Source organism: Taudactylus pleione, unplaced genomic scaffold (assembly GCF_031769625.1).
Source record: "Taudactylus pleione unplaced genomic scaffold, aTauple2 ptg000206l, whole genome shotgun sequence".
NCBI classification, from domain to species: Eukaryota; Metazoa; Chordata; class Amphibia; order Anura; family Myobatrachidae; genus Taudactylus; species Taudactylus pleione.
In genome coordinates, this window is record NW_028284608.1 from 12,640,166 (window position 1) to 12,883,958 (window position 243,793).

General features: G+C 47.0%; 2 protein-coding genes across 6 annotated transcripts; both read right to left on the bottom strand.

Moving 5' to 3' along the window:
- Nucleotides 1–41,310: 41,310 nt before the first annotated feature.
- LOC148517924 (protein kinase C delta type-like) lies at nt 41,311–93,957 on the bottom strand. Of its 3 annotated transcripts, none has more exons than XM_088478084.1 (10): nt 93,893–93,957; nt 81,691–81,864; nt 80,443–80,534; nt 64,767–64,829; nt 64,256–64,394; nt 58,324–58,467; nt 55,612–55,740; nt 50,131–50,347; nt 49,237–49,516; nt 41,311–43,247 (listed from the first exon to the last, which is right to left on the bottom strand). In XM_088478084.1, exons 2-8 carry the CDS (start codon nt 81,811–81,813, stop codon nt 50,186–50,188), a joined length of 852 nt encoding a protein of 283 aa, XP_088334210.1. In that variant the 5' UTR covers nt 81,814–81,864; nt 93,893–93,957; the 3' UTR covers nt 41,311–43,247; nt 49,237–49,516; nt 50,131–50,185. The 3 variants fall into 3 exon arrangements, with proteins under 3 accessions (XP_088334210.1, XP_088334212.1, XP_088334211.1); XM_088478086.1 differs by lacking the exon at nt 93,893–93,957 and adding an exon at nt 75,807–75,879 and having other exon boundaries at nt 81,691–81,793; XM_088478085.1 differs by lacking the exon at nt 93,893–93,957 and having other exon boundaries at nt 41,311–42,744; nt 81,691–81,893.
- A 26,518-nt stretch (nt 93,958–120,475) lies between these two features.
- Nucleotides 120,476–243,346, bottom strand: LOC148517925 (protein kinase C delta type-like). Of its 3 annotated transcripts, XM_088478056.1 has the most exons (11): nt 243,188–243,241; nt 179,010–179,104; nt 163,498–163,671; nt 162,250–162,341; nt 146,347–146,409; nt 145,836–145,974; nt 139,873–140,016; nt 137,162–137,290; nt 131,726–131,942; nt 130,833–131,112; nt 120,476–121,668 (listed from the first exon to the last, which is right to left on the bottom strand). In XM_088478056.1, exons 3-9 carry the CDS (start codon nt 163,618–163,620, stop codon nt 131,781–131,783), a joined length of 852 nt encoding a protein of 283 aa, XP_088334182.1. In that variant the 5' UTR covers nt 163,621–163,671; nt 179,010–179,104; nt 243,188–243,241; the 3' UTR covers nt 120,476–121,668; nt 130,833–131,112; nt 131,726–131,780. The 3 variants fall into 3 exon arrangements, with proteins under 3 accessions (XP_088334182.1, XP_088334184.1, XP_088334183.1); XM_088478058.1 differs by lacking the exon at nt 179,010–179,104 and having other exon boundaries at nt 243,188–243,346; XM_088478057.1 differs by lacking the exons at nt 179,010–179,104; nt 243,188–243,241 and adding an exon at nt 157,795–157,867 and having other exon boundaries at nt 163,498–163,600.
- Between the last annotated feature and the right edge of the window lie 447 nt (nt 243,347–243,793).

A 243,793-nucleotide genomic window follows, 5' to 3' on the forward strand; every position in this document is an offset into this window, starting at 1 on the left:
GTCATGCGCGCTGACTCCAAACAAAAAAAAACTTTATTGAACAAGGGGGTGGGCGGGGTCAGATAGCCCTTTTTTTCAATTAAGCAGTGTGGCATGCAGGTTGAAGTGGGCCCTCTTCCTTGCACTCAAGGGGGTAGTGTGGGCTGGCGGCAGTACCCACCTTCTGCCCTCTCTATGTATAGGATGCTGTAAGTCAGTACACTCCTCTTGCCCTGCCAGCAATTGTCCTGTAGGCGGCCCCTACACAAGTGCAGTATCCCGCATCACTCTTCCTCCTCCTTCTTCAGGTACTGGGGCAGATCCTGATGGGTCTCTCTGTGCCTGGACCAGCTCTCCCCCCTGGGGGAACCTTTGCAGGATGTTCTCAATCTTCTCCAGCAGCATCAACAGTCGCCCCCTGAGTGAGCACAGTAGCTTGGTCAGGAAGGTGGTGACTGTGGGGTCTGATATGGCCCTGGGCCTGCAGGGTCACTGCTAAAACTCACAGCCGGGGCCCCTGGGGTCACAGCCACTGCTCATAGCCGGGGCCCTGGGATCACCTCACCCTGCCAGGGATCACGTTCCTGCTGGGCCCAGCGATGGTCTCTGTGTGCATGGAGAAACTTTGGCTGCCCCTGCTCCAGGGAAAATCTCCAGCAGCTTTGTGAGTCACACCTTCAGCAGCTGTCCCAAGTGTGAGCACAGCAACTTGGTCAGGAATGCGGTGACAGGGGGTCTGACATGGCCCTGGGTCACCGCCACCACTTACAGCTGGTTCCCTGGGATCACCTCACACTCAACCCAGTCTCCAAGAATACAGAGACCATCGCCCGGCAATAACCCGCCACTGGGCAGTAGGAGCAGGTGGGATCCCCTTTCTATCGAGTGCCCGGGCCTGGGACTCCAGTCCCGGCAGTCCCCCCCTGATGGCGGCCCTGACTGCATAGTAAGAGATCAAAGAATCCAGGGTCGGACTGGACCACAGGGTGACAGGGGAAATCCCTAGTGGGCCCTTTACCTTACGGGTCAGTATCCAGAACGTGCACACTATTAATACATTGTTACTTTATCAGAGGGTCAGTTACTTGGTGGAACAGGATCATGGGCTGGTGACCCGCCACACCCTTTAAGCATGAGCCTCTACCTCTTCATACTCCCAGTGCAGGCGCACACACAGGGGGGGTTTCCGAGTACCTAGAAACAGTCACTGCCTCCACTGACTCTGCAGCGGCGGTGTCTTGCATGCTGGAGGGGCCCGGTGTCAGGAGGATGCATTCCTGTTTTTAGGTGAGGCTCAGAGCGGTTTGTATGTGTGTGTATTTGTGTTTCAGTGTGTGTGTGTGTGTCTGTAGTGGGCTGCTCCCGGCCGCCCTGACTTCGCTGATCCCAACTCCTGTGTGCTTGTGCGGCTGTAATGCAGGCTCCTGCTGCTGCTGCCCACAATGTTCAGGTGTAAGGCATTGCAACGTAATATACCCCGCTCTCAATTAGGACGATTAGGGTAGCGAGAGCCTCGGCTTGGTGGATGGCTGCCTCCTTCAGTACGGCTCCTGGCCAGGGTATCTCCATCGCTCAGCTGCACAATGGGAGCAATAAAAACAAGCAGATCCGATTTATTGCAGATGCTCAGAGTTTGGTCCAGGGCTCAGTGGTGAAACCTGACTCCCAGTGTGGGACCTTTACTCCAAGCTCCTTATACAGTACAGCCAGGATAAGCATTGGTGCACAGCCACTGCCTTGTATTCTCATTATCATCTCACACACAGATTATTATATCAGAAGACACATTTTACAGAATTACAGAAGTAAAGTTTACCAAGAGGCTCACATGCTCACTACAGGGTTATAATGTTGTCACAGCTCATTTCCTCATAGTGCAGTGCCTAGCCACATGCTATAATGAATGTTCTAAGGGAAATAAACAAGCACACTCACATTTATGTCTATAAAACTGTATGGAATGAATATTACATCATTGAATATATACTAGTGCTAAGATGTTGATGTCATGAAGCTTACAAGAATGCTCATAACACTTACACACCAGAAACAGCTATTTCTACTTCAGGGTCCATAGGGTATCCACAGGATACCTTGGGGTATAGGTGTGACGTCAGTCGCAGGGCACCAAAGAGTTAAGCTTTCAGCCTCCCAGGATGCACTAGGTCCCCCTCCTATACCCGGCCCCCGGGCCAAGGCACCTCAGTTTAGTTTGGTGCCCGGCCGGCGTCGGGTGCACCTGTCGGAGTGGGGGCTAGAAGAGCCCCTGAAGCTTTCTTCAGTGCAGCTGTGGCTGCACATCTGGATGTACAGCATGGACAGTCAGTCCTGACGTCCATGCTGTCTTCCCTACACCCCCGCCGGTACCAGAACGCCGGTACCGATCCGGGGATGCTGGTGAGCATCTGGCCGGATCCAAGGGGGACAAAGGTAAGCAGCGGGGTCCCGCGGTGGGTCCCCGCTGGTCACATGGTCCTAAGTCCCCAGGCAGGGGGCTCCCTGGGGACTGGCTGCAGCGTGGAGCCAGGTACTGAACCTGCGCTTTCCACTACCCCCGGGACAGCGGACCGCAGCAGAGCGGTAGCGCTGCGGCGTCCCAGGGGTTAAATGCATGCCAGGGGAGCGCGCCTTCCCTGTCTCACAGCCGGCGCCTCCACTGTGCTGACTGGTCCTGTGTCAGCGCTCCTCCCCCAGGCCAGCTTCTCTCTGCTCCTCGGCGGCCATCTTCTCTGCAACGCATGGTGAACGCTGCTGGAAGCCTGGAAGGAAGCATCGTGGTCTGGGTCCCCCCGCATACCTCTCCTCCGCTGTGGCTCAGGTCTGTGTATGCAGCGCTGTGTCCTACCAGGCCCTGTGTCTGTGTAGTTGAGTGATCAGCGCTGTTAGTGCAGGAATTGTTATTTCTCTGCATTGTATGTGACTGTGCTAGCGCTGCTGCCTGTAACTTTATCTTCTCAAAACTGTCAGCTTTATTACTGTCCCTGTTCTTTCTGCTAAAACCCTTGCAGTGCGGTGCTGCAGGGTGGTCTCTCGCCTATTTAATACTTAATTGGTGAGAGAGGTCACATACGTGGTGCCATCATGTCTGAAAGTGATTTTCCCCTCCGGCTACAGTGTACCACGTGCAAAGTACCGTTAGCGGAGGGGGAGGGTAGCGCGGAGGGCCTTTGCCGGCAGTGTTTGTCCATGGCGCGGCCTATTACGGTTACAGCACCGGTACAGGAGCCGCCCTGGGCTTGTTTCGCTCAGGCGTTAACAGCTTTAGTGGGCCAGTTAGCTCTGCAGCCCGCGTTTACTCCGATGAGTTTGTCCCAGCAGTCTGTGGTGTCGTCACCCATGCAGGGGTTCCCATGACAATTGGTGGTACCCCACAGTCTCCCTATTTCCCCGCTCCCGGGTTCTCAGGGAGCCAGCGTGGGTTAACTCCCTGACGAGTTCTGTACAGCACTTGTCGGATGTGTTGCAAGGGGAGTCTGTGATGCGGCCTCATAAAAGGCCGGTGGCGTCTCTGTCCGCTCCTTATGAGGATGACGAAGGGACGTCTGATGATGGGGAGATTCTGGATCCTTACGATCAGGAACCTCTCCATACTAAGGACGCTGATGCTAAGTCCAAAGTATATATTCCTGGACTTATTCGGGCGGTCCGCACAGCCTTGGTGATTGAGGACGAAGTTCCCCCAGCGGCTAAATCTAAGTATGCCTTATTCAAAGATGTGAAGGGCGATGCCACAGTCTTTCCTCTTTCGGGTCAGTTGGTGGACCATTTAGAGGAGGCGTGGAAACAACCTGGCAAAAGATACCAGCAGCAGAGACGCCTGGCGGTGGCTTATCCGTTCGCGGATAATTATTTTGCTAATTGGGAATCCCCTCCACAGGTGGATTCTCACGTGACCCGTCTTGTCCGTAGTGCCACATTGCCGATGCCATCCATGTCCTCCCTTAAGGATGCTACGGACCGCAAGGTAGAAATCTGCCTGAAGTCCGCTTATTCCCTTGCAGGGGGGGCAGCACGGCCGGCTATGGCCATTTGCTGGGTTGCCAGAGCGATGGAGCGCTGGGCGGATTCATTAGAGGCTTCTTTTGAATCCGACTGTCCGGCCGAACAGGCGGAGTTGATTGGCAATCTCCGTGATTCGGCCACCTACATCAACGAGGCGGCTCTAGACATTAGTACTCTGGTGTCTAGAATTTCTTCAGCAGCGGTAGCTGCTCGTCGCACCTTGTGGCTGCGATCCTGGAAGGCGGACGCAGATTCCAAGAAAGGTCTGGAAGCGTTGCCGTTTACCGGAGAAGTTCTCTTCGGTCCGGATCTGGATAAGATTGTGGCCACGCTGGCGGCAGCCAAATCTGCTTGTCTCCCGTCGGCCGCTGCTCCTTCTGGTTCTGGACCATCGTCCTTTCGGTCATCTAGGGCCCAGGGCAGGCCCAAACCACAGTCGTTTCCTCGACAGGCTGGCCCTAAGAAATCGGTCAAGCCCCGGAAACAGGCATGGAGTACCAGACGTCCGGCCCCCAAGCCAGATGACAAGCCTGCGGCCTGACGGTCCGGGCCTCCCTTTGGGGGATCCCAGGGTGGGAGGCCGCCTGCTGCAGTTCTCCCGGTGTTGGTCGTTCACTACGACAGACACTTGGGTTCTGGAGGTGGTCTCCCACGGGTACGCCCTCTCCTTCTGGCACAGACCCCCGGCTCGATTCTTCACAACGGGTCTACCATCAGACCGGAACAAGGCTACGGAGCTGCAGAAGGTATTGCACACTATGCTCCAGGCTGGAGTTATAGTGCCTGTTCCATTCTCCCAGAGGGGCCAGGGTTTCTATTCAAATCTATTTTTGGTACAGAAACCCAATGGGTCATATCGTCCGATTCTCAACCTCAAAGCACTCAACAAGTCTTTGCGGGTCCCGAAGTTTCGGATGGAGACCCTATGGTCCATCATTCTGGCGCTGGAACCTGGGGACTACATGGTGTCATTGGACATACAGGACGCTTACCTGCATGTCCCTATTCTTTTGCGCCATCAAGAGTTCCTTCGGTTTGCAATCCGCAGCGACCACTTCCAGTTTCGGGCGTTACCTTTTGGCCTGGCGACAGCACCACGTGTTTTCACCAAGGTGATGGCGGTCATGGCGGCTTCTCTGCGGCTGCAAGGAGTCCGCATGTTGCCGTACTTGGACGACCTGTTATTGGTGGCAGGATCTCCAGAGCTCCTGTTACACCACTTGGACCTGACCATTGCACTGCTGCAACGGCACGGCTGGCTAATCAACTGGCAGAAGTCCCACTCTAATCCTGTCTCGGAGGATTCTGCATCTTGGAGCATTATTGGACTCGGGACAGCAAAGGATCTTCGTGACGGAGGACAAGATCTCTGCTTTACAGTCACGGGTGCGCAGTTGCCTGCACAGCCGCCGGGTGTCCTTACACTTGGCGATGAGGTTACTGGGCTCCATGGTGTCGGTGTTCGACATGGTGGAATACGCCCAGTTTCACTCCAGACCTCTGCAGCACCTGATCCTGTCCAAGTGGAACGGGCTGCCTCAGTCTCTGAAGTTCCAGACGATTGTGCTCACCCCGGAGGTTCGCCTGTCCCTTGCGTGGTGGTTAAAGACGACCCACCTCAACAAGGGACGTCCGGTCTGGGTTCCAAATTGGGTCCTGTTGACAATGGATGCCAGTCTTCGGGGCTGGGGAGCAGTTTCGGGTCCACACTTGTTCCAGGGCAGGTGGACGCCGACAGAAGCGGAGCTTCCAATAAATATCTTGGAACTCCGTGCGGTTTTCAATGCTCTCCAGCAGGCACAGCGGTTTCTCCAGGGTCACCCGGTGCAGGTCCAGTCGGACAACGCTACCACCGTGGCCTACATAAACAGGCAAGGAGGAACTCGCAGTCGGGCGGCTCTCGTAGAGGTCTCTCGGATCCTGGTTTGGGCGGAGCGCAATCTTCCGGCCATATCAGCGGTCTTCATCCCGGGAGTGCTAAATTGGGAGGCGGACTTTCTAAGTCGCCAGGACGTTCATCCAGGGGAATGGTCCCTGCACCCGGACGTTTTTCAACTACTGGTGGACAGGTGGGGTCTTCCAGAAATCGACCTCATGGCGTCCCGGCACAACAACAAGTTGCTGGTGTACGGGTCTCGCACAAGAGACGAAGGGGCGTCTCTGGTGGATGCTCTGTCCGTCCGGTGGACGTTCCGGTTCGCATACCTGTTCCCTCCGGTCTCCCTTCTTCCACGGGTAATCCGGAAATTCAAACAGGAAGGAGGGACGCTCCTGTTGATAGCTCCCGCGTGGCCCAGACGGCACTGGTTCTCAGACCTTCAGGGTCTGTCCGTGGACAGTCCTCTGCGGTTGCCGCTACGACCGGACCTTCTGTCTCAGGGTCCTTGCCTTCACCCGGACCTGACTTGGCTGTCTTTGACGGCGTGGCTGTTGAGACGGCCATGCTGAGGTCCCGGGGGTTTTCCAGCTCTGTGGTGCGTACCATGTTACGAGCTCGGAAACCGTCTTCCGCGAGGATATACCATCGCGTGTGGCATACGTTCTTCCAGTGGTGTCGACCGAGAGGTTATGCACTGCGGGAGTTTCGTCTGTCTCGGATTCTCGCCTTCCTGCAAGCGGGACTAGATCATGGGCTTCGCCTTGCTTCTTTGAAGGTACAGGTTTCGGCCCTATCTGTCTGGTTTCACCGTAGGATTGCTACAATCCCGGATGTGCGCACCTTTATGCAAGGTGTTCTCCGTATTCAGCCGCCCTTTGTTCCACCTGTGGCGCCTTGGGATTTGGCTGTGGTCCTGAGGGCTCTCCAAGGACCGCCGTTTGAACCACTGGGCTCAGTGGATATTAAATGGCTAACAGCTAAGACTGTTTTCCTTCTGGCCATTGCTTCGGCCAGACGTGTTTCTGAGTTAGGGGCTCTTTCTTGTAGACCCCCTTTCTTGGTTTTTCATGGGAACAGGGCAGTGCTCCGCACTCGGCCCTTCCCAAAGTTGTTTCCCAGTTTCATGTTAACGAGGAAATAGTTGTTCCGGCCTTTAACTCACCGGGTCTTTCCGTGGGTGAGGCCTCTTTGGATGTTGTGCGGGCCTTAAGGACTTATGTTGACCGCACTTCTTCGTTTAGGAAGTCGGACGCTTTGTTTGTCCTCTATGGCTTCCGTAAAAAGGGTTGGCCTGCTTCAAAGCAAACTTTGGCAGCCTGGATCCGTATGGCTATTTCTGAAGCTTATCTTCATGAAGGCCTACCGGTCCCTCCTTCTCTGAAGGCTCATTCCACTAGGTCTGTGGGTCCTTCGTGGGCAGCTCGACGTGGTGCCTCGGCAGTTCAGATCTGCAAGGCTGCTATGTGGTCTTCTGTCCATACCTTCATGAGGTATTACAGGTTTGACACCTTCGCCTCTCAGGATGCTTCCTTCGGGCGGCGGATTCTCCTTTCTGCACAGGAGCGTCCCCACCCTTAAAGGATACTGCTTTGGGACATCCCCAAGGTATCCTGTGGATACCCTATGGACCCTGAAGTAGAAAATATGAGATATGGTAAGAACTTACCCTTGTTATCTCTATTTCTACGAAGTCCATAGGGTTCCACAGGACTCCCGCCCTGTCGCACCTGTGCTGCAGATGGGCTTTGCTCTGGTCACCGGTTTTCCGTCTCCCTCTGGTGAGAATGTGATTCTTGTATGTGTCCAGATCTTTGTTCTCTCTCTTCCTTCTCCTCCTCCGGCCTATGGCTTGGTAACTAACTGAGGTGCCTTGGCCCGGGGCGGGGTATAGGAGGGGGACCTAGTGCATCCTGGGAGGCTGAAAGCTTAACTCTTTGGTGCCCTGCGACTGACGTCACACCTATACCCCAAGGTATCCTGTGGAACCCTATGGACTTCGTAGAAATAGAGATAACAAGGGTAAGTTCTTACCATATCTCATATTTTGTGACTGCAGAAACACTTGAAGAACACAGGGGCCTGATTCAGAGCCGCTCATTCGCTCCGAGCGATGTTCGCACATCTGTGCATGCATATGGGTCGTAATGCGCATGCGCCAACCAGTCAGTGCGGTCGGAAATCGTGTGCTCGTTAAATAGCAAATGCCTGCTAATTTGAGTGACAGGATGAGGCGTTTGTGGGTGGTAACAGGGGAAGGTGCTTGAAAACGGGGAGTGGAGATCCGAACGCAGGCGTGCCAAACGGTCAAAACGGGCGTTTAATGGGTGTGCATAATTAACAAAGCAGCGTCATCGACCACGTCACTTGGTTGTCTTTTAGCCTGAACTGCTCGCATGATTGCGGTAGGAAAATGCTACCACAAGAATAGCGAGCAGTTCCTACGCCTTTCGATGTACTCGATTAATCTAATAAATAGCAGAGATGACGTATGATGCGAGCGGCCAAGGGGCGTCTTTACAAAATAGCGAGCGCATATTTCGTTCGCTTGCTCAGACTTAGAGGCGTAAACAGACCGCAAAGAGCAAGCGCTCTATTTAAATATCCAGCCCCTTTTTCTGAACGAGCGAGCGCAAATAGCGTCCGGCTCTGAATCAGTAAAGTGTATGTTGCAGGCTAATTCTGGTTAGACTTTTTTGTCATGGGTTCTGTAAAAAATTTGGAAACCCCCCTTTCAAAATCCTGCGTTTGCCACTGCAGTGGGCTCTTCGTGCCCCAGTACGACACTGGAAGTGTTGTGTCGACAAAATCATAACAATAGTGGGGCAGTTATTCTAAATACACCAATTCCTGTTTATTTTGCTATTATTCTTTTATTGGAGCAATTAAAACAGTAGAATTAAAAACCCCATTTGATTGGAGATATTTATGATTTATATTTTTCTTTAAAAATGATGAATGGAAGACTGGCAATATCCATCTATTGAGTAGCAATGCTGGCGTCCTCTGCTCCATGAACTTTGCTGTTAAATCTAAAACAATAATTCATCAGAATTTTAAACTAAAAAAAAATGTGAATCTTGCTAGCAAATATACAGCGGTAGAAATGTACTTTCTGAACAGTGATTGAGGAGGTCCTTACACAGAGAAAGGTCTATGCTGTTTTAATACCTTTGAGTAATGGCTCCATAATTTGTAAATGCGTTTGCTTCCGTCGCTTATGTATTACTCCTAAACATTACGGTTCAGTTATCTGTGAAATTGGGGCAGTGTTAGAGGCACCAATCAATATACGGAGATTAAATCTTTCCAAGTATATGAATAATGCAAGATAGCCATTGGCAACTTATTACGAAGAATCAGTATTACTAAAAAGAAAAAAAAAAGTTAAACTTAATACATAATATATAATAACAATATATAACAAAACAATGTGCAGAAGTTACTGACAATCACAATGACAAACAAGTGCTATGTTCTCTGCCCGTTATCTATAGGTAAAATGTGACTCATCAGTTGTTAAAATACTGTACAACGCCCTCTATAATGTTGGTGTGGTCAGGGCTGCTATTAGGAAGTATAGGGATGGAGATTGGGATACCTGGGGAAATGAGGAGCAAGGAAATGACCCGACTGTTATACTGTACAAGGAAGACAATGCAAGAGGCATGTCATGTACCACTGGGGCTTTATCATGAGATCAGAATGATGCTGTAGCTATACAGTATCTCCATTCGGGATACAGTCAAAAGCAGACCGCCGAGAAGCCGTCTGACTAAAACCCGACGTCTAAATACCGACACAGGACTGAAGGCAGGTTTCGAAATCCCGACGACCGTCTAAATCCAGATGCCCGAACGAAGGTAAGCCAGGCAGTGTTAGCGTTTAGCCATGCGGGGGGGGAGAGGGTTAGGTTTAGAGACCCCAGGGGGGACAGGGTTAGGTACCACCCCGGGCGGGTTAGGTTTAGGGAGCGGGGAGGGAGGGTTAGGCACCCCTGGGGGGAGGGTAGGGTTAGGCACAACCCCGGGAGAGTTAGGTCTAGGGTGCGGAGAGGGGGGGTTAGGTTTAGGCACCCCCGGGGGGAGGTTAGGGTTAGGCACCACCGGGGGGGGGAGGTTAGGGGGCCTAATGTATTAGGCTCAGATTTTCCCATCCCAGAGTGATTCTGGCAATATAGCCACTAGATTTAAAGCGGCAATGTATTTTAAGGTAAAAACTTATTGCTGCTTTAAATCAAGCAGCTATATTGCCAGAATTGCGCCGGGACCATCAAATCGGAGCCTATTGCATTTGAACCATGGTGTGTGTAGCGCAGTACTGCATTAAAACCATACTTGCCTACTCTTGAAAAAGCATTTCAGGGAGATTGTGAAAGCAACACCTATGAGAGCGGCGGTAAAGTGGGCGTGTAGTGCTACATCTGAGAGGCGTGTCATAACATTGATTTACATCCAAATGTAAATGAGCCCCAAGGCAGTCAGTAAGATTGAATTGGAGATTATTATTATTATTCTTTATTTATATGGCGCCACAAGTGTTCCACAGCGCCTTACATAGTACATACATACAACTAATAAGTGAACAAAACACAAGTAACTTACAGTACATTACAGTGGAGGACAAGGACACGATTTATATACATTGCTGCAATAGCGATTAAACACTCACAATAAGCAGCCGGGAGTTGGCAGTCCCATGTTAGGTGCCCTTATGGGGAGTAAAGAGTCGACGAAAATGTAAAGAGAAGCACATGAGGGAAGAGGTCCCTGCTCGTGAGAGCTTACATTCTAAAGGGGAGGGAGATGAAAACACACTAATACTGTTCAGAAGATGCATGTAGCCATAGGGATCATTGTGCCTTATAACCAATGCAGGGAAATGATACTAATGATCCTATTTGAATGTATATATACATACTGTATATAACTGCTACATAATGGGAGTAAGGTGCAATCAGGGAGATTGCTAGACTCTTCAGAGAGTCTCCCAGACAATCAAGGAGAGTTGGCAAGTATGATTAAAACCCTCTTTCAATGGACATGATAGCACTTTAGAGTATCTGGTTTATGAGAGCAGACTTACACTTTAATGTCTTCATGGTATTTCAGTACAGGAATGACAAGGCTGGGTACAAACAAAAAGTATAAACACAGTGCTGGAGCAGGGCGATTTTGTGTCCTATGCCGTCCCCACCCCAAACACGTGATGTCATGATGTCACAATGAGGGGGGCAGCTCGATTGGCACTAGGAAGTACAGCACTGCTCCAGCCAGTTGTACAGGCTGCAGTTCCAGGCACCCTGCACATCAAATGCAGGTGCCATCAGGCAGTGATGGTCCTGCACCCTGGGCGATGGCACCTTTCACATACCCCTGATTATGGCCCTGCATACACATACATTAGACAGCAGTGCCATTCTGCCCCCAGGACAGTAGTCATGGGGCCAAGGATAGCTGTACCCGTTGCTCCCCCTCCCTAGTTGCAGCTCTGCCTGGCACTAGGGTTGACCATCAACCATCAATGGTTGCAAACCATCAATGGTTATCATCCAATGTTAGATGATTTTGCCTTTGATGACAGAGATCCAATGGGTCTCCACCATCGATTGGAATACAGCTACCTCTACGTTTTTTTTTTACTTGGTGTCGGGACAAGGAGCATAGCTCTGCCCCCAAAGTGGTCCACGAAGCCCCGCCCCCACTTCTGATTGTCAGTGTGTAAAATAGCAAGGATGACCATCAGTGGGCGAAACCATCGATGGTCCACCATTACATGGTTTATTATCAATGGAGAACACACTACAGGCCATCCCTACCTGGCACTAGCCAGGGACAGGAAGAGAGGGGATGCAGTCAGGAAACCAATGGTTGCAATGCCGACCACCGGCTTCCCGACTGTGCAATCCCGACAGGGGACTAATGATAGGCGTAGAGATCCCGACACCTATCATTATCCCTATGCTGGGAGCCCGACGCTTGGCATACCGAACGTAGGTAAGCCGGGCGGTGGGCGCGGACAGCCTCGGGGAGGGAGGGTTAGGTTAGGGTCTCACAGGGGGGACATAGGGTTAGGAGGGTTAGGCTACAGGAAGGGGGGGTTAGGGTTAGGCACCCTTGGGGGGAGGTTAGGGTTAGGCATCCCCGGGACATTTAGGTTTAGGCTGTGGGGAAGAGGGGGGGGGGTAGGTTTTAGCTACTTACTTGGGGGGTTAGGGTTAGGCACCCCTAAGGGAGGGTTAGTAATAGTGAAAAAACTTACCTGTTGGGGTCTTCCGTCTGCCGGTGTTTCATACCGATCCCAAAGAGAGAGCACTCAGCAAGGGAAAAGAGAGCACAGGGGAATAGAGACATTCTAAAGGGCAGGAAACATACAGCCAGAAGAAAAGCCATCAATAAAAAATCAGGATTAAAGAGGGTAGCAAGTAAATAGAGATACGTGTTTGGCAAATACTGACTATGGAAACTTTCTCCATTTCTCATTTGTGAGTGACTCATCTGGGGACTGCAGACTGGAGTTAGTCATACTGCCACAATAATAATTATTTGAACCAAGTGAGTAATTGTAAAATACATTGTTTGTTGCTGAAACAATGGTAATATCAGCAAAATATTATCCAGGCTTGTGTTTCAGTCTCTGTGCAGTGTATATAAGTAATGTAATTTCATAAGCTTGATTTCATCTATTTTATTTTTACTCCTCTGAGTTCAACTTCCGAGTCTGAATAATTAGAGGGAGCTGTTGAGAGTTTACTGAGGTATGAAAATGCATTGGGAGCAAAGCCATATATAGGGTATGTGAGCGGTACCATCGCCCATGGTGCAGAGCCCTAGAGGTGGAACCTTTGCTTCCCAAATACCCCTGTATTTGCCTTACAGGGTGCCTGGAACAGTAACCTGCTGCCAATATTAATGTTGCAGAGCCACCCAGAGCTCCGGGCACACACCCTGCAGTGCTGTACTCCCTGGTTCTGGTGGCTCCACCCCCTTGGTGTGACATCATGATAGAGCATGTTTAGGGGGTGGGAAAGACACAGGGTGTACTGCCGCCTAGCTCCAGCACTGATTGGGAGGGTATTTCATCTCTGGAAGATGTACCCCCTATCCTCCTGCCTCCATTTGTTTTCTGTACTCTTCCTCGTTCATTTTATGTAAAAAAAAAAAAAAAAGAGAGAACATACACATGTGTCCTCATACACCTAGCCTCCTAGTCGCGCCATGCGGTGGCATGACCCGGTGGCATGTGCGATGCTAATAGGACACACAAGCATCTCCTGATGATTAAAATGATATACAGCATGCTGACACTGTAACGTAGCATTTCAGATGCAAATACACCCGAAGTTGCGCACAAAATAAAGGCATGCGGCATATCATATTACTCAGCAGGAGCTGCGTGTGTATCCTACTCGCATCGCTGTGCAAATAAGATGCATTTGAAGGGAAAATGTTGCATGAAAAGACGCTCGGCGCTACCAAGTCACACCGAGATCAAGCGCAGAGCCGGCGCCACCTTTAGGCAGCTGCCTAGGGGTTGCCGGCCACTGGAGGGCGCTGCTCGCTTCCCTGTTGTATTAGTGAGTACTAGTGTGTGCTATAACGCTGTGCACTGTCTCCTCACTCCCCGGCCCCCGCACTGCAGCGTCTGGCGGCCAGCAGGTTCAGGCTGCCTGCTTTGTCACACAGTAGTGTCAGTGGCCATCAGCCCTGACATAACATGCCGCCTGCCACAATGCTATCAACTATTAGGGATCCATAAAAAACCAGCGGGAGCCGGGCAGCGGAGGTTGCCATCAGCCACACCACAGGACATCTTAGGGAAAGGTAAGGGCAGAATACTTTTCCAAGATACAAGTGTATTCACTAAAACAGCCTAAACATTTATTCTTCTGCAGGGTTCGACAAATCCCAGGGGCCAGGTCACCATGGCTACCAGATTTTGCTGCCTGGCTACCAGATTTTGCAGTGAGGGAGAAAGCAGATCCTCATCAGCTCTGGCAGAGATTCATGCCTATAGTATTGCGGTGTTCATATCATGCACAGGAGTGCATGTGCTGAGTGTCGCCTGCAGTGACTGCTGCGCCTGTGTCCGTCCCGGCCTGCGCTGACGACTCCTCTCCATCCTGCTCTGATCCCCGTTGTCTGTCCCAGTCTACGCTGATCCTCCTGTACGTCCCAGCTGTCTACTGTCTCCTATCACCGGCTGCATAAAGCTCTCCAGTAGTATGATCTATGCGTGGTCAGGGATTGCGGAGCGGCTGCAGAGGGATAGTGGTGTGACCATGAGGGGAAGGAGGTTTTGTTGTACTTTCTGGCACCATTGTTTTATGTGAAATGTGGTCCGTTATTACTGGAGGGTGGAGCAGGGGAGCTGTGGAGAGCAGCGAGGGGGCCTCCATTTTACTGTATCCATTCAACTGTGACCATTTTGTGGACTAGAATAGTGTGTATAAAGGTTGCATAACACACAGAGCTGTGCTCCTTACTCCTGTAATTTTTTTGGGAGGGTGGTCAGGGCCGAAACTAGGATATCTGTCACCCGGTGCAAGGCAGCAATTTTGCGCCCCCCTCCCTTCCCGTACCTGGATTTTGTCCTTGCTCCTCCATAAGGCAGTGCATTACTCAGATGTCCCTGGTATAGTGACTTACATTATTCCATACACCATAATGCCCATTACACATTATGCCACACACTGTAATGCCTATTACCAAAGTGCCACCTACATATTTGCCCGACACCATTTTATGCCCCACAGTAATGCTTCTAATTACTTTAAAATTACCTGCTCGTTGCCATGTGGTTTCATGCTCGTTGCCAGGGGTTACATGCTCATTGCCAGGGGGTTTCATGCTTGTTGTCAGGGGATTTATGCTCATTGCCAGGGGGTTTCATGCTTGTTGTCAGGGGTTCCATGCTCGTTGCCATGGGGTTCCATGCTCGTTGCCATGGGGTTCCATTCTCATTGCCATGGGGGTTTATGCTCAGCCAGGGGGGTTTATGCTCGTTGCCAGGGGGGTTTGAAGGGAGAAGATGCAGCTCTCAGCATCCTCTCCCTGCAGCGCCAGCGTTCCCGGCACTTCCGGGAACGCTGTGTGCATTGCGCTCTGCTAATATACACTAGAGGTCCAGTAGGACCTCTAGCACCTGTCTCTTCCTTGTCGGTGGGCATTTTTTGATGGCCGTTTTCAGCAGAGTCCATGTGGACGGCTAGTCCGCATGGAATCTGCTGAAAACGGCCATCCAAAAATGGCGGCCGCCAAGGAAGAGACAGACACTAGAGGTCCAGTAAGGACCTCTAGCATTAGTCTCCTCTTCGGCGGCGGCCATTTTCAGATGGCAGAGTCTGCTTTTTCACCCCCCCGCAATCCCCTCCCGGTGCACGTGCACCTCTAGCCCCCCCTAGTTGCGGCCCTGGGGTGGTGGTCTGGCTCCTACAATTTCATCCTGGCTCCTAGAATTTAGAAAAAATTGTCAAGCCCTGTTCTTCTGTGTTTTGTGTGTTTAGTTACCTCCGCATATATTTCTAGATCCTGTCACTTACAAAATGGACAATTTTATTTCTTACACAGACAATTAATTTTAATTATTAAGCATTCTCAATTGTAAACATTTTTAATTGAAATTGGTAGCAGCTAAAAAGACAGCTGGCAAAGGTTTTACCCAGTAATAACAACAATAGCTTTTGCAGGCTGTGGGATTTGATAAATAGGAGAAGCCCTATCTATATTTATGCTCTTCTCCCGATGATAAGTAGACACTCTTGTCTTTGTGGCTTGTATCTGTGCTTTTCAGCAATACCTGTGTGTCAGTCATGCTCCTTCTACTGGGAGGAGCTTGGTCATCAGGGGTGTTCACTGCAGAATAGGGGTTATGTACACACAAGTGACGCATGTAATGTACATTGACTCAAAATACCATCATGATTTTATCTATGATATCATTCAATAAATGCCTCTTACATAGCCTTCATCCATATGTAATCATTTTTGGTTTTCAATTCTACAGTAAATTAATATTGTTGCTCTGTAGTTTTTAGATCTGTGTAAAACAATAATTTCCAATACAGCATGAACTTATTAAGAAACTGGAGTCCCCTTTATATTTGGAAATAGGGTTACTTTTTATTTATCCTTTGCGGACATCTGTCAGTCACCAGCAGAAAAATTATATACCCAGGTGTCATAAGGCACACATCCACTAGACGATTTAGTTGAGTGATTGAACGATAACGATATCATTATCGTTCAATCGTTCATAAATCGTTTGCAAATCGTTTGCAAAAATGTCTTAAACAACCAGAGATGTGCGTGCCCACTGGTCGTTTAGACATCTTTCATTGTGCAAACATGCTGAACAACCTGACGATATCGTGAGGTTTAGCATGGTTGCAGATAATTGATGACCCTGCACTGAACGACTGTTCGTCCAGTGCAGGCTCATCACAAACTGACAAACGACTGCACGATTACAATGTCATAATCGTGCAGTCGTTTTCAGATCTACTAGTGGATGTGTGCCTTTAGACTTTGGAAAACACACACAAGTGTGGTTTTATGTAAACTGATTGAAAGAGTGGGGAACAAGGGACGACAAACTGAAGCTTTGCTAGGACGCAAAGAAACCTCGCACAGACCCTGCTCACGCATTATGTGTAGTGTGACTTGTAGCACACGGAGGACAGATGCGTGTGGACACATCTGTATATTGGAAGTTGATGTGACAATGTGTGTATGTGGGCCTCCAAAGCATTATTGGTGGCCTCCTCCTGTATATGCCAGAGAGCCTCCATTGTGTGAGTTTTTCCCATTTCTTATAAAATGTTTATTATAAGCAATAAGAAGACACCAACAAGACAGGCTAAGCATTCATTTGTAACCAGGAGCAATGTAGTTATTAGTACTGTATGTGTTTCCCTGTTTATTGAGATATCTAATATTATAAGTTTTTTTGATTCTGCACAGTGCCTCCACCCAAGCCTGTGATATACACCTTCCCTTTGAAGTGGAACTGGGAATAGTATTGTTGTAAACTCTCTCTTACTCTTGAATTATTCTAACAGATATTATCTTGTAATACTTTTGCCCTCTAGCTTTCTTCTTCTATCGCAGCATACGACACATTCATAAATAACACTCAGAAGAACAAAATAGCTTATTAAACTGGATCTCTGCTCCTGTATTTGCTTTGACAGAATTATCACAATGTAACATTTATCACACTTTTCTGATACACAAGTAACAATTTTCGGAATGCATGAATAACGTCACAATAGGAACACTTTTGCTTGAGAAAAATAATAAGCTTAAATTATAGTAAGACTTTCTGACTTGTTACACTATGGGGTAGATGCAATAAGCCTTGGAGAGAGATAAAGTAGACAGAAATAAAGTACTAACCAATCAGCTCCTGACATTTTTTTAAAAACAGCCTATAAAATGACAGGAGCTGATTGGTTGGTCTCTATATGCATAAACTTAGCATATACTTTAGATGAGATTTAATACACTGATAATAGTTAATAGTACAGCATCGGACAACGGGTGTGGGTGTGTTTCAATAATTTCAAATACACCTCCAATGTAAAGCTCCACCACGTTCCTCTCTTGCCGCCACTTATTGTAAAATTATAAGAGAGACATCTCATAGTGTAAAATCTTCAAACATATTTATTCACACAATTGTATAAAAATAACACAGGTAAAGTGGCCGCGTACCGCAGTGAGGGCCTGATTCAGAGCCGCTCGTAAGCGGCCGCTCGTTCGCTCCGAGCGATGTTCGCACATCTGCGCATGCGTATGGGTAATGGTCAGTGCGGTCGGAAATCGTGTGCCCGCAAAATAGCGAATGCCTGCTAATTTGAGTGACAGGATGAGGCGATTGTGGGTGGTAACAGGGGAAGGTGTTTGAAAACGGGGAGTGGAGATCCAAATGCAGGCGCGTCAAACGGTCAAAACGGGCGTTTAATGGGAGTGCATAATTAACAAAGCAGCGTCATCGACCACGTCACTTGGTTGTCTTTTAGCCTGAACTGCTCACATGATTGCGCTAGGATAATGCTACCACAAGAATAGCGAGCAGTTCATACGCCTTTCGATGTACTCGATTAATCTAATAAATAGCGGAGATGACGTATGATGCGAGCGGCCAAGGGGCGTTTTTACAAAATAGCGAGCGCATGTTTCGAACGCTCGCTCAGACATAGAGGCGTCAACAGACCGCAAAGAGCGAGCGCTCAATTTAAATAGCCAGCCCCTTTTTCTGAACGAGCGAGCACAAATAGCGTCCGGCTCTGAATCAGGCCTTTAACCTTTTAAGAAAGGTACAAGTACAAACATAAGAGGTGAATAAAGCCCGGGTAACCTTCACCTTCTCCTAATTGTACCCAGCTCCTTTCAAGGTTCCTGCAGCAAACAGCCTCCTTCCCAGACCACCAACGCGTTTCAACAAGGATGTCCTTCTCATAGTGTGCCTGTGTGTCTCCTCCATAGGGTTTATATATAGCTCTAATACTATCCACTCCCCCCCTACCTCATTTAGGGGCGGGGGAGGTAATCGGCCCTTATTTGGCCCATATATCTGCTTTAAACTAGCAGCAAAGATTCTGCACATATACTCTGTGATCCCTGAATAAAATGTAACCCAAGTATACCTCTAACAGGTAGTGTAGTGTTTTTCTAATAGCACAACGGCGGTACTGCATTCCATGCTGTGGAATGTACATCGCTTCCACCAGTTCACTTCCTATCCCACAGGAAGTGACGTCCATGCGTTCCACCTTATGAAACGCATGGCTTACTTCCTGTGCCCATATGTGTGTTATTATTATTATTATAATTTATTTATATGGTGCCACAAATGTTCACAGCGCCTTACAAAGTACATAAACAAGTTGTAGACAAGTGACTTACAGAACAATACACTACAGGACATGGATAATATATATTGCTACATTAGCGACTATAACACCCAGATAAGCAACAGAGCATAAGCAACCAAGTGTTACCAAGAGCTTACATTCTAAAATAGTGCTACCACCTTATCCTAATAACAGGCAAGCGGAGACTACGTGATCACGATCTTGCGCATGCGTATTCACATATTGCCCACTAGAGTGAAATACATGGCGCATCCTTCTCCAACATGGACATTCGATGGGGGGAGGGGAAATTAGCTAAACTAGTCTTTCACTATAACATCCTTAGAATCATATCCAAATGGTTATGTCTGACAGCACTTATCGTCATTTCTCATCCACCCAGCAGGTTCGCTGATTTGAATGTGAGTGACAGGGGTCTGCAGACTTAAAACGGAGTATCATGTTTAAATGGTAAAAGACAAGATAAAAATGCATACAATTAACAATAGAATACATAAAACATTCAATGGATGGTAATAAACATACAAAATGGGCAATGGTAAAAGCCATGGGTGAAAAAAGAATGGATAAAGTATGCATATATGACATAATAAAATCAGGTGAGGTGATAAACAAGGTGGATTCAAAAAAGGCTTCAAAATATTAAAGAAACCATTTAAGTTCAAAATCACTGTTAAGGCCGGAGGCTTCTAGGGTCCTTAATTCATATATAAATTTTATTTGTCTAAACCTTTCGTGCGCCAATTACTTTCTGATGGTGATGAAGTGGAGGACAGGGGGCGTATTGTTGGTTTTATGATGTTTATAATCTAAAAGGCGAGTTTGTGGTATGTCCTTCAACTTATTAATTGTTGGTGGTCTGGGAAGGAGGCTGTTTGTTGCAGGAACCTTGAAGGGAGCAGGGTACAATCAGGAGAGGGTGAAGGTTACCCGGGCTTTATTAATCCCTTATGCTTGTACATGTGCCTTTCTTAAAAGGCTAACTGTGATACACTGCCACTTTTTACCTGTGTTATTTTTATGGGATGTAGTCTGGAACCCGACGGTCTAAATGCCGACAGCAGGCTTCCAGACTGCTTTATCCCGACTAGGCGTGAATGTAAATGTAGATGCCTGTAATTTGCCCGACGTCGGAGCCCGGCGCCCGGCATCCCGATCGAGCGGATGCCAGGCGCCGCAGCGGACAGCCGCGCGGGGGGGAGGGGCGCATTAGGTTTAGGGCTCCCGGGGGGGACTTAGGGTTAGGCACCCCTCCGGGAGGTTAGGGTTAGGCTAGGGGGAGGAAGGGTTAGGGTTAGGCACCCCCGGGGGGAGGTATGGGTTAGGTACCCCCCTGGGGGTTTAGGCAGCGGGGACAGGGGGGGGTTAGGTTTAGGCACTTAGAGGGGGGTTAGGGTTAGGCACAGAGGGGAGGTTAGGGTTAGGCACCTCTAAGGAGGGTTAGGGGGGTTAGGTTAGTTGATACCTTTAGGACGATCAGGATTTCCTCCTTTGTCGGGCAGCCGCTGTCGGGAATTGAAACGCCGGCCATGTGCCCGGCGGTAATACATATCACACCCATTTTTATGCAATTGTATGAATAAATATGTTTGAAGATTTTACACTATGAGTGGCGGCAAGAGAGGAACGTGGTGAAGCTTTACATTGGAGATGTATTTGGAACTATTGAAACAACACCCACACCCGTTGTCCGATGCAGTCCTGTTGACTATTATCAGTGTCTTACACAGGAGTGTGTACACTTAAGTGACATTCAGAACATTCAAAGTATTTAGATTTTATTTATTTTTCCTTTTCCTGGTAGAGGAGCGATTTATTCTTCTTTTTATATTGCAGCAGTCTCATATGCCTGGGGGGGGGGGGGGGGCAGTGATAACACTGATCACGCCGCCCTGGCTTTGAGCCAGGTTTAAGGGCTTACAGAGCGCCTCCCACAGTGCACAGCTTTGCGGCGCTGCAAAAATGTTTTTTTGTTACAAGAATTTTTTTTTAAAAATCCTAAGGGGGCGTGGCCACGCCAGCACAGTTAGGCCACGCCCCCTTCCCCGAGCCCGGCTCTATGCGCCCCTGCTGACAGCTGCAACATAGGGGAGTATTGGTGTCTGCTCTGGGAGTTGGAGAGACACCAGAGATACCTGCAGCAGAGGTGCGTACTGGTGTCTGCCCTGGGAGTTGGAGAGAGCGCTTGTAGCTGCAGTAGATGCAAGTACTGGTGTCTACGCTAGGAGGTGAACACAGCGCTGATAGCTGCGGCAGCGGTGAATAACAGAGCATAGCTGTGACCTGAGGCCGCACTGGTGAGCTGAACAGCACCGGACTGCCGGACTTAAAACTGAGACTGCGTAGGTGAAGTGAACAGAATGGAACTGCAGGACTGAGAGCTGAGACCTCACAGGTGAGCTGAGCAGAACAGAACTGTAGAGACACAGCCTTGAGCCAAGAAATGGACACAGAGGTGATGTTGATCTTCCAATGGTCAGAACTCAGGACCAAACTTAAATAGGGCGCCCTTAATCCCTATAGACATTCCTTGCCCAGTGGTCAGAACTGCAGACCTAGGCATCATGTGACATCGCCAAGATGGCAGCACCCATGCTGAAGTGGCGTGATAAAAGATGCAGCAGGAAGGCTACCCACATGGCTGACTGAAGGAGCTGGCAGTAGAGAGAGCTTGTAGTAACCCACCAGGTTCACAATGGCAGCAAAGCGGCATTGCCGCTACAGGTATCTGAGTCTAACAGGGCGATGTGTGACAGGTCCATTCTAAAACTTCCCCTACACTTGGTACCTCTTCTAGCTTTATTCACACCTCTCATCTACACTTTTTCCCCTTTCTCTGCACACTCTGGAAAATTAGATGTATATATTACTATCCATGGTCAAATCCCTCAACCTCCTTAACAAAGGAAAAACTTGGCTCTCACCCCCAGACCTGGACACAGAGAGGGTAGTGAGTAGGGACCCTTCCTTCTCCATGCTGGACCTTCCAAATTCTAAGCCAGGAATTTCTCTCTCTCTGAACTTCAACCTACCTGCCCTCATTTTAGATTATTTTTCCATTCCGACAGATAACCCCACTGTCTCTGCTGCCACTTATCTTCTCTCGTTGCCTTTCATTTTTGGCACAGAGGACTTCATGTCCCACCAACTCTGATGGACAGTCATCTCATCATCCCCCAATTGTTGATCCTATTACCCCCCCAATTTCTACACCTGCTCATTTTAAAGGTATGCATGCCTCCAAATCACCTCTCCACTATGGGCCTGATTCAGAGATGAACGATAATGCGATCGCAGCTGCGAATTTCACACGCAACGCAGAAGCCAAAAATGTCTGCGAAAATCACCTGAGCCTAAGGATGCCCACTGCTGCCTTCTTACCTGCGTGCGACTTGGCATACCTGCATAAATATCGGAAACATCACCGCACATCGGTGGCCATCTTGGCCTTGCGGAAGGTCTGACCTGCCACAGCCTTGGGAGCTCTTTAGACGCATGCCCATGTAACAGCGTTTAAACGGACAGACATGCCTGCGTTTTTCAGGCCACCACCCCATCATCACCCCGAAATGCTGACGGCCGTCATCACCCCCAAAGGCTGACTCACTGTGCGATGAATTACTATGTGCGTCCGCGATCAATACACACGCACTGCGGTTTATACGCATGTGCAAAGGCAAACAATTGCTCGATCGCGTACATAATCACCTTTGTGTCCGTCTCTGAATCAGGTCCAATGTCTGTACCCTCCCCCTGTCATGTCTGCTCCCCTTTCCCCCCATCTTTTTGTGCTTCTTCTTGTCCTAGGCCTTATATGGTTCTCTCCATTCCTCATCCCTTTCCATATCTCTTTCTCTCTCTGTGGGATATATATCAAGCCTATCATATGTATCAAACAGGGCGATTGGAGAAGTTGTACATAGCAACCAATCAATAATCGCTAAAGTTGATTGGCTGCTATTGGGCAACTCTCTTCTTGTCCTCTTTAGACGATTTCATACATTGGTGCAGATTTCAAGTGAATATTTAAATTTATGGTAGATGGTGACCCGGACATAGGGTCTATATAAAGAGCACAGGGTGCTGTGCTCAACTCGGAGTGCCAAAAGGGTGGTGGGGCGGGTAGTACTGACCTGGGTCTTGGCTTGTCTATTGTACACACCTAAGTACCCGGCCAGCCATAGAAAGGATAAATGCCCACTCTGTTATATTTTTATGTTTAAATGAGCGCACATGGCCATGACTCCAATCTAGCATCCGGCCTGTGCTCACCCACTCTGTCTTACATTAAGACAGACTGGCAAATGGTTACAGTCTCGATGAACTATGTTGCTTTGGGTATCCATCAAAAGCCAGAAACAGCACTCCAGAGGAATGGTGACTACGGCATCTATACAGTTTGTGATGCAAAATGAGTTATGTTCTACACCTTTCCTACCAAGGATAGCTAAGGAGTTTTGTAAGCTTACTTCTGTATTAAAGATACGTGACTTGTATGATATAGGGCATGTCCTCTACTCAGCTCCACATAGCATCTATTCCCAAACAGACATGATGCTTGTTGACTGAGCGACTACACTACACTACTTGGTGGAAATTTTCCCTGTGTCCTGGACCTATCACTCATCAGTGTCCTGGATACTGAAACTTGTATGTGAACCCCTCTCACTTTTGCTGGTCCCATTATGACAGTCTCCTATAGAAAAGAACATAGAAAAAAATCACCTGGACGGCGGTGGACTTCTGGGAGTACAACTGCTCTCCATTACCCTCCACTCCATAGTATGGAAGAACCACATGGTAGCTATTGTTGCACAAATATTGCCTCAAGTGAAAGAATCCCTATGATTGTGGGTGTCCAAACTTGAAGCATTCATAGCAAAGCTGACTGTGAATCACCATACATTTCCAAAAAAATCTATTTTAAACTATTTGTTCTCAAAGGTCAGCTCAAGTCAGCTCAAGTAGTTTCTATTAAACAAAGCAGCTAGTACCCTACAATGGTTCCACCAATGGTATTATAAGAAGGCTGACGACAGACTTTATCCTATCCTAGAAACTTACATCCAAGAAAATGCAGAATAGTATAGTATCCATAAAACCTCTATGATCTCCATTAAATCGTAGACCACTTGTTTGATTATTCCAGCCTTTATAACCTACAGTATAGTAACTTCCCTAGGGAGATCTTACTACTGGAATTAAAGAATTCTTGAGACTTATGCAAATTACAAGTAGCTTTGCTTAATACAGTGATTTCTGCTGCAGAGCTTAACCAGACCATTGCATTGCTTAAAAATGCTGACACTCTGGATCCGTATCGATTTACATAATCCTTTTTCAAAAACGTAGCACCAGTTCTTCCCTTTGCTGTTGGATTTGTTCAACTCCATTTACTAAGGTACAATGTATGTTGGAGCCACCACCAAAGCAGATAATGTCGTATTTCCTAAGGACAAGAGACACCCCAATTAATGTTCCAGTTATAGATCCATTTCAGTACTGAATGTTGACCTTAAATTATTTGCCAAATTACTAGCAAACAGATTCATTGCAGTCATCACATCTCTAGTTCACCTGGGACAAGTGGGATTCATCCCAGGACTTCAGACAGCAGTTAACACCAGAAAAGCAATACATTTAATTGATGACCTTTCATTCTGCATCTCCGCAGCGCCATCATCCTACGTCTCTGCTGTGCCATTTTCCTGCATCTCCCCAGCACCATCTTCCTGCATCTCCCAAGCGCCATCCTCCTGCCCTAGCACATAATAGCCCCCTCCCCAGATAGATCATCATCTCCCCTTAGTACTAAATAACCCCCCTCCCCCTTAGACAGATCATCTAGTACAGAATAATCCCCCTTCCTCCCAGACAGATCATCATTTCCTTATAGTACAAAATAGCCCTCTCCCCGGATAAGATCATCATTTCCCCATAGTACAAAAGAGCACCTCCCAGACAGAAATCCATCTCCCCCTATCAGCCAGTGCAGCTCTGCAGGCAGCCTGTCAGTCTTTGAAAAAAAAAGTCCTGCAAGCCACAGACTGACTGCAGCAGGTGCCGATGACAAATTGCAATCGACAGCACCGACTGTCTCCACACCCTGTCCCCTCCTCTCTACAGTCCTGGGCGCGGACCTGCTCTGCCTCTAAGGTGAGCCGGTCTTTGTGCCGCGCGTTGCCTCTTTCAGCTGGATGGGGACGGAGGCTCTCCTCTTCTGTCTTCTCACAATATCAGCGAGCAGTGACACTACTAGCTGTGACAGGCAGTCGGCAAGCTGCCTGTCAACAAAGAAAGCCTTGACCAGGTGATGCGCTAAGGTGGGCGGGGCCACAGGTGACAAGCGGCCCCACACACCAATCGGCCCAACGGGAATCTTCCCGCTGTATGTAACGGACAATCTGCCCTGACCACTATATTGGTGTCCTGTCCAGTCACTTTTGGTTAGAGATGTGCACCGGACCATTTTTGCTGGTTTTGGTTCTAATTCATCAGGCGGTTTTGGTTTTCCAAACCGCCGTGACTGGTTTTGGTTTTGTCTTTGTTCCTAGAGTATTATTTACCTCAATAACGTTAATTTCCACTCATTTCCAGTCAATTTTGACCACCTCACAGCTCACAATATTGTTTTCATCCACTTTAGGCCAAAAGGTTGCACCGAGCTAGCTGGCTAATTAAGCTAAGCGACAGCAGTGGGCTGCACAAACATGTGGCAGTTCAACTTGAAACATGGCACATGGCTCACAGTGCGTGGGGTCACAGAGCTTATATATGCATGTGAAAAAGAGCACTAAGGTAAAGCGCACCAAACAGTACAAACAATAGAATATAACTAGTTTTTTTATTTAGATTTTTTGAGATCGCAGCTCAATTCAAACGTGGAGTCACAGGCCTTATACAGTATATGCACGTGAGCAAAGTGCACTAGGGTAAAGCGCACCAAACAGTACAAACAATAGAATTTAAATATATATTTTTGTTATTTTGATTTTTTGAGATCACAGCTCAATTCAAACCGTGTGGAGTCACAGGGCTTATATATGCACATGAAGTTGTGAACGTCTCTTTAGATGGACAAAGCACAGCCAGTTTACAGCAGAGTACAGCGCAGCATACAGCAGCGTGCCCACCCTATACACATTGACTAAGAGCAGCACAGCCACATGTGAGTCTGGACACAGCACATCCTAAACAGCAGAGTACAGTGCAGCATACAGCAAGGTGCCTGATAGGGAAATGCCGCAGAGTCCTGGTCGCGGCTCCTTATATAAAATCCGATTCAGCAACAATGACATTTTGCCTCGAAGTGGATACCGAGTCAGGTGGGAAGACGGAAGCCACCACTTGGATTGACTCGGATGTCTGAAGTTCGGGCGAGTTCGGATTGCATGCAATCCAAACTGCTCATCTCTACTTTTGGTGCTTGCCCATGGGGTCATGACATGCGCTATGAGAGCAGTTAAGTCCATACTTCCTTGTGTGGTTCTTGGCAGAGTTGGACTGGCCCACAGGGGTACAGGGAAATCCCCGGTGGTCCCCAATACCTGAAGGACCACCCCCTCTTCCAGGGGTCAGGTTCAAGACTATGCACTCAAATTATATATTGTTACTCTATATAGAGTATCAGTTACCTGTTGGAGCAGGACCAGTCATGGGTGCTTGTTTCACTTCTATAGAAACTACACCATGAATTTCACTAGTGACAATCAAAGTGGGTGGTCACGACACAACCCTCTCCACTCCTCTTGTTGGCTGCATGCTGAAACATAATGAACCCAGTTCCTGCCAGTGATTGGGATGGTATTCTAACTCTTAACATTCTTTCACTAACCTATAGTACAATCAAGTCATCCCAGTGATAAGAGCTTAAATAGTAGAATATTATTTACAATAATCTGTTTTTCGCCTCTACTAGACCTATTGCAGTTTTAGACACTGGCCGGTCAGTGCTGGGATCACCTATCCCATGTACAGTACATTAGTGTGGTATATATAGACAGGATGACCATCATGTTACATTATACTGCATTACTAGAACTATGCTGTATTTGATTATACCATGCTGTAACTGTCATTAATAGGCACAGTATGTTCGGTTTATTGTTTTTTCAATGACTGGTAGACATGGGTGTTTTTAGAGAGGAGGGGGCCCGTGTGCAGTCTCCGACATGGGCCCCCTCCTCTCTGGCCGGCAGCGCACTGTGCTGTGCACAGCCAGCGCCGGAGTTATAGACTCTGGGCACTAGAGTGCGCCCACAGTCTATAGAGTATGCGCAGGTCACCGGGAAAATGGCAGCAGCGGGCATTTTCCCTGTACTGCGCATGCGCAAACGACGGGAAAATGTCCGCAGCGGCCATTTTCCAGTCGTTTTTACAGCGCCGGACCCCCGAGCTGACGTGGGACTCCGGAGAGGTAAGTAATGTTATGGGTGCAGGGTGTGCGGTGCGGGGTCCCCCTGGGGCCCGTGTGCCACGCACACCCTGCACCCATTATAGATATGCCCCTACTGGTAGAGTAGCTGCAGTGAAGACGAACATCTTACCAAGGTTGCTCTATCTATTCCAGTTGCCCTATCTATTCCAGTAGCTTCCAGTTAGTCCCATCTAAGTGTCCTTTACGACTTACAGAAATTAGATCCTTTCCTGAGGTATCTGAGCTCCCTGAACGATTCAACCTCCCTCTTGCTCTTTTTTTTTTCAATATTTACAACTCAGTCACCTTTGTAACTGCAAAGTCAACCCTAATATTCCATGCTACCCATCTAAGCTTGAGTCTCTCTCTCCCTCTGCCTGCATAGCTCACCCAGAGCCATATCCCTACATTTTATTCCCTCCTACTTAAATATGATCAATATAATTATACAGTATAAACTGCATTGTGAAAAGCACAATACAGAAGACTGGTCCCTAATCAGTTTGTATGCAAACTGCAAAGCAAAGAAAATTTCTAAGAACTTTTTCTCTGTTGGTATTAGGTTCCATCCTGACTGAGTGCTCTCTCTCCAACCTCTTTTAACGTCCCATAATTGGTGGGCCTAATACAGAATTTTAGCAAAATGTACGCAACTTAATTACTGCAATTACATAAATATGTCTCCCCATTACCTCTCTCATTAACTATTTATTTATTATTATTATTTATTATTAGTTTATTATATAGCGCAGTATATTGTGTTGCGCTTTACAATTTGAAACAACATTAATGGAACAAAACTGGGTTGTAAGAGACAGACATAAAAGCAAGAGGGCCCTGCTCGCAAGCTTACAATCTATAGGGAAATAGGTGTTGATACACAAGGATTGGGGCTACATATTGCAAATTGGTCCAGTTCCGATTGCAGATATTCTTGGTGAGCTGTATTCTCCAGTCACAATGGGAAGTTGGAGGATGTGAAATTGAAGAAAGAGAAAATGTGATATGTGTATACTATAAGAAGGGAGTTACATAGAGAAGCTATAAAGGTTATGTGGGCGATTCTGGAATCTGATAAGCTTGTCTGAAGGGTTCTCAGAGGACGCTTGAATGTTTGGAGACTAGCGGAAAGTCTTATTGTGCGTGGGAGGGCATTCCACAGGGTGGGTGCAGCCTGAAAAAAAGTCCTGTAACTATGCATGAGAACAAGTAATGAGTGTGGATGAGAGAGGCAGATCTTGTGCAGAGCAGAGATGTCGGTTTGGGAGATATTTTGAGATAAGTGAAGAGATGTATGTTGGTGTGGGTTGGTTAATAGCTTTATGTGTAAGTATTTTATATTGAATATGGTAGAAGACCGGTAACCAATGGAGGGACTGACTGAGAGTATCAGCAGACAATGAACGTTTGGCGAGAAAGACCAGCCTCGCAGCTGCATTCAAAATGAATTGTAGTGGCAAAAGTTTGTTTTTGGGATGACCAGTAAGGAGACTATTGCAATAGCCCATACCAGTTGTACAGAAGCATACTTTAAACCTTATAGCCCATATTCTGATGACACCTCACCCTGGATGCACTAGCATTATTTACAATTGTCATACTCAGTTCTTCAGCACCTAGTTCTCACTTCTAACTAGAGATGAGTGGGTTTGGATTAGTTCGGATTTCCATACCAAATTCAGATTTTTCCCGCAAAAAACTGGGGACTCAGAAAGAGGCAAAACGTAATTTTTCATGGACAAACATCATTCCTAGACAGAAGTCCAGGATTGATGATGTTTGTCCATGAAAAATGACGTTTTGCCTCTTTCTGAGTCCCGTTTTTTGCGGGAAAAATTCGAACTTGGTGTGGAAATCCGAACTAATCCGAACCCGCTCATGTCTACTTCTAACCATCACTTGTAATTGACCCATCTTACTTACCTTACTGGGTTTCAGTTATGTTGACCAGTCCTTTCTACTTTGTCTTTTCCTGCCTCCTCCTCATATCCTATACTAACATACCTATGTTTTCTGGCCCACTCAGCCTACTGCCATTCGTATATAATATATGTTTTACTTCTCAGATTAGTATTTGCACTTTTTGATGTAAAACTTATATCTGATTCACAATATTAAAGTTTTGTTTACTCATCTCAAAATTTGTATTTCTGTTTTTCCACCCCTTGTTTCTTTTCTATACTCTCCGTTCTAATGAATCTCTTTATATTCAAATACATTTTTATTTATAAGAAATGAGCAAACATATCACAAAATATGTTTATGTACATATACAGCTAAACATGTATTTTGTTAAATGTCAATACGGCAGTTTCTAGGCCAAATTTAAAATGTCAGTTTGAAAAAATGCTCATTTAAAGCAGCAATTTATTAAAAGATATAACCAAACTGGTATTGGTAAAAAGGTCCTTTGGGAGCTATTAATAGTTGAAGCAGTTCATAGAAAATCCAGAACTTCTCCATAGTTTTGCTTTGGGGGGAATTACTTAATCATCAACTCACGCATCAGCCCTGGATACAGAGTATAATATTACACTGCACATGGAGTACAGTACTATTCATAGGCGAAACTAGAGATCTGGTAATGGGTGGTCCCAGGTTTAGCACCATGTCAGATATTGGAAAAAAAACACCAGTGGCGTTCTTCCCCATAGTGTCACCCAGTGTAGGGGGCGTGGCCTCGTGAACAGGGGGCGTGTTCACTTGAGAAGGGGGAATGGCCTCGCAACCCTAACCCAAGTGGTCTGGTGTGTGGAAGAAGTACGGGTGAGCACTATGCAATGCCATCTCCCTCACACTGTCAGGAGCCGAGTGCTGCATTTAATGCTACAGTGCAGGGATTCTGACTGTTCGGTCTGCCGGCGTCGGCATTTCATCCGATTACCGCTGGGATTACTTTCCCAGCCAATAACAAGCCAGATGCATAGATGTGAAATCCAGTACTATTACTGCATGACGTATAATACTTTATTTCTTTAATGCTCCATCTTGTATCCGTGACTGTTATTGCAATGGTCTTATACAGTAATATGACTGATACACTGGATGAAGGAATGAAACGACCCTAAGCGAGCCCAATTATACCATAAGTCTAAAAGAAACATGCTCCAATGTTTATAATTGTACCTAAATGTGCTTAATGTCTGGGTATAAGTTAGGCCTGCTTGTTATCTGCCATTTCAGGATTATGCATTTATTAAAAACACTTTACAGAGAATCCTCCGAAAACTGAAGGTTTTTTTTTGGAGGACTCCTACAATCATTTGGTTTCCCCCTGACGTTATTAGTGGGTATGACAGCAGATATCTCCCTCTATATTTTCAGTTGCTGGAGCAGTCTCCATAGATTTCTATGGGTACTGCGATATTGCTGAGTATTTAAGCTCTGTAAAGCCTAGCTTTTTGGAGCTTGGGTCTCGATTGCTAAAGTCGTCATTACAGGGCATCAGCCATTGTAACCAATATGCTGCAACATCACATTTTTTGTGCAGTGTGATCCTCCTGATGGGTGCACTTGTGCAGTAGCTCTGCTGGATCTGAACATGGAAGTAAAGTAATCGCGTAAGTCATTATCCCTGCAAGACTTTCCACACATGTTCCTTCAAGACTTTATGAATACATTGCCCTGATCAATAATGTCTTATCGCCGCAATATGCATGAAAATTCTCAGAGAACTGGACTCACCCGAACATTACAATTCCGAGTCGGATCCAAGCTTGGGTTTTCCTGCGTCACTCGGATCTCAAAACGAGGCAAAACGTCATCCGACCGCTGTCGGATTCTCGCGGGTTTTGGATTCTATAAAGGTCCTGTTGATCTGCGCCATGTTCACTCTGGGTGTGGATGGTGAACTGAACCGACATGTTGCTGTCACTGTCTGTGTCAGTGTGTTGACCAACTTGTCCTTTCGGGGTCTGGGGCTGAAGGCTGCTGCTGTGTTATCCATAAAGGGGCTGGGGCTGCAGTATATAAAGGGGGGCTCCAGTGGGTGCTGCACCTGGTGTGTCACTTGTCCTGTCAACCAAGGGGCTGCTGCTGTGTTATACATAAGGGCTACTGCTGTTTTATTATATTATACATAAGAGCTGCTCTGTTGTTGTCCTGTCCATCAAGGGGCTAGAGCTGCAGTTTATAAAGGGGTGCTGTCTTGTCCAGGGGGGGGTGCTCTGTCAATCAGGGGTGCTATCCCCAGTGTAAAAAAATTCAAAGTGTTTTTTTTCTTTCTTTTTTTTGTGTGTGCGTTAGCAAGTTAGCTGCACTATTATTATTTGTGACTCTGCACTGCAGGTGGTCTGTCCGCACTCAGCAGGGGTGCTTTGTTGTCCATAAAGAAGGGGTGCTGTCTGTGTTGTTCACCAAGGGGCTGCTGCCTCATTCAAGGGTGCTCTTCCCCAGTGTAAAAAAATAAAAGTGAAATTAAATTAATATCAATCCACAAAAAATAAAAAAAAGAATTTTTTGTGTATGTGTGCATTAGCAACTTAGCTGTGCTATAATTGTTTGGTGACCCTGTCAGTCAGACCGCAGTTTATCGTCCACGTATTTGCGATTCTGCAGGTGGTCAAAAAACTACAGGCTGCTGTCCTCTGATGCAAACAGTGGCGTAACTAGGGTATTTGGAGCCCAGGGCAAATTAAAGAAAATTTCCCCCCCCGCCCCCTCTACAAGTATGTGCAAGCAGCAAAAAAGTGGGCATGGTCACATGACAAAAGGGGCGTGGCAACATGTTTCTCGTCACTCTGGGAACATTCCTTTCCATGCCATATGCACCTTAATGCCCCAAGCAATAGTGCCCCTCTTAAAATGCCCACTGTAGTAGTGCACCTTATGCAATGTTCCCAGTAGCAGTGCCCCTTATGCAGTGCCCCCCATACAGTGCCCCTTATACAATGCCCCCAGTAGTGCACCCTTATACAATGCCCCTTATGCAGTGCCACCAGTAGTGCCACTTATACAGTGCCCCATAGTGCCCCTTACAAAGTGCCCCAGTAGTACCACTTATACAGTGCCCCTAGTAGTACCACATATACAGTGCCGCTAGTAGTGGTCCTCCTATGCAGTGCCCGCAGTAGTGGTCCCCCCTATGCACTGCTCCCAGTAGTGCCTCTTCTACAGTGCCCCAGTAGTGGTCCCCCCTATGCAGTGCCCCTTATATAGTGCCCCCAGTAGTGGTCCCCCCTATGCAGTGCTCCAAGCAGTGTCCCTTATACAGTGCCCCCACTAGTGGTCCCCCTTATGCAGTGCTCCCAGTAGTGCCCCTTATACAATGCCCCCTGTAGTGGTCCCCTTATGCAGTGCCCCTTATACAGTGCCCCAGTAGTAGTCCTCCCTATGCGGTATTCCCAGTAGTGGTCCCCTCATGCAGTGCTCCCAGTAGTGCCCCTTATACAGTGCCCCCAGTAGTGGTCCCTCCTATGCAGTATCCCTTATACAGTGCCCCAGTAGTGGTCCCCCCTATGCAGTGCCCCTTATATAGTGCCCCTTATATAATGCCCCCAGTAGTAGTCCTCCCTATGCAGTGCCCCCAGTCCCCCCTATGCAGTGCCCCTTATACAGTGCCCCAGTAGTAGTAACCCCTATGCAGTGCCCCCAGTAGTTCTCCCCTCTATGTAGTGCCCCTTATATAGTGCCCCCAGTAGTAGTCCTCCCTATGCAGTGCCCCAGTAGTGCCCCTTATAGGGTGCCCCCAATAGTAGGCCCCCTATGCATTGCCTCAAGTAGTGGTCCCCCGATGCAGTGCCCCCAGCAGTGCCCCTTATATAGTTCCCCCAGTAATAGTCCCCTCTATTCAGTGCCCCCAGTAGTGCCTTTTATATAGTGCCCCCAGTAGTGGTCACCCCCGTATGCAGTGCCTCCAGTAGTGCCCCTTACATATAAAAGGACAAATACACCAAAAAAAGAAACACTTACCTGAATCCCTGCTTCTGCGCCCGCCGCCGTCCGTTCCTCCGTCCTCCCCGGCTGGCCCACGCTGCACTATGGGAGAGATGTCATGACATCTCTCCCATCAGCCACTGCGGGAGCTGGAAGGTGGGGCTCATGAATGAGCTCCAGCCCAGCTCCAGCAGTGAGCACAGTAGCCAATGAATGTCTGTCTGACTCTCATTGTCTGCCTAGCTGCCAAAACACGGTGCCGCCAGGTAGTACGGGTGTACTAACCAGCGCCTGCGTGTTTGTTACTGTGTAGTGTGGACCTTCACAGAGTACGGTTCACACTACACTGACCAGTGTCCTGGACCGCAACCGGCGGCGCCCCCCCGCGCCGTCAGTCTGATGGCGCCACTGACAGAAGGTCTTGATCCCATTATCCTTAACACCCTCCCTGAGTACAAAGTAATCATCTGTTTACAGTATGTTCTAACAGCACCTCCACAAGCAAGGCCACCTCATTTCTATTAGATGTATAAAAATTAAAACACCTCCTCCAGCTCAACGATGTCTTTTAGGAACTTGATCCTAGATTGAGCTTCCCTCATAAATTTTATTAAGAATCAAAACATTAAAATAAATATATTAAAAACGAATCAATCCTTCTGTCCTTTCCCTGTCTTCAGTCAATAAACATATTCCAACTCCGTCGGGCCTCTGACCTAGTTAAGGAAAACATTGTTGGTTTTTAAACTTCCTAAGGGTCGTATAGTTTATTAATCTGCCATCATGTCTACCACTGCAATGCCACTCTGTGCCATGTTGGAAGCTGAACTGCCACATGTTAGTGCTGCCTACTGCTATCGCTTAGCTTAGTCAGCCAGCTAGCTGGATGCAACCTTTAGGCCTAAACTAGATGAAATCAATATTGTGAGCTGTGAGGTGGTCAAAATTGACTGGAAATGAGTGGAAATAAATGTTATTGAGGTTGATAATACTCTAGTAACAAAAACAGGCCCAAATTATGTGATTTTAGCTGTTTTTATGATTTTTCTATGGAAAAAAATACAGATCCAAAACCAAAACACAAAAGGGCGGTTTTGGCAAAACCAAATCCAGATCCAAAACACGAGGAGATACAGATCCAAAACCAAAACCAAAATGCATCTCCCTAGTTGAAAATGCAATGAAAGCACAGATTCTGGTGAATGCAGATATACCATGTATGACTAGGTTTACAGATTTAGTGAATGGGCTACAGAAAGTCATTCATGCTTCCAATAAAAATATTTTTGAGTCTGCGTATCTGGAGAATCAATGTGATTTACCGCCAGACGTTCAAATCCCAACAGCGGAAGCCCGGCAGGGGTGAAGATCCCGACTTCTAATTTAGGTAAGTATCACAAACCTAACCTCCCCCTAACCCTCCCTTAGGGGTGCCTAACCCTAACCTGCCCCTCAAGTGCCTAACCCTAACCCCCCTCTAAGTGCCTTAACCTAATCCCCACTTCCCCGCAGCCTAAACCTAAGTCTCCCTGGGGGATGCCTAACCCTAACCTCCCCCTGGGGTGCCTAACCCTAACTCCCCCTTCCCCTAGCCTAACCGTAACCCTCCTGGGGGGCTGCCTAACCCTAAATACCCCCCGGGAGTCCCTAACCTAACCCTCCCTCCGCGCCCGGCTTACCTTCGATCAGGATGCCGGGCGTCGCGCTCCTGGCGTAGATAAAATTACAGGGGCCGGGATTTAGACGCCTGTCATTAGACCCATCCAGGGATTAGACAGTCGGGATGCCGACGGTCGGCATTTAGACCCTCGGCATCCCAACTGCATACCGTATCTGTCCGGTCAGTGAGCTCAGGCTTTAGTTGTCCATTGTAAAGTACATGGCAGAAACGAATATTTGGCTGCAGCAATACAGCAAGTGAATATCAGTCAATGCACTGGGGATAGAAGAACTTGTTACTTGAGACATCATCAACATCATCATCATCAGTCCTTTCTCTATCTAGAGGAGAAAGGAAATATATATACTTTTTTAAATAACATTTTAGTTAGTATTTCTTTATTTCTCTCTGTATTTGTGGATATTGTTGTATGGCTTTTTCATGCTTTTCCATTTATTTATAGTTAATCATTATTTTAATCATCCATTTTTTAGTTTCTGTTTATTATACGTTTAGTGGAGAGCAGGCACAATCGCTGCTAATTGTTAATTATTTCTGTATAAGAAAAACTCCATCCTGACCTGTTGGAGAAAGGGGTGAACAAAAATGTTAACTACAAAGCTGCAATTCATGAAATAACAAACAAACAAAATAAAAAAACAATTTCAACATAGCAGGTCCTTACATACAAATATTAGACATTAAGAACTGGGGCAGAATATGCGGCATAAACCACAAGGCTGGGGGCTGGCCCTCGTGTCAGTCACATAGGGTTAGCCTATTAGGTTTAAGGGTGTGTTTGCAGAGTATTTTTAGATCATCTTCCTTCTCGCCCTCCCTCCGTTATCTTGCTTGTTGGAGCTTTTTTTGTTAGCTATTTTTATGGGTGGGAAACTTTGGTAGAACAGCAGACCGGGTGCAAGTTTAGAGTTACAAGTTCAAAGTTACATTTATATTTGGTTTGGGCAGGGGTGTTTCTAGAGAGGAGGGGGTCGTGTGCAGTCTCAGTCACGGGCCCGCTCCTCTCCATCTGGCGGCCGGCAGCGCACTGAGCGGTGCGCTGCCAGCACCGCACTTATAGACTCTAAACACTAGAGTGTGCCCAGAGTCTATAGTGTCTGCGCATATCACCGGGAAAATGGCTGCGGCAGCCATTTTCCAGCCGTTTTTTACAGCGCAGACACCGGCGCCGATGTGGGACTCTGGAGACGTAGGGTGTACGGTATGGGCCCCCCTGGACCCACGGGCCCATGTGCCCCGCACCCATTATAAATACGCCCCAGGGATTATAAATAGCTTTGGGACTATGGGCCTGATTCAGAGTGGTAGGCAAACCCGATGGTGGCCGATCGGCACATGCGCAGAATCTGTACTGTGCGTGTGCAGATCAGTGTTTCTGAGATCGCTCACAGTGCCCCCTAAGCTGCAGAATGACTGACATGCTGCAGCCATTTGGGGGCGGGGATGGGGCGGCAAAAGCCAGTGTACCGGAAAATGGGGGCATGTTGGTCCTGTTTTCTGGGTGTGCCAAGGCGAGTGTCTACGTTTCCGGATGTAGCTTCACTGGCTCCGGATGCATGAAAACACTGATCAGCCTGAGTAATCTGAAGGTCACTCAGATGGCCCATGTTCACGCAAGTGATCCGATGGCTGCATCCTCCAACGCAGCAGCGGATCACTGACACAGCAGCAGATCACTGACACAGCAGCGGATCACTGAAGCCGACAGGAGGTGTCTGTATACACAAGGCGCCTCCTGTGACGTTAGAATATTTTAGCATCGCAGCTGCGTTAAAAGACTCAGCAGTGATGGTTAAAGCGTACAACTGGATCAGGCCCTGGGCGAGATGCATCAAAGGGAGAAATGCGGTCAAACCCCGAAAATGCGAATATCCTTTGCGATATTCGTCATGCATACCGGCATTGCTAACGCCGACATGCATATGAAGACCAGCGGGATGCATCTCATCCTGAATGCAATGCGGCATGTATCCCGCCCCCTATGTTCCAAACTGCACCACCCTTACAGGGGCATGAAACACCTCCTTCACAGGATGGGTAGTCACGTTTAGAAGGGGGAGTTTGTCACCCGTATTCTTGCTATGTTGGGTAACTGGACGGTTTCCGCCTACAATGCATGTTTGTTTAGGTTGGTTGTGCATTGTATGGTTTTGCTATGTTCTGGCTGTCCTTTCTTTGCCACCTTACATTATTTAATACATTCTTGAATATATACGTAAATTTTAAATAAATAGCTGACCTAAATCAGTGTGTCCATGGGGAGATGTATCAAACCTTGGAGAGAGATAAAGAGTGATAAAGTACCAAAATCAGCTCCTAACGGTCATTTTTTAAACAGCCTGTAAACTGACAGGAGCTGATTGGTTGGTACATGTTTTTATTTTAGTGTAAGATTTATATTGTTATTTTGTGTTAATATTTATTATGTGGCTGGCACGGTGGCACACTTCAGCCGATAGAAGGTCTATAGCAAGTAGACCCAGGCGTTCTGCGAGTCTGGCTCAGGTACACTGGCACATGCACATTTTCCCCGGCTTATATATTTTTGACATTAAAAATGATGCATTGTGGGTAATATTCTTTCAGCTTGTGTGTTTGTGCTTATGTCACCGTGCTCGGTAAAGTCTCATAATAAAGCATGTTAATTAAAAAGGAAATATTTGTCGCTGCTGCAGACCTTAGAGCTTGTAAATGCTCTGCTAGAAATAGGAGCTGATCTGCACTGCAATGAAACTGTAACCTACAGAGCAGGGAATTTAACAAATCACTTCTATGTGGCAGCATCGATTCATTGCAGCATTCGCTTGGCACAGGAAGTGCCATTTTTTTTCTCCTCTGCTGCAGTGAAAAACTTGACTCATTGTACTATATACTTTTGCTTATCAGAGTGAGGTCAAAATTCAGCGGTCACGGTCACAGTCACAAGTTGAAAGAAATCATGATGATGCTGTTTAGCAATAAAGTTGATTTAAAAAAAAAAATACTGAATAAAAACAATACTCAAAATACTGTTTCTATTATAACTGCTGAGATGAAACATGTATAATGGAAATAAGATTTAAGTGATAAAATAAAATAAATTGCTGTTTTCTTTATAATGGTTTCTATCTCCTAGAGTGCAAGTAGATAACACGGGAATATACTTGAGGAGATACCAGGAGCCTGCGCTCTTTTGCATTTCCAGCTCTGAGAATCTGAGATTATCCAGTCCGTTCTGATCTTTTGTGTTCTGTTGCTTCTATGATGTGATGTACCCAGCCATGTAAGCACATAAGATTAAGGCTGCATGCAGATAAATCAATATACCCAATGGAAAAGGAGGAGACCCTGATAATATAGCATGAATAAATTAGATTGATGAAAGGATGTAATGGATTTTAACGCACGGTATTTGTGATGGGTTCAAATAACTGCTATATCAGCAAAACACATCTATTTTTACCTCTAAGACTTCAATATCTGCCTCTACACACAACCTATGTTCAAGAGCAACCTAAAGGAGAATTCCAGGAAAAAAATATTTGTTTTCTTTACTACTTGCCCTGATCACGGATAAAGCCTTCAATAGAGTTTTTTGGGCTATTATGGTCTTGATGCTGAAGCAATTCGGTTTTACTGCAGGCTGACCTCTAGCTCTCTTAGCCTAACTAATGGAGCCAAGCAAGGGTGTCCCCTCTTCCCACTAATGTTGTCATTGATCATCGAACCTTCTTCTAACAGTATTAGGTCCAAGCCAGACATTTGGGAACAACCACTGTTAAACCTACGTTTAAGATTGCATTATTTGCAGATAATTTCCTAAATGCCCTCACCGAACCTCTAAATTCTTTGCCCAAATTATCTAGAGAGTTGTCTGAGTTTGGCATGGTCTTGAGTTCCAAAGTTAGTATACAACAAGTCAGAAGCGCTAACATTCTACCTAAGCAGTTGAAATTGATTTTTAAATTGAACTTCAACTTCCAGTGGAGGTTTGCGTCAATTGAATATCGCTCGGCATCCATATAATCAAATTTAATGACAAGCTCTACAAAGCTAACTACAGCTCCAGCTCTTTACTGATTTCAGACTTTGCCTGTTCTCATGCCCGATATTCACTGGGGCTTTGGGATTATCTTTGCAACCTAGACATTATCATACTACATGCCATAGCCAGACTCTTGTCTTAGAACACCAACCTCGATATCAAGCACTGTTTTGACCTGCAGAATGAATTAGTCAGTAAGAATTTTCTTGTATATATCCCTTGGCTTTTGAAGTGCCATAAACCAAACTCATCTTTATCAATCCCTTCAGTATATCACCTATTGGGGTTCCAGACTACATCACCACCCCCAGAAGTGCCCCTCACGGTCATTGGTGCTCCTGACTTCAATGCTTTCCAGCCAGCAGGGTGGTTGGCGTCTTTCCGGAGTCATGTCCTGTGCCGGCCATCTCCCGTGCTGGCGAAGCATGGGTATCGCCATCTTGGTCACTATCACCTGACTGTCTAATTGCCAACCAGGTTCCTCTATCTGCTCACCTGGTCCACTCAGCCTATTGGGGACAAGAGTACCCTATTTAAACTAGCTCTGGCAGTGCACTCATTGCCAGAACAACTTCTTTTCATGTGACCTGCTTCCTGGCTCCTGGCTCAGTGTACATGCATCTGTTCCAGTCCTTTCCTGGTTGCCTTTATTTAGGCTGAGATTTATTCTCAGCAAGCTCCAGTATCCATTCCAAGCTAAGCGATATTCACAGTAAGTTCCAGCATCAAATTCCAAGCTGTGCGCAATATACCTATAGCAGGTTCCAGCATCCATCTCGGGCTGTATACTATACACTGTAAGCTCCAGCATCTATTCCAGGTTGTAGGCTGCACACAGCAAGTTCCAGCAAACATTTTAGTCTGTGCGCTACATACAGCAAGTTTATACATCAATTCTATACTATATGCTATATACAACTAGCATCAATATCAATTCCAGACTGTACTCTCTATAGAGCTGACTTCAATATTTATTCCTGGCTGTGTGGCATATTCAGTAAGCTCAGTCTGTGCACTGCTTCCAGCAAGACTCCATCACCAGTGCCAGACGGTGCACCATATCCAGCTATCACTATCAAAACCAGTCAGGGCCGTAGAGAGATCTGACAGACTAGTGTACTGTGAAGGCGGCATGCGTGCAAAATCCATTCAGTGCAGGGAGGGGGCTGGGGGAAGCCCAGCTAGTGATGGGTAGCCAGGCTCACACCCAGCCTGATGTTACACGGGAAGTTTGCCATGTGGGAACGTCCCCAAATAACGTAATTTAGGGGGTGGGGTCTATGGTAATTAGGTCACACCCTCGCCACACGCGATTAGCGGGCACGACTACCCATGCTACACAGGGCGCGGCTACCCCTGGAGCCGGCCCTGGATGTGGTAAACTTTAATGTGAAAGACTAATGATGGTATTAAGGGGGAGATGTATCAAAGATGATAAGTGGAGAAATTGCACATAGCAAACACTCAACTCCTAGCTATCATGTATCTAGTAAGTTCTATAAAATGAAAGCTAGAATCTGATTGGTTGAAGGGCAACTGCTGAACTCGTCCTTATTACAAGGTTTGACACATCTCCCCCTTTATCTAAACCCTATACGAATAATACCCTAATGTTTTCAGGATAAGACTGTTACCTATTATAAACATGTAAACACATTCTTTATCCCACTGGAAGTGGGCACATTAGGTAATTGAAGGCAGCAGATGTTAATAGAAACTATAGCTAGAACAAAGGTTACTGATTTAGTGGGTTGTAGTAAGCATATTGACAGGTGGGTTGTAGTCAGCATATTAGTGGGTTGTAGTCAGCATATTGACAGTCAGGATGCCAGCAGTATACCAACTGCAGTATACCAACGGCATCCCGACTGTCAGAATACTAACAGATTGTGGAGGTATGTATTAGGGTTAGAGGGACGATGTGTGTACCAACATCGTTAGGTCTGGAACAGACAAGATATTGTTTGGTGTGTACCCAGCATGAGGGTTAGGGGGAGGGTTAGGGTTAGGCTGCGGGAGGGGTGGGTTAGGGATTGGGGGAGGGTTAGGCACTAGGGTTAGGGTTTGGCTGCTGGAGGGGTGGGTTAAGGTTTGGGGAAGGTTTAGAGCTAGGCACTAGGGTTAGACTGCAGGAGGGGTGGGTTAGGGTTTGAGGGAGGGTTAGGGTTAGGCACTAGGGGAAGGGTTAGGCTGAGGGAGGGGTGGGTTAAGGTTTGGGGGAGGGTTAGGCACTAGGGTTAGGGTTAGGCTGAGGGAAAGGTGGGTTAGGGTTTGGGGGAGGGACTGTACACACAAATATGCTACCACCAGGGCTGGTGCTAGTGTGGGAAAGTGGCTGACTGGGAGAGGCAATGTCTATTGTGGGTTGTCCTGTTTTATTTCCCTGCCATTTTATATGTATTTAGTAGTATTTATGTGAATATGTGTAGATAATATTCTGTTAGACAGCTTGGTAACTACAGATTCCTATACCACATGTATAGTAACTACGCTTATTATAATGAATTGTAGAAAGCTTCCTGTCTTTTTCTGTACACCAAGTATCTGAATAATGCATCACTCAGCAGGAAATGTTCTGGAAAACATTTATTGTGTTTGTTCTTACAATTCTTCATATTTTATTTTAAAATCCATTCAATTTTATATAAATTTATTTTATGTACAAGGGTGGTTCAGTAAATAAGTTAACAAGACCTCTCATTGTGTAAGTTTATTCAACTCGTACATATACGTATAATCAATAGTATGGCCTTGTTACAGATTATTTTTCCACCTAGGCCCCATACTTGTCTAAGCATTTATTCATACAGTGTACCAAGGTATCTATCCAGCATACTGTAGAAGAAATCAGTACATAGCCAGGACATGATGGATTGCTGAACTTCACCATTAGTTGTGAATCACATTCTACCCAGCTGCTCCTTCAATGGTCCAAAGAGATGGAAATCACTCAGTGCCAGGTCAGGGCTGTAGGGCGGATAGTCCAGTACCTCCCAATGCCAGCACCATAAGAACTCAGATATGCGGTTGGCAGAGTGTGGCCATTATCAAAGTCAGTGAACCAAACCTAACCTGTTTCCATGATATGGCGTTATCACCGTACACCTCAACAAGTTGGCGATGAATTTCAGCTGCTAATATGCCCTTTAGACACACAAATCTGATTATACTACGCACCTCAATGTTTGACCATATTTCCGCCAGCCCTGCCATCTTACAACTGATGTTGGGACAGTATAACTGTTATGGTCCCCTAGGACTCACCGTGTAAGACCTCTAGAATCATACAGATGAGGTCTTCACCAATAACAACCACCCGCTGTTCCCTTAGAACTGGACACGTTCACCGGTACTTAGGTGGCCGCCTGGACTTAACTCGAGATAGTAGAGGCTTACACGGTTATCCTAGGGCCACAAGATATTATGTGACTGTTGAATCTCAGGAAAGGGTGAGATATACAAGGAGGAATAGGGTGTGGCTTAAAGAGCTGATGGATATCATGGCTGAGTAGCAGTCCAAAGGGCTGAGTTGCGACTTTGAGAGCCAATTTGCCACTGCGAGAGCCGAGGTTCAGGCAGAGATGCGGCCTTGAGGGCCGAGGTGCGGCTTCAGAGCTGAGGTGCAGCTGGAGAGCTGAGATGTAAAATGTAGAGATGCGACCTTGAGGGCCGAGATGTGGCTTTGATAGCCGAGGTGCAGTTTGAGAGCCAAGAAATGGAATGAGCGTAATAGCTGACAATCTCCAAAACACAGGCAGAATCACAGATACATGAGTGGCAGGAACCTAAAGCACACGTTAGACATGCTATAGCCGGCAATAAACAGGCAGGCTTAACAAAGGGATTGAACCAATAGACTAACAGGGCAGGTGATTAATGGTAATCCACAGGTGAGGAGGAAACGTCATCCAGTATCACATAATCTGGCATCTCAATCTCCGAGCAACAGAAGGTGTCATCCCAGTAAGGTGTTTACGTTACACAGTAGCAGAAGTCCGGGCGTGTGACTCGCGACCTGGAGGAGGAGAGACAATCGGAGCACGATGGTGACTTGTGACAATGACTTATATGAGGCGCAGTGTAACGGACGTGAAGGGAAGCAGTGGTCTACCTGCTCTGGACTGCCCGGATATTAGAATGAAATAGAGAATATTACACAGGTGAGAGGTTATGTTACCTTACTTATTGAACCATCCTCATATTACAATCCATTACATTTTATATAAATTTATTTTATGTATATCCGGCCTCCAAACCACCCCTTCCAGCCGGCCAGCACACACCTCTGATGTTATTATCTCTTATCTATTAAATATATATAAACCTAAATATTAAAATATAAAAGTAAATAAATAAGTATAAAAGTGATTAAGGTAATACATATAAATCACGTTTTTCTACATATAAAAGAACAGTTTTCATAGAATTTAACAAATCTTATTCATAAGGCTACAATCTTCAGTCTTCCTACAATCTTCAGTCTTCTATAATCTTGACATCTGCATGGTATTCGATGTGCTGTATAATTACAAATGAATATCAGATCAGTATACCTATTACACATGTGCACTCTGGTCACATGTACAACTAGATACTGTATAGCCGGGTTATATAACAGAGTGTAACACTACGCCTCTGCAGGGAGTGGGATTGTATTGCCGGCGGCTGTACAGCCACCGGTTCAAATCCTGAAAGCAGAGAGGTAAGTAACCCTCCCTTCTCCCCCCCCCAACCCTCCTTTAGGGGTGTCTAACCCTAACCTCCCCCCTAGTGCCTAACCCTAACCTCCCCCCGTTAGGGCCTAAACCTAACTCCCCATACCCATACCCTAACCCTCCCGGGGGGGGGTGCCTAGTCCCAACCCCCCCTTCCCCTAGCCTAACCTTAACCCTCCCCGGGGGGTGCATAGCCCTAAGTCCCCCCAGGGGTGCCCTAGACCTACAACGCAGCTAAGAGAATGGGCGTCCTGTACTTGCCTCATTCGGGCCCGCATCATTCTGCATTCCAGCTTCAGATTACTACATCCCCGCTGCAGAGCATATGCTGCCTTGTGACATCTCTTCTTGCACTAATGTGCACACTTATACAGTAAGCACCTGGATCTGTATATCTAGGGGTGGTGCAACATCTTGATGGGGGAAGTTGGGATAATCAGTGTTTGTAGCTAAATATTGGGGGCTGCACTTGCAGGATGTGATATGTAAATGAGACTGAAGGGAAGGAGATTGGGCATGTATAGGGGCATTCTCTGGTTAGTGGGTGGTCGCAGAGACTATTCTCTACTAAAGGATCTTAGAAGGTGTCTGTAATTAGGAGATGGTCTAACTCTATACTATCAGTAGGACGGCTTTTGTATCACCCAGACATCTCTCAGATGAATGCCTGACTAGGTGCACATATATACGCTTTGTAATAATAGTACTGACATATAAAAGGGCCACATGTAGTAAGAGACTGTCCACAACCCTCCCAGTACCCTCCCAGCTCCCAGTCATTATTAATATATTACTGGTGATGCTTGTTTTAGGAGAAGGTGTAATATAGGAAAGTAATGAATAGGCTGATGGTGTAATAATAGGAGGCCGGAATGTAACGTGACGCTTTTATTCTTTCCATCATCTACATTTCCATGTGCACCCACAATCCATCCAATACAGCTTTATCTACATTTTGTGGACAGTTACCAAAAGTATAACATGGGCTTCCCCTGTGCATGTCCTAATACGCACATTTAAAAAACAGAACACACACTGACCGTCATCATATGTTGCAGTTAGTAAATGACACTTAGCACCTTTGTAGTCTTCATTCTAGCATCTGCACCTGTCGCAACCTGTGCAGTTCCTCTTTCCTGCCTGGGGTGTCGCTCTCTGCTCTGGTGCATCTAGCACACTGTGGTATGTATTTCACTAGTTTGTTGCATCAGCTGAGTGTGCTAGAAGCACCAGAGCAGAGAGCAACACCCCAGGCAAGAAAGAGGAACTGCACAGGTTGCAACAGGTGCAGGGTGCTAGAGTGAACAATACCTTTGTGTGCTATTAGCACTTTTTTCATAAGAAAGTCTTATTAGCAGAGCTGTAACTAGAATTTTTGGTGCCCTGTGCCAGAAAGAGCATTGGCGCCCCCCCTGTTTTTCAAATGGGGACAAAACGCACCCGAAAAAAGAGCATGGCCTCATGGGGAAGGGCCTGGACCAGGAGATGCTGGGGATAAATGAAGAGGAAGTTACAAGTGAGAATGAATATGAACAGAAAATTGAAAGGCTCAAACAGCGCCCCCCTGCCCTGCGGTGTGATGGCACAGATCGCTCTACCCTAGTTACGGCCCTGCTTATTAGTTATTAAGGTTTATTTAACATTTATATCATTCAACTGTCCACCACCCAGTCCACAAGGGGTCCTCATAGCACCTGCAGGTTAATTACAGGAAAAGGCCTCTAATCATAATGTAACCTTCCAAAGAATCAGAGTATGCACCATCATCCTCTTTTTCTTATATACAGTAGGACTTCATCTCAGCATGGTAGCACCACTTATTAGGATTAAAATTAGGGTGTATAGCAGAGGCGTACAGTAACCAGGGTTTTTAGTGCCCAGGGCAAATTGTGAAATGCCCCCCCCCCCCTTGAAAAAAAAAATTCTACATCAGAATGAAATAAACCTAATAAAGATACATAAACTGGTTAATTACTATAACACTGTGTACAGAATTCAATTGAAAAAACTGTCAAAAGCATATTAGCAAAATGATCAGTGAAATTAAAGCACATTTATATGTAAATTTTACTTATGTGTGCTACATGCATTAAACAAAAATGATTTTGTTGTGACCCTTGCTCATGAGATTTATTTATTGTTTGTTGTACCTATTCTATGTATATATTGCTATATTTATTTATTACCAGTTATTTATATAGTGCATACATATTCCACAGTGCTTTTACAGAGAATATCTGGCCATTCACATCATTCCCTGCCCCAATGGAGCTCACAATCTTTATTCCCTACCACATGCTCACACACAGACACACTAGGGTTAATTTTTGTTGGGGGTCAATTAACCTACCTGTATATTTTTGTAGTGTGGGAGGAAACCCACACAAGCACAGGGAGAATATACAAACTCCACACAGTTGGGGCTGTAGTGGGACATGAACCCACGACCTCAGTGTTGTGAGGCAGTAATGCTAACCATTACACCATCTGTGCTGCTATATCCTATCTGTATTAGTGTGCGGGTGTGATTTCTGGGCTTTGTGCTGGGTTACTGTATGTGCTGACACTGTGGGGTTCTACTAGGTTGCAGGGGTGTGAGGGGAGGAAAATCTTCAAGTCCCTGGCTCTGACTAGATGTTAGATGCATGAGGCAGCTGCAGCAGGACAGCAGACAGTGAGCTTACAAAAATGTAAATATAGCCCTGAGGAGACGGTCATTGGTGGTTAGTCTGTCTTACCTTAGGAGCTAAAGAGAACACAGAGGGTGCTGCTGTGTAATGTGAGTCATGCTAGAGACACAGTAGTGCCGCTGTGCAGGGACAAGCGGGGGGAGTTTCCATATAATATATATATAGTGTATATGCACACAACATACAGACAGGGCCGATGCTAGGTTGTTCAGCACCACCCAGTAAACTGAATAAGCACCCTCCTACAAACATGTCCTTTTCCAAATATTTCATGATTATAAATGCAAACAAAAAAATGGCAGCTGCTCAATCAATCTGATAGTACTTTTCAGGTGCATGAAAGGGAGGGGTCATACAAGTAGAAAAGAGAGGGGGGTTTTAACCCCCTATTGTTCCTCAGCACACTGAATTGTACTAGCAACAACATATGAATACTATATGGTAATAGAAATCAGAGATATTGGTTGCATGCATTTGCAAATACATGGGAAGCTGCTAGGCCTCGTCACGGCTTCTCTGTCACTAGCAGTCCCTAACAATAAGAGGTTCACGTCCGGGGCGCAGTGCACCCCAAAAAAGTCCAGCCCAGGACCTCCACAGGGCATCACACGAAAATGGAAAAAGAGTGATAGTGCAGTGTAAAGTATAGATGTGTGTGAGTAATCAATAAGTGTGGAATGAGAGGTTAAAATATATGTGAGAAAATACATGAATAATAAACAAACATAAAAGGTGATGTGAAAAGTTACTATGTGTATTAAGTGGTGATGCCCTGAGGAGGCCCAGCCAGAGTAGCCTCGGGGGGCCCTACGTCCAAACACTCACCCCAAATGTAATATATACCAATTAAAGTTCCCAGGGGTGACTCCCAGGTAAGCTGGCTCTCAATTTGGATGCATTTAGGTAAGTGCCTTTATCATGAGGCCTTACATTTGCCAAAATATATGTGCCTTTACTATGAGGCTTTAATTGGTATATATTACATTTGGGGTGAGCATTTGGACGTAGGGCATGGATGACATATGCGGATCATTAGTTGGTGATTGGTATGTGGTGGGTATTGTGGGGGAAGAGATATATTAGAAAATTATTAATCTCTTTTAAATGTTTGTCAGACCTATAACGGCACCCAGGGCACATTCCCTGCTTGACCCCACCTGAATATGACACTAGTATGCAGTTGTACATACGTATATATAAAGACAGATTCTTTCTTCTGCAGGGGGCATTATATAAATGTAACAAGTCACTCTTTTTTTAAATATTATAGTTTAGTATGTGATATGGGCAGTGGCGTAACGTGGGAGGGTTGAACAGGGCACGTGCCCTGGGTGCCGTTGGACCATCAGCACCAGAGGCCACAGTCCAGGACACTGATTTCAAGCAAGTGTAGTGCGGTCCACACTACACAGTAACAAACACTGGCACCGGGTAGTACGTGTGTTTGTTACTGCGTACTACCCGACGGTTTGTTTGTTTTGGCAGCCAATGAGAGTCAGACAGACTCTCATTGGCTGCTGCGCCCACTACAGGAGCCAGGTTGGAGCTCACTCATGAGCTCCATCTTCCGGCTGTCCGCTGCTCCTTCCTCCTGGCCCACTCTACACTCTGCACTATGGGAGAGACACCCATGCAGAGTGTAGGGTGGGCCAGGAGGAAGGAGGAGCGGACAGCGGTGGGAGCGAGGATTCAGGTAAGTGTTGTGGGTTTTTTTGTGTGTGTGTTTTTATTTAAGGGACACTACTGGGTATACTGCATAGGGGGGACTACTACTGAGGTCACTGCATAGGGGGGACCACTACTGAGGGCACTGCATAGGGGCACTGTATAAGGGGCACTGCATAGGGGGGCCACTACTGGGGGCACTGTATAAGGGGCACTACTGGGAGCACTGCATAGGGGGACCACTACTGGGGGCACAGCATAAGGGGGACCACTACTGGGGGCACTGCATAGGGGGGACCACTACTGGAGGCACTGTATAAGGGTGCATTACTGGGGGCACTGTATAAGAGGCACTACTTGGGGCATTGTATAAGGGGCACTACTACAGGGTGCACTACTACTGTGGACATTACATATGGGGCACTACTACAGTGGGCATTGCAAGAGGGGCACTACTACTGGGGACTTCCTAGAGTGACGAGAAACAGTGGTGCTTCATGTTGACATGTCCCTTTTTTCTAGTGGCCACGCCCCTTGTGATATGCGGACACATTAATACTTTGGGGGCACTCTATGTTTTAACTTGCCCTGGGCTCCAAATACCCTAGTTACGCCACTGGATATGGGTGCTGTCATTGAATGACTTCCTTCATTCAAACATATAAGCCTAAACTATGTGCCTTTAAATGTCAGACATGATGAAGAAGACAACCTGTCTGGCACAATAGTGACTGCTTATGGTTAGTATTGTATTAATTAAGCAATATGTTACACTTAAATTTTAGTATGTGCCAGTGGGTGGGGTGTTGCATGATATAAAAACTGGTGAGCAGGGGGTAGCACAGTATTTTATAGAAAAGTTGGTGGGAAAGTAGTGGCATGTGAGGGACAAGATCATGGGCATGTTAGAGACAGGGATGTGCAGTCATACTCCCTGTCAGACTGCAGAGTTTTGACTATAAAAATGATTAGAATAATACAAAGATGATTGGCAAGGAATGACAGGGGTGAGAAAAATTGGAAGGCAAGGGTTGACTTATGGGATAAAAGCTGGTGGCCAGAGGGTGTCATGGGAGATAAGACAAGTGAGAGAACAGCTGGTAGGGAGTGTGTGGCATGTGACAGAAATCTGGTGAGCCTGGGGGCATGTGAGGGAAATGTTGGTTACCAGGGGGAATATGAACAAAAAGCTGGTGGGTAGAGCATGGAATGTGAGATAGAAGCTGGTAGGCAAAGGGTGGCATATGGTAGAAATATTTGTGAGCAGAGAATGGCTAGTGATTAAATAGATACAGAGCTAGGGCTGGTACGGGAGGTGTTGGGCACTCCTTGGTCCTACTATATTATAGTGATCAATGATCCTGCCCACTATGCCAAAAAGTAAGGGTGTGTAGAGCTAGAGGACTAAGAGAGAGACACCTCAAATTCCTGACTCACCATGCTGTGATCCAGCAGTAATCAGGGAATAAAACTCAGGCCTCACTGACGGGCGCAGCACTGACACAGGAGAAGAGGATCCCTGCCTTGTACACCAGCCTTGGATTGCTGTAAAGAAAAGAAGGGCAGTTCTGTGAGAGCACCACCATTCATGTCCCTAACCAAACTATACTCACCAAGTAACGAACTCATCTGACGACCTCGGTGGAATCCTTGCTCCTACTCTTCATGGACATGACGGTGTTCTACTAGCAGGCTCTCACTGATGTTACCAGATGATCTGTGGACAGAACGCACCTTATTACTTATCCTGTCCCTATTCTATTTCTGGTGATACACTCTACAACCATTTACATGCAGCCCTGGCTGTTACGCTCTACATGACATACAATAACCCAATCATCCACTGCACTGATCAGTTCCATTTTGGGTACATACCATCTAGAATACATTACTAGCGTCTTTCATGAGCGCTGTAATACATTCTCCAGCATTTGTTCCCCCTGGATCACGCACCATAAGGCCCCGTGAAACAACTGATATTGCATGGTTCTCTTGCTTCTTCTGAGGTGTCCGTCCTCTGCTAACATCCCTGACAGGCCTCTTCTCCACACCCCCTGCCCTCAATTTCCCCCATTTTATTATATTTCTTATGCATAACTCAAGCTGTATGTCAGTTTAGGTAATTATCTCAAGACTGCTATTGTTTCTCCATTTGGTCTTCTGAGAAGCCTATTGTACACCTGTCATTATGAATATTGATTATTACTGCTCTTTACATTATTGTTAGTTCTAGCTCCCTTTTTTCTTTCTTTATCCTTCATTCATTTAAAATTAAAATATTCAATTAAACATGTTTACAAATAATAACACATAAATATATTATGTACATACATGCAGAGACCTCCATTGGTGTAACCAGCAGTGCTGCTGCCTGAGCTCTGTGTACTTATAGGCAGGGTGGCTTTGGCAGGGTTCTCCAGGTGGAGTTGGTAAATGAGAACCCATGAAATACTGCCTGGTCCTTAGATGTTATTGGCTGTTTGCTGGCCTCGGCTGCTTCCAGACTTTCCAGGTGGTTCTTTCTGCATCCAGAGTGAGGAATGGCTGACTACAGAAAGAAGAAATAAGTGATTATTGCATCTTTCATTTCAATGTGTAAGATAGAAAAACAGCATTTATGAAACTTCTGTGTACTTTGGGCCTGATTCAGAGCCGGACGCAATTAGCGCTCGCTCGTCCAGAAAATAGGGGTGGCTATTCAAATCAACCGTTCGCTCTTTGCGGTCTGTTCACGCCTCTAGGTCTGAACGAGCGAACAAAAGTTGCGGTCGTTTTTTCAAAGAATACGCCCCCTGGCCGCTCGCATCCTACGTCATGTCCGCTATTTATTAGATTAATCGAGTAAATCGACCAGGGTATGAACTGCTCGCTATTCTTGGGGTTGGTTTTTGCTACCACAATTTTGCGAGCAGTTCTGGCTATAAAATAACCCAGTGACGTGGTCAATTACGCTGCTGTTTTAATTATGCACACCCATAAAACGCCCGTTTTGACCTTTAAGCACGCCTGCGTTCGGATCTCCACTCCCCGTTTTCAAGCATCTTCCCCCGTTACCACCCACATACGGCTACTCCTGTCACACAAATTATCAGGCATTCGCTATTTTGTGAGCACATGAATTTCGACCGCACCGACTGGTTTGCGCATGTGTATAACGATCCGATGCGCAGGTGGGCAAACATCGCTCAGAGAGAACGAGCGGCCGCTTATGAGCGGCTCTGAATCAGGCCCTCTGTGCTCTCAGGAGAAGCCTACGTAACCTAGAAGAGCACCTTGGTGTGCAGACAGGATAATGAATTTCCAGAGTCACTATAGAAAGTCTAACTATCACTTTATACTCCAACCTCCAACCACTTTATTTCCCCCCATTCAATAACATAAACATTTAGAGGTTTATTTACTAAAGTGCGGGTTTATAGAAGTGGAGATGTTGCCCATAGCAACCAATCAGATTCTAGCTATTATCTCCTAGAAGGTACTAGACTAATTATAAGAAGAATTTGATTGGTTGCTATGGGCAACAACACCACTCTTAAAAACCTGCAATTTGTGGGGGAGATGCTATAAATGTCTTTCTCCCCCAAAGTGCAATATGAAGGCTAAGAAAAGCCCCAATAATAGTGGAAATGTTCCCTTTGCACAAATGGAAATGCACCACATCCACCCTAATCTCATTTCCAAAATATCACTCTAATGGAGGGTACACACGGACCGATTTTTTTGAGGATATGAACTATAACAATTGTAAAAATCGCTACATCGTTCATATCGTTGACATGCACGACAAACAATGCGCGTGCCCGCATGTCAGATTTCTGAAATCGACTGTGTTTGCAGTCAGATTTGGACAATTTCATTAATTTAATTACTGTCAGAAATTGTTCATCATTCATCGTTTGTGAAATCATTGGTAAAATAGTGTAAATCGTCCATCGTTGATTTAGCAAGTCTGACCATGTGTATGCACCATTAGAAAGTAAATCTCAGACCTTACTGCTCTGGAAACATAGGAGTGCCAGTGTACCTACTCCCTGCTTCATAATGAGCTCCCTTATTCTGCTCAGTATCTCAGTATCTCTGGCCACAAGTTGGCTTGTGCCAACTTGTGGCCAGGGCGTCACAAGGGGTATGCGGGTCGCACCCGTGTGTCACTGGCCGAGGGTGACACCAAAGTGCAGACTCCTCCTCAGTAACAGGAGCTGGGTGCTGCACTGTAGGACATACTTGCCCACTTTTGAAAACTAGTTTCAGGGAGATTATATTTGTTAGTAGAATGCACTGCTCGGGCACCATTGAGGGGACGTGTCAGGCTCGGCCCCAAAGGCGTATCTAGCTCTGCCTATGGGCATATATAATTCCGCTCAGGGGTGTATCCTGTAGTGGCAAATAAAAACTGTAGTAGGGTGAGGTGACGGTTACAGCTAGATCCCCCTCAGTTTCTGTACCCTGCCATCATCAGCTACTGTCCAACGTCATTCTCTACCATCCAAGTGGGCATAGAGTGGAAATATAATCTTGTGGCGAGCCACAGAGCCTGAAGCGTGGTAAGCCCACGATGGGACAAGTTTATTTTTTAGTGAACTGTGTGGGCAGGGATCCGCACTTCCACCCTCACTGCACGTCACTTCCAGGTACAACAAGAGTAGGTTGTAATAGGTGTAACATGGGCACCACAAGGTTAATAATTATAGCTGCCAGCAATGCCTCCTGCTGGGTGAGTTGACCCTAGCATGGGGGGGAGTGTATGTAGGATGCTGGCTCACAGTGTTATTGGGGGTGTAATAGTGTGACATCGGCACCATAAAGGTAATATTAGCAGCTTTGCAGGGTGAGGTGACCCCTAGTATTGGGGGGGGAGAGAGGCAATCACACACATATACATACAGTCACACATTTACACACACACATACATACTGTCACACTCACTTATATACAGTGTCCCCCCTCCCTGTTAGTACCTCACACTGTGTACACTGGGCCTGATTCAGAGCCGGACGCTCTGAAAGAGCGCTCGCTCTGAATCAGGGCGTTTTTTTTTTTTGTGACCACCCACAACTATTGCGAGCGGCCAGGTGATGGTCGCGATGGTCTCGACCATCGGAGCTTGCAACGACACTCTTGCGGTAGGGTCTCGTTCCTGCAAGCCCCAGTGAGCTTCTGGCTCTTAATAGAGCCGGAAGCTCACCACTGACATCACTCATGATGTCGGTGGGGCCGATCCCAAACGGCAGGCATTCCGTCGGGAACGCCTCCATTTGGCCAGCCACTCCCCCTGCCCGCCTCCAAAATGCGGCGAGCTGTCGATCAACATCGACAGCCGCCCTCTTTTGGTGCCGTCACTAGCCGGGTCTCACGCATGCGCTTTTCGGAGCCGGCGTGCGCATGCGCAGTGGCCAAACATCGACCCGCTTGCGAGCGCATAATGAATCAGGCCCACTGTCTGCACTAGTCCTCCTCTCCCTCATGCTGCTCATATCCTGCTGCACACACAGTGCCACGCCCCCCCCCCCCCCTGCTCGGACTTCCCCCATTTCCTTTCACTTTTTAGTTTCTGATAATCAAAGGCTGGGGGGCCGATAGAGGTGGGCCTGGAGCACTTACCTCCTTTGTGCTCAACCCCCCCTGCCACCCAATCTGACTTTGTACTGCTCTCCTTTCACACACCCCCTGAGCAGTACAACTATTAATTCCTTACTTGTTTATGCAGAGGAGAAGGAGATGTAGCCACTGCTGTCCCCGCTGTAGCAGGAGGGAACTGATGTCTCTCCCTGCACTTACAGCCACACAGGAGGCTCTGCTTGCTGGGGGAGGAGGCCAATGTTAACCACAACCCCGTGGTGCGTGGCCAGGCATACTGCTGTCAGGTCCCGCCCCTTTCACATCTGGACCTGCGCACGCGCAGTCTGGGTTTCGGATGTAGCTGTGGGGCGTGCAGGGGATTTAATAGTTTTGCGAGGCAGCGGGAGGCTTGTTAGAAAAATGGGAGACTCCTGCAAGAATCAGGAGGGTTGGCAAGCATGCTGTAAGAAGGGAGCTGGCACTTTGTAACAGACTTGTCTCCGGGGGCAGCCAGCATCTCCCGGACCCCTGGAGTGACTAAAATGAGGGTCTGGCCCGCGAGGCCATGTCCCCTACCCGCAGAGCCATGCCCATGTCCTGGGAGGCCACGCCCCTTTTGTCACCGCACAGCTTTGCTACATGCACAATAACTGTCCTCGCCCCTACCCGCACCAGGTGTCACTTCCACAGATGCCACCATCTTGCCCATGTGTCTTGCCGGATATGTTGGTGCACTGGGTGCTCACAGCTGGCTTTGCTCAGTGCAACGACTGTGTTGTGTTTCACCTGTGTTGTGATCCCAAGGAGGAAATCTTTGTGCCCTGAACCAGCATTTATGAGAATGAAGCCTGTCAATTCATAAAGAAAGAGTGACACCACTCAGGCACAAGGCACTGCTCAAAGCTTCTCACTATAATATAACACCATTTAAGGATGGCATTATGTGCAACCTCAGGGAGATAAGCAAGAAGAGACGAATCTCTTCCTGCTTTCTCCCATACTGCATTGCACCCCAGGCTACTTTGAGGCAGAAGGGTAAAAGATGGCAGTGGACTCTGGGCCTGATTCAGAGGCGCTCGCAAAAAGTGAGCGCTCGCTCTGAAACAGGGCGGGCGCTGTTTTTTTAGGAGCGGCCTCCTGGTCGCTCGCATAGCTATGGGTTACCACACACAGCTATAGTGAGCGGCCATGATGATGGTCGCGATGGTCAAGACCATCACGACCAGCGGGCTTGCGACGAGTCTCGTTCCTCACAAGTCCCAGAGAGCTTTCGGCTCTAACAGAGCCGGAAGCTCTCCACTGACATCACTCGTGATGTCAGTGGGGCCGCCCCCAAACGGCAAGCATTCCCTCGGGAACGCCTCCATTTGGGCAGCAACCCCCCACTCAACACCGACAGCTCGCCCCCTTTGGTGCGAGATCTGGAGTGTGAGTGTTTGTTAGTGTTTGTAAGTGTGTATGAGTGAGTGTGTGTATATGAGTGTTGTGTTTTCCCCGGTATGTTTGTCCCTTCAAGTGTCTGTGTGCCCCCCATAATGGGCACTGGGAGAATTACATCTCCCAGCAGCCCTTGCTCTTCCCACCAGCCCTTGGAGCCTCCCAACAGCCCCCTCTCCAGTGAGAAGATGAAGGAGAGGCTGCCGGGAGCTGTGGAGACCATCGGAGACCCCTGGGCAGGTAAGTGTAGAATTTTTTTTTTCACGCGGCGCAGGGTTTTCAGCTCTGAAAACCCCGCAAGCACTATTTTTAAATTGGATACCGCGGGTATGCACACTCCCGATACCCGCTGTATCCAATTAAAAATGTAATCCAAAATTGGGGTGCGAGGGCCGCAAGTTTTTTTTTTCATCGGTATACCTCGCGCCCAATTGAATATGCCACAATGTGTCTTGTCAGTAATTACTGTATAGCCCTGCTCACAAGAATATCTTATTTTAAAATTTCCATTTATAATTGTGTAAAAGTAGTCAGGTGGCATATTAGTCACATTGCAGCCTCCTGGCACTGGGGTCATGAGCTACATTTTTAGCCAAGGCCTTATATGCATAGAGTTTGTATGTTTTCCCCAGGTTGGTGTGGGTTTCCTTCCATACTCCAAACTATTGATTAAACTGGACATGTGTGTGTTACATGGTAGAAGTGACATGTGCACATCTCCTTATATCTATGTGACTGACACTTATACATCATCTGCTGATCTGCATTTAGTTACAGGCTGCCCAGGAGCTCATACAAGTTCTGTGTTATACTTACTGGAGCGGGTATGTATGGGGGGGCAACTTCAAGAGCTTCAATTGAGACCCAGTCAACATGCTGGAAAAATGGATGGTGGCGGATCTTTCCATGCACTCCGAGTCGTCTGGTCGGATCTTTATCGCGCAGCTGAAAAAGTGATTTGTATTTAATTTAGTGACTTTAATTAATACAGCAGACGTGCTCAGCACAATCATGTTATACACATTTCTGCTGCCTGGCACAGAGGAATATAAAGTGATCTGTCCATGGCCACAGTATGATAACCCTGAGATTCTATCTGGGGACTGTAGCATGTCTCACATTGGGCCTGATGCAGAGGAGGATGCATTTAATACATCAGATGAAAGTGCCGGATGTTATAAATGTGTGCATGGGTCTGAGACGCACTGAGCAAGCATCATGATGGTTATCGTCAGGGGACGCAGATTGGAATTTCTTGGAGACATATACAATTCTGATAGAAGTTCCTGGCCAGTTACTGGGGGTGGCTTATGTTGGTGTGCATGTTGGCAGACATTGTCACGGACTGCATTGTAAGATGCATTTACACTGGCACCAGTGGCCATGTACCATCAGCCATGTCCGTTGGTGCAACTGATGTCCAGTCGATGGTGCATCTATTTGTGCACTGCAGCAGATTACAGCAATAGCCGGCCGGTGTCTCAGTAGACAGCCCATCAGCTGCATAAAGTCACAGTAGCCCATCATCATTTCCCACTCCAGGAACACCTAAGCACCAAGTCATTCCTTCCCATATTCCCTGTCATATGTCTGTGCAACAATGGGGGATCAGGTCTGGCTTCATTATAAAGTGGACAATTGTTTAGAAATTTGGAAATGAAATAATTACTCTTATAAATCTTACTAGACAAATATATAGTTATATGTAACATCATGGTGTTCAAGGCCAAGGGTACACAGCCAGAGTTCTTCAAAGACCACACATGTGACCACTAGAAATATGTTTATGGGCTTTGTTAGAATAATTAGTATTTTTCCATATTATCTCACTATACATTGGTAAAAATAGTTTGAGTTTGATGATGTAGTCAGTTGTGTATATACCTCCCTATGGGGGTGCAAGCCATACCGGGTGACATCATCCAAGGGGGTGACACCAAAATAGCAGAGCTGCAGGAGTTATGGATGATGTGTCATACACACTGTGCTGGTGGAGGCTGGAGCTTCCCATTATCTCCTGTTGTGTTGGACAAGCCCCCAGCATGACGAGTATGAGGGCGTGACATTGCGGTCACGCCCCGAAAATAGCACATATCTAGGGTGTGGTGTCATGGGGCACAAGGCCAGGCCCCTTTTGCGACTGCAGAAAATTGAGAGGTGTCACCACTTGTTGCGTCACCTGTGATATATATGAGTATATAAGTGTAGCTGGAAACCCAAGGCTGCATACGTGACCTGGCTAGCCACCAAGACTGGCCCGGTAAAGCAGTAAGTGACCAGTATTGCCAAGCAGCGGAGTATCACTCATAGCATCACTCAGCTGACAAGGTGATATTTTATCAGTAAATGGCATCAATTGATTTTCTATTGCAGCAATGAGTGGTGCATTTTGTATTGCTGCATTTTGATAAATAGCCCTTTATCTATCTTGCTGCATCATATTGTGTATGAGGGAAATATCTCTGATCAGGAATCCAGAGCCACATTTATCAGGAAAATTTGTTAATCTCATGTATTAGGAATGGGATCTCTTAGAGTGGTATCACACGGGTTTATATGCTGCATCTATACATTTATAAAGCAATGAATTTTAAACATGGCATCACATGAGCAGCAGAGGCGTTTTAAGAGAGGAGGGGGCCCATTGCAGACTCAGTGTGGGCCCCCTCCTCCCTTTAGTGGTGCTGCAGTGTGTGCAGCAGATTCTGACTTAGTGCGCAAGTCTCTGGGAAAATAGCCGCCGCCGTTGTCCTAATACTATTTGCAGCACTCTGGAGACAACAAACAGGTATGTATAAAGACTGTATGGGTGCAGGGTGTGCGGTGTGGGCCCTGTGCCTCTGATGAGCAGCTAATACTGCCTCCAGTGTCTAAAGAAAAGTGTAATAATTGCTCATGTCAAATCAGAGGCATATTTAGAGAGGAGGGGGCCCGTGTTCACTCACCATCCAGGACCTCTTCCTCTCTCTCCGGCGTCCATGGCGTACTGACAGTTTCAGTACAGTCCAGGCACTAGCCTGTGCCCAGAGTCTACTGTGCATGAACAAAATGCCAGGAAAGTGGCCGCTTCGGCTATTTTCCAGGCGTTCTGTGTAGCACCACTCCATCCAACGTGGAACTTCAGAGAGTTAAGTATTAGAAACTATGGGAGCAGGGTGTGCGATGTGAGCCCCCCTGGACCCAGGGCCCCATGTGCCCTACACCCATTATAGATACGCCCCGTGTTAAATGCTGTTTCATAGGAACCCATTTGTGTCTGCCCTTGTCACACAGAGAGGGATATTAAATAGGTCCAAAATTACGGACCTGGCATAATTTCGACAAGTTTGCCTCTTAATTTAAAGCGGCAATCAGTTATATGGCAAAATTAAGTGGTGAAATTATACCATAATCTTGAAACCTATAGCACAGTGATAAAATATATTTTAAATTAAACATCTAGTATTTCCCTCATGCTGTATATAATGTTATACAACATTATCTATAGCCATTAGAATTGTTACAGAAATAACGTAATATCTAGGTTACCTTTACAATGATGTCTCTGGCTGCTGCGCCTGGTGCTTTAAATAGCTTACGTTGGAAGGTAAGTCTGCTGGTGATCATTTGGGTTAGGATGACACCAAACGAATACCAGTCAGCACCAGCGTTGTAGTTCTTGCCAGACCGCATCTACCAGAAGAGAGATAATAGTTATTATGGCTGTCACCAATCCCTCTCTAATTTACATTCTTTTATCTCACTGCCCCAGTCCATCACTCTATATAATAAGTGTTTATGTGGGGATAGAATACATGGAGGTAGAATAACAATACAATGTAATGCTCCAATTCAGAACACTGATGAGTGACTGTGCAAGCTTGTAATCATATTGGTATGTGCTGGGTTGTATGGGGAAGGCTGCATGTATACTATACAGGCATTACTATTACTCAGCTCCTTATTTCTTTATTTATATATCATAGATATTTCCCTGACCTGGGATATCAGGAATATAATAATAGTTACTGTCTTGTCTCTTACCTTACTCACCTTTTGTTATTATTTACATAGTAACATCACAAGACAACATTATAAATCACGTGACGATGATGATGGCCATCATTAGAAAGATCCAAATAAATAACTAAGAACTCCTTGTTATCCCCTCATAATGTGTAACCAGCACCAGTGCTATAGCCAGGACTTGGTACAGCTAAAGCAGAGGGACCACCAGGGGGTGTGGGGATTAGCTCTCTGCAGTGTTGGGTCACCAGTGATCTTGCAAATACAACTGTAACAACGTAAATCACATGTGAGAACCTGAAGTCTCACTAAGGGCCCGTACACATGTGACGATCAGACAACGATCAGATATCATTGTCTGATCATCCTGCATGTGCTGGATGTTCGATATTGAACATCCAGCAATATGCACCAACCCCCCAAACGATGTAACGACCCACGATCAACTATCGCGGGTCCCTATAGTAAACAGGCTAACCTGCTCGATATCGACCAGGTTGGCCTGCAAGCACAGACGATGGTCGATATTGATATCGACCATCCATGCCTGCATATCGACCATAGTTTGGTCTTTGTAGGAGTTAAAAAAAAAAGGACGATATAAACTATATCGTTAATATTTGCCCCATAAGAGATCTCTGACAATGGCTAATGGGCCTGATTCATAGATGTACACAATGCCAATGTTTCCGCAAGTGGAGCAATTATTTGCCACTACGCAGGTATCACGGTACATTACTGTAGTCATACGCTGCCAGTTATTAATCACAGTGTAATTGGCAGAGAGGGAGCATCTGGGGGTGACAACAGGAAGTGTCGGCAAAAAACACAAGTGTGTCTCGTCCATTTAGGGGTGTGTTACTTCCTGCCTCTGTGATCCCGTACACAGGTAACATGGGTCCGGCGTCTCAGTTATATAAAACTAGACTATTTTGTTATTAAACTGTATATTTTATTCATTTTGTTATTTGTTAAAAGTTGTCAAATAAAAGTGTTGAAAAATAGTATAAGACTCAGGGGCCTATTCATCAAAACATAATTATCACAAGTTCAAACACAGCTCGAAGTCAGGCTGGCTGCGGACTTTACTGCCATCCCCGTGGGTGTACGATTCGACCCCCCTCCCATCCCCCCCACAGGTGTTTGACCCTTCCCCCCCCGTGGGTGTCCATCCCCCCTCCTTCTCATTAGCCTGCTCACCTGTCTTCTTTCGGTGAGCTGGGCCACATGTCTGCAGAGCTCGGCTCTGGGGCTCGCCAGTGCACACACAGCAGGGAGTTCTGAATAGATTTGTGGCTGCCATGTAAATCTTAACAGCAGGGCCGCTGCAAGGTTTCTTGGCACCCTAGGCATTTCTTCAGCCTTGCGCCCCCCCACCCGCGGATAGCTACACAAACCCTTATACAGTGCCCCCAGTAGTGGCCCCCTATGCAGTGCTCCCAGTAGTGGTCCCCCTATGCAGTGCCACTTATATAATGCCCTCAGTAGTAGTCCCACCTACACATTGCCCCAGGTAGTGGTTCCCCCTATGCAGTGCCCTTTATATAATACCCCCCAGTAGTAGTAGCGCCTCCTGTGGAGTGCCACCAGCACTAATCCCCCTCGTGCAGTGCCCCCAGTTGCAGCCCCCCAGTAGTGCCCCCAGTAGTGATCCCCCCAGCAGTGCCCTCAGTCGTAGTCGTTCGGTGTCCCCAGTAGTAGCCTCCCCCCAGCAGTTCCCTCAGTAGTAGTCATTCGGTGTCCCCAGTAGTAGCCTCCCCCCAGCAGTGCCCCCAGTAGTAGCCTCCCCCCAGCAGTTCCCTCAGTAGTAGTCGTTCGGTGTCCCCAGTAGTAGCTTCCCCCCAGCAGTGCCCCCAGTAGTAGTCGTTCGGTGTCCCCAGTAGTAGCCTGTCTCCAGTAGTGCCCCCAGTAGTAGCCTCCCCCCAGCAGTTCCCTCAGTAGTAGTCGTTAGGTGTCCCCAGTAGTAGCCTCCCCCCAGGAGTGCCCCCAGTAGTGATCCCCCCCAGCAGTGCCCTCAGTAGTAGTCGTTCGGTGTCCCCAGTAGTAGCCTCCCCCCAGCAGTTCCCTCAGTAGTAGTCGTTCGGTGTCCCCAGTAGTAGGCTCCCCCCAGCAGTGCCCCCAGTAGTGATCGCCCCCCCAGCAGTAGTCCCAGGAAATCACACACGTAAAAAAAAAAAAATAACTCCACTTACCTTAATCCCCTCTCCGGCGTCCGCTCCTCTGTACCCCGGGCGGGCCTGCTCCGCATTATGGTAGAGACGTCATGACGTCTCTCCCATTACCCACTGCAGGAGCCGGAAGATGGCTCTGGCAGTGGGCGCAGCAGCAGCCGATGAGAGTCTGTCTGACTGTCACCGGCTGCTAAAACAAACACACAGCTGCCGGTGGCTGTGTGTTTGTTATACTAATAGTGTAGTGAAGACGGCACTTGTGTGCTGTCCACACTACCACCCTACAGTGGCCGGCGCTCTTAGGCAAATGCCTACGTTTGCCTAGTAGTAGCGCCAGCCCTGCTTAACAGGTTGCTGAGTAAACAGCAGTCTGTGAAGGTTATCGGGGGATGAACACCATCTCAGGGTGGTGGTCAGTAACACCATCAAGTTCCTGAAAAAATGCTTTTTCGGAACTTGATGAATAGCCCCGACACTTACTTTTCACAAAGGGGCCCCCACACAGGGTCGATGTGACCCTGCCGAGAACAGGTGTCCTGCGACACCTGTTCCCGGGTTAAGGCTCCGCAGCAGCAGTGGCTTTTCTACGGAATGCAGCAGCACAGTCAGTGCTGTTGCATCAGCTTTTGTCTAGGGAGGAGAGGGGCCAGCCGGCTCCACACTAGCGACTGCAGGGGGGTTTCTGAGTATCTAGAAAAAAACCCTGCTACACCGATTCCCCCCTACAGTGACTGGCCGCATAGGGGGCAGAGCCAATATGCAAGCTCCGCCCCCATATAACTGAAAATCACAGCATTACATCACGGGGGCGGGGCCTTATGAATCGAGGTGTCGGGCCTCTGTTGCAACCAGGAGTGGTCCTGCAGCAGCTGCTGCATCAAGTGAGGGTATGTTTGAGTACTGTTTCAGTGGGTGTGTGTGTATGTGTATGTATGTATGTGATTCTGTGTGTATATGTGTCATGGTGTATATGTGTAATGTCTTAATGTGTGTATATATATATATATATATGTATTAGTGTGTATGTGTTAATGTGTATATAGGCGGGATGTACTAAAGGAAAAATACGGTAAAAACCCCTTTTTTGGGGTTTTTACCGTATTTCCATATGTGCTAAGCCCCGCCCACCCTTTTTTCGGCGCGGAGGGTAACACCAGAAAAACCTGGCATTACCCTATAGAAGCCTATGGGCTTCTTACCGGACCCCGCACCCGACACTTCGCCGTTGCCCCGCCGTCGCCATGCGCTGGCCCCCACTCACCTGCTGTCCATGGTCGCTGGCCCGCGCTCCTCCTGGGTCCTCCATCTCCTCCTACTCCTAATCTTCTTCTGGGTGCGGGAGGAGGAGCCCGGGGCTTCCTGCACATGTGACCAGCAGGAAGCTCCCGGGGCTCAGAGGGGATGGGGTCCCACAGAGACCCTGTCACCAGGCGTCGGGTGCTTCGCAAAGGGCAACTCTTATCGCAAGAGCTGTCCTTTGCGATACTAATCGCATATGTTAGTAGATATGTGATTAGTAAGGTTGCGGTAACTGGCGGAATGGTCACTGCAACCTTAGTACATCCCGCCCTATATGTGTTGGAATGGGTATGTAATGCCAGCTGTTGGGATGCCTCCTGTCAGAATACCGACAGCGGCATCCCGATGATTGGTATCCAAACGGGTCGGGAAAGTATACTTACCCTCTCTACTTCCCCCCCCTAACCCTCCCCGTTTTGTGCCTAACCCTAGCCCACCCCCAATAGGGCCTAACCCTAACCACCCAAAAACCTAACCCTAATTACGCTCCCGAAACCTAACCCTCCCCCCAGACTTACTAATGCTAAGGACACCCCAGACTTACTTCATTCGGGCACGCGTCCTTCAGTGTTCCGGCGTCAGGATTAAATAGGTGTCGGTATTTCGACGCCTATCTTAAGTTCCTATCGGGGTTTCCTTGTCGGTATACATAACTACATCCCTATGTGTAAGTGTGTGTATACTGTTTATATGTGAGTGTATGTTTTATATATATGGTAGGCATCCTGGATCTTCAAACTGGATACGGTTTCCCCTAGAGGGTTAAACGAACGCATATCATGGAACATGCTTTTATGAATGAAATTCTTTGGAATCAGTACATCATGCATATATTGTTTGCTCTAAATTTATTATGCTTTTGAGCTATTATAATACAGTATATTTATATGTAGTTACATATGTGAAAATCGTCTTTGTGCTACTTATATTTTCTATACACTATTTGGCATTGATATTTGTTTTTAACAAATTGATTGATTTAAACCTCTTCTTTTCAAACTCGGTTTTTCTAATCTTGTCTTTTTCTGTTCTATCTTCACGTGTTCTCTACAGGCAGGTCAGAGCCGGGCAAGCGTCTAAGGTTTCCATGACAACCGCCGAGAATGTGAGCTGTTGCGTCATCATGATGCGCTGCTTGCTCCCTCCGGTTTCGTGCACCTGGCGGCCCTGCCTGGTCTACAATCACTTCCATGGTGGGGATATAAGGTAAGGTGACTAATTGTCTCACTTCTTATGTATTCCTGACGACGGGGCTTGATAGCCCAGAAACGTTGAATAAATCTACACTCTGATCGGAAGTCCTGCAGCATTTCAGTGATATATATATATATATATATATATATATTTAGGACTCCCCTAAAGGCTCCATGTGGGGCTTTCAGGGGGAAGGGAAGGGTAGGCTCTGTATGGTTTGGAGAGGGCCCACACCATTTAGTTGCCCTGGGGCCACCACAAGCCTTAATCTGGCCCTGGTAACGTGTCTACAGTACACATTGCCTATAAATGCATTGTGACATCTTGTTGCACGGCTGCAATGGTGCTTTTTATCAGGAGACAACACGTGCTGGTCTCAGCTTTCAGTTTTCCTGGTGAGGAGAAAACATTGCCATGTACAGTATGTGTCAGTGTAGAGACAGATTCAATTATCCCCAGGACTTACCACACGGCTGCAGCTCCTGGGTTTAATGCTCAGAGCTATTTAATTACTTACCAATATCTGCCAGCAGTAAGCCCGCAGCTCATTTATAGCCTGTCTAATTTGAGATGGTAAAAGCAGCTGAATGACAGCTGTAATAGGAATATTACAAATGTCCTCTGCTGATATGGAAACTGTTGTATGAAATCCTCGTTATTGGATAGTTTGTAGGTTTAATGTACAGGTGTTCTTACAGTGTGCCTTTTGTAGCCATATTGCCTTACACCAGGCTTCTCTATGAAATGTGAGTAGTTACATGAGTAACAGTAGGAAATCCTGTGCACCTCACCTCAGGAGCGATGTAGCCACGTGTTCCTGCGTATCCATTGGCTGTTCTGTCTCCCAGCATGTTTTCAATTGCAAGACCGAAGTCTGCAATCTTCAGATGACCCGTTTCAGCAACTAGAATGTTTTCAGGCTTGAGGTCTCTGTGAAGAAAATACAATCTTTGTATGCACTGAGACTATTGGTCATACCATTAAAGCAGATATATTGGCCATCTACTATGCTGCACAGTCAATGCAATATGTCTGTGAATGATGTCGTTCACAGACATATCAGGGGTACACACCTGATGACATGCTCGCGATTTATCGGTCATTCAATTGAACAGCGGATATAACGCCCAGTGTGTACCCAGTATAAGATGTAGGTGGAAATATGTGGCAATGAATAAAAGTATAATATGTAAAAAGTAGAGCGCAGGCAGACCTGATAATAAATATATCACATTCTGCATATTACAATCCATACTTATATACTTATATTATACCATTGTTATAGTGTAGCTTTATACTTACCGATGGACTATGCCCTTGGAATGTAGGTATTGAACCCCACATACAATCTCCGCTCCATAGAACCTGATAGAAAGAGAATAAATCAATGTTTCATTGTTAGGATGCTTACGTAATGGCACAGAAATTTCAAGTCAACACTCCCTATGTATTCTGACCATGTCCCTGTCATTTGTTTATATTTACTAACTAATTTCTCTTTGGTGATCCCTATCACTAATCTAACAGTATTCACCTCGCTATAAGATCGGCCAACTTGCATGCCCGCAGGCAAATAGCACCTTTCTAAGTGATCAGCTCCACCCCAGCTCTATCCTAATTGGATGGTGTTATACCAATGTGTCCTTCTCCCTGCATCTGACAGCTGCCTCCTTTCCTATATAAAGCTGACTCGCCCCGCTGTTCTCTCTGACCTGCCTAATGGAGCCGAGCCTGAGATCTGGCAACAAGAGTGAGAGCAGAATCTCCTCCAAACACATGTGGTGAGTAATATATGTATACATTACTATAGGGACATTCCTCATCAAGTGACAAATGTAAATTACCTTTCTGATTGTGGGCCTGATTCAGAGCCGGACGCTATTTGCGCTCGTTCGTTCAGAAAAAGGGGCCGGATATTTAAATAGAGCGCTCGCTCTTTGCGGTGTGTTGACGCCTCTATGTCTGAACGAGCGAACGAAACATGCGCTCGCTATTTTTTAAAAAACGCCCCCTGGCCGCTCGCATCCTACGTCATCTCCGCTATTTATTAGATTAATCGAGTACATCGAAAGGCGTATGAACCGCTCGCAGTACTTGTGGTAGGATTTTCCTACCGCAATCATGCGAGCAGTTCAGGCTAAAAGACAACCAAGTGACGTGGTCGATGACGCTGCTTTGTTAATTATGCACACCCTTAAAATGCCGTTTTGATTTCGGATCTCCACTCCCCGTTTTCAAGCACCTTCCCCTGTTACCACTCACAAACGCCTCATCCTGTCACTCAAAATAGCAGGCATTCGCTATTTTGCGAGCACACAATTTCCGACCGCAATGACTGGTTCGCGCATGCATATTACAACCCATATGCATGCGCAGTTGTGTGAACATCGCTCGGAGCAAACGAGCGGCCGCTTACGAGCGGCTCTGAATCAGGCCCTGTGTCCCAATTATACATCTCATGTAGCTTTTGCTTTATAAGTGTTTGACAATGTAAAAATGTGGGTAATATTGGCATTGGTGAGCATATGATTCTGAGTGGGACCCAGCCGCATCCGTGTGTGCGTCTTTTGGTGGTCGCCCATTGGTGACTTTATGCCAATGATGCTACAAAGTCCTTCCCTGGTGTACACCTGTGCCTACGAATGTGCAAGGACAGAGACACCCACTGTCAGCACCCGTAATGCTGAAATACAATTGGTCATACCACTGACACTGGCACCAGCCCTATGGCAGATGCAGTTTCCCCATCCGAGTACGGCCTCCTATATGAGCGGCTGAGCTGGCAATTTATGACTTTTAAGGTCCATCGACAGCCTGTCCAATTACTTTATTTCATATTATTCACGGGAGTTTTTAGTTTTTCTTGCTAGATTTCTACACATTTTATATGTATATGTGTAATTATTTGTAATATAATTATTTTTAATAATATTATAAATAATGACACTTATACATAGAAAATGAAATATCAAATAAATATATTTATACATGTTTTCCTTTTTCCTGTTTGATACACCAGCGCCTGGCATAATTCTCCTGGTATAAGTGGTTGTGAGTCTGTGTACACAACCATTTTCAATGACATGCCCATGACACAATGGCACACCCATGACCTGCCCATAGCACACACTCATGACCCGCCCATGGCACATCCATGGAAACGCCCATGACATCTTGTTTGTGACATGCCCATGATGACACATTGATACGCCCATGACACACCCATGAGATGCCCGTTACATGCCCATGAGAAGGGCCATCTCTGTGTATGCTCTAAGCCACCTCCCTGTCACCGCCCAGGAACGCCAACTACATTGGCAGCACATTTCTGAGACTGTGTCTCCTGTGCCCCTCAATTGCAGCTCTGACCCTGTGCGCACACTATTTGGGCACATGCGCAGTGCGACATAGATTCATGCACAGAAATCGGCAATGTGTGCAACTCAGAGTTAGGCCCTTCATATTCTCAGGTTAGGATCAACATATTTAAACAAATAAATACATTTTGCTTAGAACATAATATCATTTGCTATACCACATGGCAGGGCCGAAGCTAGGATATCTGTTACCTGGGGCAAGGCAGTAATTTCTACTTCAGGGTCCATAGGGTATCCACAGGATACCTTGGGGTATAGGTGTGACGTCAGTCGCGGGGCACCATAGAGTTAAGCTTTTCAGCCTCCCAGGATGCACTAGGGTCCCCCTCCTATTCGCCGCCCCCGAGCCAAGGCACCTCAGTTTAGTTTGGTGCCCGGCCGGCGTCGGGTGCACCTGTCGGAGTGGGGGCTAGAAGAGCCCCTGAAGCTTTCTTCAGTGCAGCTGTGGCTGCACATCTGGATGTACAGCATGGACAGTCAGTCCTGACGTCCATGCTGTCTTCCCTACACCCCCTCCGGTACCAGAACGCCGGTACCGATCCGGGGATGCTGGTGAGCATCTGGGGTCACAGCTAGCGGTGACCCCAGATGTTCCGGACCATGGCCGGATCCAAGGGGGACAAAGGTAAGCAGCGGGGTCCCGCGGTGGGTCCCCGCTGGTCACATGGTCCTAAGTCCCCAGGCAGGGGGCTCCCTGGGGACTGGCTGCAGCGTGGAGCCAGGCGACCAACCTGCGCTTTCCAATACCCCCTGGGACAGCGGACCGCAGCAGAGCGGTAGCGCTGCGGCGTCCCAGGGGTTAAATGCATGCCAGGGGAGCGCGCCTTCCCTGTCTCACAGCCGGCACCTCCCCCGCTGCACACAGCCCTCTCTGCATGCTGCCGACTGGTCCTGTGGCAGCGCTCCTCCCCCAGGCCAGCCTCCTCTCTGCTCCTCGGCGGCCAGCTTCTCCAGAACGCATGGTGAACGCTGCTGGAAGCGCTGGACGGAAGCATCGTGGTCTGGGTCCCCCCGCATACCTCTCCTCCGCTGTGGCTCAGGTCTGTGTATGCAGCGCTGTGTCCTACCAGGCCCTGTGTCTGTGTAGTTGAGTGATCAGCGCTGTTAGTGCAGGAATTGTTATTTCTCTGCATTGTATGTGACTGTGCTAGCGCTGCCTGTAACTTTTCTTCTCTAAACTGTCAGCTTTATTACTGTCCCTGTTCTTTCTGCTAAAGCCCTTGCGGTGCGGTGCTGCAGGGTGGTCTCTTGCCTATTTAATACTTAATTGGTGAGAGAGGTCACATACGTGGTGCCATCATGTCTGAAAGTGATTTTCCCCTCCGGCTACAGTGTACCACGTGCAAAGTACCGTTAGCGGAGGGGGAGGGTAGCACGGAGGGCCTTTGCCGGCAGTGTTTGTCCATGGCGCGGCCTATTACGGTTACAGCATCGGTACAGGAGCCGCCCTGGGCTTGTTTCGCTCAGGCGTTAACAGCTTTAGTGGGCCAGTTAGCTCCGCAGCCCGCGTTTACTCCGATGGGTTTGTCCCAGCAGTCTGTGGTGTCGTCACCCATGCAGGGGTTCCCACGACAATTGGTGGTACCCCACAGTCTCCCTATTTCCCCGCTCCCGGGTTCTCAGGAGCCAGCGTGGGTTAACTCCCTGATGAGTTCTGTACAGCACTTGTCGGATGTGTTGCAAGGGGAGTCTGTGATGCGGCCTCATAAAAGGCCGGTGGCGTCTCTGTCCGCTCCTTATGAGCATGACGAAGGGACGTCTGATGATGGGGAGATTCTGGATCCTTACGATCAGGAACCTCTCCATACTAAGGACGCTGATGCTAAGTCCAAAGTATATATTCCTGGACTTATTCGGGCGGTCCGCACAGCCTTGGTGATTGAGGACGAAGTTCCCCCAGCGGCTAAATCTAAGTATGCCTTTTTCAAAGATGTGAAGGGCGATGCCACAGTCTTTCCTCTTTCGGGTCAGTTGGTGGACCATTTAGAGGAGGCGTGGAAACAGCCTGGCAAGCGATACCAGCCGCAGAGACACCTGGCGGTGGCTTATCCGTTCGCGGATAATTATTTTGCTAAGTGGGAATCCCCTCCACAGGTGGATTCTCACGTGACCCGTCTTGTCCGTAGTGCCACATTGCCGATGCCATCCATGTCCTCCCTTAAGGATGCTACGGACCGCAAGGTAGAAATCTGCCTGAAGTCCGCTTATTCCCTTGCAGGGGGGGCAGCACGGCCGGCTATGGCCATTTGCTGGGTTGCCAGAGCGATGGAGCGCTGGGCGGATTCATTAGAGGCTTCTTTTGAATCCGACTGTCCGGCCGAACAGGCGGAGTTGATTGGCAATCTCCGTGATTCGGCCACCTACATCAACGAGGCGGCTCTAGACATTAGTACTCTGGTGTCTAGAATTTCTTCAGCAGCGGTAGCTGCTCGTCGCACCTTGTGGCTGCGATCCTGGAAGGCGGACGCAGATTCCAAGAAAGGTCTGGAAGCGTTGCCGTTTACCGGAGAAGTTCTCTTCGGTCCGGATCTGGATAAGATTGTGGCCACGCTGGCGGCAGCCAAATCTGCTTGTCTCCCGTCGGCCGCTGCTCCTTCTGGTTCTGGACCATCGTCCTTTCAGTCATCTAGGGCCCAGGGCAGGCCCAAACCACAGTCGTTTCCTCGACAGGCTGGCCCTAAGAAATCGGTCAAGCCCCGGAAGCAGGCATGGAGTACCAGACGTCCGGCCCCCAAGCCAGATGACAAGCCTGCGGCCTGACGGTCCGGGCCTCCCTTTGGGGGATCCCAGGGTGTGAGGCCGCCTGCTACAGTTCGCCCAGTGTTGGTCGACCACTACGACAGACACTTGGGTTCTGGAGGTGGTTTCCCACGGATACGCCCTCTCCTTCGGCACAGACCCCCGGCTCGCTTCTTCACCACGGGTCTACCATCAGACCGGAACAAGGCTACGGAGCTGCGGAAGGTATTGCACACTATGCTCCAGGCTGGAGTTATAGTGCCTGTTCCATTCTCCCAGAGGGGCCAGGGTTTCTATTCAAATCTATTTTTGGTACAGAAACCCAATGGGTCATATCGTCCGATTCTCAACCTCAAAGCACTCAACAAGTCTTTGCGGGTCCCGAAGTTTCGGATGGAGACCCTACGGTCAATCATTCTGGCGCTGGAACCTGGGGACTACATGGTGTCATTGGACATACAGGACACTTACCTGCATGTCCCTATTCTTTTGCGCCATCAACAGTTCCTCAGGTTTGCAATCCGCAGCGACCACTTCCAGTTTCGGGCGTTACCTTTTGGCCTGGCAACAGCACCACGTGTTTTCACCAAGGTGATGGCGGTCATGGCGGCTTCTCTGCGGCTGCAGGGAGTCCGCATGTTGCCGTATTTGGACGACCTGTTATTGGTGGCAGGATCTCCAGAGCTCCTGTTACGCCACTTGGACCTGACCATTGCACTGCTGCAACGGCACGGCTGGCTAATCAACTGGCAGAAGTCCACTCTAATCCTGTCTCGGAGGATTCTGCATCTTGGAGCATTATTGGACTCGGGACAGCAAAGGATCTTCGTGACGGAGGAAAAGATCTCTGCTTTACAGTCACGGGTGCGCAGTTGCCTGCACAGCCGCCGGGTGTCCTTACACTCGGCGATGAGGTTACTGGGCTCCATGGTGTCGGTGTTCGACATGGTGGAATACGCCCAGTTTCACTCCAGACCTCTGCAGCACCTGATCCTGTCCAAGTGGTACGGGCTGCCTCAGTCTCTGAAGTCCCAGACGATTGTGCTCACCCCGGAGGTTCGCCTGTCCCTTGCGTGGTGGTTACAGACGACCCACCTCAACAAGGGACGTCCGTTCTGGGTTCCAAATTGGGTCCTGTTGACAACGGACGCCAGTCTTCGGGGCTGGGGAGCAGTTTCGGGTCCACACTTGTTCCAGGGCAGGTGGACGCCGACAGAAGCGGAGCTTCCAATAAATATCTTGGAACTCCGTGCGGTCTTCAATGCTCTCCAGCAGGCACAGCGGTTTCTCCAGGGTCGCCCGGTGCAGGTCCAGTCGGACAACGCTACCACCGTGGCCTACATAAACAGGCAAGGAGGAACTCGCAGTCGGGCGGCTCTCGTAGAGGTCTCTCGGATCCTGGTTTGGGCGGAGCGCAATCTTCCGGCCATATCAGCGGTCTTCATCCCGGGAGTGCTAAATTGGGAGGCGGACTTTCTAAGTCGCCAAGACGTTCATCCGGGGGAATGGTCCCTGCACCCGGACATTTTTCAACTACTGGTGGACAGGTGGGGTCTTCCAGAAATCGACCTCATGGCGTCCCGGCACAACAACAAGTTGCCGGTGTACGGGTCTCGCACAAGAGACGAAGGGGCGTCTCTGGTGGATGCTCTGTCCGTCCGGTGGACGTTCCGGTTCGCATACCTGTTCCCTCCGGTCTCCCTTCTTCCACGGGTAATCCGGAAATTCAAACAGGAAGGAGGGACGCTCCTGTTGATAGCTCCCGCGTGGCCCAGACGGCACTGGTTCTCAGACCTTCAGGGTCTGTCCGTGGACAGTCCTCTGAGGTTGCCGCTACGACCGGACCTTCTGTCTCAGGGTCCTTGCCTTCACCCGGACCTGACTCGGCTGTCTTTGACGGCGTGGCTGTTGAGACGGCCATGCTGAGGTCCCGGGGGTTTTCCAGCTCTGTGGTGCGTACCATGTTACGAGCTCGGAAACCGTCTTCCGCGAGGATATACCATCGCGTGTGGCATACGTTCTTCCAGTGGTGTCGACCGAGAGGTTATGCACCGCGGGAGTTTCGTCTGTCTCGGATTCTCGCCTTCCTGCAAGCGGGACTAGATCATGGGCTTCGCCTTGCTTCTTTGAAGGTACAGGTTTCGGCCCTATCTGTCTGTTTCACCGTAGGATTGCTACAATCCCGGATGTGCACACCTTTATGCAGGGTGTTCTCCGCATTCAGCCGCCCTTTGTTCCACCTGTGGCGCCTTGGGATTTGGCTGTGGTCCTGAGGGCTCTCCAAGGACCGCCGTTTGAACCACTGGGCTCAGTGGATCTTAAATGGCTAACAGCTAAGACTGTTTTCCTTCTGGCCATTGCTTCGGCCAGACGTGTTTCTGAGTTAGGGGCTCTTTCTTGTAGACCCCCTTTCTTGGTTTTTCATGGGAACAGGGCAGTGCTCCGCACTCGGCCCGAGTTTCTTCCCAAGGTTGTTTCCCAGTTTCATGTTAACGAGGAAATAGTTGTTCCGGCCTTTAACTCACCGGGTCTTTCCGTGGGTGAGGCCTCTTTGGATGTTGTGCGGGCCTTAAGGACTTATGTTGACCGCACTTCTTCGTTTAGGAAGTCGGACGCTTTGTTTGTCCTCTATGGCTTCCGTAAAAAGGGTTGGCCTGCTTCAAAGCAAAGTTTGGCAGCCTGGATCCGTATGGCTATTTCTGAAGCTTATCTTCATGAAGGCCTACCGGTCCCACCTTCTCTGAAGGCTCATTCCACTAGGTCTGTGGGTCCTTCGTGGGCAGCTCGACGTGGTGCCTCGGCAGTTCAGATCTGCAAGGCTGCTACGTGGTCCTCTGTCCATACCTTCGTGAGGTATTACAGGTTTGACACCTTCGCCTCTCAGGATGCTTCCTTCGGGCAGCGGATTCTCCTTTCTGCACAGGAGCGTCCCCACCCTTAAAGGATACTGCTTTGGGACATCCCCAAGGTATCCTGTGGATACCCTATGGACCCTGAAGTAGAAAATATGAGATATGGTAAGAACTTACCCTTGTTATCTCTATTTCTACGAAGTCCATAGGGTTCCACAGGACGCCTGCCCTGTCGCACCTGTGCTGCAGATGGGCTTTGCTCTGGTCACCGGTTTTCCGTCTCCCTCTGGTGAGAATGTGATTCTTGTATGTGTCCAGATCTTTTTTCTCTCTCTTCCTTCTCCTCCTCCGGCCTATGGCTTGATAACTAACTGAGGTGCCTTGGCTCGGGGGTGGGGTATAGGAGGGGGACCCTAGTGCATCCTGGGAGGCTGAAAAGCTTAACTCTATGGTGCCCAGCGACTGACGTCACACCTATACCCAAGGCATCCTGTGGAACCCTATGGACTTCGTAGAAATAGAGATAACAAGGGTAAGTTCTTACCATATCTCATATTTTTGCACCTCCTCCCTTCATGTACCTGGATTTGTCCTTGCTCCTCCATAAGGCAGTGCACTAGTCAGACGTCCCTGGTATAGTGACTTACATTATTTCACACACCATAATGCCCATTACACATTATGCCACACACTGTAATGCCTATTACCAAAGTGCCACTTACATATTTGCCCCTGACACCATTTTATGCCCCACAGATAGGCTTCTAATTACTTTTAAATTACCTGCTCATTGTCAGGGGTTTTATGCTCGATGCCAGGGGTTTCATGCTCATTGCCAGAGGTTTCATACTCGATGTCAGGGGTCTCATGCTCATTACCAGGGGTCTCATGCTCGTTGCCAGGGGTCTCATGCGCGTTACCAGGGGTCTCATGCTCTGGGTTTCATGCTCCTTGCCAGGTGTCTCATGCTCGATGCCAGGGGTCTCATGCTCGATGCCAGGGGTCTCATGCTCGATGCCAGGGGTCTCATGCTTGATGCCAGGGGTCTCCCACTTCGATGCCAGGGGTCTCATGCTCGATGCCAGGGGTCTCATGCTCATTGCCAGGGGTCTCAAGCTCGTTGCCAGGGGTCCCATGCTCTGGGTTTCATGCTCATTGCCAGGAGTTTCATGCTCATTATCAGGTGTTTCATGCTCATTGCCAGTGGTCTCATGCTCGATGACAGGGGTCTCATGCTCTGTGTCTCATGCTCGTTGCCAGGGGTTTCATGCTCGTTGTCAGGGGTTTCATGCTCATTGCCAGGGGTTTCATGCTCGTTGTCAGGGGTTTCATGCTCTGGGTTTCATACTCATTGCCAGGGGTTTCATGCTCGTTGCTAGGGGTTTCATGCTCTGGGTTTCATGCTCATTGCCAGGAGTTTCATGCTCGTTATCAGGTGTTTCATGCTCATTGCCAGGGGTCTCATGCTCGATGCTAGGGGTCTCATGCTCAATGCCAGGGGTTTGATGCTCATTGCCAGGTGTCTCATGCTCATTGCCAGGGGTCTCATGCTTTGGGTTTCATGCTTGTTGCCAGGAGTTTCATGCTCGTTATCAGGTGTTTCATGCTCGTTGCCAGGGGTCTCATGCTCGATGCCAGGGGTCTCATGCTCTGGGTTTCATGCTCAATGTCAGGGGTTTCATGCTCGTTGCCAGGGGTTTCATGCTCATTGTCAGGGGTTTCATGCTCATTGCCAGGGGTTTCACGCTCATTGCCAGGGGTCAATGCTCATTGCCAGGGGTTCCATGCTCATTGCCAGGAGTTTCATACTTGTTGTCAAGTGTTCCATGCTCATTGCCAGGTGTTTCATGCTCATTGTTAGGGGTTTCACACTCGTTGCCAGGGGTTTTACATCTCCCAGCAGCACCAGCATTCCCAACGCTTACGGGAACGCTTGCTATTCGCTGGCCTAACAGACACTAGAGGTCCAGTAGGACCTCTAGCATCTGTCTCCTCCTAGGCGGCGCCCATTTTTGGAGGGCCATTTTCAGCAGATTCCATGCGGTCGGCTAGTCTGCATGGAATCTGCAGCCCACATTTGATATACCACATGGCTAGGTGTAAGGAGAAGACCATAACATAATCTGATATACCACATGACTTGGTGTAAGGAGGAGAACATAATATAATTTGTTATAGTTAAACCACATGGCTAGGCCACGTGGCCTGTGGGCTGGTAAGATGAGATGCGGCCTTTGGGTCGGTAACAGCCCCTGCTAGTTGTGACCTGAAGGCCAATAGGATGAGATGCGGCCTTTGGGCCGATTATAACAGTCACTGGATGCAGTTGCAGCCTTTGGACTGTGAAGCAGCCTTGAGGGCTGAAGGACTTGGCAAGGTGACGCTGGGGTGCGCTGAGTGCCGCCGGGGTGACACCAGCGATAGTACACTTGATGGCATACTCTGGATGCTGAAGTGCGCTTAGTGTCGCCAGGATGACACCAGCGATTGTACACAAATTTGTGTACTCAGGACACTGAACGCAGCCTGCGCCGCCTGGATGACACAAATGGCTGGAGACAGGAATATGGACCGGATCGCCTAGATGACACAAGCGGCCAGTAGTACTATTGCGGACCGTGCCACCTAGATGACACAAACAGCTGGCAGTACTATTGTGGACCGTACCGCCCAGATGACACAATCGGCAAAAACAAGGAGGCAGACTAGACACAGGTAACTCGACTGTAAACAGGAGACCACACTGGAACCGGAAACACGTGGAACGCTATCACCGGCATGGAGTGAAGGGCTGGCTGGAATTTAACAGAAACAGGGCCCAACCAGAGCAAGTCTCCCTAATGACAGACCAGTGAGCACCTGGGCTGTGCAGAGACAGGAGAATCAATCAGTGGGCACCTGACAGGCAGTAATTAGTGCAGAGGCTCAGCAGCAACCAAGACTGGAACTTCAAACAATATCCTGCTAACCACAGATCCAAACAGGAGGAAGGAGGAGACTTCAGCGAATGCTTGCCCAGTGCTCACCCCGCACAGCAATGGCAGTGCGGCGGCTTGTGATAATTACTAGGTGTGAGGAGGAGCAGGGGTGCCGAGAGGGGGAGGAGCTTGCTGGAGGGGCCCGGGTTCGGCACCGCTTCCCCCCCTCTTACATCATGCAGCAGCCCAGCACACACTGCTGTGTGCTGGGCTGCACTGGAGACTGCTTGCGGCTGCTGAGAAACAGCCACTGCAGTCTACGACACTATGCCTGTGGGGAGAGCGATCAAGCTGATCACATCCCCCACTGGTTATGTGCCGGGCTGAGGGGGCTCACTGCACCCCCCCTTATCAGTGCGCAAGTGGCGCTGCAAAACGTTTTCTTTATTTACTTACGGGGGTGTGACCGCACCTCCCGTGATTAGGCCACGCCCCCTTTTTCCGGGGCCCAGCACGGCTCTTGACAGGCCTGAGGAGGAGAACATAACATAATCTGATACACTACATGGCTAGGTGTAAGGATGAGAACATAACATAGTCTGATACACCACATGGCTAGGTGTAAGGAGGAGAACATAATATAATTTGTTATACCACATGGCTAGGTGTAAGGAGGAGACCATAATATAATCTGATACACCACATGGCTAGGTGTAAGGAGGAGAACATAACATAGTCTGATACACCACATGGCTAGGTGTAAGGAGGAGAACATAACATAATTTGTTATACCACATGGCTAGGTGTAAGGAGGAGAACATAATATAATCTGATACACCACATGGCTAGGTGTAAGGAGGAGAACATAATATAATTTGTTATACCACATGGCTAGGTGTAAGGAGGAGACCATAATATAATCTGATACACCACATGGCTAGGTGTAAGGAGGAGAACATAATATAATCTGTTATACCACATGGCTAGGTGTAAGGAGGAGAACATAACATAATATGATACACCACATGGCTAGGTGTAAGGAGGAGAACATAATATAATTTGTTATACCACATGGCTAGGTGTAATGAGGAGAACATAATATAATCTGTTATACCACATGGCTAGGTGTAAAGAGGAGAACATAACATAAACTGATATACCACATGGCTAGCTGTAAGGAGGAGAACATAATGTAATTTGTTATACCACATGACTAGGTGTAAGGAGGAGAACATAACATAATCTGATACACCACATGACTAGGTGTAAGGAGGAGAACATAATATAATTTGTTATACCACATGGCTAGGTGTAATGAGGAGAACATAATATAATCTGTTATACCACATGGCTAGGTGTAAAGAGGAGAACATAACATAAACTGATATACCACATGGCTAGGTGTAAGGAGGAGAACATAATATAATCTGATACACCACATGGCTTGGTGTAAGGAGGAGAACATAATATAATTTGTTATACCACATGACTAGGTGTAAGGAGGAGAACATAACATAATCTGTTATACCACATGGCTAGGTGTAAGGAGGAGAACATAACATAATCTGTTATACCACATGGCTAGGTGTAAGGAGGAGAACATAATATAATGTGATACACCACATGGCTAGGTGTAAGGAGAAGAATGTTTTAAAATCCCAAAAACCTTGACGGTTTAAGATTGTCCACACACAATTTCAAACATCTCAGTGCAATCTTATATTTTGAACCATTTTTGTTAATATTAGCACATGAACATTTCTGATGCTGCACTATATTGCAGTCACTTATCAAACATCTATATATAAAAAAAAAAATGTTGACAAATTTTATGCAAGTGCAGTGAGAACTGGAGCAAGGCCCTACCCGCCCTCCCCTCACAGCTCTCACTGGCTGCCACAGACACAGCCTCTCACCCCCTCCAGCATTGTGAAGAGAGAGAGGGAGGTGAGAATGAGAGGGAAGTAAGATATAGGGCGGAATTCAATTCTTTGTAGCCCCTATCGCGCCCGACGGAGCTATTCAATTCTTGCTCCTGTCGGGCACGATGAGCTGCCAGCGCTACATTTCAGCTCGCAGCCCCTGGGGGATGAGAGCTGAAATGTGCGAAAAGTGACATGTTTGGGCACCCAAACATCACTTTTCGCGATCGCGCCCAGCACTTTGGTTGGGTTTAGCTGCTTTACGCGGCTAAACCTGACCTCTATGAGCGCGATCAGCACGAAAATCTTGGACAATTGCATAGCGGCCCGCAATCTCCTGTCACTTTAGACGGGAGATGCGGGCCGTGAATACAATTGAATTCCGCCCATAGAAGTAGGAGGGGAGAGAGAGGGAGGAGGAGAAGAGAGAGTGTGGTGGGGGAGAGAGAGGGAGGTGAGAATGAGAGTGAGGGAAGAGAGATATAGAGGTAGGAGGGGGAGAGACAGGGAGTGAGAGAGGAGGGGAATAGAGGGAGGAAGGAGGGTAAGAGATATAGATGTAGGAGGGTGACAAAGATAGAGAGAGATAGAGGGAGGAGGGGAGATAGGATGGTGAGAGAGAGACAGAGGAGGGGAATAGAGATATCGATATCGGCCCGATATGACTTTTCCGGCCATATCGGAACAACATATCGACAGAATCGTTCAGTGTGTATGGCCAATCTGCACGCTCCCATGGTCGTTAGCGATATCTTCTGGTTGGCCCTGCTGAATGGCCAACCGGACGATATCGCATGCAGTGCCATGCAAGGTAATGAAGAACGGAACAAGGTATAATTCCGTCCTTCATTACATAGTTTTGATGTGTACCATGGATATGATATGTCGGCCCATCGGCTGCCATATTATCTGGGTACACATCGCTTCAGTGTGTACGCAGCATAAGACTTAGCTGTGATCAGTGGCTTGTTTGCACACTTTGATAAAACAGCTTTACAATTATGTCACAGCTGTTGTTCCCGGATAATATTACTGATATCCCAATTAACATAGAAACATAGAATTTGACGGCAGATATGAACCACTTGCCCCATTTTTAAACATATTGTTACCTCAACCCTTATTGAGCCTTACTTCTTCTGAAGGATATCCTTATGTCTATCCCATGCATGTTTAAATTGCTCTACTGTCTTAGCCTCTACCACCTCTGATGGGAGGCTATTCCACTTGTCCACTACCTTTCTGTGAAGTAATTTTTCTTCAAATTTCCCCTGAATCTACCTCCCTCCAATTTCAGAACATGTCCTCTTGCTCTAATACTTCTCTTTCTTTGAAGAATGTCTCCTTCCTTTACCTTGTTAAAACCCTTTATATATTTGAACGTTTCTATCATGTCCCCCCTTTCCCTTCTCTGCTACAAACTATACATATTAAGATCTTTCAGCCTTTCCTGGTACCTTCTGGGGTGTAGACCTTGCACCATTTTAGTTGCCCTTCTTTGTACATTCTCTAATGTACTAATATCCTTCTGGATATATGGCCTCCAGAACTGAACATGGTATTCGAGATGAGGATGTACCAATGACCTACAGTATACAGTGGTCTTATCACTTCTTTCTTTCTACTACTGATTTTTTTCCTATGCAACCAAGCATCTGACTTGCCTTCCTCACTGCTTTGTTACAGCTTGCCTTTAAGTCACCTGAAATAGTGACTCCTACTGTAGATTCCTTTCCTCTTCAGTAGTTTCCAGTATAGTGCCATTAATACTATATTTAGCCTTTGGATTTTTGAGACCCAAGTGCATGATCTTGCATTTTTTGGCATTAAACTGTAGTTGCCACATTCTTGACCATTCCTCTAGTCTACCTAGATCATCAATCATTTGTTTTACCCCTCCTGGTGTGTCTACCCTGTTGCATATCTTTGTGTCATCTGCAAAAAGGCATAGCTTCCCTTCAATACCATTTGCAATGTCACAAATAAAGATATTCTGCCCATATAAAGTGGGCAGAATAGGGAGAATCTCACCAGGAATCCATGGTCCAAATACAGATCCCTGAGGTACTCCACTGGTAACATTTCCCTCTTGAGACTGCACTCCGTTTACTACAACTCTGTTTCCTATCCTGCAGCCATGATCTTATCCATTCAACTATCTTTGTATCCAATCCCATGCTTTCCAGTTTATTTAACAGTCTGTGATGTGGAACAGTGTCAAAAGCCTTCCTAAAGTCTAGCTTATCTATATCTATGGCCCCCCTTTATCTATTTCCTTAGTCACCCAGTCAAAAAAGTCAATAAGATTTGTTTGACATGATCTCCCACCAGTAAATCCATGCTGTTTTGAGATAATCTATGACTCTTTATTTTAAGAGTGTTTCCACCAATTTCCCTACTACTGATGTAAGGCTCACTGGTCGGTAGTTACTTGCCTCTTCCTTGCTTCCACTTTTGTGCAGTGAGACAACGTTTGCTTTTTTTAGTCCTCTGGAATTACTCCAGTAGCTAGTGACTGGTTGAATAATCCTGTTAATGGTGTTACCAGCACCCCTTTAAGCTAATTTAGTATCCTTGGATGTATCCCATCAGGCCCCGTTGATTTATCCACTTTCAGGTTTGAGAGTTCTGTTAGGATCTTCTCCTCTGTAAATGTGCTTGTACCTACTGTTCCCGTCTGCTCCATGGGAGGTTTCTGTCCTCCCTGAGCTCACCTTGTGTTATGGTTTGACAGGTGTACCACCCCAGTCAAACTCCCCACATGCCACTGTCCCCTTGCCTTCTCTCTCAGTAGTGAATACTGAACAAAAATAATTATTAAGATGATCAGCTATTACATTGTCTCCCTCAACAATACTGCCTCTTTCTGTCTTTAATCTTTTTATTCCACCTTTTGTTTTTCTCCTTTCGCTTATATACTTAAAAAAAAAGTTTTGCCCCCTTTTCCCACTGACTGTGCCATTTTCTCCTCCGCTTTTACCTTTGCACATCTGATTACTTTCTTAGCCTCCTTCTGTTTACAAGATACTCCTTTTTATTCTAAGATATAACACAGATGTAATTTATGCTTATAAACACTGTGTTATCTATTTCCATACATCAGAAGAAAACGTTCATTAAGTCCATCCTCTATCTAGTTGTGTTTACAAGATATCATTCTATATCCTCACCTTGCACTGGGGATGTCAAGGCGGCCTTCCCTTGTGAGGAGCTGATGGAAATCCCCACCACATGCGTACTCCATGCCAAGAAGCACGTGCTCCTGTTTATGGAAGAAGCAGTAGTATCATTACACATGTCGGGGAAGCCAGGAGGGAACAAATTGGACTGATTTTTCAGGTAGTCCTCCCACACCCCCGGAAGAGCAGGCACTTCTCCCGCATCCCACCTACTGTCGAGTAAAGTGGGCAGAATAGGGAGAATCTTACTAGGAATCCATGGTCCGTCTGGAGGGGAGGGGCATAATGACTCGTTTCTATGATAAATGCATCATTTGGCCCCACTACCTATTCAAATATGCGCGATTCACAGCATTTTGTCATAAGGGGACACAGCCTATTTATATAAATAGTCTTGTCCTGCCCATTACTACCCACCTGCATCTCCTTTCCGGCTTCTCCTGGAGAGCACAATGTAAAAGTAGGTAAGTATGAGTTGGGAGGGGTGGGGAAGAAATACAGTATGTTACTGCAGTGAGGAGGGGGAATGTCTTGTTACAGAGGTTAGGGAGGAATGTGTTATAGCAGTGATGGTGGTATAATAAATTATATATCCCTATAATAGTGGACAGCTGGCTCTTAGCTATATTTCTATGTTAGGATATCCCATACTCATCACCTGCTATGTCCTCCCATTTATCAGCCCAGTAACTGCAGCTCCTCATATAATCCCACTATTAAATGATTATCGGCGAATGTCTGTGACATATTTAGGCCAAGTAAACAGCCAAATGGAGCCTCCCGGCAAATGGAGCCTCCCTGCGGCATGGGGCGACTGGTCGGGTAAGGTGGGCTGGAGGAGGGGGAACGAGGAACTGACGGAATGCAGTTTCGCCTCTTTTCGGCCCACTTTAACAACTGCATCCTTCACTTTTAATAAGAAATGTAACCATATTCATGTACTGCCAGCACTGGAGTAGATATGGCAGGAGATACAAAATTGCTGTGTACATGAATATAAAACTGCAGGAAGCACTTAATAGTCTGATGCGACACATACACTCAGGTACAATGTTCAATTCTATTGTCTATTTTCAATAATCTCTATATCACCAAGTGTTGTAGATACAGAATGCCAGGATTTCTGGAAATTATTAGATGAGATTTGCTTTCTAGGAAAGAAGAGTCACAGCAGAGGAAATTGAGGATATATTGTATATGTGTATATATTGAGCAATAAAGCGATAATGACAGCAGTACCTTGGTCTGGAAAGCAAAGTACCCATGGATAAGGAAGGCGCTTCCCGATGCAAGTTCTAATATCCTCCTCTCCACAAACACCATATCCTCCTCGCCCTCCGCTAGCAGCTCTCTCTTGCTCATGACTTTAATGGCCAAATGGTGACTGCCATAGGAATCTGCAGCCAGCAGGACCTAGAGGAAATATTACAGAGTCATCCTCATAAGCCACACAGGAATGTAAAGGCAAATGCATTGTTGTTTCACAGTGATTGTGTATTAACTGTTGGATTACTGAAAAAGAAACGATAAACCCATAAGAAGCTTTTGCTATGTATGCACCCTCCCACACCCATAATCCAATTTAGCTGGGACCATGGATGGGAGGATAAGGGTCTGATCACCAGTTCCAAGTGTTCCTGGACAGGTACTTTGAAATATACACCACCCTCCACCCCCTATCAGCACCTTAATTGCTGGAGGTAAAAGTATGCAGATACTGATGAGAGGAGCATTTGCTAAGTGTGCATTAGTGTTTTCCACTTTGCAGAAAGAGACTTGAAGTACTTGGAATATGCAGCTGCTCTAATGTGTGATTAGCTGACAGTGTAAAGCTTGGTACACACTAAACAACGATTGTACCCATCAATGCGACCGGTGTCCCCAGGGCCAGATTAATAATGGGGCGGGTGGAGCTTCAGCTCCAGGCCCACCATAAAAATAGGCCCATTGTCAACAGGATCAGCTGGCAGTGTTGATAGAAAAAAAAAAATCCTGCCTCAAGCTGCCAGCTGCTGTGTGGCGTGTGCTCTCCGTGGCCCTGCACACAGAGCTGGATTAAAGGGAGGAAACGGACATTAATTAAAATGGAACTGCTGCAGTGCAAGGAAGCAAGCAAAGAGAGTTTGGGCATGTTCCGAGTGTGGGGGCGTGTTCCGAGTGTGGGGGCGGGGCTAAACGGCCCAGTGTACTGTCCTCCTGCCTGTTGCTGACTGTTGATGGTTTGCCATCATGGGACAGAGGGCAGATTATTTGCTACAGAGCCCCTGTTTACTTTCAACTCCCTAGTGACAACATCCAGTACCTGCCTGCAAGGTAAGAGAGTTTAACTACTGTTAAGTACAGTATGTGTGTGTGTCTCATGTGTGCATATATGATCCTCTGTATGTGTGACCCTGCATGCTTATTTGCACATGTAACCTGCTGCATATATGACTGCATATATGACCTGCTGCATGAGTGACTTTATATGTGATCTGCATGAGTGGCTCTGCCTATGTGAATACTTGTATATGAAATTATGAATATATGCTAAATAAATGTTTCTTATGTTATGGAAATGGTGTGAAAGGCTCTTTATTATGTACCGCCTATTTGTAGCTCCCTCTTACTATCTATCTAATTTATTATGACTATGCTGTTAATTTAAGTCTATAGGGACCCCCACTTTTAAGTGACTTGGACCCCCAAACCATTAATCCAGCCCTAGCCCAGCCCAATGAAAACCACCTTGCTGCTCCCTCCCTGCACAGAGAGGGAGAACTCCATTATTTTCAGTTCAAATGAGTGAAGGTCCAGGCTTCATCATGATTTTGTCAATGACCATTACCCTTTATAGATATATATATATATATATATATATATATATATATATATATATATACATATATTCCTTTTTAAGGACAACAGTGGATACGAATACATATATTTTATAAATATATTTATATTCACACATACACACACACACTAGTAAAGGGACTCGGTTTGCCACTCGCTCAGCCCCATCCTGCCTCCCGATCCATCCAGCTCCCCTCCTCCCCAATCCATCCCTGCTCAATACTTACCCGTTCCTGGCACCCACAGAGTGGTCCTCCTTCGTCCTCTCCAGCTACGGCCTGTCCTGTGGTTCGCTGCAGTGGATGCTTTTGGCTCTTATGGTGAGTGCCCCGGCTCCCACTATGCATGTCAGAGGCGGGACAGATGTTGGCGGATTAAGATATATATGTGTGTGTGTGTATGTATATACAGATATATATATTTATTATTATGACACCAACACAGTGTACTATAGTCAGGATGTGTGATTCCAAATGCGGGGCAGCATTTGGAATCGCACATGGTATCATGGGATATGAGGTAAGCTATTTTCTTTTAGTGTTGGCATACCCCTGACGACAGGAGTGCTATATTTTGTCCACATTCAGCATGTCGACTGCATAAAGTTGACATGTTCTGAATGTCGACATCCAGGATGTCAACAATTGAATGCAGCATTACATTATGTAGATGGAGGCCTATTATATGTGCTGCAGATTTATTTATACTTTTTTTCCTTTTAGACCTAGTTGATTTGTACATTTTCTATGTGATAAGGACTCTAATGCAGTTGTTACATTCTTTTTATTATATACGTGTCAGGTTTATTGGCTCATTGTGATTAGCATCTTAGGCTCACAGGATCATTATGTTTGTATATGTGTTATTACCTTCTTTCATGTACTTGGGACTATTTCTTTTTATGTATACACTCTATTATAGTAACTATGCAAACCCCAGTCAGGATGCGCCAACGTGATTATGCACTTCTGCTTTTACCGAGAGCAGCTGCCGCCGATTGCAGCCTGCCAGGTCCATGCTGGAAACTCAACTATGGATATTTAAGGTGAGTTTATAATGTACATTGGGCCTGATTCACAGTTGTGCACAGTTCTCACAGAGAGACGCAACTGCTGTATTAAAATATGTAAAAGAAAAACACCCACTGCATGCTTTGTGATCCGAGCAGTATGACCATCTGTATGAATATCATTCATTTGAGTGACCCTCAGGTTACCAAGGATGGCTGTGAATTTCTCACTTCTGGGGCAAGTGAAGCTGCATCCAAGGGTGCAGTCACAAGCCTCTGTACGCCCAGAAAATGGGGCTGACACACCATCATTTTCTGTAACTCTGGCCATCAACCCCCCTTCCCTGTCCCCAAACAGCTGCAGCATGTCAATCATGCTGTGGCTTAGGGAGCACTGCAACCATAATCGCAGATAGAGATCTGCACATATGCAGTACAGGTTCTGTGCATGTGCAGATTGACAAACATCAGAGATGTACGTAAATCATTGGGTTTGTGTACAACTTTCAATCAGGCCCATTGTTCCCTGAGGAAAGAATTCAATTCTGAAACATTGGAACACAAGTGTTGAGTGCTGACTCATCTGTTTAAAAGTTCCCTGAGTGCTGATGCCGATTGCACCTGGCAAGAATAAATATTTGGAGGAGTGCCACGCCCCCACAACATTGGTCATACCCTCCACATTACTAGTCAGACCCATGTTGTGTTGGTCACAACCCCTGCGCCGGCACACAATAGGCCCTTCATAAGTTTCAGCTCCAGGCCCATGTGGACCTTCATCTGGCACTGGGTGTCTCCCCCCCCCCCCCGCCGAGGGGCTGACATATCGGATGGATGGTACACAATAGACGATCCGGTGCCTGACTGCCCAATGTCTTACCCTGCCGCATCCCACAACATGGGGTCATCAGCCGCATCGTCAGGTTGGACTGCATGTAGAGCTGCATGTAGGACCAACCTGATGATGTGGCTGATGACCCCACAAGAGTGCGCACTTCACAACGATTCTGATGCTTTGGAATTTGGTAAATTGTTCAAAAAATCATCTAGTGTGTACGCACCTTAAGAGATGGCTCCTGATTGGCTACCCAGCTATTAACTATCCTGGCTCACTGGAGCCTAATGCATATTATGTAGGGTCAGGGTGTAACTATAATTTTGAAGGAACTCCCAATAATTCTAGAGTCACATCCTTCAGAGGCTGTTTCATTTTATGTTTGTTTGCAGTGCCCAGTTTACATTATAGCATTGTCTGCGCTTTTGACAATACTAACGGTTCCACAGAAATGTATAAAAACAAGCAACAAGCTGCCGCTTGTTTGTGCTGGCATACTGTGTGTATATATAATATATATATATATATATATATATATATATATACATATACTATACCAGCACAAACAAGCGGCAACACTCGGAGACTTGTATGAAAGTGTCAAAAGCGTATATTTAAAAGTACATATGAAAAATGTGACACCAACGTTTCAGGACAATTTCATCCCTTTATCAAGCCTTGACAAAGGGACGATATAGTCCCAAAGCGCTGGTAATGTCTCTATTTACTACTCTAGAGTTTTATTGTAGCTGGAGCGACTCCCACAAATTATCAGTCCAGGGGTACTGTATCCGCACAGTGCTTTCTGATTTAACCACAATATATATGCAGAAGCTTGTGTTTATGATGCCGATCTCATCTCACTAGTGTAGGCACAATAGCCACAGCGGTCTGCTGTTTTGTCATCCCGCTTTGTCACCGTCGGTGCCGCCGCGTCTGTGTTTTCCTTAGTTCAAAAAGGGATCTCTTGATAGCGGGTGGGTGAATTGGCTCAGATGTGAAAATATATTTCATGCTGTATTTCTGATGATATATATATCTACTGGGATCGGGACTACACAGACCCATCGTAGAGTGATTGCCAGGAAGTGCTGTTTGTGGGTGGTAACGGGGGTGGTCGGCTGAACTCAGGCATGCCAATGCGTTTGAACGCCATTGCAGGGGCGTGCATAAATTATCCACTATGGTGCCCTACACAGCCTGAGGCCTCATAGCGTGCATGGAAGTTAGCACTTTCTGAGTAAGGTCAGGGCTTGTGCAAGTGTGGCTGCGATGGTACACGATTGTACTGATGGTTTCACAGTCTTGCTAAACATTACGGATGTGTGTAAGGTAAAGTGGGCGTCCTTATGTTGGTCTCCAGCGGCATAGCGATCGCAATGGATTACCATACTATCACAGTTGAACTGCGGGCGTAATTGCTAGTGCATTCACAGTTGCGTTCCATAGTGAATCAGGACCACAGTTGGAAGATTTCTTTCTTTAGGATTAGGTCAATTCTTTAACATCAGGGACAAGATTAATTTCATTATAATCATATTTCTTTATTATCAAGGGCATCATTTATTTGTTTAGGCAACAATTTTATTTATTATGGATGCAATATTTTTTGTCACATATTTTCTCTGATAGTCAGTGACCAGGGGCACTAAGTGCTCTATTTACTACAATCCGCATTGTAATGCAGATTGTAGTGTGATATTACCGACTCAATTTGCATTGCGAATTCAGTCAATATCACAGGGAATTACTACAAATCCCTTGCCAGTGGCAGATCCAGTGGGGGGGTGATTGGAGCGATCGCCCCCCTTAGCGCAAGCGCCAGACACTCCCCCATACAGTGTGCAGCCTCATGTTCCAGGTGCAAGTCATGACCATAGAGTATTGTGACTTCAGTGGCACTGGCAGTGCTGCAGTGTTAGCTGATGGTCCCGCCTCCCGCTCCGCTCCTCCACCTCCTGTTCCTGTCTGTTTCCGACTGGGCACAATCCACTGCTGATGCTCATTGTCTAGCCCAACGTGACAGCGGCTCCAGGACCGAGGCCAGGCAGTAGCAAGGGAAGCAGCTCTGCCTCTGAGGTAATAGAAGGCTCCCCATTTATTACCTCTCTATCCCTCCTGCTAGAGTTCCAAGCGTCCCCTCATCCTCCTCCCACCACTCTGCCCCCCTGGTATTTGTGCCGCACACTGCAGGAGCAGCCAGTCTCTGCAGCCCTGGGGAGGGTTTGAGGAACAACTGTGTGTGTCACTCTGTGATGTGCATGCTGGCACCAACAACTGAGGAGCTGTGGGGTGAAGTATATAATATATACACACACATAATGTGTGTTCCTGAGGAAGGGGTCACTGAACCCGAAACGTAGAATAAAAAGACACCTGTTTTCACCTTTATCGAAGTCTTCGGAGTGCCGCTGATGTGCTGCTGTTTACATTGGGGGAGTGATCTCTGTTTTCTGAGAGCACCCGGAGCAAGGTATAGACCCTCATTGTGGTCAGCAGAGTGCCGGGCTTTCAGTGAATTGTGTTTATATATATATATATGTAAATGTGTGTGTATATGTATATATAGATACAGTATATATAACATATATGTGTGTGTATATATGTATATATATATATATATATATATATATATATATTAGGTGCTTTCCATGGGGAGCAGATCCAGGCAGTCAGAATCCTGACGTCTCGGTCCCGACTGGGTTAACATACCGACACTTGCTGGTCGGTATGCTAACCTTCTTTCTACCCTAACCCTCCTTCCTTGGTGCCTTAACCTAACCGCCCCATAGTGCCTAAACCTAACGCCCCCCTCCCTGCACCCTAAACCCAACCCTCCTCCCTCAGTGCCTCAGCCTCCGTCTAGTGCCTAACCATCCCCACCAACCCGCTACTTACCTTAGGCATCACGGCAGATGGGATACTGGCGCTGGTATTGTAAGCGTCATCATCACGTCTGCCGGGATAATGAACGCATACCTTTCCATGCACCTATTCACAATTGCACTAAGGTGTGTTCCCACCCCACCCAAAAGGGGAGATGCCAGGATAGGAAAGAGGAGGAGTCATGGTTATTATGATTAAACAGCCACCCCTAAATGAAAAGTCTAGATCCGCCTCTGACCCTTGCAGAGACAGAGCTTGCGATAAAGCTCTGTCCCTGTGAATCCCCTCCACCCACTAGTCACGGTATTTTTGCAAAAAATACTGTGACAAAGTGCCCGCGCATGCGCCGACCGGCCGCAGCTGCTACCCCCTTGTGCTAAGCCCGCCCCCGGCTCTAAGCCCCGCCCACTGCAATCTCGGACCCCCCCGTCACCCCCACTCCCTTAATTACACTTACCTGCATGATCCGGGCCTACGGCGATGTCTTCCATGCCCTCCGGTCAGGTGATATCCCATACTGGGACTCGATCACCTGATGACCGGGCCGCAGTGCAGCATGGGAGACCACACAGCTGATCACTGGGGCCAGCTCCCGCCTCTGCTCAGCCTTTTAGAGCACAGCAGGTGTCCGGTAACTGGGGGAGACCCTAGATAACGCCACCTCCAGATGGCGTTATTATCACAGGGCCTCCCTAGGTATTTTTTTCACTATTTATTTTTAGTTACTACCAGGCAGATCACATTTCCCATTACAGTTATGGGAAATGCAATCTACTTACTAAAAATAAGTGATACTTAGGGGTTGGAGTAGAATTTTACGAATTCTACTCCAATCGCCCTATAGTAACTGTAGGGCAAACTAAAAAATTTGAAAAGGGTGTCAAAACACCCTATTTCACTTTATTTTAGTAAAAATAATGTTAATAAATAGAGCCCTAAGAGAGGCCTGACAGTGTGGATCTGGAAACCCCATCTCATGTATGGATAACAAACTGCATAATAAACCACAGAGTAAACTAACTCCTGAGTCTTTTCTAATACTTTTACTGCCAAAGATTTTGCAACAGCGGTAGTCCCGGTGGCTGAATAGCCCGATGCCAGAAACCTAAAAGATGAACATGCCGAGAGGGGTGGTAAGTATGCCTATCTTTAGTCCCGGGTCGGGATTCTGATTGCTTTCTATGGTGTATGTGCAGCCAGTGATTGCTTTCTATGGTGCATATGCAGTCAGTGATTGCTTTCTATGGTGCATGCGCAGCCAGTGATTGCTTTCTATGGTGTATATGCAGTCAGTGATTGCTTTCTATGGTGTATGTGCAGCCAGTGATTGCTTTCTATGGTACATGTGCAGCCAGTGATTGCTTTCTATGGTACATGTGCAGCCAGTGATTGCTTTCTATGATGCATGTGCAGCCAGTGATTGCTTTCTATGGTGTATGTGCAGCCAGTGATTGCTTTCTATGATGCATGTGCAGCCAGTGATTGCTTTCTATGATGCATGCACAGCCAGTGATTGCTTTCTATGATGCATGCGCAGCCAGTGATTGCTTTCTATGGTGCATGCGCAGTTAGTGATTGCTTTCTATGGTGCATGCGCAGTTAGTGATTGCTTTCTATGGTGCAGGCGCAGCCAGTGATTGCTTTCTATGGTGCATGTGCAGCCAGTGATTGCTTTCTATGGTGCATGTGCAGCCAGTGATTGCTTTCTATGATGTATGCGCAGCCAGTGATTGCTTTCTATGGTGCATGCGCAGTTAGTGATTGCTTTCTATGGTGCATGCGCAGTTAGTGATTGCTTTCTATGGTGCAGGCGCAGTTAGTGATTGCTTTCTATGGTGCATGTGCAGTCAGTGATTGCTTTCTATGGTGCATGTGCAGTCAGTGATTGCTTTCTATGGTGCATATGCAGTCAGTGATTGCTTTCTATGGTGTATGTGCAGCCAGTGATTGCTTTCTATGGTACATGTGCAGCCAGTGATTGCTTTCTATGGTACATGTGCAGCCAGTGATTGCTTTCTATGATGCATGTGCAGCCAGTGATTGCTTTCTATGGTGTATGTGCAGCCAGTGATTGCTTTCTATGATGCATGTGCAGCCAGTGATTGCTTTCTATGATGCATGCACAGCCAGTGATTGCTTTCTATGATGCATGCGCAGCCAGTGATTGCTTTCTATGGTGCATGCGCAGTTAGTGATTGCTTTCTATGGTGCATGCGCAGTTAGTGATTGCTCTCTATGGTGCAGGCGCAGCCAGTGATTGCTTTCTATGGTGCATGTGCAGCCAGTGATTGCTTTCTATGGTGCATGTGCAGCCAGTGATTGCTTTCTATGATGTATGCGCAGCCAGTGATTGCTTTCTATGGTGCATGCGCAGCCAGTGATTGCTTTCTATGATGCATGCGCAGCCAGTGATTGCTTTCTATGATGCATGCGCAGTCAGTGATTGCTTTCTATGGTGCATGTGCAGCCAGTGATTGCTTTCTATGATGCATGTGCAGCCAGTGATTGCTTTCTATGGTGCATACACAGCCAGTGATTGCTTTCTATGGTGTATGTGCAGCCAGTGATTGCTTTCTATGGTGCATGTGCAGCCAGTGATTGCTTTCTATGGTGCATGTGCAGCCAGTGATTGCTTTCTATGGTGCATGCGCAGCCAGTGATTGCTTTCTATGGTGCATGCGCAGCCAGTGATTGCTTTCTATGGTGCATGTGCAGCCAGTGATTGCTTTCTATGGTACATGTGCAGTCAGTGATTGCTTTCTATGGTGTATGTGCAGCCAGTGATTGCTTTCTATGATGCATGCACAGCCAGTGATTGCTTTCTATGATGCATGTGCAGCCAGTGATTGCTTTCTATGGTGAATGTGCAGCCAGTGATTGCTTTCTATGGTGCATGTGCTTTCTATGGTGCATGTGCAGCCAGTGACTGCTTTCTATGGTGTAAATGCAGCCAGTGATTGCTTTCTATGATGCATGTGCAGCCAGTGATTGCTTTCTATGATGCATGTGCAGCCTGTGATTGCTTTCTATGGTGTATGTGCAGCCAGTGATTGCTTTCTATGATGCATGTGCAGCCAGTGACTGCTTTCTATGGTGCATGTGCAGCCAGTGATTGCTTTCTATGGTGTATGTGCAGCCAGTGATTGCTTTCTATGATGCATGCGCAGCCAGTGATTGCTTTCTATGATGCATGCGCAGTCAGTGATTGCTTTCTATGGTGCATGCGCAGCCAGTGATTGCTTTCTATGATGCATGCGCAGCCAGTGATTGCTTTCTATGGTGTATGTGCAGCCAGTGATTGCTTTCTATGATGCATGCGCAGCCAGTGATTGCTTTCTATGATGCATGCGCAGCCAGTGATTGCTTTCTATGATGCATGTGCAGTGATTGCTTTCTATGATGCATGTGCAGCCAGTGATTGCTTTCTATGATGCATGCGCAGCCAGTGATTGCTTTCTATGATGCATGCGCAGCCAGTGATTGCTTTCTATGGTGCATGCGCAGTTAGTGATTGCTTTCTATGGTGCATGCGCAGCCAGTGATTGCTTTCTATGGTGCATGCGCAGCCAGTGATTGCTTTCTATGATGCATGCGCAGCCAGTGATTGCTTTCTATGGTGCATGCGCAGCCAGTGATTGCTGTCTATGGTGCATGCGCAGCCAGTGATTGCTTTCTATGGTGCATGCGCAGCCAGTGATTGCTTTCTATGATGCATGCGCAGCCAGTGATTGCTTTCTATGATGCATGCGCAGTCAGTGATTGCTTTCTATGGTGCATGTGCAGCCAGTGATTGCTTTCTATGATGCATGTGCAGCCTGTGATTGCTTTCTATGGTGCATACGCAGCCAGTGATTGCTTTCTATGGTGTATGTGCAGCCAGTGATTGCTTTCTATGGTGCATGCGCAGTTAGTGATTGCTTTCTATGGTGCATGCGCAGCCAGTGATTGCTTTCTATGGTGCATGTGCAGCCAGTGATTGCTTTCTATGGTACATGTGCAGTCAGTGATTGCTTTCTATGGTACATGTGCAGTCAGTGATTGCTTTCTATGGTGTATGTGCAGCCAGTGATTGCTTTCTATGGTGCATATGCAGTCAGTGATTGCTTTCTATGGTGCATGTGCAGCCAGTGCTTGCTTTCTATGGTGAATGTGCAGCCAGCGATTGCTTTCTATGGTGAATGTGCAGCCAGTGATTGCAGCTGTGATTGCTTTCTATGGTGCATGTGCAGCCAGTGATTGCTTTCTATGGTGTATGTGCAGCCAGTGATTGCTTTCTATGGTGCATGCGCAGTTAGTGATTGCTTTCTATGGTGCATGCGCAGCCAGTGATTGCTTTCTATGGTGCATGTGCAGCCAGTGATTGCTTTCTATGGTGCATGTGCAGTCAGTGATTGCTTTCTATGGTACATGTGCAGTCAGTGATTGCTTTCTATGGTGTATGTGCAGCCAGTGATTGCTTTCTATGGTGCATGTGCAGTCAGTGATTGCTTTCTATGGTGCATGTGCAGCCAGTGCTTGCTTTCTATGGTGAATGTGCAGCCAGCGATTGCTTTCTATGGTGAATGTGCAGCCAGTGATTGCTTTCTATGGTGAATGTGCAGCCAGTGATTGCTTTCTATGGTGAATGTGCAGCCAGTGATTGCTTTCTATGGTGAATGTGAAGCCAGCGATTGCTTTCTATGGTGAATGTGCAGCCAGTGATTGCTTTCTATGGTGCATGTGCAGTCAGTGATTGCTTTCTATGGTACATGTGCAGCCAGTGATTGCTTTCTATGGTGTATGTGCAGTCAGTGATTGCTTTCTATGGTGTATGTGCAGTCAATGATTTCTTTCTATGGTGCATGTGCAGTCAGTCACTGCTTTGTATGGTGAATGTGCAGCCAGTGATTGCTTTCTATGGTGCATGTGCAGCCAGTGATTTCTTTCTATGGTGCATGTGCAGTCAGTCATTGCTTTCTATGGTGAATGTGCAGCCAGTGATTGCTTTCTATGGTACATGTGCAGTCAATGATTGCTTTCTATGGTGCATGTGCAGCCAGTGATTGCTTTCTATGGTGCATGTGCAGCCAGTGATTGCTTTCTATGGTGCATGTGCAGTCAGTGATTGCTTTCTATGTTGTATGTGCAGCCAGTGATTGCTTTCTATGGTACATGTGCAGCCAGTGATTGCTTTCTATGGTGCACGTGCAGCCAGTGATTGCTTTCTATGGTGTATGTGCAGCCAGTGATTGCTTTCTATGGTACATGTGCAGCCAGTGATTGTTTTCTATGGTGCATGTGCAGCCAGTGATTGCTTTCTATGGTGCATGTGCAGCCAGTGATTGCTTTCTATGGTACATGTACAGTCAGCATTTGCTTTCTATGGTACATGCATGGTTTGCAGATATACACACTTGCACATGCATCAGAATCAGTCCCTATGTGTCTATCTTTAGATTTTTCTACCTCTCTGTAAACTGCTCACTAATTAAACCCCAACTGCACCACATAGCACAATGAAGTGACTCTGCCACCATCCCAGCACTATACCTGTTAAATATGGTTCGATCAAACAAAGTTCCAATGAAGTTTTATTCTCCCCCAAATAAATCTATTGACAACCAGACTATTAGATATGTAGCTCACCCGAGCATGTACATAAGCTTCAATCCAGAAGCCCTCCAATCCAACCCCATAGGCCTCACATTTATACTTCATAACACATTAACAACACAAATATTCATAAGTAAACATGAGGATTTCCACATGAGGAATATCATTACATGGAATGTGTATGCAAAATCAAAACTGACAGATTGAATGAAATTGTGCTGCAGCTTTGCTCATTTCTAATAGCATCCAAACTCCCCTGTGACTATTGGAACTTCATTGCTTACCTTTCCAAAACTACCCTGGCCTAACTGGTGGTAAAATGTAAGTCTCTGGATGGTCTCAGAGGCTCTATGGCAGGATGACTGAGCACTGCTGGTTCCTGATAGAGAGAAAAGGTGAGATAAAAGAACATCAACATCTGCCATATATTATAGATCATTAACTGAGGGTTTTATTACAGCAAAGACCACATAAAGACCTGGACATCCAAGTGACATGAAGATTTTTATTCCTGTATCCTACTACCTACTGCCAAGTGCAGTAATAATATTAATTAATACTATCCATAGTAATAATATACATGTATGAATGCATAGAGATATAAACAGGGGCTGGCAACTTTTAGCCTGGGGGGCAAATGCATGCAGGCGGCCCTGGCAAAGGAGTAGCGGCGGTGTCCGAAGAATATGCGTGCTACAGCGTCCCCCCCCTCCAGTGTTTCAGGGTGGAGGCGGGTCCATATGGGATTAATGTAAGGTAAAAATAAAGATTAGGGCAGCCCCCTGTCATAGTGCCCATATGCAGTGCCCCCGTGTGCCACAGGAGAGAACACCCTTATGCAGGCCTCCAGTAGTGCCCCCAGTAGTAGTCCCCCCCACTTGTATTGCCCCCAGAAGCAGTAGTCCCCCCCTTTGTAGTGCCCCCAGTAGTAGTCCCCCCATTTGCAGTGCCCCCAGTAGTAGTAGTCCCCCCCTTTGTAGTACCCCCAGTAGTAGTAGTCCCCCCCTGTAATGCCCCTAGTAGTAGTCCCCCCCTTGCAGTGTTCCCAGTAGTAGTAGTCCCCCCCTTGTAGTATCCCCAGTAGTAGTTGTCCCCAGTAGTAGTAGTCCCCCACCCCCCTTGTAGTGCCCCCAGTAGTAGTAGAAGTAGTCCCCTTATAGTGCCCCCAGTAGTAGTAGTCCCCAGTAGTAATAATTCCCTTCCCCCTTGTAGTGCCCCCAGTAGTAGTAGTCCCCCCCTTGTAGTGACCCCAGTAGTTGTAGTCCCCCACCCCCCTTGTAATGCCCCCAGTAGTAGTAGTCCCCCCTTTGCAGTGCCCCCAGTAGTGCCAGACACCCCCCCCAGTAGACACACGTAATATAAAAAACAAAATAAAAAAAAACACTTACCCAAATCCCCGCTCCTGCCGCCACCATCAGCTCCTCCGTCTGTCCTCCCGGGCCGGGCCGCTCTGCATTATAGGAGAGATGTCATATGACATTATGACGTCTCTCCCATTGCCCACTGCTGGAGCCAGAAGATGGAGTGGCTCCCGCAGTGGGCGCAGCAGCAGCTAATGAGAGTCTGACAGACTCTCATTGGCTGCTGCTTACAACAAACACACAGCTGCCGGAGCCGGCGGCTGTGTGTTTGTCAGTGTAGCGCTGACCGAACTCCGTCCGGTCAGCGCTACACACGCGGTGCAGTCTGTGTTACAGTGACACAGACAGCACCGGCCCGCGGCCCGCATGATGCTGCGGCCCGGGGGGCACATGGCACCCTGCCCCCCGGCCCAGCCCGCCACTGGATATAAACCCTTTATCTTGTTTAAAGATTTCCCTTTGTAAAAAACAGGACTGCCCACAACATTTATGTTTCCGATAGCCATATTCATATCCAATTCCATTTTCTAGTGTAATAAGTTCTTTGGGGAAAGTTAGATTGACCCCGATATTTAGGAGCTGCTCATATGCGGTATGTATATATATATATATTTGTCACTCTGGGCCTGATTCAGCTTGGATCGCAGTTGCTAACTTCTGTGCAATTCAGTAGGCAGGACTTAGGCGAATATATGAAAATGCTGCATTCGCAATTCTGTCGCACGGCTAATATACACACACCAAGCTTTTTAGAAAAATCTACGGATAAAAACACCTTATTGCAAGCTAATAGCTTTCATCCTGCACCCCTCAAGCAAGGCCTTCCGCTGTCGCAGCTATTGCATGTTGTACGGATCACCTCCGATGGTGCAGAATTACCTGAAGCACTTCGAGAGATGGGTGATAGGTTTATTAGCAGAGGATACCCAGCTGAAGAGATACAAGAGGCAATTTCATATTGTCTTAATTTGACCCAGACACAAGCACTTGTCAAAAAGGAATGCAACCAAGAACTAGACCGTTTGGTCATTACATCAACCTGTTCAATAGCATCCAAGCATATCTGTCAAGCTGTTCATAAACATTGGCATATTTTACAATGTGATGAAAATATTGGACAATTTTGTCAAACAGCACCACTTTTTAGTTACAAACGGAGTAGCAACATTAAAGATATTGTTGCGAAATCAGACTTGGGTCCTAATGTGAAGAATAAAAGGACATGGTTATGCCTTAATAACGGTGTCTTTAGATGCCAGGGTTGCATCAATTGGCAATTTCTCAATATTGGTACTTCCTTTGTCAATCCTTTCACTAAGATCAAGTATGAGATTAAATTTCACTTGGAATGTGATAGCCGATATGTGATCTACCTGATTATATGCCCTTGTCAACTCCTTTATGGGGGCAAGACTATTAGACATCTCAAGGAGAGGATTGCTCTCCATCGCTCTTCTATTAAAAAGGCTTTGATACAGGTGGATTCCAACACGCCTCCAGTTGCTAGACATTTTGTCTTATTGAGACATACAATGAGGGATTTTCGGTTCCTCCCTATAGATCATGTTCCCCCTCTTAGAAGAGGTGGGGACAGTGATAAATTACTTTTGCAACGTGAATCTATGTGGATAAATCGTTTAAATTGTGTCACACCAAATGGGCTTAATGAGGCTTTAAATTTAGGCTGTTTTTTGTAGATGTGATCCTCTGATGCTATACTATCTTTTTATATATTTCTATATTCTTTTATACATATTTCTAAAATATGTGTATATATATATATATATATATATATATATATATGCTGCTTATTTTCTCCAAGGTTATATAACTTTTGTCTGTGTAATTGTTTGTTTGTATGTTTTGTACCTGCGTATCGCAATTATATGCTCACACTTTAATTATGTTGCTGAGATAACGTCCCTTTCTTTTGCTATTATGTATTGTTGCAAGAGCAACGAGTGTCTTGATTCTGTTAATTACGCTAGACACCTTAGTATTTTTCGTTAGTTTAGATTACGTGTGTCTGGTTGCCATGACTACGGGTGACTAGCTCTGTTCCCAGAGCGTCACTTCCGTTACTGGCTCCCCGACCAGCGTTGTTTGTTGCCCTGGCAACCGATGACTAATTCCACTTTGGAACGTCTCTCTGTGTATACTGTACACATGTAGTGCGTGGGACCGGAGCGCGTGTTGAGACTTCCGGTCTCGACGGCTCGGGGGATCCATGCCAGCGTCTGGTACAATTTTACAACACAGGTGTAAGCATTTGATTTCGATTATGCAGGTATTTATTGTGGGTTTTGGGATTCACTATTGCTGCTCATGATGAAGGTGTCATTCTAACACCGAAACAGCTGTCGGGCACTACATGCTTGGGGATGGACTTATGATGAGTATATCTATGCCATTCTACATGGACTTTATGACTTGTTCATTATGCCACTTTTTTGAATTTATTGCTGATCTCCCCGCATGCCCTGACCTTTAAATGGATATGCACTATACTATTGGATGATGGTTTTTACTATTTATGATGGATTAAATACTTCCTTTTTGCATTCTATAGCAGGATGTTGCGGGCTCTTATTTTTCTTTATATATATATATATATAATTTGTCACTCTGGGCCTGATTCAGCTTGGATCGCAGTTGCTAACTTCTGTGCAATTCAGTAGGCAGGTGAATATATGCAAATGCTGCATTCGCAATTCTGTCGCACGGCTAATATACACACACCCTCTGCCTACACTCTCATTCATTACACTGCTCACACCAGGCCAAACATCGGACACATCGAGGGACATCGAATCCACACCCAGCATTGTGGCTGGTCAGACCTTACAAATTGCTAACTTTCCAGGTCCCATGCAACGGCGTTCAAACTTACAGGCATGCCTGCATTTCCCCGACCACCCCCCCATCACCACCCCCAAACGCTCTCTGCCTGTCAATCAATCTGCGAATGCACTGCGTGGAGTTCGTGGTTTGCGTGCATTCGCAATGGCGAGTTTGCGCACGTGCACTGTTATGCATGCGCAGTACACAACAATCGACAAATAGCATGCGCATTAGCAACTGTGACCCAAGCTGAATCAGGCCCTTTGTATTTAATAGATGAGCCTGATACATTTCTGTATTTGTTATTTCTAAATAATGTGATTGGTGTGGGAACAAATTGGACTTAAACATCACAACATTTTGTGACCCCAAAGTTCCGTGAGACCCTTGTGATCCGCCAGAGTTAAGGCTCCCCCAGATTTTGGGGATAGCAAAAGCTGAAGAATTAAAAACATTGTCACTTTTTATCTTACCTCATAAGTCTGCTTTAATGTAAACACAGTAATGATTAAAGTGGCAGTTCTGTATTTTATAATGCAATCTTCCCTATTAGAAACCAGATTGACTACTATAAATTAAACAAACTTGATTACAGAAATAATTTATAAAAGTGTTGATTAATTGATGGCATATTTGGTCTATCAAATCAATATGATGCAAATAGACATAGGTTATAAACAGTACATATACCTCCTTCCAGTGCTTAAAGTGGTCCTAGAGATGTGATGAAACTACCCCCCCCCCCCCATCCTCGACACATTATCAATAAAGGGACAGCGCACGCTGAAAAAAAGGGTGTGGACTCCGAAGAAAGGGGAGTGGTCACACAATAGTATCCCCAATTCAAATTACCCCATACAGTAGCACAATCTTATTCACATTACACTGCACATAGTGCCCCTGATTCACTTTACACCACATAGTAATGTCCTTTATTCATGTTATAACACACAGTAGTGCCCCTTTTACACAATGCCCACAATAGTGCCCCTTATACACAATGCCCATGGGCTTAACTACAATAGATACAAGGGGTGCAGCTGCTATGGGGCCCAGAGCTAAGAGGGGCCTATCTTCCGTGTCAAAGTTAAATGTGTTATATAAAATTTTCACCACTGGGTGGTACATAGGGGCCCTTACAAACTTTTTGCTATGGAGCCTTTAAATTCCTAGTTACACCCCTGACAATGCCCACAGTAGTGCTCTTATTACACATAATGCCCACAGTTGTAGTGCCCCTAATACACATAATGCCCACAGTTGTAGTGCCTCTTATACAATACCCACAGCACTAATGCCCCTTACACATAATGCCAACAGCAGTAGTGCCCCTTATGCATGCCCACTGTAGTGGTGACCCTTATTCAGTGCCCCCAGTAGTGGTGACCCTTATGCAGTGCCCCCAGTAATAGTGCCCCCAGTAGTAATGCCCCCAGTAGTGATGCGCCTAGTAGTGGTGCCCACATTAGTATTGACCCCAGGATAAATGCCCCCAGTAGTAATGCCCACATTAGTAGTGACCCCAGGATAAATGCCCCCAGTGGTAGTGCCCCCATTAGTAATGCCCCCAGTGGTAGTACCCCCATTAGTTGTGCCCCCATTAGTAGTGCCCCAGTGGTAGTGCCCCCAGTAGTAGAGCTCCTTACACAAAAAATACAACTAAAAATACAAACACAATACTTACCTTAAGCCCTGCTCCTGCATCCGGTGCGTCTGGTCCGACCGCTCCTCAGAACTATGGTGTCTCTCCCATAGTGCCCACTGCAGGAGCTGGAAGCTAGAGCTCAGGAGTGAACTCCAGCCCCTGGCTTCCGCTGTGGTGAAGGAGCCGGGTGCCAGCTTGTAACAAAATCTCAGTGGGCGCCCGGCAAATGGAGCCTCCCTGCGGCATGAGGCGACTGGCCGGGTAAGGTGGACTGGAGGAGGCGGAACGAGGAATGCAGTTCCGACCCTTTCCGGCCCACTTTAACAACTATGTAAAATAAAAGTATAGGAACCTGCGCTTCACTAAATGCAGCTATCAGGTGTCAAAAGGTAATCCCTATAAATACCCAAATGACAAATGTGAACAATAAAATTAGACACCCAAGCGCAACAATCAAAAATGAAAACTGAATATCCACAATAAAAGTATGAATATGATGTATACCCGTGTACCATAAATGATTATATGAAAATAGAGAGAGAAGAGCCACCATAGTGTATTACCATTTTACACCCACACCATCTGGTACGCCTTGATTTTTTACTTATGTATGGTGGATTTTATTATCTATGTGATTTATGTTATAGATTCCTATTAAAATGGTAATACACTATGGTGGACCTTCTTTCTCTATTTTCATATAATTGTTTATGGTACAGGGGAGCTTTAAGATCTACCCATAAATCAGTGTCTGGAATCTCACGAAACCCTCCCTTTTAGTGGAACTTACAGTGAAATTTGCCAAGGAATTGGATGAGAACTCTCTTTTCTGGATGTTTGTTTAGTTGGGACCTACAAAATCCCAGGACATCATATGCATGTTGCACTTGGGTGTCTAATTTTATTTTTCACACTTTAACAACTGCCTCCTTCACTTTTAATAAGAAATGTAACCATATATGAGTTAAATGTAACAGCCAGTGAGTGTCAGACATCCATTAGATTTCAGAGGTTTAGCCTCTAGTGCAAGTGACTAAAGCTCCATTGCCATGGGCAGCTCCTCATAAGCCTCTACATCCAATTACATCACCCACACACCCAACCTGAGCTCTTATGTGTGTCTGATTCAAAACAGCAGCTCCATGGCATAGACAGATAGCACAGTCATTGTATTACACATTAGCGATACTTGTTGTGGAGAAGATACAGGAGCTGATCCTGAGTTGGGAGCAAAGCAAGTAACTGTGCACCTTGGTAAAACCATGCTGCACTGCATGTTGGGCAGATTTAAAATGTGCAGAGACTTAAGATGCGTATCCACTACGCGATATTAATGGACGACTGAATGATAACAATATCGTTCAGTCGTCCATTAATCGCGCACTGATCAGGCAGCAAAATGTTAGCAATGACCAGCGATGCGCGTACACGTTGGTCGTTGCCGGCATCGATCATCGCCCAAACATGTTGGTCAATAAGCCGATAACGACAGATTGACCATGTTTGGGGATGACGGAGGGTGCCTACAATGAACGACTAATCTTTCAGTGTAGGCACTTAGGGGATGGGGAACGATGGTACGATTACAATGTCGTAGTTGTACTGTCGTGTACCCATCTGCTAGTGGATGTGCGACTTTAGATGGGCATGTACACACTCATATCTAAATTGCAGTGTAAATATAAAGCTGTCCAGCATTTGTGGGCTACATGCAATGCAAACCAGTATTTACCCTGCATGCATACAAATATATTTATAATAATAATTTTCAAGGGAGGAGTACAGAATAAAGAAAATGGGATAAGGAAAGGAGGGGAAGAACATTTTGGAATGTATAAAACAAAAATATATAAATGTATTTGCACCCCTTGCATTGCAACATGGTTTGTTCCAGATACAAAGATACTTGCTATTATTGTTTTGCTTTACTCCCAACTCAGAATCATTAAATATTGGGATTTATAAGCATTCTCAGATTGACCAGCAAGGCAAATAACAGTCATTTAGATTTTGATGCAGGTAATTTAGCATTTTGCAAATAAATTCTAATAAATGTATTTTTAAATATTAGTAGTTGAGATAGAGGCCTCAGCACTTCTCTAATGTGGTACAGCGACCAAAAGACATTCACAGTGTTTATATGAAAATAGTTTGTATGTGTGAGTTTCCCTTACTTCTTTTCTCTGCAACTGCGTCATGTACGTCGCTCATCTTCCTCTCAGCTCCGCTCTCACTCTTCTCGTCCGAGCTAGATGGTAACTTTCTCCACTTCTTCTTGTCCTTCCTCAAGATGGATCCCTTCTGTTCTTCATCAGAGGAGTCAGAATCCATCCTCCTCTTCCGGGCTTCTCCAGCCCCGCTCCTCTCCTCCTCTGAGCTAGATGTTAAATTCCTACATCTCTTCTTAGTCTTCATCGTGATGGATCCCTTCACATCTTCCTCATCAGAGGAGTTGGAGCTAATCCTCCTCTTCATCGCATCTCGAGACCCGTTTCTCTCCTCCTCTGAGCTAGATAACTTTCTCCATCTCTTCTTATTCCTCCTCATGATGGTTCCCTTCACCTCTTCCTCATCAGATAAGTTGGAAACCATCCTTCTCTTCATGGCAGCCTTCTCCATCTCTGCATCCACAGCTAACGTCCAACTGTCACTGTTGTACCAGTGGTTTGAAAGTAAACAGCTCAGCTGTCCTGGCAGCAGCCGCATGCCTCAAACACAACATGTGGCAGTTACCTGCCCATATCACTGCGCTGTATATGGTATATGCTGGATGTGTCTATGTGCATGTAACATCCATTGGGAGGCATGGTTAAAATGACCACTGGATAACATAGGGGTTTCCTAAATTATGGTGTGGAAGTAATTTTATCAATGCAGATTAATCAGATAAAAAGGTATCTATATTAAGAACATATGAAAAGATGTTTGTTTATTTATATTTAATAATAGCAACTAGTTATTGGTAGAATAAATAGAGGGCAACCAGGTGTCAGTACAAATAATGTTATATAGCAGATGAGCACAGTAGTTAATTCTTATAGTTTAGTCTGTAAATGACACTCAGTCATGGAAGTGTCCCCTCTCTCACAGGGGGAGATGTACTAAGCCTTGGAGAGAGATATAGTACCAACCAAGCAGCTCATCACTGTCACTTTACAGGATGTGTTTTAAAAATGTCAGTTAGACACTGGTTGGTTGGTACTTTATCTCTCTTCAAGCATAGTACATCTACCCCTGCACTGTGTCCTGCAATTTGCAGATCTATTCTTTTTGTTTCTTAGAGCTATGTTTCAATAACAAAAATATCATCAAATATTGAAAAATCTCTATGTTGCAGGTGAAAATTACACAGCAGTGTTATACGTGTTATATTACTTTCTGTTAGTATCAGATGACTAGCTATGCCTTGGATTGCCATAGAGATGTGACTGTGAGATAGGGGTTTCTCCTTATCTATCAAAGCCGCTGACAGCTTTCGCTGGGTCTCTATGGTGAAGGCTTCACCATGCAAAGTGGCGGGAGCTCTCCTCCTATCACTATTTCCATCTCAGGATGGTGATAGCAGCGCATCCTTATTGGGAAAAATGTTTTATTATTTAATAATGCATTTTTTCTAAATTAAAGAAATGAAAATAATTATGTTTTTTTATTTTTCAATTATTATATCTTTTTATTTCTTTTTTTTAAATGTTAAGGTAGAACTGGCAGGCCAAGTCTGGGCTCTTGCTCACTGCATGTGTGATGTCACGCTGATACACTTGTTGGCAAAGTGAATCTTGTGTGTGTATGCACCAAAACTGAGCGTACTTAAGTATAGGTGATGCAGAGTCATACACATTTCCACCAGAGGTGTAACCACAAGCATCACTGGGTGTAGTGAAACTCATCTACTGCACAAAAGGAAGCTTGCCCATGCGCCCAGGAGGTCACACACAGTGGTCACACCCCCAAAATGTCACATCAGAGGGTGTGACCTCATGCGTGTCATCCATCACCTCTTCATCCGAGGGGGTGACAACAATATAGCATAGCAGGTCTACTATTTCATTGTCAGCCCCTCGCATTGTGTCAGCCGGTGCGAACTGCACCCCCGTAGTGACGCCACGTGGTGTAACTGGGCTGACACTTAGTTACATGTCAGTGAGGGCATGTGAACGGGACAGCAGGATATGCAGAGTTGAGTATATAAACGTTATATTGTATAGTACAGACCCTTTGGTCTATGAATATAACACTCACATGGGTAACAATTTTCAGAAAAATGACATTTTTAATGGATGAAGGTGTTATGACCTAGGGATCATAGTAACAATGTTATTTTAAATTATGTTAGTCTATTTACTGATATATTTTGTGTAATAAAGTGCTATGTCCAATTCATGCCAAATATATCTTTAACTGTAAATATATCAGTTTCTTCTAAACATAATATAAGACGTCATCCACTCGCCTCTTATATGAAGTCATATTAATGCATAAAAAAACATAGGCATAAGTGTGCTGGATATGGACGTCACTTCTGGTTCTGAGCATCATTGTGAAACTGAAAGTACTAATCATACTCACCAGATATAATATGACTTCCTGGCCAATGGAGCTTACATTCACACCCTAATTAATAGATCCCTGTTTCCCAAAATGTGTTGGTACAAAGCTCCTGGGATTCTAATAAAGGAGGACTATTTTCCCTGAACGAGTGAGGCCAATTGGGTGTCCTGAGGGTCCAGAACCTCATAATTACATACACATCTGATTAATTCATCATTCTGGTAAAAGATTGGACTATTTTATCCATACTTATGTGCACACTCATTGGATGTTTTTTTTTATATATTTTTTTAACAGTCGTTTAATAAATACCATTTGGATTTTATATTGATTCTTGTCCCATATTTAAATGTATGGTTATATGCCTACTAAAATGGACATTTTGTATTAACGTACATTATTCCTACAGTATTGATATTTTATGTTATTACATGCAGATGAATAACTCGTAGAAGAAACACACAATAAGTAGACAAGGGAAGTGTCATTCCTATTACTTATTATCATCTTGTGAAATATCATCTTTTTTACGCCCTTCCCCTCCCCTTATCCCTGAGTAGCGCCATTTGTGGAACATTACCACCATATCTTATGGGTGTAAGTGTATATGACATACACAGTTTTCTAGGTGCCCTAGGCAAAGCTACACAATACTTTCCCTGCTCCCCCAACAACCTCCGCCCAGCACCTCACCTACAGTATACATACTTGCCCCATCCAGCCCTGTAGTGATACAGTCAGACTTGCAGCTGTGAAAAGCAGCACAATGAGACATGACATGTATGATCACTACAGAAAATGCAACTTGCTGTTATAAACAGCCACAAATTCTATTTATGGGCCAGATCAGAGATGGACGCTAATCACATAGCCACTGGGTTTCCGTATGCTATGGCTCTGTGATAATATGCTAATGCCGTAGGATGCGACTTGTATACACAGACGTCTCCTGCCGACTTCTCTGATTCCCTTCTGCATCCGTGGATGCAGCATCGGATCATCTGTGTGAACATCGGCCATCTGAGTAATCTCTGGTTCCTCAGGATGATCAGGGGAATTCATGCCACTGGCTTCAGCACACCCTGAAACGAGGCGTCATGCCCTTATTTTCTGCAACACTGCCTGTCACTGTTCCCACTCAATCAGACTGCGGCATCCAGGGCGATGTGAGTGATCTCGCAGAATGAGATCTGCACATGTGCAGTGTGGCATCTGCCTATGCGCAGATCTGATACCATCGGAGATATATATAAACAATCCGGTTTGCGTCCATCTCTGAATTAAGCCCTATGTCTGATTCTAAGGTCCTTACTGTTTAAAATAATTATAACACAGAGGCTAATTGAGCTTGTGCAATGCTGAACGCAGATTCCCGATTATCAGGAATCTGCGTGTGCTCAACCCGTTCTGCGAATGTTCAGAATAGGTCCTGCGTGATCGCACGCAGGCACTTCTATGCCTCTGCCTGATTGACAGGCAGGTAGTGTGGGAACGGGGTCTGCCGGTGTTCCTGGAAAAGGGGGCATGTCTGGCCCGTTTTCTGGGAGTGGCAAGGCCAGTGGCTGCGTCCATGGATGTAGTTTCCTGGCCTCGCAAGCTGGCTAGCCTGAGTAAGCTGAGGCTTATTCAGCTGGCTGATGGCCCAATGCCATCCACCATCGCAACCATTAGTCGCAATGGTGATCCAAGCCTGCAACCTCGGTCTCAGTGCTGGCAATGCAAGGGTGTTATACAGAATTGATAAGATTTTATGTGCATGTTTTATATGCAGTTCTTATATAGTGAAATTCTTAAAATAATTTTTTTTTGTGTATATTTCCATTGACATCTGTTTTTTAGACAGTGCTCCACACACACACACACACATATATATATATATATATATATATATATATATATATATATATATATATAACTATATATACACAGGGATTGCAAAGCTGCTTGTATGCAGCTATGCAATTCCTTCCCAAGCTGAATCACCCCCACAGATACGTCCATGTTATATAATAACAAATACATCTGATTAACAAGCTGTCATCTACATCAGGTATATCACTAGAAGCCGGGTACGCATGTGGCATGTACAGTATAGTGCTGGATTGCTAGGCAACCCAAGGTGTGACAGTGGGTGTGGTCTAACAGATACACAGGATCAGTCTGAAGAGTGACATACTATACTAAAGATCATATCACTGTGTTATAATGATAAAGTCTATCATGATAAATAAATGAGTACCATAGGGAAACCGTGGTTAAAGGAAAATGGACTGGGAGATGAAAATAAAATTGGACCATATAAGAATATGTGAAAAAAAAATAGGGCAAGCAGGTAATTCTGTTGAAAAATATGCTCATAAGACCACATTGTGTTTGAAAAACAATGTATATTATGTATTACCCATAAAAGGCTGAGAGTTAGGATACTGTGAGCCTGATTCAGAGATATACGCAGCTGCGTTCGCTCTCGTCCCGGAGTCATAACTGTGGTAATATACAAATACTAGTATCGGCCTGGTTTATAAATACTAGCATAGGCCTGGTGTATAAATACTAGTATCGGCCTGGTGTACAAATACTAGTATCGGCCTGGTGTACAAATACTAGTATAGGCCTGGTGTACAAATACTAGTATAGGCCTGGTGTATAAATACTAGTATAGGCCTGGTGTATAAATACTAGTATAGGCCTGGTGTATAAATACTAGTATAGGCCTGGTGTATAAATACTAGTATCGGCCTGGTGTATAAATACTAGTATAGGTCTGGTGTACAAATACTAGTATCGGCCTGGTGTACAAATACTAGTATCGGCCTGGTGTACAAATACTAGTATCGGCCTGGTGTATATACTAGTATCGGCCTGATGTACAAATGCTAGTATCGGCCTTGTGTACAAATACTAGTATCGGCCTGGTGTACAAATGCTAGTATCGGCCTGGTGTACAAATGCTAGTATAGGCCTGGTGTACAAATGCTAGTATCGGCCTGGTGTACAAATGCTAGTATAGGCCTGGTGTACAAATGCTAGTATAGGCCTGGTGTATAAATGCTAGTATAAGCCTGGTGTACAAATATACTAGTATCGGCCTGATGTACAAATGCTAGTATCGGCCTTGTGTACAAATACTAGTATCGGCCTGGTGTACAAATGCTAGTATCGGCCTGGTGTACAAATGCTAGTATAGGCCTGGTGTACAAATGCTAGTATATTCCTGGTGTACAAATGCTAGTATAGGCCTGGTGTACAAATACTAGTATCGGCCTGGAGTACAAATGCTAGTATAGGCCTGGTGTACAAATACTAGTAACGGCCTGGTGTATATACTAGTATCGGCCTGGTATGTATATACTAGTATCGACCTGTTGTATATACTAGTATCGGCCTGGTGTACATATACTAGTATAGGCCTGGTGTATAAATACTACTATCGGCCTGGTGTATAAATATTAGTATAGGCTTGGTGTATAAATACTAGTATCGGCCTGGTGTACAAATGCTAGTATAGGCCTGGTGTACAAATATACTAGTATCCGCCTGGTGTACAAATGCTAGTAACGGCCTGGTATGTATATACTAGTATCGACCTGTTGTATAAATACTAGTATAGGCCTGGTGTATAAATACTAGTATCGGCCTGGTGTATAAATACTAGTATAGGCCTGGTGTATAAATACTAGTATCGGCCTGGTGTATAAATATTAGTATAGGCTTGGTGTATAAATATTAGTATAGGCCTGGTGTATAAATACTAGTATAGGCCTAGTGTACAAATACTAGTAACGGCCTGGTATGTATATACTAGTATCGACCTGTTGTATATACTAGTATCGGCCTGGTGTATAAATACTAGTATCGGCCTGGTGTATAAATATTAGTATAGGCTTGGTGTATAAATATTAGTATAGGCCTGGTGTATAAATACTAGTATAGGCCTAGTGTACAAATACTAGTAACGGCCTGGTATGTATATACTAGTATCGACCTGTTGTATATACTAGTATCGGCCTGGTGTACAAATACTAGTATAGGCCTGGTGTATAAATACTAGTATCGGCCTGGTGTATAAATACTAGTATTTGCCTGGTGTGTATAAATATTAGTATCGGCCTGGTGTACAAATGCTAGTATAGGCCTGGTGTACAAATACTAGTATCGGCCTGGTGTATAAATATTAGTATCGGCCTGGTGTATAAATGCTAGTATAGGCCTGGTGTATAAATACTAGTATAGGCCTGGTGTATAAATACTAGTATCAGAAGGTATATACAGTAAGATGGGATATTGAGAAGTAACTATTGTCATAAAATAAGTGATTACTGACCCAAAAGGAACCGATTATAAGTAGCCTACTGCTGCAGTGGCACTACAAGTCCCAGCTCATCTAGCTGACAAGGTATGTTAGGACCCGTAGTTCCAATACTACTGAACAGACACAGGCAGTCTCCTAGTTATACAGGACACCCCCAGACATGTAGACCCCCAGCCTGCTCACCTCTGGAAGATGATGCCCAGGAGTAGCACTAACTGTAACATGGGTAGGAGCAGACCAGGGGAAGGAACATGGGATGCTCATGCCAGAAAGTGCACTAGATCTGTGTCAGGGCAGCCCCATACCTGAGCCCTGGCTGCCGATAACCCCCATGAATAGGACACTGCCACCCAGAAAAAGATCCTTTCATCTTGCTGCAGCTCCCACCACAGGCCAGCTCCTCGTCTAATATGGGAGGCAGAGCTTTACTATGCTTGGCTGTGAGGGAAGGAAGGGGAGGAGTCAGAAGGGCAGCATGGGGAGCCAGGCTTGCTGCACAGTGACCTGTCAGTGCTGTCTGTGGCACAGTTGCCTACCCTCCCGATTACTGCGGGAGACTCCCGGGTCGCTGTGGAGTCTCCCGCTGCCCGCAAAGCTAAATAAATCCCCCGGATTTTCTAGTCCCCAGTGCCCAAAATATGAACTGCGCATGCGCGCTTCCGAGTGGGACGTGGCGGGGGCTATCGCAGAATACAGCCAGCAGGGAGAGGAGTGTGCATCATTACAGTGACAGCTCCTCCCCCGGGTGCCAGTGCGGGGCCAGCTTCCTGTGTAGTAGCGTTTGACAATAAAGTGCTGCTGCTCGTCTCTCAGAGCGGCCGGCAGGCCCGCACCACGGGCTCACATGCACCTCCGGCTCCAAGCCTTAAACATGATAGAAGCTGAGCACTGGAGCCAGGCAGACCCCACCTGCTGCTGCACTGCACTACCAGGGAAGAAAGAGAGAGAGAGGTGAGTGTGGGCCAGACGCAGGGCTGTGGTGTATGTGTGACAGGGAGGTGGCTGGGGTATGAATGTGTAAGAGAGGTAGGTGAATGTGAGAATGAAGTGGCTGGGGCAGGAGCAGGAGCATATATGTGTAGGGCTGGGGTATATATGTGAGAGTGAGGTGGCTGGGGTATATGTGTGAGAGTGAGGTGGCTGGGGCAGGGCTGGGGTATATGTGTGAGAGTGAGGTGGCTGGGGCAGGGCTGGGGTATATGTGTGAGAGTGAGGTGGCTGGGGCAGGGCTGGGGTATATGTGTGAGAGTGAGGTGGCTGGGGCAGGGCTGGGGTATATATGTGAGAGTGAGGTGGCTGGGGCAGGGCTGGGGTATATATGTGAGAGTGAGGTGGCTGGGGCAGGGCTGGGGTATATATGTGAGAGTGAGGTGGCTGGGGTATATATGTGAGAGTGAGGTGGCTAGGGCAGGACTTGGGTATATATGTGAGAGTGAGGTGGCTGGGGTATATATGTGAGAGTGAAGTGGCTGGGGCAGGGCTGGGGTATATATGTGAGAGTGAGGTGGCTGGGGTATATATGTGAGAGTGAGGTGGCTGGGGCATTGCTGGGGTATATATGTGAGAGTGAGGTGGCTGGGGCAGGGCTGGGGTATATGTGTGAGAGTGAGGTGGCTGGGGCAGGACTGGGGTATATATGTGAGAGTGAGGTGGCTGCGGTATATATGTGAGAGTGAGGTGGCTGGGGCATTGCTGGGGTATATATGTGAGAGTGAGGTGGCTGGGGCAGGACTTGGGTATATATGTGAGAGTGAGGTGGCTGGGGCAGGGCTGGGGTATATATGTGAGAGTGAGGTGGCTGGGGTATATATGTGAGAGTGAGGTGGCTGGGGTATATATGTGAGAGTGAGGTGGCTGGGGTATATGTGTGAGAGTAGCTGGCTGGGGTATATATGTGAGAGTGAGGTGGCTGGGGTATATATGTGTGAGAGTGAGGTGCCTGGGGCAGGGCTGGGGTATATATGTGAGAGTGAGGTGGCTGGGGCAGGGCTGGGGTATATATGTGAGAGTGAGGTGGCTGGGGTATATATGTGAGAGTGAGGTGGCTGGGGTATATGTGTGAGAGTGAGGTGGCTGGGGTATATATGTGAGAGTGAGGTGGCTGGGGTATATGTGTGAGAGTGAGGTGGCTGGGGCAGGGCTGGGGTATATATGTGAGAGTGAGGTGGCTGGGGCTGGGCTGGGGTATATGTGTGAGAGTGAGGTGCCTGGGGCAGGGCTGGGGTATATATGTGAGAGTGAGGTGGCTGGGGCAGGGCTGGGGTATATATGTGAGAGTGAGGTGGCTGGGGCAGGGCTGGGGTATATATGTGAGAGTGAGGTGGCTGGGGTATATGTGTGAGAGTGAGGTGCCTGGGGCAGGGCTGGGGTATATATGTGAGAATGAGGTGACTGGAGTATATATGTGAATGTGGGAGAGGTATGTGAATGTGGTAGGGCTGAGGTTAATGTGTGTGAGAGGGAGTTGGTTGGGGGAGTGGGACCCAGACATGACTGTGATCCAGGCCAAGCAGGTGGAGCCGCAAGTCAGGCAGCAGCTGTCCGGACTGGTGGAACTGCTGCTCCGATGCAGAGAGGACAGGCTGCCAGGGACCTGCACATGGAACTGGACCAGCTAGTGAGCAGCTCCGTGGCCTGGCTGTGGACGGCTTTGACTCAGTTGTTACAGCTCTGGTATGGAGAGTGATAGCGAGGAGGATGTTCGGAGCAGGAATGCCCGATCTCGGGGTGAGTGCTGGCACTGCCCCCTGTGTGTATAGGCTGTAATTGTCCCCTGCATGTATAGGCTGTCACTGCCCTCTGTTTGCTCAAACAGGGAAGGTTTTAAAAATATATTTTTTTAAAGACTCATTTTGGTTTAGTCAATCAGTGTCACATACTGGGACCAATTCTGACTTGTACACAGTGGCCGTGATCACGTAAATTAGTGAATTTTTGTGACTGCACATGCCACCCATACACAAACCCCCACTGGCAGCCTGCTGCACTTAGTACTTTAGTTTTCACCTTCTGCTACAAGACACACTGCTGTGTGGCGATAGATATATCCATCGGTAAAGCATGACACACCCCCTCAACGGCTCGCCAACGGGCACTATGTGCTATGGTTTGTAGTCTCCCTGAAACTAGTTTTCAAAAGTAGGCAAGTATGGTCTGTGGTGGCCACAGCTGATAAGTCCCACAGCCACCCAAGATGTCCTTCATTTTTGTGATAGGCAGCCTCAGCGAGCCCTCTAGTGCCCATCACCCTAGGCAGCTGCTAAAGATTGTGTATAGCTCCCCTTCAGTATCTGTACCTGGAAGTGATGTGAAGTGAGGGCGGAAGTGCGGTTCCATGCCCTTAAAGCTCACCAAAAGAATAAATTTGTACCTTTGCAGGCTCACTTTGCTTGTCAGGATTCTGAAACGATGGCCCGCTTTGCTTCCCACAGGTTGCTATTCCCACTCTATGTCCACGTGGATAGTAACTGATGACATTGGATAGTAACTGATGACGTCAGGGTACACCTACTGCAACTGCTGCTAATGGTAATGCCGGCCCAGGGCCATAGCTAGGTTGGTGCAGTTGGTGGTGGGGGGGGGGCACCAATGCTCTTTCTCGCACAGGGCACCAAAATGTCTAGCTACGGCTCTGGCCGGCCCTACATATGCTGACCCACCAACATGACCCGTTCCACCCGGTACAAATTGCTCTGCTGCTGGACTTCCCACCTAATTTATGATTGCAAACACCTGTGTTGAACTAGTTGATTGAGGAGACAGGTGTTTCACCACAGGTGGCTGCAATCATAAATTAGGTGGTAAGTCCAGGAGCATAGCAATTTGTACCGGGTGGAACGGGTCATGTTGGAGGGTCAGTATATGCTACTTGTGCCAACTTGCATATGTATTGCATTAGCACACAGGTTCTCAAACTCAGGGGCTGATTCAGACCCACTCACAAGCGCACAGCGCTCGCAAGCGGGTCGATGGTCCCCCTCTGCGAATGCACTGCCTCCGGCATGCGCATCCGCGAGACCCATACAGTGACGGCAGCTCCATCGCTACGGGTCTCACTACAAGATGGGGCGGCTGTCGATGTTGATTGACAGCTCGCCCCATTTTGCAGACGGGGAGGGGGGGTGGCTGTACAAACGCAGGCGTTCCCTTAGGAACGCCAGGCATTTGTGGGCGGCCCTACTGACATCACTCGTGATGTCAGTAGTGGACTTCCTGCTCTATTAGAGCAGGGAGTCCACTCAGGCTTGCGAGAGCTGAGACCTTACCACGGGGTCTCCTCGCAAGCACGATGGTCACGATAATCGTGACGGGCTCCAGGCCGCTCGCAAAAGCTGTGGGTGATCACCCACAGCTTAGCGAGCAGCCTGGTAAAAAAAAAATCTCCGCCCTGATTCAGAGCGAGCACTCACCAGCAGCAAGCGGCTCTGAATCAGGCCCTCAAACAGTGCATGTTTTCCAGGTTTCCACAGAATCACAAGTAAAATAATTATCTCCAACTCTCAATCTGTTAAGATGTATGAGTGAGTAATAAATACACCTGTGCACCTGCTGGACCTGGAAAATGTGATCTGTGTGGGGTCCTAAGGACCAAGTTTGAGAACCACTGCAATAGAAGATTTACATACAGTATATACAAAATTGTGGCCTTTTTTGTGATGTAAAATATGATAACATATTGCATACCTCCCAACATTTGTATCTTGTGATGCGGGATTCAAGCGCTCCAGAAAAGGGGCCTTGACCTGTTAGCAAATGGGGTGTGACATAGCGGCACCCCCCCCCCCCGATTTATATCATTCAGGGGCGTGCCCAGCACTCTCCAAGATGCTAGGCTGCCCCCGGGCTCCCCCCCACCCTCACTGTGAATAGATGTTGTGCGCATGCTCACGGCATCTATTCCCTCTCTGCATACGAGCTGCTCTGCTATGCAAAGCAGCAGTGTGTGCTCCCCCCAACTCCCCCCCACCACGGACACTGCAGCTTGTGGTTGGGACAGTCCCAGAAAAACAGGACTGTCCCGCTGAATGCTGAATTAGTTTGTAGAATTGGGGAAATTCAGTTTTCCAGGCAATTATCTGCTAGCACCCACTGTTAGGCGGATGCATACTGTAAGTCTTTCCCCCACCTAGGTACAACGCTCTGTGCATGGAGGTGTAAGGGGCTCGGTTATGGACCTATACTGGGGATTAGAGACAGACTCACCCAGCCATTGCTCTATAGGCATATATATGCTATACCGAGCCTCTCGTATAAGCAATAAAAAGACAGTTTTTGTCAGCGCTTGTCCTTACTTTTTCAACATGAAATGATGAAATATATTATATTTCAATCAGAGTGCTTATGCTTTGATGAGTGCTAGGATCTGTGCTGTGCTGGTGAGAGGTGCTGTGCTGGGTGATTGGTGCTGTGCTCTAAGGAGTGCTGTGCTTGTTGAGGGGTACTGTGCTGGGAGAGGGGGTGCTGTACTGTGTGATGGGTGTTGTGCTGTAGTCTGTGCTGCAAAGCATGCTAGGTGAGGGGTAGTGGCTGCTGTGCTGTAATCTGTGCTGTGAGGGGTGCTGTGCTGGGAATGGGTTGCTATGTTGGGTAAGGAGTACTGTGCTGGGTGAGGGAAGCTGTGCCCGGATTGTTTAGGGTTGCTGCGCAGTGAGGGGAGATCCTGGAGTGATGTGCTGTGAGGGTAGATTGTGCCCTATAGAATGCTTTCTGAGGTGGGAGAGTAAGGGACTTTCCTGTAAACCCTTTTTTCTTTAATTATAACAGTGTGCTGTGAGGGGAGAGCCAGAGATTATCTGATGGGGGCACCAACCAAAATCTTGTCAAGGGCACCAATTTGGTTAGCGCCGGCTCTGTGCCAAAGTTTCCTCCTTCTGTACAGCCAGTGGCATTTCAAGAGAGGAAGGGACCCGTGTGCAGCCTCCGTTTGGGCCCCCTCCTCTCTCTCGGCGGCTCAGCGCAGCACTGAGCGCTGTAGATTCTCGCTTCCTGCCAGAATCTACAGCGCATGCTCAGGTTTCCAGGAAAATGGTGCCCGCGCCTACTTTTCCGGGGACATCTTTTCTGCGCATGTGCAGATCACTGGGAAAATGGCCACTGTCATTTTCCCAGTAAGTGTTCTCTGCCGGCGCTGCGGAGCAGCACTTCGGGAATCGGTGGAGAGGTAAGTATTATTACCTATGAGTGCAGGGTGTGCGGTGTGGGCCCCACTGGACCCAGGGGCCCATGTGCCCCGCACACCTTGCACCCATTATAAAGATGCCTATGTGTACAGCATTTCCCCAGGACTGTTGGAATATGGTGTGATGAGTAGTGATACACTATAACAGGGGGACAGCACCTAACATTTTGTAAACAGGATACATGCTACCAAATACAGGATAAAATTATAGGGTAGCCTAGCCCTTAAGATGAGTAACACACATGGTTGATCAAACTGGGTAAGACAACTTACATCTTAGCATGTTAGTCAATTATTTTCCTGCTACTCAGGAAAAAACTTCTCAGAGACAATGGTTGCATTGACACACTGTCCCTGTGAAGTCCCTGTAGGGAATCTTTTCAGTTGTCCCCATCCCTCCTGCACAGCATATATACAGCCATGGCCAAAAGTTTTGAGAATGACACAAGTATTGGTTTTCACAAAGTCTGTCAGTTTTTATGATGGCAATTTGAATATACTCCAGAATTTCATGAAGAGTGATCAGATGAATTGCAATTAATTGCAAAGTCCCTCTTTGCCATGACAATAAACTTAATCCCAAAAACAACATTTCCACTGCATTTCTGCCCTGCCACAAAAGGACCAGCTGGCATCATGTTATTGATTCTCTCATTAACACAGGTGAGAGTGTTGATGAGGACAAGGCTGGAGATCACTCTGTCATGCTGATTGAGTTAGAATAAAAGGAGGGTGGAGCTTGAAATCATTGTTCATAGGCAAGGATTTTGCTGCTAGTGAGATTGCACCTAAATCAATCATTTATCGGATCATCAAGAACTTCAAGGACAGAGGTTCAATAGTTGGGAAGAAGGCTTCAGGGCACCCAAGAACGTCCAGCAAGTGCCAGGACCATCTCCTAAAGTTGATTCAGCTGCAGGATTGGGGCACCAAGCAGCAGCCTTTGTGAAACCAATACTTGTGTCATTCTCAAAACTTTTGGCCATGGCTGTGTATATATATATATATATATATACCGTATATATGTGTGAGTGTATATATATATATATATATATATATATATATATATATATAGCCCTTCCCGATGCTTCCCTGACTTCCTGACTTGTATACATACTGCTCTCTCCCCCACATGCTCCTCTGCCTCCCAGGTGGAGTTTCCACAGAAGAGAGTGTGTGGGAAGGGCAGTATGGGAAGGGCTATATATAAAATATACATATAAATATATACACTATATATACATGAACAAGACACACCGCATCAGCTAACAGTGGCCCGACGATCGTTTCGGGCCACTGTTAGATGATGCGGTGTGTCTTGTTCATGCCATGTAATTAAATCAGTGGATTTATCTAAACAGACAGGTAGTGAGGGGGTAAATGGGGGCAGTGGATACACTGCATCACAAAAGCAGAAGTTGCAGCATTCCTCTTCATAGAAGGTTTTCCCAGCAGTACTGCACTTCACTCACTGTTTAGCCGGGAAGCTGTATCCAGACACTGCTGGAGCTGGGGGACCCTCAAGGGGGTTGCTGAAGAACAATGTAATTCCTTGTAAGTTGCATGTATCTTGAAGAGTAAAGAGAGGAGGAATTACCCTCAACACCCCCCTCCACTGGCCTGATCAGAGGGCTGAGCTCTTATCAATCTCTGCAGCAGCCAGCAGAGCGTGGAATGCCCCCAGGAATTCCAGATGCCCTAGGCATTTGCTTAGAATGCCTATGCCTAGGGCCGGCTCTGGTGCGAGGGCATACAAAAAAATAATAATATATATATATTTATATATTATAATGTATGTATATTGCTGCAGCGAAACCTATTGTAATATATGCACAGATTTGTTTAATGGAGGGGGCCCCAAACCTGTATCTTGCCTAGGGCCCTGTGAGGTCTAAATCCAGCTCTGTACATATGCACTCACACACAGCCACATGTACACACAAATATGCTATCACCAGGGCCGGTGCTAGTGTGGGGAAGTGGCTGACTGGGAGAGGCAATGGGTGACATAGAGGATGACAGGGAGAGGCAGTAAGTAACAGGGAGAGGGTGAATGGCAATGGGTGACAGTGAGCGTGACGGGGAGATAGTGACATCAAGGAGAAGCAGGGGGTGAGGCAGTGGATGATAGGAAGAGATAATGGGAGGCAGTGAGGTAGTGGGTGACAGGAAGTTGCAGAGGGTGTCAGGAGAGGGTAGAGGCAGTGGTTGATGCCATGGAGAGGCAAAGGGTGACAGGGAGAGGCAGTGGGGACACAAGGGAGAGGCAGTGGGCGACACCAGGGAGAGGCAGTAGATTACTTAGAGCAGGCATGTCAAACTCAAAATACCAACTGGGCCGAATTTTCAAGGTCTTAACAGTATAAAGTCTTATATGCAATTTTAAAAGGTTAATTATTAATAAAAAACCAATGCAGTGCCCCTTATGCAATGTCCCTTGAATTTGTGCCCTATATGCAATGCCCCTTATGCAGTGCCACAGTAATGCCCCTTGATGTGCCCCTAGTAGTGCCCCTTATGCAGAGCCCCCTGTAATGCCCCTTATGCAAAGCCCACAGTTATGTCCCTAGTAGTACCCCCAGTAATGCTCCTAATGCAGAGCACCAGTAATGCCCCTTATGCAGAGCACCAGTAATGCCCCTTATGCAGAGTCCCCAGTAATGTTCCTAGTAGTGCCCCCAGTAGTGCCCCTTATGTTGTGCCCCAGTAATGCCCCTTTTGCAGAGCCCCCAGTAATGTCCCTAGTAGTGCCCCTTATGCAGTGCCCACAGTAATGCCCCTAATGTTGTGCCCCCAGTAATGAGTAATGCCCCTTATGCAAAGCCCCTAGTAATGTCCTTAGTAGTGCCCCTTATGCAGAACCCCCAGTAATAACCCTTATGCAGAGCCCCCAGTAATGCCGCTTATGCAGAGCCCCCAGTAATGTCCCTAGTAGTGCCCCTTATGCAGAGCCCCCAGTAATACCCCATATGTTGTGCCCCTTATGCTGTGCTCCCTCCCAGTATAGAACAGGCCCCACTCTGCTGTGCAGTACTTACCTTTCTTCACTTTGGCCGCTGGGCACCGCTCCAGTCCTCGCCGGCTTTACTCCCACCGTCCCACGTAGACACTGCCGTTGACTTGATCTAATTAGATCCAGAGCGGCAGGCACAGGTTCCTTTCATTGCGGGAAACGTCATGACGTCACCCACGCTCTGCATCATTGGGAATGCTGGCCTCTGAAGCAATCAGAGGCTTCTGATCACTTCAGAGACCAGCGTTGCCAGCTTTAAATAAAGTAAACACTGTCCAATCGGAGCTGATATATATATGTGGGCCCACACTGTCAGGCCTCATAAAATGTTTATTCGGGCCGCATTTTTGACATGCCTGACTTAGAGTATGACAGTGAGAGGCACTGTGTGACAGGCAGTGAGTGAGAGGGAGAGGTAGCGGGTGATGTCAGGTAGACTAGATTGGAAGGGGGCAGTGAGATGGTAGTGGGAGGGGGAACACTAGGCTGGAAAAAGGAGTACACTGTGACAAGACTATCTAGGGGTTCTTGCTGAGGGGCAGTTAGATGGGACAGTGTGTTGCTTGGGGGGCGACACTGGGCTGGCAGGGTGGGAGTCACTGCGATGAGGGGTCATTCAGATAGTACGGAACACTGGGCTGGATGGGGGGTCACTTTGTGGATCGAGAGACTGGACAGGATGGGGAGGGAAAGTGATATAGAGGTGGGAACACTAAGCTGAATGAGGAGGGATCACTGTGACTGGCTGGGGGGTTCTAGGTGGGGGGCAGTGGCATGGGTGCAGTGAGCTGGTTTGGGGAAGGAAGGAGAGGGATACACTGGGCTTGTAGTATTGGAGACACTGGGATGGGGCGTCAGTAATGGTGGGGAACATTGGGTTGGAGAATGGGCAAACACTGTGACGGGAGCACTGACCTGCTGCTGTTCCATTTCTGCCTGGCCCGCACATTTGCTGCAGCCTCCTGAGCAGCCCTTCAGCTCCAGCTGCTGCTGGGAGTGTGTCTGTGGCTGCCTTTCCCTGGCGGTGCGATGCATGCAGCCCAGATTAGTGGGAGGGGAAGGACAGTCAGTGAGTGGCTGAGCTGTGAGGATAGAAGGCGGAGCCTCTCTCCAGCTCCGTTTCAGCTCGGGGCAGACACAGCTCGCTGCCTGGCTGCCATTCAGTTTGACAGCACAGGCTCAGCCACTCAGCAGCTGCAGCAGAGAGCAGAAGAAGGGGGGGTGGTGGCTAAGGGTAACAAGATTGGCTGTGCCGCTGGTGGTGGTGAGGAGCCGCTTAGCCAGGCAGGCTCAGCCCACTTCCTGGCTGTCATGTCATTTAACAGCATGTAAGGTTCAGTGCAGTGGGAGGATATGAGAGGGGAGGAAGGGGGAGGGCCAGGAGAGGGAACAGCAAGGGGTGGGCGTATATAGAAAGAGTCGCTCAGGCTCAGCTGCACTTCTCTGCAGCAGGCTGCTGCTGTCTGTCATATAGTTTGTCATATAGGTGCAGCAACAGTGGACTCAGAAGCAGCTACAGGGAGAGCGCCTCTCCAGCCTGGGGCCCCGTGAGGTCTAAATCCAGCTCTGTACATATGCACTCACACACAGCCACATGTACACAGGGCCAGATTAACAATGGGGCGGATGGAGCTACAGCTCCAGGCCTCCACATAAAAATAGGCCTATTAACATGACAGCAAGATTACCAGCTGTATTTATTTAAAAAGTTTTTCTAGTCCCCCCCACCCCCGATAAAATTATGCAATTTTTCTAATTCTTTGTAGTCAGTGTTCATAGTGTAGGGGATGTACACAACAAGGTGACTCTGAACACACTCACACAGCATCGATCACAGCTCTTCCCCTTCTCAGTACAGGCCTTTGAACATTTTCAGCTCCAGGCCCATGTGGGCCTTAATCCGGCCCTGCCTGTACACACAAATATGCTACCACCAGGGCTGGTGCTAGTGTGGGGAAGTGGCTGACTGGGAGAGGCAATGTCTATTGTGGGTTGTCCTGTTTTATTTCCCTGCCATTTTATATGTATTTAGTAGTATTTATGTGAATATGTGTAGATAATATTCTGTTAGACAGCTTGGTAACTACAGATTCCTATACCACATGTATAGTAACTACGCTTATTATAATGAATTGTAGAAAGCTTCCTGTCTTTTTCTGTACACCAAGTATCTGAATAATGCATCACTCAGCAGGAAATGTTCTGGAAAACATTTATTGTGTTTGTTCTTACAATTCTTCATATTTTATTTTAAAATCCATTCAATTTTATATAAATTTATTTTATGTACAAGGGTGGTTCAGTAAATAAGTTAACAAGACCTCTCATTGCGTAAGTTTATTCAACTCGTACATATACGTATAATCAATAGTATGGCCTTGTTACAGATTATTTTTCCACCTAGGCCCCATACTTGTCTAAGCATTTATTCATACAGTGTACCAAGGTATCTATCCAGCATACTGTAGAAGAAATCAGTACATAGCCAGGACATGATGGATTGCTGAACTTCACCATTAGTTGTGAATCACATTCTACCCAGCTGCTCCTTCAATGGTCCAAAGAGATGGAAATCACTCAGTGCCAGGTCAGGGCTGTAGGGCGGATAGTCCAGTACCTCCCAATGCCAGCACCATAAGAACTCAGACGTGCGGTTGGCAGAGTGTGGCCATTATCAAAGTCAGTGAACCAAACCTAACCTGTTTCCATGATATGGCATTATCACCGTACACCTCAACAAGTTGGCGATGAATTTCAGCTGCTAATATGCCCTTTAGACACACAAATCTGATTATACTACGCACCTCAATGTTTGACCATATTTCCGCCAGCCCTGCCATCTTACAACTGATGTTGGGACAGTATAACTGTTATGGTCCCCTAGGACTCACCGTGTAAGACCTCTAGAATCATACAGATGAGGTCTTCACCAATAACAACCACCTGCTGTTCCCTTAGAACTGGACACGTTCACCGGTACTTAGGTGGCCGCCTGGACTTAACTCGAGATAGTAGAGGCTTACACGGTTATCCTAGGGCCACAAGATATTATGTGACTGTTGAATCTCAGGAAAGGGTGAGATATACAAGGAGGAATAGGGTGTGGCTTAAAGAGCTGATGGATATCATGGCTGAGTAGCAGTCCAAAGGGCTGAGTTGCGACTTTGAGAGCCAATTTGCCACTGCGAGAGCCGAGGTTCAGGCAGAGATGCGGCCTTGAGGGCCGAGGTGCGGCTTCAGAGCTGAGGTGCAGCTGGAGAGCTGAGATGTAAAATGTAGAGATGCGACCTTGAGGGCCGAGATGTGGCTTTGATAGCCGAGGTGCAGTTTGAGAGCCAAGAAATGGAATGAGCGTAATAGCTGACAATCTCCAAAACACAGGCAGAATCACAGATACATGAGTGGCAGGAACCTAAAGCACACGTTAGACATGCTATAGCCGGCAATGAACAGGCAGGCTTAACAAAGGGATTGAACCAATAGACTAACAGGGCAGGTGATTAATGGTAATCCACAGGTGAGGAGGAAACGTCATCCAGTATCACATAATCTGGCATCTCAATCTCCGAGCAACAGAAGGTGTCATCCCAGTAAGGTGTTTACGTTACACAGTAGCAGAAGTCCGGGCGTGTGACTCGCGACCTGGAGGAGGAAAGACAATCGGAGCACGATGGCGACTTGTGACAATGACTTATATGAGGCGCAGTGTAACGGACGTGAAGGGAAGCAGTGGTCTACCTGCTCTGGACTGCCCGGATATTAGAATGAAATAGAGAATATTACACAGGTGAGAGGTTATGTTACCTTACTTATTGAACCATCCTCATATTACAATCCATTACATTTTATATAAATTTATTTTATGTATATCCGGCCTCCAAACCACCCCTTCCAGCCGGCCAGCACACACCTCTGATGTTATTATCTCTTATCTATTAAATATATATAAACCTAAATATTAAAATATAAAAGTAAATAAATAAGTATAAAAGTGATTAAGGTAATACATATAAATCACGTTTTTCTACATATAAAAGAACAGTTTTCATAGAATTTAACAAATCTTATTCATAAGGCTACAATCTTCAGTCTTCCTACAATCTTCAGTCTTCTACAATCTTCAGTCTTCTATAATCTTGACATCTGCATGGTATTCGATGTGCTGTATAATTACAAATGAATATCAGATCAGTATACCTATTACACATGTGCACTCTGGTCACATGTACAACTAGATACTGTATAGCCGGGTTATATAACAGAGTGTAACACTACGCCTCTGCAGGGAGTGGGATTGTATTGCCGGCGGCTGTACAGCCACCGGTTCAAATCCTGAAGCAGAGAGGTAAGTAACCCTCCCTTCTCCCCCCCCCCAACCCTCCTTTAGGGGTGTCTAACCCTAACCTCCCCCCTAGTGCCTAACCCTAACCTCCTCCCGTTAGGGCCTAAACCTAACTACCCATACCCTAACCCTCCCGGGGGGGGTGCCTAGTCCCAACCCCCCCTTCCCCTAGCCTAACCTTAACCCTCCCCGGGGGGTGCATAGCCCTAAGTCCCCCCAGGGGTGCCCTAAACCTACAACGCGGCTAAGAGAATGGGCGTCCTGTACTTGCCTCATTCGGGCCCGCATCATTCTGCATTCCAGCTTCAGATTACTACATCCCTGCTGCAGAGCATATGCTGCCTTGTGACATCTCTTCTTGCACTAATGTGCACACTTATACAGTAAGCACCTGGATCTATATATCTATGGGGTGGTGCAACATCTTGATGGGGCAAGTTGGGATAATCAGTGTTTGTAGCTAAATATTGGGGGCTGCACTTGCAGGATGTGATATGTAAATGAGACTGAAGGGAAGGAGATTGGGCATGTATAGGGGCATTCTCTGGTTAGTGGGTGGTCGCAGAGACTATTCTCTACTAAAGGATCTTAGAAGGTGTCTGTAATTAGGAGATGGTCTAACTCTATACTATCAGTAGGACGGCTTTTGTATCACCCAGACATCTCTCAGATGAATGCCTGACTAGGTGCACATATATACGCTTTGTAATAATAGTACTGACATATAAAAGGGACACATGCAGTAAGAGACTGTCCACAACCCTCCCAGTACCCTCCCAGTCATTATTAATATATTACTGGTGATGCTTGTTTTAGGAGAAGGTGTAATATAGGAAAGTAATGAATAGGCTGATGGTGTAATAATAGGAGGCCGGAATGTAACGTGACGCTTTTATTCTTTCCATCATCTACATTTCCATGTGCACCCACAATCCATCCAATACAGCTTTATCTACATTTTGTGGACAGTTACCAAAGGTATAACATGGGCTTCCCCTGTGCATGTCCTAATACGCACATTTAAAAAACAGAACACACACTGACCGTCATCATATGTTGCAGTTAGTAAATGACACTTAGCACCTTTGTAGTCTTCATTCTAGCATCTGCACCTGTCGCAACCTGTGCAGTTCCTCTTTCCTGCCTGGGGTGTCGCTCTCTGCTCTGGTGCATCTAGCACACTGTGGTATGTGTTTCACTAGTTTGTTGCATCAGCTGAGTGTGCTAGAAGCACCAGAGCAGAGAGCAACACCCCAGGCAAGAAAGAGGAACTGCACAGGTTGCAACAGGTGCAGGGTGCTAGAGTGAACAATACCTTTGTGTGCTATTAGCACTTTTTTCATAAGAAAGTCTTATTAGCAGAGCTGTAACTAGAATTTTTGGTGCCCTGTGCCAGAAAGAGCATTGGCGCCCCCCCTGTTTTTCAAATGGGGACAAAACGCACCCGAAAAAAGAGCATGGCCTCATGGGGAAGGGCCTGGACCAGGAGATGCTGGGGATATATGAAGAGGAAGTTACAAGTGAGAATGAATATGAACAGAAAATTGAAAGGCTCAAACAGCGCCCCCCTGCCCTGCGGTGTGATGGCACAGATCGCTCTACCCTAGTTACGGCCCTGCTTATTAGTTATTAAGGTTTATTTAACATTTATATCATTCAACTGTCCACCACCCAGTCCACAAGGGGTCCTCATAGCACCTGCAGGTTAATTACAGGAAAAGGCCTCTAATCATAATGTAACCTTCCAAAGAATCAGAGTATGCACCATCATCCTCTTTTTCTTATATACAGTAGGACTTCATCTCAGCATGGTAGCACCACTTATTAGGATTAAAATTAGGGTGTATAGCAGAGGCGTACAGTAACCAGGGTTTTTAGTGCCCAGGGCAAATTGTGAAATGCCCCCCCCCCCCCCCCCCCTTGAAAAAAAAAATTCTACATCAGAATGAAATAAACCTAATAAAGATACATAAACTGGTTAATTACTATAACACTGTGTACAGAATTCAATTGAAAAACTGTCAAAAGCATATTAGCAAAATGATCAGTGAAATTAAAGCACATTTATATGTAAATTTTACTTATGTGTGCTACATGCATTAAACAAAAATGATTTTGTTGTGACCCTTGCTCATGAGATTTATTTATTGTTTGTTGTACCTATTCTATGTATATATTGCTATATTTATTTATTACCAGTTATTTATATAGTGCATACATATTCCACAGTGCTTTTACAGAGAATATCTGGCCATTCACATCATTCCCTGCCCCAATGGAGCTCACAATCTTTATTCCCTACCACATGCTCACACACAGACACACTAGGGTTAATTTTTGTTGGGGGTTAATTAACCTACCTGTATATTTTTGTAGTGTGGGAGGAAACCCACACAAGCACAGGGAGAATATACAAACTCCACACAGTTGGGGCTGTAGTGGGACATGAACCCACGACCTCAGTGTTGTGAGGCAGTAATGCTAACCATTACACCATCTGTGCTGCTATATCCTATCTGTATTAGTGTGCGGGTGTGATTTCTGGGCTTTGTGCTGGGTTACTGTATGTGCTGACACTGTGGGGTTCTACTAGGTTGCAGGGGTGTGAGGGGAGGAAAATCTTCAAGTCCCTGGCTCTGACTAGATGTTAGATGCATGAGGCAGCTGCAGCAGGACAGCAGACAGTGAGCTTACAAAAATGTAAATATAGCCCTGAGGAGACGGTCATTGGTGGTTAGTCTGTCTTACCTTAGGAGCTAAAGAGAACACAGAGGGTGCTGCTGTGTAATGTGAGTCATGCTAGAGACACAGTAGTGCCGCTGTGCAGGGACAAGCGGGGGGAGTTTCCATATAATATATATATAGTGTATATGCACACAACATACAGACAGGGCCGATGCTAGGTTGTTCAGCACCACCCAGTAAACTGAATAAGCACCCTCCTACAAACATGTCCTTTTCCAAATATTTCATGATTATAAATGCAAACAAAAAAATGGCAGCTGCTCAATCAATCTGATAGTACTTTTCAGGTGCATGAAAGGGAGGGGTCATACAAGTAGAAAAGAGAGGGGGGTTTTAACCCCCTATTGTTCCTCAGCACACTGAATTGTACTAGCAACAACATATGAATACTATATGGTAATAGAAATCAGAGATATTGGTTGCATGCATTTGCAAATACATGGGAAGCTGCTAGGCCTCGTCACGGCTTCTCTGTCACTAGCAGTCCCTAACAATAAGAGGTTCACGTCCGGGGCGCAGTGCACCCCAAAAAAGTCCAGCCCAGGACCTCCACAGGGCATCACACGAAAATGGAAAAAGAGTGATAGTGCAGTGTAAAGTATAGATGTGTGTGAGTAATCAATAAGTGTGGAATGAGAGGTTAAAATATATGTGAGAAAATACATGAATAATAAACAAACATAAAAGGTGATGTGAAAAGTTACTATGTGTATTAAGTGGTGATGCCCTGAGGAGGCCCAGCCAGAGTAGCCTCGGGGGGCCCTACGTCCAAACACTCACCCCAAATGTAATATATACCAATTAAAGTTCCCAGGGGTGACTCCCAGGTAAGCTGGCTCTCAATTTGGATGCATTTAGGTAAGTGCCTTTATCATGAGGCCTTACATTTGCCAAAATATATGTGCCTTTACTATGAGGCTTTAATTGGTATATATTAGATTTGGGGTGAGCATTTGGACGTAGGGCATGGATGACATATGCGGATCATTAGTTGGTGATTGGTATGTGGTGGGTATTGTGGGGGAAGAGATATATTAGAAAATTATTAATCTCTTTCACCATTAATTCCCTTCACCATACAAGTCACTAAAATGTGCATTATGGAATGCACGCTCTGTCTGCAACAAACTAACATCCATCCATGACCTCTTTATTTCAACCAACCTCAACCTTCTGGCAATAACAGAAACATGGCTAACACAATCAGACACTGTCTCCCCTGCTGCACTTTCACATGGTAACCTACACTTCTCACACACCTCCAGGCCTGGCAATTGTAAAGGAGGTGGGGTAGGAATATTACTCTCCCAATCTTTCACATTCACAGTTCTCCCACAGGTACCTTCACTCACATTTACATCATTTGAAGTACATTCTATCAGGACTTTCACCCCTTTCTCTCTGCGAGTTGCTGTTATCTATCGCCCGCCTGGGCCACCGCACCAATTTCTGGAACATTTTTCAGCCTGGCTCCCTCACTTCCTATCCTCAGACATCTCCACCATCATTATGGGTGATTTCAATATCCCCATTGACAGTCCACAATCTCCTCATGCCACCAAACTATTCTCTCTAACCTCCTCTCTTGGCCTCTCCCAATGGACTGACTCCTCTACTCATAAGGAGGGCCACTGCCTTGATCTTGTATTTACCAGACTATGCTCAGTTTCTGATTTCACTAATGCTCCTTTCCCTCTCTCAGATCACAATCTTATCACCTGCACACTTTCCTCCATTACATCAACCTCAATGTCAGTGAAATCAACCAAACCTCCTAAAACCCGCAGAAATATTAATGTGATTAACTTTCAACAACTATCTACCTCTCTACAACAACAACTCTCACCAATTTCTGCACTCACTTCTCCTGAGACTGCTGCATCACAGCTAAACCAGATTTTAGTAAAAGCCCTCGATGAAGTAGCTCCAGCTACCCATCACACTCCGCGTAGACTCAGACGTCAACCATGGCATTCTAACTTAACAAGGCACCTACAAAAACTCTCACGTAAAGTAGAACGTCAGTGGCGAAAGTCTCGCACTCCAAGTGACTTCCTCACATATAAGTCTATCTACAACTCTTATCGTACTGCTCTGGACACTGCCAAGCAAATATATTTCCAATCTCTAATCTCTGCTCAAGCCTCTAACCCCAAGCGACTTTTTAATACATTTAAACTGCTTCTTACCCCTCCCTCACCCAAGCCACCTGCTACTATCTGTGCACAAGATCTTGCTTCCTATTTCAAGGACAAGATTGATAATATCCGAAATGAAATGTTATTCTCTTCCTCAGCTAGTGACCTACTCAATTCCCTACCTGAACCCTCTGGCACATTCTCTTCATTTGACCCCACAAATGAAGATGAAGTATCTACACTCTTCTCATCCTCCTACTCTATTACCTCTCCTCTAGATCCTATACCCTCACAAATTAGTAAAGCTCTGTCTCCTGTGCTCATCCCAACCCTAACTAAAATCTGTAATCTCTCTCTTTCTACTGGCATCTTTCCATCACTGTTCAAGCATGCAGTGATTACTCCCATTCTGAAAAAACAAAATTCTGACCCTAACACTCTCTCTAATTACCGTCCTATCTCCCAGCTCCCATGCCCCTCCAAGCTACTGGAGAGACTTGTCTACACCCGCCTCACACACTTTCTTAACACCCACAACTTATTGGACCCACTTCAGTCTGGCTTCCGTTCCCAGCACTCCACAGAGACAGCACTGACTAAGGTAGTAAATGATTTGGTCACTGCCAAGGCTAAAGGCCATTACTCACTTCTAATTCTTCTAGATCTCTCTGCTGCTTTTGACACTGTTGACCACTCTCTTCTCGTACAAACATTACAATCCCTAGGTCTTAAGGACACAGCCCTTTCTTGGTTCTCTTCCTACCTATCTGATCGCTCTTTTTCTGTTCGTTTTTCTGATTCTGCCTCCTCTTCGCTACCTCTATCAGTTGGAGTGCCGCAAGGCTCTGTCTTAGGTCCTTTGCTATTCTCAATCTATACCACCTCTCTTGGCAAACTAATCCGCTCTTTTGGATTTCAGTACCATCTGTATGCGGATGATACTCAAATCTACCTATCCTCTCCAGATTTATCACCATCTGTATTGGTCCGTGTCACTGAATGTATTTCTGCCATTTCATCTTGGATGTCATCTCGCTACCTGAAACTTAATATTTCTAAAACAGAATTAATTATATTTCCACCGGCCAATAACAGTTACCAATCTGATCTCTTTATCACTGTTGATAACTCAACAATCCACCCCACCCCACAAGCTCGCTGCCTTGGTGTCATCCTTGATTCTGAATTGTCCTTTGTTCCCCACATTCAATCTGTCTCAAAATCATGTTACATACATCTAAAAAACATATACAAAATTCGACCATATCTCACACAAGACACTGCAAAAACTCTAATCCATGCACTCATTATTTCCCGCATTGACTATTGCAATAGTCTCCTTACTGGTCTTCCCAAAAACAGGCTATTGCCATTACAATCCATTATGAATGCAGCTGCGAGGCTTATCTTCCTTGCCAAACGTTCATCGTCTGCTGCCCCGCTCTGTCAGTCCCTCCATTGGTTGCCAGTTTTCTACCGTATTCAATACAAAATAGTGTTACTTACACATAAGGCCATTAACCGAATTACACCAACATACATCTCTTCACTCATCTCAAAATATCTCCCAACCCGACCTCTCCGCTCAGCACAAGAACTGCGTCTCTCATCCCAACGCATTACTTGCTCCCATTTACGGTTACAGGACTTTCTTCGGGCTGCACCCACTCTATGGAATGCCTTACCACACACAATAAGACTTACCTCTACTCTTCAATCCTTCAAGCGTTCCCTGAAAACTCACCTCTTCAGACAAGCTTATCAGATTCCAGAACCGACCACATAACCTTCATAGCTTCCATGTCTTATCACATCCCCTCTCACAGTCCACACATAACCTCACATATTGTCTTTCTTTCACATACTCCTGACATTTTGCCGACATTCCTGTGTGACTGGATCATGCAGCCCACCAAGAAACTCTGCATTCTGGCCAGACCAAATTGCAATATATATAGCACCTATCCTTGTGTATCAATGCCTGTTTCCCTATAGATTGTAAGCTTGCAAGCAGGGCCCTCTTACCTCTATGTCTGTCTGTTATTACCCTGTTTTGTTCTATCAATGTTTCCAATTGTAAAGCGCAACGGAATATGCTGCGCTATATAAGAAACTGTTAATAAATAAATAAATGTTTGTCAGACCTATTACGGCACCCAGGGCACATTCCCTGCTTGACCCCACCTGAATATGACACTAGTATGCAGTTGTACATACGTATATATAAAGACAGATTCTTTCTTCTGCAGGGGGCATTATATAAATGTAACAAGTCACTCTTTTTTTAAATATTATAGTTTAGTATGTGATATGGGCAGTGGCGTAACGTGGGAGGGTTGAACAGGGCACGTGCCTTGGGTGCCGTTGGACCATCAGCACCAGAGGCCACAGTCCAGGACACTGATTTCAAGCAAGTGTAGTGCGGTCCACACTACACAGTAACAAACACTGGCACCGGGTAGTACGTGTGTTTGTTACTGCGTACTACCCGACGGTTTGTTTGTTTTGGCAGCCAATGAGAGTCAGACAGACTCTCATTGGTTGCTGCGCCCACTACAGGAGCCAGGTTGGAGCTCACTCATGAGCTCCATCTTCCGGCTGTCCGCTGCTCCTTCCTCCTGGCCCACTCTACACTCTGCACTATGGGAGAGACACCCATGCAGAGTGTAGGGTGGGCCAGGAGGAAGGAGGAGCGGACAGCGGTGGGAGCGAGGATTCAGGTAAGTGTTGTGGGTTTTTTTGTGTGTGTGTTTTTATTTAAGGGACACTACTGGGTATACTGCATAGGGGGGACTACTACTGAGGTCACTGCATAGGGGGGACCACTACTGAGGGCACTGCATAGGGGCACTGTATAAGGGGCACTGCATAGGGGGGCCACTACTGGGGGCACTGCATAGGGGGACCACTACTGGGGGCACAGCATAAGGGGGACCACTACTGGGGGCACTGCATAGGGGGGACCACTACTGGAGGCGCTGTATAAGGGTGCATTACTGGGGGCACTGTATAAGAGGCACTACTTGGGGCATTGTATAAGGGGCACTACTACAGGGTGCACTACTGCTGTGGACATTACATATGGGGCACTACTACAGTGGGCATTGCAAGAGGGGCACTACTACTGGGGACTTCCCAGAGTGACGAGAAACAGTGGTGCTTCATGTTGACATGTCCCTTTTTTCTAGTGGCCACGCCCCTTGTGATATGCGGACACATTAATACTTTGGGGGCACTCTATGTTTTAACTTGCCCTGGGCTCCAAATACCCTAGTTACGCCACTGGATATGGGTGCTGTCATTGAATGACTTCCTTCATTCAAACATATAAGCCTAAACTATGTGCCTTTAAATGTCAGACATGATGAAGAAGACAACCTGTCTGGCACAATAGTGACTGCTTATGGTTAGTATTGTATTAATTAAGCAATATGTTACACTTAAATTTTAGTATGTGCCAGTGGGTGGGGTGTTGCATGATATAAAAACTGGTGAGCAGGGGGTAGCACAGTATTTTATAGAAAAGTTGGTGGGAAAGTAGTGGCATGTGAGGGACAAGATCATGGGCATGTTAGAGACAGGGATGTGCAGTCATACTCCCTGTCAGACTGCAGAGTTTTGACTATAAAAATGATTAGAATAATACAAAGATGATTGGCAAGGAATGACGGGTGAGAAAAATTGGAAGGCAAGGGTTGACTTATGGGATAAAAGCTGGTGGCCAGAGGGTGTCATGGGAGATAAGACAAGTGAGAGAACAGCTGGTAGGGAGTGTGTGGCATGTGACAGAAATCTGGTGAGCCTGGGGGCATGTGAGGGAAATGTTGGTTACCAGGGGGAATATGAACAAAAAGCTGGTGGGTAGAGCATGGAATGTGAGATAGAAGCTGGTAGGCAAAGGGTGGCATATGGTAGAAATATTTGTGAGCAGAGAATGGCTAGTGATTAAATAGATACAGAGCTAGGGCTGGTATGGGAGGTGTTGGGCACTCCTTGGTCCTACTATATTATAGTGATCAATGATCCTGCCCACTATGCCAAAAAGTAAGGGTGTGTAGAGCTAGAGGACTAAGAGAGAGACACCTCAAATTCCTGACTCACCATGCTGTGATCCAGCAGTAATCAGGGAATAAAACTCAGGCCTCACTGACGGGCGCAGCACTGACACAGGAGAAGAGGATCCCTGCCTTGTACACCAGCCTTGGATTGCTGTAAAGAAAAGAAGGGCAGTTCTGTGAGAGCACCACCATTCATGTCCCTAACCAAACTATACTCACCAAGTAACGAACTCATCTGACGACCTCGGTGGAATCCTTGCTCCTGCTCTTCATGGACATGACGGTGTTCTACTAGCAGGCTCTCACTGATGTTACCAGATGATCTGTGGACAGAACGCACCTTATTACTTATCCTGTCCCTATTCTATTCTGGTGATACACTCTACAACCATTTACATGCAGCCCTGGCTGTTACGCTCTACATGACATACAATAACCCAATCATCCACTGCACTGATCAGTTCCATTTTGGGTACATACCATCTAGAATACATTACTAGCGTCTTTCATGAGCGCTGTAATACATTCTCCAGCATTTGTTCCCCCTGGATCACGCACCATAAGGCCCCGTGAAACAACTGATATTGCATGGTTCTCTTGCTTCTTCTGAGGTGTCCGTCCTCTGCTAACATACCTGACAGGCCTCTTCTCCACACCCCCTGCCCTCAATTTCCCCCATTTTATTATATTTCTTATGCATAACTCAAGCTGTATGTCAGTTTAGGTAATTATCTCAAGACTGCTATTGTTTCTCCATTTGGTCTTCTGAGAAGCCTATTGTACACCTGTCATTATGAATATTGATTATTACTGCTCTTTACATTATTGTTAGTTCTAGCTCCCTTTTTTCTTTCTTTATCCTTCATTCATTTAAATTTAACATATTCAATTAAACATGTTTACAAATAATAACACATAAATATATTATGTACATACATGCAGAGACCTCCATTGGTGTAACCAGCAGTGCTGCTGCCTGAGCTCTGTGTACTTATAGGCAGGGTGGCTTTGGCAGGGTTCTCCAGGTGGAGTTGGTAAATGAGAACCCATGAAATACTGCCTGGTCCTTAGATGTTATTGGCTGTTTGCTGGCCTCGGCTGCTTCCAGACTTTCCAGGTGGTTCTTTCTGCATCCAGAGTGAGGAATGGCTGACTACAGAAAGAAGAAATAAGTGATTATTGCATCTTTCATTTCAATGTGTAAGATAGAAAAACAGCATTTATGAAACTTCTGTGTACTTTGGGCCTGATTCAGAGCCGGACGCAATTAGCGCTCGCTCGTCCAGAAAATAGGGGTGGCTATTCAAATCAACCGTTCGCTCTTTGCGGTCTGTTCACGCCTCTAGGTCTGAACGAGCGAACAAAAGTTGCGGTCGTTTTTTCAAAGAATACGCCCCCTGGCCGCTCGCATCCTACGTCATGTCCGCTATTTATTAGATTAATCGAGTAAATCGAGCAGGGTATGAACTGCTCGCTATTCTTGGGGTTGGTTTTTGCTACCACAATTTTGCGAGCAGTTCTGGCTATAAAATAACCCAGTGACGTGGTCAATTACGCTGCTGTTTTAATTATGCACACCCATAAAACGCCCGTTTTGACCTTTAAGCACGCCTGCGTTCGGATCTCCACTCCCCGTTTTCAAGCACCTTCCCCCGTTACCACCCACATACGCCTACTCCTGTCACACAAATTATCAGGCATTCGCTATTTTGTGAGCACATGAATTTCGACCGCACCGACTGGTTTGCGCATGTGTATAACGATCCGATGCGCAGGTGGGCAAACATCGCTCAGAGAGAACGAGCAGCCGCTTATGAGCGGCTCTGAATCAGGCCCTCTGTGCTCTCAGGAGAAGCCTACGTAACCTAGAAGAGCACCTTGGTGTGCAGACAGGATAATGAATTTCCAGAGTCACTATAGAAAGTCTAACTATCACTTTATACTCCAACCTCCAACCACTTTATTTCCCCCCATTCAATAACATAAACATTTAGAGGTTTATTTACTAAAGTGCGGGTTTATAGAAGTGGAGATGTTGCCCATAGCAACCAATCAGATTCTAGCTATTATCTCCTAGAAGGTACTAGACTAATTATAAGAAGAATTTGATTGGTTGCTATGGGCAACAACACCACTCTTAAAAACCTGCAATTTGTGGGGGAGATGCTATAAATGTCTTTCTCCCCCAAAGTGCAATATGAAGGCTAAGAAAAGCCCCAATAATAGTGGAAATGTTCCCTTTGCACAAATGGAAATGCACCACATCCACCCTAATCTCATTTCCAAAATATCACTCTAATGGAGGGTACACACGGACCGATTTTTTTGAGGATATGAACTATAACAATTGTAAAAATCGCTACATCGTTCATATCGTTGACATGCACGACGAACAATGCGCGTGCCCGCATGTCAGATTTCTGAAATCGACTGTGTTTGCAGTCAGATTTGGACAATTTCATTAATTTAATTACTGTCAGAAATTGTTCATCATTCATCGTTTGTGAAATCATTGGTAAAATAGTGTAAATCGTCCATCGTTGATTTAGCAAGTCTGACCATGTGTATGCACCATTAGAAAGTAAATCTCAGACCTTACTGCTCTGGAAACATAGGAGTGCCAGTGTACCTACTCCCTGCTTCATAATGAGCTCCCTTATTCTGCTCAGTATCTCAGTATCTCTGGCCACAAGTTGGCTTGTGCCAACTTGTGGCCAGGGCGTCACAAGGGGTATGCGGGTCGCACCCGTGTGTCACTGGCCGAGGGGTGACACCAAAGTGCAGACTCCTCCTCAGTAACAGGAGCTGGGTGCTGCACTGTAGGACATACTTGCCCACTTTTGAAAACTAGTTTCAGGGAGATTATATTTGTTAGTAGAATGCACTGCTCGGGCACCATTGAGGGGACGTGTCAGGCTCCGCCCCAAAGGCGTATCTAGCTCTGCCTATGGGCATATATAATTCCGCTCAGGGGTGTATCCTGTAGTGGCAAATAAAAACTGTAGTAGGGTGAGGTGACGGTTACAGCTAGATCCTCCTCAGTTTCTGTACCCTGCCGTCATCAGCTACTGTCCAACGTCATTCTCTACCATCCAAGTGGGCATAGAGTGGAAATATAATCTTGTGGCGAGCCACAGAGCCTGAAGCGTGGTAAGCCCACGATGGGACAAGTTTATTTTTTAGTGAACTGTGTGGGCAGGGATCCGCACTTCCACCCTCACTGCACGTCACTTCCAGGTACAACAAGAGTAGGTTGTAATAGGTGTAACATGGGCACCACAAGGTTAATAATTATAGCTGCCAGCAATGCCTCCTGCTGGGTGAGTTGACCCTAGCATGGGGGGGAGTGTATGTAGGATGCTGGCTCACAGTGTTATTGGGGGTGTAATAGTGTGACATCGGCACCATAAAGGTAATATTAGCAGCTTTGCAGGGTGAGGTGACCCCTAGTATTGGGGGGGGCATATACATACAGTCACACATTTACACACACACATACATACTGTCACACTCACTTATATACCGTGTCCCCCCTCCCTGTTAGTACCTCACACTGTGTACACTGGGCCTGATTCAGAGCCGGACGCTCTGAAAGAGCGCTCGCTCTGAATCAGGGCGTTTTTTTTTTTTGTGACCACCCACAACTATTGCGAGCGGCCAGGTGATGGTCGCGATGGTCTCGACCATCGGAGCTTGCAACGACACTCTTGCGGTAGGGTCTCGTTCCTGCAAGCCCCAGTGAGCTTCTGGCTCTTAATAGAGCCGGAAGCTCACCACTGACATCACTCATGATGTCGGTGGGGCCGATCCCAAACGGCAGGCATTCCGTCGGGAACGCCTCCATTTGGCCAGCCACTCCCCCTGCCCGCCTCCAAAATGCGGCGAGCTGTCGATCAACATCGACAGCCACTCTCTTTTGGTGCCGTCACTAGCCGGGTCTCGCGCATGCGCTTTTCGGAGCCGGCGTGCGCATGCGCAGTGGCCAAACATCGACCCGCTTGCGAGCGCATAATGAATCAGGCCCACTGTCTGCACTAGTCCTCCTCTCCCTCATGCTGCTCATATCCTGCTGCACACACAGTGCCACGCCCCCCCCCCCACTGCTCGGACTTCCCCCATTTCCTTTCACTTTTTAGTTTCTGATAATCAAAGGCTGGGGGGCCGATAGAGGTGGGCCTGGAGCACTTACCTCCTTTGTGCTCAACCCCCCCTGCCACCCAATCTGACTTTGTACTGCTCTCCTTTCACACACCCCCTGAGCAGTACAACTATTAATTCCTTACTTGTTTATGCAGAGGAGAAGGAGATGTAGTCACTGCTGTCCCCGCTGTAGCAGGAGGGAACTGATGTCCCTCCCTGCACTTACAGCCACACAGGAGGCTCTGCTTGCTGGGGGAGGAGGCCAATGTTAACCACAACCCCGTGGTGCGTGGCCAGGCATACTGCTGTCAGGTCCCGCCCCTTTCACATCTGGACCTGCGCACGCGCAGTCTGGGTTTCGGATGTAGCTGTGGGGCGTGCAGGGGATTTAATAGTTTTGCGAGGCAGCGGGAGGCTTGTTAGAAAAATGGGAGACTCCTGCAAGAATCAGGAGGGTTGGCAAGCATGCTGTAAGAAGGGAGCTGGCACTTTGTAACAGACTTGTCTCCGGGGGCAGCCAGCATCTCCCGGACCCCTGGAGTGACTAAAATGAGGGTCTGGCCCGCGAGGCCATGTCCCCTACCCGCAGAGCCATGCCCATGTCCTGGGAGGCCACGCCCCTTTTGTCACCGCACAGCTTTGCTACATGCACAATAACCCTCCTCGCCCCTACCCGCACCAGGTGTCACTTCCACAGATGCCACCATCTTGCCCATGTGTCTTGCCGGATATGTTGGTGCACTGGGTGCTCACAGCTGGCTTTGCTCAGTGCAGCAACTGTGTTGTGTTTCACCTGTGTTGTGATCCCAAGGAGGAAATCTTTGTGCCCTGAACCAGCATTTATGAGAATGAAGCCTGTCAATTCATAAAGAAAGAGTGACACCACTCAGGCACAAGGCACTGCTCAAAGCTTCTCACTATAATATAACACCATTTAAGGATGGCATTATGTGCAACCTCAGGGAGATAAGCAAGAAGAGACGAATCTCTTCCTGCTTTCTCCCATACTGCATTGCACCCCAGGCTACTTTGAGGCAGAAGGGTAAAAGATGGCAGTGGACTCTGGGCCTGATTCAGAGGCGCTCGCAAAAAGTGAGCGCTCGCTCTGAATCAGGGCGGGCGCTGTTTTTTTAGGAGCGGCCTCCTGGTCGCTCGCATAGCTATGGGTTACCACACACAGCTATAGTGAGCGGCCATGATGATGGTCGCGATGGTCAAGACCATCACGACCAGCGGGCTTGCGACGAGTCTCGTTCCTCACAAGTCCCAGAGAGCTTTCGGCTCTAACAGAGGCGGAAGCTCTCAACTGACATCACTCGTGATGTCAGTGGGGCCGCCCCCAAACGGCAAGCATTCCCTCGGGAACGCCTCCATTTGGGCAGCAACCCCCCACTCAACACGACAGCTCGCCCCCTTTGGTGCGAGATCTGGAGTGTGAGTGTTTGTTAGTGTTTGTAAGTGTGTATGAGTGAGTGTGTGTATATGAGTGTTGTGTTTTCCCCGGTATGTTTGTCCCTTCAAGTGTCTGTGTGCCCCCCATAATGGGCACTGGGAGAATTACATCTCCCAGCAGCCCTTGCTCTTCCCACCAGCCCTTGGAGCCTCCCAACAGCCCCCTCTCCAGTGAGAAGATGAAGGAGAGGCTGCCGGGAGCTGTGGAGACCATCGGAGACCCCTGGGCAGGTAAGTGTAGAATTTTTTTTTTCACGCGGCTCAGGGTTTTCAGCTCTGAAAACCCCGCAAGCACTATTTTTAAATTGGATACCGCAGGTATGCACACTCCCGATACCCGCTGTATCCAATTAAAAAAGTAATCCAAAATTGGGGTGCGAAGGCCGCAAGTTTTTTTTTTCATCGGTATACCTCGCGCCCAATTGAATATGCCCCAATGTGTCTTGTCAGTAATTACTGTATTTTAAAATTTCCATTTATAATTGTGTAAAAGTAGTCAGGTGGCATATTAGTCACATTGCAGCCTCCTGGCACTGGGGTCATGAGCTACATTTTTAGCCAAGGCCTTATATGCATAGAGTTTGTATGTTTTCCCCAGGTTGGTGTGGGTTTCCTTCCATACTCCAAACTATTGATTAAACTGGACGTGTGTGTTACATGGTAGAAGTGACATGTGCACATCTCCTTATATCTATGTGACTGACACTTATACATCATCTGCTGATCTGCATTTAGTTACAGGCTGCCCAGGAGCTCATACAAGTTCTGTGTTATACTTACTGGAGCGGGTATGTATGGGGGGGCAACTTCAAGAGCTTCAATTGAGACCCAGTCAACATGCTGGAAAAATGGATGGTGGCGGATCTTTCCATGCACTCCGAGTCGTCTGGTCGGATCTTTATCGCGCAGCTGAAAAAGTGATTTGTATTTAATTTAGTGACTTTAATTAATACAGCAGACGTGCTCAGCACAATCATGTTATACACATTTCTGCTGCCTGGCACAGAGGAATATAAAGTGATCTGTCCATGGCCACAGTATGATAACCCTGAGATTCTATCTGGGGACTGTAGCATGTCTCACATTGGGCCTGATGCAGAGGAGGATGCATTTAATACATCAGATGAAAGTGCCGGATGTTATAAATGTGTGCATGGGTCTGAGACGCACTGAGCAAGCATCATGATGGTTATCGTCAGGGGACGCAGATTGGAATTTCTTGGAGACATATACAATTCTGATAGAAGTTCCTGGCCAGTTACTGGGGGTGGCTTATGTTGGTGTGCATGTTGGCAGACATTGTCACGGACTGCATTGTAAGATGCATTTACACTGGCACCAGTGGCCATGTACCATCAGCCATGTCCGTTGGTGCAACTGATGTCCAGTCGATGGTGCATCTATTTGTGCACTGCAGCAGATTACAGCAATAGCCGGCCGGTGTCTCAGTAGACAGCCCATCAGCTGCATAAAGTCACAGTAGCCCATCATCATTTCCCACTCCAGGAACACCTAAGCACCAAGTCATTCCTTCCCATATTCCCTGTCATATGTCTGTGCAACAATGGGGGATCAGGTCTGGCTTCATTATAAAGTGGACAATTGTTTAGAAATTTGGAAATGAAATAATTACTCTTATAAATCTTACTAGACAAATATATAGTTATATGTAACATCATGGTGTTCAAGGCCAAGGGTACACAGCCAGAGTTCTTCAAAGACCACACATGTGACCACTAGAAATATGTTTATGGGCTTTGTTAGAATAATTAGTATTTTTCCATATTATCTCACTATACATTGGTAAAAATAGTTTGAGTTTGATGATGTAGTCAGTTGTGTATATACCTCCCTATGGGGGTGCAAGCCATACCGGGTGACATCATCCAAGGGGGTGACACCAAAATAGCAGAGCTGCAGGAGTTATGGATGATGTGTCATACACACTGTGCTGGTGGAGGCTGGAGCTTCCCATTATCTCCTGTTGTGTTGGACAAGCCCCCAGCATGACGAGTATGAGGGCGTGACATTGCGGTCACGCCCCGAAAATAGCACATATCTAGGGTGTGGTGTCATGGGGCACAAGGCCAGGTCCCTTTTGCGACTGCAGAAAATTGAGAGGTGTCACCACTTGTTGCGTCACCTGTGATATATATGAGTATATAAGTGTAGCTGGAAACCCAAGGCTGCATACGTGACCTGGCTAGCCACCAAGACTGGCCCGGTAAAGCAGTAAGTGACCAGTATTGCCAAGCAGCGGAGTATCACTCATAGCATCACTCAGCTGACAAGGTGATATTTTATCAGTAAATGGCATCAATTGATTTTCTATTGCAGCAATGAGTGGTGCATTTTGTATTGCTGCATTTGATAAATAGCCCTTTATCTATCTTGCTGCATCATATTGTGTATGAGGGAAATATCTCTGATCAGGAATCCAGAGCCACATTTATCAGGAAAATTTGTTAATCTCATGTATTAGGAATGGGATCTCTTAGAGTGGTATCACACGGGTTTATATGCTGCATCTATGCATTTATAAAGCAATGAATTTTAAACATGGCATCACATGAGCAGCAGAGGCGTTTTAAGAGAGGAGGGGGCCCATTGCAGACTCAGTGTGGGCCCCCTCCTCCCTTTAGTGGTGCTGCGGTGTGTGCAGCAGATTCTGACTTAGTGCGCAAGTCTCTGGGAAAATAGCCACCGCCGTTGTCCTAATACTATTTGCAGCACTCTGGAGACAACAAACAGGTATGTATAAAGACTGTATGGGTGCAGGGTGTGCGGTGTGGGCCCTGTGCCTCTGATGAGCAGCTAATACTGCCTCCAGTGTCTAAAGAAAAGTGTAATAATTGCTCATGTCAAATCAGAGGCATATTTAGAGAGGAGGGGGCCCGTGTTCACTCACCATCCAGGACCTCTTCCTCTCTCTCCGGCGTCCATGGCGTACTGACAGTTTCAGTACAGTCCAGGCACTAGCCTGTGCCCAGAGTCTACTGTGCATGAACAAAATGCCAGGAAAGTGGCCGCTTCGGCTATTTTCCAGGCGTTCTGTGTAGCACCACTCCATCCAACGTGGAACTTCAGAGAGTTAAGTATTAGAAACTATGGGAGCAGGGTGTGCGATGTGAGCCCCCCTGGACCCAGGGCCCCATGTGCCCTACACCCATTATAGATACGCCCCGTGTTAAATGCTGTTTCATAGGAACCCATTTGTGTCTGCCCTTGTCACACAGAGAGGGATATTAAATAGGTCCAAAATTACGGACCTGGCATAATTTCGACAAGTTTGCCTCTTAATTTAAAGCGGCAATCAGTTATATGGCAAAATTAAGTGGTGAAATTATACCATAATCTTGAAACCTATAGCACAGTGATAAAATATATTTTAAATTAAACATCTAGTATTTCCCTCATGCTGTATATAATGTTATACAACATTATCTATAGCCATTAGAATTGTTACAGAAATAACGTAATATCTAGGTTACCTTTACAATGATGTCTCTGGCTGCTGCGCCTGGTGCTTTAAATAGCTTACGTTGGAAGGTAAGTCTGCTGGTGATCATTTGGGTTAGGATGACACCAAACGAATACCAGTCAGCACCAGCGTTGTAGTTCTTGCCAGACCGCATCTACCAGAAGAGAGATAATAGTTATTATGGCTGTCACCAATCCCTCTCTAATTTACATTCTTTTATCTCACTGCCCCAGTCCATCACTCTATATAATAAGTGTTTATGTGGGGATAGAATACATGGAGGTAGAATAACAATACAATGTAATGCTCCAATTCAGAACACTGATGAGTGACTGTGCAAGCTTGTAATCATATTGGTATGTGCTGGGTTGTATGGGGAAGGCTGCATGTATACTATACAGGCATTACTATTACTCAGCTCCTTATTTCTTTATTTATATATCATAGATATTTCCCTGACCTGGGATATCAGGAATATAATAATAGTTACTGTCTTGTCTCTTACCTTACTCACCTTTTGTTATTATTTACATAGTAACATCACAAGACAACATTATAAATCACGTGACGATGATGATGGCCATCATTAGAAAGATCCAAATAAATAACTAAGAACTCCTTGTTATCCCCTCATAATGTGTAACCAGCACCAGTGCTATAGCCAGGACTTGGTACAGCTAAAGCAGAGGGACCACCAGGGGGTGTGGGGATTAGCTCTCTGCAGTGTTGGGTCACCAGTGATCTTGCAAATACAACTGTAACAACGTAAATCACATGTGAGAACCTGAAGTCTCACTAAGGGCCCGTACACATGTGACGATCAGACAACGATCAGATATCATTGTCTGATCATCCTGCATGTGCTGGATGTTCGATATTGAACATCCAGCAATATGCACCAACCCCCCAAACGATGTAACGACCCACGATCAACTATCGCGGGTCCCTATAGTAAACAGGCTAACCTGCTCGATATCGACCAGGTTGGCCTGCAAGCACAGACGATGGTCGATATTGATATCGACCATCCATGCCTGCATATCGACCATAGTTTGGTCTTTGTAGGAGTTAAAAAAAAAAGGACGATATAAACTATATCGTTAATATTTGCCCCATAAGAGATCTCTGACAATGGCTAATGGGCCTGATTCATAGATGTACACAATGCCAATGTTTCCGCAAGTGGAGCAATTATTTGCCACTACGCAGGTATCACGGTACATTACCGTAGTCATACGCTGCCAGTTATTAATCACAGTGTAATTGGCAGAGAGGGAGCATCTGGGGGTGACAACAGGAAGTGTCGGCAAAAAACACAAGTGTGTCTCGTCCATTTAGGGGTGTGTTACTTCCTGCCTCTGTGATCCCGTACACAGGTAACATGGGTCCGGCGTCTCAGTTATATAAAACTAGACTATTTTGTTATTAAACTGTATATTTTATTCATTTTGTTATTTGTTAAAAGTTGTCAAATAAAAGTGTTGAAAAATAGTATAAGACTCAGGGGCCTATTCATCAAAACATAATTATCACAAGTTCAAACACAGCTCGAAGTCAGGCTGGCTGCGGACTTTACTGCCATCCCCGTGGGTGTACGATTCGACCCCCCTCCCATCCCCCCCACAGGTGTTTGACCCTTCCCCCCCCCGTGGGTGTCCATCCCCCCTCCTTCTCATTAGCCTGCTCACCTGTCTTCTTTCGGTGAGCTGGGCCACATGTCTGCAGAGCTCGGCTCTGGGGCTCGCCAGTGCACACACAGCAGGGAGTTCTGAATAGATTTGTGGCTGCCATGTAAATCTTAACAGCAGGGCCGCTGCAAGGTTTCTTGGCACCCTAGGCATTTCTTCAGCCTTGCGCCCCCCCACCCGCGGATAGCTACACAAACCCTTATACAGTGCCCCCAGTAGTGGCCCCCTATGCAGTGCTCCCAGTAGTGGTCCCCCTATGCAGTGCCACTTATATAATGCCCTCAGTAGTAGTCCCACCTACACATTGCCCCAGGTAGTGGTTCCCCCTATGCAGTGCCCTTTATATAATACCCCCCAGTAGTAGTAGCGCCTCCTGTGGAGTGCCACCAGCACTAATCCCCCTCGTGCAGTGCCCCCAGTTGCAGCCCCCCAGTAGTGCCCCCAGTAGTGATCCCCCCAGCAGTGCCCTCAGTCGTAGTCGTTCGGTGTCCCCAGTAGTAGCCTCCCCCCAGCAGTTCCCTCAGTAGTAGTCATTCGGTGTCCCCAGTAGTAGCCTCCCCCCAGCAGTGCCCCCAGTAGTAGCCTCCCCCCAGCAGTTCCCTCAGTAGTAGTCGTTCGGTGTCCCCAGTAGTAGCTTCCCCCCAGCAGTGCCCCCAGTAGTAGTCGTTCGGTGTCCCCAGTAGTAGCCTGTCTCCAGTAGTGCCCCCAGTAGTAGCCTCCCCCCAGCAGTTCCCTCAGTAGTAGTCGTTAGGTGTCCCCAGTAGTAGCCTCCCCCCAGGAGTGCCCCCAGTAGTGATCCCCCCCAGCAGTGCCCTCAGTAGTAGTCGTTCGGTGTCCCCAGTAGTAGCCTCCCCCCAGCAGTTCCCTCAGTAGTAGTCGTTCGGTGTCCCCAGTAGTAGGCTCCCCCCAGCAGTGCCCCCAGTAGTGATCGCCCCCCCAGCAGTAGTCCCAGGAAATCACACACGTAAAAAAAAAAAAATAACTCCACTTACCTTAATCCCCTCTCCGGCGTCCGCTCCTCTGTACCCCGGGCGGGCCTGCTCCGCATTATGGTAGAGACGTCATGACGTCTCTCCCATTACCCACTGCAGGAGCCGGAAGATGGCTCTGGCAGTGGGCGCAGCAGCAGCCGATGAGAGTCTGTCTGACTGTCACCGGCTGCTAAAACAAACACACAGCTGCCGGTGGCTGTGTGTTTGTTATACTAATAGTGTAGTGAAGACGGCACTTGTGTGCTGTCCACACTACCACCCTACAGTGGCCGGCGCTCTTAGGCAAATGCCTACGTTTGCCTAGTAGTAGCGCCAGCCCTGCTTAACAGGTTGCTGAGTAAACAGCAGTCTGTGAAGGTTATCGGGGGATGAACACCATCTCAGGGTGGTGGTCAGTAACACCATCAAGTTCCTGAAAAAATGCTTTTTCGGAACTTGATGAATAGCCCCGACACTTACTTTTCACAAAGGGGCCCCCACACAGGGTCGATGTGACCCTGCCGAGAACAGGTGTCCTGCGACACCTGTTCCCGGGTTAAGGCTCCGCAGCAGCAGTGGCTTTTCTACGGAATGCAGCAGCACAGTCAGTGCTGTTGCATCAGCTTTTGTCTAGGGAGGAGAGGGGCCAGCCGGCTCCACACTAGCGACTGCAGGGGGGTTTCTGAGTATCTAGAAAAAAACCCTGCTACACCGATTCCCCCCTACAGTGACTGGCCGCATAGGGGGCAGAGCCAATATGCAAGCTCCGCCCCCATATAACTGAAAATCACAGCATTACATCACGGGGGCGGGGCCTTATGAATCGAGGTGTCGGGCCTCTGTTGCAACCAGGAGTGGTCCTGCAGCAGCTGCTGCATCAAGTGAGGGTATGTTTGAGTACTGTTTCAGTGGGTGTGTGTGTATGTGTATGTATGTATGTGATTCTGTGTGTATATGTGTCATGGTGTATATGTGTAATGTCTTAATGTGTGTATATATATATATATATATATGTATTAGTGTGTATGTGTTAATGTGTATATAGGCGGGATGTACTAAAGGAAAAATACGGTAAAAACCCCTTTTTTGGGGTTTTTACCGTATTTCCATATGTGCTAAGCCCCGCCCACCCTTTTTTCGGCGCGGAGGGTAACACCAGAAAAACCTGGCATTACCCTATAGAAGCCTATGGGCTTCTTACCGGACCCCGCACCCGACACTTCGCCGTTGCCCCGCCGTCGCCATGCGCTGGCCCCCACTCACCTGCTGTCCATGGTCGCTGGCCCGCGCTCCTCCTGGGTCCTCCATCTCCTCCTACTCCTAATCTTCTTCTGGGTGCGGGAGGAGGAGCCCGGGGCTTCCTGCACATGTGACCAGCAGGAAGCTCCCGGGGCTCAGAGGGGATGGGGTCCCACAGAGACCCTGTCACCAGGCGTCGGGTGCTTCGCAAAGGGCAACTCTTATCGCAAGAGCTGTCCTTTGCGATACTAATCGCATATGTTAGTAGATATGTGATTAGTAAGGTTGCGGTAACTGGCGGAATGGTCACTGCAACCTTAGTACATCCCGCCCTATATGTGTTGGAATGGGTATGTAATGCCAGCTGTTGGGATGCCTCCTGTCAGAATACCGACAGCGGCATCCCGATGATTGGTATCCAAACGGGTCGGGAAAGTATACTTACCCTCTCTACTTCCCCCCCCTAACCCTCCCCGTTTTGTGCCTAACCCTAGCCCACCCCCAATAGGGCCTAACCCTAACCACCCAAAAACCTAACCCTAATTACGCTCCCGAAACCTAACCCTCCCCCCAGACTTACTAATGCTAAGGACACCCCAGACTTACTTCATTCGGGCACGCGTCCTTCAGTGTTCCGGCGTCAGGATTAAATAGGTGTCGGTATTTCGACGCCTATCTTAAGTTCCTATCGGGGTTTCCTTGTCGGTATACATAACTACATCCCTATGTGTAAGTGTGTGTATACTGTTTATATGTGAGTGTATGTTTTATATATATGGTAGGCATCCTGGATCTTCAAACTGGATACGGTTTCCCCTAGAGGGTTAAACGAACGCATATCATGGAACATGCTTTTATGAATGAAATTCTTTGGAATCAGTACATCATGCATATATTGTTTGCTCTAAATTTATTATGCTTTTGAGCTATTATAATACAGTATATTTATATGTAGTTACATATGTGAAAATCGTCTTTGTGCTACTTATATTTTCTATACACTATTTGGCATTGATATTTGTTTTTAACAAATTGATTGATTTAAACCTCTTCTTTTCAAACTCGGTTTTTCTAATCTTGTCTTTTTCTGTTCTATCTTCACGTGTTCTCTACAGGCAGGTCAGAGCCGGGCAAGCGTCTAAGGTTTCCATGACAACCGCCGAGAATGTGAGCTGTTGCGTCATCATGATGCGCTGCTTGCTCCCTCCGGTTTCGTGCACCTGGCGGCCCTGCCTGGTCTACAATCACTTCCATGGTGGGGATATAAGGTAAGGTGACTAATTGTCTCACTTCTTATGTATTCCTGACGACGGGGCTTGATAGCCCAGAAACGTTGAATAAATCTACACTCTGATCGGAAGTCCTGCAGCATTTCAGTGATATATATATATATATATATATATATATATATATATATATATATTAGGACTCCCCTAAAGGCTCCATGTGGGGCTTTCAGGGGGAAGGGAAGGGTAGGCTCTGTATGGTTTGGAGAGGGCCCACACCATTTAGTTGCCCTGGGGCCACCACAAGCCTTAATCTGGCCCTGGTAACGTGTCTACAGTACACATTGCCTATAAATGCATTGTGACATCTTGTTGCACGGCTGCAATGGTGCTTTTTATCAGGAGACAACACGTGCTGGTCTCAGCTTTCAGTTTTCCTGGTGAGGAGAAAACATTGCCATGTACAGTATGTGTCAGTGTAGAGACAGATTCAATTATCCCCAGGACTTACCACACGGCTGCAGCTCCTGGGTTTAATGCTCAGAGCTATTTAATTACTTACCAATATCCGCCAGCAGTAAGCCCGCAGCTCATTTATAGCCTGTCTAATTTGAGATGGTAAAAGCAGCTGAATGACAGCTGTAATAGGAATATTACAAATGTCCTCTGCTGATATGGAAACTGTTGTATGAAATCTCAGTTTACTTTCCTCGTTATTGGATAGTTTGTAGGTTTAATGTACAGGTGTTCTTACAGTGTGCCTTTTGTAGCCATATTGCCTTACACCAGGCTTCTCTATGAAATGTGAGTAGTTACATGAGTAACAGTAGGAAATCCTGTGCACCTCACCTCAGGAGCGATGTAGCCACGTGTTCCTGCGTATCCATTGGCTGTTCTGTCTCCCAGCATGTTTTCAATTGCAAGACCGAAGTCTGCAATCTTCAGATGACCCGTTTCAGCAACTAGAATGTTTTCAGGCTTGAGGTCTCTGTGAAGAAAATACAATCTTTGTATGCACTGAGACTATTGGTCATACCATTAAAGCAGATATATTGGCCATCTACTATGCTGCACAGTCAATGCAATATGTCTGTGAATGATGTCGTTCACAGACATATCAGGGGTACACACCTGATGACATGCTCGCGATTTATCGGTCATTCAATTGAACAGCGGATATAACGCCCAGTGTGTACCCAGTATAAGATGTAGGTGGAAATATGTGGCAATGAATAAAAGTATAATATGTAAAAAGTAGAGCGCAGGCAGACCTGATAATAAATATATCACATTCTGCATATTACAATCCATACTTATATACTTATATTATACCATTGTTATAGTGTAGCTTTATACTTACCGATGGACTATGCCCTTGGAATGTAGGTATTGAACCCCACATACAATCTCCGCTCCATAGAACCTGATAGAAAGAGAATAAATCAATGTTTCATTGTTAGGATGCTTACGTAATGGCACAGAAATTTCAAGTCAACACTCCCTATGTATTCTGACCATGTCCCTGTCATTTGTTTATATTTACTAACTAATTTCTCTTTGGTGATCCCTATCACTAATCTAACAGTATTCACCTCGCTATAAGATCGGCCAACTTGCATGCCCGCAGGCAAATAGCACCTTTCTAAGTGATCAGCTCCACCCCAGCTCTATCCTAATTGGATGGTGTTATACCAATGTGTCCTTCTCCCTGCATCTGACAGCTGCCTCCTTTCCTATATAAAGCTGACTCGCCCCGCTGTTCTCTCTGACCTGCCTAATGGAGCCGAGCCTGAGATCTGGCAACAAGAGTGAGAGCAGAATCTCCTCCAAACACATGTGGTGAGTAATATATGTATACATTACTATAGGGACATTCCTCATCAAGTGACAAATGTAAATTACCTTTCTGATTGTGGGCCTGATTCAGAGCCGGACGCTATTTGCGCTCGTTCGTTCAGAAAAAGGGGCTGGATATTTAAATAGAGCGCTCGCTCTTTGCGGTGTGTTGACGCCTCTATGTCTGAACGAGCGAACGAAACATGCGCTCGCTATTTTTTAAAAAACGCCCCCTGGCCGCTCGCATCCTACGTCATCTCCGCTATTTATTAGATTAATCGAGTACATCGAAAGGCGTATGAACCGCTCGCAGTACTTGTGGTAGGATTTTCCTACCGCAATCATGCGAGCAGTTCAGGCTAAAAGACAACCAAGTGACGTGGTCGATGACGCTGCTTTGTTAATTATGCACACCCTTAAAATGCCCGTTTTGATTTCGGATCTCCACTCCCCGTTTTCAAGCACCTTCCCCTGTTACCACTCACAAACGCCTCATCCTGTCACTCAAAATAGCAGGCATTCGCTATTTTGCGAGCACACAATTTCCGACCGCAATGACTGGTTCGCGCATGCATATTACAACCCATATGCATGCGCAGTTGTGCGAACATCGCTCGGAGCAAACGAGCGGCCGCTTACGAGCGGCTCTGAATCAGGCCCTGTGTCCCAAATATACATCTCATGTAGCTTTTGCTTTATAAGTGTTTGACAATGTAAAAATGTGGGTAATATTGGCATTGGTGAGCATATGATTCTGAGTGGGACCCAGCCGCATCCGTGTGTGCGTCTTTTGGTGGTCGCCCATTGGTGACTTTATGCCAATGATGCTACAAAGTCCTTCCCTGGTGTACACCTGTGCCTACGAATGTGCAAGGACTGAGACACCCACTGTCAGCACCCGTAATGCTGAAATACAATTGGTCATACCACTGACACTGGCACCAGCCCTATGGCAGATGCAGTTTCCCCATCCGAGTACGGCCTCCTATATGAGCGGCTGAGCTGGCAATTTATGACTTTTAAGGTCCATCGACAGCCTGTCCAATTACTTTATTTCATATTATTCACGGGAGTTTTTAGTTTTTCTTGCTAGATTTCTACACATTTTATATGTATATGTGTAATTATTTGTAATATAATTATTTTTAATAATATTATAAATAATGACACTTATACATAGAAAATGAAATATCAAATAAATATATTTATACATGTTTTCCTTTTTCCTGTTTGATACACCAGCGCCTGGCATAATTCTCCTGGTATAAGTGGTTGTGAGTCTGTGTACACAACCATTTTCAATGACATGCCCATGACACAATGGCACACCCATGACCTGCCCATAGCACACACTCATGACCCGCCCATGGCACATCCATGGCACGCCCATGACATCTTGTTTGTGACATGCCCATGATGACACATTGATACGCCCATGACACACCCATGAGATGCCCGTTACATGCCCATGAGAAGGGCCATCTCTGTGTATGCTCTAAGCCACCTCCCTGTCACCGCCCAGGAACGCCAACTACATTGGCAGCACATTTCTGAGACTGTGTCTCCCGTGCCCCTCAATTGCAGCTCTGACCCTGTGCGCACACTATTTGGGCACATGCGCAGTGCGACATAGATTCATGCACAGAAATCGGCAATGTGTGCAACTCAGAGTTAGGCCCTTCATATTCTCAGGTTAGGATCAACATATTTAAACAAATAAATACATTTTGCTTAGAACATAATATAATTTGCTATACCACATGGCAGGGCCGAAGCTAGGATATCTGTTACCTGGGGCAAGGCAGTAATTTCTACTTCAGGGTCCATAGGGTATCCACAGGATACCTTGGGGTATAGGTGTGACGTCAGTCGCTGGGCACCATGGAGTTAAGCTTTTCAGCCTCCCAGGATGCACTAGGGTCCCCCTCCTATTCCCCGCCCCCGAGCCAAGGCACCTCAGTTTAGTTTGGTGCCCGGCCGGCGTCGGGTGCACCTGTCGGAGTGGGGGCTAGAAGAGCCCCTGAAGCTTTCTTCAGTGCAGCTGTGGCTGCACATCTGGATGTACAGCATGGACAGTCAGTCCTGACGTCCATGCTGTCTTCCCTACACCCCCGCCGGTACCAGAACGCCGGTACCGATCCGGGGATGCTGGTGAGCATCTGGGGTCACAGCTAGCGGTGACCCCAGATGTTCGGACTATGGCCGGATCCAAGGGGGACAAAGGTAAGCAGCGGGGTCCCGCGGTGGGTCCCCGCTGGTCACATGGTCCTAAGTCCCCAGGCAGGGGGCTCCCTGGGGACTGGCTGCAGCGTGGAGCCAGGCGACCAACCTGCGCTTTCCAATACCCCCTGGGACAGCGGACCGCAGCAGAGCGGTAGCGCTGCGGCGTCCCAGGGGTTAAATGCATGCCAGGGGAGCGCGCCTTCCCTGTCGCACAGCCGGCGCCTCCCCCGCTGCACACAGCCCTCTCTGCATGCTGCCGACTGGTCCTGTGGCAGCGCTCCTCCCCCAGGCCAGCCTCCTCTCTGCTCCTCGGCGGCCAGCTTCTCCAGAACGCATGGTGAACGCTGCTGGAAGCGCTGGACGGAAGCATCGTGGTCTGGGTCCCCCCGCATACCTCTCCTCCGCTGTGGCTCAGGTCTGTGTATGCAGCGCTGTGTCCTACCAGGCCCTGTGTCTGTGTAGTTGAGTGATCAGCGCTGTTAGTGCAGGAATTGTTATTTCTCTGCATTGTATGTGACTGTGCTAGCGCTGCCTGTAACTTTTCTTCTCTAAACTGTCAGCTTTATTACTGTCCCTGTTCTTTCTGCTAAAGCCCTTGCGGTGCGGTGCTGCAGGGTGGTCTCTCGCCTATTTAATACTTAATTGGTGAGAGAGGTCACATACGTGGTGCCATCATGTCTGAAAGTGATTTTCCCCTCCGGCTACAGTGTACCACGTGCAAAGTACCGTTAGCGGAGGGGGAGGGTAGCGCGGAGGGCCTTTGCCGGCAGTGTTTGTCCATGGCGCGGCCTATTACGGTTACAGCATCGGTACAGGAGCCGCCCTGGGCTTGTTTCGCTCAGGCGTTAACAGCTTTAGTGGGCCAGTTAGCTCCGCAACCCGCGTTTACTCCGATGGGTTTGTCCCAGCAGTCTGTGGTGTCGTCACCCATGCAGGGGTTCCCACGACAATTGGTGGTACCCCACAGTCTCCCTATTTCCCCGCTCCCGAGTTCTCAGGAGCTAGCGTGGGTTAACTCCCTGACGAGTTCTGTACAGCACTTGTCGGATGTGTTGCAAGGGGAGTCTGTGATGCGGCCTCATAAAAGGCCGGTGGCGTCTCTGTCCGCTCCTTATGAGGATGACGAAGGGACGTCTGATGATGGGGAGATTCTGGATCCTTACGATCAGGAACCTCTCCATACTAAGGACGCTGATGCTAAGTCCAAAGTATATATTCCTGGACTTATTCGGGCGGTCCGCACAGCCTTGGTGATTGAGGACGAAGTTCCCCCAGCGGCTAAATCTAAGTATGCCTTTTTCAAAGATGTGAAGGGCGATGCCACAGTCTTTCCTCTTTCGGGTCAGTTGGTGGACCATTTAGAGGAGGCGTGGAAACAGCCTGGCAAGCGATACCAGCCGCAGAGACACCTGGCGGTGGCTTATCCATTCGCGGATAATTATTTTGCTAAGTGGGAATCCCCTCCACAGGTGGATTCTCACGTGACCCGTCTTGTCCGTAGTGCCACATTGCCGATGCCATCCATGTCCTCCCTTAAGGATGCTACGGACCGCAAGGTAGAAATCTGCCTGAAGTCCGCTTATTCCCTTGCAGGGGGGGCAGCACGGCCGGCTATGGCCATTTGCTGGGTTGCCAGAGCGATGGAGCGCTGGGCGGATTCATTAGAGGCTTCTTTTGAATCCGACTGTCTGGCCGAACAGGCGGAGTTGATTGGCAATCTCCGTGATTCGGCCACCTACATCAACGAGGCGGCTCTAGACATTAGTACTCTGGTGTCTAGAATTTCTTCAGCAGCGGTAGCTGCTCGTCGCACCTTGTGGCTGCGATCCTGGAAGGCGGACGCAGATTCCAAGAAAGGTCTGGAAGCGTTGCCGTTTACCGGAGAAGTTCTCTTCGGTCCGGATCTGGATAAGATTGTGGCCACGCTGGCGGCAGCCAAATCTGCTTGTCTCCCGTCGGCCGCTGCTCCTTCTGGTTCTGGACCATCGTCCTTTCGGTCATCTAGGGCCCAGGGCAGGCCCAAACCACAGTCGTTTCCTCGACAGGCTGGCCCTAAGAAATCGGTCAAGCCCCGGAAGCAGGCATGGAGTACCAGACGTCCGGCCCCCAAGCCAGATGACAAGCCTGCGGCCTGACGGTCCGGGCCTCCCTTTGGGGGATCCCAGGGTGTGAGGCCGCCTGCTACAGTTCGCCCAGTGTTGGTCGACCACTACGACAGACACTTGGGTTCTGGAGGTGGTTTCCCACGGATACGCCCTCACCTTCCGGCACAGACCCCCGGCTCGCTTCTTCACCACGGGTCTACCATCAGACCGGAACAAGGCTACGGAGCTGCGGAAGGTATTGCACACTATGCTCCAGGCTGGAGTTATAGTGCCTGTTCCATTCTCCCAGAGGGGCCAGGGTTTCTATTCAAATCTATTTTTGGTACAGAAACCCAATGGGTCATATCGTCCGATTCTCAACCTCAAAGCACTCAACAAGTCTTTGCGGGTCCCGAAGTTTCGGATGGAGACCCTACGGTCAATCATTCTGGCGCTGGAACCTGGGGACTACATGGTGTCATTGGACATACAGGACGCTTACCTGCATGTCCCTATTCTTTTGCGCCATCAACAGTTCCTCAGGTTTGCAATCCGCAGCGACCACTTCCAGTTTCGGACGTTACCTTTTGGCCTGGCAACAGCACCACGTGTTTTCACCAAGGTGATGGCGGTCATGGCGGCTTCTCTGCGGCTGCAGGGAGTCCGCATGTTGCCGTATTTGGACGACCTGTTATTGGTGGCAGGATCTCCAGAGCTCCTGTTACGCCACTTGGACCTGACCATTGCACTGCTGCAACGGCACGGCTGGCTAATCAACTGGCAGAAGTCCACTCTAATCCTGTCTCGGAGGATTCTGCATCTTGGAGCATTATTGGACTCGGGACAGCAAAGGATCTTCGTGACGGAGGACAAGATCTCTGCTTTACAGTCACGGGTGCGCAGTTGCCTGCACAGCCGCCGGGTGTCCTTACACTCGGCGATGAGGTTACTGGGCTCCATGGTGTCGGTGTTCGACATGGTGGAATACGCCCAGTTTCACTCCAGACCTCTGCAGCACCTGATCCTGTCCAAGTGGTACGGGCTGCCTCAGTCTCTGAAGTCCCAGACGATTGTGCTCACCCCGGAGGTTCGCCTGTCCCTTGCGTGGTGGTTACAGACGACCCACCTCAACAAGGGACGTCCGTTCTGGGTTCCAAATTGGGTCCTGTTGACAACGGACGCCAGTCTTCGGGGCTGGGGAGCAGTTTCGGGTCCACACTTGTTCCAGGGCAGGTGGACGCCGACAGAAGCGGAGCTTCCAATAAATATCTTGGAACTCCGTGCGGTCTTCAATGCTCTCCAGCAGGCACAGCGGTTTCTCCAGGGTCGCCCGGTGCAGGTCCAGTCGGACAACGCTACCACCGTGGCCTACATAAACAGGCAAGGAGGAACTCGCAGTCGGGCGGCTCTCGTAGAGGTCTCTCGGATCCTGGTTTGGGCGGAGCGCAATCTTCCGGCCATATCAGCGGTCTTCATCCCGGGAGTGCTAAATTGGGAGGCGGACTTTCTAAGTCGCCAAGACGTTCATCCGGGGGAATGGTCCCTGCACCCGGACGTTTTTCAACTACTGGTGGACAGGTGGGGTCTTCCAGAAATCGACCTCATGGCGTCCCGGCACAACAACAAGTTGCCGGTGTACGGGTCTCGCACAAGAGACGAAGGGGCGTTTCTGGTGGATGCTCTGTCCGTCCGGTGGACGTTCCGGTTCGCATACCTGTTCCCTCCGGTCTCCCTTCTTCCACGGGTAATCCGGAAATTCAAACAGGAAGGAGGGACGCTCCTGTTGATAGCTCCCGCGTGGCCCAGATGGCACTGGTTCTCAGACCTTCAGGGTCTGTCCGTGGACAGTCCTCTGTGGTTGCCGCTACGACCGGACCTTCTGTCTCAGGGTCCTTGCCTTCACCCGGACCTGACTCGGCTGTCTTTGACGGCGTGGCTGTTGAGACGGCCATGCTGAGGTCCCGGGGGTTTTCCAGCTCTGTGGTGCGTACCATGTTACGAGCTCGGAAACCGTCTTCCGCGAGGATATACCATCGCGTGTGGCATACGTTCTTCCAGTGGTGTCGACCGAGAGGTTATGCACCGTGGGAGTTTCGTCTGTCTCGGATTCTCGCCTTCCTGCAAGCGGGACTAGATCATGGGCTTCGCCTTGCTTCTTTGAATGTACAGGTTTCGGCCCTATCTGTCTGGTTTCACCGTAGGATTGCTACAATCCCGGATGTGCGCACCTTTATGCAGGGTGTTCTCCGCATTCAGCCGCCCTTTGTTCCACCTGTGGCGCCTTGGGATTTGGCTGTGGTCCTGAGGGCTCTCCAAGGACCGCCGTTTGAACCACTGGGCTCAGTGGATCTTAAATGGCTAACAGCTAAGACTGTTTTCCTTCTGGCCATTGCTTCGGCCAGACGTGTTTCTGAGTTAGGGGCTCTTTCTTGTAGACCCCCTTTCTTGGTTTTTCATGGGAACAGGGCAGTGCTCCGCACTCGGCCCGAGTTTCTTCCCAAGGTTGTTTCCCAGTTTCATGTTAACGAGGAAATAGTTGTTCCGGCCTTTAACTCACCGGGTCTTTCCATGGGTGAGGCCTCTTTGGATGTTGTGCGGGCCTTAAGGACTTATGTTGACCGCACTTCTTCGTTTAGGAAGTCGGACGCTTTGTTTGTCCTCTATGGCTTCCGTAAAAAGGGTTGGCCTGCTTCAAAGCAAAGTTTGGCAGCCTGGATCCGTATGGCTATTTCTGAAGCTTATCTTCATGAAGGCCTACCGGTCCCACCTTCTCTGAAGGCTCATTTCACTAGGTCTGTGGGTCCTTCGTGGGCAGCTCGACGTGGTGCCTCGGCAGTTCAGATCTGCAAGGCTGCTACGTGGTCCTCTGTCCATACCTTCGTGAGGTATTACAGGTTTGACACCTTCGCCTCTCAGGATGCTTCCTTCGGGCAGCGGATTCTCCTTTCTGCACAGGAGCGTCCCCACCCTTAAAGGATACTGCTTTGGGACATCCCCAAGGTATCCTGTGGATACCCTATGGACCCTGAAGTAGAAAATATGAGATATGGTAAGAACTTACCCTTGTTATCTCTATTTCTACGAAGTCCATAGGGTTCCACAGGACGCCCGCCCTGTCGCACCTGTGCTGCAGATGGGCTTTGCTCTGGTCACCGGTTTTCCGTCTCCCTCTGGTGAGAATGTGATTCTTGTATGTGTCCAGATCTTTTTTCTCTCTCTTCCTTCTCCTCCTCTGGCCTATGGCTTGATAACTAACTGAGGTGCCTTGGCTCGGGGGCGGGGTATAGGAGGGGGACCCTAGTGCATCCTGGGAGGCTGAAAAGCTTAACTCTCTGGTGCCCAGCGACTGACGTCACACCTATACCCAAGGCATCCTGTGGAACCCTATGGACTTCGTAGAAATAGAGATAACAAGGGTAAGTTCTTACCATATCTCATATTTTTGCACCTCCTCCCTTCATGTACCTGGATTTGTCCTTGCTCCTCCATAAGGCAGTGCACTAGTCAGACGTCCCTGGTATAGTGACTTACATTATTTCACACACCATAATGCCCATTACACATTATGCCACACACTGTAATGCCTATTACCAAAGTGCCACTTACATATTTGCCCCTGACACCATTTTATGCCCCACAGATAGGCTTCTAATTACTTTTAAATTACCTGCTCATTGTCAGGGGTTTTATGCTCGATGCCAGGGGTTTCATGCTCATTGCCAGAGGTTTCATACTCGATGTCAGGGGTCTCATGCTCATTACCAGGGGTCTCATGCTCGTTGCCAGGGGTCTCATGCGCGTTACCAGGGGTCTCATGCTCTGGGTTTCATGCTCCTTGCCAGGGGTCTCATGCTCGATGCCAGGGGTCTCATGCTCGATGCCAGGGGTCTCATGCTCGATGCCAGGGGTCTCATGCTCGATGCCAGGGGTCTCCCACTTCGATGCCAGGGGTCTCATGCTCGATGCCAGGGGTCTCATGCTCGATGCCAGGGGTCTCATGCTCATTGCCAGGGGTCTCAAGCTCGTTGCCAGGGGTCCCATGCTCTGGGTTTCATGCTCATTGTCAGGAGTTTCATGCTCGTTATCAGGTGTTTCATGCTCATTGCCAGTGGTCTCATGCTCGATGACAGGGGTCTCATGCTCTGTGTCTCATGCTCGTTGCCAGGGGTTTCATGCTCGTTGTCAGGGGTTTCATGCTCATTGCCAGGGGTTTCATGCTCGTTGTCAGGGGTTTCATGCTCTGGGTTTCATACTCATTGCCAGGGGTTTCATGCTCGTTGCTAGGGGTTTCATGCTCTGGGTTTCATGCTCATTGCCAGGAGTTTCATGCTCGTTATCAGGTGTTTCATGCTCATTGCCAGGGGTCTCATGCTCGATCCTAGGGGTCTCATGCTCAATGCCAGGGGTTTGATGCTCATTGCCAGGTGTCTCATGCTCATTGCCAGGGGTCTCATGCTTTGGGTTTCATGCTTGTTGCCAGGAGTTTCATGCTCGTTATCAGGTGTTTCATGCTCGTTGCCAGGGGTCTCATGCTCGATGCCAGGGGTCTCATGCTCTGGGTTTCATGCTCAATGTCAGGGGTTTCATGCTCGTTGCCAGGGGTTTCATGCTCATTGCCAGGGGTTTCATGCTCATTGTCAGGGGTTTCATGCTCATTGTCAGGGGTTTCATGCTCATTGCCAGGGGTTTCACGCTCATTGCCAGGGGTCAATGCTCATTGCCAGGGGTTCCATGCTCATTGCCAGGGGTTCCATGCTCATTGCCAGGAGTTTCATACTTGTTGTCAAGTGTTCCATGCTCATTGCCAGGTGTTTCATGCTCATTGTTAGGGGTTTCACACTCGTTGCCAGGGGTTTTACATCTCCCAGCAGCACCAGCATTCCCAACGCTTACGGGAACGCTTGCTATTCGCTGGCCTAACAGACACTAGAGGTCCAGTAGGACCTCTAGCATCTGTCTCCTCCTAGGCGGCGCCCATTTTTGGAGGGCCATTTTCAGCAGATTCCATGCGGTCGGCTAGTCTGCATGGAATCTGCAGCCCACAAGCCACCATGCCCCACAAGCCTCCGTGCCCCCAAGCCACCACAGGGTCTGAGTCAGCCCTTCAGTACCCCCTCAAATTCGATGCCTAGCCCCCCCTAGTTGCGGCCCTCCACATGGCTAGGTGTAAGGAGGATAACATAATATAATTTGATATACCACATGGCTAGGTGTAAGGAGGAGAACATAACATCATTTGTTATACCACATGGCTAGGTGTAAGGAGAAGACCATAACATAATCTGATATACCACATGACTTGGTGTAAGGAGGAGAACATAATATAATTTGTTATAGTTAAACCACATGGCTAGGCCACGTGGCCTGTGGGCTGGTAAGATGAGATGCGGCCTTTGGGTCGGTAACAGCCCCTGCTAGTTGTGACCTGAAGGCCAATAGGATGAGATGCGGCCTTTGGGCCGATTATAACAGTCACTGGATGCAGTTGCAGCCTTTGGACTGTGAAGCAGCCTTGAGGGCTGAAGGACTTGGCAAGGTGACGCTGGGGTGCGCTGAGTGCCGCCGGGGTGACACCAGCGATAGTACACTTGATGGCATACTCTGGATGCTGAAGTGCTCTTAGTGCCGCCGGGATGACACCAGCGATTGTACACAAAATTGCGTACTCAGGACGCTAAAAAGCGCTTAGTGTCGCCGGGATGACACCAGCGACTGTACACAAATTTGCGTACTAAAGAAGCTGAAGTGCGCTTAGTGTCGCCGGGATGACACCAGCGATTGTACACAAATTTGTGTACTCAGGACACTGAACGCAGCCTGCGCCGCCTGGATGACACAAATGGCTGGAGACAGGAATATGGACCGGATCGCCTAGATGACACAAGCGGCCAGTAGTACTATTGCGGACCGTGCCACCTAGATGACACAAACAGCTGGCAGTACTATTGTGGACCGTACCGCCCAGATGACACAATCGGCAAAAACAAGGAGGCAGACTAGACACAGGTAACTCGACTGTAAACAGGAGACCACACTGGAACCGGAAACACGTGGAACGCTATCACCGGCATGGAGTGAAGGGCTGGCTGGAATTTAACAGAAACAGGGCCCAACCAGAGCAAGTCTCCCTAATGACAGACCAGTGAGCACCTGGGCTGTGCAGAGACAGGAGAATCAATCAGTGGGCACCTGACAGGCAGTAATTAGTGCAGAGGCTCAGCAGCAACCAAGACTGGAACTTCAAACAATATCCTGCTAACCACAGATCCAAACAGGAGGAAGGAGGAGACTTCAGCGAATGCTTGCCCAGTGCTCACCCCGCACAGCAATGGCAGTGCGGCGGCTTGTGATAATTACTAGGTGTGAGGAGGAGCAGGGGTGCCGAGAGGGGGAGGAGCTTGCTGGAGGTGCCCGGGTTCGGCACCGCTTCCCCCCCTCTTACATCACGCAGCAGCCCAGCACACACTGCTGTGTGCTGGGCTGCACTGGAGACTGCTTGCGGCTGCTGAGAAACAGCCACAGCAGTCTACGACACTATGCCTGTGGGGGGAGCGATCAAGCTGATCACATCCCCCACTGGTTATGTGCCGGGCTGAGGGGGCTCACTGCACCCCCCCTTATCAGTGCGCAAGTGGCGCTGCAAAACGTTTTCTTTATTTACTTACGGGGGTGTGACCGCACCTCCCGTGATTAGGCCACGCCCCCTTTTTCCGGGGCCCAGCACGGCTCTTGACAGGCCTGAGGAGGAGAACATAACATAATCTGATACATTACATGGCTAGGTGTAAGGATGAGAACATAACATAGTCTGATACACCACATGGCTAGGTGTAAGGAGGAGAACATAACATAGTCTGATACACCACATGGCTAGGTGTAAGGAGGAGAACATAACATAATTTGTTATACCACATGGCTAGGTGTAAGGAGGAGAACATAATATAATCTGATACACCACATGGCTAGGTGTAAGGAGGAGAACATAATATAATCTGTTATACCACATGGCTAGGTGTAAGGAGGAGAACATAACATAATATGATACACCACATGGCTAGGTGTAAGGAGGAGAACATAATATAATTTGTTATACCACATGGCTAGGTGTAATGAGGAGAACATAATATAATCTGTTATACCACATGGCTAGGTGTAAAGAGGAGAACATAACATAAACTGATATACCACATGGCTAGGTGTAAGGAGGAGAACATAATGTAATTTGTTATACCACATGACTAGGTGTAAGGAGGAGAACATAACATAATCTGATACACCACATGACTAGGTGTAAGGAGGAGAACATAATAGAATTTGTTATACCACATGGCTAGGTGTAATGAGGAGAACATAATATAATCTGTTATACCACATGGCTAGGTGTAAAGAGGAGAACATAACATAAACTAATATACCACATGGCTAGGTGTAAGGAGGAGAACATAATATAATCTGATACACCACATGGCTTGGTGTAAGGAGGAGAACATAATATAATTTGTTATACCACATGACTAGGTGTAAGGAGGAGAACATAACATAATCTGTTATACCACATGGCTAGGTGTAAGGAGGAGAACATAACATAATCTGTTATACCACATGGCTAGGTGTAAGGAGGAGAACATAATATAATGTGATACACCACATGGCTAGGTGTAAGGAGAAGAATGTTTTAAAATCCCAAAAACCTTGACAGTTTAAGATTGTCCACACACAATTTCAAACATCTCAGTGCAATCTTATATTTTGAACCATTTTTGTTAATATTAGCACATGAACATTTCTGATGCTGCACTATATTGCAGTCACTTATCAAACATCTATATATATAAAAAAAAAAATGTTGACAAATTTTATGCAAGTGCAGTGAGAACTGGAGCAAGGCCCTACCCGCCCTCCCCTCACAGCTCTCACTGGCTGCCACAGACACAGCCTCTCACCCCCTCCAGCATTGTGAAGAGAGAGAGGGAGGTGAGAATGAGAGGGAAGCAAGATATAGGGCGGAATTCAATTCTTTGTAGCCCCTATCGCGCCCGACGGAGGTATTCAATTCTTGCTCCTGTCGGGCACGATGAGCTGCCAGCGCTACATTTCAGCTCGCAGCCCCTGGGGGATGAGAGCTGAAATGTGCGAAAAGTGACATGTTTGGGCACCCAAACATCACTTTTCGCGATCGCGCCCAGCACTTTGGTTGGGTTTAGCTGCTTTACGCGGCTAAACCTGACCTCTATGAGCGCGATCAGCACGAAAATCTTGGACAATTGCATAGCGGCCCGCAATCTCCTGTCACTTTAGACGGGAGATGCGGGCCGTGAATACAATTGAATTCCGCCCATAGAAGTAGGAGGGGAGAGAGAGGGAGGAGGAGAAGAGAGAGTGTGGTGGGGGAGAGAGAGGGAGGTGAGAATGAGAGTGAGGGAAGAGAGATATAGAGGTAGGAGGGGGAGAGACAGGGAGTGAGAGAGGAGGGGAATAGAGGGAGGAAGGAGGGTAAGAGATATAGATGTAGGAGGGTGACAAAGATAGAGAGAGATAGAGGGAGGAGGGGAGATAGGATGGTGAGAGAGAGACAGAGGAGGGGAATAGAGATATCGATATCGGCCCGATATGACTTTTCCGGCCATATCGGAACAACATATCGACAGAATCGTTCAGTGTGTATGGCCAATCTGCACGCTCCCATGGTCGTTAGCGATATCTTCTGGTTGGCCCTGCTGAATGGCCAACCGGACGATATCGCATGCAGTGCCATGCAAGGTAATGAAGAACGGAACAAGGTATAATTCCGTCCTTCATTACATAGTTTTGATGTGTACCATGGATATGATATGTCGGCCCATCGGCTGCCATATTATCTGGGTACACATCGCTTCAGTGTGTACGCAGCATAAGACTTAGCTGTGATCAGTGGCTTGTTTGCACACTTTGATAAAACAGCTTTACAATTATGTCACAGCTGTTGTTCCCGGATAATATTACTGATATCCCAATTAACATAGAAACATAGAATTTGACGGCAGATATGAACCACTTGCCCCATTTTTAAACATATTGTTACCTCAACCCTTATTGAGCCTTACTTCTTCTGAAAGATATCCTTATGTCTATCCCATGCATGTTTAAATTGCTCTACTGTCTTAGCCTCTACCACCTCTGATGGGAGGCTATTCCACTTGTCCACTACCTTTCTGTGAAGTAATTTTTCTTCAAATTTCCCCTGAATCTACCTCCCTCCAATTTCAGAACATGTCCTCTTGCTCTAATACTTCTCTTTCTTTGAAGAATGTCTCCTTCCTTTACCTTGTTAAAACCCTTTATATATTTGAACGTTTCTATCATGTCCCCCCTTTCCCTTCTCTGCTACAAACTATACATATTAAGATCTTTCAGCCTTTCCTGGTACCTTCTGGGGTGTAGACCTTGCACCATTTTAGTTGCCCTTCTTTGTACATTCTCTAATGTACTAATATCCTTCTGGATATATGGCCTCCAGAACTGAACATGGTATTCGAGATGAGGATGTACCAATGACCTACAGTATACAGTGGTCTTATCACTTCTTTCTTTCTACTACTGATTTTTTTCCTATGCAACCAAGCATCTGACTTGCCTTCCTCACTGCTTTGTTACAGCTTGCCTTTAAGTCACCTGAAATAGTGACTCCTACTGTAGATTCCTTTCCTCTTCAGTAGTTTCCAGTATAGTGCCATTAATACTATATTTAGCCTTTGGATTTTTGAGACCCAAGTGCATGATCTTGCATTTTTTGGCATTAAACTGTAGTTGCCACATTCTTGACCATTCCTCTAGTCTACCTAGATCATCAATCATTTGTTTTACCCCTCCTGGTGTGTCTACCCTGTTGCATATCTTTGTGTCATCTGCAAAAAGGCATAGCTTCCCTTCAATACCATTTGCAATGTCACAAATAAAGATATTCTGCCCATATAAAGTGGGCAGAATAGGGAGAATCTCACCAGGAATCCATGGTCCAAATACAGATCCCTGAGGTACTCCACTGGTAACATTTCCCTCTTGAGACTGCACTCCGTTTACTACAACTCTGTTTCCTATCCTGCAGCCATGATCTTATCCATTCAACTATCTTTGTATCCAATCCCATGCTTTCCAGTTTATTTAACAGTCTGTGATGTGGAACAGTGTCAAAAGCCTTCCTAAAGTCTAGCTTATCTATATCTATGGCCCCCCTTTATCTATTTCCTTAGTCACCCAGTCAAAAAAGTCAATAAGATTTGTTTGACATGATCTCCCACCAGTAAATCCATGCTGTTTTGAGATAATCTATGACTCTTTATTTTAAGAGTGTTTCCACCAATTTCCCTACTACTGATGTAAGGCTCACTGGTCGGTAGTTACTTGCCTCTTCCTTGCTTCCACTTTTGTGCAGTGAGACAACGTTTGCTTTTTTTTAGTCCTCTGGAATTACTCCAGTAGCTAGTGACTGGTTGAATAATCCTGTTAATGGTGTTACCAGCACCCCTTTAAGCTAATTTAGTATCCTTGGATGTATCCCATCAGGCCCCGTTGATTTATCCACTTTCAGGTTTGAGAGTTCTGTTAGGATCTTCTCCTCTGTAAATGTGCTTGTACCTACTGTTCCCGTCTGCTCCATGGGAGGTTTCTGTCCTCCCTGAGCTCACCTTGTGTTATGGTTTGACAGGTGTACCACCCCAGTCAAACTCCCCACATGCCACTGTCCCCTTGCCTTCTCTCTCAGTAGTGAATACTGAACAAAAATAATTATTAAGATGATCAGCTATTACATTGTCTCCCTCAACAATACTGCCTCTTTCTGTCTTTAATCTTTTTATTCCACCTTTTGTTTTTCTCCTTTCGCTTATATACTTAAAAAAAAAGTTTTGCCCCCTTTTCCCACTGACTGTGCCATTTTCTCCTCCGCTTTTACCTTTGCACATCTGATTACTTTCTTAGCCTCCTTCTGTTTACAAGATACTCCTTTTTATTCTAAGATATAACACAGATGTAATTTATGCTTATAAACACTGTGTTATCTATTTCCATACATCAGAAGAAAACGTTCATTAAGTCCATCCTCTATCTAGTTGTGTTTACAAGATATCATTCTATATCCTCACCTTGCACTGGGGATGTCAAGGCGGCCTTCCCTTGTGAGGAGCTGATGGAAATCCCCACCACATGCGTACTCCATGCCAAGAAGCACGTGCTCCTGTTTATGGAAGAAGCAGTAGTATCATTACACATGTCGGGGAAGCCAGGAGGGAACAAATTGGACTGATTTTTCAAGTAGTCCTCCCACACCCCCGGAAGAGCAGGCACTTCTCCCGCATCCCACCTACTGTCGAGTAAAGTGGGCAGAATAGGGAGAATCTTACTAGGAATCCATGGTCCGTCTGGAGGGGAGGGGCATAATGACTCGTTTCTATGATAAATGCATCATTTGGCCCCACTACCTATTCAAATATGCGCGATTCACAGCATTTTGTCATAAGGGGACACAGCCTATTTATATAAATAGTCTTGTCCTGCCCATTACTGCCCACCTGCATCTCCTTTCCGGCTTCTCCTGGAGAGCACAATGTAAAAGTAGGTAAGTATGAGTTGGGAGGGGTGGGGAAGAAATACAGTATGTTACTGCAGTGAGGAGGGGGAATGTCTTGTTACAGAGGTTAGGGAGGAATGTGTTATAGCAGTGATGGTGGTATAATAAATTATATATCCCTATAATAGTGGACAGCTGGCTCTTAGCTATATTTCTATGTTAGGATATCCCATACTCATCACCTGCTATGTCCTCCCATTTATCAGCCCAGTAACTGCAGCTCCTCATATAATCCCACTATTAAATGATTATCGGCGAATGTCTGTGACATATTTAGGCCAAGTAAACAGCCAAATGGAGCCTCCCGGCAAATGGAGCCTCCCTGCGGCATGGGGCGACTGGTCGGGTAAGGTGGGCTGGAGGAGGGGGAACGAGGAACTGACGGAATGCAGTTCCGCCTCTTTTCGGCCCACTTTAACAACTGCATCCTTCACTTTTAATAAGAAATGTAACCATATTCATGTACTGCCAGCACTGGAGTAGATATGGCAGGAGATACAAAATTGCTGTGTACATGAATATAAAACTGCAGGAAGCACTTAAAAGTCTGATGCGACACATTCACTCAGGTACAATGTTCAATTCTATTGTCTATTTTCAATAACCTCTATATCACCAAGTGTTGTAGATACAGAATGCCAGGATTTCTGGAAATTATTAGATGAGATTTGCTTTCTAGGAAAGAAGAGTCACAGCAGAGGAAATTGAGGATATATTGTATATGTGTATATATTGAGCAATAAAGCGATAATGACAGCAGTACCTTGGTCTGGAAAGCAAAGTACCCATGGATAAGGAAGGCGCTTCCCGATGCAAGTTCTAATATCCTCCTCTCCACAAACACCATATCCTCCTCGCCCTCCGCTAGCAGCTCTCTCTTGCTCATGACTTTAACGGCCAAATGGTGACTGCCATAGGAATCTGCAGCCAGCAGGACCTAGAGGAAATATTACAGAGTCATCCTCATAAGCCACACAGGAATGTAAAGGCAAATGCATTGTTGTTTCACAGTGATTGTGTATTAACTGTTGGATTACTGAAAAAGAAACGATAGACCCATAAGAAGCTTTTGCTATGTATGCACCCTCCCACACCCATAATCCAATTTAGCTGGGACCATGGATGGGAGGATAAGGGTCTGATCACCAGTTCCAAGTGTTCCTGGACAGGTACTTTGAAATATACACCACCCTCCACCCCCTATCAGCACCTTAATTGCTGGAGGTAAAAGTATGCAGATACTGATGAGAGGAGCATTTGCTAAGTGTGCATTAGTGTTTTCCACTTTGCAGAAAGAGACTTGAAGTACTTGGAATATGCAGCTGCTCTAATGTGTGATTAGCTGACAGTGTAAAGCTTGGTACACACTAAACAACGATTGTACCCATCAATGTGACCGGTGTCCCCAGGGCCAGATTAATAATGGGGCGGGTGGAGCTTCAGCTCCAGGCCCACCATAAAAATAGGCCCATTGTCAACAGGATCAGCTGGCAGTGTTGATAGAAAAAAAAAAATCCTGCCTCAAGCTGCCAGCTGCTGTGTGGCGTGTGCTCTCCGTGGCCCTGCACACAGAGCTGGATTAAAGGGAGGAAACGGACATTAATTAAAATGGAACTGCTGCAGTGCAAGGAAGCAAGCAAAGAGAGTTTGGGCATGTTCCGAGTGTGGGGGCGTGTTCCGAGTGTGGGGGCGGGGCTAAACGGCCCAGTGTACTGTCCTCCTGCCTGTTGCTGACTGTTGATGGTTTGCCATCATGGGACAGAGGGCAGATTATTTGCTACAGAGCCCCTGTTTACTTTCAACTCCCTAGTGACAACATCCAGTACCTGCCTGCAAGGTAAGAGAGTTTAACTACTGTTAAGTACAGTATGTGTGTGTGTCTCATGTGTGCATATATGATCCTCTGTATGTGTGACCCTGCATGCTTATTTGCACATGTAACCTGCTGCATATATGACTGCATATATGACCTGCTGCATGAGTGACTTTATATGTGATCTGCATGAGTGGCTCTGCCTATGTGAATACTTGTATATGAAATTATGAATATATGCTAAATAAATGTTTCTTATGTTATGGAAATGGTGTGAAAGGCTCTTTATTATGTACCGCCTATTTGTAGCTCCCTCTTACTATCTATCTAATTTATTATGACTATGCTGTTAATTTAAGTCTATAGGGACCCCCACTTTTAAGTGACTTGGACCCCCAAACCATTAATCCAGCCCTAGCCCAGCCCAATGAAAACCACCTTGCTGCTCCCTCCCTGCACAGAGAGGGAGAACTCCATTATTTTCAGTTCAAATGAGTGAAGGTCCAGGCTTCATCATGATTTTGTCAATGACCATTACCCTTTATAGATATATATATATATATATATATATATATACATATATTCCTTTTTAAGGACAACAGTGGATACGAATACATATATTTTATAAATATATTTATATTCACACATACACACACACACTAGTAAAGGGACTCGGTTTGCCACTCGCTCAGCCCCATCCTGCCTCCCGATCCATCCAGCTCCCCTCCTCCCCAATCCATCCCTGCTCAATACTTACCCGTTCCTGGCACCCACAGAGTGGTCCTCCTTCGTCCTCTCCAGCTACGGCCTGTCCTGTGGTTCGCTGCAGTGGATGCTTTTGGCTCTTATGGTGAGTGCCCCGGCTCCCACTATGCATGTCAGAGGCGGGACAGATGTTGGCGGATTAAGATATATATGTGTGTGTGTGTATGTATATACAGATATATATTTATTATTATGACACCAACACAGTGTACTATAGTCAGGATGTGTGATTCCAAATGCGGGGCAGCATTTGGAATCGCACATGGTATCATGGGATATGAGGTAAGCTATTTTCTTTTAGTTTTGGCATACCCCTGACGACAGGAGTGCTATATTTTGTCCACATTCAGCATGTCGACTGCATAAAGTTGACATGTTCTGAATGTCGACATCCAGGATGTCAACAATTGAATGCAGCATTACATTATGTAGATGGAGGCCTATTATATGTGCTGCAGATTTATTTATACTTTTTTTCCTTTTAGACCTAGTTGATTTGTACATTTTCTATGTGATAAGGACTCTAATGCAGTTGTTACATTCTTTTTATTATATACGTGTCAGGTTTATTGGCTCATTGTGATTAGCATCTTAGGCTCACAGGATCATTATGTTTGTATATGTGTTATTACCTTCTTTCATGTACTTGGGACTATTTCTTTTTATGTATACACTCTATTATAGTAACTATGCAAACCCCAGTCAGGATGCGCCAACGTGATTATGCACTTCTGCTTTTACCGAGAGCAGCTGCCGCCGATTGCAGCCTGCCAGGTCCATGCTGGAAACTCAACTATGGATATTTAAGGTGAGTTTATAATGTACATTGGGCCTGATTCACAGTTGTGCACAGTTCTCACAGAGAGACGCAACTGCTGTATTAAAATATGTAAAAGAAGCAGAAAAACACCCACTGCATGCTTTGTGATCCGAGCAGTATGACCATCTGTATGAATATCATTCATTTGAGTGACCCTCAGGTTACCAAGGATGGCTGTGAATTTCTCACTTCTGGGGCAAGTGAAGCTGCATCCAAGGGTGCAGTCACAAGCCTCTGTACGCCCAGAAAATGGGGCTGACACACCATCATTTTCTGTAACTCTGGCCATCAACCCCCCTTCCCTGTCCCCAAACAGCTGCAGCATGTCAATCATGCTGTGGCTTAGGGAGCACTGCAACCATAATTGCAGATAGAGATCTGCACATGTGCAGTACAGGTTCTGTGCATGTGCAGATTGACAAACATCAGAGATGTACGTAAATCATTGGGTTTGTGTACAACTTTCAATCAGGCCCATTGTTCCCTGAGGAAAGAATTCAATTCTGAAACATTGGAACACAAGTGTTGAGTGCTGACTCATCTGTTTAAAAGTTCCCTGAGTGCTGATGCCGATTGCACCTGGCAAGAATAAATATTTGGAGGAGTGCCACGCCCCCACAACATTGGTCATACCCTCCACATTACTAGTCAGACCCATGTTGTGTTGGTCACAACCCTTGCGCCGGCACACAATAGGCCCTTCATAAGTTTCAGCTCCAGGCCCATGTGGACCTTCATCTGGCACTGGGTGTCTCCCCCCCCCCCCCGCCGAGGGGCTGACATATCGGATGGATGGTACACAATAGACGATCCGGTGCCTGACTGCCCAATGTCTTACCCTGCCGCATCCCACAACATGGGGTCATCAGCCGCATCGTCAGGTTGGACTGCATGTAGAGCTGCATGTAGGACCAACCTGATGATGTGGCTGATGACCCCACAAGAGTGCGCACTTCACAACGATTCTGATGCTTTGGAATTTGGTAAATTGTTAAAAAAATCATTAGTGTGTACGCACCTTAAGAGATGGCTCCTGATTGGCTACCCAGCTATTAACTATCCTGGCTCACTGGAGCCTAATGCATATTATGTAGGGTCAGGGTGTAACTATAATTTTGAAGGAACTCCCAATAATTCTAGAGTCACATCCTTCAGAGGCTGTTTCATTTTATGTTTGTTTGCAGTGCCCAGTTTACATTATAGCATTGTCTGCGCTTTTGACAATACTAACGGTTCCACAGAAATGTATAAAAACAAGCAACAAGCTGCCGCTTGTTTGTGCTGGCATACTGTGTGTATATATAATATATATATATATATATATATATACATATACTATACCAGCACAAACAAGCGGCAACACTCGGAGACTTGTATGAAAGTGTCAAAAGCGTATATTTAAAAGTACATATGAAAAATGTGACACCAACGTTTCAGGACTATTTCATCCCTTTATCAAGCCTTGACAAAGGGACGATATAGTCCCAAAGCGCTGGTAATGTCTCTATTTACTACTCTAGAGTTTTATTGTAGCTGGAGCGACTCCCACAAATTATCAGTCCAGGGGTACTGTATCCGCACAGTGCTTTCTGATTTAACCACAATATATATGCAGAAGCTTGTGTTTATGATGCCGATCTCATCTCACTAGTGTAGGCACAATAGCCACAGCGGTCTGCTGTTTTGTCATCCCGCTTTGTCACCGTCGGTGCCGCCGCGTCTGTGCTTTCCTTAGTTCAAAAAGGGATCTCTTGATAGCGGGTGGGTGAATTGGCTCAGATGTGAAAATATATTTCTACTTCAGGGTCCATAGGGTATCCACAGGATACCTTGGGGTATAGGTGTGACGTCAGTCGCAGGGCACCAAAGAGTTAAGCTTTCAGCCTCCCAGGATGCACTAGGTCCCCCTCCTATACCCCGCCCCCGAGCCAAGGCACCTCAGTTTAGTTTGGTGCCCGGCCGGAGTCGGGTGCACCTGTTGGAGTGGGGGCTAGAAGAGCCCCTGAAGCTTATTCTTCATGCAGCTGTGGCTGCACAACTGGATGAACAGCATGGACAGTCAGTCCTGACGTCCATGCTGTCTTCCCTACACCCCGCCGGTACCAGAACGCCGGTACTGATCCGGGGATGCTGGTGGGCGTCTGGGGTCACAGCTAGCGGTGACCCCAGATGCTCCGGACCATGGCCGGATTCAAGGGGGACAGAGGTAAGCAGCGGGGTCCCGCGGTGGGTCCCCGCTGATCACATGGTCCTAAGTCCCCAGGCAGGGGGCTCCCTGGGGACTGGCTGCAGCGTGGAGCCAGGCGACCAACCTGCGCTTCCACTACCCCCTGGGACAGCGGACCGCAGCAGAGCGGTAGCGCTGCGGCGTCCCAGGGGTTAAATGCATGCCAGGGGAGCGCGCCTTCCCTGTCTCACAGCCGGCGCCTCCCCCGCTGCACACAGCCCTCTCTGCATGCTGCCGACTGGTCCTGTGGCAGCGCTCCTCCCCCAGGCCAGCCTCCTCTCTGCTCCTCGGCGGCCATCTTCTCCAGAACGCATGGTGAACGCTGCTGGAAGGAAGCATCGTGGTCTGGGTCCCCCCGCATACCTCTCCTCCGCTGTGGTCAGGTCTGTGTATGCAGCGCTGTGTCCTACCAGGCCCTGTGTCTGTGTAGTTGAGTGATCAGCGCTGTTAGTGCAGGAATTGTTATTTTTCTGCATTGTATGTGACTGTGCTAGCGCTGCTGCCTGTAATCTTTTCTTCTCTAAACTGTCAGCTTTATTACTGTCCCTGTTCTTTCTGCTAAAGCCCTTGCGGTGCGGTGCTGCAGGGTGGTCTCTCGCCTATTTAATACTTAATTGGTGAGAGAGGTCACATACGTGGTGCCATCATGTCTGAAAGTGATTTTCCCCTCCGGCTACAGTGTACCACGTGCAAAGTACCGTTAGCGGAGGGGGAGGGTAGCGCGGAGGGCCTTTGCCGGCAGTGTTTGTCCATGGCGCGGCCTATTACGGTTACAGCACCGGTACAGGAGCCGCCCTGGGCTTGTTTCGCTCAGGCGTTAACAGCTTTAGTGGGCCAGTTAGCTCCGCAGCCCGCGTTTACTCCGATGGGTTTGTCCCAGCAGTCTGTGGTGTCGTCACCCATGCAGGGGTTCCCACGACAATTGGTGGTACCCCACAGTCTCCCTATTTCCCCGCTCCCGGGTTCTCAGGAGCCAGCGTGGGTTAACTCCCTGACGAGTTCTGTACAGCACTTGTCGGATGTGTTGCAAGGGGAGTCTGTGATGCGGTCTCATAAAAGGCCGGTGGCGTCTCTGTCCGCTCCTTATGAGGATGACGAAGGGACGTCTGATGATGGGGAGATTCTAGATCCTTACGATCAGGAACCTCTCCATACTAAGGACGCTGATGCTAAGTCCAAAGTATATATTCCTGGACTTATTCGGGCGGTCCGCACAGCCTTGGTGATTGAGGACGAAGTTCCCCCAGCGGCTAAATCTAAGTATGCCTTTTTCAAAGATGTGAAGGGCGATGCCACAGTCTTTCCTCTTTCGGGTCAGTTGGTGGACCATTTAGAGGAGGCGTGGAAACAACCTGGCAAAAGATACCAGCCGCAGAGACGCCTGGCGGTGGCTTATCCGTTCGCGGATAATTATTTTGCGAAGTGGGAATCCCCTCCACAGGTGGATTCTCACGTGACCCGTCTTGTCCGTAGTGCCACATTGCCGATGCCATCCATGTCCTCCCTTAAGGATGCTACGGACCGCAAGGTAGAAATCTGCCTGAAGTCCGCTTATTCCCTTGCAGGGGGGGCAGCACGGCCGGCTATGGCCATTTGCTGGGTTGCCAGAGCGATGGAGCGCTGGGCGGATTCATTAGAGGCTTCTTTTGAATCCGACTGTCCGGCCGATCAGGCGGAGTTGATTGGCAATCTCCGTGATTCGGCCACCTACATCAACGAGGCGGCTCTAGACATTAGTACTCTGGTGTCTAGAATTTCTTCAGCAGCGGTAGCTGCTCGTCGCACCTTGTGGCTGCGATCCTGGAAGGCGGACGCAGATTCCAAGAAAGGTCTGGAAGCGTTGCCGTTTACCGGAGAAGTTCTCTTCGGTCCGGATCTGGATAAGATTGTGGCCATGCTGGCGGCAGCCAAATCTGCCTGTCTCCCGTCGGCCGCTGCTCCTTCTGGTTCGGGACCATCGTCCTTTCGGTCATCTAGGACCCAGGGCAGGCCCAAACCACAGTCGTTTCCTCGACAGGCTGGCCCTAAGAAATCGGTCAAGCCCCGGAAGCAGGCATGGAGTACCAGACGTCCGGCCCCCAAGCCAGATGACAAGCCTGCGGCCTGACGGTCCGGGCCTCCCTTTGGGGGATCCCAGGGTGGGAGGCCGCCTGCTACAGTTCGCCCAGTGTTGGTCGACCACTACGACAGACACTTGGGTTCTGGAGGTGGTTTCCCACGGATACGCCCTCTCCTTCTGGCACAGACCCCCGGCTCGCTTCTTCACCACGGGTCTCCCATCAGACCGGAACAAGGCTACGGAGCTGCGGAAGGTATTGCACACTATGCTCCAGGCTGGAGTTATAGTGGCAGTTCCATTCTCCCAGAGGGGCCAGGGTTTCTATTCAAATCTATTTTTGGTACAGAAACCCAATGGGTCATATCGTCCGATTCTCAACCTCAAAGCACTCAACAAGTCTTTGCGGGTCCCGAAGTTTCGGATGGAGACCCTACGGTCCATCATTCTGGCGCTGGAACCTGGGGACTACTTGGTGTCATTGGACATACAGGACGCTTACCTGCATGTCCCTATTCTTTGGCGCCATCAACAGTTCCTCAGGTTTGCAATCAGCAGCGACCACTTCCAGTTTCGGGCGTTACCTTTTGGCCTGGCAACAGCACCACGTGTTTTCACCAAGGTGATGGCGGTCATGGCGGCTTCTCTGCGGCTGCAGGGAGTCCGCATGTTGCCGTATTTGGACGACCTGTTATTGGTGGCAGGATCTCCAGAGCTCCTGTTACGCCACTTGGACCTGACCATTGCACTGCTGCAACGGCACGGCTGGCTAATCAACTGGCAGAAGTCCACTCTAATCCCGTCTCGGAGGATTCTGCATCTTGGAGCCTTATTGGACTCGGGACAGCAAAGGATCTTCGTGACGGAGGACAAGATCTCTGCTTTACAGTCAAGGGTGCGCAGTTGTCTGCACAGCCGCCGGGTGTCCTTACACTCGGCGATGAGGTTACTGGGCTCCATGGTGTCGGTGTTCGACATGGTGGAATACGCCCAGTTTCACTCCAGACCTCTGCAGCACCTGATCCTGTCCAAGTGGAACGGGCTGACTCAGTCTCTGAAGTCCCAGACGATTGTGCTCACCCAGGAGGTTCGCCTGTCCCTTACGTGGTGGTTACAGACGACCCACCTCAACAAGGGACGTCCGTTCTGGGTTCCAAATTGGGTCCTGTTGACAACGGACGCCAGTCTTCGGGGCTGGGGAGCAGTTTCGGGTCCACACTTGTTCCAGGGCAGGTGGACGCCAACAGAAGCGGAGCTTCCAATAAATATCTTGGAACTCCGTGCGGTCTTCAATGCTCTCCAGCAGGCACAGCGGTTTCTCCAGGGTCGACCGGTGCAGGTCCAGTCGGACAACGCTACCACCGTGGCCTACATAAACAGGCAAGGAGGAACTCACAGTCGGGCGGCTCTCGTAGAGGTCTCTCGGATCCTGGTTTGGGCGGAGCGCAATCTTCCGGCCATATCAGCGGTCTTCATCCCGGGAGTGCTCAATTGGGAGGCGGACTTTCTAAGTCGCCAGGACGTTCATCCGGGGGAATGGTCCCTGCACCCGGACGTTTTTCAACTACTGGTGGACAGGTGGGGTCTTCCAGAAATCGACCTCATGGCGTCCCGGCACAACAACAAGTTGCCGGTGTACGGGTCTCGCACAAGAGATGAAGGGGCGTCTCTGGTGGATGCTCTGTCCGTCCGGTGGACGTTCCGGTTCGCATACCTGTTCCCTCCGGTCTCCCTTCTTCCACGGGTAATCCGGAAATTCAAACAGGAAGGAGGGACGCTCCTGTTGATCGCTCCCGCGTGGCCCAGACGGCACTGGTTCTCAGACCTTCAGGGTCTGTCCGTGGACATTCCTCTGCGGTTGCCGCTACGACCGGACCTTCTGTCTCAGGGTCCTTGCCTTCACCCGGACCTGACTCGGCTGTCTTTGACGGCGTGGATGTTGAGACGGCCATGCTGAGGTCCCGGGGGTTTTCCAGCTCGGTGGTGCGGACCATGTTACGAGCTCGGAAACCGTCTTCCGCGAGGATATACCATCGCGTGTGGCATACGTTCTTCCAGTGGTGTCGACCGAGAGGTTATGCACCGCGGGAGTTTCGTCTGTCTCGGATTCTCGCCTTCCTGCAAGCGGGACTAGATCATGGGCTTCGCCTTGCTTCTTTGAAGGTACAGGTTTCGGCCCTATCTGTCTGGTTTCACCGTAGGATTGCTACAATCCCGGATGTGCGCACCTTTATGCAGGGTGTTCTCCGCATTCAGCCGCCCTTTGTTCCACCTGTGGCGCCTTGGGATTTGGCTGTGGTCCTGAGGGCTCTCCAAGGACCGCCGTTTGAACCACTGGGCTCAGTGGATCTTAAATGGCTAACAGCTAAGACTGTTTTCCTTCTGGCCATTGCTTCGGCCAGACGTGTTTCTGAGTTAGGGGCTCTTTCTTGTAGACCCCCTTTCTTGGTTTTTTATGGGAACAGGGCAGTGCTCCGCACTCGGCCCGAGTTTCTTCCCAAAGTTGTTTCCCAGTTTCATATTAACGAGGAAATAGTTGTTCCGGCCTTTAACTCACCGGGTCTTTCCGTGGGTGAGGCCTCTTTGGATGTTGTGCGGGCCTTAAGGACTTATGTTGACCGCACTTCTTCGTTTAGGAAGTCGGACGCTTTGTTTGTCCTCTTTGGCTTCCGTAAAAAGGGTTGGCCTGCTTCAAAGCAAACTTTGGCAGCCTGGATCCGTATGGCTATTTCTGAAGCTTATCTTCATGAAGGCCTACCGGTCCCTCCTTCTCTGAAGGCTCATTCCACTAGGTCTGTGGGTCCTTCGTGGGCAGCTCGACGTGGTGCCTCGGCAGTTCAGATCTGCAAGGCTGCTACGTGGTCTTCTGTCCATACCTTCGTGAGGTATTACAGGTTTGACACCTTCGCCTCTCAGGATGCTTCCTTCGGGCGGCGGATTCTCCTTTCTGCACAGGAGCGTCCCCACCCTTAAAGGATACTGCTTTGGGACATCCCCAAGGTATCCTGTGGATACCCTATGGACCCTGAAGTAGAAAATATGAGATATGGTAAGAACTTACCCTTGTTATCTCTATTTCTACGAAGTCCATAGGGTTCCACAGGACTCCCGCCCTGTCGCACCTGTGCTGCAGATGGGCTTTGCTCTGGTCACCGGTTTTCCGTCTCCCTCTGGTGAGAATGTGATTCTTGTATGTGTCCAGATCTTTGTTCTCTCTCTTCCTTCTCCTCCTCCGGCCTATGGCTTGGTAACTAACTGAGGTGCCTTGGCTCGGGGGCGGGGTATAGGAGGGGGACCTAGTGCATCCTGGGAGGCTGAAAGCTTAACTCTTTGGTGCCCTGCGACTGACGTCACACCTATACCCCAAGGTATCCTGTGGAACCCTATGGACTTCGTAGAAATAGAGATAACAAGGGTAAGTTCTTACCATATCTCATATTTTCATGCTGTATTTCTGATGATATATATATATACTGGGATCGGGACTACACAGACCCATCGTAGAGTGATTGCCAGGAAGTGCTGTTTGTGGGTGGTAACGGGGGTGGTCGGCTGAACTCAGGCATGCCAATGCGTTTGAACGCCATTGCAGGGGCGTGCATAAATTATCCACTATGGTGCCCTACACAGCCTGAGGCCTCATAGCGTGCATGGAAGTTAGCACTTTCTGAGTAAGGTCAGGGCTTGTGCAAGTGTGGCTGCGATGGTACACAATTGTACTGATGGTTTCACAGTCTTGCTAAACATTACGGATGTGTGTAAGGTAAAGTGGGCGTCCTTATGTTGGTCTCCAGCGGCATAGCGATCGCAATGGATTACCATACTATCACAGTTGAACTGCGGGCGTAATTGCTAGTGCATTCACAGTTGCGTTCCATAGTGAATCAGGACCACAGTTGGAAGATTTCTTTCTTTAGGATTAGGTCAATTCTTTAACATCAGGGACAAGATTAATTTCATTATAATCATATTTCTTTATTATCAAGGGCATCATTTATTTGTTTAGGCAACAATTTTATTTATTATGGATGCAATATTTTTTGTCACATATTTTCTCTGATAGTCAGTGACCAGGGGCACTAAGTGCTCTATTTACTACAATCCGCATTGTAATGCAGATTGTAGTGTGATATTACCGACTCAATTTGCATTGCGAATTCAGTCAATATCACAGGGAATTACTACAAATCCCTTGCCAGTGGCAGATCCAGGGGGGGGGGCGATTGGAGCGATCGCCCCCCTTAGCGCAAGCGCCAGTCACTCCCCCATACAGTGTGCAGCCTCATGTTCCAGGTGCAAGTCATGACCATAGAGTATTGTGACTTCAGTGGCACTGGCAGTGCTGCAGGTTAGCTGATGGTCCCGCCTCCCGCTCCTCCACCTCCTGTTCCTGTCTGTTTCCGACTGGGCACAATCCACTGCTGATGCTCATTGTCTAGCGCAACGTGACAGCGGCTCCAGGACCGAGGCCAGGCAGTAGCAAGGGAAGCAGCTCTGCCTCTGAGGTAATAGAAGGCTCCCCATTTATTACCTCTCTATCCCTCCTGCTAGAGTTCCAAGCGTCCCCTCATCCTCCTCCCGCCACTCTGCCCCCCTGGTATTTGTGCCGCACACTGCAGGAGCAGCCAGTCTCTGCAGCCCTGGGGAGGGTTTGAGGAACAACTGTGTGTGTCACTCTGTGATGTGCATGCTGGCACCAACAACTGAGGAGCTGTGGGGTGAAGTATATAATATATACACACACATAATGTGTGTTCCTGAGGAAGGGGTCACTGAACCCGAAACGTAGAATAAAAAGACACCTGTTTTCACCTTTATCGAAGTCTTCGGAGTGCCGCTGATGTGCTGCTGTTTACATTGGGGGAGTGATCTGTTTTCTGAGAGCACCCGGAGCAAGGTATAGACCCTCATTGTGGTCAGCAGAGTGCCGGGCTTTCAGTGAATTGTGTTTATATATATATATATATATATATATGTAAATGTGTGTGTATATGTATATATAGATACAGTATATATAACATATATGTGTGTGTATATATGTATATATATATATATATATATATATATATTAGGTGCTTTCCATGGGGAGCAGATCCAGGCAGTCAGAATCCTGACGTCTCGGTCCCGACTGGGTTAACATACCGACCCTTGCTGGTCGGTATGCTAACCTTCTTTCTACCCTAACCCTCCTTCCTTGGTGCCTTAACCTAACCGCCCCATAGTGCCTAAACCTAACGCCCCCCTCCCTGCACCCTAAACCCAACCCTCCCCCCTCAGTGCCTCAGCCTCCGTCTAGTGCCTAACCATCCCCACCAACCCGCTACTTACCTTAGGCATCACGGCAGATGGGATACTGGCGCTGGTATTGTAAGCGTCATCATCACGTCCGCCGGGATAATGAACGCATACCTTTCCATGCACCTATTCACAATTGCACTAAGGTGTGTTCCCACCCCACCCAAAAGGGGAGATGCCAGGATAGGAAAGAGGAGGAGTCATGGTTATTATGATTAAACAGCCACCCCTAAATGAAAAGTCTAGATCCGCCTCTGACCCTTGCAGAGACAGAGCTTGCGATAAAGCTCTGTCCCTGTGAATCCCCTCCACCCACTAGTCACGGTATTTTTGCAAAAAATACCGTGACAAAGTGCCCGCGCATGCGCCGACCGGCCGCAGCTGCTACCCCCTTGTGCTAAGCCCGCCCCCGGCTCTAAGCCCCACCCACTGCAATCTCGGACCCCCCCGTCACCCCCCCTCCCTTAATTACACTTACCTGCATGATCCGGGCCTACGGCGATGTCTTCCATGTCCTCCGGTCAGGTGATATCCCATACTGGGACTCGATCACCTGATGACCGGGCCGCAGTGCAGCATGGGAGACCACACAGCTGATCACTGGGGCCAGCTCCCGCCTCTGCTCTGCCTTTTAGAGCACAGCAGGTGTCCGATAACTGGGGGAGACCCTAGATAACGCCACCTCCAGATGGCGTTATTATCACAGGGCCTCCCTAGGTATTTTTTTCACAATTTATTTTTAGTTACTACCAGGCAGATCACATTTCCCATTACAGTTATGGGAAATGCAATCTGCTTACTAAAAATAAGTGATACTTAGGGGTTGGAGTAGAATTTTACGAATTGTACTCCAATCGCCCTATAGTAACTGTAGGGCAAACTAAAAAATTTGAAAAGGGTGTCAAAACACCCTATTTCACTTTATTTTAGTAAAAATAATGTTAATAAATAGAGCCCTAAGAGAGGCCTGACAGTGTGGATCTGGAAACCCCATCTCATGTATGGGTAACAAACTGCATAATAAACCACAGAGTAACTAACTCCTGAGTCTTTTCTAATACTTTTACTGCCAAAGATTTTGCAACAGCGGTAGTCCCGGTGGCTGAATAGCCCGATGCCAGAAACCTAAAAGATGAACATGCCGAGAGGGGTGGTAAGTATGCCTATCTTTAGTCCCAGGTCGGGATTCTGATTGCTTTCTATGGTGCATATGCAGCCAGTGATTGCTTTCTATGGTGCATGTGCAGCCAGTGATTGCTTTCTATGGTACATGTGCAGCCAGTGATTGCTTTCTATGGTACATGTGCAGCCAGTGATTGCTTTCTATGGTGCATGTGCAGCCAGTGATTGCTTTCTATGGTACATGTGCAGCCAGTGATTGCTTTCTATGGTACATGTGCAGCCAGTGATTGCTTTCTATGGTACATGCGCAGCCAGTGATTGCTTTCTATGATGCATGCGCAGTTAGTGATTGCTTTCTATGGTGCAGGCGCAGCCAGTGATTGCTTTCTATGGTGCATGTGCAGCCAGTGATTGCTTTCTATGATGCATGCACAGCCAGTGATTGCTTTCTATGATGCATGCGCAGCCAGTGATTGCTTTCTATGGTGAATGTGCAGCCAGTGATTGCTTTCTATGGTGCATGTGCAGCCAGTGATTGCTTTCTATGGTGCATGTGCAGCCAGTGATTGCTTTCTATGATGCATGTGCAGCCAGTGATTGCTTTCTATGGAGAATGTGCAGCCAGTGATTGCTTTCTATGATGCATGTGCAGCCAGTGATTGCTTTCTATGATGCATGTGCAGCCAGTGATTGCTTTCTATGATGCATGTGCAGCCAGTGATTTCTTTCTATGGTGTATGTGCAGCCAGTGATTGCTTTCTATGATGCATGTGCAGCCAGTGATTGCTTTCTATGATGCATGCACAGCTAGTGATTTCTTTCTATGGTGTATGTGCAGCCAGTGATTGCTTTCTATGGTGCATATGCAGTCAGTGATTGCTTTCTATGGTACATGCACAGCCAGTGATTGTTTTCTATGGTGCATGTGCAGCCAGTGATTGCTTTCTATGGTACATGTGCAGCCAGTGATTGCTTTCTATGGTGCATGTGCAGCCAGTGATTGCTTTCTATAGTACATGTGCAGCCAGTGATTGCTTTCTATGGTACATGTGCAGCCAGTGATTGCTTTCTATGGTACATGTGCAGCCAGTGATTGCTTTCTATGATGCATGCGCAGTTAGTGATTGCTTTCTATGGTGCAGGCGCAGCCAGTGATTGCTTTCTATGGTGCATGTGCAGCCAGTGATTGCTTTCTATGATGCATGCACAGCCAGTGATTGCTTTCTATGATGCATGTGCAGCCAGTGATTGCTTTCTATGGTGTATGTGCAGCCAGTGATTTCTTTCTATGGTGTATGTGCAGCCAGTGATTGCTTTCTATGATGCATGTGCAGCCAGTGATTGCTTTCTATGATGCATGCACAGCCAGTTATTGCTTTCTATGGTACATGTGCAGCCAGTGATCGCTTTCTATGGTACATGTGCAGCCAGTGATTGCTTTCTATGGTGCACGTGCAGCCAGTGATTGCTTTCTATGGTGTATGTGCAGCCAGTGATTGCTTTCTATGGTACATGTGCAGCCAGTGATTGTTTTCTATGGTGCATGTGCAGCCAGTGATTGCTTTCTATGGTGCATGTGCAGCCAGTGATTGCTTTCTATGGTGCATGTGCAGCCAGTGATTGCTTTCCATGGTACATGTACAGTCAGCATTTGCTTTCTATGGTACATGCATGGTTTGCAGATATACACACTTGCACATGCATCAGAATCAGTCCCTATGTGTCTATCTTTAGATTTTTCTACCTCTCTGTAAACTGCTCACTAATTAAACCCCAACTGCACCACATAGCACAATGAAGTGACTCTGCCACCATCCCAGCACTATACCTGTTAAATATGGTTCGATCAAACAAAGTTCCAATGAAGTTTTATTCTCCCCCAAATAAATCTATTGACAACCAGACTATTAGATATGTAGCTCACCCGATTGCATGTACATAAGCTTCAATCCAGAAGCCCTCCAATCCAACCCCATAGGCCTCACATTTATACTTCATAACACATTAACAACACAAATATTCATAAGTAAACATGAGGATTTCCACATGAGGAATATCATTACATGGAATGTGTATGCAAAATCAAAACTGACAGATTGAATGAAATTGTGCTGCAGCTTTGCTCATTTCTAATAGCATCCAAACTCCCCTGTGACTATTGGAACTTCATTGCTTACCTTTCCAAAACTACCCTGGCCTAACTGGTGGTAAAATGTAAGTCTCTGGATGGTCTCAGAGGCTCTATGGCAGGATGACTGAGCACTGCTGGTTCCTGATAGAGAGAAAAGGTGAGATAAAAGAACATCAACATCTGCCATATATTATAGATCTTTAACTGAGGGTTTTATTACAGCAAAGACCACATAAAGACCTGGACATCCAAGTGACATGAAGATTTTTATTCCTGAATCCTACTACCTACTGCCAAGTGCAGTAATAATATTAATTAATACTATCCATAGTAATAATATACATGTATGAATGCATAGAGATATAAACAGGGGCTGGCAACTTTTAGCCTGGGGGGCAAATGCATGCAGGCGGCCCTGGCAAAGGAGTAGCGGCGGTGTCCGAAGAATATGCGTGCTACGGCGTCCCCCCCCTCCAGTGTTCCAGGGTGGAGGCGGGTCCATATGGGATTAATGTAAGGTAAAAATAAAGATTAGGGCAGCCCCCTGTCGTAGTGCCCATATGCAGTGCCCCCGTGTGCCACAGGAGAGAACACCCTTATGCAGGCCTCCAGTAGTGCCCCCAGTAGTAGTCCCCCCCACTTGTATTGCCCCCAGAAGCAGTAGTCCCCCCCTTTGTAGTGCCCCCAGTAGTAGTCCCCCCATTTGCAGTGCCCCCAGTAGTAGTCCCCCCCTTTGTAGTACCCCCAGTAGTAGTAGTCCCCCCCTGTAGTGCCCCTAGTAGTAGTCCCCCCCTTGCAGTGTTCCCAGTAGTAGTAGTCCCCCCCTTGTAGTATCCCCAGTAGTAGTAGTCCCCAGTAGTAGTAGTCCCCCACCCCCCTTGTAGTGCCCCCAGTAGTAGTAGAAGTAGTCCCCTTATAGTGCCCCCAGTAGTAGTAGTCCCCAGTAGTAATAATTCCCTTCCCCCTTGTAGTGCCCCCAGTAGTAGTAGTCCCCCCCTTGTAGTGACCCCAGTAGTTGTAGTCCCCCACCCCCCTTGTAATGCCCCCAGTAGTAGTAGTCCCCCCTTTGCAGTGCCCCCAGTAGTGCCAGACACCCCCCCCAGTAGACACACGTAATATAAAAAACAAAATAAAAAAAAACACTTACCCAAATCCCCGCTCCTGCCGCCACCATCAGCTCCTCCGTCTGTCCTCCCGGGCCGGGCCGCTCTGCATTATGGGAGAGATGTCATATGACATTATGACGTCTCTCCCATTGCCCACTGCTGGAGCCAGAAGATGGAGTGGCTCCCGCAGTGGGCACAGCAGCAGCTAATGAGAGTCTGACAGACTCTCATTGGCTGCTGCTTACAACAAACACACAGCTGCCGGAGCCGGCGGCTGTGTGTTTGTCAGTGTAGCGCTGACCGAACTCCGTCTGGTCAGCGCTACACACGCGGTGCAGTCTGTGTTACAGTGACACAGACAGCACCGGCCCGCGGCCCGCATGACGCTGCGGCCCGGGGGGCACATGGCACCCTGCCCCCCGGCCCAGCCCGCCACTGGATATAAACCCTTTATCTTGTTTAAAGATTTCCCTTTGTAAAAAACAGGACTGCCCACAACATTTATGTTTCCATTACCCATATTCATATCCAATTCCATTTTCTAGTGTAATAAGTTCTTTGGGGAAAGTTAGATTGACCCCGATATTTAGGAGCTGCTCATATGCGGTATGTATATATATATATATATATTTGTCACTCTGGGCCTGATTCAGCTTGGATCGCAGTTGCTAACTTCTGTGCAATTCAGTAGGCAGGACTTAGGCGAATATATGAAAATGCTGCATTCGCAATTCTGTCGCACGGCTAATATACACACACCAAGCTTTTTAGAAAAATCTACGGATAAAAACACCTTATTGCAAGCTAATAGCTTTCATCCTGCACCCCTCAAGCAAGGCCTTCCGCTGTCGCAGCTATTGCGTGTTGTACGGATCACCTCCGATGGTGCAGAATTACCTGAAGCACTTCGAGAGATGGGTGATAGGTTTATTAGCAGAGGATACCCAGCTGAAGAGATACAAGAGGCAATTTCATATTGTCTTAATTTGACCCAGACACAAGCACTTGTCAAAAAGGAATGCAACCAAGAACTAGACCGTTTGGTCTTTACATCAACCTATTCAATAGCATCCAAGCATATCTGTCAAGCTGTTCATAAACATTGGCATATTTTACAATGTGATGAAAATATTGGACAATTTTGTCAAACAGCACCACTTTTTAGTTACAAACGGAGTAGCAACATTAAAGATATTGTTGCGAAATCAGACTTGGGTCCTAATGTGAAGAATAAAAGGACATGGTTATGCCTTAATAACGGTGTCTTTAGATGCCAGGGTTGCATCAATTGGCAATTTCTCAATATTGGTACTTCCTTTGTCAATCCTTTCACTAAGATCAAGTATGAGATTAAATTTCACTTGGAATGTGATAGCCGATATGTGATCTACCTGATTATATGCCCTTGTCAACTCCTTTATGGGGGCAAGACTATTAGACATCTCAAGGAGAGGATTGCTCTCCATCGCTCTTCTATTAAAAAGGCTTTGATACAGGTGGATTCCAACACGCCTCCAGTTGCTAGACATTTTGTCTTATTGAGACATACAATGAGGGATTTTCGGTTCCTCCCTATAGATCATGTTCCCCCTCTTAGAAGAGGTGGGGACAGTGATAAATTACTTTTGCAACGTGAATCTATGTGGATAAATCGTTTAAATTGTGTCACACCAAATGGGCTTAATGAGGCTTTAAATTTAGGCTGTTTTTTGTAGATGTGATCCTCTGATGCTATACTATCTTTTTATATATTTCTATATTCTTTTATACATATTTCTAAAATATGTGTATATATATATATATATATATATATATATATATATATATATATATGCTGCTTATTTTCTCCAAGGTTATATAACTTTTGTCTGTGTAATTGTTTGTTTGTATGTTTTGTACCTGCGTATCGCAATTATATGCTCACACTTTAATTATGTTGCTGAGATAACGTCCCTTTCTTTTGCTATTATGTATTGTTGCAAGAGCAACGAGTGTCTTGATTCTGTTAATTACGCTAGACACCTTAGTATTTTTCGTTAGTTTAGATTACGTGTGTCTGGTTGCCATGACTACGGGTGACTAGCTCTGTTCCCAGAGCGTCACTTCCGTTACTGGCACCCCGACCAGCGTTGTTTGTTGCCCTGGCAACCGATGACTAATTCCGCTTTGGAGCATCTCTCTGTGTATACTGTACACATGTAGTGCGTGGGACCGGAGCGCGTGTTGAGACTTCCGGTCTCGACGGCTCAGGGGATCCATGCCAGCGTCTGGTACAATTTTACAACACAGGTGTAAGCATTTGATTTCGATTATGCAGGTATTTATTGTGGGTTTTGGGATTCACTATTGCTGCTCATGATGAAGGTGTCATTCTAACACCGAAACAGCTGTCGGGCACTACATGCTTGGGGATGGACTTATGATGAGTATATCTATGCCATTCTACATGGACTTTATGACTTGTTCATTATGCCACTTTTTTGAATTTATTGCTGATCTCCCCGCATGCCCTGACCTTTAAATGGATATGCACTATACTATTGGATGATGGTTTTTACTATTTATGATGGATTAAATACTTCCTTTTTGCATTCTATAGCAGGATGTTGCGGGCTCTTATTTTTCTTTATATATATATATATATATATATATATATATATATAATTTGTCACTCTGGGCCTGATTCAGCTTGGATCGCAGTTGCTAACTTCTGTGCAATTCAGTAGGCAGGTGAATATATGCAAATGCTGCATTCGCAATTCTGTCGCACGGCTAATATACACACACCCTCTGCCTACACTCTCATTCATTACACTGCTCACACCAGGCCAAACATCGGACACATCGAGGGACATCGAATCCACACCCAGCATTGTGGCTGGTCAGACCTTACAAATTGCTAACTTTCCAGGTCCCATGCAACGGCGTTCAAACTTACAGGCACGCCTGCATTTCCCCGACCACCCCCCCATCACCACCCCCAAACGCTCTCTGCCTGTCAATCAATCTGCGAATGCACTGCGTGGAGTTCGTAGTTTGCGTGCATTCGCAATGGCGAGTTTGCGTACGTGCACTGTTATGCATGCGCAGTACACAACAATCGACAAATAGCATGCGCATTAGCAACTGTGACCCAAGCTGAATCAGGCCCTTTGTATTTAATAGATGAGCCTGATACATTTCTGTATTTGTTATTTCTAAATAATGTGATTGGTGTGGGAACAAATTGGACTTAAACATCACAACATTTTGTGACCCCAAAGTTCCGTGAGACCCTTGTGATCCGCCAGAGTTAAGGCTCCCCCAGATTTTGGGGATAGCAAAAGCTGAAGAATTAAAAACATTGTCACTTTTTATCTTACCTCATAAGTCTGCTTTAATGTAAACACAGTAATGATTAAAGTGGCAGTTCTGTATTTTATAATGCAATCTTCCCTATTAGAAACCAGATTGACTACTATAAATTAAACAAACTTGATTACAGAAATAATTTATAAAAGTGTTGATTAATTGATGGCATATTTGGTCTATCAAATCAATATGATGCAAATAGACATAGGTTATAAACAGTACATATACCTCCTTCCAGTGCTTAAAGTGGTCCTAGAGATGTGATGAAACTCCCCCCCCCCATCCTCGGCACATTATCAATAAAGGGACAGCGCACGCTGAAAAAAAGGGTGTGGACTCCGAAGAAAGGGGAGTGGTCACACAATAGTATCCCCAATTAAAATTACCCCATACAGTAGCACAATCTTATTCACATTACACTGCACATAGTGCCCCTGATTCACTTTACACCACATAGTAATGTCCTTTATTCATGTTATAACACACAGTAGTGCCCCTTTTACACAATGCCCACAATAGTGCCCCTTATACACAATGCCCATGGGCTTAACTACAATAGATACAAGGGGTGCAGCTGCTATGGGGCCCAGAGCTAAGAGGGGCCTATCTTCTGTGTCAAAGTTAAATGTGTTATATAAAATTTTCACCACTGGGTGGTACATAGGGGCCCTTACAAACTTTTTGCTATGGAGCCTTTAAATTCCTAGTTACACCCCTGACAATGCCCACAGTAGTGCTCTTATTACACATAATACCCACAGTTGTAGTGCCCCTAATACACATAATGCCCACAGTTGTAGTGCCTCTTATACAATACCCACAGCACTAATGCCCCTTACACATAATGCCAACAGCAGTAGTGCCCCTTATGCATGCCCACTGTAGTGGTGACCCTTATTCAGTGCCCCCAGTAGTGGTGACCCTTATGCAGTGCCCACAGTAATAGTGCCCCCAGTAGTAATGCCCCCAGTAGTGATGCGCCTAGTAGTGGTGCCCACATTAGTATTGACCCCAGGATAAATGCCCCCAGTAGTAATGCCCACATTAGTAGTGACCCCAGGATAAATGCCCCCAGTGGTAGTGCCCCCATTAGTAATGCCCCCAGTGGTAGTACCCCCATTAGTTGTGCCCCCATTAGTAGTGCCCCAGTGGTAGTGCCCCCAGTAGTAGAGCTCCTTACACAAAAAATACAACTAAAAATACAAACACAATACTTACCTTAAGCCCTGCTCCTGCATCCGGTGCGTCTGGTCCGACCGCTCCTCAGAACTATGGTGTCTCTCCCATAGTGCCCACTGCAGGAGCTGGAAGCTAGAGCTCAGGAGTGAACTCCAGCCCCTGGCTTCCGCTGTGGTGAAGGAGCCGGGTGCCAGCTTGTAACAAAATCTCAGTGGGCGCCCGGCAAATGGAGCCTCCCTGCGGCATGAGGCGACTGGCCGGGTAAGGTGGACTGGAGGAGGCGGAACGAGGAATGCAGTTCCGACCCTTTCCGGCCCACTTTAACAACTATGTAAAATAAAAGTATAGGAACCTGCGCTTCACTAAATGCAGCTATCAGGTGTCAAAAGGTAATCCCTATAAATACCCAAATGACAAATGTGAACAATAAAATTAGACACCCAAGCGCAACAATCAAAAATGAAAACTGAATATCCACAATAAAAGTATGAATATGATGTATACCCGTGTACCATAAATGATTATATGAAAATAGAGAGAGAAGGGCCACCATAGTGTATTACCATTTTACACCCACACCATCTGGTACGCCTTGATTTTTTACTTATGTATGGTGGATTTTATTATCTATGTGATTTATGTTATAGATTCCTATTAAAATGGTAATACACTATGGTGGACCTTCTTTCTCTATTTTCATATAATTGTTTATGGTACAGGAGAATTGGAAGATCTACCCATAAATCAGTGTCTGGAATCTCACGAAACCCTCCCTTTTAGTGGAACTTACAGTGAAATTTGCCAAGGAATTGGATGAGAACTCTCTTTTCTGGATGTTTGTTTAGTTGGGACCTACAAAATCCCAGGACATCATATGCATACTTTTATTGTGGATATTCAGTTTTAATTTTTGATTGTTGAACTTGGGTGTCTAATTTTATTTTTCACACTTTAACAACTGCCTCCTTCACTTTTAATAAGAAATGTAACCATATATGAGATAAATGTAACAGCCAGTGAGTGTCAGACATCCATTAGATTTCAGAGGTTTAGCCTCTAGTGCAAGTGACTAAAGCTCCATTGCCATTGGCAGCTCCTCATAAGCCTCTACATCCAATTACATCACCCACACACCCAACCTGAGTATCACAGCTCCAAACCTGAGCTCTTATGTGTGTCTGATTCAAAAGAGCAGCTCCATGGCACAGACAGATAGCACAGTCATTGTATTACACATTAGCGATACTTGTTGTGGAGAAGATACAGGAGCTGATCCTGAGTTGGGAGCAAAGCAAGTAACTGTGCACCTTGGTAAAACCATGCTGCACTGCATGTTGGGCAGATTTAAAATGTGCAGAGACTTAAGGTGCGTATCCACTACGCGATATTAATGGTCGACTGAACGATAACAATATCATTCAGTCGTCCATTAATCGCGCACTGATCAGGCAGCAAAATGTTGGCAATGACCAGCGATGCGCGTACACGTTGGTCGTTGCCGGCATCGATCATCGCCCAAACATGTTGGTCAATAAGCCGATAACGACAGATTGACCATGTTTGGGGATGACGGAGGGTGCCTACAATGAACGACTAATCTTTCAGTGTAGGCACTTAGGGGATGGGGAACGATGGTACGATTACAATGTCGTAATCGTACTGTCGTGTACCTATCTACTAGTGGATGTGCGACTTTAGATGGGCATGTACACACTCATATCTAAATTGCAGTGTAAATATAAAGCTGTCCAGCATTTGTGGGCTACATGCAATACAAACCAGTATTTACCCTGCATGCATACAAATATATTTATAATCAATAATATTTATTGAAATTTTCAAGGGAGGAGTACAGAATAAAGAAAATGGGACAAGGAAAGGAGGGGAAGAACATTTTGGAATGTATAAAACAAAAATATATAAATGTATTTGCACCCCTTGCATTGCAACATGGTTTGTTCCAGATACAAAGATACTTGCTATTATTGTTTTGCTTTACTCCCAACTCAGAATCATTAAATATTGGGATTTATAAGCATTCTCAGATTGACCAGCAAGGCAAATAACAGTCATTTAGATTTTGATGCAGGTAATTTAGCATTTTGCAAATAAATTCTAATAAATGTATTTTTAAATATTAGTAGTTGAGATAGAGGCCTCAGCACTTCTCTAATGTGGTACAGCGACCAAAAGACATTCACAGTGTTTATATGAAAATAGTTTGTATGTGTGAGTTTCCCTTACTTCTTTTCTCTGCAACTGCGTCATGTACGTCGCTCATCTTCCTCTCAGCTCCGCTCTCACTCTTCTCGTCCGAGCTAGATGGTAACTTTCGCCACCTCTTCTTGTCCTTCCTCAAGATGGATCCCTTCTGTTCTTCATCAGAGGAGTCAGAAACCATCCTCCTCTTCCTGGCTTCTCCAGCCCCGCTCCTCTCCTCCTCTGAGCTAGATGTTATCTTCCTACATCTCTTCTTAGTCTTCCTCGTGATGGATCCCTTCACATCTTCCTCATCAGAGGAGTTGGAGCTAATCCTCCTCTTCATCGCATCTCGAGACCCATTTCTCTCCTCCTCTGAGCTAGATAACTTTCTCCATCTCTTCTTATTCCTCCTCATGATGGTTCCCTTCACCTCTTCCTCATCAGATAAGTTGGAAACCATCCTTCTCTTCATCGCAGCCTTCTCCATCTCTGCATCCACAGCTAACGTCCAACTGTCACTGTTGTACCAGTGGTTTGAAAGTATACAGCTCAGCTGTCCTGGCGGCAGCCGCATGCCTCAAACACAACATGTGGCAGTTACCTGCCCATATCACTGCGCTGTATATGGTGTATGCTGGATGTGTCTATGTGCATGTAACATCCATTGGGAGGCATGGTTAAAATGACCACTGGATAACATAGGGGTTTCCTAAATTATGGTGTGGAAGTAATTTTATCAATGTAGATTAATCAGATAAAAATTTATCTATATTAAGAACATATGAAAAGATGTTTGTTTATTTATATTTAATAATAGCAACTAGTTATTGGTAGAATAAATAGAGGGCAACCAGGTGTCAGTACAAATAATGTTATATAGCAGATGAGCACAGTAGGTAATTCTTATAGTTTAGTCTGTAAATGACACTCAGTCATGGAAGTGTCCCCTCTCTCACAGGGGGAGATGTACTAAGCCTTGGAGAGAAATATAGTACCAACCAATCAGCTCATCACTGTCACTTTACAGGATGTGTTTTAAAAATGTCAGTTAGACACTGATTGGTTGGTACTTTATCTCTCTTCAAGCATAGTACATCTACCCCTGCACTGTGTCCTGCAATTTGCAGATCTATTCTTTTTGTTTCTTAGAGCTATGTTTCAATAACAAAAATATCATCAAATATTGAAAAATCTCTATGTTGCAGGTGAAAATTACACAGCAGTGTTATACGTGTTATATTACTTTCTGTTAGTATCAGATGACTAGCTATGCCTTGGATTGCCATAGAGATGTGAGATAGGGGTTTCTCCTTATCTATCAAAGCCACTGACAGCTTTTGCTGGGTCTCTATGGCGAAGGCTTCACCATGCAAAGTGGCGGGAGCTCTCCTCCTATCGCTATTTCCATCTCAGGACGGTGATAGCAGCGCATCCTTATTGGGAAAAATGTTTTATTATTTAATAATGCATTTTTTCTAAATTAAAGAAATGAAAATAATTATGTTTTTTTATTTTTCAATTATTATATCTTTTTATTTTATTTTTTTAAATGTTAAGGTAGAACTGGCAGGCCAAGTCTGGGCTCTTGCTCACTGCATGTGTGATGTCACGCCGATACACTTGTTGGCAAAGTGTATCTTGTGTGTGTATGCAGGGCCGAAACTAGGATATCCGTCACCCTGTGCATGGCAACAATTTTGCGCCCCCTCCCTTCCTGTACCTGGATTTTGTCCTTGCTCCTCCATAAGGCAGTGCACTAGTCAAACGTCCCTGGTATAGTGACTTACATTATTCCACACACAATAATGCCCATTACACATTATGCCACCCACTGTAATGTCGATTACCAAAGTGCCACTTACATATTTGCCCGACACCATTTTATGCCCCACAGTAAGGCTTCTAATTACTTGAAATTACCTGCTCATTGTCAGAGGTGTTTTATGCTCATTGCCAGGGGGTTCCATGCTAGTTGCCAGGGGGATTCATGCTCGTTGCTATGGGGTTTATGCTCATTGCCAGGGGTTACATGCTCATTGCCATGGGATTTATGCTCGTTGCCAGGGGGTTTCATGGGAGAAGATGCAGCACTTGCGCTGGCCTAACAGACACTAGAGGTCCAGTAAGGACCACTAGCATCTAACTCCTCCTTGGCGGCAGCCATTTTTGGATGGCCATTTCCTGACTCTCCAGTCCCCAAGCCACAGTGAGTCATCCCTTTTTCACCCACTGCATTCCGGCACCCGATGCACGTGCACCTCTAGCCCCCCCCTAGTTGCGGCCCTGGTGTATGCACCAAAACTGAGCGTACTTAAGTATAGGTGATGCAGAGTCATACACATTTCCACCAGAGGTGTAACCACAGGCGTCACTGGGTGTAGTGACACTCATCTACTGCACAAAAGGAAGCTTGCCCATGCGCCCAGGAGGTCACACACAGTGGTCACACCCCCAAAATGTCACATCAGAGGGTGTGACCTCGTGCGTGTCATCCATCACCTCTTCATCCGAGGGGGTGACAACAATATAGCATAGCAGGTCTACTATTTCATTGTCAGCCCCTCGCATTGTGTCAACCGGTGCGAACTGCACCCCCGTAGTGACGCCACGTGGTGTAACTGGGCTGACACTTAGTTACATGTCAGTGAGGGCATGTGAACGGGACAGCAGGATATGCAGAGTTGAGTATATAAACGTTATATTGTATAGTACAGATCCTTTGGTCTATGAATATAACACTCACATGGGTAACAATTTTCAGAAAAATTACTTTTTTAATGGATGAAGGTGTTATGACCTAGGGATCATAGTAACAATGTTATTTTAAATTATGTTAGTCTATTTACTGATATATTTTGTGTACTAAAGTGCTATGTCCAATTCATGCCAAATATATCTTTAACTGTAAATATATCAGTTTCTTCTAAACATAATATAACACGTCATCCACTCGCCTCTTATATGAAGTCATATTGCTGCATAAAAAAACATAGGCATAAGTGTGCTGGATATGGACGTCACTTCTGGTTCTGAGCATCATTGTGAAACTGAAAGTACTAATCATACTCACCAGATATAATATGACTTCCTGGCCAATGGAGCTTATATTCACACCCTAATTAATAGATCCCTGATTCCCAAAATGTGTTGGTACAAAGCTCCTGGGATTCTAATAAAGGAGGACTATTTTCCCTGAATGAGTGAGGCCAATTGGGTGTCCTGAGGGTCCAGAACCTCATAATTACATACACATCTGATTAATTCATCATTCTGGTAAAAGATTGGACTATTTTATCCATACTTATGTGCACACTCATTGGATGTTTTTTTTTTATATTTTTTTTTAACAGTCGTTTAATAAATACCATTTGGATTTTATATTGATTCTTGTCCCATATTTAAATGTATGGTTATATGCCTACTAAAATGGACATTTTGTATTAACGTACATTATTCCTACAGTATTGATATGTTTATGTTATTACATGCAGATGAATAACTCGTAGAAGAAACACACAATAAGTAGACAAGGGAAGTGTCATTCCTATTACTTATTATCATCTTGTGAAATATCATCTTTTTTACGCCCTTCCCCTCCCCTTATCCCTGAGTAGCGCCATTTGTGGAACATTACCACCATATCTTATGGGTGTAAGTGTATATGACATACACAGGTTTCTAGGTGCCCTAGGCAAAGCTACACAATACTTTCCCTGCTCCCCCAACAACCTCCGCCCAGCACCTCACCTACAGTATACATACTTGCCCCATCCAGCCCTGTAGTGATACAGTCAGACTTGCAGCTGTGAAAAGCAGCACAATGAGACATGACATGTATGATCACTACAGAAAATGCAACTTGCTGTCATAAACAGCCACAAATTCTATTTATGGGCCAGATCAGAGATGGACGCTAATCACATAGCCACTGGGTTTCTGTATGCTATGGCTCTGTGATAATATGCTAATGCCGTAGGATGCGACTTGTGTACACAGACGTCTCCTGCCGACTTCTCTGATTCCCTTCTGCATCCGTGGATGCAGCATCGGATCATCTGTGTGAACATCGGCCATCTGAGTAATCTCTGGTTCCTCCGGATGATCAGGGGAATTCATGCCACTGGCTTCAGCACACCCAGAAACGAGGCGTCATGCCCTTATTTTCTGCAACACTGCCTGTCACTGTTCCCACTCAATCAGACTGCGGCATCCAGGGCGATGTGAGTGATCTCGCAGAATGAGATCTGCACATGTGCAGTGCGGCATCTGCCTATGCGCAGATCTGATACCATCGGAGATATATATAAACAATCCGGTTTGCGTCCATCTCTGAATTAAGCCCTATGTCTGATTCTAAGGTCATTAATGTTTAAAATAATTATAACACAGAGGCTAATTGAGCTTGTGCAATGCTGAACGCAGATTCCCGATTATCAGGAATCTGCGTGTGCTCAACCCGTTCTGCGAATGTTCAGAATAGGTCCTGCGTGATCGCACGCAGGCACTTCTATGCCTCTGCCTGATTGACAGGCAGGCAGTGTGGGAACGGGGTCTGCCGGTGTTCCTGGAAAAGGGGGCATGCCTGGCCCGTTTTCTGGGAGTGGCAAGGCCAGTGGCTGCGTCCATGGATGTAGTTTCCTGGCCTCGCAAGCTGGCTAGCCTGAGTAAGCTGAGGCTTATTCAGCTGGCTGATGGCCCAATGCCACCCACCATCGCAACCATTAGTCGCAATGGTGATCCAAGCCTGCAACCTCGGTCTCAGTGCTGGCAATGCAAGGGTGTTATACACCTGCTGCTGCATTTGCATGTTTGCAAAGACGGAATTGATAAGATTTTATGTGCATGTTTTATATGCAGTTCTTATATAGTGAAATTCTTAAAATATTTTTTTTTTGTGTAATTTCCATTAACATGTGTTTTTTAGACAGTGCTCCACACACACACACACACACATATATACATACACATATATACACACACACAGGAATTGCAAAGCTGCTTGTATCACCCCCACAGATACGTCCATGTTATATAATAACAAATACATCTGATTAACAAGCTGTCATCTACATCAGGTATATCACTAGAGTGATGAGTACCATGGTACAAATGAGTACCATAGGGAAACCGTGGTTAAAGGAAAATGGACTGGGAGATGAAAATAAAATTGGACCATATAGGAATATGTGAAAAAAAATAGGGCAAGCAGGTAATTCTGTTGAAAAATATGCTCATAAGACCACATTGTGTTTGAAAACCAATGTATATTATGTATTACCCATAAAAGGCTGAGAGTTAGGATACTGTGAGCCTGATTCAGAGATATACGCAGCTGCGTTCGCTCTCGTCCCGGAGTCATAACTGTGGTAATATACAAATACTAGTATCGGCCTGGTTTATAAATACTAGTATCTGCCTGGTGTACAAATACTAGTATCGGCCTGGTATACAAATACTAGTATCGGCCTGGTGTATATACTAGTATCAGCCAGGGTTACCTACCTTTAATATTCTCTTCCCGGGAGAAGCCCGGGTAAGAGAAGCAGCAGGGGGCCGACGGGGGCGGGGCTTGACGATTCGCGTCATTAAGCCCCGCCCCCTCGCGGTAAAATTGCCGCGATTGGGCACAATTTACATAGAGGGTGGGGCCAAATGCTGTGATTCATGTAGAATCACAGCTTAAGCCCCGCCCCCTTCACGGAGACCCGCGATTGCCGCGGGTATTCTCCTAATTCTGCCCACTTCACTAGGAAGTGGGCAGAATGCTGGAGAAATGCCTACCCTTCCGGGGGTGCGGGGGGTTACCCGAAAAATCGGGAGCCTCCCGCGAAAACCGGGAGGGTAGGCATGTATGGTATCAGCCTGGTGTACAAATGCTAGCATCGGCCTGGTGCACAAATGCTAGCATCGGCCTGGTGTACAAATGCTACCATCGGCCTGGTGTACAAATGCTAGCATCGGCCTGGTGTACAAATGCTAGCATCGGCCTGGTGTACAAATGCTAGCATCGGCCTGGTGTACAAATGCTAGCATCGGCCTGGTGTACAAATGCTAGCATCGGCCTGGTGTACAAATGCTAGCATCGGCCTGGTGTACAAATGCTAGCATCGGCCTGGTGTACAAATGCTAGCATCGGCCTGGTGTACAAATGCTAGCATCGCCCTGGTGTACAAATGCTAGCATCGCCCTGGTGTACAAATACTAGTATAGGCCTGGTGTACAAATACTAGTATAGGCCTGGTGTACAAATAATAGTATCGGCCTGGTGTACAAATAATAGTATCGGCCTGGTGTACAAATACCATACCTCCCAACATTTCAATGTTTGAAGGAGGGATAGGTCACGCGCTGAAAGCAGGCGCAGCCAAAAAGGGGGCATGACCTAAGTAAAAAGGGGTGGAGCCTCGCGGCTTCCCGCTTTTTCATCACATTGGGGGCGTGCCCAGCACTCTGAGATGCTGGGCAGCTCCGAGGCAGTCCGTTCACACGAGAACAGATGCCGTGCGCATGCGCATGGCATCTGTTCTCCTCCTGCACACCCACTGCTCTGCTATGCTGCCCGCTATGCTATGCAGAGCAGCGGTATGTGCGCTCCCCAACTTCCCCCTCACTGTGGGACACTGCGGCCCGCAGGCGGGATAGTCCCAGAAAAATGGGACTGTCCCGCTGAATGCGGGACAGTTGGGAGGTATGCAAATACTAGTATCGGCCTGGTGTACAAATACTAGTATAGGCCTGGTGTACAAATACTAGTATCGGCCTGGTGTACAAATGTTAGTATAGGCCTGGTGTACAAATGCTAGTAACGGCCTGGTGTACAAATGCTAGTATCGGCCTGGTGTACAAATGCTAGTATCGGCCTGGTGTACAAATGCTAGTATAGGCCTGGTGTACAAATATACTAGTATAGGCCTGGTGTACAAATATACTAGTATCGGCCTGGTGTACAAATGCTAGTATAGGCCTGGTGTGCAAATACTAGTATCGGCCTGGTGTGCAAATACTAGTATTCGACCTGGTGTATATACTAGTATCGGCCTGGTATGTATATACTACTATCGACCTGTTGTATATACTAGTATCGGCCTGGTGTACAGATACTAGTATAGGCCTGGTGTACAGATACTAGTATAGGCCTGGTGTACAGATACTAGTATTGGCCTGGTGTATAAATACTAGTATAGGCCTGGTGTACAAATGCTAGTATAGGCCTGGTGTACAAATGCTAGTATAGGCCTGGTGTACAAATGCTAGTATCGGCCTGGTGTACAAATGCTAGTATCGGCCTGGTGTACAAATGCTAGTATCGGCCTGGTGTACAAATGCTAGTATAGGCCTGGTGTACAAATGCTAGTATAGGCCTGGTGTACAAATGCTAGTATCGGCCTGGTGTACAAATGCTAGTATCGGCCTGGTGTACAAATGCTAGTATAGGCCTGGTGTACAAATGCTAGTATCGGCCTGGTGTACAAATGCTAGTATCGGCCTGGTGTACAAATGCTAGTATAGGCCTGGTGTATAAATGTTAGTATAGGCCTGGTGTACAAATATACTAGTATCGGCCTGGTGTACAAATGCTAGTATCGGCCTGGTGTACAAATACTAGTATTCGACCTGGTGTATAAATGCTAGTATCGGCCTGGTATGTATATACTACTATCGACCTGTTGTATATACTAGTATCGGCCTGGTGTACAGATACTAGTATAGGCCTGGTATATAAATAGTAGTATCGGCCTGGTGTATAAATCCTAGTACAGTATAGGCCTAGTGTATAAATACTAGTATAGGCTTGGTGTATAAATACTAGTATCGGCCTGGTGTATAAATACTAGTATCGGCCTGGTGTATAAATGCTAGTATACGCCTGGTGTACAAATGCTAGTATAGGCCTGGTGTACAAATACTAGTATCAGCCTGGTGTATAAATACTAGTATCGGCCTGGTGTACAAATGCTAGTATAGGCCTGGTGTACAAATGCTAGTATAGGCCTGGTGTATAAATGCTAGTATAGGCCTGGTGTACAAATATACTAGTATCGGCCTGGTGTACAAATGCTAGTATAGGCCTGGTGTACAAATACTAGTGTCGGCCTAGTGTACAAATACTAGTATCGGCCTGGTGTACAAATACTAGTATCGGCCTGGTGTACAAATACTAGTATAGGCCTGGTGTATAAATACTAGTATAGGCCTGGTGTATAAATACTAGTATAGGCCTGGTGTATAAATACTAGTATAGGCCTGGTGTATAAATACTAGTATCGGCCTGGTGTATAAATCCTAGTACAGTATAGGCCTGGTGTATAAATACTAGTATCGGCCTGGTGTATAAATACTAGTATCGGCCTGGTGTATAAATACTAGTATAGGCCTGGTGTATAAATACTAGTATAGGCCTGGTGTATAAATACTAGTATAGGCTTGGTGTATAAATACTAGTATCGGCCTGGTGTACAAATGCTAGTATCGGCCTGGTGTACAAATGCTAGTATAGGCCTGGTGTATAAATATTAGTATCGGCCTGGTGTATAAATACTAGTATAGGCCTGGTGTATAAATACTAGTATAGGCTTGGTGTATAAATACTAGTATCGGCCTGGTGTACAAATACTAGTATCGGCTTGGTGTATAAATACTAGTATCGGCCTGGTGTATAAATACTAGTATCGGCCTGGTGTACAAATGCTAGTATAGGCCTGGTGTATAAATACTAGTATCGGCCCGGTGTATAAATACTAGTATCGGCCTGGTGTATAAATACTAGTATCGGCCTGGTGTACAAATGCTAGTATAGGCCTGGTGTATAAATACTAGTATAGGCCTGGTGTATAAATACTAGTATCAGAAGGTATATACAGTAAGATGGGATATTGAGAAGTAACTATTGTCATAAAATAAGTGATTACTGACCCAAAAGGAACCGATTATAAGTAGCCTACTGCTGCAGTGGCACTACAAGTCCCAGCTCATCTAGCTGACAAGGTATGCTAGGACCCGTAGTTCCAATACTACTGAACAGACACAGGCAGTCTCCTAGTTATACAGGACACCCCCAGACATGTAGACCCCCAGCCTGCTCACCTCTGGAAGATGATGCCCAGGAGTAGCACTAACTGTAACATGGGTAGGAGCAGACCAGGGGAAGGAACATGGGATGCTCATGCCAGAAAGTGCACTAGATCTGTGTCAGGGCAGCCCCATACCTGAGCCCTGGCTGCCGATAACCCCCATGAATAGGACACTGCCACCCAGAAAAAGATCCTTTCATCTTGCTGCAGCTCCCAGCAGAGGCCAGCTCCTCGTCTAATATGGGAGGCAGAGCTTTACTATGCTTGGCTGTGAGGGAAGGAAGGGGAGGAGTCAGCAGGGCTGCATGGGGAGCCAGGCTTGCTGCACAGTGACCTGTCAGTGCTGTCTGTGGTGGCCACAGCTGATAAGTCCCACAGCCACCCAAGATGTCCTTCATTTTTGTGATAAGCAGCCTCAGCGAGCCCTCTAGTGCCCATCACCCTAGGCAGCTGCTAAAGATTGTGTATAGTTCCCCTTCAGTATCTGTACCTGGAAGTGATGTGAAGTGAGGGCGGAAGTGCGGTTCCATGCCCTTAAAGCCCACCAAAAGAATAAATTTGTACCTTCGCAGGCTCGCTTTGCTTGTCAGGATTCTGAAACGATGGCTCGCTTTGCTTGCCACAGGTTGCTATTCCCACTCTATGTCCACGTGGATAGTAACTGATGACGTCAGGGTACATCTACTGAAAGGGATCTATCCGCAACTGCTGCTAATGGTAATGCCTGCCCCAGGGCCATAGCTAGGTTGGTGCAGTTGGTGGTGGGGGGGGGGCACCAATGCTCTTTCTCGCACAGGGCACCAAAATGTCTAGCTACGGCTCTGGCCGGCCCTACATATGCTGACCCACCAACATAACCCGTTCCACCCTGTACAAATTGCTCTGCTGCTGGACTTCCCACCTAATTTATGATTGCAAACACCTGTGTTGAACTAGTCGATTGAGGAGACAGGTGTTTCACCACAGGTGGCTGCAATCATAAATTAGGTGGGAAGTCCAGGAGCAGAGCAATTTGTACCGGGTGGAACAGGTCATGTTGGAGGGTCAGTATATGCTACTTGTGCCAACTTGCATATGTATTGCATTAGCACACAGGTTCTGAAACTCCAGGGGCTGATTCAGACCCACTCGCAAGCGCACAGCGCTCGCAAGCGGGTCGATGGTCCACTTCTGCGAATGCACTGTCTCCGGCATGCGCATCTGCAAAACCCATCCAGTGACGGCAGCTCCATCGCTACGGGTCTCACTACAAGATGGGGCGGCTGTCGATGTTGATTGACAGCTCGCCCCGTTTTGCAGGCGGGGAGGGGGGGTGACTGCACAAACGCAGGCGTTCCCTTAGGAATGGCAGGCATTTGTGGGCTGCCCTACTGACATCACTCGTGATGTCAGTAGTGGACTTCCTGCTCTATTAGAGCAGGGAGTCCACTCAGGCATGCGAGAGCTGAGACCTTACCACAGGGTCTCCTCGCAAGCCCGATGGTCGCGATAATCGCGACGGGCTCCAGGCCGCTCGCAAAAGCTGTGGGTGATCACCCACAGCTTAGTGAGCAGCCTGGTAAAAAAAAAAAATCTCCGCCGTGATTCAGAGCGAGCACTCACCAGCAGCAAGCGGCTCTGAATCAGGCCCTCAAACAGTGCATGTTTTCCAGGTTTCCACAGAATCACAAGTAAAATAATTATCTCCACCTCTCGATCTGTTAAAATGTACGAGTGAGTAATAAATACACCTGTGCACCTGCTGGACCTGGAAAATGTGACCTGTGTGGGGTCCTAAGGACCAAGTTTGAGAACCACTGCAATAGAAGATTTACATACAGTATATACAAAATTGTGGCATTTTTTGTGATGTAAAATATGATAACATTTTGCATACCTCCCAACATTTGTATCTTGTGATGCGGGATTTAAGCGCGCCCGAAAAGGGGCCTTGACCTGTTAGCAAATGGGGCGTGACATAGTGGCACACCCCCCGATTTACATCATTCAGGGGCGTGTCCAGCACTCTCCAAGATGCTAGGCTGCCCCCGGGCTCCCCCCCACCCTCACTGTGAATAGATGTTGTGCGCATGCTCACGGCATCTATTCCCTCTCTGCATACCAGCTGCTCTGCTATGCAAAGCAGCAGTGTGTGCTCCCCTCAACTCCCCCCCACCGTGGACACTGCAGCCTGCGGTTGGGACAGTCCCAGAAAAACAGGACTGTCCCGCTGAATGCTGAATTAGTTTGTAGAATTGGGGAAATTCAATTTTCCAGGCAATTATCTGCTAGCACCCACTGTTAGGCGGATGCATACTGTAAGTCTTTCCCCCACCTAGGTACAACGCTCTGTGCATGGAGGTGTAAGGGGCTCGGTTATGGACCTATACTGGGGATTAGAGACAGACTCACCCAGCCATTGCTCTATAGGCATATATATGCTATACCGAGCCTCTCGTATAAGCAATAAAAAGACAGTTTTTGTCAGCGCTTGTCCTTACTTTTTCAACATGAAATGATGAAATATATTATATTTCAATCAGAGTGCTTATGCTTTGATGAGTGCTAGGATCTGTGCTGTGCTGGTGAGAGGTGCTGTGCTGGGTGATGGGTGCTGTGCTCTAAGGAGTGCTGTGCTTGTTGAGGGGTACTGTGCTGGGAGAGGGGGTGCTGTACTGTGTGATGGGTGTTGTGCTGTAGTCTGTGCTGCAAAGCATGCTAGGTGAGGGGTAGTGGCTGCTGTGCTGTAATCTGTGCTGTGAGGGGTGCTGTGCTGGGAATGGGTTGCTGTGTTGGGTAAGGAGTACTGTGCTGGGTGAGGGAAGCTGTGCCCGGATTGTTTAGGGTTGCTGCGCAGTGAGGGGAGATCCTGGAGTGATGTGCTGTGAGGGTAGATTGTGCCCTATAGAATGCTTTCTGAGGTGGGAGAGTAAGGGACTTTCCTGTAAACCCTTTTTTCTTTAATTATAACAGTGTGCTGTGAGGGGAGAGCCAGAGATTATCTGATGGGGGCACCAACCAAAATCTTGTCAAGGGCACCAATTTGGTTAGCGCCAGCTCTGCGCCAAAGTTTCCTCCTTCTGTACAGCCAGGGGCATTTCAAGAGAGGAAGGGGCCCGTGTGCAGCCTCCGTTTGGGCCCCCTACTCTCTCTCGGCGGCTCAGCGCGGCACTGAGCGCTGTAGATTCTCGCTTCCTGCCAGAATCTACAGCGCATGCTCAGGTTTCCAGGAAAATGGCGCCCGCGCCTACTTATCCGGGGACATCTTTTCTGCGCATGTGCAGATCACTGGGAAAATGGCCACTGTCATTTTCCCAGTAAGTGTTTTCTGCCGGCGCTGCGGAGCAGCACTTCGGGAATCGGCGGAGAGGTAAGTATTATTACCTATGAGTGCAGGGTGTGCGGTGTGGGCCCCACTGGACCCAGGGGCCCGTGTGCCCCGCACACCTTGCTCCCATTATAAAGATGCCTATGTGTACAGCATTTCCCCAGGACTGTTGGAATATGGTGTGATGAGTAGTGATACACTATAACAGGGGGACAGCACCTAACATTTTGTAAACAGGATACATGCTACCAAATACAGGATAAAATTATAGGGTAGCCTAGCCCTTAAGATGAGTAACACACATGGTTGATCAAACTGGGTAAGACAACTTACATCTTAGCATGTTAGTCAATTATTTTCCTGCTACTCAGGAAAAAACTTCTCAGAGACAATGGTTGCATTGACACACTGTCCCTGTGAAGTCCCTGTAGGGAATCTTTTCAGTTGTCCCCATCCCTCCTGCACAGCATATATACAGCCATGGCCAAAAGTTTTGAGAATGACACAAGTATTGGTTTTCACAAAGTCTGCTGTTTCAGTTTTTATGATGGCAATTTGAATATACTCCAGAATTTCATGAAGAGTGATCAGATGAATTGCAATTAATTGCAAAGTCCCTCTTTGCCATGACAATAAACTTAATCCCAAAAACAACATTTCCACTGCATTTCTGCCCTGCCACAAAAGGACCAGCTGGCATCATGTTAGTGATTCTCTCGTTAACACAGGTGAGAGTGTTGATGAGGACAAGGCTGGAGATCACTCTGTCATGCTGATTGAGTTAGAATAAAAGGAGGGTGGAGCTTGAAATCATTGTTCATAGGCAAGGATATTGCTGCTAGTGAGATTGCACCTAAATCAATCATTTATCATATCATCAAGAACTTCAAGGAGAGAGGTTCAATAGTTGGGAAGAAGGCTTCAGGGCACCCAAGAACGTCCAGCAAGTGCCAGGACCATCTCCTAAAGTTGATTCAGCTGCAGGATTGGGGCACCACCAGTGCAGAGCTTGCTCAGGACTGGCAGCAGGCAGTCGTGAGTGCATCTTCACACACACAGTGAGGCAAAGACTTTTGGAGGATGGCCTGGTGTCAAGAAGGGCAGCAAAGAAGCCACTTCTCTCCAAGAAAAACATCAGGGACAGACTGATATTCTGCAAAAGGTACAGGGATTGGACTGTTGAGGACTGGGGTAAAGTTATTTTCTCTGATGAACCCCCTTACAGATTGTTTGGGGCATCTGAAAGGTGAGCGCTACCATAAGTCCTGTGTCATGCCAACAGTAAAGCATCCTAAGACCATTCATGCGTGGGGTTGCTTCTCAGCCAAGGGAGTGGGCTCACTCACAATTTTGCCTAAGAACACAGCCATGAATAAAGAATGGTACCAAAATATCCTCCAAGAGCAACTTCTCCCAACCATCCAAGAACAGTTTGGTGATGAACAATGCCTTTTCCAGCATGATGCAGCACCTTGCCATAAGGCAAAAGTGATAACTAAGTGGCTCGTGGAACAAAATATCAAAATGTTGGGTTCATGGCCAGGAAACTCCCCAGACCTTAATCCAATTGAGAACTTGTGGTCAATCCTCAAGAGGTGGGTGGACAAACAAAAACCCACAAATTCTGACAAACTCCAAGTATTGATTAGGCAAGAATGGTTGTCCATCAGTCAGTATGAGGTGCAGAAGTTGATTGACAGCATGCCAGGGCGAATTGTAGAGGTCTTGAAAAAGAAGGGTCAACACTGCAAATATTGACTCTGCATAAACTTAATATAATTGTCAATAAATGCCTTTGATACTTATGAAATGCTTGTAACTTTACTCCAGTATAGCAACATCTGACAAAAAGGTCTAAAAACACTGAAGCAGCAGCCTTTGTGAAAACCAATACTTGTGTCATTCTCAAAACTTTTGGCCATGGCTGTATATATATATACCGTATATATGTGTGAGTGTGTGTATATATATATATATATATATATATATATGTAGCCCTTCCCGATGCTTCCCTGACTTCCTGACTTGTATACATACTGCTCTCTCCCCCACATGCTCCTCCGCCTCCCAGGTGGAGTTTCCACAGTAGAGAGTGTGTGGGGAGGGCAGTATGGGAAGGGCTATATATAAAATATACATATAAATATATACACTATATATACATGAACAAGACACACCGCAACAGCTAACAGTGGCCTGACGATCGTTTCGGGCCACTGTTAGATGATGCGGTGTGTCTTGTTCATGCCATGTAATTAAATCTGTGGATTCATCTAAACAGACAGGTAGTGAGGGGGTAAATGGGGGCAGTGGATACACTGCATCACAAAAGCAGAAGTTGCAGCATTCCTCTTCATAGAAGGTTTCCCCAGCAGTACTGCACTTCACTCACTGTTTAGCCGGGAAGCTGTATCCAGACACTGCTGGTGCTGCGGGACCCTCGAGGGGGTTGCTGAAGAACAATGCAATTCCTTGTAAGTTGCATGTATCCTGAAGAGTAAAGAGAGGAGGAATTACCCTCAACACCCCCCTCCACTAGCCTGATCAGAGGGCTGAGCTCTTATCAATCTCTGCAGCAGCCAGCAGAGCGTGGAATGCCCCCAGGAATTCCAGATGCCCTAGGCATTTGCTTAGAATGCCTATGCCTAGGGCCGGCTCTGGTGCGAGGGCATACAAAAAAATAATAATCTATATATATTTATATATTATAATGTGTGTATATTGCTGCAGCGAAACCTATTGTTTGTAATATATGCACAGATTTGTTTAATGGAGGGGGCCCCAAACCTGTATCTTGCCTAGGGCCCCGTGAGGTCTAAATCCAGCTCTGTACATATGTACTCACACACAGCCACATGTACACACAAATATGCTACCACCAGGGCTGGTGCTAGTGTGGGGAAGTGACTGACTGGGAGAGGCAATGGGTGACATAGAGGATGACAGGGAGAGGCAGTAAGTAACAGGGAGAGGGTGATAGGCAGGGGTGAGAGAGAGAGGGTGATAGGCAGGGGTGAGAGAGAGAGGGTGAAAGGCAATGGGTGATGGGGAGAGGCAGTGGGTGATATATAGTGGGACACTGGGCTAGATTGGAAGGGGGCAGTGAGATGGTAGTGGGAGGGGGAACACTAGGCTGGAAAAAGGAGTACACTGTGACAAGACTGTCTAGGGGTTCTTGCTCAGGGGCAGTTAGATGGGACAGTGTGTTGCTTGGGGGGCGACACTGGGCTGGCAGGGTGGGAGTCACTGCGATGAGGGGTCATTCAGATAGTACGGAACACTGGGCTGGATGGGGGGTCACTTTGTGGATAGAGAGACTGGACAGGATGGGGAGGGAAAGTGATATAGAGGTGGGAGGTGGGAACACTAAGCTGAATGAGGAGGGATCACTGTGCCTGGCTGGGGGGTTCTAGGTGGGGGCAGTGGCATGGGTGCAGTGAGCTGGTTTGGGGAAGGAAGGAGGGAGACACTGGGCTTGTAGCATTGGAGACACTGGGATGGGGCGTCAGTAATGGTGGGGAACATTGGGTTGGAGAATGGGCAAACACTGTGACGGGAGCACTGACCTGCTGCTGTTCCATTTCTGCCTGGCCCGCACAGTTGCTGCAGCCTCCTGAGCAGCCCTTCAGCTCCAGCTGCTGCTGCTGTGAGTGTGTCTGTGGCTGCCTTTCCCTGGCGGTGCGATGCATGCAGCCCAGATTAGTGGGAGGGGAAGGACAGTCAGTGAGTGGCTGAGCTGTGAGGATAGAAGGCGGAGCCTCTCTCCAGCTCCGTTTCAGCTCGGGGCAGACACAGCTCGCTGCCTGGCTGCCATTCAGTTTGACAGCACAGGCTCAGCCACTCAGTAGCCGCAGCAGAGAGCAGAAGAAGGGGGGGTGGCAGCTAAGGGTAACAAGATTGGCTGTGCCGCTGGTGGTGGTGAGGAGCCGCTTAGCCAGGCAGGCTCAGCCCACTTCCTGGCTGTCATGTCATTTAACAGCATGTAAGGTTCAGTGCAGTGGGAGGATATGAGAGGGGAGGAAGGGGGAGGGCCAGGAGAGGGAACAGCAAGGGGTGGGCGTATATAGAAAGAGTCGCTCAGGCTCAGCTGCACTTCTCTGCAGCAGGCTGCTGCTGTCTGTCATATAGTTTGTCATATAGGTGCAGCAACAGTGGACTCAGAAGCAGCTACAGGGAGAGCGCCTCTCCAGCCTGGGGCCCCGTGAGGTCTAAATCCAGCTCTGTACATATGCACTCACACACAGCCACATGTACACAGGGCCAGATTAACAATGGGGCGGATGGAGCTACAGCTCCAGGCCTCCACATAAAAATAGGCCTATTAACATGACAGCAAGATTACCAGCTGTATTTATTTAAAAAGTTTTTCTAGTCCCCCCCACCCCCGATAAAATTATGCAATTTTTCTAATTCTTTGTAGTCAGTGTTCATAGTGTAGGGGATGTACACAACAAGGTGACTCTGAACACACTCACACAGCATCGATCACAGCTCTTCCCCTTCTCAGTACAGGCCTTTGAACATTTTCAGCTCCAGGCCCATGTGGGCCTTAATCCGGCCCTGGGGAGGGTTAGGCACTAGGGTTAGGCTAAGGGAGGGGTGGGATAAGGTTTGGGGAAGAGTAAGGGTTATGATACTTACAAAATTCTGTCGGGATTCTGACTGTCAGGATCCCGTACAAAACCCGATTTAGTGTATGCGTGTGTGTGTGTGTTTTATCCAAACTCACAGTGCTTCCGTGGCTGCGTGAAGACAAAAATATCTTAATTTTTTTTTTAATATAATGCATTACCTTCTCTTAATGTACAGATGGCAGCATTGCTATTGTACTACAGATAGATAAATAACACTGCCACTTGAACAGCTGGACATCACATAACATATGTAAATCCACATCCATCACTATTAGGGGATAACTGTTTTTCATTTACATAAATTGCAAACAAAGTATATAACTTATATATTATTTACAGTTTCAATATTTTGAACTTATTTTTAATCCTAAAAATTAAGCAATTATATTTATAATAAAAGTAATATATAAATAATATACTGCATGCATTACATATATCAAAGAGAACAACAGGGAGGGTGTTGTGGGAGTTTGTATGTCTGACAGCAGACAGGGTGAAAGTGGCAGGCGGGATGTCTGCAGGGGCGTAACTTGGGGGTTTGGAGCCCAGGGCAAGGGAATAAACGGCGCCCCCTCCCTCCATCAATGCCACATGCCAAATTGCCCCAAGAGCCTAGTGCCCGACAACCTGTAGTCTAGGAAGGTATTAATTGCAGACTACCTGTTCAGTCCTCTGCCGCATTCTTCTGCCACTGGCCCATCCTGGCCAGCGGCACCGCCGCCGAAGTTCTTCTGTCTTGAGCCTGGCGTCTTCTGGCCTCTTCTGCGGCTGCCGCAGCTCTTCACGGGATGTTTCCATCCTCCGCCCGCCGCCGAACTGAGTTTTCTGCCCAGTGTGTCAGACTCCCTGGACAGAGCCAGCAATGACGCGGTGAGCCGGCGACAAATTCAAATGGTCGCCTGTCCACGAGCTGCACCCAGCTCGCAGACGGTGCCAAATGTCACCAACCTCTGGGAATAGTCCAGGGAGATGTGTCCCGCTGGGACATTGCCCAGGCCCGCGGTGCCCCTGTGCTGATGTTGTCCAGGGCAAGGTGCCCCACATGCACCCCCCCTTGTTATACCCCTGGATGTCTGACAGCATGGAGTGCAAGTGTGGCAGGTGGGGTGTCTGGCAGCAGGGAGGGTGAGTGTGGCAGATATATAGTCTGGCAGCAGAGATGATGAGTGTGGCAGGTGGGTTGTCTGGCAGTATGGAGCGCAAGTGTGGCAGGTGGGTTGTCTGGGAGCACGGAGGGTGAGTGTGGCAGATGCGGTGTCTGGCAGCAGGGAGGGTGAGTGTGGCAGGTGCGGTGTCTGGCATCAGGGAGGGTAAGTGTGGCAGGTGCGGTGTCAGGCAGCAGGGAGGGTGAGTGTGGCAGGTGCAGTATCTGGCAGCAGGGAGAGTGAGTGTGGCAGGTGCAGTATCTGGCAGCAGGGAGGGTGAGTGTGGCAGGTGCAGTGTCAGGCAGCAGGGAGGGCAGGTGTGGCAGGTGCGGTGTCTGGCAGCAGGGAGGGTAAGTGTGGCAGGTGCCGTGTCTGGCAGCAGGAAGGGTGAGTGTGGCAGGTGCAGTATGTGGCAGCAGGGAGAGTGAGTGTGGCAGGTGCAGTATCTGGCAGCAGGGAGAGAGAGTGTGGCAGGTGCAGTATCTGGCAGCAGGGAGAGTGAGTGTGGCAGGTGCGGTGTCTGGCAGCAGGGAGGGTGAGTGTGGCAGGTGCGGTGTCTGGCAGCAGGGAGGGTGACTGTGGCAGGTGCGGTGTCTGGCAGCAGGGAGGGTGAGTGTGGCAGGTGCGGTGTCATGCAGCAGGGAGGGTGAGTGTGGCAGGTGCGGTGTCTGGCAGCAGGGAGGGTAAGTGTGGCAGGTGTGATATCTGGCAGCGGGAAGGGTAAGTGTGGCAGGTGCGGTGTCAGGCAGCAGGGAGGGCAGGTGTGGCAGGTGTGGTGTCTGGCAGCAGGGAGGGTAAGTGTGGCAGGTGCGGTGTCTGGCAGCAGGGAGGGTGAGTGTGGCAGGTGCAGTATGTGGCAGCAGGGAGAGTGAGTGTGGCAGGTGAAGTATCTGGCAGCAGGGAGAGAGAGTGTGGCAGGTGCAGTATCTGGCAGCAGGGAGAGTGAGTGTGGCAGGTGCGGTGTCTGGCAGCAGGGAGGGTGAGTGTGGCAGGTGCAGTGTCTGGCAGCAGGGAGGGTGAGTGTGGTAGGTGCGGTGTCTGGCAGCAGGGAGGGTGAATGTGGCAGGTGCAGTGTCTGGCAGCAGGGAGGGTGAGTGTGGCAGGTGCGGTGTCTGGCAGCAGGGAGGGTGAGTGTGGCAGGTGCGGTGTCAAGCAGCAGGGAGGGTAAGTGTGGCAGGTGCGGTGTCTGGCAGCAGGGAGGGTGAGTGTCGCAGGTGCGGTATCTGGCAGCAGGGAGAGTGAGTGTGGCAGGTGCAGTATCTGGCAGCAGGGAGGGTGAGTGTGGCAGGTGCAGTGTCAGGCAGCAGGGAGGGCAGGTGTGGCAGGTGTGGTGTCTGGCAGCAGGGAGGGTAAGTGTGGCAGGTGCAGTGTCTGGCAGCAGGGAGGGTGAGTATGGCAGGTGCAGTATGTGGCAGCAGGGAGAGTGAGTGTGGCAGGTGCAGTATCTGGCAGCAGGGAGAGAGAGTGTGGCAGGTGCAGTATCTGGCAGCAGGGAGAGTGAGTGTGGCAGGTGCGGTGTCTGGCAGCAGGGAGGGTGAGTGTGGCAGGTGCAGTGTCTGGCAGCAGGGAGAGTGAGTGTGGCAGGTGCAGTGTCTGGCAGCAGGGAGAGTGAGTGTGGCAGGTGCAGTGTCTGGCAGCAGGGAGGGCGAGTGTGGCAGGTGCGGTGTCAGGCAGCAGGGAGGGCGAGTGTGGCAGGTGCGGTGTCAGGCAGCAGGGAGGGTGAGTGTGGCAGGTGCAGTGTCAAGCAGCAGGGAGGGTAAGTGTGGCAGGTGCGGTGTCTGGCAGCAGGGAGGGTGAGTGTGGCAGGTGCGGTATCTGGCAGCAGGGAGAGTGAGTGTGGCAGGTGCGGTATCTGGCAGCAGGGAGGGTGAGTGTGGCAGGTGCAGTGTCAGACAGCAGGGAGGGCAGGTGTGGCAGGTGTGGTGTCTGGCAGCAGGGAGGGTAAGTGTGGCAGGTGCGGTGTCTGCCAGCAGGGAGGGTGAGTGTGGCAGGTGCAGTATGTGGCAGCAGGGAGAGTGAGTGTGGCAGGTGCAGTATCTGGCAGCAGGGAGAGAGAGTGTGGCAGGTACAGTATCTGGCAGCAGGGAGAGTGAGTGTGGCAGGTGCGGTGTCTGGCAGCAGGGAGGGTGAGTGTGGCAGGTGCAGTGTCTGGCAGCAGGGAGGGTGAGTGTGGCAGGTGCGGTGTCTGGCAGCAGGGAGGGTGAGTGAGGCAGGTGCAGTGTCTGGCAGCAGGGAGGGTGAGTGTGGCAGGTGCGGTGTCTGGCAGCAGGGAGGGTGAGTGTGGCAGGTGCAGTGTCAAGCAGCAGGGAGGGTAAGTGTGGCAGGTGCGGTGTCTGGCAGCAGGGAGGGTGAGTGTGGCAGGTGCGGTATCTGGCAGCAGGGAGAGTGAGTGTGGCAGGTGCAGTATCTGGCAGCAGGGAGGGCGAGTGTGGCAGGTGCAGTGTCAGGCAGCAGGGAGGGCAGGTGTGGCAGGTGTGGTGTCTGGCAGCAGGGAGGGTAAGTGTGGCAGGTGCGGTGTCTGGCAGCAGGGAGGGTGAGTGTGGCAGGTGCAGTATGTGGCAGCAGGGAGAGTGAGTGTGGCAGGTGCAGTATCTGGCAGCAGGGAGAGAGAGTGTGGCAGGTGCAGTATCTGGCAGCAGGGAGAGTGAGTGTGGCAGGTGCGGTGTCTGGCAGCAGGGAGGGTGAGTGTGGCAGGTGCAGTGTCTGGCAGCAGGGAGGGTGAGTGTGGCAGGTGCGGTATCTGGCAGCAGGGAGAGTGAGTGTGGCAGGTGCAGTGTCTGGCAGCAGGGAGGGTGAGTGTGGCAGGTGCGGTGTCTGGCAGCAGGGAGGGCGAGTGTGGCAGGTGCGGTATCAGGCAGCAGGGAGGGTGAGTGTGGCAGGTGCAGTGTCAAGCAGCAGGGAGGGTAAGTGTGGCAGGTGCGGTGTCTGGCAGCAGGGAGGGTGAGTGTGGCAGGTGCGGTATCTGGCAGCAGGGAGAGTGAGTGTGGCAGGTGCAGTATCTGGCAGCAGGGAGGGTGAGTGTGGCAGGTGCAGTGTCAGACAGCAGGGAGGGCAGGTGTGGCAGGTGTGGTGTCTGGCAGCAGGGAGGGTAAGTGTGGCAGGTGCGGTGTCTGCCAGCAGGGAGGGTGAGTGTGGCAGGTGCAGTATGTGGCAGCAGGGAGAGTGAGTGTGGCAGGTGCAGTATCTGGCAGCAGGGAGAGAGAGTGTGGCAGGTGCAGTATCTGGCAGCAGGGAGAGTGAGTGTGGCAGGTACGGTGTCTGGCAGCAGGGAGGGTGAGTGTGGCAGGTGCAGTGTCAAGCAGCAGGGAGGGTAAGTGTGGCAGGTGCGGTGTCAGGCAGCAGGGAGGGCAGGTGTGGCAGGTGCAGTGTCAGGCAGCAGGGAGGGCAGGTGTGGCAGGTGCAGTGTCTGGCAGCAGGGAGGGTGAGTGTGGCAGGTGCAGTGTCTGGCAGCAGGGAGGGTAAGTGTGGCAGGTGCAGTGTCTGGCAGCAGGGAGGGTGAGTGTGGCAGGTGCAGTGTCAGGCAGCAGGGAGGGTAAGTGTGGCAGGTGCGGTGTCTGGCAGCAGGGAGGGTGAGTGTGGCAGGTGCGGTGTCTGGCAGCAGGGAGGGTGAGTGTGGCAGGTGCAGTGTCTGGCAGCAGGGAGGGTGAGTGTGGCAGGTGCAGTGTCTGGCAGCAGGGAGGGTGAGTGTGGCAGGTGCAGTGTCTGGCAGCAGGGAGGGTGAGTGTGGCAGGTGCGGTGTCTGGCAGCAGGGAGGGCGAGTGTGGCAGGTGCAGTGTCAGGCAGCAGGGAGGGTAAGTGTGGCAGGTGCGGTGTCTGGCAGCAGGGAGGGTGAGTGTGGCAGGTGCAGTGTCTGGCAGCAGGGAGGGTGAGTGTGGCAGGTGCGGTGTCTGGCAGCAGGGAGGGTGAGTGTGGCAGGTGCAGTGTCTGGCAGCAGGGAGGGTGAGTGTGGCAGGTGCAGTGTCTGGTAGCAGGGAGGGTGAGTGTGGCAGGTGCGGTGTCTGGCAGCAGGGAGGGTGAGTGTGGCAGGTGCGGTGTCTGGCAGCAGGGAGGGTGAGTGTGGCAGGTGCGGTGTCTGGCAGCAGGGAGGGTGAGTGTGGCAGGTGCGGTGTCTGGCAGCAGGGAGGGTGAGTGTGGCAGGTGCGGTGTCTTGCAGCAGGGAGGGTAAGTGTGGCAGGTGCGGTGTCTGGCAGCAGGGAGGGTGAGTGTGGCAGGTGCGGTGTCTGGCAGCAGGGAGGGTAAGTGTGACAGGTGCGGTGTCTGGCAGCTGGAGAGTCTCAGTAATAAAATCTATTAAACTACTAATATGTTACTTGTATGCAATATAGAATTCTGCACTGCGACAACCATTCATATATGATATATTCCCCAATCTGTAGGTGTTCATGATAATTGTAGCAGGTCCTACTATATTGATATTATAAAGCACTCCAGTCACTTACACCGGATATCAGTAGGAGTCCGGCATGTGAGAATGTGGTATTTCCTTGAAGGTGAGTAGCTGATATTCACAGAATAATGCTGCGCATTTCACAACTACTTAGTGGGCTTTATCGTTGATAAAGTCCCTAAACAGGGGCAAAACACATCAGATAACCCCGTTTGGCACCATTTTCTATTGTGGCTATCACAAACAAAGTTAGATTGTAGCAAAATTATTATTTAAACAGAATACGTGATGTCCCTAACTTAGGTTTATGAGGACTAATGGGTAAATTTACTAACATGAGAGTTCTATTAAGAAGTGATGTTGCCCATAAAAACCAATCAGATTCTACTTTTCATTTATCTAGCACCTTGTAGAAGATAATACCTGGAATCTGATTGTTTGCTATGGGCAACATAACTTCTTAATAGAACTCCCATCTTAGTAAATTTACCCCTAAGAGCCTGATACAGAGTGGTATGCAAACCTTGATGGTTTCCATACAACTCAGATGGCAATGGGGGAATGCGCATGCATATGAACCATTCTACGCATATGCACAACGGTTCACGTGTAGTCGCAGACAGTGCCCCCTAAACCGCAGTCTTGATTGAAAGGATGTACTCATCTACTCACCCTGCAGAGCAGCGGTGTCTGCTCCACCCAACTTCCCCCTCACACCAAGGGACACTGCGGCCCGTTGGTGTAATGGCGGGTCAGTCCCAGAAAAAACGTGACTGTCCCACCCAAAGTGGAACTGTTTGGAGGTATGCCGTACCAATCACCTATACAGTGGCATTATTACTTCTTTCTTTCTGTTGCCAATTCCTCTCCCTATGCCACCAAACACCTGACTTGCCTTTCTCATCACTTTGTATATTGCTTACTGAAATAGTGACTCCTAGATCCCTTTCCTCCTCAGTAGTGTCCAATATAGTGCAGTTAACACTATATTTAGCCTTTGTCTTTTGTGACTCAAGTGCATGATTTATTTATTTTTTTTTCTTTGTTCTTTTTTTGCATTAAACCGTATTTGCCAGGCTCTTGACCATTCCTCTAGTCCATCCATCATTTGTTTTACCCCTTCTGGTGTGTCTACCCTGTCACATACCTTTGTGTCATCTGCTAAAAGGCATACCTTCCCTTCAATGCCATTTGCAAAGTCACCAATAAAGATATTAAAAAGCACTGGTCAAAGTACAGATCCCTGGGGTACTCCACTGGTACCCTTTCCCTCTGTGAATATACTCCATTTACTACAGCTCTTGGTTTACTATCCTGCGACCAAGACCTTATCCATTCAACCATCTTAGAATCCAAGCACAAGCTTTCGAGTTTAGTTAACAGTTTGTGATGTGGGACAGTGTCAAAAGCCTTACTGAAGTCTAAGAGGCCAGCCTACTGAGCATCTGGAGTGATCCTCAAGGAGGACAAAATGATTGAGTACCCAGAGTAATAAGCTCTTCTGACACCTTTGGCCATTGGGTACCAGGGTCATGCTCTCAAAATATAGTGCAAGCACTTGTGCCTCTACAATTGCCAGCATGCATATGTGTGCTAATGTATACTATCAATTGTAGTGCCACACTACAATTATTGCCCCATACAAAATTAAATAATACATTTAAAAGAATTAGATTAATAAATTGCATGCAATGCCCTATTTACAGTTATAAATATATAGTATTGTTCCCCTTATAATAATAAATAACTAGTAATGCCCCTTTTTGAATAATAATTGTTAATGGTGCCCCCTGTAGAATAATAAATAACTAGCAGTTCCCCCAGAAAAATAATAAATAACTATTGGGGCCCCTTGTACAGGACAGGACCGGGTCTAGACCAAGTGGAGCCCAGGGCAAAAATTTCCCTTGGTGCCCAAATACTAAAAATGAACATATCTCAGTTTAAGCATAATGATACATTCAGGATTACTGCATTATATTGATGAGATCAGGCATCATAATAACACAACACATGTAAACAAATCACTAATATTATTTATTCAAGTGAAAACAAATGATATACGTAGTTGAATTAAATTTATTTTTCATGTATGATATTTCAGGTGTTTCCCTTTAATGTGCATTGATCAGACTGGCGTGCCAATTGTTTCCCAGTTGCAGTGTGCCCTGATACTGTTTACTGTACATTTATGTGATGTTTGGCAGTCCGGATCTCAAGGTCGAGGAAGCACATGAATCATAATTTGTCAAGTGCTAGACCAATACTCCTTACTGCTGTGCTATTCCCCAGCCACTGCAGGAGAGAGATCTGCATCGTAGAAGATTGCTTTTCTAGAACTTTTATCTGTCTCAGCATTGATGCTCTGCACTGAGAAACATTACAGGGCTTTTATTATTTCTCATCATCCATATAACTCATCTGCATATAATCTGCTGCATTTACTTTTGTAGAAAAAGGAGGGGGATTTAACCCCCTATTGTTCCTCAGCACACTGAATAGTACTTGCAACAATATATGAAGACTATATGGTCATAGAAATTCAGAGATATTAGTTGCATGCATTTGCAAATACATGGAAAGCTGCTAGGCCTCGTCATGGCTTCTCTGTCACTAGCAGTCCCCAACATTAGGAGGTTCACGCCCGGGGCACAGTGCACCCCGAACAACGTCCAGCCCAGGACCCCCCCAGGGCATCACACGAAAAATGGAAAAAGAGTGACAGTGCAGTGTAAAGTATAGAAGTGTAAGGCTAATTAATGAGTGTTGGAAAAAGGGGTTAAAATATATGTGAAATATTACATGAAAAAAATATAAACCTCCTTCAGCGCTCGCCAACGGGTCTGAATCAGGCCCTTTGTTTCTATTTGAGACTATTATTTACCATCTGGTTTTGCAATCAGCATCACTGAGGTTTCAATTTAGGCTTCTTTACTACCAGTTATTACCAGTCATCAATCTCTCATATAATTGTTTTTATTGATTGTAATGTGTTATTATTTATTTACTCCTGGGAGCATTTAGTTTTGTCTTTGTTCATGTGTATTATATTATATTAAATTATATATATTTTCTACTATCCCTTTGTTTTTGATGATGGTATAAGCACCTTTGCAGTATATCCCTGTTTTAAAACCTGGAAGGGGGCCTGAATTGTGTGTAAAAATGGGTGTCACCGGTGTCTCATCGGCGTGTCAGTGAATGTGGTCTGCAGCCACAGAGGCCATATTTAGCCGGAGTTCAGAAGGAGACACTGCGCAAGCCGTAGGCTGGTCCAAGTGTGCGGCTGACATGGTGGAGTGTTTGGAACCATCTGCGGATCTGTCCATGGGCATTGAAAGTGGGTAACGCAGGGTGCGCACTATCCTGCACACACTGGTGCACCAAGGGGGAGGTTGAAAGCACTACTAAGCATGAACCCAAAAAACTCAACCGCGACGGCATTAGCGTCCACCTCTAAATCAGCCCCATAGTTTTCTTCTAAATTTACTTCTTATACATTCTTAAATGATGATAATCATCTTGTGGTCAGATAGGAAAACATGAATATCAAGGGGTATATTTAAGAATCATGTCTGCCCGAGTTTAATCCCTCTGGGCATCACAGGGACTCGCATGAGTTTTTTATGCTCCAGATCACGGATTTACTAAGAATTGTTTTTGCTTGACTAATTTGTTGTGATGGCGGAACTGATCATGTTGTATCTTGTGTGAGCTCAGTTGTATTGGCCCCTTCTCAATAGACTCTGCTGAGCACTGCACAGATCAGTGTGATCTGTGCAGTGCTTCTGTGTGTTGTAGGTGAAATAAAGGTATAAAAATTATAAAATAATATGGCGTGCCCCCCTCCTCTCCAAAAGCTTAACCAGCCCTAGACCTCTGAGTCCGTTCTAGTACAGGAAAATCTGGGGAAAAACTAGCATGGGTTTCCCCCTATTTTCCTATAACCAGCACCAGGCTCATCAAGCCGTGGTGGTAATGCCATAACACGGGGACACACAGCATGGGGTCCCCCTGCCAAAACATTAACCAACCCCAAACTCGTCAGCCCAGGGCTGGCAATTCTCTAAAAGTGGGCCCCCCCCCCAAAAAATGGGGTACCCCCTCCCGAGAATCAACCAGACATGTTGGTGGTGGGTGCAGGGGTAATGGGTTAAAAATAGAAACACTATTGTTCTATACAGTGGGACTACAGGTCCCAGCAAGCCTGTCTTGCTGTCTGCCCACATGGGTTCCTGCACTATAGCAATGATTGGCTAAGAGCCAGACCACTCTTAGCCAATCAGCAGTCACTGTCATATGACATGGGCTGCTGATTGGCTAAAAGTGGTTTAACTCTTAGCCAATTATGGCTATAGTGTAGAAAACCTTGTGGGTCCTGCCAGTCAGTGCCCTATACTTTACTGCAGTATAGTGGGTCCACGGGGATCAGGTGTTCAGAAGACCTGGGACTCAAAATGGAGAAGGGGACTGGCCTCCTTCAAGGAGAAGGTAAGTATGTAGTGTGAGTGTGAGACTGTGACTGTGCGTGGATGTGTAATAAAGGCATAAAACCTTTGGTGTGTGTGTATTGTGGTTTATATTTATATTTTCTTTACAGGTATTAGCGGCCTACTGACACTTGTTGTTCTACAAGTTCAGCCCAATGCTGGTCATAGGAAAATAGGGGGAACCCCATTCCGGTTTTTCCCCCGAACAGGCTCAAAGGTCCGGGGCTGGTAATAGTTTTTTTTGGGGGGGTGGGGGGGGCATGCTGTTTTAAAAACAGGGAAAACTCGTATGGCAATGCAATCTCATCCAGACATGATTCTTAGTAAATGTACCCCTAAGGGGCATATTCAATATGGGAGCAAAAAGTCCATGTTGGACTTTTCGCTCCACATCGGAGGTTAGAGTGGGGATAAAGTATCGGGCGCGTGCCCGCTTATCCCCGTATTCAATTTAAAAGGAGCGAAAACGGGACCCGGAGAATTTGGATCTGCGAAAAAAAAATCGGGAATTTTTGGGAAATATTCCAGGGACCCCCCTAAAGATGTCTAGACATGGGGGATCACTATGGGTACCCCCATTTTTACCTGCTGAAGGAAGTCGGGGTTTCTAATAGCCGCGGCAGGTGCATATTTGCGGCTATGAAGAAGAGGTGAAGAATAGCACTTAGATTTTTTGGGGAGTAATAACTATTGCTATCAAATTTGGAGAACATGAAAATGGGGGTAAGCATTTTTTTAAATCCCTAAAATGATTTTTAAATTCTTCAAAAATGCACCTGCCGCTACTCCCGCAATGAAGAAAACATCTTCCGCATACTAGGGAACCCCTCAGAATTTAATTTGGCTATTTTAGAAGTGTGTTTCCTGTTTTTTTTTTTTTAGCCCCAAAATTAAAGTAAATTTTTTGGGGTGTCCCGATTTTTTATTTTTTACTTTTTTTGACACCGTTTTTTTTTTAAATGACATTCCCAGGGGTGCAGGCTATTTTTTTTTAAGCCTGCGCCCCTAAACCCCAATTCTGCACTTTTTTTCGCCACCTATTTCAGACGGACACTAGTATATAAGGTGTGTCATAATGGCTGTTCTGGTCTGCCCTTTGAGAAAGCACTGCGAAATGCGCATCAGGCGTTTGCTGTGCCAGTCCTATGTGTCAGTCACGCTGCTGAAATGTGTTATGATCAAGAATGTATAGCAGTCTATTGAAATTCTGTGTCCCGCTTTATGTTCAATAAGCGGCTGTCACGAGCGGAGCTGTTAGCCGCGCGACGCTGCAGAGTCAGTGCGGGCTCCAGCTGAAAGCCATCCACACTGCATAAGCATGCTGTAGCCATGCACAGCTACATTAACATAGGAGCTTGTGTTGTAGTACATAATGTGTGGCAATCAAACGTATATTTGATATTTAGATGTATGTTGTAATATTGGTGGATGATTATTAGAAACCTAATGCCTGTTTCTTTAGTTGCTACGAGCACATTGATTGTTTGTTTGGAATGTCCAACAGTTTGGATAAATAGGGCTGTGTTACTATCAGATGTTTTACTAGCAGGGTGGAATAATATTAATACCTAATACTATAACCCATTCTGAATAGGATGTGTATGTGCAAATACAGAGGACCTGCACAAATTACGTACACACACGATAATACAATGTTCATTTATTTATTCACTAACCCCTGATAAGATATTAAGGGACACTGATAATCTTGGATACCTACATGAATTAATTACAACAACATAGGCATTTGCCAGGATATCAGAATACACTGCTAATCTACAATTATATGGTATTATTAGAACCTGACAAGTAGTTCATATACATTCAGCATACCATAGAGTATATATGAGTGACACAAGTGACTGAGCACCTATTGGTATTTTAAACTTATTATTTTAAAAAAATATTCTTTTCTTTTTCATATTTTGTTGTGTTTTAAATTTTGCCACTCATATAGTTATTAATGGTTGATAATAAAAGTTATATTTTATGTTGATTACGGCTGAAACATTGTGCACTTGTAAGGGGATTCTTTTTCTTGTTTGTGAGTGTGATGTTTAAACATCCCTAAGTGCATATAACAGAATATTGAGATATTTCTCCTTAAGAAGCAGGGTAGTTTTGCATTTATCCAAGTCTTGGTGTGACCCATTATCCCACTCCCCGTTCCCTGATATTTAAATTATTTACAGAAGACTTCCAGCCCACAGAATGGGATCTGGCCAAAACACTGGCAGTCGTTATGCCAGCGCTTAGAATGATAGTGCCGGAATCCCGAAACCTGTCAGAATCCCGGTGCCGGCTTCCTGTCCGCTAACATCCCAACGGTAAGTGCTTGGGGGAGGGTTAGGCACTAGGGGGAATGTTAGGGTTAGGCACTAATGGGGGAGGGTTAGAGTTAGGCACTAGGGTTAGGGTTAGGCACTAATGGGGCAGGGTTAGGTTTAGGGTGCATGGAGGGGGAGATTAGGTTTAGGCACTAGGGGGGAGGTTAAGTTTAGGCACCAGGGAGGGAGGGTTAGGGCGAGGGAGAGGAGGAGGGTTAGGATACTGATTGACAAGTGTTGGTATCCTAGCCCTGTTAGCAGGGGCGTCTTAAAAGAGGAGGTTATCCGTCTGCACTCCCCGTGCGGGGCCCCCTCTCTCCCCGGTGGCTGGCCAGCCACCGGAGCATTAGTAGACTCCGAGCACTAGAGTGTGCCCAGAGTCTACTGCACATGCGCAGAACACCGGAAAAATGGCCATGGCGGCCATTTTTCTGGTGTTCTGAGCAGCGCTGACACCTGACGCGGGACCTCGGACAGGTAAGTTGAAAAAAATATGGGTGTAGTGTGTGCGGTGTGGGGCCCCCCTTGACCCGGGGGCCCATGTTCCCCACACACACTGCACCCATTATATTATTATTATTATTATTATCCTTTATTTATATGGCGCCACAAGTGTTCCGCAGCACCTTACATAGTACATAGAACTAATAGGTGAACTAGAAACAAGTAACTTACAGTACATTACAGTGCAGGACAAAACTTATATACATTGCTGAAATAGTGATTAAAGCACTCACAATAAGCTGCCGGGAGTTGGCGGTCCCTTGTTAGGTGCTCTAATGGGGAGTAGAGAGTAGAAGAAAATGTAAAGAGAAGCACATGAGGGAAGAGGTCCCTGCTCATGAGAGCTTACATTCTAAGGGGAGGGGCAGACAGACAGGCATGACACAGAAGGGGAAGATAGGAAGGAAAGAGCATGAGGTGGGTTAGGATGAGTGCTGAAAGGCCGTGATGAAGTAGTGGGTCTTGAGAGCCCGTTTGAAGATTTGTAGAGAGGTGGAGAGTCTGATAGGGAGAGGGAGAGCATTCCAAAGGTAGGGAGCAGCACGGGCAAAATCTCGGATGCGGAAGTGGGAGGAAGTAATCACTTGGCAAGAGAAGCGGCATGCATTAGTTGAGCGAAGTGGGCGGGCGGGAGTGTGAAAGGAGAGAAGGTCAGAAATGTATGCGGGAGAGGATTTGGTGAGGGCTTTGTAGGCAAATGTAAGAACCTTGAATTGGCATCTGAAGGGGAAGGGGAGCCAGTGTAGGGCTTGAAGGAGAGGGGGAAGCAGATGTAGAACGTCTGGAGAGGAAGATGAGCCGAGCAGCAGCATTGAGAACAGATTGTAGTGGAGAGAGGTGAGAGACTGGGAGGCCAGCTAGGAGAAGGTTACAGTAGTCCAATCTGGATATGACCAGTGAGTGGATGAGGGTTTTAGTGGCATCCTGGGTGAGGAAGGGTCTAATCCTGGAGATATTTTTTAGGTGAAAACGGCAAGACTGCGAGAGGTGCTGAATGTGCGGTTTAAATTAGAGGGAGGAGTCTAGGATAACTCCAAGACAGCGCACTTTGGGGCTAGAGGAGATAGTTGTGCCATCAATAGATAATGAAATTGTGGAAAGTGATGTAGTGGAAGAGGGTGGGAAGATGATCAGCTCAGTCTTAGACATGTTAAGTTTAAGAAAGCGCTGGGACATCCACAAAGAGACAGCAGAGAGACAATTGGAGATACGTGTAAGGAGCGAGGGAGAGAGCTCAGAGGTGGAAAGGTAAATTTGAGTATCATCTGCATAGAGATGATATTGGAGGTCAAAGGAGTTAATGAGTTCACCTAAAGAGGATGTATATAGGGAGAAAAGGAGAGGTCCAAGAACAGAACCTTGGGGAACTCCTACCTTTAGTGGAAGTGGAGGGGAAGAGGAGTCATGAGAAGGAACGATCAGAGAGGTAGGAGGAAAGCCAGGAGAGGGCAGTGTCACATAAACCGAGAGAGTAAAAGATTTGCAGGAGGAGAGGGTGGTCTACAGTGTCAAATGCAGCAGAGAGGTCAAGGAGAATGAGCAGAGAGTAGTGGCCCTTGGATTTGGCAGCAAGGAGGTCGTTGCTGACTTTCATGAGGGCAGTTTCAGTGGAGTGGAGAGATCGGAAGCCAGATTGAAATGAGTCAAGGAGGGAGTGGGAGGAAAGAAATGTGGTAAGGCGGTTGTAGACAATACGCTCAAGGAGTTTGGAAGCAAAAGGGAGAAGAGAGATGGGTCGATAGTTGGAAAGTATGTTAGGATCAAGGGTAGGTTTTTAAGAATGGGGGAGACAAGAGCATGTTTGAATGCAGAAGGGACAGTGCCAGTGCCAGATGATAGGGAGAGATTAAGGAGGTGAGCCAGATGGGAACAGGCAGAAGGAGACAGGTGGGAGAGGAGACAGGAAGGGATAGGATCAAGAGGGGAGGTGGAAGGAGGGGAGGACCGGATGAGGGCCATGACTTCCTCTCCAGAAGCAGGGGAGAAGAATGTCAGAGTTGGTGAGACAGAAGGGGAGGGGTGGTAAGGGCAAGGAGGGGGAGGAGTGCTGAGGGTCTGATGGGATATGATGTCCTCATGTATGGAGTCAATTTTAGATGTAAAGTAGGTGGCAAAGTCGAGGGCAGAGAGCGAGGAGGGAAGATGAGGAGGGGAAGGGCAGAGTAGGGAGTTGAAAGTGGCAAAGAGACGCCGGGGGTTTGAGGACTGGGAGGAGATGAGGTTCTTGAAATATGTTTGTTTGGAGAGAGACAGGGCAGCACTGTAGGAAGAGAGAATACATTTGAAATGGAGGAAGTCAGCTTTAGAGCGTGACTTTCTCCACTGACGCTCTGCAATTCTTGAACACTTTTGTAGGTATCTGGTGCATTTGGAATGCCATGGTTGGATCTGCGAGGGTGAGTGGTTATTGCTGGAGCAACAGAATCAAGAGCAGAAGTAAGGGAGGAATTGTACAGGGAAGTAGTTTGTTCAGGACAGGAGAGAGAAATGATAGGGGAGAGAAGAGAGTCCAGCAGGGAGGAAAAAGCAACAGTGTCAATAGCCTCAATATTACGCTTAGTAATGGTAGCCTTAGGAGTTAGCGGAGGGGAAGGAGAGAGGGATAGGTTAAAAGAGAGAAGGTGATGGTCAGAGAGGGGGAATGGGCAATTGGAGTAGTCAGAAATATCACAACGGTGAGTAAAGACCAGGTCAAGTGAGTGCCCACTCACATGGGAGGATGAGGAGGTCCATTGGGCGAGACCAAATGAAGAGGTGAGGGTAAGGAGTTTAGCTGCAGAGGATTCTGTGGGAATATCAATAGTAATATTAAAATCACCTAGGATAATGGAGGGAAGATCTGAGGAGAGAAAGTGAGGGAGCCAGGAAGCAAAGTTGTCAAGGAATTTGGAGGGAGAGCCAGGGGGATGGTAAATGACAGCTACTCTGAGGTTTACTGGTTGGAAGAGGCGTATAGCATGAACCTCAAATGTGGGGAATGTGAGGGATGGTTCAGAGGGTATTAGCTGGTAGGAATAACTGGTGGACAGAAGGACCCCAACACCACCACCATGGCGAGCCCCAGGCCGGGGGGTGTGGGAGAAGGCAAGGCCCCCAGAGGATAGAGCAGCAGGAGAAGTGGTGTCAGAGGGTGAGATCCAAGTTTCAGTGATGGCTAGGAGATTCAGAGAGTTGGAGATAAAAAGGTCATGGGTGGGGACCAGTTTATTACAGACTGACCTGGCATTCCAGAGGGGACAGGATAGAGAGATAGCATTTGAGGGGGAGATGCAAATAAGATTTTCCGGGTTGCTGTAATGTGGAGGTAAGATTAATTTGGGGGACCGATAAGAATAGAGTTTAGTGATGTTGCGGGCACCTGAGCTAGAAAGGGAACCTGTAGGAGGTGGTGTAGTAGGACAATGTGGGGGTAGAACAGGAAGAAAGTGGAGTAATGGGAGAGGAGGGGAGAGTAGGCAGACAGAGGAGGGGGGAGAAGGGAAGGAGAAGGTGGAAGAGATAAGGGGGAAAGGATAAAGGTGGAAGCAGGGGGCAGAACAGAGGATTAAGTAGAGACTGAGTGAAGGAGGGAGTTGACGAAAACCTTGTCATGGTGTTTATAAGTAAACAAGAGGAATGAAATTTGGAAATGTAAATGAGATATGAGTGCAAGAACTTTGTAGGAATGCAAGTGAAAAAAAAAACAGTGATGTATCAAAAAACAGTGTATCAATATGTATGCAGATTAACAAGATTATTATAGGGAGGATTAAAAGTGGGGATCTAATGTGTGCAGAATTTGAAAAATAATGCAGATTGTAAGCAGAGGATGTGAGGCTAGGCAGGAGAGCTGAGATAAAGGACAGTGTTTCAAAGTAGATAGATGTAAACTGACATGGGAAAAAGTACCATAAGCATTGAATTGTATGCGAGAATCAGAAGGCCAGCATTATTAATAGCAATAGAAGTGTTCTTGCAGTGATTGTACAGGGAGTCCAGTTGTAGTCTGAGTCTTTAGATTGTTGAGGTTTGTTGCCTGATGGATCTTTTCTCCTTCTGTTTCTCCTCGGTTTAACGCAGGTCTAACACTAGTTATGCACTTAAAAACACTGCACTTAGAAAAAAGCTGCACCCAGCCAAGGCTTTTCCAGCCAAACTACTGACACTTAAACAGGGATGCAGGCAAGTGTGGACACACCCCAATTGGCCAGCCAGAGAAAGCTAGCAATAAAAATGGCTTAAGTCAACAATGACCACATACCATACATCTAAGGCTACAAATAAATCAAGCATTCACTTTAGTCAATAGACTGAGGGAATCCTTAAAACAATTTAACTATTACAAATCATAAGGCATTAGAAACTATAGCATAAGGATTCAGTAAAGAATGACATGGTGGAGTGTTTGGAACCATCTGCGGATCTGTCCATGGGCATTGAAAGTGGGTAACGCAGGGTGCGCACTATCCTGCACACACTGGTGCACCAAGGGGGAGGTTGAAAGCACTACTAAGCATGAACCCAAAAAACTCAACCGCGACGGCATTAGCGTCCACCTCTAAATCAGCCCCATAGTTTTCTTCTAAATTTACTTCTTATACATTCTTAAATGATGATAATCATCTTGTGGTCAGATAGGAAAACATGAATATCAAGGGGTATATTTAAGAATCATGTCTGCCCGAGTTTAATCCCTCTGGGCATCACAGGGACTCGCATGAGTTTTTTATGCTCCAGATCACGGATTTACTAAGAATTGTTTTTGCTTGACTAATTTGTTGTGATGGCGGAACTGATCATGTTGTATCTTGTGTGAGCTCAGTTGTATTGGCCCCTTCTCAATAGACTCTGCTGAGCACTGCACAGATCAGTGTGATCTGTGCAGTGCTTCTGTGTGTTGTAGGTGAAATAAAGGTATAAAAATTATAAAATAATATGGCGTGCCCCCCTCCTCTCCAAAAGCTTAACCAGCCCTAGACCTCTGAGTCCGTTCTAGTACAGGAAAATCTGGGGAAAAACTAGCATGGGTTTCCCCCTATTTTCCTATAACCAGCACCAGGCTCATCAAGCCGTGGTGGTAATGCCATAACACGGGGACACACAGCATGGGGTCCCCCTGCCAAAACATTAACCAACCCCAAACTCGTCAGCCCAGGGCTGGCAATTCTCTAAAAGTGGGCCCCCCCCAAAAAAAATGGGGTACCCCCTCCCGAGAATCAACCAGACATGTTGGTGGTGGGTGCAGGGGTAATGGGTTAAAAATAGAAACACTATTGTTCTATACAGTGGGACTACAGGTCCCAGCAAGCCTGTCTTGCTGTCTGCCCACATGGGTTCCTGCACTATAGCAATGATTGGCTAAGAGCCAGACCACTCTTAGCCAATCAGCAGTCACTGTCATATGACATGGGCTGCTGATTGGCTAAAAGTGGTTTAACTCTTAGCCAATTATGGCTATAGTGTAGAAAACCTTGTGGGTCCTGCCAGTCAGTGCCCTATACTTTACTGCAGTATAGTGGGTCCACGGGGATCAGGTGTTCAGAAGACCTGGGACTCAAAATGGAGAAGGGGACTGGCCTCCTTCAAGGAGAAGGTAAGTATGTAGTGTGAGTGTGAGACTGTGACTGTGCGTGGATGTGTAATAAAGGCATAAAACCTTTGGTGTGTGTGTATTGTGGTTTATATTTATATTTTCTTTACAGGTATTAGCGGCCTACTGACACTTGTTGTTCTACAAGTTCAGCCCAATGCTGGTCATAGGAAAATAGGGGGAACCCCATTCCGGTTTTTCCCCCGAACAGGCTCAAAGGTCCGGGGCTGGTAATAGTTTTTTTTGGGGGGGTGGGGGGGGCATGCTGTTTTAAAAACAGGGAAAACTCGTATGGCAATGCAATCTCATCCAGACATGATTCTTAGTAAATGTACCCCTAAGGGGCATATTCAATATGGGAGCAAAAAGTCCATGTTGGACTTTTCGCTCCACATCGGAGGTTAGAGTGGGGATAAAGTATCGGGCGCGTGCCCGCTTATCCCCGTATTCAATTTAAAAGGAGCGAAAACGGGACCCGGAGAATTTGGATCTGCGAAAAAAAAATCGGGAATTTTTGGGAAATATTCCAGGGACCCCCCTAAAGATGTCTAGACATGGGGGATCACTATGGGTACCCCCATTTTTACCTGCTGAAGGAAGTCGGGGTTTCTAATAGCCGCGGCAGGTGCATATTTGCGGCTATGAAGAAGAGGTGAAGAATAGCACTTAGATTTTTTGGGGAGTAATAACTATTGCTATCAAATTTGGAGAACATGAAAATGGGGGTAAGCATTTTTTTAAATCCCTAAAATGATTTTTAAATTCTTCAAAAATGCACCTGCCGCTACTCCCGCAATGAAGAAAACATCTTCCGCATACTAGGGAACCCCTCAGAATTTAATTTGGCTATTTTAGAAGTGTGTTTCCTGTTTTTTTTTTTTTAGCCCCAAAATTAAAGTAAATTTTTTGGGGTGTCCCGATTTTTTATTTTTTACTTTTTTTGACACCGTTTTTTTTTTAAATGACATTCCCAGGGGTGCAGGCTATTTTTTTTTAAGCCTGCGCCCCTAAACCCCAATTCTGCACTTTTTTTCGCCACCTATTTCAGACGGACACTAGTATATAAGGTGTGTCATAATGGCTGTTCTGGTCTGCCCTTTGAGAAAGCACTGCGAAATGCGCATCAGGCGTTTGCTGTGCCAGTCCTATGTGTCAGTCACGCTGCTGAAATGTGTTATGATCAAGAATGTATAGCAGTCTATTGAAATTCTGTGTCCCGCTTTATGTTCAATAAGCGGCTGTCACGAGCGGAGCTGTTAGCCGCGCGACGCTGCAGAGTCAGTGCGGGCTCCAGCTGAAAGCCATCCACACTGCATAAGCATGCTGTAGCCATGCACAGCTACATTAACATAGGAGCTTGTGTTGTAGTACATAATGTGTGGCAATCAAACGTATATTTGATATTTAGATGTATGTTGTAATATTGGTGGATGATTATTAGAAACCTAATGCCTGTTTCTTTAGTTGCTACGAGCACATTGATTGTTTGTTTGGAATGTCCAACAGTTTGGATAAATAGGGCTGTGTTACTATCAGATGTTTTACTAGCAGGGTGGAATAATATTAATACCTAATACTATAACCCATTCTGAATAGGATGTGTATGTGCAAATACAGAGGACCTGCACAAATTACGTACACACACGATAATACAATGTTCATTTATTTATTCACTAACCCCTGATAAGATATTAAGGGACACTGATAATCTTGGATACCTACATGAATTAATTACAACAACATAGGCATTTGCCAGGATATCAGAATACACTGCTAATCTACAATTATATGGTATTATTAGAACCTGACAAGTAGTTCATATACATTCAGCATACCATAGAGTATATATGAGTGACACAAGTGACTGAGCACCTATTGGTATTTTAAACTTATTATTTTAAAAAAATATTCTTTTCTTTTTCATATTTTGTTGTGTTTTAAATTTTGCCACTCATATAGTTATTAATGGTTGATAATAAAAGTTATATTTTATGTTGATTACGGCTGAAACATTGTGCACTTGTAAGGGGATTCTTTTTCTTGTTTGTGAGTGTGATGTTTAAACATCCCTAAGTGCATATAACAGAATATTGAGATATTTCTCCTTAAGAAGCAGGGTAGTTTTGCATTTATCCAAGTCTTGGTGTGACCCATTATCCCACTCCCCGTTCCCTGATATTTAAATTATTTACAGAAGACTTCCAGCCCACAGAATGGGATCTGGCCAAAACACTGGCAGTCGTTATGCCAGCGCTTAGAATGATAGTGCCGGAATCCCGAAACCTGTCAGAATCCCGGTGCCGGCTTCCTGTCCGCTAACATCCCAACGGTAAGTGCTTGGGGGAGGGTTAGGCACTAGGGGGAATGTTAGGGTTAGGCACTAATGGGGGAGGGTTAGAGTTAGGCACTAGGGTTAGGGTTAGGCACTAATGGGGCAGGGTTAGGTTTAGGGTGCATGGAGGGGGAGATTAGGTTTAGGCACTAGGGGGGAGGTTAAGTTTAGGCACCAGGGAGGGAGGGTTAGGGCGAGGGAGAGGAGGAGGGTTAGGATACTGATTGACAAGTGTTGGTATCCTAGCCCTGTTAGCAGGGGCGTCTTAAAAGAGGAGGTTATCCGTCTGCACTCCCCGTGCGGGGCCCCCTCTCTCCCCGGTGGCTGGCCAGCCACCGGAGCATTAGTAGACTCCGAGCACTAGAGTGTGCCCAGAGTCTACTGCACATGCGCAGAACACCGGAAAAATGGCCATGGCGGCCATTTTTCTGGTGTTCTGAGCAGCGCTGACACCTGACGCGGGACCTCGGACAGGTAAGTTGAAAAAAATATGGGTGTAGTGTGTGCGGTGTGGGGCCCCCCTTGACCCGGGGGCCCATGTTCCCCACACACACTGCACCCATTATATTATTATTATTATTATTATCCTTTATTTATATGGCGCCACAAGTGTTCCGCAGCACCTTACATAGTACATAGAACTAATAGGTGAACTAGAAACAAGTAACTTACAGTACATTACAGTGCAGGACAAAACTTATATACATTGCTGAAATAGTGATTAAAGCACTCACAATAAGCTGCCGGGAGTTGGCGGTCCCTTGTTAGGTGCTCTAATGGGGAGTAGAGAGTAGAAGAAAATGTAAAGAGAAGCACATGAGGGAAGAGGTCCCTGCTCATGAGAGCTTACATTCTAAGGGGAGGGGCAGACAGACAGGCATGACACAGAAGGGGAAGATAGGAAGGAAAGAGCATGAGGTGGGTTAGGATGAGTGCTGAAAGGCCGTGATGAAGTAGTGGGTCTTGAGAGCCCGTTTGAAGATTTGTAGAGAGGTGGAGAGTCTGATAGGGAGAGGGAGAGCATTCCAAAGGTAGGGAGCAGCACGGGCAAAATCTCGGATGCGGAAGTGGGAGGAAGTAATCACTTGGCAAGAGAAGCGGCATGCATTAGTTGAGCGAAGTGGGCGGGCGGGAGTGTGAAAGGAGAGAAGGTCAGAAATGTATGCGGGAGAGGATTTGGTGAGGGCTTTGTAGGCAAATGTAAGAACCTTGAATTGGCATCTGAAGGGGAAGGGGAGCCAGTGTAGGGCTTGAAGGAGAGGGGAAGCAGATGTAGAACGTCTGGAGAGGAAGATGAGCCGAGCAGCAGCATTGAGAACAGATTGTAGTGGAGAGAGGTGAGAGACTGGGAGGCCAGCTAGGAGAAGGTTACAGTAGTCCAATCTGGATATGACCAGTGAGTGGATGAGGGTTTTAGTGGCATCCTGGGTGAGGAAGGGTCTAATCCTGGAGATATTTTTTAGGTGAAAACGGCAAGACTGCGAGAGGTGCTGAATGTGCGGTTTAAATTAGAGGGAGGAGTCTAGGATAACTCCAAGACAGCGCACTTTGGGGCTAGAGGAGATAGTTGTGCCATCAATAGATAATGAAATTGTGGAAAGTGATGTAGTGGAAGAGGGTGGGAAGATGATCAGCTCAGTCTTAGACATGTTAAGTTTAAGAAAGCGCTGGGACATCCACAAAGAGACAGCAGAGAGACAATTGGAGATACGTGTAAGGAGCGAGGGAGAGAGCTCAGAGGTGGAAAGGTAAATTTGAGTATCATCTGCATAGAGATGATATTGGAGGTCAAAGGAGTTAATGAGTTCACCTAAAGAGGATGTATATAGGGAGAAAAGGAGAGGTCCAAGAACAGAACCTTGGGGAACTCCTACCTTTAGTGGAAGTGGAGGGGAAGAGGAGTCATGAGAAGGAACGATCAGAGAGGTAGGAGGAAAGCCAGGAGAGGGCAGTGTCACATAAACCGAGAGAGTAAAAGATTTGCAGGAGGAGAGGGTGGTCTACAGTGTCAAATGCAGCAGAGAGGTCAAGGAGAATGAGCAGAGAGTAGTGGCCCTTGGATTTGGCAGCAAGGAGGTCGTTGCTGACTTTCATGAGGGCAGTTTCAGTGGAGTGGAGAGATCGGAAGCCAGATTGAAATGAGTCAAGGAGGGAGTGGGAGGAAAGAAAGGTGGTAAGGCGGTTGTAGACAATACGCTCAAGGAGTTTGGAAGCAAAAGGGAGAAGAGAGATGGGTCGATAGTTGGAAAGTATGTTAGGATCAAGGGTAGGTTTTTAAGAATGGGGGAGACAAGAGCATGTTTGAATGCAGAAGGGACAGTGCCAGTGCCAGATGATAGGGAGAGATTAAGGAGGTGAGCCAGATGGGAACAGGCAGAAGGAGACAGGTGGGAGAGGAGACAGGAAGGGATAGGATCAAGAGGGGAGGTGGAAGGAGGGGAGGACCGGATGAGGGCCATGACTTCCTCTCCAGAAGCAGGGTAGAAGAATGTCAGAGTTGGTGAGACAGAAGGGGAGGGGTGGTAAGGGCAAGGAGGGGGAGGAGTGCTGAGGGTCTGATGGGATATGATGTCCTCATGTATGGAGTCAATTTTAGATGTAAAGTAGGTGGCAAAGTCGAGGGCAGAGAGCGAGGAGGGAAGATGAGGAGGGGAAGGGCAGAGTAGGGAGTTGAAAGTGGCAAAGAGACGCCGGGGGTTTGAGGACTGGGAGGAGATGAGGTTCTTGAAATATGTTTGTTTGGAGAGAGACAGGGCAGCACTGTAGGAAGAGAGAATACATTTGAAATGGAGGAAGTCAGCTTTAGAGCGTGACTTTCTCCACTGACGCTCTGCAATTCTTGAACACTTTTGTAGGTATCTGGTGCATTTGGAATGCCATGGTTGGATCTGCGAGGGTGAGTGGTTATTGCTGGAGCAACAGAATCAAGAGCAGAAGTAAGGGAGGAATTGTACAGGGAAGTAGTTTGTTCAGGACAGGAGAGAGAAATGATAGGGGAGAGAAGAGAGTCCAGCAGGGAGGAAAAAGCAACAGTGTCAATAGCCTCAATATTACGCTTAGTAATGGTAGCCTTAGGAGTTAGCGGAGGGGAAGGAGAGAGGGATAGGTTAAAAGAGAGAAGGTGATGGTCAGAGAGGGGGAATGGGCAATTGGAGTAGTCAGAAATATCACAACGGTGAGTAAAGACCAGGTCAAGTGAGTGCCCACTCACATGGGAGGATGAGGAGGTCCATTGGGCGAGACCAAATGAAGAGGTGAGGGTAAGGAGTTTAGCTGCAGAGGATTCTGTGGGAATATCAATAGTAATATTAAAATCACCTAGGATAATGGAGGGAAGATCTGAGGAGAGAAAGTGAGGGAGCCAGGAAGCAAAGTTGTCAAGGAATTTGGAGGGAGAGCCAGGGGGATGGTAAATGACAGTTACTCTGAGGTTTACTGGTTGGAAGAGGCGTATAGCATGAACCTCAAATGTGGGGAATGTGAGGGATGGTTCAGAGGGTATTAGCTGGTAGGAATAACTGGTGGACAGAAGGACCCCAACACCACCACCATGGCGAGCCCCAGGCCGGGGGGTGTGGGAGAAGGCAAGGCCCCCAGAGGATAGAGCAGCAGGAGAAGTGGTGTCAGAGGGTGAGATCCAAGTTTCAGTGATGGCTAGGAGATTCAGAGAGTTGGAGATAAAAAGGTCATGGGTGGGGACCAGTTTATTACAGACTGACCTGGCATTCCAGAGGGGACAGGATAGAGAGATAGCATTTGAGGGGGAGATGCAAATAAGATTTTCCGGGTTGCTGTAATGTGGAGGTAAGATTAATTTGGGGGACCGATAAGAATAGAGTTTAGTGATGTTGCGGGCACCTGAGCTAGAAAGGGAACCTGTAGGAGGTGGTGTAGTAGGACAATGTGGGGGTAGAACAGGAAGAAAGTGGAGTAATGGGAGAGGAGGGGAGAGTAGGCAGACAGAGGAGGGGGGAGAAGGGAAGGAGAAGGTGGAAGAGATAAGGGGGAAAGGATAAAGGTGGAAGCAGGGGGCAGAACAGAGGATTAAGTAGAGACTGAGTGAAGGAGGGAGTTGACGAAAACCTTGTCATGGTGTTTATAAGTAAACAAGAGGAATGAAATTTGGAAATGTAAATGAGATATGAGTGCAAGAACTTTGTAGGAATGCAAGTGAAAAAAAAAACAGTGATGTATCAAAAAACAGTGTATCAATATGTATGCAGATTAACAAGATTATTATAGGGAGGATTAAAAGTGGGGATCTAATGTGTGCAGAATTTGAAAAATAATGCAGATTGTAAGCAGAGGATGTGAGGCTAGGCAGGAGAGCTGAGATAAAGGACAGTGTTTCAAAGTAGATAGATGTAAACTGACATGGGAAAAAGTACCATAAGCATTGAATTGTATGCGAGAATCAGAAGGCCAGCATTATTAATAGCAATAGAAGTGTTCTTGCAGTGATTGTACAGGGAGTCCAGTTGTAGTCTGAGTCTTTAGATTGTTGAGGTTTGTTGCCTGATGGATCTTTTCTCCTTCTGTTTCTCCTCGGTTTAACGCAGGTCTAACACTAGTTATGCACTTAAAAACACTGCACTTAGAAAAAAGCTGCACCCAGCCAAGGCTTTTCCAGCCAAACTACTGACACTTAAACAGGGATGCAGGCAAGTGTGGACACACCCCAATTGGCCAGCCAGAGAAAGCTAGCAATAAAAATGGCTTAAGTCAACAATGACCACATACCATACATCTAAGGCTACAAATAAATCAAGCATTCACTTTAGTCAATAGACTGAGGGAATCCTTAAAACAATTTAACTATTACAAATCATAAGGCATTAGAAACTATAGCATAAGGATTCAGTAAAGAATAAGCTAGTTACCTATGATTATAATTAATAAAGGAGGCACAGGAGGTGAAATACTCTGCAGTCACAGTCAACTTCAGTTACCTGTAGATTACTTATAGATACGCCACTGCCTGTTAGGATGCCAGCATCGGGATTCTGACCGCCGGGAGCCCGCGCACCAGCATCCCATACCCAACTCCACAGAACAGCCCACACCAGTAGCAGCTAATCTAAATAAAAGATTAGGAGTTATAGTAAGAGATACAAGACAGGTGCGACGTGGTAGGTATATATTTGTTTTCCATAGAATAGTATGTGTGTTAATAACTGTAAATTGCAACTAGTCTTTTACTAAGGCTGTGTTATTAGATTTCTCCAAACTACATGACAAGTTCTTTCACAGATTATTTTCATCTGCCGGCAGATTATTTTCCGTTCATTGATATTCACTGCTCTTCCTGCTGTAAGGGAATTCTGTCAAGTATTTTAAGCAATGAAAGAGAACTTTGTGACCCATTTCTACCTTCAGAGGCTCAGAAATATCAGTGTTTCATTTCATACAATCTAATGCAAATGTACCCATTTGTCTTTGTTCTGTCAAACACTGATGAATAATAAAACACAGAAGTAGAACTGAATTTCTGGTGCATGCAGAACCTTGTACTCACATCTTTTCTACAACATAATAAAAATATTATTTAAAAAAAAATGTGGAATGTTTTTATTTTTCCCACCCATTTTCTCAGGAGGACTGATCTCACATTACGGGTTTCTCTGAATAATTGTTTTCACTGTGATGCAATATTCCTCAGCTAACATGGGCAATCATTAGAACATTATTTGGCACAAAAGGGCAATAAAGTAAAGTTTCTGAGGAAGTGTACACAGTTAAAGAAGAGCTGCTGTACCCTAACCTCCCCCCCAAGTGCCTAACTGTAATCCCCCACAAGTGCCTAACCATAATCCCCCCTCTAAGTGCCTAACCCTAATCCCCCCTCTAAGTGAATAAACCTTATCCCCCCTTCCCTGCTGCCTAAACCTAAGTCCCCTGGGGGGGTGCCTAACCCTAAACCTCCACCCGGGGGTTTCTAACCCTAACCCTCCCTACCCCTAGACTAACCCTAACCTCCCGGGGGGTGCCTAACCCTAAGTCCCCCCCCGGGAGCCCTAAACCCCGCGGCTGTCCGCACCCGGCGCCTGGCATCCCTTCGATCGGGGTGCCGGGCGCCTGTCTCCCGGCATCGGTAAAATGACAGACGTCTAGATTTAGACGCCTGTCATTTAACCCTTGCCGGGATTAAGTAGTCTAGAAGCCGGCGGTCGGGATTCCGTCCGCCGGCTTCATAAACGTATACCGCTGTATGTAATAAACGCTTATCAAGATGTGTATCCTTCATGGTTCCATAAATAAGCAATTATAATTCCATCTCGGGGCCTATTTACCATTTTCTGGATCCAGTGGCATATCTATAGTGGGCGCAAAGAGTGCAGTGCACACGGGCCCCTGAATCCAGGGGGCCCACACTGCACTCATGTTATTTAACTACTTTGATACATATCTTTTCGCAGTCCCTCGACAGCAGCTGGGAAGATGGAGCTGCAGTAATTTTCCCAGTGATCTGTGCATGCGCAGTGTGATAATTGGCCACTGCGCCATTGTCCCGGTGACCTGCGCTTGCGCAGTAGACTTTGGTACAGCGCCTACGTCTAGTACGTGTGCAGCCGGCTACTAACGCTAAAGAGGATGGAGCCCAGAAGAAGACCGCACATGGGCCCCCGTCTCAGTAAATATGCGACTGTTCTGGATATTATAATGATTTTCTAACAATTTAAAAAAATGGCGAAAGAGATTAGATGGCGTTAGCGAAAGGATTTCTGCAATATGTGTATATAACTAGGCTTCCCCACTGCAAGAGCAAGCTCCAACCAGGGTGCTTATGCGCCTATGTCTGGCCAAATTGCACAATTATTATCCCTATAATAAATGTATGCTTCAGTGCTAAAAGTGTCTTCACAACATCTTGGAGAAAACAATAGCAAACAGTTTCATCAGCTTACAGACTTAATATGTAGAGCATAGGGCATGGTTCTTGCTTAGCAGAGTGATAGCACCAGTGACCTGGGCCTCAGAACCTAGTAGCAGGGTTCTGGGGTTCTGGGCTGGATGCGCAGTGGATTTGCAAGTGGCGGTTAGATCACACAACAAGTGACTTAACCAGGTGGAAGGTTTATTAACCAACTAGAAACAGGTGCCGTTAGATGCGGGGTTTATCACATGTACAGGTTGCAAATATGGTGCCAGATACAGCCTGGAATCTGTAGGGTATGCTGGGTGTTGTAGTGCACTGGCTAATATTAGCGAGTATGCATGTCCTGGTGGTGAATAGCCGTATGCTCCCTATGGTAGGCTGTGGTAGCACAGGGTACAGGGGTGCACTGTAGGGCCTTCTATGGCTCTGTGGAGTGGAGATTCTCAGGGGCGTGTCCATAAAGCATGGATGACAATGGAGAAAGATACGCGTTAAATGAGCGCATGCGCAGTAGCGCATATCAGAAGTCAGACCTCCTTGAAAGAACTGTGGTGTCTCCATTGTCCCCGCCAGCTCCAGACCACGAACAGAGGTAGCGCTGAGCGCTCCTCATCTAACATTGCTGAGGTTTGGTTAAAGTCTTACAGTGAGAGCATCCATATTTTTATTGTATTTATCAAAGCGGATAAACTTGTGTGAGATAAAGTATTAACCAAACAGCTTCTAACTTACATTTTACACACTATGGGATCTATGTACTAAGCCTTGGAGAGAGAAAAAGTGGATGGAGATAACGTACCAACCAATCAGCTCCTGTCACTTTTCAACACACAGCCTGTAAAGTGACAGTTAGGAGCTGATTGGTTGGTACTTTATCTCTCACAATTTTATCTTTCCCCCCCGAGCTTTGATAAATACCTCCTAAAGTCAGCAAATAGGGCAGTGGACAACCGGTATGTACTGTCCATATGTGTGGAATTGTACAGGGGGGTTCCTTCATAATTCTACCACAGCAAAATCTCTTTGTCACTAAGGGGTATTCTATATTTACAAAAGATCAGTTTATATATATATATATATATATATATATATATATATATACACATACACCAAAAAAACAGGAAAATCCGGCACACTATTTAATTCCAGTAACTTGGCCCAGTGTCATCACAATGTAAGCACTCACAACTCCTTCGGTAATGCGGCACTCAGGTACTCAATAAACACAACACGGTGATCATCGACGTTTCAGTTTATGTGATAAACTGTCTTCAGGATATAAAACAATACAGGCATAATTACCTTATATAGTCCCTCCACCAACACCATGTGCAACTAATCGGCATCTCCGGCGTCCTCGCCGGGGCCCGTAGAGATGACATCATCAGCAGCCGCCGATGATGCTCCCACGTGCCTCCAGACGGCGCCCACCATGTGACATAAACACCATCACCTAGCAACTGTAATAAAAAAATCACGGCTACGCTAATAATAAAGCACATAGGAACATTTAAAAACATTAGAACAATCTCAAAGGACAGAATATTTCAATAGGCTCAGAACATCGTTATATGGTTAGCAAACTACCACATTTACACAGTTAAAACTTGCATAATATTAAATCCCACAGATCACCTATACCCCATAGTGTGCAAACCAAAACTCACTTACAGCCAATGCATATACAGTGAGGTGCATAAATATTGGGACACTGACAACATTTTCATTTTTTGGCCTCTATTCACCACCACAATGGCTTTGAAATGAAACAAACAAGATGTGCTTTAACTGCAGACTTTCAGATTTAATTTGAGGGTAATTACATCCAAATCAGGTGAACGGTGTAGGAATTACAATGGTTTCTATATGTGCCTCCCACTTTTTAAGGGGCCAAAAGTAATGGGACAAACTAAACAATCTTAAATCTAACTTTCACTTTTTAATACTTTGTTGCAAATCCCTTGCAGGCAATTACAGCCTGAAGTCTGGAATGCATAGACATCACCAGACGCTGGGTTTCATCCCTGGTGATGCTCTGCTAGGCCTCTACTGCAAATGTCTTCAGTTCCTGCTTGTTCTTGGGGCACTTTCCCTTCAGTTTTGTCTTCATCAAGTGAAATGCATGCTCAATCGGATTCAGGTCAGGGAATTGATTTGGCCATTGCATAACATTCCAGTTTTTAGCCTTTAAAAACTCTTTGGTTGCTTTTGCAGTATGCTTCGGGTCATTGTCCATCTGCACTGTGAAGCGCCGTCCAATGAGTTCTGAAGCATTTGACTGAATATGAGCATATAATATTGCCCAAAACACTTCAGAATTCATTCTGCTGCTTTTGTCAGCAGTCACATCATCAATAAATACAAGGGAACCAGTTCCATTGGCAGCCATACATGACCACGCCATGACACTACCACCACCATGCTTCACTGATGAGGTGATATGTTTTGGATCATGAGCAGTTCCTTTCTTTCTCCATACTCTTCTCTTCCCATCACTCTGGTACAAGTTGATCTTTGTCTCATCTGTCCATAGGATGTTGTTCCAGAACTGTAATGGGTTTTTTAGATGTTGTTTGGCAAACTCTAATCTGGTCTTCCTGTTTTTGTGGCTCACCAATGGTTTACATCTTGTGGTGAACCCTCTATATTCACTCTTGTGAAGTCTTCTCTTGATTGTTGACTTTGACACATATACACCTACCTCCTGGAGAGTGTTCTTGATTTGGCCAACTGTTGTGAAGGGGTTTTTCTTCACCAGGTAAATAATTATTTTGTCATCCACCACAGTTGTTTTCCGTGGTCTTCCGGGTCTTTTGGTGTTGCTGAGCTCTCCGGTGTGTTCTTTCTTTTTAAGAATGTTCCAAACAGTTGATTTGGCCACACCTAATGTTTTTGCTATCTCTCTGATGGGTTTGTTTTGATTGTTCAGCCTAATGATGGCTTGCTTCACTGATAGTGACAGCTCTTTGGATCTCACATTGAGAGTCGACAGCAACTGATTCCAAATGCAAATGTCACACCTAGAATCAACTCCAGACCTTTTACCTGCTTAATTGATAATGAAATAACAAGGGAATAGACCACACCTGTCCATAAAAGAGCTTTTGAGTTGATAGTCCCATTACTTTTGGCCCCTTAAAAAGTGGGAGGCACATATAGAAACCGTTGTAATTCCTACACCGTTCACCTAATTTGGATGTAATTACCCTCAAATTAAATCTGAAAGTCTGCAGTTAAAACACATCTTGTTTGTTTCATTTCAAAGCCATTGTGGTGGTGAATAGAGGCCAAAATATGAAAATTCTGTCAATGTCCCAATATGTATGCACCTGACTGTACATATAGAGGATGCCATAACCATAGAGGGTTTACGGTAATTTTAAACTACATGACCGGGAAATATATCCTGGCGAAATCCAAAGGGACCTCTGGTGAAAACACCAGGAAAGACCACCAAAAACATGAGCTAATTAGAACTACATGGCAATCAAACATTACAAGAGCTGGAAAAAGTCTAACCTTCCAAAAGAGGATGTACCCCATCCCCTCTTAGTGTTACAGAAAACATGTTAATGGCAGATATTCATTAAGGCCCCGTGGGGCTATGACATCAAGTCTATAAATCCATTCTGCCTCACGTTTAAGAAGGGTTTTATCCCTATCACCACCCCTTGTTGGTTGGACCACCTGGTCAATCATACTATATCAAAGTGATGTCAATGGGTGATTATTTTCCATAAAGTGACGGGCCACTGGTTGATCACTACTTTTGTTTAGTAGTGCTGCCCTAATTGAGGAGCGGTGGACTGCCATTCTCTCCTTAAATTTCCTTTTGGTCTTGCCCACATAGGACAGACCGCATGGACAAATAATTTGATAGATTACATAGCAACTATTACATGTCATATCGTATACCCCTTACCCGTATGAGGATGATTGAATATGTTGCCTGGGATCAAAAATTTGCATGTTACGCAGCCGCATCTAAAGCATCCCATCTGTTTGACTGCCATAAAGTGTTTGGATGTTTTAAGGTTTTTTGAACTAAACTGGGTTTTTACTAAGAGTGGTGATGTCATGGCAAGGGCTTTGCTGTCATTATACAGCCTGGTTTTGCATAACAGCATGAATCCACTTTAAATCATTATTCTGGGTAATATCTCATACTGGGATGCTGTAGGTCATGATTTTTTAAGATCTATGGCCCTGATTCAGAGCCAGACGCTCTGACAGAGCGCTCGCTCTGAATCAGGGCCATCCTTCCTGATTTTTAGAATGGCCTCCTGGCCGCTCGTATAGCTGTGGGTGACTACCCACAGCTATAGCGAGCAGCCAGGAAGATGGTCGCGATGGTCAAGACCATCACGACCATCGGGCTTGCGACAAGACCCTTGTTATAGGGTCTCGTTGCCGCAAGCCCTGGAGTGCTTTCGGCTCAAACAGAGCCGAAAGCACTCCCACTGACATCACTTGTGATGTCAGTGGGGCCGGCCCCAGACGGTAGGCTTTCCCATGGGAACGCCTCCGTCTGGGCAGCCACTCCCCCGGCACGCCCACCAAAGGAGGCGTGCTGTCACTCACCATCGACAGCACACCCCCTTTGGTACGAGATCCGGAGCGACGGCTTGCCTGTCGCTATGCGGGTCTCACGCATGCGCACGACGGAGCCGGCTCTGTCGTGCGCATGCGCACTGGGCCAACATCGACCCACTTGTGAGCGCTCACGAGTGGGTCTGAATCAAGCCCTATGAGCCTACTTCAGAGTAGTACACTAGTAGCATTGCTGCTGCGGCTTTGGATGCAGCAGAAATGCTAAAATATGCTAATGGCGCAGGAGGCGTCTGAAGAAAAACAGGTGTCTTCTGTTGGCATCACAGATCCGAGTGCTGGCTTCTGCAGGACGCGTTTCACCACATCTATTATTGGTGCAGGAGATCCATCTGAAAACAGGCATATCTACGCTTATGCACAAGTCTCATAGGCCTGCAATTCTGTTAGCACGCTCTTGCTAAGCTAAGCATTCTTTACTAACGTGACAAAAACATTGATAGCACTGGTAAGGTTGTACACAGGAGATAGGTCTGTCCCAGGTTTCTGACATATGTATTTAAACCCCAGGAAAATGTATGCGATCACAAAACAGACTTGTCAGATGTTTGGGCTTTATTAAAAGCCAGTTAAGAATTCCTGGGGATATGGATGAAGAGTGAGGGCGGGCTCCATCAATTAGGCCCATTTCGGGTCTTCAGCATGAGAACAGGCTTATCAGTACTTGCACCTGTAAGGTTTATCAGGCGTTTTACTCAGGGTCTCACTACCTGGGGAAACAGTCTGTGCAGGCTTGTTAAGAGACATTGTGATTTATACCCCTTTTACACTAGCAGCAATAAACCAGGTTACTGTGCAGTATGAAAGGGGCCAGGATGAAATAAACCAGGTTGAGTGACCCGGCACGAGAAGGGTTGAACGTGTTTTCAACACTGCTCATGATGCAGTGGAAATGGGTGACCAGGGTTGATACGACCCGGGTCCCATTCTCTTCATAGGAGGAGCCGGCGCTTGGAGGTGAGATCATCGCCAACCGCCAGCTCATCACATGATGCAGATGATGTCATAGACCCAGCATTAAGATTAAGGGGCCTATTCATCAACACTAAAATAACGTTTTTAAGGACATTTTTCTTAATTATCATTATTTTAGTGTTCATGAAGACACTTAACACAGGAGATATCACTGATATCTCCTGGATAAGTCCGCCTGCGTTAATTTAAAAACTCCCCATACATTAGTATGGAGATATGGAAATTATGCTATTCATCAAATTCCGAAAATTATGTATTTTCGGAATTTGATGGAGTTACTATAAGCCACTGTGAGGTGGCGTACAATGGGTTACACTTACCTGCTGTCAGCTGGGCAGGTCCTCCACAGCTATGCGAGCGGCCAGGAGGCCGCACAAAAAAAAAACCGCCCTGATTCAGAGCGATCGCTCTTTCAGAGCCTCCAGCTCTGAATCAGGCCTCTGTTCACAGTCTCTGTATGTGTTCCTTCATCCTGGCTCCTTTATCGCTGATAGGTCAATACTCCAGAAAAGACTTGTAATAGTACAAGGCATGTGACCAGATTCTGACAGCTGTACAACTATAAAAATAGAACTTAACTTTTTTTTAATGGAAAAACAATAAAGCTATCTTGCACCAGTTGTGCTGACATATTAGGTAACAACAATGTAAATAATACAAATGAATCTCAATACAAATGGTATGAACATTTATTTTTAAATGCAAATGAGTGTTAATCTTCAAACATAATATAAATTGCATTTGTCTGTGATTTTGCCATTGTTGTTTCTTGCATGACCTCAACAATGGGAATAGATTCACTGAAATATTATTTTTATTATTACTATTTCTTTTAATTATTCTTTTATTTATATGACTTCCATAGCCTTGTACGTACATAGGAGAAATAACTAAGACCGAATAGCATAAGTACAAACTGATATAAATAAACATGTTCACAACTCTACATATATACATAATTTTGTTACCAGTTATTTATATAACACACAAATTCTGCAGCGCTTTACAGAGAATATTTGGCCATTCACATCAGTACCTGACCCAGTGGAGCTTACAATCTATATTCCCTACCACATGCTCACACACATACACATTATAGTTAATTTTTGTTGGGAGCCAATTCACCTACCAATGTATTTTTGGAGTGTGGGAGAAAACCAGGACACCCGGAGGAAACCCACACAAGTACAGGAAGAACATACAAACTCCACACATTGAGGACTGTGGTGAGGATGGAACTCACGACCTCAGTGCTGTGGTAGTAATTTTAACCATTACACCGCCTGTGCTGCCCAATTACAATGCAAACATTGCATAATTACGTAGAGAAAACATAATAGGTAGAGGGCCCTGCTCGTGAGAACTATTCTTCATCACATAAATGAAAGATGATTATCCTAATAGCCAAGTTTAAAAACACGAAGAAGGTAGAAAGAGCAAACTACTGTTATTAAAATGGTTTCCAAAAACACAGAGCATGCAAGTCTCAAGCCTGTCACCTTCTGGATAGATTTGGTATTATAGCATCATTTAATAACAAAAATAATCTTACATAGAAACATAGAATTTGACAGCAGATTAGAACCATTTGGCCTAGCTAGGCTCCCTTTTTTTTACCTTTTGGTGACCTCAACCCTATGTAGTCACTATTAGGTGTGTTGCAGAAGAGTATTACAGGCATGGGGTCTGTTATCCTGAATGATCGAAAATTTAGGTTTTCCTGAAAGGCTTTTTTTAACCAAATTATGGGAATTTTTTGTAACATAATGACATAAAAAATCGTTAGGATTTTCACATGTAGGCCCTGATGACGCCATCTTTCATGGTCAAAGATGCATTTGCATTATCGCACACTGGCCATCCTCACCCGGTACAAAACCCAACTGTTACCAGCCCAGGCAGTCAACCTGTCAGAAAAAGGGCATGATTTAAAGTGATGACCATTATGAGATAATAGTGAGGCATTGAAGGCATATGATACTGGTGGACAGAGAACAGGGTAAGTCAGGGACTGAACTAGCACAGGTAGCAAACCTCTTTATCAATGTAATTGAATTGGCCTGTGGGGGAAAGATGAGAAAGTGTTATCTATGCTGGTACATATTGAAGCATAGGTCCTGACTTTCTGTTTGCCCCCTCCGGGGGAGGGAGGGGGGCAGCCAGTTCGGTAGAGAAGGAGGTGGTGTGGGGGGCGTGGAGCGACAAAGGGGGTGGTACAGGGGTGGCATTTCCCGGCAAAGGAGGCAATGTGGGGGTTGTGGTGACGCAATCTCATCATCATGGTCACGCCCCGCTATACAATGCAGAGATTACCGGCATTGAGCAGCAGAGTGCCTGACTACTGATTTAGTGCAATTTGCGTCATCTGCCATCTGAACCACCAACTCCACCCAGTAATAGGCGACTGGGGGCGGTTGGTGGTCGGTTTCTGAAGACTTGCCCACTTTTCCGGCCGGCTGCGAGCGCCACCTGATTTTAGGGAGCCTCTTGACCGTTGCAGGAGAGTAGCCAAGTACTGTATGTTTAATGTCACCTCCAAGCATCAAGAGACCTTGGCCCTCATTCAGAGGTGGTCGCAAGAAGCGAGCGCTCGCTCTGAATGAGGGCGGCCGCTTCACTTTTTAAGTGCGGCCTCCTGGTCACTAGCTAAGCTGTGGGTTACCACCCACAGCTTTAGCGACCGACCAGGGTGATGGTTGCGATGGTCAACCATCCCCCCGGCCCCGCCTACAAAACGGGGCGACCTCAAAAAGGACAGCCGCCCCTTTAGTAGTGAGCTCCGGAGCGAGAGAATTTCTCTCTCGCTCTGGGGCTTGCGCACTGGCAGTGCAGCCGCTGCGTGTACGCAGGGCCTAAACATCAACCCGGTTGCAAGCGCTCAGCGCTTGCGACCGTGTCTGAATGAGGTCCCTTGTGCATACTAATCAACCTTTTTGAAAAAGAGAATTTAGGAAGGGGGGGTATAATGCACATTGGACTATTTGATAGTAAAAAAAATGAAGCAGTGAAGCTCACTGAGACAATAAAGTGGTAATGGAGAGTGGAGGAGAATGGCCCATTACAGGTGAGACAGAGAGGCTGGGAAGGAATGATGATAAAGCAGGAGCCATATACATCTTAAACAAACAAGCCCTGAAATTAAGAGGAAAAGTGCAATAATTTTTAGCTGAGTTGAATCTTGATTAAAATCTGGGCGTTGGGCAGCCAGATGTGGCAGGGATCTAGTTCTTCTGTGGTCCAAAGAACTGTGATGGTTGCTAGAGAACCCTCCGATGGTCCCCCTTGTTAATAAAAGGCTTTAAGCTACAGGAGACTCCGATTTGATCAGAATGAATGTAGTTAATAGACCGGCAGACGCGATGCTGCCGATCTAAATCCCGACTCCTCCTGCCCGACAAGGGACTTAAGATAGGTGTCGAAATTCCGATGTCTATCTTAATCCCGACACCAGAACACCGACCCCTGCCATCCCGAACGCCCTTGGACGGGTAAGCATAATACTTAGCCCGGGGATGGGGGGGTTAGGTTTAGGGACCCCCAGGGGGACTTAGGGTTAGGCACCCCCCCGGGGAAGATTAGGATTAGGATAGGGGAAGCGGGGGTTAGGGTTAGGCACTAGGGGGGGGGGGTTAGGGCTAGGCACCCCCCAGGAGGGTTAAGTTTAGTGTGCGGGGAGGGGGGGTTAGGTTTAGGCACCCCTGGGGGTAGGTTAGGGTTAGACACTAGGGGGGGAGGTTAGGGTTAGGCACCCCCCAGGAGGGTTAGGTTTAGGGTGCGGGGAGGGGGGGTTAGGTTTAGGCACCCCTGTGAGGAGGTTAGGGTTAGGCACTAAGGGGGGAGGTTAGGGTTAGGCACCCCTAAAGGAGGGTTGGGGGGGGAGAGGGAAGGGTTAGGTTACTTACTTTTAGATGTCGGGATTTCGACCCGCCGGCCTGCCGCTGTCGGTATTTGATCCGCCGTCATTACATACCGATTCCGATCAGAAACAGGGCATTATTTTATATAGTTAAATATATAAATTTACATTTAATGCAAGGTTAAAAAAAACAACATTATTTGCAGTAACAGCGCTCAATAGGTCTATTTTGTATATGATCCCTAGCAGCAATAATTGTTAGGTGTCTGACCTAATTTCCAATATTACAGCATTTCTCTTTGCGTTCTCGGACCATATGTGATTCTAGAAAGTGAAATCACCTTTTTGTCAATTTCCAAGAAATGACAAATGTACAAATAAATACAATATACAAAAGTACTGATGTGTACCAAAAATCACCAAGGAAAAAATTACCCAAAAGAACCAAAAAACCATGAAAAAAAAAAAAAATTATACCATAAAACAAATCAAAAAATATATATTTTGATAGTACAGTCCTAGTCCTTAGTCCAAAGTTTCATTTGTATTGGAGGGTGTCTATGCCGATTCCAAACCTCTAGTCCCAATAGAGTGACTCTAGAGTAGGGGTGGGCAGTAAGTGGCCCCACAGCTGTTGTAGAACTACACATGCCAGCATGCTCTGCCACAGTTTTGCTATTTGACCATGCTCTAGCTGTTGCAAGGCATGCTGAATGTATAGTTCAACAACATCTGGAGGGCAGAGGGTCTTGTTCTTAAAATAGCAGTGGACCTTTGCATGGTGAGTCTGAGTGGAGCTGAAATGAGTGTCAAAATTCCACTATGCCTCTTGTGTGGACACACTCAGTTAAATTCCCGACCTCACCACCATACCTTGAACAAACCATAAGCAGTATTGAGCAGGCCATACATCAGATATTGGGGGAGATGTGCGAAGCCCAGAAACAGTATCAGCGCACATTATGTGCGCTGATACCGCTTCTCCCCGATGTATGATTGGGGGTCTGGGCGGTAAATGACAGGGGCGCTGTGCGCCCCTGTCATTATCGGCGCTATCTATAAGATAGCAGCGCCGACGGCAGGGCCATGTACGAACGGTCATAACGCATGACCGTTCAGCTGGCTGTAGCTGTCGTTATTGACAGCTACAGCCTGGCGTTAGCCTATCCCCACAGCAGGGACAGTGCTGTCCCTGCTGCGGTGGCTGCCGGCTCCACGCAGGGATCTCGCGATACTTGCGAGATCCCGCGCATGCTCAGTGGAGCCGGCCATAGGGGAGAGAGACACAGCGCATCAGCACTAGGCTGATGCGCTGCTGTCTCTAGCGGGTAGCGCCGGAGGGGGGAGTTAACGCTCCCCCTCTCCGGCCGATGAGATGTTTATGCATCTCATCGGTAGCGCTTCCTGCTTTGCCTCGGTAAAGAGGCGAAGCGGGAAGCATTATAGCGGCACGTTAAGTGCCGCTATAATACATCTACCCCATTGTTCCAACAAGTCAACTAGTTGGCTGGTTGCATTGATAATTGGGCAGTGTTTGGGAGCAAACGATAATTATTTGTTTGTTCCCACACACCTAAAAATGGCCAAAAACGGTCGTTCCAACTAGTTGGGGAAATCAAACTTGTTTGATTTTTCCCAACTAATTGTTCTAGTGTAGGGAAAAAGTTTCCAACTTTCCACCCAACTCAATGATAAGTAGGCGGACACTGGAAGGCAATGTCTGCCTACTTTTTCACGATCCTCATGTGCATCAGTGGAGTGCCAGCCGGACTGACCGTGTCTGCCCGGTATAACAGGCATTGTTAGCAGAGTGTGAGGAGGATCAGGAGGACCTGTGCTGCATCAGCCCTTCTGTTGCAGCTAGCCCTGGTTGATAATCTAGTAGCGCACCTGTGAAATTTATAGCTGCTTCTGTTGTCACTACTCGAAATAGTGTAAAAGTGGTTAATGCAAGAAGCGCTTTTTTTGGATTTGTATGTACTAATTACTATTGATACCTGCTGGTCCACAGAAAAGTGAATAAATAAATAATCAAACTGCAAACCAAACGAACAATAAAAAGGAGGTATGTAAATAATTAAATAAAATAAAAAAGAAGAAAAGAGGATGAGTTACTTTGAATAGAAATGAAGATAAAATAAAAATAAAATCAAACAACAAAAATGAAATGTGGCTAGTGCAAAATTAAATGAAAATGATAAAGTACCAGTGATATTTAAGCATTAATGTTTACACTCCTTTTGTGGAAATGATAGGTGCCCGCTGCTTTGGTGCAGTGCAAACGGGTAACTGTCCCTATCTTACCCTAAAAGCGGTGTTGTCCTTTGTTGCTGGTGAACATGTGCCGCTTGATGCTGTACTCGCTCCCACTCTGCTGTCAGCGGACTGTACCCAGTCTGTTGGCGGGGGTTGCAGCTCAGCAAGCAGCGATCTCCGCTGTGCCTCCGGCAATCTTTCTGGCCTCTGGCTCTATTGATGAAAGGTGGCTGGTGGCTTGTTTAGTGGTCTGGGCTGGAACATGTTTCGTCCACGTGGCGGACTTTTTCAAGGAAGCCAGGCTGTTGGTCATTGCTTTAATTTATACTGTGCTGATTGCACCAATTACTGCAAGTTAATGCAGCTGTGTGATAGATTTTTTTTTTTTTTGTATTTTAGAAAAAAACTATTAGAAAAAAACTATATATCAGCATAATTGCTGACTAAATGAAACTAATAATTAAAAATAGCATAATGCTTATATAGATAAATTAATTGGTAACGAAAAGTTTGATAATGGTATAGATAAAAAATAAGATATCTATGTAAAAATGTAAATAAATAGAAAAATGGAAAATAAAAATTTGGACATGCATATAAAAAATAAAATGTAATGAAATAAAATAAAATGAAGTAAAAATAATAAATAGTGGA

Coding starts and splice junctions, on each gene's coding strand:
- LOC148517924 (XM_088478084.1), bottom strand. CDS start 81,813: ATGAGCAAGAGAGAGCTGCTAGCGGAGGGCGAGGAGGATATGGTGTTT. Junction 58,468..64,255: donor GTGGCTACATCGCTCCTGAG/GTGAGGTGCACA, acceptor CTCTTCTGGTAG/ATGCGGTCTGGCAAGAACTA. Junction 50,348..55,611: donor CCCCATACATACCCGCTCCA/GTAAGTATAACA, acceptor TTCTTTCTGTAG/TCAGCCATTCCTCACTCTGG.
- LOC148517925 (XM_088478058.1), bottom strand. CDS start 163,620: ATGAGCAAGAGAGAGCTGCTAGCGGAGGGCGAGGAGGATATGGTGTTT. Junction 162,342..163,497: donor ACTTTGCTTTCCAGACCAAG/GTACTGCTGTCA, acceptor TTCCATAAACAG/GAGCACGTGCTTCTTGGCAT. Junction 145,975..146,346: donor TCCAAGGGCATAGTCCATCG/GTAAGTATAAAG, acceptor TTTTCTTCACAG/AGACCTCAAGCCTGAAAACA.